The sequence below is a fragment of the Ciconia boyciana genome, chromosome 22, assembly GCF_034638445.1.
Source record: "Ciconia boyciana chromosome 22, ASM3463844v1, whole genome shotgun sequence".
NCBI lineage: Eukaryota > Metazoa > Chordata > Aves > Ciconiiformes > Ciconiidae > Ciconia > Ciconia boyciana.
This window is the reverse complement of record NC_132955.1, coordinates 6,109,808-6,352,617: the sequence shown is the minus strand read 5'-3', so window position 1 is coordinate 6,352,617 and position 242,810 is coordinate 6,109,808. Positions and strand designations below refer to the sequence as shown.

Sequence of the window (242,810 nt, the reverse complement as noted above, 5' to 3'; positions counted from 1 at the left end):
GCACCCAAACCATTCTATGACTCTGTCAGAGAAGGTGTGGATGTCCCATCGTCGGAAGTGTCCCAGGTCAGGCTGGATGGGGCTTTGAGCAGCCTCATCTAGTGAGAGATGTCCCTGTCCACGGCAGAGGGCGTGGACTAGGTGATCTTTAAAGGTACCTTCCAACCCAAACCAATCCATGAGTCTGTCAGGTATGCACACTGTGAAGTAGTTATTTTAGATTCCCATGATGGTCAGTGAAGATGTTGTCAGCTAAGACAGCTGCCTTTGGTCATATGAACTGCATCCGCTTCATAGAATGAGAGAATGGTTTGGGTCGGAAGGGACCTTAAAGACCGCCTAGTTCCAACCCCCCTGCCATGGGCAGGGACACCTTCTACCAGACCAGGTTGCTCAAAGCCCCATCCAGCCTGGCCTTGAACACTTCCAGGGAGGGGGCATCCACAACTTCTCCAGGCGTCTGTTCCAGTGTCACACCACCCTCATGGTAAAAAATTTCTTCCTAATATCTAATCTAAATGTACGCTCTTTCAGTTTAAAACCATTACCCCTTGTCCTGTCACTACGCTCCCTGATACAGAGTCCCTCCCCATCTTTCCTATAGGCCCCCTTTAAGTACTGGAAGGCCGCTATAAGGTCTCCCCGGAACCTTCTCTTCTCTAGGCTGAACAACCCCAACTCTCTCAGCCTGTCCTCATAGGGGAGGTGCTCTGGCCTCCTGATCATCTTTGTGGCTCTCCTCCAGACCCACTCGAGCACGTCCATGTCTTTCTTATGCTGGGGGCCCCAGAGCTGAACACAGTGCTCCCGGTGGGGTCTCTAGAAGTCAGGTTGTCTCTAGAAGTCTAGGTGACTAGCGCACATGGAGATGCAGAAACCGAGCAGGAAGTAAGATGAATCCTGCATCCTGCTATCCTTTCTACAATAGCTATTCCAGCTCTTTGAGCATCATTACCATCTCCTCTGAACCTCGCCTAGCTGTCCCATTCAGTCTTTCATTTTCATAAAACTTATTCTAATGCCAAAAGTTTGTTCACAAGTGGTCGTGGTCAGCTCCATTGTGCAAATAGGTTTGATTTCTTAATAATCTCATTTTTTCCTCTTATATTCAGAGACACTAAATTCCCTACACCAGGTTATCACCCATTCATCGTGTAAGAGCGGGTTCCTCTGTCGTTTTTTCACAGGGCTGGCAGTTTAGCCCTTGCTCTGGGATTGTATGAAAGACTGCTTTCAGTTAGCTCATCTGTACATCTGTACATAGTTTCTTAATTGTTTTGACCAGATAATCAACCGCAGTTGAAGCCACAACCCTTTTCTTGTATGTGCTGGACTACAAAACCTGATGTGCTTTATGGTTGTAGTCTGCTGAGCCACCTGAACTCCTGCAACCTTTTAACTGTATGGGAGAATCAGGGAGAAGGTGGATTATCAAAAAAAGGGTAGATATAGGCCAGTTAGTGAGGGCACCAGGACATTAGAAATATCAATACAAAAATTAATTTATTAAAAAGCTAAAATTAGGACTATAACTCGTTCTGGTCAGTGTATTTTAATGGAAAATAGTTATTGTCAAGAAACATGACTTCATGCTAACAAGACAATGAGCTTGATTAGGAAAAATGGGAAAGACATGCATTCTGTAAAGCATTCAACTTAATACCACAAGATCAGTCATTTAAAGATTAGTAGGACCAGGGAAGCAGGGTACTCGGCTCTTTCCTTCTCCGCTATTTCTTCCCTCTCTCAAACGTTGTCTTTTTACACTTGTTCCTCAGCCTTTGAATTCTCCCTGATGTTGGGCTGATACTACCCTTTCCTGGGTTCATGCTACCTGTCCCACTTGTGGTATGGAGTGAAACCTGCTGTATCACAAAGAATAATGTAGTAAACTGGGTCCATCCAAATGAAATGCTCTAATACAGTTAAATACAATGTTTTAAATAATAAGCAGTCTTCAACAACCTCAGCCCCATTCTGCACTTTTCTTCACTTTTCTTCACTTAGGCAAAGCCTAAATAACTTTACAGGAAAAATTCAAGATACTGAAGGATGACAAACATCGCAGGAAAGACCAGAAATTATTTTAAGAGGTGGGGAAGCTTAAGGTGGACAACTTCTTATGTGACACTGGGCAGAATATGAAACCTTGAGACTGGAACAGTCTCCAAAGTGGTGTTTTTTTCTGCTGTTGCTCATTTACAGTTGAGGGTGTGCACCTGAAGAATGCAGTCTAGTCACATGAGAACAAGTCACTGAGCATCATACAGATATAAGTGAGTGAAATAATTACACGTCTTTAATTAATGAGAAAGTCTTGTTCCTGTGGATCCATCCCTTGCATCACAGATGCATGAAAGTTTCTTTGTCCGCCCTGCCCTGTCATGCAGCAAGCCAGGTCTCTGGCAAAAGATTATCCCCTGGATGTCTAATAGTAACTCAAGGCACAGAAATCACATCAGTCTAAGAATAAACAGCATATCAATAAAAAAACATTAACTGCTGTAGTAACAAATACATTCAGTCCTTGTTCTTTGCTCTCCCTTATCTGAGTCATTATACCCTGTTTTCAAACCCTTTCTGGAAAGAGAGAGGTTGAATGAAGATAGATGGTGGGATTTCCCTCCTGGCCAGGGCTTTAAGAAGTCACACAAGAGTTTTGATGAAGTGGCAAGCACTGAAATACAAGAAATAATTTCTCTTCTTTTGTGAAGAAATTTATTTTTGCCAGAAACAACATGCTGCAACCAAACGTCTGTTCTTGTTACACTTCAAGTCCTTCCAGGAGGAGTCCTTCAGCAAATTGGCTCATTTAGACACAACAGCCAGGAGCATGGAGAGTAAAAAAAAGGGTTTTGTTCAAGGAAAGCCTCTGTATTGTAAACAGGATAAAAGGGGATGGGGAGAGTCACTTATCACTGTCTAATGTGTCCCCAGGTCATTCCTGTGTAGCACCTACTGGAGAAAAAGGATTTCATATTCACTGCTCTCTTAGAAACCCCAAGCCAACTGTGAGGATTTTCTGTATCAAACAATCTACAGACCTCATGTGCATTCAACAGCGACGTTCAAACACCCATCGGTGCATTCCCCGTTACTCTTCTCTGGCTTATAGTTTAAAGCCTTGCAGCACCGAAGGGAAAGCTGGATCCTTGTAGGGTCTCCTTTGTTCTGCCTGCACCAGCCTGCTTTCCCCTCACAGCTACAGGACTTTGTTCTCTCTCCGAAAAAGAAGACCCTGATTCTTTATTTAAAACTAGACCCTAATAATGTGTCTCTCCCTGTTTCTCTCAGTATGATCCCAACAGGGCATAGAAACTCTTTTTCCCCCTCCTCTCTCTCTCCCTCCCTCCCTCCCTCTCTTTTTCGGGCACACAAAGTATTCCCCAGCTCTTTGCATGCTTTCTTGATACTAATAACTGTGGCTTTAAAAACAAAGGAGTGCCGAACCTGAGGGCATGCCGTAGAGGCAAGACATTTAGATGAATGCTTGATGGAGACTCCTCACTTAGTCCAGCTGCAGGCCATGGGGCTGCATGTCCCAGCTCTGACAGACTCCCTTACACAAGCCAGACCTCACAGCACGCCTCTCAGCATTTTGAGGCTGTGGAAGTGGTGAAAAAGAGAAGGGGAGACACGACAAGAATGTCAGAGACTCATCTATCAAATTTCTTGGACTGTTGGGTGATGTGCTGGACCCAGGTCTTCCTGAGCAGTAAGCTTTTTAAAGACACATTGCACCTTTCTCTCATTTTCCCAAATTAAGAACGTTTCTGCACTACTATCACGGTCAGTTTTGAGACTGATCTGTGGCCAGAAGAGTCACAAATCCTTGGGCCATTGTTCCCTTCTTCATAAGTGTACCAGGTAAAGGGATACAGCGAGGGTGGGGAAGGTCAAGCCAATGAAAAAGAAGTCATGCAACATCTCTACCATTTCACTAGTTCCCTCCCTTCTGCAATGACGCCAGGGAAATATGATAGAAGAAAAAAAAATCACCCAAGGGTGAGAAACGCTGCAGCATGCCCCAGCCTTAGGGATCTTTGAGACACAAATGGCTGGAGGTTCAGAGAATATCCTGGGCAAGTATATTTGCCTCATGCTTTTATTTTTCCCTGGGTGACAGCCACAGATCACTGCTGGAGATTAAATACAGACCTCAATGGATTTTTGGTACGTGCGCTACATTGGGTATGTTCGGTACCTCCATGCCTCCATTGCAGTATAATGTGTTATATTATCATAATAATGATTAAACATGGTTCAGTTATCCATGCAGGAGATCCTTGTGCCTTTTCCCCACTGATCACATCTCAGTTTGACCTTATCAATGAAATTCAGAAAACAGGAACAGAAGAGCCTCCTCCAACAAAGCCAAGGAGGCAGAAGGGGCAAGAAATGACATTGCCTTCCCCAGTCAATGAACAGATGAAATTACAATAAACTTGTCAAGAAATGTAGCACCTTGCATCCATTTGGCCAGCATCAGGAACTTGTTAGGAGCCTCAATTGCCTTCTACTGAGATGGCATTCCCCCCTTAATCCCAAATCCCATAGCAATCTCTGGGTCTAGGCCTTAAAAGCTCTGTCTTTGGAAATCTGAATTTATTTACTGGGCTGCCCTGTTTGATACATAAATGTATTAGGACAGATTCTGTTTCAGCACTAATGTAGCCCTGAACTGTATGCATAATTTAACACTTACATAGGAAAATCTTAAAATATGTGAGCGAAACCATGTGTTATTATCCTGATTTTTCCAGGGGTCAGTTCCCTGACAGTCAGTCTCTCTGAAATGTGTCAGGTTAAGAATTCCTTCAGAATTAGACAAAATCATCAGCTGCTTTGGGAAATTTTAGGTGCAGACCTTTTATGTGCTACTCTTTTCCACTGAATAAACACCCATTTGCTAGGTTTAATTTTGGCAAACTGATCCAGATAACTGTACTGCTTTGTTCATTTGTTTAATAGGTTTATTCTGAACTGCTTTCCAAATCAAATCTGGATGTCAGTCTGCCTCATGATCATATTTTGTCAATATGGGGGATCTCAAAATTAAAAAAAAAAAAAGTAAAAATAGTTTTCATCCACGTTTCATCAACTGGGTAATCCAGGCATAAATAGATGGACGTGCCGGGCCACCTCTCCCTGCTTCTCACACACTGGACTGGATGCTCCAGGGGCTGTGATATGTTTGTTGTTAAAACAGCCTGACACAAAGAGGCCCCGGGAGCTGCAAGCATCCACAGGATAGATGTCTTCTTCTGTCAATCCAGCTGGAGTCCCCCAAGAGGGAAAACTGGATTGTCTGTATGGGTGAGGGGAGGGTGGGGAGAGTCCTCTGAAGAATGTCATAGAGGAATTTTCCTAAAACCTTTTCCAGTAAACTGAACAAAACCTTACCAAGTCTTTTGCCATTAACAGAGGCCATGAGAAAGTGTGGGGACTGAATGCAGACATAAAAGATGCAATTCGCCATTGGGTCCAGCCTGGTAGCTCCCATGCCAGGAGACCATAGTAGTCAGCTTGATTGGGTGTTGCTCAGATAGAGTGTGATTACAACAGTGTGGTGCTTTTCAGGCCATTTTCCAGTGCCCAAGTAAGACTGATGTTTGACTCAGAGGGGTGCCAGGAGTTTCTTACATTCCAGTAAACTGTGGACTATAGTGGCATTCAGGAATGTATAGCATAGGCTCCAGACAGCGATCTCTTCGGAGGGGTTTCTTTTTACAAAGTCTGCACTCATCGTCCAACACACTCCACTATACAGAAAATCCAGCCCTAACGCTGACTTTTCTGGTGCTTTTGCAAACTTTCTCCTTGGGAATTTAATTTTGCTATCTTCTCACAAGACAGTTTTGGTACCTGTAAGTAACATAAATCATATTTCTTTGGGGCTGGAAAATACCTGAAAAGGGATGGAGAAGCAGATTGTATCTCATTAGCTTTTATATTCTTTAAGAGCGAAGCACACATCACAGGCTGAGAAGCATTGTTTGCATCAGTTCGGTTCAGCTTCCTTGACAGCAGAAGTGGATCAGGCACTGATGCAGGCAGCTGGAGCTGCAGACGTCCCCTTGGAAATGAAGTCCCTCCACTGGCGCGGTGGCATTTATCCACTTGCCAGGATGTCTGCAGGGAGAGGGAAGGTGCCACAGCAGGAGCTGCTAGACTGCCTGTGGCATCACTGTGTTGGAGATCTTATCTCCAGTGATTAGCTTGGCCCTGCTGTACTGCTCTGTTCACAATCCTGACCTATCTGTCAATTTGCTACCTCTATTTCAAATTCAAAGAAGGGCTTGTTTTTCCCAAAGCTTATCTGCTTTTTCTGACCAGACTAGATGGTCTAATTGCAAAAAAAATCTACCTCCAGCAGCCAACCTTGCACCTCTTATGTTACAATTCAGTCTTCTTCCAGGTTCAGTTGCATTTGCCCACTCCAGTCATCGATTGCACTGGCAGCAGGGTTTTATTTGCCCCACTGCAAGGCAGGTTTATTTAACAACAAATGAGATCTGCAAAATTTCATCTACCAGTCTTCCCTGTTTTAATGAAATGAATTTACTTTATTGCTCCTTCAAGTTTTCCAACACTGTTCCAGTGACCCAAGCATCATGGTGCAATTAGTTGCAGCATGGTGCAGCAGTTGGGGCTATGATGGGTGGCACAAGAGCTCCAGGTTTCATTGCACTCTTCAAGTGATTTTGGATTGCCCATGTTGGGAGGAATCCATAATCACTTTAGTCCCTGGTAAACCAATGTCTCATGAGACTAGCCAGGGGTGCTCACCTCCGCGGTCATGCTGCCCACGGCTGCTCTGCTGACAGCGAGCAATATGCCCAGCAAGCTAAGCTGAGCACAAAGTGCAAGTGAAAGGTGTGGGAGTCCATGGAGGAAGTGGGAGGGCTGAATATGAAAGGTGACCGGAGTGAAAGGTGACCAACACATCGTGAAGAGATTAATTTTTTTAACATGGTTTTTATCAGTTTTTCTTCCTGGTTTTGGAAAAGTACCTGAAATTCAAGATCATTTTCTGTTGACCATATCCATCACTGAATTGGCAGTAGCTTACTGTTCTTGTGGATCTGAATTTCCCAAGATATAGTTTTAACTCCTGCTGGATGATTTGATTAATTATAAAAATTATATAATAATATAAAATTATATACTATAATTATATAATTATAGAATATTATAAAACTGTGTTGGTAGCAGGCATCCACAGCTTATCTCCACCTGTCCAGTCACAGATCTTTCTGCATCACTTCCCTGCAGCCTTCAAACCAGGTAAGTTCTTTGTTCACAGCAAGTGATGCAAAATCAGCCTGTCTCCACTGATGGCAAAAGACTCGGGTGCACTTCCACCTGCCAAGACTCGTCTCCCCAGTGGCCTTATCACAGGCTGGTTGGGAAAACCACTCTTGCTTCCCCAAGCCCACTTCACTTTCCTTCTACAGCTGTTGTAAAAAAACTGCTTTTCGAGCATTTCACATGCCACAAGCTTCACTTCCATGATTATGAGTTAAAACTAGAAATATGACAGGTATTTTTAGGGGATCTTTATACTAGAAAGAAAAATATCTTATCGTTTTTCTTGCAAATGCTGAGGTTAATTCCTCTGGCCTGTGTCAGGTAAGGTGATCTCTCAAACCTGCGTGTTAAAATAACATTGTTTCAGTTGTAAGGCTGAACACAAGGATGTTCATAAAGTCTCAACTTTTTCTCTGAATCACTAACCATCTGTCTGAAACGAGACAGAGGAAAAGCAGAAAGAAAAGTGGCATCATTATGTAATTACCAGCCACAGCACTCTCAGCAAGGGGAGCTGTGTTTGCCAAGACCACATTAATGACTGTGCGCTGGCCCTGAGTGCTTGATGCTCAACCTTGTACAGATTTGCAATGTAAATCTCTTTCCCTCCTCCTAACCAGGATTGCTTTATTACTATCTACAGCAGCATCAGCTCCACTCCTGCATTCTGGCAGCTGTAATGTGGGAGCCTTGTCTTTCATGTGCTCAAGCCGACGCTGCTCTTGCCCACGCTGCATTGCTAGACACATAAGGGCTGGAGTATTTGTCAGGCAGATGCAAGCTCCTTCTACCTGTACTCGGCCATGAGCAGAAAGGACGTGGCTGTGGGTGGTTCAGCGTGAGGTCCAACACTGCCCACTGTGGAGCGTGGCTCAGCTTGGGGTCCCACACTGCCCGTTGACGAGGCTCACTGAGGCTCAACAGGAGACCACCATGGCAATACAGCTGACTTGGCATCAGGAGGTCACATTTGCCTGCAGAACCACTAGCTATTTCTTCACTCAAAAGGGTCATGAGGGTAGCCAGTGACAGCATGTCTTCCTCTCTCCATCACCCTCTTGGGAAGTGGGGATGCTCTTTTCCACACACTGCCCCAGAGTGGGAGGTTGCTAGCTGGAGCTGTGGGCTGGAGCTAGAACTTGGTCAGCAGCATCCTTACCTGGGTGACACAGACACCTTCTCCTGCTGCTCAGCAAGGTTTCAGCCCTGTGGGGGCTACTGCATATAAGAGTTGGAGGGAGAAACAGAGAGAGCACAAGGGCGAGAGAAACCCTTTGAGGGGAAGCCAGGACCATTAGTTCTGTGTGCAACTGGAGAACTGTGATGGAGAACAGTGATGGACTTGGAGACGGAGGGCTTCAGCACAGGTCTCCAGCTTTTCTTCAGCTGCCCACAGCTCCTGGATCTTCCCAGTGAAAGACAGGATGGGATCAGTTTTGGAGCACTGGTTAAAGCTTGCCTATACTGGGTGGGAAGAACTCAGCAAAAAGAGGGAGATGGTGACTGCACAAGTTGACCAGAGCACAGGAACATATTTCTGCAGTGTGGGAGTCTGTTCATGGCTCTGGTCTTGCTGCCAGTGTCCATGTATGGTCTTGTACAGCAACACTTCACCATCTTTCATCATTATACTACCCACAGATATCAAAGTGCTATCAGTTTCTTTGTTGGAGAATTCGAGGCAGAAGGAGGAGACCCAGGTTGTCTAATAGTAGACTTGAGAAAAGACTAGAGCACAGCCCTCTTTTCCCTGCTGTCTGACCACTGGTCCCCACTGGTATCTCCTCCTTTCATTACTAAGGTGCTGAGTATACCTGCAGCCCTGAACTGGGATGTTTTGCTCAGTTGCAGACTGGGGAGAAGCAGCACTGCAGCTCCTCCCAGAGAGCTCAAGGAGCGGCAGTGCCTCAGGGCACTCAGTAAATGAATAAAAAACCAGAGTCAGAACTGATTAGGGAGCTCAGGTTTTGGCTCGGACTCTCTAGAGCCTCCAAGGCATTGCAGAGGCTCAGAACCTCATTACTTCTATAAAGTGAATTCAGTAATTAGCTCAGGTCAAAAGTTTAAGGCTTGGAGACTGCTGCTGGGGAAATGGTTTCTCCTGGATGTTAGAAACCAAACTGCAGAAAGCAGCAGTAGGCATCAAGGCAAAACACTTAATCAAGGATCCTGTAGATGAGACTGTCTTGCTGTATAGTCTTATTTGACAGTGAATGTTGCAGTGATGTCCCTCAGAAGGAAATACATCACACTGGAGAAGCAGACAGGACATTGCCACAAATACTTTTCAACTTAGGAATTGCCTAACTGGATGGGTCCTGGTCTATCTAAGCCAAAATCCTGCCCTGGCCAGAACAAGGTTTTTCAAACAAGGCTGCAAGTAGCTGTTACAGGCTGTATCCTACCCCCGTTACATCCAAACAGTCTAGAGAGTCCAAACAGAGCCTGAAGAGCAGCTGAGACCTAAAGCAGTAATTCATTCCAGTGGGATAGTGTTGTTATCAGTTTAAATAGCTGATCTCGACTTAAATGTTTCTATGTTCCTGGTTTCAAAGATATCCCAAAGCAGCAATTCTACATCCTTTATTCATCCTTCATACAAAAGCCTTTCAGTGGCTGAAATGTCTTTATTTTCCAATTTCACGTAATATCCGCCAATGATATGAGACAGGAAAGCCCAGTATCATTTGCTGTTTAATCATTTCGGTTATGTTTTTAACAATTTACCTGACTTCCAGACAATTAATTTTCCTTATAATGATCAGACGTCTGGGTCTCATCGCACTCTTAGACGCCTCTGCAATTCTGCTACATCCTGTGGGATGCGAAGTACATATTGCCAGCAGTCAGAGCTACACTGCTGAGCTCTGACATGGCACTGGAAGATTTTCCATCCTAGCCTTTCCCATCCTAGCCTGGGATTATGCATCCTCACATCCTGCCCATTTCGAGACCACAACGCAGAGATTGTGCCACACTGCCCAGCATGACACGCTGCCTGCTTTCCCCTTGCCTGACTGTGCCAGAGAGAAAGTGGGACAGGGAGGAGGGAAGGGAGGGGCTGAAGGATTAAACAAGACAGACCAGAAAGCCTTGAATTTTTCCTCTAATACTCAGCCATTTAATGACTAGTTTGATGATACGCATGAAATTAAATAGACAAAGAAAATTCTCTCATGTCTAAGAAGTCAGCAGATAATTAGCCTTTGATGGGGACATTCTGAGATACTTTCTACTTATTTTGTGAGTCTGATTTAATGCTGTGGCTGTCTTGGTTGTCCCTGCAGTTGAACTCTGCTGATCTCTCCTGGCCAGACCTTGGATAGATGCTAGTGCTGGCTGATGCTTCCTTTACTCAGGGAAGTGCTAGTCCTCTGGAAGAACCTTCCTCAATAGGGGAAAGCGTTCTGTTCCTCTCATTTTCCATTTCCCATGTTATTCCTCTTTTAAACTCTTTATCGCTCACTTCATCCAGAGCAATATTAACATAAAGCTGTACAAAGAATTTGGTATGCATATTTGTCTTCACCCCTTGTGAGGGTAAAACTAGTAGCAGCAGTGTGAGGAATAGTCCTTCAGCAGCTTTGAAACTCAAATGCATTGTTTGTGTACCTATTTATAGCTATAAGTGCTTTATTTTAAGTCTGAAAATTTTGAAAGCCAGAAAGAATTAATCAGCTCAAAGACTCAGACCAAAAACTGCCAGCTTCAAAGGTCCGAGGACTATCTAGACAAGAAAATCATTGCACACCAGATAGTGTGTGAATTCACAGTATCCTGGTCCCTCCCAAGGTAGCCATAATTTGAGCACTTCTAAGTGCCAGGAAAAAAATCCCTTTTCTCACATGTAAGCACTCCTAAAGATATGTTATGCTTTATTTTCAGGCAAATGCCAGCTCATTATGCCAACATTTCAAGCCACAATCACCAAATGCAAGCTAGCTCCAAACTAGAAGCCATGAAATCACAGGTGATACAAGGCAGCCTGCAAAGTAAGGCACATTAGCTGTTTGCCAGAAGCATCTCTAAAACCTCGAGGTAGGAAAGAGGTGATTAAATGAGGGAGAACTAGAAAATAGGGGAGAAATGGAAGGAAGGGAAAGACATAAGAAATCGCATTTGCAAAACAAAAGTGGACAGAGTGCCTTTTGACACAGGATTTAAAAAAACAATGCAAAGCTGAGTGCATGAGAGGAGAGGTGAACCTGAGGCTGCTGGCTTTTTCACAGTAAACTTTGGACTTGGAGAAAAGTAGGAGGATTGCCTGGCACACAGCATCAATAGCCAAGTGTCATCTGAGAGCATAGAAAGCACAAGCTTTGATAAAGCCACTGTCCCTAAAACACCATCTCTCCAGGTTTTGAAAATAAGTTCTCATCCTTCCATTTAAAATGTTCCCAAAATGACAAGTCTGATGATTGACCCCACTGAAAAATCAGACTGTCAGCTCACCCTGACACTCCACAATTTTCACTTTGATCACAATATATGATGGGAAAAATTCCAAATCTTTGAAAACTTGCCCTGGGAAGGAAAGAAAACCATTTCCTACTAAGCTCTGATCTCAAATACGTTTTGCTGTTTATTTTTGGAGGGAGAAGACCAGCAAACTTGACAGTGCCCATAAGGAATGTCCAGCTGCCAGCAAGCTGTTCACAGCTTTCAGGCTCCTGGAGGAGTGATGGGAGGTGGGAGGGAGAGTCCACTTCAGGAATGCTGCTCGGGTGTTTAGGAAGGCTGAGCTGTTTTTGACAGTGTAATAGACCCCCAGAGAAGCACTGAGTCTTATACGTAGCCTGCAGCTATTCAAGAACTCAAAGCTCAAACATACACACAGAAAGGTTAGCTTTTAATGGATGGTAAATGTTTGGAGAGACCTTTGACCAGCTCTAATACTGCAGCTGACCATTCAGAAAGTCTGTAATGAATGATCACGCATTAGGCTCCGCTGCTCACTTTGGCAGACAATAACTGTCAAACCTTGCTGCTTAACCCCCAACGAGCTCTCCTGCCTGTCAAGTGGTAACTGAGCAGGTATCCAGGGGGTTAGACCTGGCTTTGGATTGCACTTGTTCTGTACAACCATCAAAGTGGTCCAGAGCACTGTGCTGAGTTGGAGAAGATGCAAGAATACCTTTGGATGCCTCCAAAAATGCTTGTTTCCTGAATTTTCAAAGGAGACAAACCTGTTTCAGCCCTGGTCATTGTCAGTAGCTTCACCTGCTCCTTCCAAGGATAAGAAAGCAATCAAGTGTCTGGGACTTGGATCTTGTCTTGGTCTTTCTGAGGAAGCCATGAAAGGAGACATTTTGCTTTCCATGTTCTTAGCATATACCATTGGGCTCAAATTCTCCAAGAATCTAACACTTGAGGACATTCAGCATAGACCTGTGTGCTGATTCCCTGAAAATTTTCACTGCAGAAATTTGCACAAGCAGTTTTTGTCAGACTGGAAACTCCTGGAGCCCCCAAGTAAAATATTGCTCACGGTAGCCATACTTCAGTGTCCTCTTCACTAGTCTTCCATGTCAGACATTTAAATTTTTCTCTCTTTAAAGATTTAAACACTTTCAAGAGACTTTCAGCTTGCCAAAAATCATTCTGATAACCTGGGGCAAAGCCATTGATAAAAAATTCCTCATTCTTACTGCCATGCACTGTCAACAGATCAATGATGTCTCCATTTATAATGCCTATGGCTGGTCTGCTTTGAGGACTGATAGGACAGCAGTGTCCATGGCTTTCTGTCCAGTATCTTCTACTAGGAATTTCAGGAAAGATTATTTTACAGAAAGGGAGTTGTGAATGTCTCATTAGGGATAAATGAGTAGGAGAGAATGCACCATATTCCATGATGATATACCATGGAGGAAACTTGAATTAAATGAATAGGAAACAGCAGAGAAAAGGCTCCAGGAACTTGAGCCTGTTCATCAGGAGACCCCCTGAAGCAAATACTAGCTTTACGCTGTGTCTGGTTACAGGATCAGCATGTGGTTTAATGATCCTATTGCCAGTCCATTGTCTTGGGAAGCCTGGAGGCTCTGAAAGTCTTCTGAAGTGCCACCAAACTGCATAAAAAATCAAGAATATTTCAGCTTAGTAAATATCTCAGAGCTCTTCAGAGTGCCTAGTGTTGAGATCAAGTAACGAGAGAGTGTCACCGAGCCTTACAAATGGGGTATCATGCCAGTAGCAACTGTTGTTAAGCCCACCTAGATCAATGGATCCACCATGCTTCTTTCAACCTCAGTCATCCTACCTACCAGTAACCCCAGTTGCTTGGACCTCCTTAAATATTACCTCAGATGCTCTGTATGACTGTGCAGTGTGCATAGTCATCTGAAGGGAGGATGGAAGGCCTTCAGTGTCAGATTTGAGGTTGATTGTCCTTTTCTTACCCCAATAGTGTTTGCCTGCACATGACAATGGGAGCAAAGAGAGCATTTAGCAGAAGAGGTTGGGTTAGGGTCAGGGACGTCATCTGAAACTACCAGCAACTACATAAGCAGTTGTTGGGTGTCTCTACTTTGAGAACCAGGAAGGAAAATCATCATGATTGATTTACAGAGAATCCCTGATGAATGCTTGTTATAACCTGACATTTTGCACAGAGTGGACAGAAAAATATAAACTTGCAATTTTGCCATATTTCTTATTGGCAGGTGGTGTTTTCCCTTGCGGGCCACTGGATCAACCCTGCAGGTTCTGCCAACCAAATCCTTGTGACTTTTAAAATCCCAGCCACAGAAATAATCTCAGTTCACATGAGAATTGAAGTATTTACTGGCTAGATAAGTGCTAGAACCAAAGCTAGTGATGTGCAGAAGTTGACTGGAGAGGAGAAAAGAGTGCCTGAAGGGTCACTCTACAAGAGTCACTGTAATTAATGTACATAGCTTCATGTTGCCTGACTTTGCTTCGTGAGTCCAACCCAGATCAGACTGCAGGAGGAACATGAGATGCTGGGAAGACAGTGGGTGATGGATCCTATGGAAGATATTTCGTAAGTTATGCTTCAGACTGTATCATAGTCAGAGGCCAAAGTGAGTCTGATTCATACATCTCTGAAATGCTTCACCTTTTCCAGAAGTGCATATGTTCAGTTTCCCATGGACGCACCATCACAAGTAGCTTCTTCCTTACTCTTCAGATGTTCTCACCACAGACTGTGCATCTACTCTGGAACAGTGCATCAGTATCCTCAAGAGTCCAGCCACAGGTATCATAGGTCTTAAGCAAGAGAATGAAAGTGGTCACGAGTGTCTTCACAGCTTGGAAAAGTAATCTTTTCTCCAGGTAGTGATCAGGTTCCTCATCATGACCTTCTTTGCACTGTTCATCAGCTGTAGTGGTAGTAGGTCCTATTTGGATGTCCCTGAAATGAGTAGACCTTGGTCAGGTGTGGGAAAGTCAGTACCTGGCCTGGACCTCTGACCTGTGCTTGCAAGATGAGTCATGGGATGGATCCCTGGGAGGACAGAGATGTCATCACACACCCAGTGCCCTGCCACTGACACCTCCACTGCTTTTCAGGCAACCCTAGGGGCTGGATGCCATGGCACTGGTCCAAACTAACATCTAGCATGGTGAAAAGATGACCAGGATAAGAATATATCTTGTCCCAGGAATCATTTGGGCATTGCTGCTGTACGCTGTTAAGTTTCACAGCAGTTTTTTAAGTCCTGGCATATTTACAGAGGTCAGATGCTTGGTGGATGATTATTTGGAGACTGGGATCCAGCTGACGCCCTTTACACCAAGTGGGATGAATACAGAGGATGGTGAGGCAATAAACTATCATTGTAACTGTGCATGTGTATGTGTACACGTGCCTCTGTGTGTGCATGGTGGGGGGTGTGTGGATGCATATTTGTATAGAACTGTTTCCACATGTATGCATCTATATGTATATGTTCCTGTGTGAGTGGGTGTACGTGCCAATGTGCATGCATATGATGCCCATGTATACATGCATATGTATGCAAGTGGCTGTGTATCCATATGCACATGTGCTTGTGTGCATATGTATATATGAATGACTGCAAATGTTCATATGTGTGCATATATGTGCATGCATGTGTACAACGAAGTGTGCATACACGTGCATGAGTAGGCATGCCTACATTTGTGTATATACATGGGTGTGCACATGTAAGAAAAGAGGAGCTTTTCTGGGAAAAGGATGAAAAGTAAAGCTCCCAGTAGAGCTCTCAGGGTTCTCAGTCTGGGATTGCTCATTGTGATAGAAGGCAGTAGGATGTGACACAGCCCTGATCAAAGCCAAGAGGAGGGACAGGCACAGAAGCTCAGTCTCCAAGCCTGACACAGGCTCTGGGACCAGCATTAATGGACCTTTAAGCAAAGCATTAGAAGACTGGTAGAGTGCATGCAAAATGATGAAACAGAAGAACACATCTATCCATGAAAAACTAAAGAGGCTTTTGCACCATCACTCACAGCAGTCTCATTGGCAGACTGAGAAAATATGGGCTGGAAAAGGAAACAGCTGAGCTGGACTGCTGGGCTCAGAGGGCAGTCATCAATGACATGACATCCAGCTGGTGGCTGGCAGTGCTGGGGCCACTCCTCAGGGGTTGATACGCAGGCCCATATGGCTCAAAAACTTTACTGGTGACTTCCACTGTTTTATGAACTCACCTAGAATCACAGGATCATTCAAGTTGCAAGGGATCTCAGGAGATCTCTAGTTCATCATCCAGCTCAAAGCAGCACCAGCTATGAGATCAGACCAGGATGCACCAGACTTTAAACCTCCAGCAGCTTTGTGGATGATGCTAAACTGGGGGGTGGTTGACAAGCTGAATGGCTGAACCTCAGTGCAGAAGGACCTTAAACTTCAAGACTGGGCCAAGAAAAACTTCATGAGGTTAACAGAGGAAGAGTCAACTGTTGTTATGCTATCTGTCACCCCTTAGCCTTCTCTTCACTCATTCTGCACCAGGGTCAGGATTGTCCCCTGCATTGCTACAGGTTGGGAGCAAACTGGCAGAGCAGCAATCCTACTGCCAAATACCGGTGGTGATGGAGGATGCCAGGGTGAATATGAGCTGGCACTGCAAATAAGACAAACTGCTTGCTGGACTGTATGTGGAGGAGCATAGCCAGAACGTAGAATGAAGTTATTATCCCTCTGCTCAGTGCTGGGAAGGCTGCATCTGGAACACTGCATTCAGCTTTGAGCTCCCAGTTCAGAAAGGATGTGGAGAAACTGGAGAGGGACCAGTTCAAGGCAACCAAGATGGTCGAGACCTGGGGCACATGATCTGCCAGGAGAGGTAAAGGGAACAGGGCTGATTTAGCAGAGGTGGAGAGAAAGCTCCACCTCTTCTACTGGGTGAAAGGAGACTGAGCAATGTCTAAGAGTAGCCTATAAATTTTTGAAGGGCCGTTACAGGGATGACAGAGCCAAACTCTTCTCACTGGTGCCAAACAATATAGCAAGGGTCAACAAACACAAACTGGAGCTTAGGAGGTTCAGGTTAGGCATTAGGAAACACTTACTCTCCAGGAGGGTGATGCAGCCTTGGGCCAATTGCCAAGAGAGTCTTTATCCTTCAGTATTTACAGCATTCAGCTGTACAAAGCCCTGGTTATCCTGATCTAGTCCTGGGGATCATCCTGCTCCAGGGAAGGTTGGGCTGGAGACTTCCAAGGGTCTCTTTCCACCAGCACTGTTGTGATTCCTGTGGTTCAGTTTGTTTGAGTTGCTTTCCCATGGAGGTACACTTTTCTCCAGGTTGCTACTCTGTCACGGAGGGGAAGAAGTTATCTCAACATACTAGCAAGGTTTCCCCCACACACTCCATAGAAGGTCTTTGTCCTGTCACAAATTCCAGCTAAGATCCTTGTTGCACAGACAGAATTTCTCTTCAGTAATGAGGGGCCACCAGTATCCTTGTTCTTCCCATAGGCTTTTTCCAGGGCTTTGACGTTGGTCCCACGCTTCTCCAATCCTGCAGCACAGCAGCCCTCCCACAAGAGAATCTGCCTGGATGTCATCAGAACTGCAGTGAACAGAATTATGTCTGCAGGACATAAAAGAAGGACGCATTGCTTGCAGTGGATCTCACTATGGCTGGGGGTGTGAATCTGGCTTGGGGAGGATGCTAAACTGCAGTATCAGAAGGTCAACATTATTGTGACAGTAAAGCCTGATGTGGAGAAAATGAGCAACGCAAGGTCCACGTGAAGCTCCATGACAAGGACAGGACCAAAGATACTGAATGTCCAAAGTGGAAAGAAACATATGAGGCCCTGAGCTACTTATGGAGGATGTGGTGATGCACGGAGGCAGTGACTTGAAGATTATATGAGTGGGAAGAGAGCAAGAAGGGACTGATGAAAAGGCCTACAGACAATCTGAGGGAGGTCTAACAAAATGCTACTTCTGTTTGCATGCTGATGCCATATCTGACATTAAATATGCTGGCAAAAAGTTAGGCAGTCAGCTTGTGCTGGTTTCGGCTGGGATAGAGTTAATTTTCTTCATAGTAGCTAGTAGCTATTTGTGCTGAACACAGTGTTGATGACACTGGGATGTTTTCATTACTGCTGAGCAGTGTTTACACAGAGTCAAGGCCTTTTCTGCTTCTCACACCACCCCACCAGCGAGTAGGCTGGGGGTGCACAAGAAGTTGGGAGGGGACACAGCCAGGAGAGCTGACCCCAGCTGACCAAAGGGCTATTCCAGACCATATGGTGTCATGCTCAGCATATAAAGCTGAGGAAGAAGAAGGAAGGGGGGGACATTCAGAGTGATGGCGTTTGTCTTCCCAAGTAACCGTTACACATGGTGGAGCCCTGCTTTCCTGGAGGTGGCTGAACACCTGCCTGCCCATGGGAAGTGGTGAATGAATTCCTTGTTTTGCTTTGCTTGCATGCACTACTTTTGCTTTACCTATTAAACTGTCTTTATCTCAACCCACAAGTTTTCTCACTTTGACCCTTCCAATTCTCTCCCCCATCCCACCAAGCGGGGGAGTGAGCGAGTGGCTGTGTGGTGCTTAGTTGCTGGCTGGGATTAAACCACAACACAACCCTATTTGAACAAAATTGAACTGGGACAAAAAGTTTATTCCAGATCAGCACGTTGAGTCATGAGGCTGTGGTATTTCTGCTGTAGCACTAAAACCCCTCAAGTTAGATTTAGCGTATCACTGAACTGCAGTTTTAAATCATAGCTTCCCCATGTACTCTTTTCTTTCAAGAAAAAACAAGCATCAAAGGACTCTCTTAGGAGCTTCCCCTCCTCCTCCTTCCATCTCATTTTTCAATTTGAGGAAATACATTGTATGCTAATTTCGCCTCCCTTCTCTCAGTTTCTTCCATTTGGCTGATGCCTTTGGATACTGTTCCAGTGTCAGTGAATATGCAAATACCATTTTGTTTGTCTTGCCTTGGGACAATGAAGTCTTTGAAATGTAGATGTGGGATCTTCAATTTGTCTTGCTGTCTAAGAACCTACTTTCTCTTTAACTCTTAATTTTTGATACAATTCAGTAGAAGGGCTCTTCTCTTGTTTTTCACTTTCATTGCCAACTAGCCATTCACTCTCATTTAGACAAAGTGGAGTATATTTCATCTGGTCACTGTTTTTATTCGCTGAACTACATCACAAATTATATATTTTTATAAACCATTCTCATTCAATGCCTTAGCAGCAAGACAGCTATCTATTTCTTCCCAGAATTACATGAAGTGTGAACAGTATACCTAAACATAGCTGATAGATGAACAGACTGTACAGAGCCTTCCTAGTTTAGGCACAAGGACACAGGATTGTCAAATCTGAATCAAGTCCAAGATCCTTTTAGCTCCATGCTGTGTCCCTGGCTGTGGCCAGAAGAAATTTCTAAGGAAGGTGGACAGGAACAGGATGAGTAGAGAATGAAGCCCAGTCAATGAAGCACCAGGGCATTTACATAGCAGGAGGTATCAGTAAATCTGTATTTGAGAAAGGACCAATACAGAACAGGGCCACCTATGTGTCAGCAGAGATCTACCTGTTCCTGGTGTCAGGACGTCATCCCTCATGAAATACCCATGTAGAAGAACTGGCAATCCCAGTGTTATGAAACAAACATGACGCTGTCTAGTTATGTGATGTACCCCATGGTGCACTCTGCACCATCCTTTCACACCGTGAGAGTGGATACAGTCCTATTTGAACTAACACAGTGAGATCTAGCTGGCTGCACTGAGATTAAACTTCCCATTGGCATATCATAAGAAGCTCCCACATTTTTCTTGTGGTTGTTTCAAGACAGCTATCCAGCTGTGCTGGCCTATCCACGCCTGAGACACCTCTCCTGGTAAAGTACCTCAGTATGGTGGAAGTTCATGATGAGAAGCTAATCTGGCAGCTGCCACCTCAAGAACCAAGCTAGCAGCCCATCGTGTCGTGACTCTCCCCTGATTGAACACTTCAGTCTCATCAAAAGCATGGCATGACCCAGGGCTGACATCCAGCTTGCTCTGCTTCTACAAGTGCAGTGTGGTGGTTGCTCAACTTGCTACAAACCATCTCCACTTTGCCCTTCTCCACAGCCACCCTAACCACTGCAAATAATTAATTTAGTTCTTAATGTCAACTTTCACAGGCAATTTAAGCCCGCTTGCCCATGTCTGATCTTTTGACTGAAGTGATCTATTTTTTCTCTTTACTGAAGAGGTTTCAGTTACTCCAGAGATGAATTCCTCAGTGAGGCCCTGAACTGCAAGTTCTGGAGACTGGAAGAACATCTTAGGGAAGTCTCCTACCTACTTGCCTTGCTCACGTGTTCATCCCTGAGTATCTTTAGGTGGACTTTTAATCCAGGATAACTGTTATGTTCTTCTGTCTGCTTTGTTTACTCACGAGACTTATTCTGACAAGCACACATGCAGATTATTTCTAGTCCTTGGGAGAAAATTTGACTGCAACTCATCGTCTCATTCAGAGAGAATTATTGGATTAGGTTAATTGCATTCAGAAGAATGTCACGGATTGAATTGTCAGCTGAGTTCTTCTAGCTGAATTTTTTTATAATATATTATAATATATTCCTCTGTGCAGCAAACCAGGTTTTTATTTCAAGTGTGATTTTCACCTGTGGGTTCAAATGTTCTAAAGGCATCTCTTTTTTTTTTTGCTTCTGCTTATATGGTGCAACGTTTGAAGAGGCTGGGGGAACTCAAGACGTGGGCCAAGAAGAACTGCAAAAAATACATAGATGAAGATCCACAGGATGTATTTACTAGTATGGCGTGGCTGCCAGAACTGAAAATCTCCACACAAAATCTTCACCCACAAAATCTCCAACACACTGCTCTCCACCATGTTGGTCCATCATCTTAAAATCGTAGCTTAAAAAAGACTCTCTTCCCTTCATCTTTCTCCATGAAGATATACCTAACTTCCCTTGTCTTCTTAAAACCTCCCATGATAAGCTTTTGCCCACACAACTGACTCCCCCACCCAGACCACTGACTGATCAAGCCCTGGAAAAGATTTTGATTGATCTTAAAAAAAATCTGATAGAAATTACAGTCTGTAATTGACCAGAATGTAAGAGCTAAGAATCAAAAAGCAGTCATACAAGCCCCTATGAAATAGTCAGGATGCAGTTGTGATGAAGAAACCTCTTCACATGTGTTCAGAGGAGCCCACTGAGAGGGGCCCCAGCAGAGCCAGCGGAGCTACTGAGGGCTCACTAGTACTGAGGACAAATTTGCGCTTCCTGCAACTTTACCTCCATGCTTGATTAACGAACACCCACAGCAGGGGCATTTCTGCTGCTAATTCACAATGAGCTACTGGAAAGTGGCAAGATAATTTGTGGTTTGACTCTTGGCTTTCAACCCCACTTCCTGATTCCTGTCCTGACTTGGCTCATGGCTTCAGTGCTGTCCCCCTGGTCTGCTTATGACCCCCAGAGAGGCAGAATTAAGCCTCACTTCTTTGCTTTAGAGTTGCCTGTTGCCTGATTAGTTACCCCATGCTATCCTGCTTTGTAGGCAATCCACTCCTCACAAATGCTGTACTTGGGGTTGTGCATGACTGAACACCTCAAATCGCACATGGCAGTTTGGTCACCACTGCTTGAATCCCTCTCATGAGTTTAACCAGAAGTTTACAGAAGGACCCAGGAGCAGATTTCCAGCACAAGTCAGGACCGGGGGAACAAAGGCTACAACAGGAAAGAGAAAACAAAATCTGACAAGTAAAAAGTGCTTAAAATCAAAATACCATAATAGATTCTTTTCAAAGACAATTTAGGGAAAGTTTTTGTGAGGCCCTGTTTGTTATCTTTTAATTTCATGATAGGTTTGTTCATTATTGCTCCAAGTTCTCCAGAATTTAAGGATGCTTGGAACACATTTTTAAAAAGAAAAGGAAACGCTCTGTATTTCTGGTAAAATTGCATAACCTCTTAAATATACTTTCAAGAACAGAAACAGCCTTGTTAAAAGAATGAACTGCCAGTGCAATGAAGGGTGAAATGCAATAGGAAACTGACTTGATAAAAGGATAATTCCAGTAAATGAATAACACTTCCCTTGTATCACACAAAATGCATAATGTTCAGTTTATAACAATAGCAACTGCAGCCCATGTTCTGAATTGCTCTTCTGGCAATGGCAAACCTGGATGGGAGCCTGTTGAGAGGACCTTTTACAGCTGAGAGGAGCTGAAGAGCATGAAGCTCCATAATCAAAAGCAATCCTAGATGATTAGCACAGCTAAAAATTGTTTCAGTTAATGTCATCTAATGCCATTGAAAACATTACCCCCAGTCAGCAAGAGGAGCATGCAGGTGAGTGTCCAGGGCCTGAGACCGCACAGATGGGATTCATCTCAGTTCTGGAGCTGGAAAGTGAGATGTCAAGTGTGAGCCAGTCACCTTAGGCTCTGCTCATACTCAGTGAATAAAAAGGCTCAGGGCAATTCATTTGGCCTTTCTTAGAGAGCATTCATCCACTGACCATAAAGGAAGAGTAACTAGCTCAGGTGGGGACGTTGAATTATTAGTTGAGGAAGCTCTGACAAAGAGCCCTTACCATGTCAGGACTCCTTAGGAAGGATCTTTGACTAGATGGCAAGCCTTGAAACTGATTATCCCTGAAGTGGACAGTTTTTAGTGCTTGCCAGAAGGAATGGGGAGTCCCGCATTTTCCTCATGACTGTAACTGACTCAGCACATTACTCTGGATGAATCTCTTCCTCTGCTCTTTTTTGCTAATTACACAATGACGACTGTGAATTCGGGGCTCAAAGAAAAGCTGTGGATCTGGGGAACCAAAAGGTAGGGTCTGCAGGATGGCAATTGGTCAGCACCACTTCCTGAGCCCACACAGCTCCAGACAGCATCGCTAAGTGCCCCCCACACCATTTTCCTGCCTCCCTCAGGTGCCAAGTGTTGCAGTCAGCCTCTAAAGGCACAGCTACCGGTGATGACTCATAGGTACCCAAGCCAGATGAATGCCCTCCCATGGCCACTAGAGTCAGAATAGACACGTTAACACTAGATGCTAACACACAACACACTGATTAGCCCTGAAAAGGAGGAAGGTGTGTCAACTGCCTGCCTAAATCATCTCCAAGTCCAACACCAATGTATTCAGAGCCATGGGATGAGCCCCGGTGCCACTAAGCACACCTCAGATGAAAGGTGTTTTCCTAATCCTGTGAAAATGTTTTTATTTCACTAGGGACAGGAGTTGCAATGTACTGATTTTAGAGGTTGGAGGCATTAGGAATGGGTATGTCGAGCAAGGCGATTGTTTAGTCCTCCCACTTTAGAAGAGGTGTCAAGGTTCTGCAGTAAATCTACATGGCATGGTGTTGGCAAGTGACAGACATTCATCTGAGAATAACCAACACTCAGGCCACACTGTGTTTGCACTTATGCTGAAAGGGGTGAGCGAGGAAGAGGCTCGGTCCTGCCAGGCCCTCTGAAGAAGTGGGTTTCTCTTTCAGCACGGCCAACCTCTTTAAAACTCTTCTTCTATCTGCTATGTTGGTGGCAGAAACAGCTGGAGCCTTTCTGAGGTCAGATAGTGGAATTTTAGCTAGAGGCATTTTTTGCCTCAACAGAGATGCCGCCGGTTTGTTCGGCTGAAAGATCTAAAGTAGGGGCCGCTGCAGCAGAAATCCACTTGCTTGGGCCAACCACTGCCCACCCACCCTGGAATTACTCCAACACACTCACTAGACCCCCCACCTCTTGTTTAATCTTTAATGCACCTCCAATTGCCCTAGGCTGGACACCGCAGCAAGGCAGGCAAGATAGGAGTGATGATTAGCTCCCTGACCCCGTGTGCTATGCTGGGCATTGGGAAATGTATGTCTAATGGCTGACCCTCCATCGATCCCGACTGTGTCCTCCGGGCAGAAGGAATCATTAGCAGCAGCTTACGATGGAGGGGCATGCAATACCTCTCATTCTCCTGGGTATAGGCACATGAAAAAGCTACAGGCACAGCAGACCTGTCCTACCTGTTCTTGCTCCCCTGACTCTCAGTTTGGCTATTCTTAGGTATCTGCTGTAATAAGGAATGGGGGAAGGATGAACAAGTGTGCCCTGTTCATAGCCCCTTCGGTGCTTGCCTAGATCCTTTTCTTCCTGTGATACCTGTCCTGTGCCATAGGGAACCAGCTCTTGCACTAACAGGACAACTGTCCTATCTACGACCTGTCTACAACCCCTGATGTCTACCCAGGCACTAACTCAAAAACCCAGAAATTCCAGGTGCAAATCTGGAGACAACTGCATTTCACTGCTTACTTAATCCCTAACATCTATGCTCAATTTTGATGAAAGACTGCTAGAACGGAAGTATACACAGGGAGGGAAAAGGATCAAGAGAGTCACTGGCCCCCCACCAAAAAGGAACTTCTCCAAAGCTGGAGCAATCCAAGATCTAAGGTCAAATATCCTCATATACAACACAAGGTGGGGTTGCCAACAACCAAGTATTACCAACAGTGAGGGAACTCAGACCAGAAAAGACAACAGAAAATAGAAAAGAAAAGGATTTTGTGGCCAACACAAGAAATAAGGGAACTTCTGTCTGACCAAAAAGAGCATCTGGGGAGATCCAAAGAAGGGGTTGAGAACCTAACTGTGGAAGAAGAAAGCAGAAAGAAAATCAACAGATGAGGGAGCTTAGAAGACAGCTGGATAGCTCCATTGCTATCATGTCGCATGGGCTAGACACCAACAGTGCAAAGGCTTCCTAGAGGCTGGAATAAAGATAAATTCCCCTAAGGGAAGTAATTTCTATAAGAGAAGGCAACTGGTTAAGCAGTACTGAAAATGTGCTTTGTCCAGATTCTGTCCAGGGTCCATCTGGTGGGCACTGCTCTGTGTATGAATGAAGCCGCAGTGGTGATATGAGAATTGGACTTACATGGCAGGAAGAAATTACCCAACTGAAAATATAATTCAAGATACCAGTGCAAGAGCTTGGAGTAACAAGAACTTTGTTGAGAGAGACTTACTGAAGTCGTGCATGGTAGTACCAAGATCAGTAACACTTGAATCAATTAATTGGCTGCTGAAACAGAAATGAATATCTGGAAATCATCATGCTCAAAGCAGCCTTAGGCAGACAGGCTTGGGATGGGGAGGTAGCCATTTTCAATATATGTCAGGCCCAACAGAGGACACTTATTATGAGGCTAGTGCCTATTCCAGGGGCAGTGACTGAAGCATCTGAGGATATGCAGGGCACATCCTCTAATTTGCTCCATAATCTTCGGGTTCTCCACACTAGTGCTTGGTCACAGATCAATTTCTCATCTGCTCCTCTGTTCCTCCTCCATATGGGAAAGGGTAGCTGGTGATGGCTGTGCCCTCATTTGTCATTCAGCAACACACAAGAACAATTACAGCCCAGAGAGTCAGCTATACTGGATTAAAAATATTTAGGTCTGTTCTTTGTAATTTCTGACAAACAAGAATCAGTATGCTCAGAAAACTTCTTTCAGGGTTATAGTCCTTGCCTTGTACCAGGAAGCAGTAGCCACATGTAAGAAATTACCCTCCTCAATCCCACTATTATGGGTGCCAAATTTATTAACCACTAGCCACTACCAGTCTGAAGCAACCTGATGGCAACAAGCCTTCTACATTTGTGCAATTCCCCTCTCCTTCCCTGTGTGTCCCCCCCCCCCACTCTTCCCACCCTCTGAACATCTCATTTCTGGTTTCCATGGCTGCATTATAGGAAGTTTCAGATCTGTTCAGTGGCTGACTCTACTCATAAGCTTTTCTTCTCCTCTGATGCTTTCCAGAGACAAACTCCAAATTTACAGCAGAAGGTGCTGTAAGGAGTTTGTAAATGTACATCTTTCCATTCTATACTCCTGAATTACATCTCTTTTCTATTACACATTGTCAGGGACATAGAGACATGCCCCAGTATATCACTATTATTTCTGTCTTGGCAGTGCCTCCCAGGTTTGTGCTATTAACACATTAAATTAAGACACAGCTGACATGGACTTTTCAAGAACAGATCACACCAAAACAGCTCAGCTCCAGTGTGAGGGAAATAAGCCTGGTGGCTAAGAGAGAAGCAAGTGGATTCATATATCTTGTTTTCACTTGAGTCACTGAAGTAGGTTAGGAAAACATAGTTTACCTCCAATGACAATAAGGTGTCTCCAGGGAATGATTATGAAGCTTCATTATGAAACTTCATGCAATGCCCCCGGTGCTGGTATTATGAGAATTTGCATTAGTTAATGACTAGGATACTGCAATAAAGAATACCTTTTCTAAACCTATAGGTGATGGCAACCAAGCAAGGTCTTTCTGCATGTTAAAAGACAAGATAAGAACTCATTTCAAGTGAGTTCAGATTTCTTTTTTTTTTTTTTTTTAGGAAAATAGTTGCTTTATCAAACTGTTTGACTGGTCTATCACAATTGCCCTCTGATAAACTGGTCTTTTAGCCAAATCCCACTTCTTCAATTACATGTTCCATCAAAATATTTTGCTTAGTACTGAGATCAAATATACAAACCTACAGCCACTCACGTCACTTTTTTTCTCTCCCTTTTTATTCCAAGGCACTGCTTTTTTCAAGGCATGCAGGACAGTTTGATAAGAACTGAATGGTGGTGTGATATAACCACCCAGATTTAGCATGATTTAGGATGACCAGCATAGCTCCATGTCTTCCTGGATATGGATAACGCAGATAAGGGAGTGAGGAGGAGCAAGTAGGGCAGGGGTTCAGCACTATCTGAAAGAAGGTTAAGGGAATGCTACTTCATTGTCCATGTTGCCCACAGCACCATGCTGTCCACCAACACAGGAATTTTCTTACTTTTGCTCTCCACCTTCTTGCCCAGGTGATGTAACTTGTCCACTGCTTTATCCTCCTTTATCTGGCCTTCTCTTACAACTGCAGAGTTTACACAAGAATCTCCCAACTTTCTCTTCCATTTCTTGGTTTGACATTTGTCTGAGTCACGCTAGTCTTTAGATCAAAAGGATTCCCTACAGTTAGATTTATCTACTAGAAAGAAATTGTTTTTAGTAAATGCACCCTGAGGGGGGAACATCAAAAACCGTTCTCACATCATCAACTCTGAAATTAGCTATTGACCTTGATTTTATTGTCATGAGCTACCCTTCTTCCCATAACTGGGAAGAATTCTGTTTATGGCTACCTCTATTTCTCTTTGGGTATGCCCTACTTTGGCAGGAGCATCTTCAATCCATCCCAGCATTGCAAAAGACAGTGATGGATACTTCTATGCCCCACCACAGTTTTTGTCAGCCTCAAATCCACATTTCATATTTTATTCCTAGAAGATGTAATACTTTTCTATTTTTTTGATCTTCTTTGAAAAATTACTGAATCATCAGATATTTACCAATTAGAAATTAATCTCCATTGCATAGAAAATGCAATAGCACGAATACAGAGATATTAACTTAAATTGGGAGTGGTTTTGCTATGTAAGTTACGGGTGTCCAGTCTAAGCCAAAATTGAAATCTTAGACTGATAAGTGGAACAACTCCTGTTTCAGTTAGCAAGGCAAACTGAAATGGATTTAAGACCAACATCCCTCATTTACAGGGAACAGAGATCTAGACAGGTAGCAGATATAGTGAAAGACAGCACTTCATGTGGAAATATGTCTGAGACTGAAAAATAATCTAAAAAAATAAGAATAGGGGAAATGATGTTTTAAAAAAGTAAATGACACATCCGTGTTGTCTCCTTCAAGAAAGCTAGAAGGTGTAAATCCCATGAGAAATATGTGGAGTGTGTGCTTCTTAAGATGTATGATTTATGAAGGACTGGTTCTGCCTAAAAATTGAGACAAGTTTGGAGTCTTATGTTTTTTAGAAATTAGTTTGCTGAGCTGTAGGAGTTACAGTGGCAGCTGATATTGTGAAGTCAGGGCAGAAGAAAAGGCATTCCTCCAGCAGAAGTTAATCAGAATCTCTGTGACATGGGAAGGACCACGTCTAGTCAACCAGTCACAGGAAATTTCTTCCTGTCACAAACACAGTAAGAAGCAAGGGACTTAAATTTCCATAAAAGCTTCAGTTGGGCATTCAGTGGTTTTTTGGATGTTGTGGGTTTTTTTCCCCCCTAACAAGACAAATAGTGAAGCAATTAAAGAAATTGCCTAGATAACTGTAGAAACCCTTTCACTGTGATCTCTGTTCACGCCACAGGCTTGTCTTATCTTTCTCACAATGCCACATATGTAGCTCCTATGAGCTCTCCGTTCCCCCCATCCTGTTCACTCCCTCCCTATATTTTTGCCTTTCAATAAGTCTCGAGGAATCCAATAAAGACTCCTGCAGGAATTTGTAGCAACACATTCCTTTTCCATCATCATCTGCACTTTGAGCAAAGCATTTCTCTTCTATATCTCTTCTGACAGAATATGAAACCGCAAGTATTTTAAGCTGAGACAAAGAAAGTAGAGGGCTGTAATCCAAACTGACAGCAACATTATTAATCAGGGAGGAAGAGGCTGAGCAGAGCAGATTGCTCAGAGATCTAAGAAATGGCATTGTGTTGGGAGGGGGCTCCCAGGTAGTTCTGGGCACTGTGGATGGGCTGCAGAGCCTCTTGCCTAGAGAACACCACATCAGTCCCCAAAGGCAATAGTAGGAACAGAGATATAAGACCACCTGGTGTTGAAGCACACCCCTTCCCAGTGTCTGCTTTTCTTCAGAGCCTGGTCTGAATGCTATTGCTTTGTTCAGATCACTGCGGAAAAAGTGGGGCAGGCACTTTTTTCAAAATGTCTTAGTAAGGTTTTTTACGGGTACAGGGCCCTATTCCTAACAGTGCTCTCCTGGATGTAGTTTTAGGATCTGTGTGTCTTGCTGTTTGCAGTAGCAGGTTGTGCCATCACTGTATTGACTAGGTCCTGATTCAGCTAGAAGGAGAGCTGAGATATGCCGAGCTAGATACCTGGATCGTGCACTCCGCAGTTAGAGAGGGGATAAACATTTGCAACACTGCAGCTGGAGATGGACTCCCCCTCTACACTCTACACACCCATGCATTTTGATAAAACCCACTCCTAAATACTTTCTACAGTTGATGGAGAAATAAGGGAGTTGAGTTCAAGAAGTGCCTTCCTCTCTGCTAGGGACCTAGACAAGAAGCTCATATTCAAGAGTCTGCACAATGTTTGCATGAAATGGATGAGTCCCAGCCATGCTACTTAAATAAGCTTGATTACAATGTAATCCAGAGTATTCTTTAAACCTGGCTTCTGGTTTTAATTACACACAATTATTTAGGTCTTCTGTGACTTTTACTGATAACAATTTTCACTAGGCCGATCATCAGCATGTTTTGAACGTGGCTATGCCAGGAGCAAACCCCTCTATGAACATCTCAGAGAATAATTCCCTTGCAATTGCTTTACCAGTCTCATTTATATGGATTCAGAATGGGCAATAATTCTTTTGGAGTTTTGAAACAGAACATATTCTATCACTACATAAAATGAATTACTCTAGATATTGAAAGTATCCTTCATATCTAGAAAAGAGAAGCATATCCTACTTAATTTAACAAAGAGGGAGATAAATGACAGACATGGAAGGAAGAGACTTCCAAGAACAGATGTATGTTTATTCTAATAGGTAATGGACAATGTGAGTTAGCAGTTTGCAGCTAAAGCTAGACAGATTCATACTACCTCTCATGTCAGCTTTTCCATCATTTTCTGGACATCAATGAAACCAGTCCACAATTCAACAGGACCTTTTCCCCTCCTCCCCATAACTTCTCCAGTAACCCCAGATTTTTTAAACATCATTGCTAATGACTCCAAGCTTCCTAGCCAATTCCTTTTAATTTCACAGCTGCAATTTATTTGACCCAGTCACTACAGAAGGACATAACAACTTGTGTAGGGATAGGAAGGAGCTAATTGTTGCAGTTGAACATAACTGCATCATCACATTGCTGGTCTGCAACTCTGGCCTCTAAGAGGGCTGTAGAATCACTGTATTTCCATGTATTAGCACAGAATTTCAATCTAGGAGACAATTTCAGTCTACGAGAAGTGAGTCTATTCAGTTACTTCTCTTCATATCAAAGAAGCAGAAATTGAAGTACAGGAGAATTAAGGAATAGCCTCCAGTCACTCCAAAACTCTTTCACCTCATGTGTTAGAATCTATATCTTTCTTTTCTTACATCTGTTTGCTTTTTAAACAACCAAATTCATTCCTTGGGATTTGCAATGCAGCCAGGGTAGTAACCCGAACAGCCACAAGTTTGTAAGCAACTGTGTGATAGGCTTTATCTTCTTAGGGGTTGCCTTGCAGAATTGCAAGCAGCTGACATGGTGGACCCTGCAGCCAAGCCAGACCAGCCAGAGTTCAACTTCCAAGGGAAACAAGGTTGGAAAATTGCGCCTCATTCACAAGCTGGAGAGTTGGCTCACAGCATCAGGGGCGATGCTCTAGAGGTGGTCTTCTTTCCCCATCAAAATCTCTTCAGTCACTCTGGAAGCTGAGCTTTTTGGAGGTTTACATGAGTTCTTATTGAAATGATGGAAAACACTCAATGGCTTTGGAAGATAGCCCAGGAACAAATGCTCCTAGACTGTTTCTTACTCTTCCCAAGTAACTCAGGATGCTCTTAGGTCAAACTAAATTCTACCTCCACACGGAGGTAGACTGGGACAACATCACTCCTTCATCTGGAATTGAGACTCATACTCCAAAACTTCCCCAGGAATGTGCATGCCCTTACTTACTAATGTTAATGGCAATTAATATTTGTGTTATGTTAACATCTGGAGGCCTAGTATCAGCCTGGGCATCTTTGTACTGTGCTGCCCAAAACATAATAGTTATGGGGGTGGGGGAGCTGCCCACGGTCACAGACACATCAACAAGAGCTAGGAAGATGATGTTGGAGTCATGCATCAGGGGAGAGGATGGCCATGCTGCTCTGTCCCCCTGAAAACCTTTGCCTGGATGCCGGGGGCTGAGGGTTGGGGAGGGCATTGGGTTATCGCTGTAAAAACAATCTAATACGACATGCCGCTGTCTGTCTTGCAGAAATCTCATCTGACCTTGGGCTATGAGCCACAGACTAAACCTCCTGTTCAAACCTGACCCAGCTCTTTCCACAGCCCAAGCAGGAGGAAACGTGAGACATAACGCTGGCAGCTCTGGTTCCTGATGTGTGTCACCCTCCCCCTTCAGCAATTCCCTCATCCTTTCCGGAGCCAGGGTGGGAGAAGAGCCCTCCGTCCTCCACAACACCTGCGCGGGCTGTGGCTCTCAGAGCCTCTGGGCACACAGGGTGAGCTGGAGAGCAGCTCAGCACAGAGGAGGGGAAAACATGTTTAAGATTTTTTTTTTAATAAAAATGTGCTGGTTTCAGGTGACCTCAGGGTGTTTTTGGATAGCAGGGAGGGGATCATTCTCCCTCTCTCCCAAGTCAGTAATACAACAGTCACAACCTCGATCAGCACAAGCTGCTGATCTTTATTTCTCTGTCTTCTATATTGCTGGGCTTGTCCAGGCAAACAGGCAAGCATCTGCTGGCAAACGCAGCTGGGAAAGGGTTTCCCACCTCATCTGCACTTGTCTCCTGGCTTCTGCTCTCCCTGTGGGTCATTTGTGCCCATAGCTGGGTGATGCTACAGTTTCTTAGTCACATTCTTGCTGGTCTTTTTTCTTTCCTCCATTTCCTTCTCTCCATCGCTAGATCTGCTGAATTCAGGGAGGTGTAAAAGGATTAAACACTGGGGGAACTTGCCCCAAAATTGAAAGAGAGAGAGGAAAATGAACACAAGCCCTGATTTTGGACTGTAACTGAGATATACAAAAGGGACAAGTACTTTTTCACATCTCAGAGCTCTCAGAGACCAGGTGACTTTCTGATGGGAATTGGAGTTACTATATGAGTACTCCAACTCACACCTTGCTGACAGCACTTCTTAGGACAAGCACAAGCCCCAAAAGCTGGAGAGAAGTACCCTGCAGATGAGCATAAACCACAGCTATAGCCATACAAGTTGCTGCGAGACCAACAACTGTTCTCCCTTTCCACATATAATATGTCTTTTACCTGCATGGTTGAGCAGCCTGCTTACAAGGTATGGCTGGATTTGGCCCTGCTTACCCTGCTAACCCCAGCCATGCCCCCATGCTCCCAAGGTATTTTTGCACTGGAGCTTGCCTGGGGCAGTGCAATGCCATGAATAACTTTCCTACTAAAAGCAAGAGAGGATGAAGAAATGGAAGAGGCAGCTGAGTTTTGGCAAGAGCAGCACAGAAGGAAGGATAAAGAATCTGGGTTGAATCAGGAATGGGGGAGGGAACAGAAACTGAATAAAAAGCAAAGTGAGGTAAGGGACACTGGAGGAAAGCCAGTAAATCAGGTCAGGCAGCAGTCAAGAAGAAGGTGGTATCAAGGCAACTACAGGGCATGGATTTGTATCTCTACAACAGGATTAGGCAAGCTGAGATTCACAGCAGAGCCTTTCCAAGGGCCAACAGGTGACTCAGAAGAATAACTGATTTAATAGGTGAGAGCTGAATCCAAGAAGACCTCCTTTTGGGGACGTTTCAGCAGCACATAGTGTTGTCTTCGTCAGCTTCTTCATCCTGTCCATACACAGAGTCATGTCACCAGACCTATCAGGGTCAGACAGGAGACCTGCAAAAATCCCAAGAACAAACACCTGGAGCAGTGTGTGTAGCTAGGGATCTGTGAAGGTGATTTGGGGTGGGGGGTGGGAGGAAATGCAACAAAGGTGTTAAGCAGAGTTTTGCACAGACATCTAAAATTTCTCTGCATAAGTGGGGGTCTATTGAGGTGCAAAGCAGTTGAAATGTGAGAACACAGATGACTCTACAAATGATACTGCACCTGGCACTAAAGCGAATGTCTTATAGCTCAACACATGCTGGGCCTAGGATCTAACATCTAATATCAATTCCCAGCTGCCTGTAGTGATATAGGAAAGCAGTTGGCAGCAGATAGAAGCAAAGGTGACAAAATCTAAGTGCCCTGTTGTACATTCAGTTAAAAGCATCCCTGTAGGTAGTATATCTTGGTTCTGCAAGGTCTCTCAAACAGGGCTAGCAGCTGAGCAGTTTTAACATACTATTTGGAAGGGACCTTCCCCATGTAGTCTTGGGACTTACTTCTGCATCCAAAATGTTTTACAAACAGATATTGACAATATCATCACTATCTGATAGATCTAAGGCATCAACATTTGCAGACCTGATATTCTACTAATTGAGACAAAAAGGAGAAGAATTTCCAAAATGCTCCGGAAAACATTTGTGATACTGGGTTAAAAAACAGCAGAGACATATAAGTTCAGGGGAAAAATGTGTGCCTTGATAGGAAATGAGGAGTATCAGTAAGTACAGAAAACTACTGACATGCTTCTATCCACAGACAAAAGTGATAAAAAGCTTTCAGAAATTTATATTTTGATGGATAGTTTCTGTCCGGTATGGCTGCCAAAATGTCTTATCTATAGGCATTAATATTTAAAATGTGCTGTATAACGTGGGATGCTAATAGGAATGGGTAGTTTGGCTGGGAGCTGACAGAGACAATACCATCCACACTGTCAACTCAGGTTTCTAATCAAAGCCTTGGGACGACGTTGGTGATGGAAGAGAGTCATGCTAGGTCCAGAAGTGCCTGCAGAGGGTATCATGCCTTTTACATCTTGAAAATGAGTCCTGGCAGAAACTTTTCACAAAGCCTTTCAGACAATTTGTCCTGGTTTCAGCTGGGATAGACTTAATTTTCTTCCTAGCAGCTGGTATAGTGCTGTGTTTTGGATTTTAGTATGAGAATAATATTGATAACACGCTGATGTTTTAGTTGTTGCTAAGCGATGTTTACACTGGTCAGGGACTTTTCAGCTCCCCATGCTCTGCCAGGTGCACAAGAAGCTGGGAGGGGGCACAGCCAGGACAGTTGATCCAAACTGACCAAAGGGCTATTCCATACCATATGGCATCATGCTCGGTATATAAACGGGGGGGTAGCTATCACTGCTCGGGGACTGGCTGGGCGTCAGTCGGTGGGTGTTGAGCAGTTGTAGCACCGGGTTTTTTTCTCTTGGGTTTTGTTCCTCTCTCGCTCTCTTGTTTTCCTTCTCATTACAATTTATTATTATTTTGTTGTTGTTGTTCCAATTATTAAACTGTTCTTATCTCAACCCACAAGTTTTCTTACTTTTGCTCTTCCGATTCTCTCCCCCATCCCACCGGGGAGGGGGGGAGGGTGAGAGAGCGGCTGTGTGGTACTTAATTGCCGACTGCGGCTAAACCACAACACAATTGCAGAAGAAAGGCATTAGCAAACACATCACAGGTTGCAGAGGCTATTGTCCCAGGCACAGTCATGGGATTTACAACTAGCATAAGCTGGGAAAAAGCTAGCGGAGTTCATTTGCCCTAAATTTTTTATATAGATGGCCTGCCCTGGGAGGTGCCTGTTTCTTTCCCTTGCCTGACTCATATTTGCAGCTTAAGCTTTCAGACATCTAAGGTTAGGTCGGAAATCCCTAAAGCATTCAGTTTTAGAAAACTAGAATCTGAAGCACATATTCCCAAGAATATGTCTTGAGTCCTGGGCAGGATATGCTTTGCCATTACAGAAACCAGAGCACAAAAAGAGGTTTTGCAGAAGTAGTACAGGTCAGGAAAGGCTCTCTAGGTGGGTGCAGACAGGCTGATTTCCAGCCACGGCATTGCTCCTATCACCCCTAGGTGTCAGAGCAAATGCTGGCACTGAAGAAGCTAGATCATCAAGCAGTATTTCAGCATCCAGGTTGAAAATGTGAACAGTGGCAAAGCCATGCTAAGGACACACAGCTCACACGCTTCGCAGCTGTCACTGTAGGGGGTGTTTGATTTGCACAATAGTTTAGATGCAATTGTGGATGAGAGGGAAAAATTGCTTGGTTGGGAATTGCCAGAGCTACCCAGTGATGGTAATACCCTTGACATGAAACAGGAATCTGATTTGTGCTATTTATTAATTGCTTGCATTGAGCTGCTTGCCCAAAGCAATGAGACATTGACCATCCATGATGCTACTTAGAGAAGCAATCTGGCCTAGAAGACACTAATCTCTCAAGAAAAGGTATTTCCAGCATTTCCTATATCTAAGTTGTGACTTGCAAACTACCCTGTGCTTTTTGTGTCTGGGACTCCTGCTGCTCTCTTGTCTAGTGAGAGCTGTGCCTTCAGAGAGCTTGCTGGAGGTCTCCACTGTCTGGGAGAGTGATGGAAGGGCTGGCTGGGAGCCACCACCCAAACCCAGCACATCTCCGAAAAAACAGGAGGCCTGCCTGGCCCCGATGGTCCAACCTTTCTCCATCCAGCAAGGCAGGGGATTTTCAGCATGGCCGCACAAATGAGCAGGCATCCTACTTGCCTCATTTGCCAGAAGCTCTTTCCCATGACATCTTAATCCCACTGCGACAGGAACAAGCAGCACGAGGAGGTTTCATTGCACCCACCCAGCACATGCAAAACCCCTCCACTCTGTGTACTCTCAATAGGACTGAGAAAACAAATACCTCACGTCATGATTAGCCCAGGAACAGGTGATCTCAGGAAAACTACCTGCCTGCTAAGGGCTTGGCTGGCTCCTTGTGTGCCCAGGCTCTGTGCTGCCTGACACTGCTGAGGGAGGATGGCGTACCTCACCGTGTTCTGCCACCCAGTTCTCTACAAATGCTCCTTTTCTTCTAAGACTGTTTCCTCTCACAGCAAGATTTGTGGTTTCCATTTAGTCTTTGGCCCTGGACCTAACAACCCTGCTGCCTTTTGGTGCCATGAAACAGCTGACAGGCAAAAGTAGCCTGTTAGGATATGCTTAAGGCGACATACTGGGACAGATTCAGCCTCCAAATGACTCAAAAGAGCACACAGGCAAAGCCTGCCTCTCCTCAGCATCTCTTCCTGATCTGTCTGAGGGCTGATTTCTTGCTGTCTCTGCGCTGCACTGCTGAGCATCCAGAAGAGCGTGGTAGCCACTGCTGCTTCATAAGACAGCAGAGCCAAACTGGCTAGGAATTGTTAACGCACGCTGGCACAGTCTGCCCAAAAAATCCCGAGTCAGCACTCTTCATCCACCAAGGAGGTTAAGTAGATACCACTGCTTCACTGGGACAGGGGAAGGATTAACTGGGAACAACTGGGGTTGCAAAACAAGCCCCAAGAAAGGCTAAGACAGGCATCTCCCCAAGAAGCCACAAGTTGCTCATCAATGAAGAAGCAAAAGAGGCTGATACATGACAGCTGTGTGGCTCTCCTTAAACTTCCAGGGATGGTGCTTACCCCACTTCAATAGTGCTGTTTGGGGGGGTGAGGGGGGGTATTCCTGGGGACACCAAGCTGGCCCAAGCACTGAGGCATGATGGTGCTTATGACAGACAGATGTTCCTAGCATGAGGCCAGTGCTATATCTGCTCCCCCTTGTCTCATCCAGTCCCCAAGAAAATACCACTGACTTTGTGAAGCCTGTCCATGGAGACATACTGCTTGCTTTATGTTTCTTAGGAGGGAGATTTTGCATGGACTGCACTACTCCGGTTGACAACTAGGCAGACTTTAGGAGACAAAAGGGACTACCAGAAAAGTAGGTTAGGGCAGAAGGTTGGGAGAGGACCCATGAGTGTCTTGAATTATTTATCATCCCCAGTGCACTCGCATGCTTTATCCAGGGGAACCCAACTACTCTGAATGGTATTTCTGACACACTTTCAGCTCGGTATGTGCCAAGGAGCTGGACAGCTCTGTGTGGAACTTTAGGGCTGAGCAACACCATGCTCCCTTCTAACAGCCCAGAATTGAAACTCAGAAGTTATGTGCAAGAGCAGAGGAGTGAGCTGGTGGCAGGGGAAAGAGGGATGGGGCAACAAGATCCCAACCAGAAAGCAAACCACAGTGTGAAGTGGCTCTGTTGTGGCCAACAATTGGCAGCTCTGGGCCGTGCTGGGCATGGGCAGTTGCACACATTGGCTATGGACTGTGCTGAGCCTTGGACACAGCAGTTAACCACACTCCCTGTAGGGCTTAGCTTGGCATGTGCATCAGACACAGCCTGTGGCCATAGCCCTTCCTCTGGCCTTGTGTGGTCACTGTTGAGTGCCACAATGTGCTGAGGTGTCACCATGCTGTGGTGGCCTGGTGCCAGACCAAGGTTTGGGGAAGCTATTTAGTATCACCTGGTAAACCCGCTCTCAGCCATTGCTCGGGACTGCTGGAGCCGGCAGCTCCCATGTGCCCAAGATGAAGGGCAAGAAGAGCTGCTAGTCTGGTGTCAACACTGCAGCACAAGGCCAGCTCCATCATGCAAAGCTATGATCTGGTGTTCCTCTACATGTCCACAGGCTTCCCTCAGACAACCGCTCTTGCTCCCCAGGGAGAGTCTGAGGAGCACAGGGCACCTTGGAGACATGTCTTTGAGGCTAAGCAACTTTTGCACCAGTTGCATCAGTCCAGTTGCCAAGTTCCACAAACAGTCACATCCAAACAGCTGACACAGAGGCACCAGCAGCAGAACAGAGCAACCAGGTACACGAGCATCCAGGGTTTTTTTGCTGCTACAGGAAATATGCCACTGTCACGTTCTTGATGAGATTTTTCTCGCTAGTGTCACATCTCCTTAACACAAACATACCTGAGCTCAGCCCACCTGGGCAACCCTTACTGTTGCGTGGCCAGAAATGGACATTTCTAGTTATCTTCTGGAGAGGGTGCAGGTAGAGGAGAACTAAAGGAATAACATCAATGTGCCAATGGAGGAATGGAGTTATTCAAAGCTATTTCCCGGGGATGTTCCTTGAAAGGCAGAAATGTACATTCTGAGAAAACATTCTGAGAAAACTAGGAAACTAGTATTTATTGACTGACAAGAACACCAGCAGTGCAGAGACTAGTGCAATACTGGACAACACAGCCAGCTACACAAATATGCATGTTTTAATCAAAAGGATTATATAAAAAATAGGACAAGGTACAAGCAGGACTGTAATGCAACTTAAAACCCATAGCACCATTTTCTTTCTAGAGGATATATAAGAAATATAAATAACATCCATACTTCTTGTCACAAAAGTTGTACAACTTGAGGTAGACAAATGTTTTGTTTCCCTTAAAGCACAGCCTTTTTTTTTCAAGTGACACATTATATTGCTGCAAATTGGCCTTCTGGTCTTACACAAGGTGTCTGAGGGTGTAGAAGTGCCTATCGCATGAGTGGGGTTTGTTACTCTGTTTACATGGCTTATTTCTTGGCTTACATGGCCCTATTTGTTGATCTAATAAAGCACCCCTGACCCCAGCATTGCACTGCCCCTCCATCACAGCAACAGTGCTGCATGGATCCCCAGTTAAGCCTCAAGGAATTACTGGTGCCTAATCATTTTATGGGGCAGCCTCCAGATAGATGATTTCTTCCCAAGCAGGTTCAGCTCTTCACTTGGGGAAGGTGGGGTCCATCCACACCAGAACTTTATACACTTCACTAAAACTCTGATGGATTGTTATTTCCCTCCTGCAATAAGCATGCTAGATCCACTACTACCAAACCCAGCACCACAACACACCAGGAGAGGCAGTAAAAACTGGACTAGGAAGTACACACAGGGACAGGGAGTAACCTGTGCCTGCAGAGTAGCCCTCGTGTGGGTAGTAAGGATCCCAGCCAGCTAGGACTATTAGAGCTGTCACTGTTCTCAGGTTACTTGGATCTTAGGTACAGAGGAAAGGATTCATCCTGAATCAAAAAACTATACAGGAAAGCACATGCAGCTTAGATTTTTACCATCAATACTCACATTAAGGTACATTTGCGCTTGGGAAAGAATTGTTTTATAGCCAGGGCATAAGCTTTCACCTTTGCTGCTAAAAAGATTTCCATGTAAAGACTTAAGTGCGATCCCCTTATATCTCCAGCCTGCCATTCCAGTAACTTCTTTGCACATATAACCAAAGAGGCGGCACATCCACTGGATTTGTAGTACACCATAAGGTGTGCAGCAAAATTAAAAAGTTCACACACAGATCAAATGGAGGCCCAGGTCTTCACATCCCATATCTCCAGGAGGTGGCAGAAGAGCTTTGCTCAAGATGATGCTTGGTCTTGATTCTTGAAGAAAATACAATTCAAGCCTAAGAATACTGAATGCCAAACAGACCCAAGTTTTGCTTCCTGGTCACACAAAGACTCCCATTGCTGTTAGTTGAAGTAAATCACATTTCTGAATATCAACCCAATTTACCTCAAGTTTGGGTGATAAAACAGCCCTGGATAACTGAAGGCGGGGGGGGCAGGGAGGGCTGGGGGGGGAAGGAAAAACAAGCTATCTGCCTCAAGCAAACTTTTTCACTCCCTTATCCATAGCACCATTTCTAAAAGGCTTAGTATTGACGGATACCAAAAGGAGTGATATCAACATTGCCTCAGACTCAAAATATGCTCAAGTCTTTTCCCCAGACCTCATATGAGGCATTTAAAATTATTTATTTCCCATCAGTTTTCATCATTTGGTTTCCAGACTGAGAGCGGCTGTCTGTTCTGACTGGCAGGGGTAACAGAAAGCTCTTCAGCTGTGACAGGGAAGGGTTGAAATAGGCTTTGAGTTAAGCTTGCAGAGGAAAGGCAGAGGACATCAGCCTTCCTTTTCCAGACTTGGCTTAACAGCTAAAAACCAAAATTTACTGCAGCCAAATTCCAGACCTCCACATTCAACTGAGCCCAAACTCACCCCAAGAATACCAGAGAATGAACCATGTCTTCCTCAGACGTTCTCCATATTCACCATTTCTCAAGCAGCTCTGAGCCATGCAGGGCAAGGAGCTGCAGGCACAAAAGTCCCCTTTGGTACGTGAAAAAACAGTATTTAATTTTCTCCTGAAATATCTTTTTGTCCAGTTCTTATTCAACAATTCCGGTGTGGTGCCTGTGTGGTGCCTGTGTGGTGCCAGGACTTCCGGGCACAACCTCACCTTTCAATTTACTTTGTTTACATTATTCTTTCACTTTAATAAAGTTCTTGTGAGATCCTCATGGGACTGTGCTAACCCAGCACTCAAGATAAAGGGCACCTCCACCTCATAGCTGCTGGCAGCAGGACTGGACAAAAACATGGTATGGCATAGACACTGCCAGTTTCTACAGATCACAGCTCAAATGGTAACACAGATCACTGCTAAAAACCTCCATTGCTAGTGGTAATCCCTGCACATCTCACAGACACCAGTGTTTTCAGTGGCAAGGGACTTGATAACACCACCTCCAAAGCATGAATGTCCATACGACACGGGATACACACTCAAAAAACAAGATTTTTTTCAAGTGCTGCAAAGTAGTATCTAATTCTGCCTTAAATGTGTATTCTTTGCCTGAAAGAGTGCCAAAGGACCGATTCAGTCCAAAATATCCACACTGAAGGGGCTTGATCTAGTTGCCTAAATAAAGATGTCTAGTCTCCTTGCCAGAAACCTGTCCTTCAGTTCCCACTGGCATCAGTGTTTCAGCTGCAAAGGACACAAATAACCGAAGTTGCAAGTTCTACTAGTCTGACCATACTTCTCTCTGCCTAAATAATCATCTTACCATCATTCTGGTCTTGTTTTTGAGTATGTTGTGCAAAACACCTAACATGCCTCTGAAATGCATTCACCTACTGCTTAAAGCATTGCAACATGTGGAGCCAGATAAAGGATATTACTAAAATAACACTTTCTACTGTGTGGAAGCCAGGGTTGCCTTTAGGATGGGAGAACTAGCCTACAGATTTGAAATGCTCTTTACAGGAAAATGAAAGGTGTTAGTAACATGTACTTCCTTCCACGCTCACTCCAGATCAGGACCAGGTCATTGGAGAAGACTAAAAGACTTACCTATGTGTCTGTTCTTGTGTGGTTTTCTCCTCTCTTTTTTACAGGAATAGTACAAAGAGTGAGTCTGAACAAGACAAAAAAGCTTCACTTTGAAATGAGTGCACTCTGCAGGTACCTGGAGGGTACCCCAAGGGCCCTACAAAGTCCAGCCAGGTCCAGGGAGGCTCCTGTTTAGGCTGTAGCCCAACAGCCACCTCAGCCAAGCTCTAACCTTTACTGTTACTGGAGTCACTGGGGAGGGGAGAAAAGAGATTTTCACTTATGTGTGAGATGGATGGTAGATCCTTTCCAACAGGTCCAAGCTGAGTTTGGAGGGCAGGAGTACATCAGAGTTTCATAGACCTGCTCCCAGTGTGCAGCCTGATAGTTCCTACTGCAAGAGTCAAATACAATGCTGCTCAGCAGGGTCACTTGGAGTTCAACGAACACAAAGCTCTTAAGAGAAGACCTAACACTCAAAGTGACACAAACAGCCTGCTCTTTTAAGAAACAAGAGAGCAGATTCATTACCCCTCACGGGGATGCAGCCGTCAGCAGGTGACACTGACCCAAACAACATTACTAGGAGGTTACAGAAGTGGGATTTTTTCTTCAAACAACTTCATGGCAAAGCTACAGACAGAACTTACTAAGCCATTGAAAACCAGTTCTATCCTGAGTTCTTGCCTGCAGTGACCTTGTGCAAGTCCTGTTGCCTGATCTGGACAATGCATGAATCCCAACGTGCAGTGATGTGTCTGCTGAAACCCCCTTAGTTCACTTCATCAACATTAGCCCAAAGAGGAAATAAAAAGAAACAAGACCATCAAGAACACTTTCCACCACCTAGGAGCATCCTAGCTGCCCTCAAATTATGACATCTGGGTGTGGAGAATAGATTGTTCATGCCCAGAAATTACTAGCCACTGAGAAGTGCAGCTTTGATAAAAGCAAGAGGACAGAGTGATGTCTCTTCCACTTGCTTCCCAAAGCTGTGCTTCCCCTCTCCTCCCACCGAGTCCCAATCCCTGTTTAAATGAGAATGCTCCATGCAATAGCATGGGATCCCCATATAACCCTCCTGTGACATGGTACTCCCTTCCTCTCCGAAGCTGGACAAGCCAGGAGGTCAGTGGGGCAGGTGGCTTGGGATCGATAGTGTAGAGCAGAACTAGTTCCTTTGTTGCTTCACCTATGATGCCTGTTCCTAACAATTTTAATTCATTGGGATGTTTTTTCATTGAGTGCTCAACATTGAGACTCGTGGGAAGATTTCAACTCCAAAAAGATTAAAAGCAACATGTAAATAATGGTCTGCTCAATATTAATTTATTGGGTATTTAGGAGGTAAAAAAAAAATAAGGCCAATTAACCCAATTTGCAGTATTATGTCTGTCATAAGCGTTTTAATTCAGTTTAAGTCAACTTGAGCCAGAAAAAGGATAAAAAGGAATAAGCCCGTTAAAAGACCTGTAGCTAGCCAAAGGGAAGGTGTTAGTGGCCTCTAAACAGCCAGTTAATGGCTAGATCTGCTCTGAGACAGTTCTCTTCTATCCTTTTATGAAGCAGAAATCAAAAATCGTTGTAAAAAGCAAAGGGCAACAGGGTCAAGATAGAGAGAGTGTGAGTACACACTTATCACTGCAAAATAATTATTCAAAGCATATGTAAATGAGCAGATGAGCTCCCTGACTTCAGCACATCCACACTCAAAAGCTGGAGCACACAGGTGAGATCTTACTGCTTGTTAGAAGAACTCAATCACATTGAAACCTTGCCCAATTCAGCCTATGGATCAGTCCATCTAAAGAACCCAAACCAGCATCTTCATCCATTACATTGCCAATGAATTTTGATCTGAGCTTAAGCATTTAAATATTCTTTTCAGCACCAGCCCATCTCCACACCAGCATCTTGCTTGCTGGTTTACAGCCATTACCAAAACTGAGTAAATAGAGCAGCTTTGTTATCTCAGGGACTGTCTAGAGCTGCTCACAGTACAAACGCTCTAACTGCTGCTGCAGGATTAATCAGGAAGATCCCTGGAGCAGGCAAATACACTGCCAAGCACTGTAATACAGCTCAACGCCCAGACAGGTTGTGCTACATCCCTTTATGTGTACCTGGTGGCCAGGTCAGGGACTGCCTCACTGCCATTCCCAACAGTGCTCTCTAAGACACAACCAGAGAAACAAAACAGGCTATTTCTGTTGTGTTTAACTTAAAGTTAACTAGAAAAACATGACTACAAGTCAGGGGATCGCAACTCTGTAACAGGCTGTGTTCTTTCCCCCAGGTCACCTTCTCTCATGGTGAGAGATGCCTGCATTGTCTAGATATATCTAACTTCTCAGTGCAGAGATTGTCGCTCATGACTTGCAAATTTTTAAGATGCCCCAGTTCCTGTCATTCCTAATTCCCTTTCAGAAATTTTACCTGTCATTAGCACAGGGCAGAACTATGGGATGTGATGCACCTCGGGCACCATGGCAAGAGTCATACACATAATACAAAAAGGCAATTGATAGTTTGATTGGGGGGGAGGGAAGAGAGATGCATAACTGGCACCATCACCCTGGATCCACCTCCATAAAATAACACCCTGCGAGGCAGCATGCTGCACAGGGGTAACTTCACAGACCTCAGCTGAGTTCCTGCGATACATACACTGTAACAGAGGCAATTCCAGGTCTCCTGTGTACAGCAAGGTTAAAACATGGTTAAAATGCACTTGGAGTCTAACGTCCAAACTACAGACCTGGGAGATGATGGACATGAGCTCCATTTGTTTGGAAACTGGTATTTCCGAGGCACAATTCTTGCATCAAGATGAGACTACTCAACAGTGTGTCTTTGAGTTCAAAGCAGAAAGGATTCAACCAGCTCCCAGAGAACAGCACTGAAAATCCCCTGCTGCCAGAGTCCTTTTGCCTTGGTACAGGAACACAGCTGTCCCTGCTCCATCAGGATCCAGTCGCTGGTTAGTTGCCTCCCTGGTACCTTAATTCTCTTCTCTCCAGGAACCAGGGCGCAAGCCCTCAGTATTTCAATGTCACCACCCCAACGCATTTATATAAGTGCAAGTGACGGATGGAGGAGGGGGATATTCCTGCAGATGAGATTACAAGTTTTAGCTCAAGAGAGATATTTTTGACTGCTTCAGTGTTCCTGCTGTCCCCAAATTACCCCCACTCTCTGTCCCTCCTTCCTGATCTGGTACCTGACAAAACCTCTGGTTTTCACCCCTCATACAGGGCTCTCCCCGGATCAGAGGATCTCAACATTGAGGTAATAGGAGCACTGGACATTTTTGGTGCTTGCCTTTGCCCTCACCCCACAGCAGAGAATCATGTCTCTCTCCCTACTGCTTTCTTGTACTCTAGGACTTGTCTTGACCCTCTAGCACTGACTTTACTGCTTGCAGCTGTAGACCACCTCTTCCTGCATGCACTGTTGGCACTCAACATAGCAACACCACTGCACCTGACAGTGGCAAGAGAAGGTAACCAGCCGGCTCTGGGTGTTATAGCCTCGTCCACAGCACATGCTGTCACAGTTGCCTTCCCGAGAGCAGGTCCTCCCAGCAGTTCCCAGGGAGTATTTGCTGGGACGACAGAAACTGGGGGAGTCTTCCACATACACCAGGTCAGTAGAGCGGGGCGAAGCGGGGTGCTTGGGGGAATGGCTGTGTCTCTGTGGGCCAGCCAGCTCCGAGTGTCCCACAGCATCATTGGTGGTGCTGAAGACCTTGACGGCATCATCATAGCGCAGCTTCAGCAGTCGTCCAATCTCATGGAAAGGTGAAAGCTGTTTCCAGCATGTCCGGACAGCACATGAGCCGGAGACGCCATGGCACTTGCATGTGGTTTTGAGACCATTTTTCACAGCCTGATGAGGAAGAGAAGTGGTAGTCATTATGTGGTGGTCTGCCAGGACCATGAGCCTAATTCTGGGTGGAGGCAACACCTCAGATTGCAGACAGCCTGGAATTACTTCAGTTTTATTGGTATTATTCCTATTTTACAGAGGAAAAAGTGAAAAAAAGAAAAACAACAGAGGAATGGCTACAGAGTTGACTGGTGAGACAGAGAGTAGAAAGCCTGAATGAGGACAAATGGCTGAATACTGAAGCCAGCCAAATTCTTACTAAGCCTATTTGGAATAGCAGGAGTAGTCAACCATGAAACTGAGTATCTCCAGCATGGTGGAGGTACTCACCTTTGGTATATTCAAATCAAGCTAGTGCTCTAATCAAACAAGTAATTGGACTCAGTAAATGGAAAACAATGATAAGTCAGTAGCCTGTAATATACAGGCCAAAATGCTTGATCTAATGGTCTCCCTGACCCAAACTTGTGACATGACTAGTTCCATAGCAAATTGCCAGCAGACTCGTAATTGATCTCAAGAGTGTCAACCCTTAATCTGCTTCACATGTCCCACCAGCTCTGAAGCTCTAGCTGTTCTCAAAACTCCCTGTGGCCATGGCATAACTCGCAGAGTAATTCAGCCAGTGAGTTTTACAGCTGTTACCATGCTGCATATTGCTGTCATTCAGCCCCTGATACCACTAAAGGATACAGGATGCTACTCTGCCACTCAACATGCAACTCCTCACACCAGAGTTCAGGATTCTTTCCAGGGAGCTCTCAGTACCATAAGGTCCACGACACACCAGTAAACAGGTCTGGTTTGTGAGCAGGGGCAGTGAATACCCCTTTCACAAACAGCCTTGGCTGAAGATGGGTTAGAAGACTTGCATTGAGTCCTAACTTCTTTCTAGGCCTGCTGCTGCTGCAGCTCCTCACCTTGATGCCAACATTGGTGTTGTGGATGTCCACCTTGGCCCGCAGGTCTTTGCCAATCCTCTTCTGACCCAAGAATTTTTTCAGGAACTTGGTGCTGTATTTGAGGTTGTCTCCACAAACGCCCCATTGCCAGGCCTTGCGGTTCTCCAGGTCTGGGGAGTCATCGCAGGTGCAACGCTCCATGCGCCCAGCACTACATGCTCTGGCCAGGGAGTGGGTAAGAGCTGCAGAGGACACTGCATAGAGGAAGGCAGTTTCCTTAAAGCCTGCACAGGAGAAGGATTAGGAGAGGGTAGGAGCAGGAAAGGCAAAATAAGGTGTTCATGTACCTCACTGGCTCTCCTGACTGTCCATGAACTAAAACCAAGCACAATATTTAGAAATACAAAGAGACAAAACTCTTCCATTACCTGCACACCATTGCTAGCAGAGAATCTCAATATCATGTTTGAAGTAACTGGTGTAGTAACACCCCAGTCTCACCTGGTTGCTGTGACTGATTCAATATGGAGACAGGAGACCACTCATGAATCAAGGGATGGGTGGCAACAGCCAAACAGTCCTGGGAAAATATTCAACTGCAAAAAGCTACAGTCATGAAACTCTATTTGTCCTCATCCTCACCACAGAGCTGATAGGTGTGAATAGAGACTGTCACTGAAATCATGTTGTGTCTTAAAATCAGGAAATATTTAGTAGAGACTGAAAAAAATATTTTAAAAATCTGACCCGTTATTTTGAAATGTTTTTATCTGGGACTGTGTTGGCATAGTATAGTAGTATTTCATATGGAAACATCACAAGTAGTTTGATTAGGAAAGGTTCAGTGTTGAAGGACATCTTTGGCAAGAAGGACGAACTCTCCCACACGAGTGGCTTTTCTGACTTCCCTGTAAATTTTCTACTCCCAATGACTGTGGTGATGTTTTCTGAAGCTTTTCTCCTTTCTAAAGCAAGCTTCCCAGCTTGGCTACATTTGCCCTGAGGTATGTGACCATGACACACCATGACATTTTAACCAGGAAAGAAAGTACAGTGCCCAAATAGAAATTCAGTCTGAAGACATGGAATCAGATAGGAATGGGCATGTTGACATGGCACCCATGAGCTCCACAGAAGTTCCAGAAAACACTGATTGACACAAACCTGACCTAAACCCCAAAATATTTTGGTTTGATTATTTCTTTGGTCTCCTATTTAATCAGGGGAAAATCTTAACATTTCCTCCAGAGTTCATTTGCAGAAATTAAAACTATTAATAGGAAATTGCTTCACAAGTCCACAATTTAGGAACTAGAGCAAGGAAGAGAAAGACAGGTGACTGATCAATAGCTCAGAGTGCAGGAATGGATAAGATTGGCCAAAACAGAAACTTTTTGGTTTATGAAAAATAGAACACTTTCACATTGCATGGAAGGAAACACATTGAAGCAAACAAATATTCCACAATGGAAAATGCCAAATTTCCTTCCACATCAGAAGGAAACAAATCTGTTTCCCCCCAAAATGAAAGAGAGAAGGAGAACCGTAGAGACCTGATCTAGTCTGGCAGTTAGCCCTGCTTTGAGCAGAGGTTGGAGGGGACCTCTAGAATTCATCCAGTCCAACCTCAAAACTTTCCATCATTTTGTTCCCTCAAAGAATTCCCATCCAGCTGTAATAATAGATCAGACCACTGACTGCTGAGATCCGGGTGAAGTCACCGTAAATCTGACCAGAGAACAGGACAGAGTTCTTCTGATAGCTATCAGTGAGAAGAATGAAAAATTGACTAACCATGAACATAATGGAGAGGTTGCATTAGCAACTTCAATATAGACTTCATAGGAGCTTGTTAGAATTCCAGAATTTTAGAGGAAAGATCTAGAAACAGTATGGATGTGGATGAGATAGTCAAGAAAATGTGGAGGAGGTCAAGGAGCTCAGTAAACAAACTGCTTCCTACCTCACCATTTTAGTTCTGTATCACTGGGACAAGTAACTTGCAACTAAGCTCTCTGGTTGATGATGTTCTACAAAATCTCTCAGGGTACTGGAATAATAATGAAAAAATGTCACCAAATCCATCAAAAGTTTTGGAAAAGCTGATATGGGGCACAGTCAATACAGATTATGGATAGCAACATGTTGCTCACACATTTTCAAACACTGGTTAACCCAAAAGAAGGATATAAGAGAGGATAAAATACATTAGAGATCCTAAATCTGAAAAATAGTTCCAGTAGCTTACCAATTGCTTACCAGATACCCAATATCCTATCTGACATACTGATACCAGAAGATAGGAGAGCATTTTAGAAACACTGTTCCATACCATATAAAGCTAGCAGTACCAGTCAGCTCCACATACCCTGCTAAATCTGACTTTGTGGAATACCACACTGCTTCTGCTATTTCTGACCAGTGATGGTTTGGTTTCTTCTGTGGCACTCCACGTAAGTGCTGGCCAGATTTCAACCCACTTGAAATCAGAGACCATTGCTTGTGGTCAGGCCACTGCAGACAGCAGTAACTGAAGATAACGAGCATACTTTCAAATCGTCTCCTTCTTCTCCCCCCCTCCCACCTCCTTTTATGGCAAAGGTTCAATGTCACCAGGCTGCCAAATGCTTGTCTGAAAAGTCCAAGATGATTCCTTCTACTTTGTCCTAAGGGACTGATCACCATTCAATTGTTTAATTCACAAATCACATGAGTAAAGGAAAAACTGAATGGTCCTTAAGTCCTTGTGGAATAACATTTTCAGTAGGACATAGCACAAATGAGCAGGGATCAGCTCCAACGAACATGATTTGAGAAGATCTAAATGGAGGTTTCTCCATGTGTCCTGGGTATCTATCCTCCCACTATGTCAATGGAGCTCTTGTCACCACAGCCAATGGAGCCTGGACCCGATGCCCAGGCTGTCAGGGTCTGGTTTAGGGATGAGTCACTCTCCTGACCCTGTTGACTGAGTTGCCAGTGACTATAATGAAATCTTAAACACTCGATGCAAGGGAGAACATCTAAATGCAAATGTCTTTGCTTGTCAGTTTGGTTGGAAACATCGAGCACAGAGTTGAATTTCAAGATGTTGATTTCAAGATGAAGATTTCAAGCCAGCTCCCCCTGGTAGGACCTTGCACATGTCCAAGTCTTCCCCTGAGCTCTCTGGAATTATTTCTTAGCTCAGCAGCCTATAAATACAGAAAGACATTTGCTGCAATGGCAAGACACTGTTCTGTGGTGTGGTGTGCTCTAGACCACAAAGAAAACTATAATAGGAGGAGTTTAGCCATGTGGTGATTCTGCCAAAGGCAAGATGCTCAGGGTCAAAGATTTTTCAATGCTACAATAAAGATAGTGTGAGCATTTCAGAGCAAGTGGAAGATACATCTCTCAGAGTGGGGGGAGGAAGGGGGGAGGGGACAACACACCAAAAAAACAACAAACAAACAAACAAAAAAAGAGCAGACCAGAAAGCTATAGAATTGTAGAAAGATTTAGGATGGAAGCACTTCTCAAGGCCTTTAGTACAACCTCCTGCTGAAAGCAGGGCTAACTCCAATGCCAGATAAAGTTGCTCAGGGCTTTGTTTTGAGAACTGAGTTCTCAAAATCTCCAATGATGGAAATTCTACATCTCTAAGCCACCACTCCTGTGCTGTACCATTCCTAGTTCCTCATGACATCAATGAAACCACTGCTTGAAGGTCAAAGAATCTGACCAACGTGAAGCAAAGAAATGCTGGAGGGAAGAAATGATGGAGGGAAGGATTGTAGAGTGCTCATTTCTCAAGAAGGGTTTTTCTGAGTGGCTGGATCTGAGCTGTCATTGCTACAGGTATTTATTTTCCCCAAATCACCATGTTGTTTGAGATGAAATACTGCTTACCTGACCTCCAGCAGCAATTGACTGCCTTTATGGCACACCTTGGAAACCAAAAGATCATCATTGCTTTACAAACTTTATATAAAGACACCAACTGCCACCATGCTTGTAATGTCTGTCCAGAATAATTTTAAATCTACCTATTCTCATGGATTATTAAAGAAGCGGAGAAGGAATGCAGAAGGATTTTGTATGGATCAGTGAAGAGTAGTAGCCATAATAACTGATTGCCATAGTCATAGAAGGATTGTAGGTTATGCAAAAGGAGTTTCCCAGTTGTATCCAGAGGAGTGTCAATGTAAAACAACTAATGGTACAGACTGTGAAAATAAATCTGGCATTTCAAAAAGCAGAAAGCCCTTGGCATTTTTTTTACTTACTAAAAGTATGCAAATACAGGAAAAAAGATGTTGGCATCTGTAGAAGCAGGAAAAGCATAGGTGATCCAAATCAGTCACAGAAAATTTTCAGTTGTCACTGCAAATTAAGTGTGGCTTTTCACCTATTACAAAAATGAATCATCTCACTGGGACATGATCTTTTTTCCCCTCTTGCACTCAGAAGACCATTAAAGACCGTTAAAAAGTGTGTGTTTTTCTTTACAGTTTCTCTAAGACCATGGCAATATCAAATGATTTAATAATTTCTAAAACTCTTCATCACTACTTGGGTGAAAGGAGCATAGTCCATTGTCTGACCAAGAATTTCCAAGGCAGCAACAAAACAGCAGTAGGAATATGTGAGAAACAGATCAAAACTGGCAGCTGAAAGTGCTCATGTTCTTTGTGAAAGAAACTAACCTATTTGCAAGATAAAGGAAAATGAGAACTAATAATTGCTTCCAGCCAACTGTCCTTTCATATAGGAGATGTATATAGCATACTTTTCTGTATTAAATCATCATTTGATCCTTAAGATTGTGTAATAAAAGTTTTCAAACACTTATCCTCATCTGCCAAAACAGGTTTTAAATTACAGGTGATATTTTATTTTGTCAGTCAGGAGTCCATGGAAATGTTGAGGCATGCCACCACAAGATAATTAAATGTTTTCCAGCTATTTGAAGATGAGGATTATTCAATTGTCATTTTCAAGTTTTTTGAGGTTGATGAAGGTACAGATGTCAGAAAGTCACTCAAAAGGATCACAAACAGCTTCTTCCACAGTGTGCTAAAAAATTCACAATAGAGCCTTGCAATGAAGTAAATCTGATCTTGTATATGCTGGTTTACTAAAATATTAACTTAATATTTACGTTAATAACATCTGACAATTTTAAATTGAAATATTAAAAAGTTCCAATCCCAATGCTAATTAAAATTAACATTTTTAAGACATGAACTTACTAAACATTATCAAAGGACTGAAACTCAATAATACTGAAGACTGAAACTCAGTAAATGCTACTAAACGTTATTGAAGGGCTGAAACTCTCTAACAGGCTGGTCATGCACGTTTGGATGAAGACAGGTTCAGCAGAGTCTATGTGCATGCTCTGGGAACTTTTAGTAAGAAATAGTTTCAGGGTCTATCTTCATTCTATTTTTCTCAAACTCTTATAATTTAAAGGATTTACTATGCTCCCTCCTACCTCAGATACAGAATTTACAGAACATTTTCTTCCTCTAAAGCCTTCTGTGGAACAGAAGCCAGTGGCTCTTCTGTCCACTCTGTCTGAACTTCTGCAGAAACTCCAAATACCTGTGAGAGAGTCTTAGGAGATATTTGTAAACATGCACTGAAATGCCTTAATGCTGATAAATAGCTTTTTCAAACAGTAAATTAGGATTAAATTAGGTATCTGAGAACAACAGAGATTTACATATGAAAATATCCAAAGAGCTAAAAAGAGTCTTTTCTCAAAATGTCCCTTGATATAAAGCACTAACCCTTATTTTTCACAGTATCATCCCTGGCTGCCAGCCAAGGAAGATGGTCAGCCTAGGAAACTCTGGTCTTGGACAGAAATCCAGAAGCCAAGGGTGTGAACTTCCTTCTACTTTTCAATCCATGACAAATCGCACAGGAAAGATGAGGATAAGGAATATTTTGTGGCAAAAGGGCCCAAATTTCACAGCTCCCATTCCTAGGCAAAACAGGATCTCTGCACTCCATGGTTACTGCCCCACTTTGCTTAATTTGAGATGCATATTCCAGGGGCTACAGCACCAAGTGAGATTTTATACTGCAAACAAAAGACTACCTTGTACCTCGCTTCAGCAGGCTGGTCCGTCCCTCCAGGCTGCAATTCCAGCGCTCACTGCGAAACTGGTACTGGCACTCCATGATCCCAAGCCGGATGGCATCCCGCAAGGTCTCTGCCAAGCCAGGCTCCCTCCGGCAAAGCCTCTTCTGCTTGCGGGACAGCTTCAGCAAGTCACACTGCTTCACGTGGACCTTCCCCTGGGCAGAGTTTGTGGAGGGTCCCAGGGATGGGAAGTGGGTCAGAGCTTCTTTCCCGGTCAAGCTGCAAGAAAGCAGAAAAAGCAGTGAGTTATGGAAGACAGCAGTCATGGAAGAGAAAAGGTTATCAGAGGGAAGGATATTGAGAAAGTTGCTGGTCAGGGTACTTTACCAGCTCAGAAGATTAATCAATACAGATTGATTAGATCTAGTATCCCATCTCCACCACACACCAAGGCAAAGTAGCAGACTGTGGGGAGAAAGAAGAAACGCATGTGTGTTGTCACCAGCAACCTCAGGTGGGAAGTTTTCTCGACTTCATGAAGAGGACATGTTTACACTCCTGCAGTTTTGTTTCCTTCACAATATATTCACTGTCCCATACAGAGATTTGTTTTACTCAATGGTGCTGCAGATCACTGTGTGTTACAGCTCTGTGCTAATGCCATAAAGCATTAACAACGTCCTTTCAGGGTTTTGTGTGCACTGGGGCCATACCACTAGACATAGCTAGGAAAGACCAATAGGGACACATTATCAATGCCCATCTTTCTAGAGCAAGCACAACTTTTGCTGGAAAACATTTTCTCGCTGAAAAAAATACAGGAAAGGTCAACTAAAAATGTATTGCCAAATGCAATGTGTCTATATATGATTCAGCTGAAAAATGTTGCAAATTTTTGAGACAAATGGTTTCACTTTCCATGGCAAGACAATATTTTTCTTGCAAAATTTATCTCCCTTAATATCTTTAGGATGCTTGAAAATACACAGAAATTATTTTACATTGATGCAAGATTTGAGGGCTGCAGACAAACCGGGAAGAGTCATACATTTGCACAACACTGATCAGGAGTGCCACTCCTGATTACCAAACAGGTAAGAATCACAGAGTGCATCAACCCCCCCACCCCGAAAAATACCAAAAACAGACAGATAAATGGAAACCCCCTAAATCTTTACATTTGGACACATCTCAGCCCCAACATTAACATCTGCAGATTATGCCTCCCCTCCCCCAAACCCCATTGTTTTCTTTGCAAGTCCATAGGTAGTTCAACATGGACAAACAGATGAGCCAGTTCGTTCTCGTTCCTCTCCCCCAGTCAGGCAAACTAGGCTATGCTGCTCCACAAAGTACGTGTGGCAGTCAGACAAGCAAAGCTGGATAGGGAGGGATGCAATCAGGAGCAATCTCTTAAGCACGTCTACAAAGACTATCTGGCTGCTGGCACCCCCACCAGCAGTGCAGTGACTCTCCATCATCTTCCCTGCACAGCTCAATGCTTGAGCAAACCGAGCCAGATGGAGATGGACACCAGTTAGCAGGTTGGTACAAAGGCAAACAAGCAATTCCTCACAGTAGTGTAGAAAGTGAGATTCTTCACCTCTGTACCATTATTAGGTTCCTTGTAAAAGCATGGCTCTTTCACAGCTCTATTATCTGACCAGGTCTGACTGGTCATTTCCAGGTGTTTCCTTCTGCACAGCAAATTCCAGTCTGTGGTGGCAGAGAGAGAAGAGGAAAGTCTGTGCCAGTGAACATGACAAGTGTCCACGCTCTCTACCACACTCCAGTTCACAAGCAAAGAATTTTAACTGATGGAGGTGACCAAGATGAGACTTACCTGGCTCCACAAAAGACAGACATTTCTAACACTCAACTGTTCAAGTAAGACCATATTCTTATAAGGGATATAATCTTCATTATGGAGGACGCAAGTCAAGCACTGCAGCTGTGATTTTAGTTCTCCACATACTTCATGGACATCTATTTCTGAGCTAGTTGTCTAGATCTCTCTGTAGTCAATCTAGTCTATCCAGGCATGGGAGTTATAGCACAATTCAGCTGACCTAACCCCACAGTACTTCTGCATTCATTCTCACAGTGGCCTACAACCTCCAGATGCACCCACATATCTGTAATTAGGAATAAGTGTGATTAACTAACACACGGAAATCATCCAGAGACCTGCAAACTAACAAAGAACCAAGGAATCATTGGGAATCACACAGCAAGGGTTAAACTTTAAAAACCAAGTGGGTGAGAAGAACCTCTTAATCCCATTGTCACTGCTGAACTGTGGGACAGAAACAAGAGATGTTCCAGTGAGAGCCAAGAGATAAACAGGCAATACTGGAAACAGAGACAGATATTTGCAGCCAGGTTCAGCCCAAGAAACTGGAAGTAACAGAGCTTGATGAGCTTCAGAGAGCAATTCAGACTGCACAGTTCAAAGCCCTATCTGGCACCAAACACTGCACAGAAAGGGCAGCAACAGCTGGTGCGCAAGAGACATGGCAGTCCTGAGCTGGAGGAACTGTGGTAAGGGACACAAGATTGACCCAAGTGGGTGAGACCAACCCATGGTGAGCACTCTTGACTGCTTTGCCTGACTCACTGGGGTGCTTAAAAACCAATATACATGTTCACTGGAGTTATATTTCCCTGGGTGCATAAGCACATGCTCTGCACAAGCTCTGAAGATCAAGAATATCAAGGTATGCCAACTCCAGCATGGGCAGGGAGAGGCTTAGATGTCAACAAAAGTCTGAATTCTTAGGGATATTCACGCTGTACCTAACTCACTGGGACAATGCTGGGTTCAAGAAGAGGGGTTGCTATCACATCAGTTGCGGGAGGAACAACACTCACCCAGAGAGTCAGAGACCTGGACTTTGCTTGGTAGTGGGATTCCAGCACTCACATCCCAGGAAAGTGCACTCATCAGGAAGTTAAATGTCAGATGTGGTTATTCTCCATTTGCCATGCAGTATCTGTGCTCCCATGCAGCAAAGCTTCCCAAGTTCATGGCACAGAGAGAAGAAATAAGAAAAAGGGAACTGACACCGGAAAGAAGAGTTTAAGAGCCTTATATAACAACACTGAATTTGCTCACTGCTGGAAAGCCACATATGCAATTTTACTAAGCTCCTGAATACCAAGCTACTGATTGTCCACATACCAACAGAACTACCACCCATGCCAAGCATCCTAACTCCCAAAAATCCCTTCTCAGAACAAAGACAGCTCCCCTCCTGCCAGTCTCCATCCTCATTTTAGTGTCCTCCATCCCAGCTAAACTAGCATTGATCCCTTGTCAGATATTTTTGAGACACCAGTAGTAGCTTCACTGACTATTCAGACTGTCATCTTCTTCCTATGAAAGACATGACCAGCTCTCAGGCCTTCCCTTTCACAGGAGCTTCAGAAGCAGCAGGAGCTCCAGTGTAGAGGCTTGGTGGCTCTGTTTCCAAAGGAGTCAATAGCATGACCTCAACTGGGGACAAAACAGAGAATTGCAAAGGTAACTGCTCATTTTTTGTTCTGGTCATTATACATGCTCATCCAGAGGGGCTAGGATATTGGCTTAAAATCCATTAATCCCTTCTCATGGGAAAAGATATAGTAGACAGTGCTTTAGTCTAGTGGTAAACAGCAAAGCAAGACCCATAAGATGAAAGCTAAAGCCAGAACTTCAGACCTTAAGCAGACACAATTTAACTAAGGGCTGTTGAGCTTCCCCAGGTTTGTCAGGGGCTTTCATGCATTTCCTCAAGTAGCAACTGTAAAGTCAAGACTGTGTGCTCTTCTGTAGCTCAGTGGATGTCAAAGTATTCACATCAGAGTGCTGACTCAGGAAGAAAAACGTGGTGCAAAAGATATTGCTTAAAACTTCATGAGTGTAAAAGGGAGAAAAGGTGGCAAATGGATCTTCAAATTTTTATAAGACATGTGATGATCTACACAGCACAGGAGAGACCTGTACCAGGCAAGCTGTTAGAAACTCTAAGAAAAGAGTAGAATTAGTGGGCATAGATTAAATACAGAACAGGGGAGAAGAGTCAACACAGCTTCTGTAGAAAGTAGTCATGCCTCATAAACCTACTAGAGGTCTTTGAAGGAGTCATTGAACAGAAGGACCAAGGATAAGCCATATGCTACAGTCTACTTGGACTTGTAAAGCTGACAGATTTCCAAAATAGCTTGTGTATGAAGACAAATAGATAGACTGGATATCTTCCACAATTTCCACTAGGAGAAAAAGGAATACTAGGAGAACATAGGGTTGTAAAATCATGACTGACGTGCAAGTGAGTAAAGAAAGATTATTCCTACCTCTAATATACAAGAACCAAGGGGACTTATATTAACTTATTAATTGGTAGACTAAAAATAAATGAAATGGGGTACAGAGGCTGTAGTTAAACTTCCAGCCCTTCTTAATGCAGGTATGCTAAAGTATACATGCATTCATACAAAACCATGGAAGAAAAATTCATAAGGGACCATTAAATACAAAGATACTTCAACACAGGAAATTCCTGAGTGCAGACTGTCAGAAGCTGGAGAGTATTCTGACACAACATCACTATCTGCTATCCTATTCCTTTTTATGCTTTTCCCTTCATGCTTATTATTACCCAATGTTGAAACTAGGTTGTGAAGCTACATGAACCTTTGGTCTGACACAGACCAGCTGTTCCTATAGTCTTGGACAGGTATTATCTCAAGGATCTCCGATGACCCACCAGTGGCCAATGAGATCTGGGAGAAAGTGGTATTGCCATTCTCCAGACCCTGAAGGATGTTGGATGTTAATATTTGTGGAAAACTCAAATAGGATAATGACAGGCACCATAAAAACAACCTTTGAAGAATTTGATTCTATTTTCAGAGCAATCTCAATAGTGCACAGCAAATACAGCATGCAACCACACGCAGAGCAAAGATACCAAGTCTAATTCATCTTTTACACTATGCAAAGCAAAAGCTTCATGGGAAAAATGCTTTCTAAAATTGGATCCAGCAATACTTTAAATTCTAACAGAGGTAATACAGCATCCTACACAAATAGCTGGTTGCACAGGCAAACTTACTTAATACTTTTTTTATTATTATTTGTGAATTTCTAAAGTTGCAACATGCAAAGTAACTTGGTTTTCCTCTAGAAATGGAGGATGAAAATAACCAGATGGAAATAATGCATTGAGGAGTAAACAAAATAAGCAGGAAATTGGTTAATCTAAGACAAGTGACTAAAGCTACCTGGAATATACCTTTCTGTGCAAGTCTCCCTCACGCAAACTATCACACTCGTTACCTAACACATGTGAATGTCAGCATGAAAAAATTATAACGCTGTGCTTGGAGGGTCCTACAGAGATCAGGATTCATTACATAAGATTGGTGCACAGCCACAGCTCTCAAAACTAGTGTCTCACATAACTTTCAATTTAGATAAGCAGGCAGAGAAATTAAAGGAGTTACCCAAGGTCATGCAGTTGACCAGTGGCACAGCTGGGAGCAGAAGCCACTCTCAGAGTCATAACAGACACAGCTAAGATTACTTATATGAGTAGAGGCTTGCAGGCTCTGACTATATTAACTATAACTGTGTTTTGTTAGGGTAAAACTAACATTTGATCAGATCAAGATCACAGTATGAGAACATTCTTACAAGATTAAATATAAAATATGCAAATATTTCCAGTTAGGCAAACTGCACATCGTTTTTAGATGATTTAGAGTTTATTATCTACAGATCATACGGCAAAAAAAGTAAACTCTTTGAATTAATGCACACCTGCTAGCAATCTGAAAGAACAATAAGGATCTCAAACTTTTATTTCTCTCTACTTTTCTGTCTAAGCACTTCGCTAAATTCATCTATTTCCTTTAATCTCCTTCCAGCCACATTCCAGCTGCTTAAGAGACTTTTAATGAGAGCCTGTTCCTGTGCAATGCCCAATGTCCTCTGGATCTGAAAGGTCTTAAAAACCCCTAAAAATATGCCTTTTCTACCTCTCCCAAGTAAGGAGAAAAATCAAAGGGAGCCACAACAGTACTCCATATCTGATTTCACAAGCCTTTCATGTTCCACAGAAATATCTACACCCCACAGATAGCTGCAACAAGCATTCAGGAAAGGCTAAGAGAATATGGGACAATGACAGATCAAATCAAGGCCACTACAGTGCACAATGGGTCCTCAGCTTTCCTCTCTCCCTGGCAGCTCAGTGGAACAGAGTTTTAATCCTTTCAGAAGCAACACTATTTAATCCTCAATATTTGTCCCTGGACAAATGGATGGCCAGCAGCACTGTGATACTGTCTTGACTAAATGGGATCGTCTCCCATGCTTTGTACCACCCACTGTCTACACAGAAGGTGGCAGAAATCCCCAAAGCAGCATCTCAGGATAAACTATTGATCTCAAAGGTTTTTTTACTTTTCTCCATCAGAGTTGTCATTTCAGACCCTCTGGGAGGTGTTTTTATACCTGTTATCCTCTGAGTTTTCTGTCAAGCTTTCTGTTCCTCACAAAGAAAAAGAGCTTGAATTAGAAATTCAGGTGAGGTTTAAGGGAGGTTTTGAGTTGGAATCCTTGGAAATGGGCTTTTCTGCTTGCTGCAAACCCTTTTTGGGAACAGCAACAGATGATGTGTCCAGATACAGATTCTGTTTTTAAAAAGAGTTCTCCACAGGCAACAGCATATAAAAATCTTACATCAGAAGAGCTGGCTGTTTTGGGATGAGAGGTTTGTGTAACCTGTTGTGAGGATTTAGCTGGGAATCGTTGCAATTAGTGCCTATGCACCGGTTGACTTGCGTCACTCTAACTGCACTGGGTTCTTCATTCTTATCTGCTCTGGGCTCCCACAGTCTGGGCATACTTGGTTTAAATCTTTCCACCTCTCAACTCAATCATATGAAATATCTCCATGTAGCTCTTGCTTTCAGGGGCAGTGTACTCCCTGCTGCTGACTGTCCAACCCAGGCCAGCAGTCCGGTCAGTCATTATATGAGAGATCAGATTTTCGGTCTAACTCTGGACTGGCCACATTCCCTGGAGTGTTCCCTACATGAAACACTCAACACCCAGTGGGATGATGTTTTAGAAAATGTGATACCCTGAGATAGCGACTAAAGAGAATCTGGGAACTGAAGATAATCAAAAAGCATCTGTGAAAAGCCTTACCTATTCAATGCATCTGTAGTCCCACATCGTCTCTGCTGTGGCAATTACTACAGACTCCATCTACAGACTCCATCTTTTCAGCTGAAAGTTGCCTTCCCTCTCCGTTTCTGCTGTCTTTCTGCTAATATACTCTTTTTAAATATCCCGTTATTCTGTGTGACTGACAATGCAAAAAAAGATACTGTAGCCCTCCTGATATACTGTACTTTGAGGAATGGTTATCCAAACTGTAAGTAATACAGGCATTTAATTTATCAGCTCAACAGGAAGAGAAACATCTTCAGAAATCTTTCCAGGAGTGCTCAGAACTGGACAGCAGAGTCTCTATTTGTAGTAGATTTGGTCCATTAGATTTATCAGGGAAAGGCTGCAATAACAGTTACCAAAGGAAACTTAGGAATGTTGGTAACTGGGCTAACTGGATGAAAACCAAAGCTTACTTGACATCTCTAGAAAGATACAGGTACTTATGTTTACATTAAGATGTCATTTGACATGTTATGCTGTTTTCAAAACTATGCAAGCCCAAGCTTCAACAGACCTGCAAGTCACATGTTGGTTTTACTCTCTAAGGGCCAAAAAAAAATTCTTCCATCACGAGATGGGCAACAGTTGTGCCACTGACTTTGATGGGAGCAGAATTAGCAGTAAATACAGAGGACACAGGTAGGCTGAATTAAGGAGCCGTGAATCAAGACAGCACATCATGTGAAATTCCAGGAAGCCTGGCGCCTCTGTACCTACCACAGGTATTTCAGGACGAGTTATAAAGAAATGCTCCAGCAGATCTGGCTGCCCACACAGCACAGGCCAAACTGGCCCATGAATGAGACATGTTGCAGCCTGCTCCCTGGAGGTCTCCCCATGGGAAGGCTTTAATCAAGTTTGTTGCTTCTGCCTACCTAACAACATCCTACCTGAGGTGGGTCTCTTCTGAATTCTGCCCTGACCTAATTCTAAGAAGAGACCCTCTTAGACCCTGTGAGGAGCTCTTTGCCCTCCAATACCTCCCAAACTACTTTTCACTTTGTGAAACACAGCCCCTAAGAAGGCAACAGGAGGCTGAGAGCTTTCAGTGAGGTCTAGAGAGACTCCCACCCACCCAAGGAGCTGTACATCCTGAAAGAAAACGCATGGCTAAGACAAGGAAGCTTACAGGCTTCCACCTTACAGGAGGCTGCAGCATGAGGGAAGATTGAAGCAAAGGTCAAAACAAAACAAGCAAGGGAGACAGCCACTCCTGGATTCCTGCATCTAATGAGCCAGGCAAGCCCAACATAACCTGAACAACAGCCGGACCACATTTCATGCAGAGCTTATTTTCTCCTCCTCTCTTAAATGTAGGCTGTAATTTAGCCCTCTCTGGACCCAGCACTGGCGGTTCAAGGTCTATTCAAGCATAGCCAATGCACTGACACCAGATAGCCAAACAACCCCAGATACTGGGAATGTGGTCTTCCGAGATCTGCCCACAGATGCCATTATTTCTCCCTTGTAAGGCTCTGTTCACTCTGGCAAGACTGCATTTTGTATATTTATAGGTGATCTTCGTCTTTCCCGGGCCCTTGGACTATTTTTGCTGGACTACTCTGTACACTTCTTGCCTTACCTTTGTCCTGATGGAATCAAACTTGGTATTTTCTTCATCATCAACCAGCAATACTTCACGTTTGCAAAAGCCACTGTACACAACAGAAAGGACTCAGGTCCTCTCTCTGCAGGTAGCCACCCAAAAGCCTCCTTCACTTTTTATTACATCTTTGCAAGGTTTTCTCAGTTAAGTGTTTGGAAAGCAAAGATCTGGCTCATGTGCCTAAGTGTCTCCTATTCAGCAAAGCTTAGAGGTAGACTGCTGAACCAGGGTCTAGGTGCCCCTCCAATTCAGTAGTAGTTTGGATGTGAGATTATTTTTCTCCCAAACTGACCCATATCAAGCATTCACATCAGGACTTCTAAAATATTCAAGTTCCTCTGTAGTCTATTGACTCCAATTTGTATTTGAAAGCACCCATGTATCACATTATTAATTATCATCAAACACTCACTGAGTTCCTAGACTTTAGTTTCCTTCTTGTATTCCTTCTTGTGATTTTTAAATGAAGATGTGAGAATACGTGGGACATGCCTGTGTCAAACCTCTCAAGGAAAAAAATGCTAAAAAGTGAAACTACAGCCTCAGATCCTAAGCTATGCATCATCGAAAGGCATCACATCCAGATTTCATATGCCCAGAAAGCAGCTCATACCAAACAGATCATTGTCACAAAATGAAGAATCATTCAGGTTGCTTTAACAACAGAGTCCAGCTTGAGCAATAGTCAGTAACTGCTTTGTGTTAGTTATCCGAAAGGGAAGCACAAATACATTCACTTCCACTGAATACAACCATGTGCACGTGCCCCTGTAACTGGAAAGCCAAACACCCACCACAACCCAGCTCCTTTAGAGAGTATGTGTATATACATGCTGTGAATGACCAAGAAAGGTAGAGCCCTCCCCCGTCAGCAGGTGGTTAGATATGAGTTAGACTAAATGATACAATTAATGAACTTCAAATCCAGCTGTTTTAAGGAAGCTTTCCAACAGAAATGAAACACCAGTCATTGTCCTAGGTAAGCGGTGCCAAGCCAGCAGACACTTGCAAGCAAATGTAGGCAGAAGTGTCTGCCATGTGATGGGAGGATCGGTAGAGAGGGACCAAGACCCTTCACAAGTGTAAGTCAGCACAGATCTGTCCGGAGTGTTACAATCACTCACAGCAGTGTCTGAATGTATTAATGTTTATGTCTCTCCTGCATTCACTGTGATATATGAACAGCTCTGGTTACCGTAAGAGAGTCTGAAAACCTGTCTGAGAAGCAGCTTACTCAGAAAACAAAACAAAACAAAACAAAACACTTCTTCACGGGAAATTCTGCATTGATCAACCTGTTAAAAACCCATCTTCACCTTTAACCCAAGAAAACTAAAATGTAAGGGGCAAATGTAAGGGACACGCACCCAGGGACAATTGTGCCCAAGTGATCCTGCGCAGTATCCCAGGCTGAAGCATCAGCCCTATCCCTCTGCGCCCAAGCACACCCTCTGTCCCTGCGCTGGCTTTAAGTTCCCGCTGCCCCGTGGAGCCCCGCAGCACCCGCCTGTCACCCACACCTCTCTGCTGAGCCCTGGCTCCCTCTGCCAGCCCTCTCCTCCCACCTTCTTCCCTCTCCTCCCACCTTCTTCCCTCCAGGGAAGCAGCCTGGAGAGAGGTATCAAAGTCAGCAACTGTTCGGGGCTAATTTCACATCCTGAACAGAAACGGAGCATAGTTCAAGGAGTATAAGAAAGCCAGTTTTTCTCCCTATTGCTCCCAGCTAATAGCATCTTCCACTCCGTTTCTCCGTCCCACCCTTGCACACGTCGATCCTCCCCCCGCGTCCGCTTTCTCCGGGGTGCCCGGGGGCACGGCGGGGGTTCCTGCCGACACCCAGCACCCTCGCCCCTTTCTCCCACCGCTCTCCCCCGCAACGCCCCGCCGGCCGCAGCGCACGGGGCCGTCCCCGCGGTGCCAGTGCTGCCCGGCCACTGCGGGGATGCGCCGGGCGCTGCAGGTGCGCGGCCCGGCCGGGACCCCCTCCCGCACCGCCCCGGGCTCCGAGCGGCACCGGGCCGCTGCGCGCCGGCCAGGACCTGCCCAAGGGCCGAGCAACCCCGCGGAGAATCCGCGCCTCCTCTCAGCAAAGCACCCGCGGAGAATCCGCGCTCTCTCCCGGGGTCCCCGGCGCTGCCCCGCGGACCCTGCGCGCTCCCTCCCGGGTCCCCGGCGCTGCCCCGCGGACATTGCGCGCTCCCTCCCGGGGTCCCCGGCGCTGCCCCGCGGACCCTGCGCGCTCCCTCCCCGGGCTGCCCCGGCGCGGAGGCGGCGTCAGGGGCCGAGCCCCGCGGGCGGCGCTGACCCGAAGTAGGCGGTGGCGGGCGGCGGCAGCGGCAGGAGGAGGAGGAGGAGGAGGAGGAGGTGGAGGATGCGGCAGAGGGCGGCGGCGGAGCGCATGGTGCCGGGCAGTGCCGCTCCGCTGCTCGCTGCGCGGCCGCCCGGCGCCGCGGCTCTTTAAACGGGAGGCGGGGCGGCCCCCTCCTCCCGTCCCGTCCCGTCCCGTCCCGTCCCACAGCCGCCGGCGACGCCGTGGCGGACGGCGCCGGGCACCCCCGGGGCTCCGTGGGGACCCGCCGGCCCCTCGAGCCCTCGGGCATTACCGTGCCAGATCGCGTCCCACCAAGTCCCTCCATCCCTGCGGGTCCGAGGGCAGCCCTTGGGGCTCTGTGGGCTCGCAGACCACGGCAGGGCATTGGCAGATTCCATACCAGGCTCCGGGATGCTCGACGGTGCCATATGGAATAATAACGGTGGATGCAGCAGGGGAACATCCCACTTCCAAGCCTTACCGCTGCCTTTGGTGGTGCAGCACGGCTGCAGGCAGCTGTTTGTGCAGGGAAGTGAACTGCTGCATCAAGGAAAAGATGAAGAAGAACCTGCTGTGCCCAGGCACCCGGCATTCACCCAACACATTCCTTAAACTGCTTGGGCTCACTGCCAATGGCTCTAATGTCCACAGACGTGGCAGGTAGATCCCAACACATGGCCTGGAGCATGCTCCCACAGATATGGATAACCAAACATGCATTGCACAAACAGACATCTCATAGAAATGTTGGTGGGAAGGATCCTTTGGAGGCCTTTAGACCAACCTCCCATCCCGAGACAGAGTGTTGTCAAATCTAGATAAGGATGGCCATGACTTTGTCCTGCAGACCTCCAAGGATGCAGATCCCCACACCTCTCTGGGCACTTGTCCTGTGGATGCACAACCCTCCAGGGAAAGGACTGTTTAATGCCCAGCCTGATCCTCCCGAGTACAATTACACAAACTTTCATAGAGGAACTCAGCAACAAATTTCCAGAACCCAGTAGTGGCCACTGGGACAAATGTTAGGAAGGTGCAACCCTTATGCTCTGGAAACACTCCCATAAAATCAGAGGACTATGGAGACACATGTGTGTCAGGGCTCTAGATCGGCACATAGCCAGATACAGAGATCTGAAACCAATCTACCCAGCCAATAAATGAGAATGGCAACTTTGCCAAGCTGGTGCTGCACTGCTGCATTTCACACCCTCCTCCATCAGGTTGTGTATCTGGGAAGTTTGCTTTGCAAACAGTGTAAAGGTGTGTGCAAGGCTGTGAACTGCAGCACTTCCTAGTGACAAAGAACTCCAACTGAATCTGTAATTACTCCCATCCCTGCAGCAATATCCTCAAATGTCCATGATGGGGAGGGTACTACTGAGACCTGTTCTCTACTACGGAGACCAGTGTTGTTCTCCAGTATGTACTTGGGCTTCTTCCTTTTGTTTTCCTACATAGGGGCTCATGGCACCTTCCCAGGGCAGAGCATCTCTATAACCATGCCTCTGCCTGGATGACAGAAATGGGCTATCCCACCTCCTGCCTGCACAACCCTGCTGCAAGGACTGGTGATTTTAGGAGAGGGATTAAGGTAAGTAGGGACAACATCAACAGTCACCATCTCACACCAGTCCTACTACAGTAAAATAGAAAGACCTGCTCTCCTTCCATGCTCTGTCTTGAACCACAGAGGCACAGGAGGTTGAATAGGGTTGTTGTTTGGGAAGGGAAGCGGAGGAAGGTATCTGGCTGCATGTCAGAAAAGTCTGTAGCTTCATGAAGGAGGTAAGATGGGAGTCTCAGATACCATGAAAAATCGGGTGAAGAAGGGCAACCCAACTGTCTTCACCTCTTACAGAGCTCCCCAACACCTAGTACTCCTCACTGTCCTAGGATACTGCTGACTCCTCACAGCCTTCCCTTTGAACCTGCTCTGCTGCAGCCTCAAATCTTAACCTTGTTTCCCAAATATTCAAGGAGCAGCAAAATTCCATTTTGCCTACCCCTCTGAGAAGCTTTTCTCCTTTTCTGCTCTTGGCAGGGCTCATGAGGTACAACATAAAGACTTGCTGATTTTGTTACCACTGTTTAAGGGTGTTTGCATAAGAATGTCTTCTGATGCTATTTTTCACCAAATTCTATAGGAATGACTGGGAGTGGGGGGTTGCTTTTGATAACCCTCTCATTTCTTGACTCACTTCTGGCTACCAAGACAGCATTCAGAGGATACAAGCCTGGGCATCAAGGATGCATGGATATTAGTATTTGCTGAGAGCACATCAGAGAATACAATTCTGTATCTGGGAATATTCTTCAGATGTAGTCTTCAGCCACAGTGCCAAGATGTCCCCAGCCAGACACCACCAGACCATGGGAGCAGTTCAGGGAGAAGACAGCCACCTGCCTCCAAATCTGAGAGTGGAAACACATAGAGAACACCACACCATGCTCACCAGTGTCACAATCAAGTCTTGATGTCTTTGGCAAAGATGGCTACAGTGCAGCCTCTGCAGTCCTCCTGCTTGGACTTGCTCTCCAAATTCAGGTGCTCTGGTGCACCAGAGTCCCAAACCCTTGAGTACTAAAGCAGCCAAGGTCCTTTCTCCCAGACTCTCAGGGAAACTGTGACACCATTAAGCCACTCCTAGGTGCTCAGCACTGCCTGTAGCCCTCAGTGTATCAGAGGAGCTATCTGGATGTTCGTTCACTGTCCTGCTTCAGTCCAAGTGAACTGGCTTAGGGAAGTCCACTTTGTGAACACTGGTGGACAGAGCAGAGTTCATGCAGCACCTCTGCCAACAGATCAAAGGGAGCAGGAGGGGTGGTGGCTCCTGGACAAAGCTGTGGCAGATGAGGTGCTTCTAGTAGTTCTGGCAGTTCTTGGAAGTCCAATACTGCTCTGCCCAACACACAGAGAGAGCTTCTCAGGCATGCCATAAGCCTAGTAGAGGAAGGAAAGAGGCACAGACCTCATAAGGCTATGCAACCCCAGAGGGACCTGCTGAGGAAGGATGAAAAGGACTGGCCAGGATCCAGGCAATGAAGTGCCAGCAAAAGACTGTTATGTGCTGATGTATGAATCTTTCAATCCTAGACAGAGAATACATAAGGAAAGACCAGCTTACTGAGGGCTGCCAAGGGAGGCAGGCAAGCAGTGGTGGGGAAGAGGACACCTCTCTTGGGCCTCCTGGAAAGCGTCTCTGATGTGAGGAAGGCATCTTCCCATACAGTTTGGAGGCCAGATTTTCACATCTTTGACAGTATCTATTTATATTGGGAGAGTTACAGTTGGCAGAAGACATTTTGCCTTCTGGCTGGTGTGAAGGAGGGAATTTCGAATGGTATGTACGCATCTGGGGAGGAGGTGGGAACTATAGGCAGATGGAGGGAGCAGCCATGCTTCATGGTGTTAGAGCAGACATAAAGTCACAGCTGACTGTGCACATTATGGTCCTGCTAAGGCAATGTCCACAGTGAAGAGCTGTCAGGAGGAAAGGACAAGGTTCTGGGCAAGCTGAGCACGCTCTGATGCCCTGGAGGAGGTCTTTCATGTAGGCACCCTGTCCTTCTTGGTCCTGCCCCCTTCTGCCAGCAAAGGTAAACCTGAGAGAGGTGGTGAGCTAAGGAAGGACAACTCTAGCTGTACCTATTGCTTTTCTCATCCCAAGCCACAATGGCAGGACCACTGGAGATTAAGGTGGTGGCAGGAGGTGTCAAAAGGACAGCATGGGGGACAACATGAGAGGTCATCTTGTCCCCAGACCTCACTTCCTTCTTGGCTTATTGGGGAGCCACTGTAGCAGGGCTTCTTCCCATAATTTCTGTCTAGGGCATGAGATGTGAGAGAGCCAAGCATGGGGAGGGAAGGTGCCTCATGCAAGGAGTGAGGAGTACATTTGTAGACATGCTCTTGGGGAAAAATGCAATGAACCTACAGGAGTTTGGTTGATCAGTGAAGAGCTGGGTCAGAGGGAGGATATAGTGAAGAATAAGTTGGTGTCTGAAGCAGAGAAGAAGATGTCAGGAGAGACATTGGGCAGACCTGGAGGAGGACAAGTTGGTGGTGGAGGTGGGCATATGAGTGGTTTAGCACATGGGACAAGTAATGCTTTGTGCTGACAGCAGGAATGGAAAAGGCTTTGTCAGAGGCAGGGCTGAGGCTTAGATGTGCTGAGGACTTGGGAGGAGAAGGGCACAAGACATCGAGGGAAGGAAAACTGGGGGAAGGAAAATTGGCAGAAATAGGAGGGCAGCAAGGGTACCTGAGACGGTCTATCTATATGGGTGAGAAGACTGTTCTAACTGCTCCACTCATTCCACTGGACAGCGCAAGGCCAAGGCTTAGTTTTTGTCATGGAGATTGTAAGCCAGTAAAACCTATAAAAGACTGGAGAAAGAACAGTTGGTTTCTGCCCTGGCATGTTGCTTTATCCCAGGTCCTGGTAGGGATGCTTCAGGATTTGTCATTGTAGATGTCTCTCCAGTTAAATTATTTTATTTCAGAGCTAATTTGATCTGTGCTGTTTTGAAAGCAGTTTTAGGGACATTTGCCAAGGCACAATGGCCATATTTCCTCTAAACCAGATAGTTTTCTGAGTCAACTGCTTGTTGCTCTATTCACTGTCCTATAGCCATTTGAGCAAGTGTCTATATTGGTACTTATTTCATACCTACAGTTTACATAGCTTTTTATCTATGGCATTTCAAGGAGCTTTTAATTGTATTTCAGTTGCCACTTTATTTGATTCACAAGAAAGAGGCATATATTGTAAGATTTTGGAGAAAAGGTATTTTGAGGGATTCATGAGAACCAAAGAAAAATTCTCACTCAGCGTTTCTATCTGCTGGAGTTTGGCTTCATAGGAATTGCTGATACTCAGATATTGATCATGTGTATTGGCAAAAACAATACTCACACTTTCCCACCTAGGGGCTTTGCAAAACCCACCCCACTCTTCATCTAAGTTGTAAAGTAGTCCATCCAACCCTATCCTGTTCAGAGATGCTGGTCCCATGCTTTGGAGAGGGTGTCCAGGACCCCATGAAATGACCATGGCTTGTACATGTGTCTTAGCCCACAAAACAAAAGCTCCTTCCTTTCTCAGCAGAAGAAAGCTTTGAGATGGGCAGCACAAATGCTTTCAAGCACCTTGCTCAGGGACTGCATAACGAGACACCAAAGAAGAGGAGGTGAATGGGGAAGTGGGACCACCATCAAGCCACCTCCTCTAATTCAGATGCAATGTTCTCTTGGCTTCTGTGGAGCACAGAGTTAGTATATCTCATCCTCAAGACCTAAGTGACATTTCACATTTCTGTCATGCTCACAGGAAGTTCATTCATCCCAAGAGACAGGTCACAACTTCTGCAATACTTCATAATCTTCTTCTTAATAGTTAATGCTAATAACACTAGCTTGCCCACAGCATTTCACAGGGACCAGGCAGGATGTTTATTGTAACAAAAGACAAAAATTAGGAACAAGGCATGTCAGCTGAGTGATCCCCTTATATCCTGACATCCTCAGAGTTTGGGGTGTCATGTGGTGTGCCTGCCCTCAAAAGACTTCTTCTGATGTACCTTTGGCCCAGCATGTTGAATGACCCTCTTGCTTCTGCTGAACTACTCCTCTCTCACAGCAGTGTGAGTAGACATACTTGGACTGCACCAAACGTCCTAACTCCAGGCCATGGCGTGTACTGAGTGTATCTGGACTGCCCAAGTTGCGAGTCATCCTTTCCATGGTTGTTAGGAATTACAGCCATGGGCAGCTTGGCAACTGCCCAAGTAAGAATTGCATTCATCCTTTTGACAGACCCCAGGTCTTCCAGCTGAAGAGTCCTAGCCCTCCTTTAGTAAAGCCACCATTCAGTACCTTTGATTATCTTCATTACATTTCCCAGTACCTGCTCTGATTCTCCCAGATCTTCGTTGTCAATGAGGAGAGCAGAATAGCATGTATTCCAGGTATGTTTCCTGTCTTGGTCTCTAGCAATATTTCCTGATGTTCTGTTCTGCATGATAACCATCCAGGAGATTTGAGATGATATTTTTATAGAAGGCTGTACTTAATTAAGTGTCTGTTGTATATTGGAAACTCATTGTCCATAAAGAGAAACTAGTGAATTAGCTCAGATGTAGACCTTCACATTGTAGACATCCTTCTATCATGAGACAGATTTCTCCTCCCATGTCCCATTGTGTTGCATTATCCTGTGAAAATGGTGCTATTTCCACCAGCTAAAAGCTAAGGAGTAAATAAATCCTCAGCCCATCACAGGTAATATTCTGGAGCACTGATTGCTTCTGTACTTCTTGACCTAAGCATTGCTCTACAGCTTTACTAACAGCCAACTGATCATGTATCTGTATGGCTTATGTTCTTCCTTAGCTCATGCAAACAGGAATGGCAAGAAACAGCAACTGTTGTCTATGAGTCTGATTTCATGGCACTTTAAGTTGAGATCCAGGCACAGCTCAGCCCCCCTCCCATCTCAAATAGGGGTGCAATAGAACTAGGAAAGGTTTGGAGAGTTACAGGAATGCTGATCAAAGACAGAGACGGGCATCAGTAGAAGGAGTTACTGACTAGGCTGGGATTCTTCAGTTTGGAAAAGAGATGACTGATGAGGATATGGGAGAGGTCTTCAAGACCAAGTGGCTGATAGAGGGTGGACAAGAACTCACAATTATTGGGGCATCAAATTAAGCCAGCTGGTGGCATTAAATGAACAACAAAACCAACCAACACTGGATGCAATTCTTCACACAACCAAGATATTGTCACCAGGAGCTGTGGGACTGCAGGCTAAACCATGTCACAGAAGCCAAATGTTTGCATGCAGTTTAAGGAGAAACCATGTAGATTTACAGAAGAGAAAAAAACAGTTACTAAAACCAGCAACACTACCTTGGGCTGGGGAAGTCCCTGAGCCGCAAATTCTTGGCATCTGGGAAATTTTTCAGGGGCAGAGTCTTTACGTGCACATTCTGTTCTTGTACTTTTCCCAAGCAATCTGCTTTTGCACAGTGTCACTGCTGCGCATGAGCCAAATTTGAAAATCTAAACAGAAAATCAGGAAAACTGGGAAACAGATCAAAAGTAAAATCAAATTACAAAGGTGGTAAAAATGAAAGCAAGGGACAGGTCAAAGGATCAGAATATGCAAAACTTGAAAAGAAGAAAGGCAGAAGGGAAATTGATGAAACTCCTCTGGAGATGCCCACTGCTCCCTGAGGGCACCCAAGTAGCTGGTGGGGGCTTCCTAGTGTAGTCTTGTCTGGAGAGGCAACGGGGCCAGGGACCAGTAGCTGGATCACCTATGGTGGTGGGTGCATGCATCTGCTTGTCCCATGGGCAGAAGCTTAGCCAGAGCAGAGGGAAACTGATGAGGAATCCAATGGCCCTGTGGGCCCTCAGGTGAGATGGATACAGTTAAAAAGAAACATCAGCAGGAGTCTCTAGAGGAGCTGAAGGATGGCTTGCAGCCTTGAAGTACATGTTGACCAGGGTCTGCCTCTCACCACAAAAAGAAACTGTGTGAGGGATGCTGTGAACTGCACTGTGACCACACCCACCTTCACCATGCAATGGTGGATTTTCCAACCTAAGTCCCAGTCTGGACCTGATATAAACTGAAATCTTGGATTTCCACCTTCGTTTGCTAGTGAAAGCCCGTTGCACTTTACGTCTGTGCAGAAATCAGACATAACCAGGGGATGTGCAGAAATCAGAAACCAGGGGATGGAGTGATCAGATGTTCTTCAGACCCATTTGGAAGTGAGCCATCTTGGTGTTACTTGTCCAGATAAAATGGTGCGTTAGGCCATCCAGAAAGGCTGGTGAGATTGATGTCTAACAATGAAGCACACAGAGTCAAAATGAGGGGCCAGCAGAGATTGCACAGCTATATGATTTTTTTTTTAGTAGGGCCTGTAGTGATAGGACAAGGAGTAATGGTTTTCAACTAAAAGAGGGTAGATTCAGGCTAGATATAAGTTATTTTTTACAATGAGGGTGGTGAAACACTGGAACAGGTTGCCCAGAGAGGTGGTAGATGCCCCATCCCTGGAAACATTCAAGGTCAGGTTGGACAGGGCTCTGAGCAACCTGATCTAGTTGAAGATGTCCCTGCTCATTGCAGGGGGGGTTGGACTGGATGACCTTTAAAAGTCCCTTCCAACCCAAACTATTCTATGATTCTATGCTTGCTAAAGATAGGAGAGAAGAGAAGGGTCAAGGTGGTCCTTGCACCCTGGAGGAAACAGGAGAGTAGAGAGGAGGTCACCCATCCCTGGTCATGCCAAAACACTGTCAGTCTTGCTAAGGTCCTAGGAAAAGCCCAACAGCTCAGAGAGGCCTCCAAGAAGGTATGAATGAAAAAGAACTGTTCATCATCATTAATATTCAAGCAGTCCATGTAGAGTTGCTAGGCTCCAACAGAGGAATCTGAGGATGGCAATAAATGACAAACTCAGCCAGCCTAGTAGCTCGCTGCTGCCTAAAGAGGAACCAGTCTCCCCCTCCTGTCTCCATCCCCCTTCTGCTCCCAACAGCAGTCCTGACCACTATTTTGCACAGGCTCTTTTTTGCCATATTCTGCATAACCACTGAGCTGAACTGGTCCATAGAGAGCTCTGTGGGCACCAAGCTGTTTCCAGGTGGGATGTATGGGTACACAACCCTTGGTGGAGAGGCAGAAAAGATGTGGAGAGCGGACTCCTCCTTTTGTCAGTGGTTAGCTGAGCTCACACCATCTCATGGAGCTTCCCCTGAGAACATCCAGTCCCAGACCAACATGTGGCCTGGTAGCCAAACCCTTCAGCCACAGCATGGACTCGGCATTAGACCCCCTGCTCGGACTGAGCCCTACACTGTCAGCATCTGACCCTAGGTGAGCTGAACCTTACCCAAAGCATCTTGCATTCAACTACATAGTCTTCAGTTTGGTCCTTTTTCCATTTAACCCAGGTGTGTCTGCAACTCCCAGGCGCTGCATTGGTACAAGCTGCTGATTTTCCAGGTATGAACAAATTGTTACTTCCAACGCACTTAACACACATCTCATCAGTCAGGTGCACTTTGCTAGATGAGTCAGGTTTAGGAAAACAAAATCCAGGGAGTGCCAGCCAAGCAGGGACTGTCCTGCCCCTTCCCCATCCTCAACCAGTGGGACCATGTTCCAAGCGTGGGATCAAGTCCTAAATGATATTTGAACCCACGTAGCTTAACAAATACTTTCAGGAGTTGTGTTTTGAATCCTCTGGGTTTGCTTTAAACCACAGTTTCCTGGCCACATTGTGTGGGCTAGTAGCTAAGTGCACAGAGCTTTCTTTTGCAACCAGCTGCATGCCCCAGAAACTGCTCGGTGAAATAATCAAGGAGAAGACAAACAGCAATGCACGGGAGCAAGAAAGTGATTAAGGGGAAATAAAGAGTGAACGTGGCTGCTAGACTTGAGGGTTCTGAGAACAGGAATGAACTACTAACAGCCTCAAATCAATCATCTGCTATTTCTTAGGCAAATAAATTTAAGGGGGGTAGAGCCTAGGATACTTAGAGGCTAAACACTGTGCTGAGATGAACAGAAAAGAACAGAACAGAAATAAATTTGGGCTGAGAGGGAAGGTAGGAAGTGTTGATGTAATGCACACCCCAGTGAAGAAGAGGGGAGGGGTTGAAAACATTGCTATTCAAGTTAAGCTTAATAAGAAACCAAAGAAAAAGCCATAAAAATCTAGCCATACAAACCCTTCACACAGATTTGGTAAACTGGGCTCTGTTTTGGGATTTGCATTGCCTTCCTTTTGCAGATGGAAAAACGTTGCAGCCTGAACATTCGTGATTCTGACTGTCTGAGAGGGAAATCTCTCCCTCGCAAGGATGGCTCGACTTTGACGTCTAAATTTGCAACCTAAATATTTAAAACTGGACTGAATGAACAGCAAACGTGAGTCCTGCTACGATTCTGGAAAAGAGCAAACTGCCAGGGCTGTTTTTTCTCCCCGTGTCCCACCTCTCGCTATGATACCGTCTCATTGCCAGCAGGTGGTACTGTGCCCCCAAGGATCACGCAAGGAGCAAGGCCTCCTTTGGAGGGGCTTTTCCAGGAGAAATCTTTCCAAACAAATGGGAAAGGTGCTCCCTATTTTTCTCTGCCCTACCTACTCACCCTACCACTCTTGGAGACCTTTTCTCCCCGAACCGCTCTTGCCCACTTCTCCTAAGGATGAGGCACGTGGAGTGCAAGGATGTCTGCTTGCAGGGGGAGTTCCCATCACTCCCCAGTGATACTAACCACACAGGTGAGTGTTAACTTGGATTTTGCTTCCCCTCTATCACCTGAAGCAGCCCCATCCCAGAGAGCTGGGGGAGATGGGGTGTGATGGGCCAGTCCTCCATATATGGTTCTTCCAGAATAGTTGTCCTCCCGCATCCTCGCAGCTGGGACACTCAAGTGATGGGCACTGCCAGGTACCCAAGGCCTTTGGGAAGGTGTTTTCAGGGGTATAATCTGGTACCTGTGCTTCACTGAACAGCCCAGTTTTGTTTGCGGTGGGACCAGGAAAGTGTCATATACAACTTAGTGCCTCAACCCACATCACGAATGGACATACTACATTATAATGCTACGTGGTCAGCTGCCGCAGGCCCACTGGATGGCACTGTGTCTCACACTCCCAAGCTCTCCTCAAGCTTATTCCCCAGATCACAGACCACAGAGAGCATAGGTTGGGTGCATCTGGTCTGCAGGTCAGCAGTAGTTACTGCACCACCTATACTGCATTTTCAGACAGACTTCCTTAAAATAAAGATGGTCTTTGAGAAACACTAGTAATTGAGAATCAGCCACTGGCTGCAAAAGTATGAGCAGGACACAACATACTGCACATTTGAGTTCTGATACACAAACATACACTCTCATGATCATAAAGGCAGTGGTCTTGCTCCAATACACAGGAAACCTACTCATTCCTGTATGCGCTTTCCATCAAAAATGTGATAACAAAACAAAAGGAGAAATATATGAAGGTGGCACTGATGTAAATAGAGATTACCCCCCCCAAAAAGGTTGTTTTTATAGGAGCTCAGTCCCCAGCTGTGATTCACCACTTAGCCCCCACAAACAGGATACCAGGATAGATGGGGGTATAATCCCAGGAGGGGAACAGGTGTCTGTGATGACACTGTGACACAGAAATTTAAGCCAAAGCGGTCATCAAGGAGGGTCTGAGGAGCCCTCACCAGTCTATCTGGACTAGGAACACTGTGGGGTGGGTACAAAGGGGACCGCACTATCTGGGGGATGCTCCAGTTGGCTTTTTTGCCTTGTTATGGAACAGAAGTGGATTTATAGGGATCAAAAGTGAGGCTCCAGTAGCTTTTTAGCTCCAGGAAGCTTCAGCTGCCCCTGGCAATAAGACCTCCAAGGGTGGCACGCTTGCCAAGCTACATGACAGGAAAGCTCACACACCCTGAGGGGTGCAAGTTCCTTTTATTTTTGTCTGAAGACAGAAGGCAGGAGTGTCCTCAGACACTGCGAAAGCACTAAGTGCAGAGTGTGGAAATTATCAGCTGCTCTGTAAAGCAGGATCATGGTAGGAGCTGAGAAATAAAGGCCTGTTTGGGTGTTAGGAGGATGGCGTGCATGTTTTTGTGTCCAGGGAGCAGCAGTGGGAATGGGAGACATAGCTACCCAGAACACTAAAACCTGGCAAAGGCAGGCAAAAACATGTTTACAAACAGTTGTCCAAATAATTCTCAATTGCTCCAGCTGTTCATTTAATGATATTAACTTCCCTTCACTGAGGGCAGGTTCCTCCTGAGCAGAGAGGTTCATCACTGGGAATGGGGTGGCTGACCAGACATCATTCAGCTTCTGGCAAGCAGGCAGGGTTCATGTCTGAATTTCTGCTGTGATCCCAGGACTGTGCCCACTTTCAGGACAGCTTCCAGGGGCCATACTTCTGCTTGCACCATGCACAGTGTTTAGCTGGCCAGCCACACACCTGCTGCATGGAGCCTGGGAGACCAAGCAAGCAGATGTTGGCTTTGTAACCCATTGGTCGGATGACTCCTGTGAAGGTGTTCTGGACTATTTAAGAGTTTTGTGTTAGCACAAAAACTAGACTAAATAGTTAATTAACTTGTGAAGCAATACAGCAGCAGCATCAACTCATAGAAGTGCTGGTGGGAGGGAACCTCTGGAGGTCTCCAATCCAACCTCCTGCTGAAAGCAAGACTTAATACCAGAACGTTTCCCATGGTTTTGTCTGCCTGAGTCTTCAAAACCTCCAAGGATGGAGATGCCACAACCTCTCCAGGTAATAAGATCCCTTCAAACAGAGTTCTGGGTTTAAAAAGAAACCCAAGAAGCTGATGGAAACAAACTGAGATCTGCACAATCATATCTACTCCATCAGTCCAGCCCCCGCATTGGCACGTTGACCCTCCAGTGTTTGGCTCCAGGAGTAGCTCTGCTGTCAGCAGCAGAAAGCTACAGTAGAGTGAGAGCCAGAAGCAGGTTACCCACCCTGGCCTGCCCCCTCCCCTCTGTCCCTCTGCCTCACTCCTGTCACAGCATCTAACACCACAGCTCAGCCCAAGAGGGGGAAATGGGCTCTGGAGCAATGTCCTAAGGGTTGGGAGGGAGAGCAGAGCCCGGCCTCGGTCACCACCCTATGTCCCCAGCCATACCTGGTCTTTCATAGCTCACCATGACACTCTCAGCACCAAGGGTCCAAGAAGACCTGAATACCCCTGACAACACACGAAAAAGGAGAATTGGGCTCTGTTAACCCAGCTGAGTCCAGCTGGCCAGGAGGTGAGAGCTGAAGGCCAAGATATGCTTTGCTCCCAGCACTGTGCAGGAGACTCATTTCTCTTGCTGGCACCTCTGCCTTCCCTTTGCCTTTTTGTCCCTTGTGTATAACATCAAATGGGCCTGTACAGAATTTTTTGCAGCATATTACACCGTGGACTGGAAGTGCAAGTATCCAGCTCTAACTCCATGATGGGGAAGACCCAAGAGCATAACCTGAGCACTACAACACAACTTCAGGGCTTGCATTATGCAACTGTCACTGAAGAAATCGGAGGAGGCAGCACAGAGCTGAATTTATCCCTTTCACTTTAATTTCTGGCATTTGGTCATCCGGATCCCTCCCAAAAACCCAGGAGCTGTGGCAAGCAAGAAAACTGTCTCCCCTGGAAAAGGTCTTCAGTCCCCCTTCCTCATGGAGGCTGTATTGTTGTAGGGGCTGGTGTGACAACAGACGGCGTGAGCTGTTTATCAGGTCTGAACACGTAAAAATTTCATAACTATAGAGGAAATGGGGGCGGCACATTGCAGAGGGGGGGAATAATGGGCTGAAAGAGGTAGCGGTCTGCCCTGCAGGGATGGGTCCCCAGGGCAAAGGGTGCACAACTTGTCCTAGATTTTTTCTCTTTTCTTTTTTTCCTGAGATCTGAATGCATAATTGCAGGAGGGGACAAGGGGGAAAATGAGCCGAAGACTCGTAACTGCAGAGGCCGGTCCCTGTGAGCAAAGGGCCACATGTCTCCTTTTATCGCCAGCCATAATTCCCTCCTTGGCTCAAAGGCGGCTGTGAAAAGAGCAGGACTGGTTCAAACTTCCTTGAGGTCTCCGTGGCAACCAGCCCTGCAGGAGCCTTTTCTTCCTTTCCCCCCTTTCCTCTTTTGTTGTTGTTGTTGTTGTGTCATTAAAACTTCCCGGATTGAATCCCCACCAGGCTGCTCTGCAGGCACCTCTCCAGGCCTCCTGCCTGCCTCCAGCCAGCTGCCCTCGCCTTTTCTCATCCCCTGGACCAGCAAAGCTCAGACCCAGCCCAGCAAAGCCCAGACCCAGCCCAGCAAAGCCCAGTCCAAACTCGGCCCCAGCCCAGCCTCAGCTCAACAATGCCCGGTCCCAGCTCCAGCTCAGCAAAGCCCAGCCCAGCTTCCCATCAGGACATTTGTCCCATCCCCACCACTTTGTCCCTCCCCAGTATTTTACCTTCTTGCAGTTCAGCCCAACATCCTCATAGTGATCAAGCAAAAATTGATTCTCTGATCTTTCAGGCTGAGCTGTCTCAGAAGGAGTATAGGACAATCCAGACCTGGCTTCCTTGCTCTGCCATGCCTGCACACAGGCCAAGTCTGAGCACAGCTCCTCTTGCATCAAGTGTTCGGGCACAGCAAGGGCTGCCAGGGACCTGTGGAGCACCATGCCCTTGGACAGTCAAAGTCTTGGCCATGCACAGCAATGCCAGATCCAGCATGCGTCTCATAGCCACTCTGTGAAGGCAGGTGATAACCCAAGATGCAAGAAAGACTGAGTCTGTGTCAGCAATCCCTACCTTTGGCAGTACCATTAGCATGGCGGGTGCAGCTCCTTGGAGCCATGTAAAAAAGCAAAAAAATATTGCTTATCCCTGCTCTTGTGTTGTGTTGGCTGTGCTAGACTATGACACTTCCCTGCTGGCATGCTCAGGACTGGAGTGTGAGTAGATGGGGACATTATAGATGGGCACTGCAGCCTGCGCAGGTGGCAGAGTTTTAGCAAAGAGAAGTTTTCCGGTCCTAGCAGTGCTCCAGTGGCAGTGCCTACAATTACCCTACAGCATGGCTGACCAAACAGCCCAGGAGATATGCAACATTGACGTAAGTGCATGCGGATCCTTTTGCTCCAACAGCACAAGCACTTGTCTACGTCAGAGGGCCCCATGATTTCCAGCTACAACATTGTGGAAAGTCATAGCCTGCAGCAAAAATATCTGGTCTCATTTTTTACCATGTATTCTCCAGCCTCCAGGTTATTGCTAGGCTGGAGTCCTGGGGAAGGAAGGAAGGGAGAGGAATGACTCTGCTCTTTGCTCTCCATCCCTTCCCCCCGTCCCCAGGATGCATTCCTCCAGATGTCAAGGTAGACAGAGCTGTCTTCAAACAAGCCCAAGACCTGGGGCATAGTTTCTTCATATGCTCAGCTAGTCCAATTAGTCAGATTTACTGCAGTTGTGCAAGGCAGCTCTGCCTCTCCCACAGAGGAAGGCTGGCCTCAAACACAAGGTGTAAAATTGCCCTGTTCTACAGAATTTCAGAGAGACAAGTTGCACTAGCTGTACAGCGCTTTTTATAATGGACCTGTTTCCCAGAAATCTCTGGACTTTCCTTGAGGCTGCTTCCCCACCAGCAAGGCCTTATATACCTATGACCACTGATCTACACATGCTTATCCACTCTCAACTATCTATGCTTGCTCACAGTCACTTATGTGTAGACCACGTACACATATGTTGGCAATCAGGGCTCTACACGTACTCAACCATCCTAGTCATACCTCCCCTGTATCCTGAGCTATTGCTTCACATTGATGAAAAAATTCACATCAATGTGCAGGAAATCCTTCTGAGACCATTAGCCTGCCCAAAGCTGCTCAGGTGAAGACTGAACAGAACCCTAAAAGTTGTCTGGAAATAATTTTCCCACTAAACTGATGGCTGATGGGACAGGTGTCCTACTCTGCCAGACTCAGATCTCCCTTTACTTCAGAAGAGAGTAGGGATGACTTGGATAGAAGAATAGAAGGTTAACAGAGAAGACTTTAAAGCTTCATCACAAGTACTGCCTCTTTCTAAGTACATTGCTGAAGCAGTATCCCCACATGATGCAATGTGGGCCAACACTATTTCAGGCAAAACTGTGCCAGTCAAACATAATATTATGTCCTTGTATTTACTGAAGTTTGAGATGGGTTTCATTGCTAGCTCTCTGTGTTCCAAGTTGTCACAGTCACTAAAAAAAAAAAAAAAAGCGTCTTAGGGCTTAATTAGGTCATTTTTTTCTCAACATCTCCATGGCAGGGTAGAGGAAAGATCTGAAAATCTAACCAGAGTTTGAACTGTGAGGTGCTAAAGGAATTTAAGTAGGTGACAGTGAAAGAAAGATGTTTTTATTCGAAGTCTGTAACAGTTCCAGTTCAGTGGCACCCAGGCACTGAGACCAAGTGTCCTTAGAAGGTTTCTGTCTTACTGGCAATGGTGGAGGAACCAGCAGTCAGCATTTCCACTGCACATATTTCCTATGACCCGCCTGGCCACAGAACAAGATATATGTGAATAAAAAGGAGGAGAAAAACTAAACCACAGGGAGCACCATTTATCATTCATTCTGCCCTTCAAATAAAAGGACTGGGATTCCAGTTCTTCTCATATGTTCAGCAACAGCAGTATAGTTAATAATAAAAAATATTTTTATTAAGTCTGTGATTCATAGCTGTCCCTTGATGTTCTAACTCAGGTCTGCACAAACAGATGGCGAGACAGTTCGCTCCTGAAGGAAATAATAGGATACACATAGAAGCAATTATTTTCCAAGTTTTACAAGCAAGAAATACAGGGACAGATAAGGAACCTGAGCCATCAAAATCATATAAGGAGTCATTGGCAAAGTTGAGAACACAACCCAAGTTTCTTGAGTTTGGATATGACAACAGGTACTACAGCAGGTTACTCCACCAATGTTTCAAAAAAGTTTCTTCGTTTCTAAACAAAAAAACCAAACCAAACCAAAACAAAACAAAAAAAGCAGAAGTCCCAGTCCCTTAGCCACAAGACCTTCTGGGATATTGCAGCAAAAGTTTGGTTCAAAAGAGTTTCTACCATCACTGGAAGACAAAAAATATCCTAAGTGCAGGATTTCTATACCATGAGCGTAGAACTGTTTGTAAAAAATTGGAGTGACGTAAGGCTATTTGCAGGGGAAAAAAGTCATAAAGTTATTCCTAAAACACTAAAAACAATGCTAAAGGGGTTTTGCTAAACTCAGAGCTTTCTATTACCATCCTCTCAACAGCCACCAGACCTTCAGTTAAAGCCTCACTTCCCTCTCCTTTATACCTGTGTCTTCAGCAAAGTGGAATTTCCAAAAAAATATCAAGTAGAAACAACATAATGGTGCTCATCTGAACAGGTGAAGATCTGTTTTCCTGTAACAGTGGGTATTTTTCTTCTGCGGCTACCTCTCCTGTAGGCACCTAACAGCTTTACACATCAAGTTCAGGCAGTGCTCCCCTAGACATAACACGAAGGCAAATGTGAAAGGCAGCCTTCCTGCAACCCTGCATAAGCCATGAGCTTGCTTGGAGAGAGTATTAAAGCTTTTCTGGAGCAAGCATGGAGATGAGGCACTTAACAGAAGTGAGGAGCATACTAGGTTGGTCCATGCAATGCCACCGCGCTAGAGCAGACCCCCCAGATCATTGGTGATGGAGTACATCGAGAAGATACATGGAAATATACAAAGATGTTCCTGTCCAAAGAAGATCAGAAGTGATGTAATATCCATTGTGGCCCTTCTTTAAATCACTAGGCTCATGCGTTAACACGGGATTGCTGTTTACAGGTAATGACTGCCTTGGTGTGCCCAGCTAACATGAACTGAGATATGAAGAACCAGAAAGAGCAGAGGAAGACAGTCTGTTAGAGCCAGAGGGAACACAGGAGGAGGGAACAGAGGAGATTTGGCCAAGAAAACTGAGGAACAGATAAGTTTAGAAAGAAATGTCAGTGTTACCAGTCATAAGTTAGCAGCAAACACAGCCCTCAGAAACAGGATTTGAGTAGTTTAAGATGGAAGACACTCAGACGGCTCATTCATGCTTTTGGGAACGGATTTCTTCAGCTCTTTACATACTTTTTAATAATGATTTACTTTAGGACTGATGGCTAGAGCCATCAAAGAACTAATTTGCTATTTTACCTCCACTTCAGGTACTAAGACCAAAATTTAGGTCTTCAACAAACTCAGCTGCTTCTAAGACTTGAAACCCCCTAAAGGACCATGGTCCTGAGCGACCCACCTTCTCAGTTTCTGTTTCTGGCCATGCCCAGAAGTACCCAAATGTGCAATTCAACATCTAGTACCCAGCTAAGCCACGCTCCACTACTGAACCGGAGTCAACCTGCAAATCAAGTGCTCTGATACTATTGCATAGTGCTGCACCATGGATCACAGGTCTTGTACGCTCCCTGCCTTCCGCAACACACCAAATCAGGCATCTAAACCCCCTCTGTCAGGTCATCCCAGGTCATCCATCTCTTGCCCTTCGCTGTGCGATTTGAGTCATCCTCTTCACGTCACACAGACCATGGGGTAATTCCACCAAGGACAGCTGAACTGCACCAGGAAGGGTTTGAGTTCCTCATGCTCACACTCATCAGTGCTTCGGTATGTTGAAACGCATGGTGAGAACAAATCCAGGAGACTCCATGGTCCCATCACCTTCCCCAGGCACTTGATTTCTTCCTGCTGGTAGATTCTGATGGAGAAAGGAAGAAAAGCTAAAAGAAGGAAAAGTGACAAAAGTTAGAGCACCGAGGGGAAGAAGAGGCATGTTTTCAATGTGATTACAATGCTCCTTTGCTGGAGTGTCATTAGAATAAACCAAAGGATCCCTTTGGATGCCTTGGCACCTACAGTGGTTGAGTTTGCAGTACCACAATGTTAGTGCAATACAGAAGGGCCTTTATACTGACATTGTAAAGGCAACAGGACTTTTCTTGGGCAGCCAAACCTCTAGCTTCCTCAAATTTTTTTCATTTCTGGGCATATTGAAACTGGTCTATAAGAGTCAATATTGCCAAACTAGACACACCAATGTGATAGAAAAGACCCTCAGTAAATAAAACTGTCAGTCAGCAGCACAAGGAGGTATCTATGAGTGAAATTTTGAAATTGCACTCTTTTGGATAACTGTCATTTGCTCTTAGAAATTACATCTTAAATTAGTGTTTGCTGTAGAACTTAAAAATATTTGTTCAGGCTAGCATGAAATATTCCCAGGATAATTTTAGCATGTACGCATCAGATTTTCATTTCACAGCAGAGAAGACTGAAAATAAGTCTGTTCATTTCACAGACAACGTAGTCTTCATCCCTGTGAGACAGGTCATACTCCTTGGTGAGACACGCCTGCCATTTTAAGGCTTCGGGGGTCTAGGCTGATATAACCGAAGACACAACCGAAACCTGCCATTGTTTTTCTACTCATTTTTCTACTCATTTCAATAGGAGAAACTTGGAGCCCAGAGTCTCTATGAGTCACATATGAACAGGGTTAGAGAGAAGTACCTTCTAATAGCAGGATCTCGCAGGATCTCCAAGCCAAAGCAACTGTGGACACACTCGAATCACAGTCTCTTCCCAAAAGGTAGGACAACATGAATTCCTCATAATGCTGGGACAAACAGTCCGTGATGTTCAGAGCAGACAAAGAGAGCGATAGATGGGAGAAGTTAAAAGATTTGGGAGGACAGGTGACTCATGAAACTTCATCAGATACTTTTAAAAGTCTATAGAGAGCTTTTCCTTGACTTCAGTCTGCTTGGGATCAAATCTTTACCAACACGCTGTTCATCTTTCAAAACCTGTCTGTGGCTACATCAATGTGATGTTGGACAGTTACTGCAGTGTGGGTGGGTGCTTTAGCATCTCTGCTGTTTTTGTAATGCAGCACTTCCTGAGGCAACACTGAGATCTCTGCCCAATGCATAACAGCAAATAAAGTCTCTGGGGTTTGGGTCTTAGGTCACTTTCCCCCACTTGGTTGACTGCAGAAGAAGCATTTTGTAGCTTGTTGTTGGCTTGATTTATAAATCCTAACATCAAGAAAAGCACTTTGTAATGCTCCTTAGTGTCTGATGGACAGGAAGGTCCCAACCACCAAGGCCCTGATGATGGGGAAATCCTTTTTCTCCATTGTCTGGCTGACTGTCCACACATGGTCCAACCAATCACTCAATTCAGATTTCAAAAGCTTTCCCCAGCTGGATTTCTGCAGTGTTGGGGATTTTTTGTCCTTTTCCATGGGATGTCAGTTACCTGTAGTATCACCTTAGATATCTCATGTCAGTCTCTCCTTTTGCTGCCTCTTTAACAGTTTGACATTTTAATGATGGAAATGGTTTCACTCAGTACTTTTAATCCTTAGTCTGTTTGTGCAGCTCCAAAATATCCACCAATAGCGGTACAAACCTGTGTAGCAATTTAAAGTCTGCTTTTGCTAGATAGACTTATAGGCTCTTTAGTGGCAATTCACATACTCCATGGCTTTTACCAGTACCTACTTTAACCAGTAAGTTAAAAGTGCCTGTGACCATTCCCTGGCACTGGAACCAGAGAGACAGGGACACAGCACCATCTTCATCCATCCTGCTAAACTCACTTAACCTCCAGAAGAGGTGGGTCACATCTTAAGAGTCTATTTGGAATAGTTCCTGTTCCATGCTAACCCTGAATTGTGACTAAAATTTCTTCAGGGCTGTCCAAGTTGGCCAAGTCAGGCCCATGCCAGGGCCCATGCTTCATAGCTAAAAACATGGACAATAGAGTTCAAGATCTGGGGAAGATTCCCAGGTAGTGTTTAATTTAGTGGAACAGATTAAATCCATGCGTCTCCAAATGCTCATTTGAAAATCATCGCTTTCTTAAACCCAAGTGATTGTGTTCAATAAAACATATCTGGGTGCCAGGTAAGAGATTTGCTAGGATAGACTACACCAAATATACCCTTTGGGATATGAAATCCCACAAGAGGAACAAGCCATGTTTAACATCTATGATGGGTCACAGACAGCTGGAAAACCCATTGGACTAATCCTGGAGAAGCTTGGCCTCATAGTCCTTGCAGCAGATGCAGAGACTGATGAAGAGGTAAGGTGCAGAGCAAACAGCTGGTGCATGTCCTCTCTTGGAGGCATGATGGCCAGGAAACCAATTACCACTTATGAGAACAGCTCTGCACTAACTCAGTATCCAAACACACAAAAATCTATAAGAACTGGGAGTCAAGAAAGACAGCGGCATGAGGCAGGTGCATCCCAGTAATTAGATAGCAACAAGGAATGCATTTGTACCCAGAGGCTTAATATCAGGAGAAGGTCTATAACTTTCAAAACCATGAGATGCACTGGGCTGCCCAAGATAGGACCTTGGACCTCTGTTATAGCCATTGCTCTGAAATAAATTGATTTGCTGGCTACTCCTAAAGCACCTAATCTCCAGGTGGTTATAAACTGGGCAGCTCCACTGCAGGCAATAGAGCTGTGACTGTTGAGTATGCTTTATGAGCAAAAGCACCTTTTTTTTACTTCTCCCGTTTCTTTGTCCCATTCTGTAGAGTCAGCCCCTAGATCTGCTACTCTGACACAATAGCTCCTGTAAAAACAGCGTCTCTATGCAATAACAAGGATTTTCAAGGCAAATCTTTGTTGTGTCTATTATTTGCAACGTGCAACCTCTATAGGGAACTGATAATGCTTGTGGGGTTTATTTTTATTACGTGTGTGGATTTTTGGTAATATTTTCATCTTTTGACATCCAGAGATGCACTTCACAAGAAATTCATTAATGGAACATCTTCCCGTCTGCCTGCTCCACACTCGCCATGACATGGCATTCTTTTCTCAATAGAAAACCAGGCTGCCACTGCTTCCCCCCTCCATCCATCCCACCCACATGCTTTGAAAAACCTGGGCAGTGCAGATTTCATTTAAAGTTATAATCAGTTTTGCCCATGTGGCTCACATCAACACTTTCAGAGGGTTATTCTGCCTCTTTGGTACTCCCATTAGCTCTATCTCCTGCAAGGGTTAATGTTCACCTCCCTCTCCATCTAAAGAATAAGTTGTCTATCTCACCCCCACCGTGAGATTAAGCACAATCACGGTCACCCTTCATCCTTACCTTGCAAAGTCTTGGCATGCCAAGTCAGAAGCAGGGTCTGTGCATCCTGGATTTCTAAGCGAAATTAAAAAAAAAAAAAATTAAAAAAATGAAATAAAAAAACACACCGAAAATCTCACTGCCCCAGTAAAGTCTCTTGCAAAGAGGGTTTGTCTGTGGAAGCGAGGGCTAGGAACAAAGTTGTGGGGTGGAGGGGGAGGAGAGCATGATTGACAGCCCTGAGCTGAGACTCATCCCTTACCTTGGGCCATGCGGTCTGATTGGCTGCCTGCTGACATCCTCAAGCCCTGCACTTTTTAATAGACGCTTTTGGATGATCTACAGGGAAAAGGCTTGGAGAGGTGTGTTTCTGACAAGCCAGAAAGTCATCCGCACTACAAGGGACTTTGTTTAACTCTTTTTTTTTTTTTTTTTCCTGGAAGGAGGGGGATTCTTCATTTTTCGCACTTAATGTTTTTCTGAAAACTTCGCTGAGATTTTCCCCTTGCACCAGCCTGGACTAATGGATTACCACCTGCTTGGACTAATTTTATCTTTTCTCTTCAATGGCACAAAGGTCTTAGCCGGTTACCCAATTTGGTGGTAAGATTTCTTCCCCCCTCTTCCCTCTCTCTATGATTGATTAATGAATTAATTAATTATTAGCTATGGGATTTGTGTGTATGCGTGTTCCTTCCTTTTCACCCTTTGCCCTGCTGAGCTGGCCATGACTGCATGTTTGATTCTAAGCATAATTTCTTCAGATTTGAACGGTAATTATTGAAAAGTTTGGGGGTTATTTTTAAAGGGCAATGTCTAGGTTTCCCTTTGCGCAAATGGAGTCTTCCCCACCACTCTTAATTTCTCCATTTTCATCACTGTAGCAATAGGCATTTGTTTTAGATGTAAAAGGATGCGTTTTTATTTTCTTGTGCAATAGGAATTTTGTCTGTTGCATGACTGTGTAGCAGGTATTTTCTTCCTTTTCATTAAACTGTGATCGATCCTTTAAAAAAATTTTTAATTCTATTTTCTTTTTGGCTGCTGCAGTTTTTGGACTTCTTTCTCTTCTTTTGTTGTATTCTGTCATGTGAATTTAGTCCGGCAAATAAGCTAGGAACGCAAATGGCACCTGAGAAAATATTCATTAGTAAAAATCCTCAAAGATAGATTTTGTTCTTTTTAATTATGGAAATGTCACTTATTTCCTTGCACCAACAATAAAAAGAATTTTTAAAAGAATTGGTTATATCTCATAATGTGGCTGATAAGAAACCTGAGTTACTTATTTTAAAAATAAATATAACAGTATATAAATAACTATATTAACAAAATGTAATTGGAAGCACTTTAGAACAAAAAATACAGAATAAAACATTTCAGTTCATTTAAACACAGCAGACAGCGAGTTGCATAACAGAATATTTCAGTTAATTTCTCTCTTTATCATGTAGGATTTCTCATTGGAATATATCTTGTTAAGTTTCTGTATGTGCCAGGTAGGGGTTGTAAGCCTAATGATCTGTAGGGCAAAGAGGGAGATGTTGGAATTTGGTGCTACTGAGATTCTTGGGTTATTTTCGCCTTTCCAGAAAAGTCTTTTTTTTTTATTACTGAATTAGATCCTTTCAGTGCCAACATGGAGATGGCAAGAAGTAGGTGGGAGTGAACTTGGAAATGGACTGCCATGTCTGGGAATATTTAGAAATCAGAAGGGAAAAGCCGAATTTTTTTTAATAATCTGCTTATTACTGTGGACTTTGAGAATGAAAATGTGCAGTTCCAGTAGAGAAAGACTGAGAATACAATGAGAAGTCCACGCTCAGGAAGCTTTTAAAAGCTATGCAGGTTCATGAAATGGCTAAATCACAGCATGTTTTCCTGAAGAATTAAATTATTTCCTCGCCCTGAGAGTGGCTGCCTAACTTCAGGATCTAAGCCTGGGGCAGGGGAGCCTACTGAAATACAGACAGCATCACTTTGATTCCTTACATCCCTTTTCTCCTTCATCTGGGGACCAGCGTGTCTGAATGGGGGTGCGCGGTGTGTTGTAGGACAGGCCAAAATTGCATAGCTGGATATAAGGCAAGAATCTGCATGGGGCAACGGTACCTTGCCGTGACATCGGCTCTCCCAGGGTCTCACCAGCTCCTGACCTGCCTCAGGCTTTGATATAAATCGGGATTTAACACCTGAATCAAGGAGGGTTTCAACTCTCAAAGCGAGGAACCAAAATCTTCTTGACAAAAAGACCTGTTTTTTTCCCCATGAAGCAAAAATGTCCCCATGAGCAAAATGTCTCTCCCTGTTTTCAGGAGAAGACGCTGCAGACAGGTGTATGCCCCATGTCCTTGCCTTCTCCAAAATCCCTGCAAGTTCACCAAAAATGAACAATACAGAGGACACGTAAGACACAAACACCAGGGGCATGGCAAGCAGCATCCATGGGAAAGGAGGGAGTCGAACAAGCTATCCACGGAATTTCATTCAATATATCCGCATCTTACATATTTTTTTGAGATTCTGGCAATACCAAAGTGCCAGAGAGTCTCCGCTGTGATGAGATGCCCCACATAGGGTTGAGTGGCTATCAAAAATGGCATAGGGTTTTAGAGGTTTCTTGAAGGCTGAGGGAGCAGAAGGGCAGAAATATCTGGGCCAGGGCTCCCCGACAGCTCAGGCAGAGACAATGCTTCCCACAGCACACAAAATTAAATATCTCCTTCCGTCCCACTGAAGGCTTTGAATATCTGCACTGTGGAGCTAAGATCTTATGTACAGTGTGCTCTAGCATGACGTGATATATACTCTTAAAAAAAAGCATCCTTTTCCAGTTGTCTTCCTGATCCTCTGATCTTTAGGCAGGCACAGAGAAGACTTGGGGGATGAGTCCCACTTGCAGGGTTCAACACACCTGCAAGGTGTGTTAAAAAAGGGGGAGGGAAGTGAAGATGGGGCACAGCATCAGCCCAGTCCCCTGCACTGGGCTCCTGCACCCCTCCAGGCCAAGCTGGACCAGAGATCATCAGTGCTTCCTATCCTCAGCTAAACACATCTCTGCTAAATATGAGACCTTCAGGAAGACCGTTCATCTTGCAGGACCCCAAGACTGCTGACAGATAGTGCCCGGTCCTGCGGGTGCAACCTTTCTGGGTATTTTTCTACTGTATAGAGAATATTTTGGCAGGAAAATCAAACCAGATCATTCTGCTTTGGGGCATAAATGGGAAAAACGTTTATTCTTGTAGTGGGGAGGAAGTGTCTGAATGTGCACAAGGAAAAGAAGTGCAATGAGAACGGGGTCTCGGCACCTTGTAAATGTATTTAGGGGTGGCTGGAATAATCCGGCTGCTCCACAGTGCAGTCAGACAATGCCAGCAAGCACAACATCGATGACAGTGCAGTGGAAGGGATAAAAGCAAAAAGATGAAGCTGCTGAGGGTTTGCACTGAGTTGTATTTTTATTGAGGGGCCAGGGAAGGATGCTGGCCATCTGGCTGTATTATCTAGAGAGAGCATAACTCAACAGCAACCCTCCAGCTTGCACACCATCATATTGGAGGGTGGATCCTGCCCTTGGCCTCAGTGGTGAAACGTTATATGCAAGGCAGTGAGGCTCAAGCCATCAGCTCTTGGCATGTGGAGCAGTCTGGACAGACGGCATGCAAAGGGAAGGACTTTGTGGTGCAAATACAGATCTGCAGTGTCCAGACTCGCTGGTGGCAGCGGGAAGGTGGAGCCACTGGGCTGCAAAGCCAAGACGGGGGTTTGCAGTCCAGCCTGTTTGATTGCTAGCAACTCCCTGACATCGTCCTGTCCCTGACGAACTAGCATTTTCCCAAGCAATGCCTGAGCGAGGTCCAGGGGTAGCACAGACTGTAGATGTAACCTTCAGTGAGCAGGGGTGGTATTTTTCCACAGGTCCAACCCTTCTTCACATGCTTCCATCCTGTTACAGCCATGAAAGGGAACAAATGGGGCACAGATGGGAAAAGGTCATCTAAATGCTCCCTGCGAGAGTGCTGACAAGAGGAGCTGGAGCCAACAAAAGCTTCCTCAGATATGTGTCCAACACTTATGCTGTCTGGGTTAGTGTTGCTAAAAGAGAGGTAGAGAAGGAAGAGATGAAGGGATGTGGTGAGGCCATGGAGACCAGGACTGGCTGCTCTTCCTGAACCTTCAGGGGTGGCATAGATGGAAGCAAAGTGGGCAGCAGGGCCGTGGCTGGGACCCCAGCCCTGCAGGGTGTCATGCCAGCAGACAGTTTAGGTGCCAGCAGAAGGAATGGTGGTGACACCAATCACACCTGCAGTTATTTTTTAATCCCAAATACCCTAATGACAGCATAGATAACAGAACATGTCTGAGTCATTGGGGTTGGGGGATCAAGGTATGAAAGACTGGTCAATGCAGCATATAAAAAGACTGATGGATGGGCCCAGAGCTTTCTGGTAATGTCCTGAGAGAATTTAGATGAAAATCTAGCCCATGGCCAGAGCTGTGTCAGTGCAGGCCAACAGAGATATTGTGGCCCAAGGAAATAACTAGAAACCGCTCCCAGGATATTAATACAGCTGAAGACGACAATCAGGGAGACAACTCCACCCATGAACTGAGAAGAAACACCAAATGCTCTCCTCTTCCATGAGCGTCATTCACCAAGAAGTCTTGAAAACCTCTGGTGTGTCACCAGCCTGGAGAAAGGAGCCAGGTTTGGAGTCGTTGGTGTAAACAGGGAGTAAAACATGAATTCTTTCATCATTCCTCAAGATATAGTATTAATAGTTCACTGCCCATAACTGTGACTCTCAACAAGTGCATCTTCCCATCCAGCATTTGTTGGCCTCTAAGCAGATGACTTGGCAACTGGAAGAATGGCTTTGTCCATCATATGTTATTAAATTTTATTTCTATCCCTCAGAAATGTTTTCAGGGGAAGCTGGAGGCTTTGGCAGCTGGCTGAGGATCCCAGTGGCCTTAGGCCCCTAGGAAGAGGCAGACAGAAACTTAAAAACTTGTTCTCACTGGTCCCACAGTAGCTTCCTCATTAGGAAAAACCTGTATGTGAAAACCATTTGCATGTAGATGTAGTCTGAGGTGACATGTAACTTGCCTTCTTTAGCTTTCAGTGTCTCACCTTGCTGGAATGAATGGGAGACTTCACTCTCTTGGCAGTCTTGTTTTTTTCATTCTCTGAAGGTTCAAAACATTTATATCCTGTAGCCTGTGTTTTGTTATAGGCGTGTGGCCCTTAAAGCTTTATTCAAAAGGAATAAAATTGCAGTGCAGCATCAGACTATGGGAGTGGATTTCCTGATGCAAATCCAGCTGTAGCACTACAAAGGAAGAAAAAGACCCCACATATAATTTTCCTACAGCTTAAAATGTGGCCAGTTCTGGGGAAAAATGACTAAGGTAATGATGGAGTTTGTCAGTGACAGAGCTGACAGCACTTACCTTGCAAGCCCAGAGGTGTTGCTCTGGCTCCTGCTCTGGCACACAAAGTCAAAGCACCTCCACCAGCAGCCTGCGCTGGTACATGAAACTCTGAACTGGAAGAGATGATGCATAAACCGCACATCACCTTCTGCTGACGCTGCTGGAGGGGTGTTAACACCCGCCAGCAGCTGGTGGGTGATGCCGCAGACTGCTGCCCCTAGATGTGTCAAAGCTTGTCTGCCAGAGCTGTAGGTGAAGCTACCTGGGGATTGCAGTGAGGCCAGAGGAGAGACGCTGGGGTGACGTGTGGCTGCTCATGAAAACAGCTGTCAATAACTAAATGGCTGGAAGCATTCAGGATCTTGTGGTTTTAAAGGTCTTCTTCAGCATTTTCCACAGCCAGGCATGGCCCATGGAAATCCATATCACCACCCTGCCAAATGGGATAGTTAGTCCATGCCATGAAAGCAAGAGCTTTCCACGATCAAGCTGAAATTCAGATTCATCGTCTGTCGTGTACAGCAAACACACATGGGCAGCCCTAATCATTGCCGGAGGCGAGCTTCTGAGGATGTACAGCCTTTTGAACCTCAACATACTCCAGGTCTTGGCAGAATGTTAGGATGGCCAGGTAGCATCTCTTGTCAGTTTTCTCTCTCCGCTACATGGCAGAGTGCAGTGCATTGGAGTCCTGAGTTTGGTGAGAGTTTCAAAATGCTACTAGAACACAGCAGTAAAGAGCAATAAGAAATGTACACATTTCCCTAAATATCAGGAAGCCTCATTCCTTTGAAAACTAACCACTCATGTCTCCTGGAGTGTCCCAGCCCCAGTGATCCACTCTGTCCTGCAGGGCCAACACAAGCCTGGAGCCAGATGAGCATAAGAAGAAGGGCTCTGACTCACATAAAGACTTAAAAGTGTTTCTGCCCTTAAGCCAGATATCTCTGCTACCATTCTTGTAACTAAATTCAGAACTAAACTAAAGTGGTCACAAAGAGCTTTTAAAAGGCTGTTTAATTGCAAACCGATTGCTTTTCATTTGAATCCTTCATTAAAAGCAACATTTGACAAAGTGAAGCATCTGCCTAAGGCACCTCATGCAAGAGCACTGGAAGTTCAGGGGGGACTTCTGGCCACCTGGTACTCTTAGTTCAGGGCTGGCTGCAGTGTGTTGGGGATGCTGGAGGCCACCAACAAGCAAATTCACATACCAGCCATTCTACATGCTGACTTGCTTCCCCAGCTGTATGTCACCAATCACCTTGATGTGGTCAGGTAGACACTTCACACCCCACCGACACAGTTGTGTGTATGCAGGCGGGGAACTGGTGACGGTGGTTACCAGCAGGAATATGAACCCACAGTTGTGCTCATCCCAAACAAAATGAAGTGCATGCTGGGCTACACTGGGAGGAGGAGTGTGGGCAGCAGATTGAGGGGAGCTGCCATCCTCTGCTTGGCATTTGGGGCATTTGTAATACTGTGCTGAGAAGTGCCCCCCTGCTCCCACCTCAAGAGGGATGTAGAGTAGCCAGTGGATGCTTCCAAGATGGTAAGGGTCTGCGGCACACGGCTCACTGGGAAAGGTGGTGGGACCTGGGCTCATTTAGTCTGGCCAAGAGGAGATTGAGGGCTGTTCAACAGCAGCCTATAGCTTCTTGAAGGGCTCTTACAAATACGATAGAGCCAATCTTTTCTACATAGTGCCAGACAATATAGCAAAGGGCAAATGCCACAAGCTGGGACTTCAAAGGTTTGTGCTTGCATGATGAGACTCTCCTTGCTCCAGGGTGGTGTGGCCTGGAGCCAGGTGCCCATGGAGGTGAGGAGGCTCCCTCCTTGGACATTTGCAGAACTCAGCTGCACAAAGCCCTGGCCACCCTGGCCTGGTGCTGGGCAGTGTCTTACTCTGAGCAGGTGCTTGGACTAGAGACCTCCAGGGATTCTCTCAGCCGTCGTTTCTGTGACTGTGATACACCCTTTGCTGAGGCCAATAGCAGTGCTACAAAAGATGCAAAGAGTTAGACAGGCCCTGGATTACTCAGTCCTCAGCATATGTCTAACAGGTAGTGGGACCTTTGTTAGGACCCTGAACACAACTAAGCAACTGTCATCCATGTGACAACCCAAGGCTTGCAATGGCAACATACAGCCCAACACACATGTGCCAAGGAGAAACTTGATGGTCACTCATGTCACCCCTGCTATATGCTACACATCTTCTGTGCCCATATATGAGTCATTGCCACTCCAACTAGATCATGACAGGGCTTTAGCTAATGCTTTCTCACTGCATCTATCTTGGCTCTGTTGCTCTCCAGCTCCTGCACTGCAGTCACTGCTCTACTGGGTGTGTGAGCCAAGGAAAGATGCAAGAAAGCCTTCAGCCCTTCCTCCCTCCTTGTAGGCACAGTACAGACCTGGGCAGTTTGAACCCTCAGAGGACATGACTCTAAGGTCACTAAATCACTTCTGACTTTTAAATTATACTTTCATAATTTAGCTGACACTCTGAGGGAACTTGATTTCCACTGCTGTCCTGGAGGCCCAGTGAACACTGCCCACATACTCACCAGGGCTGGTAACCAGGAGACAGAAGGTTATCTTCCACCTGACATTGGTGATAGGGTCTCAGCGATGCTCATTAGGCCTTTCCATTGCCAAGTCAAACAGTTCAACCTAAACTAGTGGCTGGATTTTGTATGGAAAGGCAGGAAAATATTCAAGTAGCCAGTTTTAAAGAACTAAAAAGCTAACCTCAAATATGAAATAATAAAGATTGAAGAATTGTGCTGTGTATTGAAAATATGCAGATATAATGCACAGCACTTTCAACTCCCTCTGTCATGTATTCCACTGAAAAATGTCTTTATCTGATATGTGCTACAAATCTCAATTTCTAAGGCTCACCAGCAGATAGGACAGCCATCTAGAAATACACCTCATCTACTGTTCAGACACGGAAGCTGTTGGTCCATCTGCCAACAGAAATCTCAATGTGAAGAAGAGTGCAGTAGCCCTCTTGCATCATGAGAACCAAGCTGCCTTAATCAATGCATGTTCTCTATAAGGTAGACCTCCAGAAAGTTTATCTTAGGTCTGATCTTGGAAAGGATGAAATCACCTGGTCTCTCTCCTCTGTTGATAGATGGAGCCACCCAATGACTGCAGACTAGACACCTGTTTTCCACTGGCTGTTGTTGGGATGAGACAAATCTGATGTTCACCAGCTCCTGCATATGTCCATAATCTCATTCTTCTTCAGTTCCCAATACCACTCAGTGGATCAATCAGTGATTTTCCTAAAGGATCTGAAATGGGAAGGATTTGTCAGGAACTTGGCTGTATAATTTACATATCCCATATATAGACAGTTATAGCTCATCTTCCTTAAATTACTTAAAGTTTAATTTTAGCCTTCAGTTGGCAGATGCAATCTTATTTTTGCTGACCTGATCTGAGGTTCATTTTCTATCTACCAATGGAAGTGTTTTAATATTACTCAAGTTTGGAGGTAATATTATAGCGATACTGAATGTAATGAAAAGCTTCTGATATAGGGGGGTATCAGGCAATATTATTTAAGGTTGTTTAGTGGAAGCTGCAGGATAAAGACCATATCAGGAGTGTGGCATGGTGAAGACCACATCTCAGGACCAACCATGGGGCACAGGCGGAGAAACATTGTGTTATGATTAACACTTAGTGCCTTTTTAACACTGTCTATGCATTGACTGTGTGAATTTACAGCTTTTCCTATTATAATACCTGGAAAGAAAGCTTAGGACTAGGCATATCTTGAGAGTCCCCACCCTTCCAGTCCCGTCCAGTCCAGGAGCAGTGTGTTTCTTACTATTTACTCCGACCAGGACTCCTTAAAAATTCCAAACTAACCCCAAAACATAAGGTATTTGCAAACCATTGGGTAAGACAGTGGTCCTTTACAAATATATCTCATCTCCCTTGTCTAACACATTATCCTAGCTAGAGGATGCCTGTTTCCAGACCATATATCCATCCAGCATATTTAGTAGACAGATAGGCTAGCACTGATGCAGGCTAGTCAAGAAAACCTACACCGTCACCTAAGAAAGAAACTGTGAGCCATCCTTGGCTGAAAGGGCTTCTACTGCACAGGCTTGAAAAATTGAATATTTACCCTGTAACAACAAAAATGTTGATCACCAGGACTGTTAGTGTAGTTGCTTTGCCATCTTTGAAAACATGAAAGAACTATGCTTTGATAAGCAAATTTGCTATGATAAAGGAGCCAAACTCTTTCTAATTCATTTTCTAAAGATAGGTTTCCTGATTTGCTAATTTGCTAATTTGTCTTTTTCACAATTCTCTGAACCTGTCTGGTTTTAATTAATCTTACAAATCTAATCAAGTCTAACTGGCACCTTTCCCAGTACTTGCACATTTCATTTTTGAATGAGAAACACTTTCCCTGAGCCACTCTAGCATTGGCCCAGACACTGGAGATCCTCCTCCACCTTTTCAGCAAATAGATCCTCCGAGTTTAAAACAGAAGGGGTTAGTGTTAGCTAATAAAGTCTTGATTTTTTTATTCTGATCCCATTTCTATGTCTTATAGTCATCCAGTTTTCCTGCAGTTACCTTCTAGCAATTGTGAAGAATTATAATTAAGAAATTTGCAGTGATCCTTGAAAACTGTCACAGGGGCTTTTCACAGCTCCAGTGGAGTCCTGAAAAGTGCCACTCAACTCCGTACTCCTTATTCCTCTCCTCCCACTGGAGATATCTGCAGCGCAGGTAGCTTCATCTTAGCTAGTTGCCTTACCGACAATGGCACATTTGCAGCATGGGTTTTACTTGCAGACGTCTAAAATGAAATGAGTGCCTATTTTGCACCTTGGACTACGGTGGCCAACCAGGACAATGGTCTCAGCTGAAATGTCCGCAGTCCATCAGATGACTCCCATCATCTGCATCTACAATACAGCTGGGTCCAGAGTTATCTGCAAACCTCACAAAGTAATTTATTTTCTGGTAGGAGTTACTGTTTCAGCCTCCAGCCCAGATTTCAGCCAATGGCACAGATATCCCATGCCTCAGCTGTGCGATTGCCTCATCACTGATCTGTTTTTCACCTTAGTTCCTAATATGTGTTTCCCATGATTGCTGATGCTTTCAATAGTTATGTTTTTCTTTTGTTTTCATTGTTGCAAAAGATTTTCATTTGTCTTTTTAAATTCTAACTGATTATTGCATTGTATGTGCTCTGACATCATTATCTTTGGTAACAACCAAATCACCTTTAATGAGTTTTTAATGAAATCCATCTCACTTCTGTTTGAGAAGCACTTTATGTAGTATACTGAGTTATGGTTATCTATATAAAAATAAGATCTCCAGAAACAAAGATCTCCTTTGTGGCTTTTTTTGGGGCATGGCTTGTTGCTTCTGTTTGGTTAAGTGAGAAAGCTGAAAGAGTCTGGGAGCTGATATAAGCCCTTGCAAAAAGGGAGCCTTTGCCTCAAACTAGGGCAAGAGTGGTGCACTGTTCAGGATCACAGTTTTGGAGACTTAAGTTCTACCAAAACCCCTGAAGGAGTCTCACCCCATGTCTGCTGGGGCCATGTCTGCAGACTTCAAGGTCTTATCATGAACAGTGGTCTCATACCTTGGGGGCAACCCTTATTCAACCTTTGATCAGATAAATAAGAGCTTGCACAAAGGCACTACAAGGAGAATTAGAAACAGCCAGACAATAGGGAGACACACTGGAGATAGTGCTATCATCTACACGCTAAATGGTCTAGTTCTTGAAGTTCTTGAATATCAGTCTTTTATACCTAGAGGACATAGATGAGTGTCCCCAGATGTTCAGAAATTATGTTAGTCCATTTAGCTCGGCTGTCTATAAGCGCAGCTGTTTCCAGAGCCAAGGCAGACTTGCAGTGCCATGGTGGTGTCTCCTACCATACCACTAGTACTAATGATAGGCTACTTACCTGCACTGCAATAACTACTTTTGTTTGGTCCAATCCAGGTAGCCTGCTCAATACAGCATCCATGATGTACGAGTGGTCTACGAGTCTTGTGTCTTTGGTGTCCAACCCTGCCAGAGTTTTAGGTGTGCTTCTCTCTTACTCCATTCAGCCCAGCAGCCCTGTAATCCAGCATCCTGAAAGCTGGACTGTGAAACATGGCTTGATGACAGCTGGTGAGGTTTTGGTGGAGACAACACTTGAGTTCTACTTTGAGCATTGAGACCTTGGCTATTAGATGTGTGCTGGTTTTGCTGCAAGGGTGGAAACCGTACATGAACTGGAAAACACCTTTCTGATGTGGTTTTGAATATCGTGAATTCAAGGCTTGCTGGTAATCCATGAGAAATGAATAATTGGGTGTAAAAAGTCTCCACAGAATACTAGAATGACTTACATAAAAAACTTTTCTGTAGGAAAGGAGGTAGGTGTTCAAATAACATTTGCTTTAGGGTTGTGTTTTTAACCTTTGTTTCTTGAGTCATATCAGGCTCCAGGGTATCACTAATGAATTTTCAGTAATAAGGCAACAGCCCAGTTCTGCCTGGCCTTACACATTATATCACCTAATAGAGGGTCCCCATCCCTCCACCCAGTTCCCCAGAATGCTTTTAACTCAGTTAAGCTCAATATAGCTGGTATTGACCAGAAAAAAATGCCAGATTAAAAAGAAGAAATTTCTGGGCAAAATTTCTGGACAATAATCATATCTTTAAGAACAGATATAATTTTTCAGATTTATTCTTCTCTATTCCTGACCAAAAACTCTAGGAGGTATTTCCCGTGACTCCAAATCAGATTATTTGTTAAAAAATATGGAAAAGGTAATTTTCTTACATTGGGGAAGAGCTGGCAGTAGAGTTTTGCAAGGACACACGCTGTCCAACATATTGAAAAGGACTGCAGTGGGGGAGCAGTGATGTGATGAAGTTTGGAAATGTAACACATTGCTCAGGATGGTCCAACATAAATGTGACCACAGAAGACAGGAATGGATAACACTCAATGGATAGTACAAAGGCAGATTAATTGCAAATGACTGTGAAGTAATGCAAATTGGGAAAAGGATCCCGAATCTGTACAACATTGATATAGGTTAGACTTTCCATTACAACCGCCTTGGAAATGGACTTTATTATGAGCAGTTCTTTGGTAGTTCAGTGCTCAGTAATCAACATGTAGAATTGTACATCATCTACAATCTTTGCACCTTGCTGCTCCCTCCCTTGCCCAGATTTTTTGGAACACATTGGTTGACGAGTGATAGAAAAGGTCTGATGGGGGCTGTTGCTGGATTTGTTCTCAAAACAAAGAATATCAGCATGTCATTATTTCAGTCCAAGGCTCATGCATCCTGAGGTCTGTCTGCAGTCTGATCATTGATTTCCCAAAAATGTTATATAAAATGAGAAAAACACACAGACAAGCCAACAGCAACAAGGAAACAGAAGTGTTGAATGACTTCAGAGGAGGAGACAATACTTAGATTTGTGGCTTGGAGAAAGACAATTATGAGTTAATCCAATACGGACCTTGCAGATCATGAATGATGACAAGAGTGTGCCTAGGAAAATATGTTTATTTCTCAGGATATAAGAATCTGTTGTGGGTTAACTCAGGTAGACAGCTAAGCACCACACAGCTGCTCACTCCCTGCCAATGGGATGGGGAGAGAATCAGAAGGGTAAAAGTACAAAAATTCATGGGCTGAGATAAAGACAGTTTAATAGACAAAGCAAAAGCTTGCATGCACAAGCAAAGCAAAATAAGGAACTCATTCAATACTTCCTATCAGCAGGCAGGTATTTAGCAGGGCTAAAAGCAGGGCTCTACCACGTGTAAGATGATGACACACGAAGACAAACACCATAGCTCCAAAAGTCCTCACTTCCTCCTTCTTCCCCCAGTTTTTTTGGTTAGTTGGTTATTTATTATACAGTGGGGCCTCTTCAACATGACTCACCTCCTCTCGTGATGGTCTAAAATTTCTGCTTTCTGGCCAGTCTATGGTCACTTCCAGGATTCCTGGGTCATCAGGGTTTCCCATTCAAGACCATTGCGTGACCAGTGCAATCCACTTACTCCATGTAGCATCAGTTGCATGATGCATAGAGGGGACCCTCCCTTTGAATGTCCAGCCTAGCACAGGCAATAGAGGTGCCAAGAGGAGCTGTACTTCAGCACCAAGTAGCTCAAACCCCTTCATATACTGCTAATATCTCTTTTCCATGTGGAGCGTGTAAAGCACATTTCTCACATCTTGTTCTGTCTGGACTGGCCCAAGGGCTACCACACAAACTATCTCCTGTTTAATTTGTTCAAAGGCTTGTTGCTGCTCCCCAGTGAAATTATTGGTCCTTGGGTTTAAAATGAACTGAGAGAAGTGTGTAATTAGATTGTGGAACTGGTTCCCAGGAAGCACTGTGGAGGCTACATATACCAGGGGGTGAGAAGTGGCTTGGAGAAAATTACTGAGAATCACTCCGCTGGTAGTCCTTAACCATGATAGTCCAGAGCCCAGCTTCAACTCAGGAAATCCCACAACCCATCACTGCTGGAACCCACATATACTGCGCAAAGCCATCTTTTACCCTTGCCTTGTTTCTCACGGTGTTTCCCTACATAGCTGAGATTACTTGTGAAGGAGGCAGAACATTGGCTACATTGACCTTTGGAGCAGACCCAGTGTGTCAGCAGGTTCAATATTTTATGCGATATTCATGGCAGTTTGTGTCTCACATCTTTCTGGAGCGCAGTACCCCTCCTCTCTGAGTGCTGCTTTGCTCTCCATGGAAAGAGGATGGCAGATGCATCATTTTTCACCACAATAAAGCACCGGGACTAATTCTAGATCTGGTTTCTAGAAGATTCAATTTGGCTTTTCTATGTTGTATCTGACATAAAACACTTTAAGATCTGGTTCATCCAGATGAGACAGAACTAGGTGCCTTAGTCTCAGCTATACTGCCCAGGGATGGCAGAGCCAAGCTCAGTGTAAGACCATGGCACTCACTGTCTCCTCCTAGGCCAGGGTATGTCCTTTTGGGGGTAACCTCAGGCTGTTATAGGAGCAGAATCACCCCTGTTACCTTCAATCCTGGTCGCAGGGCACAGTGAAGGACTCTCCAAAGAGAGGCAGGCCAGGCATCCATCTTAGGTCACAACCCAAATTATGGGACAGCTGGGTGGATGTAGTAATTCTCATCCACAGTGTTCAACTGGATGTTTCCATAATATCTGAGCATTGGGCAGATGCTTTTCAATGCCAAAGTTGGTGGCTTACAGTGGGTGATTTCCAGACAGCTGGCAGTAACCACTTACTGAGGTTAGCCACCACCAAGGCCTCTCCAAAGAGCCACCCCAAACTGGAGGCATATGGAAAGGGCTTGGCTGACCAGTGGGGGGTGACCATCATCCCTGCTGGCCTGGGTGGAGAGGTCTCTTTTCCTTCCCTCCATTTCTGCAATGCTCCGTTCTGGACTGAGTGTCCCATCATCTCCTCCTTCCTGGTAGGAAATATTTCCCTCCATCAGCATCAGCCTTGGAGAAGGAGGCAGGAAAGGAAGGCGAGTCCGAGTGGTGGGTTATCCCTTTTCTGGGAATGCCTCGCAGGCAGGATTGGCAGTGGGAGGGCTGGTGAGGGGGCAGCAGCACCGACACTTGAGGTGGCCTTGGTCACATGTGGTGCGTATGCAAATCTACAGCCCTGCCAGGACTCGCCGATTTGGAGCAAGCAAGTCTCCAAACAAATTTCAGTCTCTCTCTCTCTCTTTGGAGGAAAGGTTTTGCAGTGCTGAAAATCTTGCTGTGTTTATTGCAGTCACAGCCTGGAAGCCTCCATTTGCATATGCAAATCATATGCATTTATGTAAATTCCTGGGCGAATAATATTATCACAGTCCCTGCAGAATAGATTCTCTCCCATGGCAAATCACTTGATTGTGTTTTCTAAACTGAGAGTGACATTGCTTTGACCAGGCATTACTGAACATAACATTTATATCTGATACACGAAACAATAAAGGAGCCCAGTTCCTGGACACACACCCTTGTCAGCAACTTTATTCAGGCTGTGTTCATTAGGAAGAGAAGCAGACTCCAGCTCCCAAGCCCTGCCCCCCCCGCCCCCACTCCATCCTTCCAGCATTTGCTGGCAAGTAAGTCAGAGCTGAACCATGTGCAATGCCAAGACAAAGGGGTGGAGGCAGATGCCAAATCACTTTCAAGCCCATGACAGAGCCCTGAGTCACCCAAACTGGAGCAGCTCTCCCAGAATGGGCTCATCTTACAAAAGTGCTGTTGCTGCAGCAACACTAATCCACACGCCAGTGGGCAGAGAGATAATGTAAGGGATGCAACAGCAGATTCGTTTGCTCAAAGCCATGCTCAGACAAGGGGAAATTATAGTAATCTAGAGGGATCTGCTTGCTCTGTTACAAAGCCCTTTGTTGTGGGGACTTCTCAGGCAAAGGGCTTCTGACATGAGAGGGAACCGGTCTCAGCACAGGCGAATGGCTCAGGTCTGATCCCGCTCTCTGCTCTCTGGCTGGGCAATCGCACAAACCAAGCAAGAGGGAGATTTGACAAAGGTCCCTTGCTGTCTGGGCTGGGAAAGGGACTTCTCCACAAGGCCACTTGAGACCCTAAGGTCTCAGCTGGACCATGCATCATGCCCAGTCTGGTCTGAGGAGCTTGCAGGTCCTGTCCCCGATTCCTCCCTGGCAATCACTCATGACACCAGCAGGCTCCAAGGCCATCAGTGCTGCAGCAATGACCCCTCTCTGCACACGCCTCCTGTCCTGCTCTGCTCTGGGGACTGCCTTGCTCCCGCACTGCAGTAAGGAAGGGGCTTCTAGGGCCAGGCAGGCAGTGTGGTCACCACCACCAAAGCCTGGTAAGTGGGGTAATACGAGAAACATATGAAAATGTGGACATTGGTTGATTGGGTCAGTTGAGGAAAAGCCTTAGGAAGTTACACAAGATTTGGGGTGGGCTAATTGTGCCTCTTGCTGCCCGCTCATTCACCCCACGGTCAAGCAGGTGGGGAAAGCCAATTGTCCTATCAGTGGGGCTGGAATTGGCCTTTGCCAGGGCTCAGACTTGCCCAGCTCAGAAAGCAGAAGTAGGTCTGGGGAGGAAGCAGCAGTCACCCAACAATAAGGAAAAAGGACCAGAAGAACAGAGAGCAGCTGACGATGTGTTAGTGTGGAAGCACCGAGCATGATGGATGTGGAGGTCAGGATCATGCAGAAATAGATTGGCTTCAAGGGAGTAAAGGCAATATGGAGACTGCAAGAGGGTTGACAGTAGCAAAGGACATGGGGCCAAGCTGCTTCTTCAAGGACATGGGCAGGAGACCTGAGGATAAAGTGCATCAAATGACTCAGGAGAGAAAAACAGAGCCGGGGAGACAGTTGGAGCTTTAAAGGGAGGGGACATGGCTCATGACACAAACAGCGAGAGAAGCATAAAGACCAGGAGGTAGAAAAAGAAACCTTTCAGTACCTGGAATAGGACTCGGAGGCAGAGGAAGAGGGCAAGGGATGGTTGGGAGCAGAAAAGCAGAGGTGTGTGTGACATGAGAAGAGGAGGGTTAGTCAAGATTACTGTAGGAGGCAAGAGGGTTGCAATGAGTAACAGATCAAAGGGAAGGAGGAAAGTCCAGGGGCAGGAGGTTTATGGAGGAAGAAAGCTGTGACTGAGCAAAGGGAGTGTGAACAGAAGACATTTTGGGGATAAGACATTCTCCCATCAGAAAGAGAATTACTTTTAGGGTTGGATTTTCAACATGTGATGTTGGGTGATAGTACCCAAATTGGAAACAAGAGGCTTTCTAGGCCAGGTGTTAAAAAAACACGAGGTTAGGAAATTTGAGATTTTTGCCTTGCCAATTCCCATCTCAGTACTGACCCAGGGAGGATACAGGAAGGAAAAAGGAGAAATGAGAGATGGGGAGGAAGGTAAGAAGAACTGCCCTAGCAGTTATGCTGGCTCTGGACAGACAGATGACAATTCCAGCTCCCAACTGTCTAAGAAAACTCAACCAGGCAAATGGGTAGGAGTGGTTGCAAGAATCACTGTCTTTGTGGCGATGGCATTCAAACCATCTAGCACGTCCTTTTTCTCTTTGCACTCTTCCCCCCGCCACCTCCCATGTGTCTCTCCATCCTCCCCTCATAGCGTGATGAATCCCAGAAGTGTATCAGTCAGATTTGTCCCAAAAGCCCCACAGCAATACTTTTGGTCATTCAGCATTAAATCCATGGTGTGTTGCCAAAGAACTAAATATTTAGTCACAGAATCAAGGAATAGCTAAGGCTGGAAGTGACCTTTGGAGATCTGGAGATCTAGCTCAACCCACCTGCTCAAAGTACGGTCAAATAGAGCAGGTTGCCCAGGTCTGTGTCCAGTTTGGTTATAACTATCTCCAAGGATGAAGTCTCCACAAGCTCTCTAGGTAACCTGTTCCAGTGTTCAGCCACCCTCACAGTAAAAAAGAGTTTTCTGTTCAGACAGAATTTCACTTGTTTCAGTTTGTTCTCATTGCCCCTTGTCCTGTCACTGGATACCACTCGGAGGAGTCTGGCTGCATCTTCTCTACTCTCTCGAACCAGATATTTATAAACCAGTTATTTATTTAGAAAGTTATTTATAAACCAGTTATTTATAAACCAGCTATTTATATAAATCCCATCTTCTCAACTCTCTCGAACCAGTTATTTACAAACATTGACAAGATCTCTCCAGGGCTTTCTTTTCTCCTGGCTACACAGTCCCAGCTCTCACAGCCTCTCCTCGTATGTCAGATGCTCCAGTCCCAGAACATCTTTACGCCTCCACCAGCTGTACAGATGTTTCGCAGCTCCACGCAGGCCAATGAGGAGATCATTTAAATGCTCTTCAGTCCTCTTACCTGTCCACACAATGTCTAGGATTGCAAGGCAGGGCTAAATGCTCACCTGCTGGACTCTAACTTCATCCATTCCATGTCTCATCCTCTGAACCTGCTCTCATCTTAACAGAAAAGTCCCTTGTTGCCCAGAAGCTCAAATGCCACTTCACTTGCCTACATAATTTACCTGCACAAGCATTTGTGTGTGGTGTGAGGTACTGTGGTGGCACTGATAGTGGTACCACCAACAGTGGGACCCAACTCATCCCTGGGCGAGTCTGTTCACTGAGCATCGTTATTTCTGTTATAGTCAAACCCTCCCGCAGCAATGAGAAATAAATAGCACAGTCCATGACATTCAAGGTTTCCAAAACAGCTTTTCTGAATCGCTCTGTAAATAGTGGGCAGGCTTCTGGCTTTCACAGGGCATTGCTATGGGTAAGGTACACAGTCCTGCGCTAGCTTGTGTGAGAAACATCTGTGTGGCTTTTCTAACAGCATGTTGGCTTTTCCTGCTTACCTTTTAAAAAGATAATGCACCCTTCATGGTTTGTGCTTGCAGCCTCATCCATCTCTGGTGGGGATGAAAAGTCAGGAAGAGCCATCTGAGACAGATGTGTAGGCACAATTTAAAACCAAGTGTCTAGCCCACATGTCTAGACTGCAGTCCAGAGAACCTCATCCAGAGGTAAACAGGTAAAACAGGTCAGTGGATCATGTTCTAAAAGTGCATAATTTTCTTTATTTGTTACAAAGGGAGCCTGAGTGACTAGCTTAGGTGGAGATGGCCATAATGGGGACACCTAAAGGTTAGTTCCCTAAGGCAGCCATCTTTTCAATGTAATTGATCAATGAGGCATCAATGGAGGTCAATCAGCCTCCAGTCTCAGGTACTTTTCATGGGGTGCAATGGAAAGTAATCTCCCATAGATGCCTGTTCTTCTCTATTGACTGGAGGAGGAACCAGCACAACCAGCTGCAATTTTGACAACTAGCTTTTAGATATCTACAGTTTGGAGAAAAGCATCCATCACTATGAACTTCACAGCCACACTCGGAGTGGGTGAGCATACCAGGCTTTTGTAGTGCTCCTTGAACCATCATATCATAGAATAATTTAGGTTGAAAGGATGATCTGTCAGTCTCTTATCTGGAGGGCCTACTCAAAGAAGCCCTCTGACCATCGTGGTGGTCTCCACTGGACTCCCACCCGTATGTCCATGTCTTGCCTGTCCTAGGGAGCCCCAAACTGGACATGGGATTCCACATGTGGTCTCACAAGTGCTGAGTAGAGGGGAAGAATCACATCCCTCGATGTTCTAGTTACTGTCTTGCTAATGCAGCCTCAGGATGCAGTTGACCTTTTTTCCTGCATGGACACAAGGAACTCCTGTTCAAGTTGTTGCCCACCAGGATCCTCTAGTCCTTTTCTGCAAAGCTGCATTCTAGCAAGTCTGCCCCAAGCCTGTCCCGTTGCATGGGGCTGTCCCACCCCAGAAGCAGGACTTTGCATTTGCTTTTGTTGAGGTTCATGAGGTTCCAACCAACACATTTCTCACTCTGTTGAGAATATTCTTTCTGAATACCTGCCCTGCCCTCCAGCCTATCATAACCAGCTGCCAGTTGGACTTTGAGCCATTGACCACTAGCCTTTCAGCCCAGTGGTCCACCCACCTTTCAGTGCATCTGTCTAGTAGATATTTCATCTGTTTTTCCATAGAGATACTATGGAAGTTAATCTCAAAGGTCTTGCTAAAGCTGAGGTAAATAACATCCACTGCTCTCCCCCCTGCCACAGAGCCAGTCATCTCATCACAGAAAGCTATCAGATTGGTCAGGCACAAGTTGCTTTTGGTAAATCCATGCTGGCTGTTCCAAATCACCCTCTTGTCCTTGATGTGCCTGGGCAGGGCTTCCAAGAGGATTTTCTCCATAACCTTCTACAGCTGAAGGTATTGTTTCCCATATCTAGCTGCTGAAGCTGCTGAAGCCAGTTTTTTTCCACTTTTACAAGATGCAATGTTAACCACATGGGAGAATGCAGAGCCAGCTGCATCTTAGAGGGGGTTGTTCATGACCAGCAGAAAAGTGACAAACCTAAAACACTTGAAGTGCATTTAGCAGTGTGAACGTAGATTTAGAGAACAGCACTGAAAAGTGCTATTTCTCAGCAGTCCTACAAGCTTCTGTGGATGAGCAGAGAGGATGCCCAAACAGAAATGTCTGTTAACCTAGAAAAAAATCTGTAACAGTGCCTATTCAAAATCCTTAGGAACACGGGAAGCATTCATGGAAGGACAGCTGAGATGTCCTTGAATAGACTATGTACAATACTGGACAATTAGTAGGAGACAAGGAAAAGCACCAAATTTACATTTCTTCAGAGATTCAGGTTGGCCATTAGGAAACACTCTTTTCTCAAGGAGGTGGCACAGCCCTGGGACAGGTTTCCTGTGGAGGTGGGCAATCTTCACCCTTGGAGGTTTACAAAATTTTGCTTGTCAAAACCATCACCAACCTAGTCTAGTGTTCATGGTTGTCCTGCTCCAAGTCAGGTTGTCCTGCATCCACCTTTTAATATGAGAAATGTTGCTATTCGTTGTTTTAAGCAGACACAAGCCATAGACACCAAGCTGAGGGGGTATGGGAAGTTCTTAAATTGTATAATATAAAAAAAAATTATAACAGCCAGACTACACATTCCAATTGTTTCTTCTAATCTGTTAATTCAGGATTTTCTGGATGTTTTAGTATTCTTCTCTAGAGGTCATTTAAAATCATTTACCAAATGCAGTTATAATCTGACAATCCTACTTTACACACAGGTATAACCTTACAATATCTCATTGTCACAGAGAAATTAATATTAATTAAGGCTGATAGCCTGAGTGGTTTTATAACCACCTTCTTCCAGCCTTGGTATTTCTTGCTTTTGCCAGTTTGCTCCCAATCCTCCTCTCTTCTTATGACACTGTGATGTCCAGCAACACATTAATTCTGCCTCTAAAAAGAGCTGCTGGCAATGAGGGCATTATGTTCTTATTATGCTGTGTGATTAAAACTCCTGTGCACAAGTTGTTTAACAACCAGCCAATATCTTGATCTTCCTTCTGTCTCTTCCTTCTGTGCTTGACACAAGCATCTGAATTTCATTATTTGTTTAACTATCAGCACTTTGAGGGTCAACTTAGATTTCCAACCACATCTAGACTATGCCTTGTGCTTTTTGATGCTGGGCCCCTGCAAGAATCAACAGGCTTTTGAAGAATTGGAGTGATGTTGGCTACTGATTAATTCTGTGTGACTAGAGAAAAGGTTCATATTTTTACCTTGAAGAACATTCCTGAGGATCAGGAATTAATTTTCTTTTACTTAGGACTCTCCTCACTCCAAAAAAATGCAACAGGAATTTAGTACACGTTGCAGGACTTCCTGCCCAGGACATAATTTTGCCATAGTCCTTTCTCAGTCACAGTGCCTAGTGCTCTCCATCCTCTTGTGAGAAATGAATGTCTGCTTCTCTGACAAGAGATCCAAAAAAAGCATGGATCTTCCTCAGATCTACACCAACATCAGTGGTGAGCTGTTGTTCCAGCACATACAGATGCCTGGACTGCTCTTATGAGAGCCACAGAAACTCTCAGCCACATACTCCTGGCTCCGTGCTCCACAATGGTCCACGTGAGCTAAGAGGAGGCAACCAAAGTCCTGATCTGAGACATCAATCTCCTATACAAAGGGCTTTGCCCACCTGGGAAAAATTTGAAAGCAGCTGTGCAAACAGGGTGTGCAGGGCAAGATCCATGCTGGTAGCACATATATAGTTTTGGAAATGCCTAACAAGGGTGCTGTCTCCAGAGCAAATTATCTCTGGTAAGGATGGGGAACTGAGAGAGTCAAAGGGTATGCAGGAAGCCTGTGATAGATCAGTAAACTGATCCAGGTTTGGTCCAGGGACACTACACTTAGAGTTGCTGAAAATGCTACTGGCCCAGCTTGACATGCAGGACTGCTCTGGGCCCTGGAGCAGAATTTATGTCTGCTCTTGAGCCATCAGGACTCAAAACCCAGCTGAGACTATGAAAAAGGTGCTAAGAAGACAGACGCTGCAGGGAATGGGAGGGAACTAGCCAGTCGCCTGGGGTGGTGGGAGCAGCTCCCAGGTTTCCACTGGTGTTTGTAGACTGAGGATGCTTCTGCAACATGAGCTGCAGGAAGAGCACTTGAAAAATGTTTAAAGCTAATTTCTTTACAAAGTTTGTTTGGATCAGAAAGGAATAGAGCAGATCCAGCAGAGGATGTAGGACCAAAACCAAAAATCTGCAGGGGACAGAGGAACTTTCCTCAGTGCTCTTTGAGTTTAAGGGCAATACTTCAGCATCACATGCCATTGCATTGGGAGGGTGTTCAGCACAGCCGTTTTGGGGAAACCAGTATCCTTCCTCCATTCCCTGCACCAGAGACTCTGGGATTCATGTGTGGTCTGCAGTTATAATGTTATTTCAAATCACTGAGTTGGCTTAAACTTGTTACAATACAGTACTCCTATGTCCTTCCATGTGTATCACCTGATAATTTAAGGGCATCTTACCGAATGCTGATGGAGGAGTTAACCTTTGTTTAGAGAGGAAATAAGGAACATTGATTTCCCAGAAGCCCCCCCTTACACTACAGCTGGATCCAAGCTCCTCTAACGCTGCCCAAGCATATCCTCTTCCTTTTGCTGCCTCTGTCAGTGCAGCCACTGTCAATATGTGCAGAGGACCATTATGGCAGAAATCACAGCAAGACACAGACCATATGGGCTCTCCCTTTTCATGAACTCAGAGGATAGGGGGGAAAAAAATCCTCCTTGCAAAGCCAGGCAGGGCTGTGTACTGCGACCACTGAATTTGATCCTTTTACCCCAAGGGTGAGGAATTCATTTGTATTGGCTAAAACAGTTCTTTTCAGAAAAGCACAGGCTGGATTTGAAGACACTCAGTGTTAGAGAATCTGCAACAAGTGTTGGACATTTGTCTTTTTCTTTGAGACTTGTGCCTTTGCATTTTGCTGGTCTGAATTCCCACTCACCAGCCATTGTCTTGCCCTCTTCTGCTGGACAGAAAGTCTTAATCTTCCCCTTCTTCTCACTGTAACTAAATAATCTCTCAGAAGTCTTTCCAATAGACTAATCAAACTGTCAACATAAGCCACTGCCTCAGCTCACTGCTATTGCTCTTTTGTCCCCTTTCCATGTTAAACATCCTATTTACAACAAGGAGGAGGCTTAAAACACTCCAGTTTCTGCAGTAATGGCTGCAGCATCATGTGCTCTTGACTGGATAAGACAGCACACACTTGGCCAGAACTCAATGAAGGCAACAGAGGTACAAAACCATCCTTAATATGTCCAGGAGGGAAGCTGTAGGCAACCCTCAGAGCCTGGGAGCTGAGTAATCCAATTTCATAAACATGACACTGTCCTCTTTCCCCTTGGACGTCTTATTTAACTTTGCTGAATGTCAAAGGAGATGGTTGCATTCTCATGGAGATACCATTGTAGATGGCTATGACTCACAGCCTACACGAGCTGCATTAAAGCACTGCGCGGCTGTTACATGAGCCGTCTGCTGGTAGAGAAGTCACATTTGTGATCAGGCTTTGATGTGCCCCAAGAGTACATTTGCACTGCAGTCTTGCGTAGATGCTCTTATACCAACGGACATATCAAAAAGGGTGTCCTTTGGTGAAAGCTGCAAGCCAGGCACCAGCTGTATCAGCAGTGTCCCTGGGCTGCTGCCCATGGGTTTGGTCAGTGCCAGGGAGTCATGGTGCCTTAGAGCCTGTTTCTGGCTCATGACTCATCTTGGAGCTGGCCACTTCATATCTCAGTTCGTCCTACCTCCTGCCTCAGTACTGGGGGGAAAGAGAGGTATTGTCATGGCAAGGGGAAAGCAGAGTGCCACAGAAGGCAGATGGGCAGTCACGGCCAGGCAGTGACCACCAATAAGGTCATTCTTGAAGAACTTTATCCTTTGGCATCCTTCACCATCTTTTTCCTTTTCACTAGGCATTCCTGAGCTTTCCATGTTCCAGATATAATTGCAATACCTAAGAGATGAATACTGAAGTTCAGATTAGGTGGGTTTTACATTTCTTCAGCCAAACTCAGCTGATTTCCACCTAGGGAGAAGGTATCTGATACAGCAAAGTCAGTCTAACAATTTACCCCTCTCAGAAGGGGGCAGACCTGCCACTCCATCTCTCTTCCCTTTGCCAGCACTTGGTCCTCCCTGCCAAGCACTCCCCCACCCATAAACTTGTGCCAGGTCTGGCATCACTTTTGATCAAAGCCAAAAACAATTTGACTTGCTAAATAGTCAGAACACTAACTCAGCAAAACCAAAACTAGAGTCAGTGGCAGGGGAACACCTGGGTCTTGTGTAGGGAGGGCAGGTGCGACATCCTATTTTATTTATTGCAGCCCAGCTGCAACCTGTACTGTGAAAACTGTGCAAAATAGTGGCAGAGTGTATGCAGGGATGTGGGTGATGGTGGCAAGTTCATACACAGGAGGGCAACTCATCCCATGCCTACAGGACAAAAGGAAATAAGGAAAAAAAATTTAATAAACCAACCAACAAGATTGAATTCAGTTCATGTGGCAAAAATCTCACCACCAATCTTCTGCCTCTTGGAGGCCTGCCTTTGGTCATCCTTCTCTGTAGCTGGCCTTCAGCCAGTAAAGCCCATGTGCATTGCACTGTCTGGGACTCAAGGGGAGGTTCATCTGACCTAATTTGAGAAGTACTTCCTTAATTCTCTGTGGAGTCAATGGAACTTTTCTGGAGTGTGATACCTCTCCTCTACAGTAACTCTACATGGACTAGATTAACTGTGCCCCATCGGTGCCTGCTTTTCTCCACCGGTTACCCAGGAAGTCTGGGTTACAGCCACCTGGAGTTTAAAGTGGAGAAGCGACCCTGGTCCCAGTGACAGGGAGACCAGGAGGTCCCGTCAGTTCGGTGTCAGCTACACTCAGGTTAGGAGGAAAGCTAAAGAAATCAATATTTTCTGAAACTCTGACACTGGCTAACAGCACTCAACATGTCCTGGCCCTTGCACCCATCTCATCACCCAGATGAACCTTCACCCACCAAAGCCACTTCTGGTCTTAGTCTGGACCTGTTTGTACTGGCAATATTTGCATTTCCCTAAAATCTTTCACATCAAAGAACTTAAACTCTTCTGGTAGCAATCCCTGCAAGGCACTTATCCCTCCCAGGGCCCACAGACTTCACTGTCCCTGCCAGGCAGACCAAGTAGCACACAAATGGCAGCACTGAAATTCAGCCACACTCAGGTTAATTGCAGCATCCTGCGTATTTCAGAGCTGGGTGTTAATTTTCCATGGTCCTGTCTGAAGAAGGATCCTTCTCGCAGGTGAGGGTTGCCATCTCCAGCCTATCAGAAGGCACAAGACATGGACAAGTCTCTGCAAATAGGCTAGCGTGTGAATTCGCTGCGTCCAACCAGCAACAGCTCTCATGTAAACCTGAGGTTGTTTTCTACTTGTCAAAATGCAGTCTACTAGTTTGCCTTGGCAGCAAACGCAGGGAACAGACAGGTATCACTGAAATGCTGACCCAAAGCACAATCATGCTGTAATTATTTTAGAGTTATTCATCACCTTGTGTCTGTATAGCTGTTGAGGTAAAGGGGTTTGCAGCTTTCACCATTCTTTCAGGAGCTATGCTCTCCCTTCATCCTCCTCCTCAGTCCCAGGTTGTGTCTTGTCCTCCTCATGCAGCCTCTGCCAGCATACTCCTGCATCACTGCCAGAGATGACAGTCGTGCCACTGAGGGGATGGATGCTTCCCCTTCTGTCCCAAAATCAGAGCCTGTTACGCCAAGTCAGAGCAGTGCTGGTGGGAAGGGACCCTTACAGGTCTGTAGTCCAACCTCCCCTGGAGCAGAGCCATCCGCAGCACCATCCTAGAGCAGCAGGGGCTTTGTCCAGCTGAACCCCAGAAAATCCCATGGACGGAGGCCCCCCACACTTTGCTGGGCACTTGGAAAGGGAATGCCCAACCTGAACTTCCAAGCTCCACTTCTAGTTGTTGTCCCTTGTTATATCATCTGGTACCACTGGGAAGAGTTTGGCTCCATCAGATTTGCAACTGCCCCACAAGTAGTTGTAGGTTGTTGTTAGACACCCCTCAGCCTCCTTTCCTGCATGCTAAACCAGCCCAGATCCTTCCACCTCTCCTGGCACACCACAGCCTCTCAACCCCTGACCATCATGGTCACTTCTCTTGGACACTGTCCACTTTCTATACGTCCCTGTTCACTAGTGGACCTAAAACTGGATGCAAAGTTCCCAATCTGGTGTCACCAACACCTTCTTAAGAGTGGACAATAACTTCCCTTGATGCGCTGACCCCACACTAGCACAGCCAGTAAGTGGTTTGCCTTCTTGATGTTGAGAGCAACCATTGATTTGGGTTCAAACTAGGCTTGTTCAGCCATTTCACCATTAGGAACTATGCATGAACCTTATACTAGGAAAAAAATGTCCAAAAAAAAATTCACATCACTTAATCAAGACTTTAAAAAACATTTTGGTGGTGCAAGGTTAGGGGTCTGTGGAGCAGGGAAGATATTGTTGGTGACTTTCTGGAGAAGCTACACTGAGCGTTGCTCAGCACAGCCAGGTGGTGGGTAGCACAGTCTTCTTGGGCAGAGTCACATTAGCATGGAAACCTGATGGGTTTGGAGACCTGTGTATCAAGAGTAGTTGTGGGATCAGAAACAGCAGTAAATGTGAGGTTTTTAACCCTGGAAGAGCTGAATCATTTTCACCACAGTGATGAAGACACCCTTTGCAGCTGGACACCTTCATCTTCTTTTCTGCACTTGCTCTTCTCCTTCTCAACCCCAAAACTCACTGAATCTTTGAGCGAGAGCTCAACCACTCTCTGCATCTGTTCTGATTGATTGCAGGCCATTGCCTCCTCCTGTACCTGCCAGAGCAGGGCTCCCTGGGGTGCTGTGCATCAAGGAGGTCAGTGAACTCCCTCTGTGCCTGTTTCTGCATCTTCAGAGCACAGGGCTTCCTACAACACCTTTTGTTCACGCCAGACCTAGGGCGACCGGTTTTTCATATCCAGGAACCACATAGGCCAGTGCTCACCCAGGGTCAAGTCCCAGATTTGGAGGTGAACTAGATGGAGATTACAAAGTGGCAGTAAGTCAGTTCTTCCTTCCAAAGATGGCTCCTTAGCCTGAGAGAGGGACCATGAGTGTGAACAAGAGTCTTAACCTCATAGGTAAAGCAGACCAGTCTTCAGTGGGGAAAACACCTGGTTCCCAAAGCCTGCATGCTTGGAAGCAGCTTTAGAAGGAGATGGTCCTGCCCCAGATTTACTGTCCCACTACTGGGACATGGCCCTCAGACACCAAAGTTTGCATCTCTTTGGCAGAGGTGGGATTCAGCCAGGCATCTCTCATGTGCCATGAACTCATCCCGACCCAAGTGTTTTCAGTGGAAAACGACCCTGTTGCTGCTCAACGCATGTGGGCTCAGCCTGGTACTGGTGCGAGCACCCTGTGACTGTCCATGAGAATCAGTCCAGCAGACAGAATTTGGGGATTAGCACCCTCCTACCATGTGAGTAGCAGCGGACATTATCTGAAAATTCAGGCATTTGAGATGGTAAATATGATGCCGATTATTTGGTAGGTCAGTGGGAGATTGAAGAAAACACATTTGGGTTTTAGACATTGAAAAAACTGACCACACCATCCATGTGTAACTCCTACTTTCATCTAAGAAACCATCTCATGATATAAGCCCTGAACAAATGTTTGGTTTTTGAGTGATGCCTCTCCCCTGCAATATGCCCCTAAGCTTCATTAAACCTGCAGAATCTGGATGCGCTTTATAAAGGGAATGAGGGAAACCACATCCCACTGACAATAGTGACTTTTTTGTTAGAGTGGGGGAAGAAGATAAAACACAAGCAGGATGGTCCTCTGTAGGAGAGATGCTCTGTTGTTATTGGGCATCCTTTGGCAATTTTTTAATGGTTGAAATCATGGAGTGAGAAATACATAAAATGATGGCTAATATTCCCATGAGTGTAAACACTCACAGAGGCCCACCCACACTGAGCAGGGCAAGCTCCTCCCCAGCTGCCTCCTTCCAACACTCACCTTGATGCTTCTTTGAGCCTCATCCTGGCTTTTTCCTTCTCTGGCTTTCCCTTTTTGCATTTTACTGCACCCATTAACCTTCCCATTCATGTCTCCCTGGGATTAAATGCTCAGAGCTTAAAGTAATCCAGCCTCTGCCAGCCTGTCTCCAGGGCAAGCCCCTTCTTGCCTTCTCTGCCATCCATCCACTTGCTGGCACTTTGTTCATTTTCCTGCTGCAGTGCCTCTGCCAGACTCACCACCCTGCTTCAATGCTCACTTAGCAACAATCTGGGACAGGGCTTGTTGAGCCCTTAGGAAGCTGGCCGGGGACTCCCATCTCAGGGACCTTGAAGAAATTGGATTCTCCACTCCCAGGAGGCTGGCATGGCCAGCCCTGGCATTGGCATCAGTAACCAAGCCATGGGGCTGAGATCACCCATTCAGCTTTGAGTAGTCCAGACCTGTTCAATGCAGGGCCTTTGGGAGGACCTCACTCCTCCCTCTTTCCAACAGATTAGAGGAGGAGACAATCTAGCGAGGACTTTCCAGATGGCCACACGACCACTGCCGGCAGCTGCAAATCCAGCAGCTCAGGAGGGCAGGGCAATCTGCCTCCCCAAACTTTGCATGTCTACAGTCAAGCCTGGTATTCAGCCCGCTTCAGCCAGGCAGACCCTCACGTTTGGTCAGAGGAATTGCATGCTCCATCTCTCTTTGGAGGCTGCCTAGTCCTGTTCTTTTCTTATCTGCTTGAACTGCCAATCTCAGGTGACCTTGAGGCAATTTCTGTGACACAAGTGTTGCTTACAACCACTCTTTCCCATCCATTATGCACTGCTTCACTTCCCAAGAAGTGGTAGTAGCTCCTAGGACCCCAGACCAGACTGAAGAGTTTATTTTTCCTCCTCTGTCTCTATCAGCAGATCCCAGGGGCTTGAGTTGATGTCCTGCAGCCCAGGCTTTCCCAACTTTAGTTTCCCGTTGAACATAACATCAGCAGATGACAGTCACCACTTCACTGGCGCTTCTCTGTGATTTAACAGTTCTTCATACTTAGCAGGACCCAGTCCCTTCACCTCTTGCAGAATATATTTTATTATTTTGACACCGTTTCCAAACAACACAGTTGATAGGGAGGACGCAAGCCCAGGAGTGAATTCAGAGTGGATCGACTGCTGCAGACTTCAGCACCCACTTGCTCACATGCTGCACGCTGCAGGATTCACAGAGAGCAGCCAGAGGGCTTGCAATTCCTCCGTAAGTGAAATAGTTGTACTTTGCCGCACTTTGAGAGGCTCCTAAACTAGTGCCCATTGCCAGGTGTTATTTGGTGGTGCACCATCATCTGTAAGAATGGTTTTATTGAGCTTTGCTGCCTCCTTACCTGCAGTACAGTTGAGTGATAGGTCATAGGGAAATGAGATTATCACTCCAGAATAACCAGACCATTTGGTATCCAGCCTACATGAAAAAAATCTTTGTTTGCAAAGAACAATTTCCCCTGTGCACAGATATGGGGCTTTTCATTTGACTTAATGTAGATTTATCCGGGATGTGTTTCAATAGCTACTTCAACATCAGTACTGATTGAAGGCTAAAATAAAACAACACTAGCCCCTCCCTCTAATTCCTCAGACCCTAAACAGCCTTCTCTTTAGCATTTCCTTGTAGCATTCATTTTTTAGCAATACCTGAGAAATCATCATTCTGATATCTCAAAATAAAAGCACATGCATTAATGGCACCTCTCCCTTCAGCTGGGATTCTATGTAGGGTACATGTTGTCCAACCCTCTTATGATGATCAGAGCATCGCATCATTAAGTGCTTTCTCCTTGTCTTCTTCTGGAAACAATCAACATTTCTCTGCGAATGGAGCAAGTTGCAAATTTCTAACCAGCTGGTGCTATGTGCCCCTGAACAACACGGGCTGACCACCCCTGGTCTTTGCAAGATCATAGAATCATAGAATCATTTAGGTTGGAAAAGACCTTTAAGATCATCAAGTCCAACCGTTAACCTAGCACTGCCAAGTCCACCACTAAACCATGTCCTTAAGCGCCACATCTACACGTCTTTTAAATACCTCCAGGGATGGGGACTCAACCACTTCCCTGGGCAGCCTGTTCCAGTGCTTGACAACCCTTTTGGTGAAGAAATTTTTCCTAATATCCAATCTAAACATCCCCTGGTGCAACTTGAGGCCATTTCCTCTCGTCCTATCACTTGTAACTTGGGAGAAGAGACCAACACCCACCTCGCTGCAACCTCCTTTTCTAGGATAAGGTCTCCCCTCAGCCTCCTTTTCTCCAGACTAAACAAGCCCAGGTCCCTCAGCCGCTCCCCATCAGCCTTGTGCTCCAGACCCTTCCCCAGCTCCGTTGCCCTTCTCTGGACACGCTCCAGCCCCTCAATGTCTCTCTTGGAGTGAGGGGCCCAACACTGCACACAGCATTCGAGGTGCGGCCTCACCAGTGCCGAGTACAGGGAACGATCACTGCCCTGGTCCTGCTGGCCACGCTATTGCTGATACAAGCCAGGATGCCATTGGCTTTCTTGGCCACCTGGGCACACTGCTGGCTCATGTTCAGCCGGCTGCCAACCAGCACCCCCAGGTTCTTCTCTGCTGGGCAGCTTTCCAGCCACTCTTCCCCACCCTGCAGCGTTGTGTGGGGTTGTTGTGGCCCAAGTGCAGGACCCAGCACTGAGCCTTGTTGAGCCTCATACAATTGGCCTTGGCCCATCAATCCAGCCTGTCCAGGTCCCTCTGCAGAGCCTTCCTCCCCTCCAGCAGATCAACACTCCCGCACAACTTGGTGTCATCTGCAAACTTACTGAGGGTGCACTCGATCCCCTCATCCAGATCATTGATAAAGATATTAAACAGATCCTCCCATGGGGCACTGCCCCACCACTAGGAACATCTCTGTCCTGCGGTGCTTGGAGGAAGGATTAAGCCCTCCTAGAAGACATTGCTGGAAGAGGGCTCTGCAGCTGTAGGTAGGAGACAAATCATAGAGGAGGCACTACTGGATTGCATGAACAATAAATAAAAATTACCCAGGACCTAGAGGGATATAAATACCCTGAGATGTCCCTTTGGGAGAGCTCTCAGAGGGATGCTTAGCCTGTTTCTAAGCAGTCACAGGTTTGGGAGTGATTCCTAGGTGAACTTTTGCCTTTGTGAAGGTTTTAGAAAGGTTTGCAGCCCTTAGGTGTGACTAAATTAAGGGAGAATCTTAGTTGGATAGAATCTGGCCTTGTGGGTTGCTGAATTTTGTGCAGATCATGCAATTCATACATGCAATTTAATGAGATAATTTTCAAACACACCAACTGGAAAAAAAGCTCTCTTGTTCAAGAGGTCACATCACATTGGTGTGTAAAGTCTACAGAGACTTTCCAGGGCAGTAATACAGAAAAACCCTACATCCACACTCATGCCCATGGGACTTGCCCTTGTCTGGGAGATCATCCTCTAATGCTTAGGCAGTTGAACCTCTTTTTTAAAAAAAAATGAAGTTCTTGTCTGTTTCAGGGAGTCCACCAATGATTGTAAAGTTTGGTGGAGACTCTGTGGTAACGGGGATATCTTATACCAGGGACACAAGTGCCCACTCTACAGAAAACCTCAAAACTCAAGATGCATTCAGTACAGATTAAATAGGGGGTGATTTATGAGCAAAGGCATGGGATTCATTAAAGCTATCCACTTCCCTAGTAAACTGCAACGTTCCTTATTTGAATTCTGTCATCTTTTTGTCTGATCTCCATATTCAGTCAAGACCTGGCATTTCTCAAGCTCATATGTGCATATATATTGCATGTTTTGACTTGCAAAAACTTCCTTCTTGCTGCTCTTGATCTTCAGACAAACCCAAGAATTTGTGTCTTACCCTGTTCACAAAGGGCTGCAGTCAGCAAATTACAAGAATTAAAATATATTAATATTATACCAGGTATAATACCCCCTCAAAGGTCAGACAGCAGAACAGAGTTAGCAGCTGGAGGCACTTGTTTGCGTATAAGGACACCTTTGTCAAAGTTGGGGTGAGATTCATGATCTCTGAGCTTAAAATGAACGTCTGCCACTTGGTAAAAATGCTTTGAACATTGCATCAGGCTGAGCTAGACAGTTCAAAGTGTACCATAACAAAACAAATGGGTCTGGCTCTCCTGGAAGGTTTGTATTCATCATGCATCTCTGCTTGCAGTGATTTTGCACCACCCTTTACTTACCTGAAAAGCAAGTGTGTGATGATGCCTCTGCTAGGAAGGGGAAAAGGACAAAATTGGTGGGAGCTGGGAAGGGCTCATACAGCACTAAATAAAGAGAAAGAGCCAGAATGGAAACTCCTGGCTCCCAATATGCATTTCAATGTATCACCCCTGGGCCACTCAGCACTGTAAAACAGTGGGATGCCAGCCTGTACAATTGTCCATTTTAAGCAGAACATGGCCCAGAATTGGAAAATGCCAAATACGCCTAAAAATAGTGCAATAAAAAACCCTCCAGGCAGAGAAAGGTTTTCTCCAAGATAGCGGGTGGCAAATGAGATCTGAACTGTGATCTGGTTTTCTCCTGCTGATTCATAGTTTTCCCAGTGCATTATAAGAATTGCAGGGATCCATATGGGGCATTGAGAAGACATTAGAGGGCACAAGAAGGATGGACGTTTGCCTTGTGACACTATGCTGCAGTGACCTGAGTTGCTGTGGGAGGAAATATCATGGTTTAAAAGAGCCTCATTTCTACCAGGTCCTTGGAGCCCTCAAGGACTGTTGCTAGCTGTGGCTGTCAAGGCATTTAGGAAAAGTAGTTGTTATTTAATTGACGCAGAGACAAAGGGAGAAGGTGACGGCGTCGGTGTCGTGGCCCCCCAGCACTCACACAGCAGAGCCCTGAAGGGAGCTGGCTCTTTGCACAGGTCTGCTCTGGCTCCAGGGCAGGAGGGAGCCAAAGGAAATCTGAGTCTGTGAGCACATGGTACTTACTAACTTACATGTCCCATAAGCACAGCAGTTGCTGTGACCTCCCTTCATCACTGTAGTCATCACCACCAGCATCCTCTCTGCAATGCTCACAGCCATGTATTTCTGCATGGATCTCTGGGTGTGCTGGGGGCTCCAGTGATGAAAATATAAGCTCTCTCTAACAATTTTGTCAAGGAAAATGGCACAGTGGGGTACAGAATCCCTATAGCATGTCTACATTTATGTGGAAGATCCCTCGGGAGAGGCAAGGAAGAGTTCCAATGTGGGGAGTCTCCATCTCCATGGCACAAGATGTACCCTTGGAGACATGCAGCTCTACAGCCCAGAGCATCCTGCCCAGCTGGCCACAGGGCTGGTGGTGCCCTTGATACAGTGGGAAAAAAGAAAAATTGCTCTTCAGATTCATCTGCTTTCAGCTGCTGAGTTTAGAGCTAGAAAACTCTCTTAGCAGCACATCCCAGAAATTTTCTCCCTGCATTTCAAGTAAAAAGCTGCAACACTGACCTCAGGCACTCACCACAAGCACAGATGCTGCCCCACTTCGGAGCTCATTGGAGGTTGGAATACATTCCTCACACAAATGTCCATGTTTTCCAGGGCTGAGACAGGAAAAACCCAGCTTCCTGTCCATCCAGCTGGGCTCCCAGGATTCATTGAAGATGGCAACAGGTTTATGGGATTGCAGAAGAAAGAGAAAGGGGTGACCATGCCAGATTGTTTCCCAGGAAGCTGGTCCCCTCCTGGCACTTCACTTCCCTTTTTTTTCATCATGAAACTGGAATGTGAAACACGTGTGAGCAAACCCTTTGGGTCAGCCCCTCACCATGCCCTGCACACACAGCAGTGGATGGAGAAACCTCTTTCAAAGAAGCTGCTTTCTTGCCAAACAGCAGCCAAGCAGGGCATCACCCCCAGTGAAGCTTTCAATCTCCCCACTCCTCAGGAGGAGCAGCTCACCAAGGTTTGTCTCTGACTGGTAAAACCCAGCTCAGATGGGCAGCCCATGGTGCACTGTGCAGTCCAGTCCTGAGTGCTCCAAGCAATGCAGCTTCCAGTCTCCTGCAGAGACAAAAGAAGAAATGTCCTAGCAGCTTTTGCTCTCACTGGCAGGAAACCTTTCTTAGTGTTCATCCTAAAAATTCCTTGCCATATGTTTTGGCACAGTTCTAATTTGGCCAAATCCTGCTCCTTTCAAATACTGCTAGGTCTAATGTCTCTTGACACCCTGTGTCTTTCCAACCAGTGGCCCAAATAGAAGAAGATGAGTTTGCTGACCATCTCTATAGGAAGGATGAAGTAGAGAGGATGGGCACGGTATCTTCCATGCTGAGACAATGCAAAGACATGAGTCACCTCATCAATGATGCAAGGATGCACCCACCAGCAATGTGCAGAAAGAGGATCTGCACAAGACCATTTACTCCCAGGGCTTCAAAGGCTCATCCCAGACCAATGGGAACCACGAAGAGTCAACTCGAGACTGCTGGATCCACGGCTCTGCTATGTCTAGTACTATTGGATGGGAACAAAAGGAGTCACTGGCCTGACAGACAGTGTCGGGACTCTGAGAGATTTAAGGGATTAAGCAGAGAAAGAGAAAAGGGATTTCCCATGCGTTTGCCATAGGCACTCATGCTCCTTGTGTTGTGCACTGCACTCACACGCACACACACAAAAGCCTACCTTTATGTGCACATCTGTCCGCTCACACTTGTACACGCAGTGATGAAAGCGAGTGTCCCAGCCAAGCAGAGCTGTCTGGCTTTTATGGCTCCTGCCCTTGAGTGTGCGAGTTGATGCTGGGAAAATGCATCTGTCACCTTCTGTGGGTAAAGCTGGGGCCAGTGGAGCAGGGATACGCAATGGCTATTTCCCTTTGACGTGATGGGAGCTAAAGAAACGTAGGCTCAGGCAGCAAGGAAGGATGCCAGCATTGAAATAAAGGCAGGAAAGTGTGGGGTCTGTTGCTCCTGCAGTTGGCAGCCCTGGAGTTGTGTTTTGTGCTTTAAAAATTGTCCATGTCCTCCGTCTATCCCAAATTGACCCTGTGATACTTCCTCTCCTAATGTATTTGCTTCCACCCCATGAGCTCGTGTGACTTCTGTGTTAGAGCCACACAGAGCCAAGATGTGCTGCTGGGATCTCAGACCTGGATTTCAAATAGATTTTGTTTCATTTTCACATCTCAGCCACCATATAGAGAAATTGTCAGTCCATGGGACCCAGGAGGTTTAAAGCAGAGCTGCAGCCCCTTAGCCACAACACCCTGACCAGTGTGTCTTCCCAGGACTTCCGGGTAGATGGGGATGATGGGCCAAGAGGAATGAGATTTTTTATATCTGTCTAAGAAGGGTCAGCAGTGGGGAAATCACAAGTTCATTGACCTGAGAACAAAAATGAAAATTAGATGATGACTGAAGGTGCTCTCAGTAATCATCAACAAGGAAAATTAAGAGCAGACACTTAGGAATGATGGAGACCTTGCAAAACAGGAAGAAAATGAAAAGGTGTGAAAGCTTGGAATGGGTCATCAAAAGCAAATGGATTCATGTACGTGGGTAAGCAACTTCACCAGCTGGGTGCGTGACCACGTACAACCAAGAGCAGCCTCCACCCTCCCCAGAGGCCTCTCTCACGTGACAGATCGCAACTCCAACCTCAAAACATGGACCAAAACTGACTGCACATCTCTGGTCAGGCCTTCCAGGCAGTGAAGTCTGTCATGAGATGGCTCAAGCATTTAAAGAAGGGATTTGACCAAGTCTGTGGTTGAAGTCATGGGGGCAGGATGGATCCTCCCAGGAGTTCCCCAGAACTTCATGGGAATTCCCAGCTCTTACTTGCTCAAGGCCACTGCTGCTTTCTGTGGGCTCGCTGAGGGATCGAACTGCTCATCCAGATAAAAAATTGGGACAGGTTTTACACTAGTGACCTATGGCACAATTAACCTCCATACATGACATGGTGTGGAACTCACGGCCAGCACACCAGGCCAACCCTCCACCACCACTGCTGCGAGAAACTGCTGCTGCAGGCACATCCTTGTAAAGTCTGACGCTGAATATGAACTTCACTTCCACCATTGTGCAAACTCAGGCAGGAGAAAGCGTCTCACAGCATGCCACCCCCCTGAGACTGGAGCCTGTCTGCGAGAGTGGGTGTCTAGAGAAACACAACATGCTCTCCTGCCTGTTCCCCCCATTGCTGGCCCTGCTGGACGGAGAATGAAGTTAAGGTTATTCACAACTGTTGCTTGGAGCTGACCAGTCTTCCCAGCAGTGCTTAGCTCCCCCCCATCAGATTGCACTTGGTGGGAGCTGGAAGCGCAAAACAGCTCTGGGAACCAGTCCTAGCGCGCTGCCTATAGCACTGTGTTGCCTCCCAACTGTATCTGGTTGCCCCTCTTCTGTGTGTCCCATCCAAGGGTGTGGGAGATGGAGTCAAAACATTGCATGCAGTGCTCTGGTCCTGAAGTCTTGGGCAGCTGCCCCACTGCTGGGTGGGTGGGCAGAGAGGTGCAGGAGAAACAGGTCTGAGAGATGGTTGAGCAGGGAGCTGTGGCAGAAGACAGCACTGGGGCAGGCACTAAAAGCATGTGCTTTCCAGCCAGGGTGGGAGTCAGGTCTTCTCGTTCAGTGTCTTCAGCAGAGACGTCTCTTCTGGGCAGGTCCCCTGGGATTCCCTTTACATCCTACAATCATTAGTGTGCAGTTAATTCAACCAATTACTGGTATCAGCTCAGCATCCAGCCTGAGACTCCACGCTGGATGAGCAGTTCAGGACAAGGATGGTCAACCACAGGTCCTGTAAGGCAGTGGCATCTCTGTCCTTGGAGGTTTTCAAATTCTAGAAGGACAAAGCCCTGAGAAACCTAATCTAATTTGGAAACTGGCCCCACTCTGAGCAGGAGATTGGACTAAAGACTTCCTGAGGTCTCTCCCAACTTGAATTAACCAATGACAATAAAATGGCTGGTTAGCTCACGTGCAGTATTCAGGTGTGAGCAGGTGGATTAGGGAAAAACACAACAAAACTGGGAGAGGCGGTTGATACCCCAGATAGTTGAGCTGCCATTCAAAGGAACCGCTAAAGGCTGGGCAATGGACAGACAGGAAGATCATGCAAATGACCTGGGGACATAACCTGGGGAGAAACAACCCCATGCACCTGTAAAGGCTGGGGGCCAACCAGCTACAAAGCAGCGTACAGAAAAAGACCTGGGGGTGCTGGTGGACAAAAATTTGAACATGAAGCAGCAATGTGCCATTAGGGCTGCACAAGGAAAAGCCTTTCCAGCAGGTAGAGAGAGGAGATCCTTCCCCTCTACTCAGCACTGGTGAGACCTCATCTCAAGTCCTGTGTCCAGCTGTGGACTTCCTAGTACAAGAGAAATATGGACATACTAGTCAAAGCTCTTTAATATTTGCCTATGCTAGTATCTGGACTGTGAGATTTCTGCACTGGAAGCAATCCAGTTCATCACATCCTCTCTGTTACAGAACCGGCAACCGGCTGCTCACTCACACACTTGACCACATGTTCTGGAGGGACACCACAGGGTGGTCTGGATCCTAAGCAAGGCAGTAGCTGTAGGACTATCCTTGTTTGTGTGTAATAGCAGGTACCTCAGGGCTTCTTTGAGCAAATATGTGTCTTTACCCTTCAGTGACAATTTCTGGCCAAATAAGCAATTTGACCCACATATTTCATGCCGGGCAAATGACAGGTCCTTGGACCAGTAGGCAAAGGTCCTCTCAAATCTGCCCTCCAGCACCTTCACCATGTACCAGCACATCTGCCCGACCCACAGCTGCAGATAGAGGCTGATGTCCATCAGGGTGGAACCGTGGTGGTTCAGTCTCTGCTGGGACCATCTGCACAGGTGTCAAGACAGCCTGGGACATGTGGCATTGACATGCCTGACCCCAGAGCAGCCCCCCTCCAGTAAACGGCGATCCCTCTGCTGATGAACTTGGCATTGGACAGGACACTTCCCGCCTTGACCACAATTCAGAAGCTCTCACGTCAGTGTCTCCTGACAGCTGAGACACCCCAGCCTCCAGGTGTTGCTCCCCCAGATACAGCTCCTTGCAGGTCTTTTGTCAGATCCACCAGCCCCATGGGGATGTCTCAGATACTTGGGAGTACACTGAATGGCTCTAGGTGCCTCCATGTAGGGAGCTGAGTCCCCTCCTCTGTGCCCACAAAGGACCAGGGTGTCTTCAGGTGTGAAGATCACATCACTGCTATTCAGTACGAAGTCTCTTGTTTTCTTATGAAATCCCTCTTTTTCAGTACTTTGTCTCCGTGAACTATTGGTTCACCTTGGCTCATCAAATTCCCCCTGGGATGGTCATGGGGGCAGGACCAGTAGTGCCAGCTGGTTTCCCAACCCTCATGCTGTCCTCTGTCTCTTGCAGGTCCCTTGCACTAGGTCAGCAGTACAGCTCCCTGGGGTCCCAGCCCATCCTCTGCGGCTCCATCCCTGGCCTCGTCCCCAAGCAGCTCCGCTTCTGCCGCAACTACATTGAGATCATGCCCAGCGTGGCCGAGGGGGTGAAGCTGGGTATTCAGGAGTGCCAGCACCAGTTCCGGGGCCGCCGCTGGAACTGCACCACCATCGACGACAGCCTGGCCATCTTTGGGCCAGTCCTGGACAAAGGTAAACAGCGAAGCCGGGGGGTTGTAGGGGAATGGGTTTGCCAGGGTCAGTAGAGCTGCCACATCTCCACTTGGCTTTTGGACACCCCACACCAAATGTCCTACTGGGAACACATTGGGGAAAGAGTCTGATGTCCTAGCTTTCAACCCTAATTTCTCCAATTTCTTTTTTCCAATTTTTTTTCTGTGTTACTTCAAGAGAGGTAATGAGGGAAGGGTCTGTTCCCATCCCAGGAGCTCTCAGTAGGATGAAGTACAGGAAGGGGAAGGTCTAACACGCTCACGTGTTCTGGAATCATGGGCTCCATCCTCCCTGCCCAGGGCATGCAGTGCATCCAAACAACAGGGTCCAGCAGACCCACAGGAAAATTCAGGGAGAGGGGTTGTGGTCAAGTTCCTTGGGGTCAAGCCAGGTCCTTTGCAGCATGCACTGTCTACCCCAGGAGGCCAGTGGGCAGGATTTTGCCCTGTCCCTGAGAAGCCATGGTTGAAATCCTGACCAAGCTTAGTTGGGATTTCAGAATATCTTTTCACAGATGAGCCCAAAACAGCCAGGGCTCAGAACAAAAGGGGGGAAAATAAACATATTTTCCCTCTCCTCTCTCCAAACACATGTGCTTGCTCCTCTTCATCACCCTCTCCTGAAAGGCCACTTTTCTAGACCCACTGGCACAGATCTGGCACCTTGGAAGCACATTGATGAGACACGATAAAGTTGGGATTCCCACTGAGGTCACAGCCTGGGCATTACACTGAGAAAAGTGAGAGGTTGGGCCCCAAGGCAGCTGGGCAGCTGTAACCCTAGCCTGCAGCCAAATATGGCCTGAAAGGAGGGTGCTGGAGGACTTTGGTGGCAGATATCCAGTTAGCAAACCAAGACCTTAGATTAAAAAGCATTCCCATGAAACTGAACCATATGGTGGATAAAAAACTCCCCTCCCCTCCATCCCATCCCACAACTTTGTACGTTGGCACTGATGACGTAAGGGAATGATACATGGAAGTCACCAGGGCCAACTCACACCTGTGGCTTTGCTGCTTCTAGAGGAACCTTGCCCAAAGATTTGATGCGCTGAGCTCCTCCAGGTAGAAACGAAGCACTGCCTGCTTGGAGCAGCAGCTGGTCCAGGGTGTAGCCTGCTCTTCCCCTTCCCCAAGAGCCTGCAGGCCGTGGGGACTCAGAGCTGCTCCCATGCACCGTCTGACTCCAAACATACCTGCACTGTCCATGCCACGACCACCAGTTCAAGGACCTCCAGGAGGTTTCTCGTTATGCCTTCTTCTCCATTTCCAAGGAGAAGGGGCTCTACATTTGGACGTTCACAGGACTCTGCTTGTACCAGGATCCTGCCTGTTAGGATCAAACTAGAAATGCCTTTCTGAAGGCAGCTGGTCAAATGCAAGAAGGGTGGAATGAAAGCCATGGTGTCCACCGCATGCCTTTCACTGACTCCATGTCAAGTTTAGCACAAGGGACATCTGCACATCTTGGTTTCACAGCTTCATAAATGCAACCAAAACCATTTCCGGCTTCATTGGTATCGACAAGCACTGAGTTTTTGCAGTCCAGTGAAGTCTGTTTATTGAAAAAGAAGTGACGCTTTGGAAATGGGAATCTTATGGTATGGCCTTTAAGAAATCAGAGAAATCAGGGTTGAAAGCTCGAACATTAGACTATTTCCCAATAGTCTCCTGGAGTGTGCATATCTCCTGGTGAATCTTTCTTACAAAGCTATAATATTCTGCATATAAACAGTTCATGATATTTTCTTCAAGCTTCAGCCTTCCAATAATGGTAACAGTTTCCTGAAACATCAGCAGTATATTTCAGTGAAAATTATTCATCTGGGTTAAAGTGCGATTCTTTGCAGAAATCAGGATTGTAAAGTCATTTTAGAGTGCCAATAGGGACCATGAGATTCAATTCCTCTCTGTTTTGCCACTATGTATTTTGGGGTAGCTGCTTTATTTACTAACAAATAACTTGTTACCAAGGCTTGCCACACTATAACTTGCTGCCAATAAAAGCACGTCCTAAACTTCAGCGCTTACAAGATCAGAAAGTTTTAATTTTCTTAAAAACTATCATAAAAAACTCTCATAAAAATTTTAAACACGTTATGAAAGAACTGTTACAGCATTCAGGCACTGAAAATCTCTCACCACCATTTCTGTCAGCATGAAAGCACTTAAAAATTGGATTTGAACCATCCTCCTGTAATGAGCAAACTGAACTTTGAATTTATGAAGAATATTTTAAGATTCTTTCGGCTGCAGGGACTAGAGCAAAACCTCACGTGTGGACATGCCTCAACATTTCTGGGCACTCCAAGCTGACAAAGTAAAATATCACCCATAGCTCTGAAACTCTTCTGACAGATGGAGAAAAATTATTGAGCATATTTGTTATACAGCTTTCCTGATCAAACCGTGACGCATCAATAGTTTTCTAGACAGTACTGCCAGGCAATTAGCTTGAAAAATGTATTTATTCTCATGTCTCACTAACCTGTAAGTAGAACAGTTAAAAATAAACAGTATCATCTGCAAATAACGATACATCAAAGTCCAACCCATTTGATTGTGGTTATTATTTACATTTTTTAAATGTGCTAATGTCTTTTCACTGCTGCCTTGAGAATTAATGAGCGGAGATGGGATGGGACTCATTTCATCTATGTAGCAACGAGTAACACTAGGAAATCCTTTGCGATTCCCAGTTTGCAGCAGGAATAGTCGCAGAGAAAAACATAACCTTTTCAGCCACTGCTTTCTCAGCTGAAGGAAGAGATAATGTTGGCAATAAAAAGGCTTTTGTCCTGCCCTGATAGATCTCGTTAGCTGTGATGAATCTGGGGACCAACACCACTCGTCTCTGCCGAGGGGGCTGTGGATAGGGTTGCTGGACACTTCTGTTGCCTTCATAGCATCGCCTTCTCCCAGGCTGTTGTCCCATCTTCCTTAGATGCAGCAATCAAGAGTTTTGAGCCCGTAACCTGGAACTGATATCTGTGATCATTGCCGGCTGTGTGGTTTATGTCTGGCCAAGCCCTGAGCATCTGTGGCAGCTATTGCTGTGTTCACTCCTCGTTGGCTTCCAGGACACATGGAGGGCTGTAACCCCACAAACTAAGAATCATTAATTAATAGCAAGGCTCAAACTAAAATGACAATCACTATCGTGGTTTGCACTGTGCATTAGGCCAATAGGCATTAAATACTAAGCCCAAAATAGTCAGTATTTAAGCTATGATAACTAGCTGGATGAAATCACCTCTAAGTATCAAAGAGCAACATTTAGGTTAATCTCATCCACTACTCCCTTAGGTAGATTGAAGCTACTTTGGAAAAAACTTCAAAGGTGTAGTTCTCATTACAATAGCATGGAAAATCATTTCTAATACAGCTTGAAAAGAAATTGAGGATAATTTCATTTTAAAGGAGCTGCAAAAATGTTAATCACAGTTGCTTCCATTCAAGCAGAGCTTAGTCTGAAGAGCAATATACTGTGGGAAAACGACGGAGCCGTTTGCCGTGGTTCGGCTGTGCAGACCCTCTCGCGGCACACACGTTCAAGCGTCTTTGGTTCCTCTTTCTGGGCACATCATCCAGGCTTCGAGGGCTGGCGTCAGTGTGGGAGCACAGGGCACCCCTCCCTGAAATAGCCCAAGGCCTTCCTGCCCCCAGGTCCTCCCACAGCCCCCCATCACATCCTCATCTCACTTCTCTTCCCAGCTTCACCATACGACTCTCATCTCTCCTCTCACAGTCTCTTGCATGGCTTCAAATTCGCAGCAGAGCAATAAACAGCAAATACAGCACAGCGAAACCCCTGGGGGACTGAAGTGCTCCCATTTGGGCGCTGCTGAACACCGACCCTGGCTAAGGGCTCTGCCTAGCTCAACCCCATTTCCTCCCATGTGCCCTACCCAAAATTCAGACTCATGAGGTTTTTGCCATAAAACATGTGGCAGCCATAGCTGGCGAGGCTTTGGTTTCCTAGGGCCACTGATTATCTTCCTGCAAGTTTTCTTTTTTGCATGTCTTTTTTTCTAACCTGGGCTATGAAAAAAAAAGACCAAACAACAAAAACCAACCCCAGAATGTGGGGTAAGATCATGTTTTTACAAGCAAATTCTCCAAGATGATTTATACTGCAGGTGTGCAGTCTGGGACAAGGTGGGAAGAAAAACCTGCTTTCCCCCCCTCTTTCTTCTTCCTCCCTTTTCTTTTTAAAATAAGGTCAGTTTTTATTAAAAGACAATGTCTCTTCCAGCCAAGTCCTACCCAAAGCCAAGGTTGAGCCAACAGCCAGGTGACTTCCTGCTGCTCTGGGAGGGCGAGCAACTACCATTCTCTGCATTAGTGACAAAGTCTGGGATTTTGGTTAAAGTACAGTGGCCAGAAAGAGCTGGTTGTGAGTGCATGAGGCAGGAACGCCCCACAGGCATCTGGAGACGGACTCCTGGGATGGAGAAGAGGTCTCTGAGCCGCAGGCAGGACTGGATCTGCAGGAGTGAGTTTGGCAGGAGCCTTAGCAAGCTCATACATTTCCCCACATCTTGAGCAACGGCGGAACCGCTCTTCCCCCTGCCTCCTCGCAGCGCGGCTGCCCTTTGCTCGCTTTCCTGCTCCAGGAAGATGCCACCAGTTCTCCAGAAAGGTCCTCCTCAAGCCTTTTGCTGGCGGCGCCAGCCAGGGCAGCATCTCGCCGTGCGTGGCTGCAAGGAGCGTGACGGCTGCGGGGCCAGGTGCAGAAAAGGCAGCTGGGCCCGGGCTGCCTTTGGAGGTCCTTGTGTGTTCGGCTAAGCCCCTGACACGAGCTGTGAAAAGGCAGACCCGCACCAAGATAACCCATGGCTTTTCTCAGCCATGACACTTGCAGTCATTTGCATCTAAACAGGGGTGTGTGGGATCAGGGGCCGTCTTGATATAAACTCAACAGCTTAAAGGGAGGGGGAGGGAAAGGAGAGAGGGAGAGAGAAAAATAAGCTTATACCGATGAGAAAGAGCTAAGCTTCCTCCCCTACTGTGAGGCAGGGCGAGCGATACCATCCCAGCGCTGCAGTCGTTTCAAATTGCTGCAGCATTCACACGCCCTTTAGCCATTCTGATCCGGTGGCGGGGGGCTGGGGAGAGCCATCAATAGGGATTTCCCAGCCGGGCTGGCGGGATTGGAGGGTGACGGCAGGACAGGGGAACATTGCCCCGTTGCTACGAGGTGCTCCTGGGGAATGCCAGTGCTCTGTGCCGTGGGTACGCTGGCCGGCGGAAACATTCTGCATTATGCTGGTAATACAGTGTGACACCACGGGAACAATGGCAAATTGAGTGTCCCAGCAGGTAACGGGCCTGGCTGGGAGACAGTCGCAGTGGTGCACTGTCAAGACGGCTCTAATCCTCCCTCGCCAGCCCCTCCCCTGGTTCTGGGAACGCTGCTCCCGCATTTCATCTCTGGGAAATTCTCCCGGCTCCTCGCCCAGACCCAGGGGAGAATTTCAAGATGAGGCGTTTGTGTTTGCAGCTCGCTCCCCCCCGCCCCGGCATCGTGCAGAGAGCTTGCCGGGCAGGCGTGGGGGCGCGGGGGGTGCTGGGGGGCAGCTGCGAGAGGGGTGCAGCCCCCAGGGCGGCTTGCATCGCACCTCTGCCTGGCTGCGGCAGCACCAGCCCCAGCTCGGCTCCCATCCCAGCATCCCCATCTGTACAGGGACTTAGAGACTTACAAAACATGCAGCGACTCTCCATCCCATGCCCATCGCTTTTTTAAACCCCCCCCCAGGATGGAAAGCGAAGGGACGTCAGCAAGGAAAGTGGCTCGTGTCCTCCCCCTCTGCCGCCGAGCTGTCCTGGTCTGAGGCCAGAAGGGCTTGCTAGCTGCTCTAATCTGATCTGCTTTAGATCACAGGCCACCCAAATAGCCTTTGTCAGGCTGAAACACTCCAGTTGGAGCAGAGATCTTCAACCGGTGGACCGTAGCCCCCAGTGGTCCCAGTATAAGCGGTTGGTGGGAGATATCTAAAGAAAACCTCAGTAGGTAGAGGCTGGATCTCTGCTGGCATACCGGAGGTGGGAAGGGCAGGGAGGGAAGAGTGTGAATCAAAAGAAAGTGAAAACCACAGCGCGGTCCCACCAGCAAAGGGGACTGAGAAGCCCTGGTTTAGAATCATGTTTGGCATCTAGATCCGCGTTCCCCATGCTGCAGCCGAGGAGAGATGTGCGTTTCTGCAGCTGGGACATACCCACAAACTGCCTCTTTCGATTGCCTGCACGGGGTGAAATTAGCTCAGTTTGAGATGCCTGATTTTTGGATGCTAGACCCCACCTCTGCAGAGAAGACTGCAGGCCAAGGAGCAAGACCCAGTGCAGCAAAGACCTCCCCAGGGCACGAGGCAAGAGCAGGTGAGGGATGCATGGGGCAGCTGAGAAGACGGTTCATGGCTCCTCCTCTGGAAGGAGGGGATGGTCTCCAAGGTCATCGTTGGTCTGAGCCAGCAGAAAATTCTGGCTTCATCCCACATCCACTGATGACACAATGTCCTAATCATTCGATCAAGCTACACCCATGAGGCAGCTGGAAACACCTCCTGCAGTACACCCAGGGACACCGTTCACCAGCAATGGTACCCCCGACACTGCGGCCCCTGACCACCTGCCTTCAGCACCTCCCTGGTCTCCTGCACACTGGGTGTGAGGTTGGAATGACTCCAACATCTACTCTGAATTGAGAGACCTAAAGTCTCCACCTTTACAAGATGGCATGTAGGGTTAAAACACTCCAGTGTCATCCACCAGGGTGCTGTACTTATGCAGACTGTGGCATACCAGAGAGGCTCTGAACCAAAAGATGTCCCCAAGGAGAAAGTTGAGACTGAGATATTATTTTGACTGTGCTTGGGAAAGCCTGTATTTAGTACAGCCTCATTGAAGTCAATGGTCAAACTCCTGTTGATTTCAAAATTAGTAGAAATAGTACAACACTGTCTGCTTTACAAAATATTGGAAAAAAAGACAACAAGAAAGCTTTAAAAACATCCTAAGCAGAGCTCTGTAGCTGAACAGTCAGGTCGCTACTGCAAGAACCCAGACTCCAAGTCCAGGGACCAAAGTTTTTGTCACTGTGCTGAACAGGGAAACACACAGGGGACTTGCCTGTCTGTGTCCTAATGCAGGAGATATTTCTGAGCTGTTCTGAGCTGTGGTAGGACTTGCACTCCTTCAGCCCCAGTCAGTCCTTAGCTGGAAGGGAGCGTTTGCTTCTGTTCACCCTTCTGGAGAGAGGAACCAAACCCAGGAACAGATGCAGAGATGGGCAGACAGGCTGATGAGTGTAATGGACAATATTTTATGGAAAGACTTAACAAATATGGCTCTTCGAGCACAGTAAAATGGAAGTTTTGCTCTCTGCAAGCACCACAGGGTAAATACAGGGGCCATGAAAAGCTACTTGAAGATGAAAGTCAATGTGAGCACAGGAACAAAGGATATAAATTGGCTGGGCTTTAATCTGGGTTGAAAATTCAAAGTTAGCCATTGTCCTGCTTTCAAACCAGTGGAAGAGCCATCAGTCAGAGCACCAGCGAAAAGAAAAGCTCAGTTCAGAGCATGTCACAACTTCTACAACGGCCTCCTGAAGAGTTAAAATACCAAGATATATAATACAGGAAATACTCTTCCAATTTGACAGTCTATTGTCCACTTACAGACAGAGTGCAAGACTCCCAAAAACATGACATTAAACTCACAGACCTCATGGTAGGAAAATGCCACCGTATTAAGTGGACAAGGTGATCTCCTTTTGCATCCTCTGAAGCTAGGTCTACATCTTCTAGGTCTTCTCACAGTATTGTTAATTTGGTGCTTCTAATATCTCAGAAGTTTCCTCTGGTAGTAGTAGGCCAAGAAAATCTGTCTTGATGGCTCCATGCCAGCTGCTGCTTTGGTTGTGCTATTCAGAGCAGCCACCCACGCTGCCATCTCAGAGGTGCACTTCAATACTGGGCTTTGGTCATTTCTATCCAGAACAACCCACCCTGAATAAGATGTCCTTTGTGTTTATGGCAACCACCATTGAGCAAGGAAGGGCCACAATGCTCAGGCAGAGGGTACTGCAGCGTGCAGCGCTGCTGGAGAGGTTTTGGTTCATGAGGAAGAACAGCAGCTCCCTGGCTTCAGACACTTGAGGTGAGCTTGGAGGCTCCAGGCAAAGAGCAGGCAGTTCTGGTCTGGTTTCCCACCCATCCTGCTTGGCCTTGTTGTCCTCAGACCCAGCTGGCTATAACATCCAGCCAATGTAAACATCTTTATGGCTTCTGGTGGCTTCCCCATACCCATGTGCATTTTGGCTGCTTGCTGTCCAAAGTCCAGGTCAGGGCCCCACAGAAGGACCAGGGAAGGGGAGGGCTTGAAAGTTGCCCTGCCATGGTCACAGGTGGAAGAGGTGATGGACAGAGATGCTCCAGTTCAGCAAACCCATTGCATCTTCATCTTCATGTGGATTTTCTGTTTTGTCCCCACCTCCCGCCCAGGTATCTTTGTTCTGCTGAAACATTTTCTCTCCCTTAGCGCAGAGGATCCACACATGCTCCCGTTCCCAGTTCCCAGTCCACCTAGGCATCCTGGGCAATTTATTTCACCCTTTCTTCAGCATTCAGTGCTTTCAGGACTTTCTCCAGCTTTGCTCCTTTGGGCCTGCCAAAATTCATTCACTGCAACTGTGTACCTGGAGCATGACAATAGTTACAGAGTCAAAGAAGAGGCTTGAGTTTTGTCTGCTTTGATTTCCTCCAGGATTGTTCAGTAATTAATGAGCAACCTCAAGGTTATCTTCACACCCTCGGCTGGTTTTATTCCATTGCTGTAAAGCCACATGTTGTTTAGTCTAGATACATTTAACAGTAATTACTAGCTCTTAGGCTTTGTTCTGCCATTGTCTGTCCTGTATCATCTGAAACCTTTCCCCATTTCTGCATGTATATGACCTTCTTCATCTCCCCTTGGACTAACACCAGGCATGGAGTCCTTCTCTGGGTTTCCAGACCAGGAATTACTCCAGTAACTCTCTTCTAAGGCCCCTCAAGCTCTTACTGACATTTTGTGCAACCATCGGCACCCGTGCTGGATCAAATCCTGCACCCGTCGTATTTGGGGGGAATGCTGCACTTGTGATACACAGAGCTGGAGTCACACTTCTCTCCCACGTACTCCTGCCTGCGTGCTTCAAAAGGTGATGCCACCAGCACTTGATTCAGAAAATGTTCATTAAAAAATTAATAAAATAACTTCTGGCTTTTTAATGAGATTTAGATGATGCTGAAGGAGGCTGGGAAGGAAAACAAAAGTGTTAGGTTAACTGATAATCCCATGGACTCTGTTTATTCCCAGCCACGCGAGAGTCTGCTTTTGTCCATGCCATCGCGTCTGCAGGGGTGGCCTTCGCTGTAACCCGCTCCTGTGCCGAGGGCACATCCACGATCTGCGGCTGTGATTCCCACCACAAAGGACCTCCAGGAGATGGCTGGAAATGGGGGGGATGCAGCGAGGATGCCGACTTCGGTGTGCTGGTGTCCCGGGAATTTGCAGATGCCCGAGAGAACCGGCCGGACGCCCGCTCAGCCATGAACAGACACAACAACGAGGCCGGCAGGACGGTAAGTGCTCAGCGGGTCCAGAGGTAGTCATCCTGCATGGATGGCCCAGTCTGGCTTCCCCTGATGTAATGGAACCACAATAATGCCCGGGGAGGAGCTTTCTAGGATTATTTTCCGGGGCACAGCACTTCCACTCTCTCTAAACAGATGGGTGGGGGTTAAGAAGAGCTAAAATATGCCTTGGTTCCAGTGCAAACATCTCCCAAGGCAGCACGTAGAAATCCAACTCAATCGCCTAAGACCCTAGGTCAACAGTGAAGAGGACCTTCCTCCCAAGCTACTCCTTCCCTGCATGCTCCCCATCGTAACATTGTCCCACCCAGTGATTCGTTGGACTAGATGATGGTTGTCAGCCCCTTCCAATTGAAATATTCTATTCTATTCTTGCTGTCAGCAGGTACCTGGGCCACTGCCTGCTCCAGGCCATTTGCAAACCCAGCGCGCTTTAACTGTGTTACAGCGAGACCTTTCAAACAGTGCTTGAAGCAAACACTAGGTATCACTTTTCCATACCACAGCAGGCAGAGGTGGAAGGGTAGAAGCTTGAATCTCTAACTTGTGTTAACAACTGACAGCTTCCTGTAAAAAAAACCCAAACTCTAGTAACTTTAACAAAAATCAGTTATTATTTTGCTCCACACAAAGGAGGTTCCTGGGGAGGAGAGAGCATCATGTCCTTAGATTCACAATTTCATTTACTTTCTAGTGCAAACTGTCAGACTCAGAGCATAAAATGAAAGGTTGTTAGCAAAGCTAGGACAAGGGGATCAGTCTACATCCATATGTGTCAGAGACATCCTCCAACCCTCAGCTTCTCTGGGCTCTGATTGTCCACACACACATGACAGGGGGGACCCCACTGAAAGGATCAGACATTGGGATTAGATTGGATTGGATTGGATAGATGATTAGAGCAGCTGCCCCTTGTCTTGCTTTTCTAGTGCGACATCTCTGTCTGGAGATGTTCCTGCCACACACCACAGCTCCCATGCACTTACAACTAGCCTACACTTTCCAGACCAAGCTCATATCAGACATTTAAATCCAGGTAGCAAAGGCAGGTGATTGAAAGCAAATGCTGGGCATCATAAGCTGCTGCTGACTGCCTTGTTTTCTCTCCCTTGGACAGACCATCCTGGATCACATGCACCTGAAGTGCAAGTGCCACGGTCTCTCAGGAAGCTGCGAGGTCAAGACCTGCTGGTGGGCCCAGCCTGATTTCCGGGCAATTGGTGACTACCTGAAGGATAAATACGACAGCGCCTCTGAGATGGTGGTTGAAAAGCACCGAGAATCTCGGGGATGGGTAGAAACTCTTAGGGCCAAGTATGCTCTTTTCAAGCCACCGACAGAGCGGGATCTGGTCTACTATGAGAACTCCCCCAATTTTTGCGAGCCCAACCCAGAGACGGGGTCCTTTGGGACAAGGGACAGAACATGCAATGTCACCTCCCATGGGATCGACGGCTGCGACCTGCTGTGCTGCGGTCGTGGCCACAACACCAGGACTGAGAAACGGAAGGAGAAGTGTCACTGCATCTTCCACTGGTGCTGCTACGTGAGCTGCCAGGAGTGCATACGTGTCTACGATGTCCACACCTGCAAGTAAACGTAGGTAGGTCTCCAACTGATGGGAGGTTGCTCCAGAGCAGGGCCAAGGGGTCCATCAACCCTGTGATCAGCCCCCACATGGTGGCCTCACACTTCAGAGGATGGCATAAAAAAAACCTAATGCCCTTGGTCAGGGCAGACACCCTCACACAGCCAGCACCAGCACTGCAGAGAAGGCCCTCAGCATCTCACCCACACAAGGCGGTCCAAGGCTAGACCTGGTGCTGCAGACACGTTAGGTCACTGATCTGCTGACTTTTCTCAGGCTGTTTGGCATGACAGACTGTCTGGGGAGGAGCAGGGACAGCACAGGTCCAAGCGAGGCATGGCCACACCAGTCAGTGTGCTGCTAACACAGCATGCGCAGAGCTTCCAGCTCTGTCCTCCTCCAGAGGTCTGGCCCATGGAGATGCCAATACAGGGGTTTCAGGTGGAAATGAATTTTACACAGCGAGAGCTGAGCAAATACAGGCTCCCTGCCTGCTGGCATGACCATCCTGGTCTCAGCAGATGTGGTGAGGAGGAGGAAAGCAGCCAACTCCCCACACCAGCCAGGCTCCTTCCTTCCTGCTCTGAGGAGATGACGTTGGAGAAACTAACCTGTTTGAGCACGCGAACCGAGCCTTACAGCCAGTCTCTCCTTTCACCTCTCCTTTCCCCGCTCTACTCCCCACAGCCCCATGTCATCTCCTGTAATCCCCCTGAGGAGGACGGCAGGAAACCAGAGCCCAGAGCTGATCCTCCTACATTTGGCCCAGGATAAGAGCAGATCACACGTGGTGAGGCTGCCACCTCTTACATGGGGATGCTGCACTACTCCAGCAGCCTCCTTGCCATGCAGCTGCCCAAGAGAGATTTTTAAGGATCTGGGCAGATCCACCCAGTTGATGCACCTATTTACTAAGCGTTCCCTAATATGACTTTATATTCCAGAGCAAGCTCAGGGCATGTCTCTGGGGACAGGGTACCTGCCAGGCGAGCTGCTACACCAGCTCTAAGCATCGGTAATGGACAGGGAGACAGAAACCATGGCCAGAAGAAACTTCTGCCTAAGCCTTCTTGTCAGCCTTCTCCCATCAGACAGACTTGTTCAAACCACTTCATCCAGCAGAACAGAGGCAAGGGCAGACAGAGGAGACCTTTATCCGACAACACAATCCCAGGCAGACCCTTTCCTTCCCATAGGATTTCCTGAGTTATCAGCAATTCATTCATGAGGGGCTCACATCAAGCACAGAGGCTCCATACCATTAGCAGGGATTTGGGCCCCAGGTGTGGCCACACACATCCCATGACCCATCTCAGTGCAGAAGAATCAGCATTCGTCCCTCCACCTGCTCCCCAGGCCACATCCCTCTCCTTGACCACATGCCCCCTCATTTTGGGCTATAGGTTTTCACGGCATATTGACCCTTGAAATTAAAAAAAATATATTATCTCTGTCCTGGTGGCCTTCTGACAGGAGGAGGATGAGGACCAATAACCATCTTCCAATACCACTTCTCATGCATCAGCAATTTAACATAGAAATAGGTCTAAACCATTAAAGCTGTGTCTTCTACTCCACTCCCATCTTTGTCCATGGGAAAGAGCAGTACATGGTACTGCAAAGAGCAATAAAATGGGTGAAAGACCCCTCATATGGAGCACAGAACATGGCCCTGTCACTTAAACCTGTGGCTGGAGAGAATCAGAGCGAAATTCTCAGTCCCTCCTCTGTAGAGCACGATGAAGAGCTCCTGGATTCACGCAGCCTGAGAAGCATTAGCTTTGTAAAATTAAAGATCACAGGAGAGCTCTAAGAAACCTCCCCAATTCAGAAATACGCCGTCTTCTGATATGCATTCTATTTAAAAGTATATATTAAATTCTGTGTCTGGAAAGACTCCAAGTACCTGACTTTAAACAAAATCCCTTTTTCGTTTGTTTGGTTTTTTTAATCAAGAAAAGGTATTTAATATTAAATAGAACATTTATTGCCTTGTAATTATTTTACTGTAGCCAGGTATTCTAGCACTGAATGGAAGATCTTTTTCCATCAATCTGCTGTATCCAAAGTTTTGTATAAAGTTGTAGAGGTCGATTTTTTTTTATTTTATATTCAGAAAATTTCTCTTTTTATAAGCATTATTTATTATACAATGTATATACTTGAGTTAACTAAGATTATATATTATATAAATATATATATTTGGAGAAAAATATATTTCAACTTGCATTTTTTTGTGGTACATCATTAAAGAGAAGGTAAAAAACCAAAAATATGCACTTGCCAGCTTGTGTGGTTTGCCTCTGAAGGTCCTTTAAGTCCTGCTGAACGACATCTACGGGAGTGGTGGGTCGTCATCCAGCTACTTATGCAGAGTGACAGTCATATGAATGCAAGAAGATGAGGGTAAAATGTAGCAAATATAGGAGATTTTACAGCTGAATGCTAAGATTTTTATTTCTAGAGTGCCATCTCACAGTGTGCATACAACATGAGATTACTGGATTAAAACAGGCTTTAGACTTCATATTCCCCCCCCACCAATGTACTCGCAGGCTGTCATTGAATCACCTTTTGATGGGCTGGACACATTGAGATCCAAATTTTCTCATGTGAAAACATCTTCTCCTGTCCATTAATACTTTTGTGGGTGTTTCTGCAACATCTCCCATACATTAACGATGCTTTTAAGTGCACACAATTTTCCACAGCACTGGCCTCAAATCTACCTGGCTGAAGGGTAAAAAAAAAATTAAAAAATCATTCTATATTCCTACACTGATCCCCAGTTTATACACAAAACAATTACATTTGCCTTCTTGCAGAGCGCTGCCTGTGCATGAATGATTCCTAGCTCCGTTTCACTGCACCATGTTGGAGACAGCATGCTTCCGCCAGTACCATCTCCTACTGGACGGCAGCAGCGATGCCTTCAAAGCTACACGAACACCAGTGACGTGTTGCTAACAATCCAGACAACTGAGAAGTCTGCCCTCGTGAAGTGTTTTGAGCTTAACAGCTTTATGAGTGGAAGCTATCTCTATGTCTGCCCATCATCCCAAGCCTTTCTCCACCACACTCCATTCCCCCAAACCCCACCCCAACGTTTTCAAATGTATGTGTCTTTGGTTAACAACTCAACTTGTGAGACAGTTACATTTCTGGAAGGTTCAGGAAAAAGCAGCAAGAGGGTAAGGAAGGGGATGAAGAACTGTTTAAAGCAATATAGTTCCCAGTATAAAGCCACTCTTGCCCAGGCAGTGTGTCAGAGAAAATGTGGTAGGAAGGGGGTGCCAGGAGTCATTCTCTTCTGCCACCTGCAGGACACGTCTTGGATGGAGATCTCAGAATAGGTTGGAATGGGTGGGATGTCACACACAACAGTTTGTTCTGGTTTTCCAACATGTCCTTCTTCAAGTGTGATACACCCAACTCGCACACACACATATATCTTTGAGGCTTCATCAGCACTGCAAGGTCCAGAAAACTCTAGAAAGGGCTGGACCAGAGGTCTTCTCAGACAACTCCTTTAAAACTACCTGTGGTCAAGCTATCCAGGCTGGGGATGTATTAAATCCATCCATACTTAGGTACAAACTGAGCATCCCTCTTGGCTATCAGCAGCCTGGAAATAGCTTTGTTATCTTCATGCCATACATCAGCACTCTACATACACACCTCTGTTTGACTAGCACCAAAGACACAGATGTCTCCCAGATCATAAGTAGTTGTGCTTTTTATTGAATCCATTGAATGTGCAATTAAACCAGATATTTATTCATCAATATAGTTCTGGACAAAGACACAATAAGGTTTACATCATTTACTCTGAAATATAAGTTAATGTGTGCTGCTGTCACTAGGACTAGCAGAGGAAAGAAAGGAACAAATAAATTCACAAGATCATACACAAAATGAGAGGGAATAATAATCACTGGGACTTGCAATGTCATCACAATACAACAGCACTGCCAAAGGAAAAGAAACCGGAGTGGAGTGACTAAAATACTCCGACCACTGTTAAGTGTGCACTAAGGACTACAGTACCTTCACCTTTGGGCCTGAAAGAATGTGAAGCACCCTCCTTCCCCGGGAACACCGCTTTGGGTAAAAGCTGCTAGCCCTTAGCAGCATGTCTGGTCAAGTTTAGGAAGCTACACTGACTAAGATCTCATAAATGGCTTTGATTTCATGCCCCACCAAATTGAGGTATGTTCCATGAACCTTATTAAGCGTGTGGAGCCAAAAAACCAGAGGGGAGCAGCCTCATGCAGTCATCGTCGACAGCATCTCATTGACACGAGATGACTATTGGGGAAGGACCACCTAGCAAAGTTTGATACATTCCTTCATTTCAGTGCAAAAACATGGCAATACACATCTCGTGCATCTGCAGAGCTTGGCTTCCTCTCTATCTCTAAGGAGGAATTTCAACCTTTGGTAACATGGCAGAAAAATGGCATATAACGAGGCTGGCTAACATCAAAGCTGCCATCTACATTGCACTCATGAAGAGCTTTCAGGCTGGAATTAGCATCTCTAAAACTGTTGCTGAATTAACAACAAGCTTTGATGCCTTAAATAATGGATTTGGAAGTTTCCTCTACTCTGATCAACATACTTCCCTGCCTTCTTCCAGTCCCTAATGCCACTAGCCAGTCTCTCTCATCGGGCCACAAAATACCTGGGTATAAAAGAGAGCAGGTATTAGCATCTAGGCAATTCTGGAGCTGAATTATTGTGGGCACTGTCTTCAGGTTATCAGCCTGGCTCAATGTTAAGTGAGGCATAAGACGACATAAAAAGAAAGCATTCATCAGATCAGGATACCACAGAGTAGTACTTTAATATGCCTTCACCACAGACTGCCAGGTTTTATTAGAAGTCAGAATTTCTTTCCTATCATAGCAACTGGATGCTGGACACAAGTGAGCGTTAGCTTCAAAACTTACAGGACGTTTCCCCCATGCTAAAATCAAATGAGAACGCAGCCTCGCCTGCACAGAGACTGAAGCACAGTGTTCTAGAAGACACTTCCACATGACATCAGTATATTAAAGACGAAGAATAAAGATACTGTATTGCACTAAACATGCAGATTCCACATTGGGTTCTTGGAAACAGGGGAGTATTTCACTTCATCCAGCGTGTTGAACACAGAAGAGTAAAGATCCCAGTGTATATTCTCCAGATTGGTCACTTTTCCAGCTGTTGATCTTGCACTTGGTCCACCTTCAGTCTAGGGAAGGAACTCTTGCAAAAGAAGCCAAATCCATCAAGAAAGCATGCACATGTATAAAAGCATCAAGCACACACTGGAACCCACTCACATGTAGCCAGGATAGATACTGTTGTGAGTTTCCCCAGCACAGGTACTGCCCTACATGTATTAGAAAGTCATTTTCTAGGAGATGCCACTGTCAAGACTGGGCTCAACTATTCCCTGTGATACCTACAGGGGAAAGAGTAGGACATCCTTCTCTCAGACAGGAGAAATACAAAAAAATCAAAGTTCCAGATTTCAGATAAACAGTTGGATTTTAACTCTAGCGGAATCTCTTCTGATTTACTTTAGTTAAAGAAAGCTAAATTGTGGTCCAATATCATTTAAATTTTAAAGTCACAGGTGAATTAAGAAAAAGCAGAGAATTCAGGCATGCAGATTCTTAAAAAGTATTCAGGACCTCTCCCCTCCCAAAACAACTGGCATATAGCTGTAAGGAGAACTGATCTGATATACAGTTCTGTAAATACAGGAGGGGCCAACAATGAGATCAGATATACTACGCTGCAGTTTCCCCTCGAAGATATGCTTGAGTGGAGAAGAGAATTTTAAACAATGCTTTAAAATAAAAGTACTTACGTTCCTTCTTCTCTCAGAAGAGCCAAGAATTTTTTCACCCGATACTCAGGATCCATCTAAACACCAAACAAAACAGATCTCCATTAACGCGATGCAATCTTCCAAGTAGCACAACAGGAAAATGAGGCCACAAAGATAGCTGGAGATGCATGTGTGTTTGCTTTGCCCATGCATTGGCCTGGCCAGAGATCAGCCTGCTTGCCCAGAAGTTCTGCAGCTAAGTAGTGCAGATACAGTACTGCACCAAGAGAAAAAACTGATTAGCACAAGCTTAGCATGCTCACATAGCTAGGAGATGAGCCAGACTGGAAACGTACACAAGCGTTTCTATCAGGTACTTCTGTTTTGATGGCAATCTGCACACTAGCTTCATCCCACACTGCCAATTCTAGCCTGGCTCTGCACAAGCCAGGCCCAACTCTGTGCCTGCTTCTATCTCCCCCTTTCTAGAGCTGGGGCAGCAAATAAAACAGTCTGGAGCAGAAGGGACTGAAGATGTCCTCAATTTTCCCCTGTCTTCCTTCTCCCTTACAGCTCCAGGAGCAAAGCACCAGAGGAGAGGAGCTGCATGTGGCAGGTTAGCACATAAGGGAAAGCTGAATCACAGTAAAAGGCTTCCAGAACTTGCAGTACCAACTTGGGTTGTGGCTCCATCAACCAGGAACATCCCCTAAAGATCGGTCCTGCCTCTCCCCCAACAGTGAGACAGAGACAATAGGGATGTGGGAAGAAAGACTACTAAGGAGACAGAGACTCAGGCTGCCATCAGAAGACACAACTTCTGCATAACTGCATCAGTCCTCTGTGGTGATGCATGGGCTTGTTGCACTCCAAAGTAAAAGAAGAGGCAAATTCCCATGCCTACACCAAGATACAATGAGTTAGGACTATAAACTTTTGGAAATTGGCGACAGTTGGTTCTGAGTATCTTTGTGTTGTATTGCAACAGTTCATTTGGCCTAGAAACTCCAACTTCTGTTCATTCTGTAATCTTCATCAACATCTTGTATCTTTAACACAATGCTGAAAATACAGTGGGTTCATTCTGAAAACATTCAGTAAATGGTACTATGAAGTTGACCGGTTGTAAGATCCCTAGCTCTATCACCCACTTGGTAATACACAGGCAAGTGCTCTACCAAAACATAAAACTGGGACTTATCCTTGGAGGGGGGAAGCAAAGTTTCAGCATGTGCTATGGCCTCCCACCAAAGAGGCAGAACAAGGGCTCTTGAACTCCTCTACCATGTTTTATATTCCTAAAGGAAAATTTCCACCAATTCCAGATGTGAAGCAGCATCTATTTAAAACCATGACCACTGCATTTGAGGGCAACACAAAAGTCACAAAACAGCTTGAAAAAGATACAACACAAAAAAACCCCAAGTATTTGAGCGATCTGTAGATGTGGTGCTTAGGGACATGGTTTAGCGGTGGACTTGGCAGTGTTAGGTTTACGGATGGACTTGATGCTCTTAAAGGTCTTTTCCAACCTAAATGATTCCATGATTCTATCAGAAAGGCTGAAGACAATTGGGATAGGAGTATGTGCACATGGGCCACACATCCTGGGCCACACTGATTACTTGGAAGTCCCCTTTCTCTTGGGGAATCCATACATACAATCCACACTATGAGGCTAAGCCTGTGACTCTCACCTGCAAAGGGTCTCAGATCTTTCCCCATCCAAAGGACTCTGGTCTGACCATGTGGCTGATCCTGCTTAAGCAGGAGGTTGGACTAGATGACATCTTGAGATCCCTTCTGACCTCATTTATCCTACAGTCCTATGACAACTCAGCCACCTCTCTTCCTATATTTCTGGATGTTTCCAGAATGCAGTACTTGTACCACAACTCTAGATGGCCACACAAAGTGTCATCTACTGATAAGTACAGACTAAATAACTGGGAGAGTGCAATGGACTGAAAACTGGTTAAACCACTGGACTCAAAGGGTTGTGGCCAGTGGCATAAAGTCCAGTTGGAGGCCAGTCACTAGTGGTATATGCCAGCATCCATATAGGAGCCAATATCGTTTAACCTCTTTATTAACAAACAGGATATAGGGACAGAGTGCACTCTCAGCAAGTTTGCAGGTGACGTAGAATTGGGAGGTGTGTTTCATGCACTTGATGATGGTGCTGTCATTCAGAGACACCTCAACTGGATGGAGATACAGACTGACACAAATCTCATGCAGTTCAACAAAGGGAAATGCAAAGTCTTCCACCTAGGCAGGAATAACCCCATGCACCAGTACAGGCTGAGGGACAACTGGCTGGAAAGTGACTTTGCAGAAAAGGACCTGAGGGTCCTTGAGGACAAGTTGAACATGAACCAGCAATGGGCCCTTGCAACAAAGATGACTAACAGCATCCTGGGTTTTGTTATGAAGAACGTTGCTACCGGATTGAGGGAGACAATTCTTCCCCTCTTCTCAGTGACACCACACCTGGAGGACAGTGTCCAGTTCAGGGCTCCCCAGTACAAGAGAGACAGTGACATACCAGAGAGTCCAGCAAAGGGTCACAAGGATGATTAAATGTCTTGAGCATCTGTCATACAAAGAGAGGCTGAGAGGTAAGATTGTTCAGTCTGGAGCAGAGAAGATTCGGGTCTGGGGAGGGAAGGGTGACTCTTACCAATGTGTATAAATACCTGAGGGGAGGGAGTAAAGAAGAAGAGAGAGACAGTCTTCTGAGTGGTGCCCATTGGCAGGGCAGAAAGTCCCAGGCACGAATTGAAATGTAGTTCCATATAAACAGAAGAGAAAGCTTTTCATTGCAAAGGGGATCACACACTATTAGAGACTGTCCATGGAGGTTATGGAGTCTCCATCCTTGGAGGTATTCAAGACCCAACCGGACATGGCCCTGAGCAACCTGTTCTAGTTGATCGTGCTTGGTCAGAGAAGGGGGTTGGACTAGACAAAGATTAAAAAATGCTATGGGTACAATTAGCAGAGTATATCTGTTTAGTACCTTCCTGTTCTCCGTGACGTTTACCCAAAGAGAAGGTGGACACAAACAGTTTACCCTAGAGACCCAGATACCACCTGCATGGTGAGCAAGATGAAGCACTCACTGCAAGTCCTGGACATGAGGTTCAAAAGTGGCTGAAACGCAAGTTACACAGACAGCCAAAGCAAGCCTGGGAACCAGAGTTGCCAAGGCCAAGCTTAAACAAAAAGAATTACAAGTGCACACTCTCTCAATGAGCTTCAGGCAGCCCATAAAGGAAAGGGATTTGAGGAAAAGGACAAAATACATTTGATCTTTGACCATGAGTAGAAAAGTGCATCTGAGAGGGATCCCTGGCCTTCTCAGGCAAGACACATGGCATTTTTGTAGATACGGGCAGTGAAGGCGTCTACTTCTGAAAGGACTTCTTCAGAAGAGTTACTCAAGTGGCAGCCCACCAAGTCCTCAGATTTGACTTCTCATCTATGGTCCAAACTCACAGATTCTCCATAAGAAAGCTAAAAGACCTGGGCAAACGAACTGCCAAGAAGTGGACCTTGCTGGCAATAATCCAAAATCCAAACTTCCTCCATTCCTGTTGGACCTGGAAGGGCCTGGTTCCTATCAAATGTTGATGTCGAAGAGAGTGGTGAGATGTCCATCTACACATATGCTTTCTGAAGGTCTGAACTGGATTAGATGATGTCCTGAGATCCTTTCCAGTAAGAATGATTCTGTGATTCTACGATCTTAAGTATTCTGCAAATCAGGCAAACCAGTGAAAGGCAGCTTGATGGTTAGAGGAACAGCAACTCACTAGGTAAGTACTTGCACTCCATACAGAATCACTGCTAAGGGCCAAAGGCAAAATCCGTACAAGCATAGCAAATATTTATGCTGCCAGCCACGCCAATACCAACAGTCTATTGCATGAAACAGTGGGTGAAGAGTCAAGACACTTTTTGCAGAGGCCACAAAACCAGGCAATTTACTCAGTAGAGAGAGAATCTCTCACATCACAGATTGACCCAAGGAACCATGAACACTGAGATGGAGCAAGGCTTGACTTCTGGCCATCAACGGAAAGCCCAAAGCTGATAGAAAGAGAATGTCACACAGAATAGTCAAAGGGCCTGGCTTATTCTAAGATTACTTATGTCACTGACTGGTACAGGGATCAAGAGTATTATCTACCTGCAAAGAAGATGGTCCTGTTGCCAGGACCTTGGTGAAACCTTAGGAAATTATGGAAAAGTCATCACAATCAGGAAATAACAACAAAGGACCAATCGGATAGCTCTGTTAAAAAAACCCAACATGATCCAAGATGGATATATACCAACAAATCTTTTCATTCCTAGAAAATTTGTACTAACGCCACCAGCTGACATTCAAACTTGTCAATGCCAGTATTCTGCTTCCCAAATGAAAGATGCTGCCTCCCCACCCCTTTTCACTCGGACGTAAGAAAGTGGCCATGGTAAGACACTTTGTCCATAATCGGTACTGACACAGTTTCTACAGACTCTTTGGGAGGAACAGCATTTATCTGCAGACACAATATCTTGTCCAAAAGACTAAAGCAGGAAGCTGAAAGGCAACAAAGAGGCAAACTTGATCAAATAGCTTATTAAAAAACACAGACACAAAACCAGAAGGTTGATCTGTCCTGGAAGGAGCAGAAGATGGTGTCAAGAGAGTGCAAAGAGGAAGCAGGTTCAGGACTCTTGAACAGACCCTCTACTGCCCTGTGAAAGGAGAAATGCTGCTGTCAAACTGGATGAAAGATTTTCTAGAAGAACAGCGCAGAGACCAACTCTGTGACACAGCTCAGACAGGTGGCAAGAAAATGGCTGTTCCTTTCTAGGTAATGCAGTAACCCCAGGACATGCCTGGGAGCCCTTAGGAAAAAAGGCAACTGAAGAGACTTCATTAATCTTTAGTCCAGAGAAGAGGAGATACTCCACCAAGATGTGCACGCCCTTGGGCAGTACAGTACTCCTGTAAACCTGTCATAAAATCCAAACTCTTAGTATGTCTAGATACAGCGTTAGTTTAAAATAATATAGGCAATATTATGTGATGACCTTTCAAAATAAGTTCTCATGTAAGTTAAAATATATTACAGACAAACAGCTTAAATTAACTTTAAGTTTTATTTATGCTAAACAGAAGTTACCAAATCAGGAAATACTGGAGGTGCAAAAAGGGTCTTTCTGGAAAGCTGCCTGGCTCATTCAGGTTCCTAGTCCAAGGAGAGAGACCTTGGGTTTTGGAGTGTTGCCAGCAAGGTCCAAGAGCAACAAGACAGGCAGGCAAAATAAGCAGAAGGAACCAGCCCCTTAGCTATGGAAAAAGAAGGCTCATATATCCAGCAGCACCCCAGGGGAGGGTTGCAGCATCAGGGCAGGGTGAAGCTAGCGTGGCACCTGATAGCACTGTGAGGTGGTCCATGTACTGCAGCCAAGGATACTTCAAAACTAAACTTCTCTGGATTCACGTGGCAAATCATGAGTGTATCCGTTCATCAAAGACTTCTTTTGAACAAGAACGTAACATCATTCCAGAACACTCAGTGTATACAAGATGACCAAAGTATGTGACACTAAATACGAGTAGTTTGACATTAAAGAAGGCCAGGAATAGCAATAAATGTAGTTTGACGGAAATTAAGCTGCCAAAAAGTGTGGGTTTACACTTTTTGTAAAGTGTGGGCTCGTAAACAAGGTAACAAAGCAATCCAAGATACCAGAGCAATGCTGTGGTTCACGGTACCCCAAGAAAGGATTTTGATATTGAGAGACTGCTTGAGCAAGACTTTAGTCTGAAACAAACTGAAAGGCATTTGAACAGCTTAAGAACTCCTACATATAGCATGTATTGGGTTTACTAGTCTAATAAAACAAAAAACACAGATTCAGTGACTGCAGAGAAAGAAACCAGGTGCACATTTTTTGCAAAGAATTCATTCACCTTGGGATCTAATCAGCTGAATTTTGAGAAATTTCATCCATCACTTGGAATTTTTAAGGGATTTCAGATTCAAATCTCTTTCTAAAAAGCTGTGGTCCAGCTTAGTGTAAAAAGGAACTAGTCTTGGACTTCTCATTTGGTGAAACTCTGCTTTCCTGTAAAAGCTAGCCAAATTAGATATCATTGTGATCTTTCAGTGCATTCAGATACGGGTGATCTCCTATATAGTGAGAGCCTGTATTGCTTTCCTGTATTTATAGCAGTTCAGCAGATGGAGTCACGTAAACACCTCAGACCTTTTGGAACAGAACTACTTTATATATAGCTTCCATATGCTATTACCTATGCTATTACACAATTACCCAAATTGAGTGTAATAACATAAATTGCCTTGCTACCAACCATCCACGTATAGTAGCAAAGGTGGATTATCAGTCATCTATATCTGCAGTAGCAGCCCTTCATTTTACACTTGTTCAATTTGTCAGAAGTGGCACAGGGTCACAGTTCTGCCTGTCTTCTCCCAGCCTGATTCGTCATGGACTCACCTACGAAACAGTGGTCTGGTTAAAAAAAAAAAATGCACAAGACCAGTTTACCTGTCTGCACAGTCTATGGCAGTGTGAAGACTCCCTACCTACAGCATCATAGGTGTGCAGCCATGGGGTGATGCTGTGAACAAGGCCGGGGTAAGCATTTCCACCCATGCTCCAGATTCAGAACTGCCCATAATTTACATAACCTTCACCTTCAGTTTGGAAAAGAACCAACACTTAAGGTCAAAGCAGCAAAAGAAAACGTCCTATGTCAGAAGAAGGAATCCATTGTCAAGGCTAAGTAAAATGGACTGCAACAGAGCCAGGCAGTCCCTGAAGGCCTGCACCCCTTAAATACATTTAATACATGTGAGCAATGACTTACTGACTTGCCTGTAGGTATGGAATTAAAAGCCAAGGAAGAAGAGGAAAAAGTAATCTAGATAAATGACTTTATTCCCTGAGGTGACATCCAGTCAGAGCATATCCTTAGTGCTGTGCAAGTTTTAACAGAATTGTGAATAGTGAACAGAGGGATACATGACTTATATGCTGCTAAACTACATGCCTCTTAGCTTATGCTCAGCCTCTCCTAGGAAGATCTAAGGACAGTTCACTCAGCTGCACTAAATCCATTTGATGTGAAAAGAGAGTGTGTGCGAGGGGGGGGGAAGGACTCAGAAGGGCGCTGAAATGTCAGCCGCGGAGGATTAGGGCTGCATGCTACACCCTCTCATTTTTAGCATGCATATACTGTCGAGCACAAGCTTGATGGCTGGCTTGCAGGCATAGATGATGGGTGCGGGGGAGGGTTAAGAGCTACATATTTCTACCCTCTGCAATTATTTTCTTTAAAGTGCTGAAAGTGGAAAATAAAGAGAAGAGCAGCTGAACAGCCTGACAGATTTATCTTCTTCAGGGAAAGAGCACATACACCTGCACAGGCACCTTTTTCTTTAACAAAAAAAAAAAAAACAAACCCTAAGCGATTGCTATCTGCAGTCTTAACGTGCTGGGTGTAGAGAAGAAATTTCATGAAAGGTAAGTTAATCCAATCCCTCCAGTTGCCAGATGCTCTTCTCTGAAGTGCAGCTCTAAACAGCCTATAGGCACTGTGGTTTTTAAAGATCTATCCGTGGACCAAGACCTGGTGATTTCTTTGTTCAGAAAATTTCTTCTCACTGTAGCTCTTTTCTCAATTAAACCAATTCAAAGGCTCCTACCAAACAGCTAAAGTAGGAGTCTGCAGAGAAGTGGGAACCTCTAAGACGGCTCTATTTACCCCAGTCCTTCCTGGACCAGAAACATTCTTACTTGTAATGACATTTCTATCAGCATCAGCAGCTTCTTGATACCAATCCAGACAGTCTTCCCTTTGACATTCTGTGCAATAGTGCTGCGTTCCTTGTCTTTGAAGCTACCCAGGAGCTGGAGGGGGAAGAAGAAAAAAAAAAAAAAAAGGAAAAAAATCAACAACAGGAGACTGTCGGTAGGAATAATGCTACCTAACTTAGGAGAAAGGGAATGAGAAGCTAGAAAGCATTTTCTAGCTTAAAAGGAAAGTTTGTTGCAATATATCCAGACAAGGCAAAACACTTAGATTCTTTTATTCCATAATGGTTCTTTTCATAACATCTCTAATCAAACAGTGATTCTCTTTTATGATGCATTCTAGGTTTTCTCCAGATTAGAAGGAACCCAGTGGCTCAAGCTACAGTAAGTTTTCAAAACTGCTGCAAGAGTGTCTGTGTCTTTCAGGCTTTGGTGATACTATCATTGTGACAATTCTGCAAGTTTGCACAAAAGATTTGTCTGTTAAGTTTATTTTAACAGCCTTCAATATTCACTACAATTTCCACTATGGCACAGAATAAGAAGCCATTAAGGGCACGAATTTATAAAGAACCTATAATCTCTTCAGCACCAAACACCTTCATGTGATGTTGTTCCAATTCATGAGAGCTTGGCACGCTCCAGGCACATTCAGTTTAAATGTCCCAATTATGTTCATTACCCACTTCCATGCCCTTGGAATCTTTCAACCTACTTCACAAACTTTTTCCCTAGACCTACCATTCTCCCATTTTGCCTTAATTTATTGTATGAAAAAGTAATTCAGAGAAGCCTTAGAACTGTTATGTTATCACACAATGTTAAGTAGGACAGTGTTCCCAAATGCAGAGCTACTGCAAAATCACTAATTTCCAGCAAATTTTGAGCTGGTTTGTCATCCTTGAACTTTTTCTCACCTCCAAAGCCTCCATCAGCTGCTCCCCTGTTGCAATGTTGGGCACATGAATTGTAGTGCTGAAAGCATTCAGCATTTCCATTTCCTGCAGGACATCTTTGCGACTGGTGGTTCCAATGATTAGAAGCTTGCGACCCTGTCCACACAATGGAAAAAGTGTCAAGAAAGAAAAAACAAGAGAGGAACCAGCCTTGGGAAGTTTCAGCTAACTAGAAATGAAAAATGGAAAATGGCCATGTAAAAATACCACTTAAAATAAAATTAATAGGATTAAATCTGTCAGTAATTGAAGTAGCCAACATCAACCATACAAGACTAGGATCAGATTTCAGAAGTCAGAGTAATGCCACCAAGAAGGTCCAAAAATTATGGTACACAGAAGACCCACCCATACTCACAGCTTTCCTACCTTTCCTTCTAAATTCATCATTATAAATAGATGAAAGCTCATTAAATTTAAAAGCATGAGCAAACTCCCACTCCCAAAAGCTGAATTACAGATGACTTCTCGGGGGAACAGCCTGTCTTTAGAAATCCTGTGGGTATAGTGAATTTTCTGTCACGGTGCAGACAGTTCCAATGGTTTTACAGCTCATGCTTTAAGAGCGGAGGTTGCCGTAAGTTTATAAGACTTCCCACTGCCAGTGTGGTTGTATAAAAGGACAGTACCACGTCTGGCAGCCTCCGAGTTCAAACCGACAGTGCACACACCAGTTCCAAGTTGGCCTGAGCAGTAACAGGGTTTATAAACAATAGAGCAACGAATGGAAAACATCAACTGCCAATAAAAATCAACTTTTGTTAGTTCATCTTGCAAATACCAGTTCAGTGCTATTTGAATTTTACCATGCAGTGTTCAGACACTGATAAGTGTTGGCTGATGGAAGGAGCTGTTGGGATTATCGGCTGTGATCAGTCCCTTTTCCAGTTCAGTACAGAAGGAGCCCATGGGTTGAGGAGAGGCCTGGCTGGCCAAGTATCCTCATTTGCTGTACAGAAGTTTAGCTGACAGTCAGAGACAAAGAGTAAAGTTCTATATTGCAACTTCATGACACAAAACTCTGTTCATCATTATAAAAAAAACAAAACAAACAAAACCCTAAAAACTATCCCCACAGAGCAGCCAGAATTAATAAGTGCTTTGCATTCCTTTGACAAAGGATGAAAACCTATTTAAGCTTAATACATCTTTGATGAAGATGATGCATCTTCACAGCATTTGTTTATTTTTCCCTGAGTGCCATTGTATTCACTGACTTTTTGTGTTTGAACAGATTACACTCCTTTGGGTGTAATCTGTTCTGCTTTGGGTGATGGAGAATGAGAAGGCACCAGAACTGGTAACAAACTCAAGTGCTCACTTCAAGTTTGTTTTTAGCCTAAGACAGCACAAGGAAGTAATGCCTGGCAGGTTGAAACCAGAGCATGCCCCAGGTCACGAGCTTCACACAAAGGCTTTGTCACGGAAACACTGTGCTAACCCTTCTGTGTATTAATCGCTGTCTACATCTCAGGAGGCACCACGCTCACCAGCTCAGTCACCTCTTTAGAGGGGGAAATCCTCAGAAACCTACTGGGCAATTTAGTGGGGAAAAGCAGCCAATTCCTGAACTGATGACAGAAATGCCAGGTTTAAAACGGCAGTAGGAATAGGGAATGCTTTATCACTAGACAAAACTCACCTGCTGGTGGCACACAGCAAGCAGAAAAAGGTCTGAGTGTCTAAAAATGTCTGTAGGTAGCCTTGAGAAGGCCATAAAATGTCTGCAGAAAGCATAAATACAACTATTCCGTAGGTTGCTGCTTCCAGTATGTTCTGCATGACCACAGCTTTACAGTTGCACATTATTTGTTTCCTTCTTGATGGTCCTTGTGTAGCAAGGCCAGGAAAATATTTTATCATTTTACAAGTTCAAGCCAAATCTCAGCAATTCAGTGAGATCTTGCATGCAAAGATGAAAAAACGATGCGCTCAGTGGAGAGTAAGCAAATGGCGTTTGATCCTCACTCCTACAAGAAATTCAGAAAGCCCCACCAGGTGCTCATTTTCAGCTAAAGCACTTAATAGACCAAGAAAAATAAATTATGCTCGGCAACAGAAAAGCTGTTTGCCTACATGAAGACAAAATTTCAGCGGTCTTCATCTTTGAAAGTGGTTGGTAAAACAGACTTTAAACGCAGGCTCAGAAACTGTGTGAAATGAGTTCCCTAAGAACACTTAAGTCATCACCTGCTCGTGAACCACGGAAGTGTGGTACAAACAGCTCTGACATTTGCTCTGAAGTTACCACCCAAGGACAAAGCTAAGATATGCCTTCAACTTGCTAAGATATACTTGGGATAACAGCACACGTGACAGCAGAACTGATGCATGCTTAAAATCTTCAGAACGCAGACACAGAAATTATCAGTAGATTTGATTGAGAAAAGTTCATCTCGATTCTCACTTACTTTGCTTTCACGGTTGCTCTATATTTCCTCAACACACTGTCCTCAGTGAGTTTTTGTTCAATTCATAAATAATGTTGATATATCTGATATTATATATGCTATAACTCAGTAAAAAGTATAAGCCCTGTAAGGAGAATTTCTGCTATCTTATTCAAAAAATTGTAACAAGTCATATGCATGCTGTTAGGCACCTTCAAACAGCTTTCTCATTATACAGGTAAGGTACTAGGGTACAAAGGAAGCCAAAGACAGACTCTTGAACAGAACCAAGACCTCCAAAACATGCGCCAACCCTCTCTTGCAAGCACAAATCCATGCAATGCTATACCACCAAGACCGATCTGCTTTACAAGCTATAGCAATTATTTTTAAAAATTGTTTATTACCATATGTAATTCTCAAAATCCAGAACAGCTTGGGTAAGAGATTGTGTTAATAACAGTTTTCCATGAACTATGAGTATTTCAGGGGGAAAAACCCGCTCAACTGCAGCCAGCAAGGCAGTATCTGTTCCCAAAATATAGCTAACAGCATGTGTACAGTGCCTGGCACAGCAGATAAGACATCAATCAAGGGAATAACAACTTGCAGACTAACTGCTTGAAGGATGCTACCTGAGCAACTTCTACATTGATGAAGTCCATGCTTGATTATAATAAAAATGGAGTCTAGTTTGGGGCTTCATCAGAGACTAAAAGGTCTCACACCAGGAAAGGATGCAAGCAGCACAGAAACATAATTAGTGAGGTGAGTTTTACCTCCTGTAACTTCAGGTGTCCACATATGATCTCATTCTCTGCATTTCCTTCTTAGTTAATGGAGCCCAGATGACATGTACCCTCCTCCCAGAAAAGCTGCCTACACTCTGGACTCATACAGCAAACTATTTTCTAAACAGCTAGTTCAGTCGTAGAAAACCAAACCGCTGACAGCCACATTCAGTCAGATGAATCCCAAACTTGCTGTAAATCAGGCCAGCGGACAATTACTACACACACAAAAATGACTCTAAATGACTTATTACCATTTAGGAAAGCCACTGGAATCGGTCATTGTGGCAAGTTCTGTGAAAACACCAGCTCAATGCTAAACCTTACTCAAAATGCAAACACTCAGACATTTTTAGAATGAGAAAGAGAGTAAAACAAAAGTCATTATTCTACCATATGAATCCAGGGTGCTCTTTAAGACACTATGCAATCCTAGCCATTTCAAATACAATTTCAAATAAATCACTGAGTGAGAGAAATCAGAGGAAAGCAATGAGGATGGTTAGAAATACAGAATAACCTCCCTAAATAGACTCTTGGTAAACTGATGGGGGGCAAACGGAGAGGTCTATAAAATCATAGATGGTGTAGAGGAGATGAGTGGGGAAACTGCTGTTTCTCAAAATAAAAACTAGGGAGCACTAGTTATCAAGCATCAGTTTTAAACTGAACAAAAGGATGTTTGCTTTCACCATACAGTTCAGTTGAACTCAAGCAAGCACGACACTAGGAATGGCAAAAGCTTAACGAGGTTCAAAAGCAACAGGACAAGTTAGAGGTCAGACCCATCAGCAATTTTTAGATATCTCTGTTAGGACCCATGCTCAGGACCCTGAACCACTGATGACTGAATGGTTGAAAACTCCTCAGAACAGATGGCTACTCTGCAAAACAGTGCTTTAAATTTTTTAACAGCTCCACCCAAAACACTGATTTTTTCCCTGCTTTCTTCAAAAGAAGCTATGCGCTTCGACTTGCTACCTTTAAACTTGACCCACTGGAAAACCAGTTACCATAAAACAAGCATAATCTCTGCTGTATCAATTACTAAAAGAAAATTAAGTGTCAGGAGTCCCTTGTACTTTTCAAAGTTTCAGGCAACTTGCTCAGCAAACAAGTGGAAAACCTGCAAGTCAGAAATGTTGTGCCCCAGGCATTACCACAAAAGCATGAAAAGCCATCAAGCCAAATTGAAAAAGCTGCCTTCATCCAACGACTCTGCAGTGACAACACACCACAGGATATCACTGAATTTATTCTTGCTCTTGCGAGATGTACTGCTAAAGTGCCCCCATTTTCAGAAGTATTCACATTTTTGATCCTTAATTTCTACAGCCGCCATTGCAACGGCAACGTGCCATGTGTTCAGCCCATAGAAGATCAGGATTAAAGCTGAACTTCCAAAAATCAGGCATAATGAGAGAGTAACTACCAAGTAAGGAGGAACTTGGCTTTTCAACAGCTTAAGATCATTTGGTGTCAGACTCATTACCAGGGCAGTTCTAGGCCTAGTTCTTCCATCAACAGAGATTAGATACAGGCACATCACTTAAGCCTGGATTCATCCTGCCCATTTTTAGGCAATAAAAGTGCCCCAGTTTGGAGCCCAAGATCCCTCTGTACTGATGGGGGGATACCCAGTAGAGAGGTGCATGTCTTGCCCCACTGCATTCTAGAAGTGGGATAACCACAGATTTCACCTCTCTACTGCAGGGATTTTATCTGAATAAAGGATATAATCATGCAGAGAACTATGGGACTCAAAGATAAAAGAGGAAGTAGGTTTAAGCGACTACATTTTCAAGCATTATGAGATTGATTCTTCTAACACAGTATTCACTTCCTAATGGGCACCATATTATTGCATTGACTACCGAAGACAAACTAGAACATAAAAGAATTACATAGACTCTGCTACAAGCAAATGGAGTCTCAACATGTCAGTGGAGTCTCAAATTACAGGATTTCAGCAAATCTAGCCAGCCCTAGGCAAGGGGAGTTGGGGGGAACTTGAACTATGCTATAACCAAGTATTGGTGGATACTGAAGTGCCTCTCTGGTCTCCCACCAGCTGTTCACTCAACTATGGACCCTTGTATATTTTTATGCATGTGTTTTGGGGTATCAACAATTCTTCACATGTAATGGGAGAAAACACAATACCCCAGGTTTACAAGCATAAAGGTAACATCGCTGTTGATTGGAGTTGCTTCCAATTCACACCAAGCGACATGGAATCAGGAATGCATCTGGGATTATATCAAACAAGGAGATTATTCCGCGCTTTCCCCTATCAACTTTCATAAATCGGCAAAAGCCTCCAGTGTCCCAGAGAGGAAAAGGGGCCGGGGGCCTCTGGGAGCAGTGGAAGGGCATCCATAAGAGTGGTCACGAGCATCTCGCTAAGCCAGACATTTCATAACACTGCACAAATTGTACGTCCAGCTTAGCGCGGGGATGCTGCAATGGTCTTTCACCCTTTGAGCCAATTGTTAGCTTTTCACAGGAACCAGCAGGGAAGCACATGTGAAACCTCTGTGGGGCTGGTGAGTGTCTCCATGCCTTGTGTGACTCTGCATGTAGATGAAGCAGCTTCGGCTTTCGGAGCTGCTGCTGCTTAGTTCTCAGAGAAGTCCTTTTCTCCCGCTTGGCTCCCTGCTGCGACAGTCCTTTTCAGTCTTTCTATCCCCCCCCAGTCTCTTCTCCTGCACAACACAGGGAAACTTGATTGAAATAAAGACCCAAGAGAACATGGTTTATTTTCTTCTCTTCAATCCATTTTAGAAAAGCTTTTTAATTGGTTTAAAAAAAAGATGCTAAACAAAATGCAGTGTTTTTCAGTCTTCTTGAACTAGTAGTAATAGATACCACTATTTAAGCATTGCTGAGTGGAACTAGCAAGCATGAGCTGTGACCGGGAATTTAAAGCAAACTCAGAGATGTTTCTAGTTCCTTTAAAGAGTCTAAGGTGTTTACTCTCAAAACTTCTGCCAAGTACAAACAAGCCAGAAAGCCCAGAAAACCAGAAGCTTCAAGTGTTTGCCCTTCCCACACCACGTTAAAAAAATACAGCCTCAATAGGAAGAGAGGAGTCTGGGAGGCAGCTTTCATAAACCAATGCAACAGAGACATATACCTCAATGCATAATTAATAAGATTTCATCCCAGAAATGCTCCTCTTACACATGTAGCCTACAGTAATTGTAGGAAGCTGCTTGCACATTAAATATACTCTCTGCAAGTGATGTGACAACACCGTGTGAATACATAATCTGGGCCACAAAGATAGGAGCAGCAGAGCTGCGCTGCTGAAATGCACCCTCCGCTTCCCACTCGCTCCTTGCTTGCGGTTTCAACTGCTTCGTTGTTCCTGTTTCTAAGCTTTTCAGATCAACTCTATATTTCGGGCCCCTCTGACAAGTGAAATGGCGAAGAGCCTGATAGCAATGGAGAACAGGTATTGTCTCCCCAGCATCTTGCCATTGATTTCTCTCAGCACAGGGACATGCCTGGCATGTCCCAGGACACTCCACTTTTATGAGGATTGAACCTAAACCATGAGCCCAGTTCCACAGAAATTTGTGTTGGTATGACCTCATGGAGCAGGTTAGTACCACTGATGCTACTCATGTACATTTAAAGCACGTATCTGCATCTGAAATTATAACAAACCCCCTGAAATCAGCCATTACTTCCAAATAAATTGCTCCCCAAGGGAGCTAGTCATCTCAGAGGGAACTTGGAAGGGCGTTGATTAACTGGCAGTATTATCTCCCTCGTGAGTTTCTCACATGAGCTTAAAAACCCCAAGAGTCTCCATGCCCAAATTCAATCTTTTTCACAGTAAACATTCACAGCAGAAAAGGCCTTTTCCTGCATGACTCTACCTCTTATACACTGTTGTTTTTTTAAATGAAAAATATCCCCACATGCCATGACTATCACAGGGAGCTCACAAGAAACAAACAAGCTAGGAAGAACTTAATCATCAGAACTGCCAAACTAGGTCAGCCCAAAGGGTCCGTCTAACCCAATGTCCTAATTTCCACATAGCCAATAGTGGACACTTAAAAAAAAAAAAAAAGACAACACACCCACAAAAAAACAGATCATCAATCAAAACAATGACATTTCCTCAGAAAACTCTCTCTCTACCCTCCAACAATTTATGGCTTAAGTCACCGTAATATTGGCTGTCAACCCAAAGTCTTCCAGCCTCAAGGGCATTTCAAACATTGCAAAGTACAAATCTCTAGCAACATGCATAAACTTGGCAAATATCTGAGAGCTTCAAGCCCTGCATCCTGCTTTCAGGGAGACTCGGGTGCCAACAAAAGTGCATCTAAGCAGCAAAATACATTCAGAGGATGCAATGATAAGATGGACAATTTAATATTTTAAGTTCCTTTGACAACTGAACCAACTCAAGTTCTACTTTCCCCTATTGATTTATGGGAACAATCATTTCCTGGTACTGTGGAAATACCCAGCAATAGGTCAATGATTACATGAGATTATGACGATCAAAAATGGTTGTGCTGTTGCATACAGGCAGCCTTTCTGTTCCAATATATGTGATAACAGAATCCAAGTTTTATGTTAGAGACTTCACATGGCATAGAAAACTCACGGCGAAAAAAATCTTTGTTCTCCCAGGTTGACAGTTACAAGGGGAACTTCAGGGCATGTGGCATTACAATTTAGTTCAAAGTTCTATATTTGAAAGGTCTTTTCACCAAACTCTCTAATGAAAACAACACTCACACATACGTTACTGTTTCCAGGATATTAAAAGTGACAAAAAAAATTGAACTCATCCAGGCTGTGCTTCTCTGCTTTTTCCTGATACCAACTTTCAAGGTTTTCCTGTTAGTATGTTATTTATTCATGCAGATACTTTCACACACACAGCAGAATTCCAGTGAACAACAGGACAAATGACAAACCAAAAAGAAGAGTCCCTGCCTGTTTGTCTCATTCAGTGCAAGCTTCAGAAATGTTATCACTTGTGACATTCTTAAATCTCATCAAGCCAGAAAGTGCAAATAGACAGGATCAGCATGAGATGCAAGATCTTAAGCTTTCCTCACCCATTGTAATTAACACCTGATAATTTCAAGTTAAGAACAAATTTAAACCCTGACATCCACAATCATACATTACTTAGAAATTGATTTCTAAATAAGGAGGGAGCACATGGTTGAGCCAGGGATTGATTTGGACTAAACAGTTCTTTAGTTAATCAGAAAGCACACAGCTTGCATGTTTAAGTTTTACATGGTGAAGGTTAAACTTGTTTCCTTAGTCAGTATTTCTAGGGCTAACTGCAGAAGATTCAGCCTTAAGTAATTAGGTAATTAAAGTTGAATCCTTTGTGGTTATCCTAGAAATGTCTAACTGAATGAACAGCAGCAGGCTAGGATTAACTTGACTGAATCAGAGACAATAGCACTAATACCACTGGCAGCACAGCAGCTATCAGCAAGACACAAAGCTCTCCACTGTCAAAATTATTATAGGAATAGGGCATCTCGCCCCTCGATTACTTTCTTACCTGAGGGGGGGCCTTCTTTAGCAGTACAAGAAGGGCTTGCAACACCAGATTAGAGAACCGTGGTCCAATTGGGACATAATCTGAAATGAAAAATGCATTTTAATGCCCACTAAGCAGATGAACTTTTAAGCCATTTCACTGTATCAAGAACAGTTCAAGGCTCCTGAAGTAAATGGGTCCAGATCATTTCCAGTTTGCAATATTTCAGTACTGCAAATATTTCAGTATTTCTGCACAGCAGACAACATAGCTCTCTCTCATCGTCCTAACTCACCTAGAAGTCTCTCAATGTCGTCCACGACAACACAGCTGAGTTGGGACTTGTACGCATCATCAAAGATCTAAAAAACAGCAAAATGACTCATTGTTAAATCTCAGCAGCAAACTATAATAGTCATGATAGGACCTGTTGACGTGTTTTTAGCTAAACACAGCAGTATTTAGAGGAATAAACAGAGAATGAAAAAGATAAGTACCAAGAGACTAGACTCTACCTGCGTTTAATAGAACACTGCCATCTCAACAAATTCAGAGCTCAGTTTTGTTCACTTACCCCATACACTCTGCAAAAAAGCCAGCTGCCCTGCGTTTAATTGTAAGCAATGGACAAAGTAGATCACCATTCATCTGTTTTCTGGAGCTGGGGCAATACTGATAATATTAACAATACACACACAAATCCCCCACAATTGTAATGCAATTATGAAGCTTTTCTACCCAGGCTGGATACTGGTTACTTTTCATAACAGCATACTGCAGCGAGAACAGACCTACTCAGGTACGGATCGAGCCTCCACATCACCCTTTATAGAGCAGCAAACCAGTGTCCTGCAAAGCTTTGGATTTCAACAATAAGTAGCACTAAGGACATCAGCGGTACTGCAGGCCTACCTCCAGCATACACCGATTCAAGTGAAGTCCAAAAGGTTCCTTTTTGAATCTAAATTACAAACTGGGCTTCCAGCTATGAGCACATCGCTTCTCTTAGAAACCATGCAATGCTGCAACAAACTGATCTTAGAGTAACATTTCACTAACATGCTTCATTCAGTATCATTCAGCCAGAAGAATAAGTGCTAGCTTGCTTCAGTAAATGAAACCTCCCTCCTTCCACCTGACTACTTGAAATTATTTAAGCTGTTCAACTTGTTTGCACTCCCCCTGCTCCCAAAGTTCTTAAAACTCTTCTTTAACTAAACATTACACCTCAAGACTGTTCCTAGTCTCATTCAGGCAGGACCTATTCTTTCCAAGTGCAACCCTAAGCCCTTCCTGCCTTCATGTTTGCAGACAGAGCTCCAGACTGGCTCACCACAGATCAGGTGTTCTGTTCCACTGTTAGTCATGATTACATATCAGACCCAATTGGGACAGAGCCTTGAAATTTTCCCTGAGTCACTTAGTGTCAGTGCCGCAAAAACATTAATTCGACTTTATAGACACATATATGCACAGGAATTTAGGACCTACAGAGAGCAGAAAACACAGTCAGAAGGGTAATTCACTTTTCTGTCCACTAGAGAACATAGAATTGCATTGTAATCAAGCAAAAGAGTAGGACGCATAACTACCTTCTTCATAGCTTGGCACTTGGCTGTTTCAGAAAATCCAATCATCTTATCAGGAGAACAGATCTTGATAAAGGGAAAGTTGGATTCTTCTGCTATTTTTGCTGCTAAAGCAGTCTTCCCACTGTGGGGGGGACCTGAAACAAAGGATAATGAAATAATCCGTAATGAAAAAACAAGGGAGAAAACAGCTCAGGTAAGGCTCAGCATGGATGATATTTGAAGCATGTTTATAATCTCATGCAGAGGTATCTGCATTTTGAAATGACCTTTTCTTCTACTTGTAGAAAGAACACACTAACTCCTAGTGCAATCCAGTCCTCCAGGTGAAGGAAATGAACACAACTATTTAAGCACATGCAGACTGATTTGCCATGAAACCAACACAAAAGAGGATGTCACACATTTTGTAGGACTGGCCACTGCACCAAAATTAGCATGTGTTTGTATTTTGGAGAAACTTCGTGAACTATGTTTATGCCCCTTCTAAATATGATTTCTGCAGGTACTGTGGCAAACAAGTCAACAGCAAGAATGCCGGGTAAATATTGACAAAGACAATTTGTTATTTGCCTGAATTCACACCAGAATAATTCAAACAGAGACCAAAGGCACATCTTAATCTATACACCCAATACAAATCAATTTGGAGTGCAAGAAGGTATTGCATACAAGCAATATGTTGGCCACAAGCACACAGAATTATTCAGGAGATCTATTCAAGGTTAATTTCAAAGCTACAGACTGCTAAGCAATAGTGGTAATCCACATTTTTTGACCTCAGGAAAAGAAAAAGGGAAGCGCTAAATAACAAATTCTACTCTGCTGGTTTTGGTTGGGATAGAGTTAATTTTCTTTATAGTAGCTGGTATAGTGCTGTGTTTTGGATTTTAGTATGAGAATAATATTGATAAAACGCTGATGTTTTGGCTGTTGCTAAGTGGTGTTTACACTGGTCAAGGACTCTTCAGCTTCCCATGCTCTGCCGGGTGCACAAGAAGTTGGGAGGGGACACAGCCGGGACAGCTGACCCCAACTGACCAAAGGGCTATTCCAGACCATATGGTGTCATGCTCAGCATATAAAGCTGGGGAAGAAGAAGGAAGGGGGGGACGTTCAGAGTGATGGCGTTTGTCTTCCCAAGTAACCGTTACACATGGTGGAGCCCTGCTTTCCTGGAGGTGGCTGAACACCTGCCTGTTCATGGGAAGTGGTGAATGAATTCCTTGTTTGCTTTGCTTGCATGCACCACTTTTGCTTTACCTATTAAACTGTCTTTATCTCAACCCATGAGTTTTCTCACTTCTACTCTCCTGATTCTCTTCCCCACCCCACCAAGCGGGGGAGTGAGCGAGCAGCTGTGTGGTGCTTAGTTGCTGACTGGGGCTAAACCACAACATACTCCAATATCTGTAACATAGATATTGGAACTAGTTTCCTCGACTCTTCATAGTCAGTAACAGTCTAGACAGAGGGCAATCCACGTCTGTCTAACAGCAGACACCTAAATGTGGCCAGATGAACTGTTGTTTGAACTCAGATAATTACACTGATGAGCTCTCCAGTGACTTCAAAGAGAATTTAGACAACTAACTCAACTAGAGATGTTCACACTGTAAACATCCACATTTAGGTTATTAACTGGGTACATTCACTTCTCCGTTGTCCAAGAACAGGATTTCTCTCAGGCTGAGAAGCCAGGTTTAATATCTAAAGCAATTACACCCAAGTAAACTGAAAAAGACCAATTCTACTTTTCCTCCCATGTGTTTCTTTTACATACAGTTGCAGGATATAACAGATGACCACTTGGGCAACTGATAGAAATAGTTTACAGAAGTTGCTTGGGGTTTTTAATATATATTTTTTTCTTAAATTTACCTTCTAGAAGAACGCTAACCAAAGGAGTGCGGTCACTGTTCTTAGTTTGTTGAACAAGCAGCTCCCCATCATCCAATACCCTTGTTACTGGATCACCCCACTTAATAATACCATTCATGATGTAGCTTGCATAGTCTTCCTGGTTGGTTCCAAACGCCTGTAGTGAGAGGGAACATTTATTTTATCAAGAAATTTTGCATCACATCAGAAAAACATGGAACAATTAAACATCACCAAAGTGACCAGGACCAAGACTCTGAAGATGCTTAACTGAGACAGTCAGTACTGGAAGACCCAGTGGCGACACGCAACATTTCAGTTCAAAGGACTGAACACTGTTGGAGACCATGCACATTTAGAAACATCTTTTCATACACCCTCAAAACAAATTCTAATCAGTGCAAGTTGCCAATGGGTCCTGAATCCATGCCATTTAAAGACAATTCTCAAAAATGAGGCTTAAACCTCCTACTACAGTCCGTATTAAAGCTGTCACCCATTAACTGAAGTAGCCTAAAAGGGACAGTGTACAGACAACATGGAGAAGCAATTCCAAGTTGCTCTCTTTATTTGATCTATTCCTTTTTATGATTCTTGCATGCAACAAAAGGTACAAAACAGAGCCTTAGCACTGCAGGCAGAAAGAGGCTCCCTACTTCCATTCCTACAACACAGGACACAGTATGTCAGCCCATGGTGCACCATTGCATGTCTGATTCCAGAAGGAAGTTGCTACCTCATGTCATTAACTGTACTGAGTGACTATTACAGGAGCTATACAGTGCCTACTTACTGGTTTGATATCATTCTCCAAAGACGCAAAGAAGTCTCCTCTTGTCACACGCAAGCTCTCTGCCTTCTCCATATCCACTTCCACTTTGTTGCTGGCCTAATAAAGGCAATAAAAGACACTGAAGTACAGCAGTACTGCACACAACTCCTTACCAACTTCCATCCATGGATCCAACCCTGTAGTTCCTCTGTGTCAATAAGAAAAATGCTTCTTAACAGGACATTTGTTGGACATACGCTGGATACCACTGGAGCAATCATCATCTCCACAGAGCCACATCCATATGCCAGCCCCATGAAGTCTTTAAGTAACAGTTGCTCCACTCCACTGGGTGGAAAGCTGAAATGAAGAGTATGGCCATGACCCCATACTTCAGAGAAGCCACTCCAGGTAAGAACAGGATGGAAGCTCTGCACCATCCTTGTTGCTGCTGTGCTACCTTCACTACATAAACCAAGTATCAGTGAGGCTCAGACTGGTGCCCAGTGTGGGACTGATCTCACCTAAGTTTAAATTTCTAAAAGTTATTTGAGTTATGTAGGTTCCCTTTAGAGTAGGGAGAGGCTGTAGAAAAAATTCTTCGTTATGCTTTTTGGGTGCTGGATGGGAAGGGGATGAAGCCTCCTTCATTGTGTGACTTTTTTCAGAAAGACAAATTAAAGTTTGGTTTAACCCAACTCTGCATCTACCCACACCATCTTTGGCAACTAAGCCACAAATAAGAATTACTCACACACCTCTGTTTCAGGAGGTTTTCGTTTCCTATTCAAACCATGCACTTTCCTCTCCGTACAGGAAAGTGTTTAAGGGGATTCGTAAATATTAGATTTCTTTCTGCTTTGTCTTTATTTGCTTCAGTTCAACCAAAGCCATGAATCTTCCCGAAGTAGCACTATCGGTATTACTTGGTATAAATAAGCTGCAGTTAGCTCAGCTCATATTGCACTCCTTTCTAAATGAAAAGCATCACCTTTTTGCCTTCTGCCAATCCCAAACTGTCCAGCGACATTTAAAAGCCAATGTCTGGAAGCAAAGACACAGTAGAGACAGCACTACTGCAATCTTCTCTTGTAAATAATTTCTCAATCACAACTAGAGGTATCACTAGGAGGTGGCCCAAAGCTGCTCACACTGGAGCCAGAAGAGGTTTTTAATTCTTGAAAACAACTTGAGAGTAGCCTTTAAAGCTGGAGACTTTATTCAGATGTCTGTAGACTTTAAAGACAGCTGTACATGTATTACTGAGTATGGCTGCAGCTCCACAATATGGAGCGGCTCCATTTACTAGGATTATTTGTAGATCTGCAAGTATATTGATTGCCTTGGGCAGCAATCAGGAATTAAATGGATTTGAAACAACTTTTCCACTCAACAGCATACAAACACTGGCTATTACATACTAATCCTATGGGTGCAGTCTGCTGAGGATCCTGAGTGGAATCGGAGATATCAGAAAAAGGATTAGTCACAAGAGAGGGGCAGAAGTTGATCTGTGAAAAGCAATTCATCTAACTGTTAAGTGGTAAGGCAGAAACCTATTTTTAAGTAGCAGAGAGATGGGGCAAAAGATCTTCATTCTTTTCCACCAAAGTGCAGCCTTGAAAGGCTTTTGATAATTTCTGAATTTCCCAATTATACCACAACAAATTTCTCTAGCTTCCAAAACAAGTATAATTTTTATTGAAAGTTACCCAAGTCTTACAACACCACGTGCTTCTACCTGAGAGTGTAACGGCCCTACATGATCTGATAGCTCAGAAGGTAAAAATGTGGGATTTCAAGGAGTTTCTTGGAAGGCATAGCAACCTCTATCACCTTTACCTAAGACCAAGGTGATGGACGAGTCAAATAACTTTTACCCTCAAAGTCATGTCTCTGAGACATTCTCTTCTGACTAGGAGGATCTACAAGAACAAGGAGTAGTGCACTTGAGCATGGGAAGGAAAAAGTCATAATAAAAATAAGCACATTATGCTTGTTTTGTAGTGTAGCAAATGCAGCCTCTAAACAGCAACCTCAGGAACCCAGACTGGGCAATAACACTGTGCCAAACAAATAACTATAACCAGAGGACAGCTGAAATGAGAGTCCCTTCTCACAAAAACACCCACCAAGCAGAAATACAGGATGCCAAATATATCAAACTAGTGGATATTTAGTACAGGTGGATCACTCTTCTACTTTGCAGAGGGAAGTGAAAGTACTTGAAACACTATTAATATATTCCTGAAGTTGTTTGTACACTTAAAAACAGGGGGTTTTCTTTCTTTCCTAGCTTTTAATGAGTTATACGTTTTAATTTTTAACACACACACTTTGAGAGATTATCAGAAGAGTTTAAATGATTCAGAAGAATAATGCCCCTTGATTTTCAATTTGTGCTCGTTTCTCATAGGTGCTTCTGAAAACTAGGTCAGGCCTATGATGTATATTTTACATTTTGCAGTACTCATAGGAGAGAATAAAATACCTTAGTGCATCATTTGGCTGAAGACATCTTCAGAATAAACAATAAGATTATCCAAAAATACTACGTCAAAGTGTTTGAAAAGAAAAACAAAGCGTGGCCACTTCACGTTTGGAAGAGACATACATTATTATTAAGATGTCAATCACATACCAACCTAAAGGAGGGGACTGCTCTTTTACATTTATGCATTGTCATTTTCTTTTCTCCCACTGTGACATTTTGGCACAACAGAGAATATATCAAAACACTAATGGTCCCCAAACTCACCCAAAATTCAAGCACTGAAAAAACATCAACTATAAGCAAAATTAATTATTTAAGGAAAATGTTTTGCTTGTGAAGGGATGAAAATACCTCCAGAGTTGCTGATTTTGTTTTGAGACAGAACACAAGAAAATGAGAAGCTGTTGATGTTTGTGGTTTTTTGCAACAGGAAACGATTAATAACTTTTCAAGTATTATGGCTATACAAGAAAAATTAGCAGAAAGAGCCATTTTTCCTTTTGAAAGAGTGCTCCCAAGAGATACAAACGTCTAAGCAATCAAATGATTTCTCTCACTTAAATGAAAGCATGATTTGCTTTCCTCATATTCGCGGCTGAACTGACTTTTTACTTAAAAATATACCAGTGCTGTGGAACTGATGTCAAAGGCTTCTCTCTGCAGTAATTCACAGCAATCCTTGGCCACTAGAGCAAAGGGGCTGCATCTTTCAGCCTCCTTCTTCACAAACTAATCATCTCGTATTTCAACACCGTCGAATACTGTGTTTTGCATCTGGATTAATATAACCTGACATTTCATGGTCCTTAATTCTTTTCTAGTTAAAGATACACTGACCTCCTATAATCACCAAACATTAAGAAAGCAAGGCAGTGTTGCTCTAGAAGGGAGAGAGCCAAGAACATTATAAATCTCTATGCACACCGAGATGATCATCAAGTGAGTTCCTTATTTGAAATGGAAGACATTATACAAGCCCCTTCTGAATTCAACCAAGATTTTAGCATCAGTGACATCTTGGAGCAAGATTCCTTCTACAGCTTAAATACTTCTTCACACAATGCACACCTCCTTTTCTTTGCTTGGAGCATGGCCCTGCTGGTATTGTTTGCTGTTCTCCGAGTTTTTGTATTAGGAAAGAGTAAACAATCATTCCCCATTCACCAATTCCAATCCACTCATGATTTCACATACTTTTCATAACCTTCACCATATTTTTTTCAGGCTGAGAAATCCTAGTCTAACCATTCTTCCAATGAAAACACTCCTTTACCTCTGACCTTCCCATATTCTAGTTCTACCATAACCTTTTCAAAGTGGGTTGTCCCAGGACTGCACAGATTCCAATATACCAGGGGTTTTATCTATGGCATAATCACAGCCTCACTTTTGCTCTGTATACTCCTAGTAAATTCTAATGTTGCATTTGCTTTTTTCACTGATAAGGACTGAGCTGATATTTCAAGACTATTATAACGCCAAGAACTTGACCCCCAGTAATGCTCAGGCCAGTCCCTATCACTGCCTATACCTTTTTGAATTTTCTCTCCCCAGTGTACACTTAAATTCACTGACATCTTGTACCCTCACACTATTTCAAATGCCTTCTGCATTTTTCCATAGGTGGCCTTCATCTTTATGACCACAAAACAGCTATGAGCTTGTAACCTTGCTTTTCCCCCCTCTTCACAGATCATTTATGAATATATTGAGCTGCACAGACTCCAGCACAGATCCCTCCCATATGACTGGCTGTTCTCACTTCCACCTCTTGTCTCCTGGGTCCAATCCATAAACTGAGCTCAAGACTTTCCTTTCAGCCTTTATCAAAATACATTGACAAACAATCACCTTCCATTCCCACTGAGCTATGCAAGAGCCACTTGGAAGTCAGGATGTGAAAGAGGTAATTCAGAACCATGTAAAAGCACAGTGAAAAGGTGGTGTCTGTATGAATTTCATCTCCTAAGGTATGCTGAGATGCCATTACTCATTTGGAAGTAAACATGCAAGAAGAGACTCCAAACATAATTATTTTCCCTTTTTTTGCCCCAGTGAGAGATGACAGGACTGACCTTAATGTGTCTGTTCATAGCAGTAGACTGAGCAGCTCGAACTAAACCTTCTAATTCAGCACCACTGAAGTTTTTAGTCTCAACTGCCAGTTCTGCAATGTCCACATCTTCAGCCAGCAGCTGGTGTTCCCGCATCCGTACTGTGTGTATATGAAGGATCTGAAATCGACCCTTCTCATCCGGCAAGCCTGAGATTTTAAACAGAGCACATGTCATTCAAGGCCTCGGCACAGCAACTGCAGCAAAGCCTTTCCCTCTCCTCAATGGTCCTACCTCCAAAGGCTCTTTCTCACCATGAGCAATTCATTCTTACAAGTAGAATATTTGACAACGCTTTTTGTTTGAGAACATTCAACTACACTAACTGCCTTCAGCAAACTGATTAGCATGATCACCAAACTAGAGAGAAAAAGTGTAATGTTTAGTTTCTTTCCTCAATGTTCCTCCAAGTTGGTTGCTCTCAGGCTTCCATATTAGGAATTCACCTTACACAAAGGCAATCTGGTCCGTCCCTTGGCATCCCTAAACCCAGTTCCCACCTTATCATTATCATAGAATAGTTTGGGTCAGAAGGGAACTTTAAAGATCTAGTCCACCCCGTGCCACAGACAGGGACATCTGTCACTAGATCAGGTTGCTCAAAGCCCCGTCCAACCTGACTTTGCACACTTCCAATGATGGGGCAGCCACAACTTCTCTGGGCAACCTGGTCCTGTGTCTCACCATCCTCATTCTACATTTCTTCCTTATGTCCAATCTAAACCTACCCTTTTTCAGTTTAAAACCGTTACCCTTTGTCCTGTCACTACAGGCCCTGGTAAAAAGTCTCTCTCCATCTTTCTTACAGGCCCCCTTTAAGTACTGAAGGGCTGCAATAAGGTCTTCCTGGACCCTTCTCTTCTCCAGGCTGAACAACCCCAACTCTCTCAGCCTTTCTTCACAGGAGAGATGTTCCACCCCTCTGACCATTTTCGTGGCCTCCTCTGGACCCACTCCAGAGCGTGTACATTTTCTTTAATCTTCCTTTTCTGACCAATGCACCTTTAGAAGCCCTTCTTATTATTCTTTGCATCCCTTGCCAAATGCAGTTCCAACTGTGCCTTAGCTTTCCTGATCCCATCCCTACACATCCAGGCAGTCTCCCTATATTCTTCCCAGGATACATGTCCCTGGTTCCACTGCCTGTGCATTTCCTTCTTGTACTTTAGTTTGACCAGGAGGTCCTTACTGAGCCATGTTGGTCTCCTGCCTTTGTTGCCCAAATTCTTACACATGGGAATCAAGAGCTCTTGTGTGCTAAGAAAAATGTCCTTCAAGAGCTGCCAGCTCTGTTCTGCTCCTTTGCCTGAGGGCAGTTTCCCAGGGGGTCCCATCCACTAATTACTTAATCAACTGAAAGTCTGCTCTCCTAAAATTCAGGGTCTTGACTTTATTCTTCACCTGGCCCATACCATTCTCATACAATGTTCATTTTCTCCAATTGAGGTTATAATTTCCCAGTTTGCACCTTAGCAAGTCCCTTCTAAAATGCATATAATGGAAGATACAGAAAAGCCTTTTTGTAAAAGAAAGCATAACAAGTCAGTCTGGCACATCATCGTCTTGGTAAAACCATGCTGTTCTTAGCTCACTTTCCAACATACCTTCACAACCTTTATTAAAAGGATCTGATAATTTGCACTGATTAGTATTTGTGCTGAGGGTATGTGAAAAAGACATTTTAAAATGTGCATAGTCCTTATCATCTGATAATTTATTCTAGGGATGTCCCTAGGAATAGGACAGTCACTGGAATTTATGTAATTTAATTAACTTTTGTCAACTAAAGATGCAAGTGCTACACCTGCAATACAATCAATCTCACCTGGGCTTACTAATAACAGCTGCTACCAGGCACTTGTTTTCAAGTATGAGATTGTTCAAAGGCGACTGTCATTGTGGCTACACTTCTTTGTCCCTAAAACACACTTTCTTTATTGAGTCTTGCCTTCAATTTCTTGTAGCTGTGTTAGTTTGTAAAGACTGTATCTGGCTACAGTTTTTGCCAATGCTAATTCTCTCTCATTACTATTCATCAGCCTGACTTCTAATAATTCTCTATGTACTGCTATATGCTTCTTTTCCCAATTTTCCTTTTTTGTGTACTTTACCAGGAACAGGCACTTTCAACATTTCTTCCTGCACCTAACAAATGTATTAGTCTCTTAAGTCTCCAGCATATTTGAAACCATCCATGCTCTCTGCTCCACAGCTAGTGCTCTAGTTGAATCTCTAGTCCTCACTCTTGCATGAGCTACATGCACAGTAATGCCTGATATAAACGGTTTCCTACAGTACTCAAGGACAGCATTAGCTCTGGAGCATCAGCATCAGTTCATTGCCCAGGTTACCTCTGCGGCTGTCTCAGTATTCATCAGCTTCATTTCCTCATTCCTTCTTTTGCCAAAAATCTTTCCTTTTCAGCTGTCACAAAAACTCTTTCCTGTTTCTGGCTCTTTCAAAGAGTGAGTTACCCTTTAAGGATGAGAGACAAAATCCCCAGCAAGCTCTTAAGATTACACTGATAGATCAGATTTCAAGAGTTTCCCCACAGTTCAGACCAGCATAGACAATTACAATTTTGCCTGCCACTCTAGTATGATATCATATGATTTTTAGGGTTATATGGACATTTTCATCTGATTTTCTGCAATTGAAAGGAAACAGACCATATTAATACTCATGGCCTTGCCTGTTCCTTTTTTGTGACTCACTACAGTTTGAGGATTTTTACCTTTACAGTAGTAGGTGCCTAGCTCAGAGCACAGAAAATATTTTGGAAGGTTAGGGGAAAATGTTTTATGAGCTCTTCCAAACTACACATCTGAAACTGCATTTCCAATCTTTAAATTAAACACAGATCGCAACCAATTTGAGTTTCTCACTGCAAGACAGGATCATTAAGCTTTTAATCAGTCCCAGGCTATTCTCTATTCAAACATTCTTCTGTGAATTGTTAACCTCAGAAGTGAGCACCACAGTCTAGTCACCCTTTAGACTCCACCATGATCTTTACTGATCCAACTTCTGATCTCAAATGCAAAGTCAGAGATTTGTTTTCATGAATCTGAGAGGATCTGGCTTTAATTTCTTAATAAATCCTACATTATCAGATATTCCATTATTTAATCTGCATTGGTGTCAGGCAGATGTGTACAATTACAAAAGTCCCTTTTAAGTTACTGACAAATAGCATTCTTTTCCGGCTCACTAGAATAAATGGCTAACAGAGCTCTATGGCCCACTTTTAGTTCTGTTGATGCAAGTAATCCAGACCTACTGATTTCAGAAACCAATAGCCAATGCTATTTAACATTTGCAGTTCCTGCAATGAAAGTCACCATTATCACTTCATGAAAATAAAATGATCTGCACTTCCTCCAAGTCAATAATTGCTCACACACCGTACTTGCCTGCTCTCCAAGTTCAACAGTTCCACAATTTCCACCTAGGAATGATCTGGTGCCATTACTTGGCTCCTTTCGTTCATGCAAGAGGTTCAGAGTCCTGTCTGCCCGTATCTATCCATTGTGCTGGACAGAAACGGATATCAGGTCAATGGCTTATCAGTAGGTAAGTCTAAAATGGCATTTTAATTGGTTGATTAAATTTACAGGTAATATTATGGAGGGAGCTGCATGAAGTTTAGCACCTATGCCATCCTGGTTAATTGTTCACACTATGATACATATTTGCTTTACTATTTAAGTACATGTGAGCTTATATATTGCGATATGCTAGCTTGCTTACCAATCTCCATTTTCACCTCCAATCTCCCCGGTCTCAGCAGAGCCTCATCAATCAGGTCAGGTCTGTTGGTCATTCCTAAATTCAAAGTTAAAAACAAAATCAGCATTATCTGAGCTTACTAAGTGGGTTTCCAACTCCTGAATACAGCCCATAGAGATAAGAAGATACCTCAAAGAGTCTCAAGAAAAGACAAAAGATACGAGTCTCCAGAAATATTGGAAAAATCACACCCTGAAGTAGAGTCAGGGCAATAGGGATCAAACCTGTATCTGTGACTATATCTGCAGGGCTCCTGGCATCAGAACAACTAGACAACACAGCTAGAGAAGCCCCACTCCTTCGTATGCCAATACATGAATGCATATAATTCCTTGCAAGTTTTCTTAAACTGTGAAACACTTGTTATCAAAAGCTAAAGGAGGAAATTGTTGAAAGCCTCAATATCAGCCCATTACAACACCACCTCTCTTTAAATCTGCTACTGATGCTTGTTAAATAGCAGTCATTCAGTTTGAATTAGTCCAAACATATCCCATACCAGTAACAATAACTCAGTTGACCTGCAGCGAGCAAAATACCAGCAGTTTTCAACCAGACCCCATAACAGAGAAAGTAAGCACCATCATACCAATCACTAGGATGTTATTGAGCTGCTCTACTCCATCAATTTTAGACAGCAACTGGTTTACAACAGTATCATGGACTCCAGTGCTACCCGCCATGCTTCCTCTCTGCTTGCAGATTGCATCAATCTCATCAAAAATGATGATATGCACGCCGCTGTTAGCTCCAAGCTATTGGAGAGAAAAACATGTCAGGAATGCCACATGTCATCACTGAAAGCAATCCAAACCAAACAGTAATTTCTCAACAAGCTCAGCCACAGAGATACAGAACATTGATACCTCCAAGTGTTTTTCATATCACATGTTATGTATGTATGAGACCCCTTTCCAGAATAACATCTTGCCATCCTCCAAAATGGGGTGGTTGGTGGGCTTTGCCCAAACATAAGACTTCACAGCTGACACTGGTAAGAGAAGCAGTGTTTCAAGGAAGAGGACTAGACTGAACAAGAAAAGCACAAGCCCAAAGCTGGAACACACAGCTCAGACAAAGGGTCACAGTATTCAGTATCTGGGAAAGCCCTCTGAAAGGGAGACAGAGAACAAAGCACATCTGTGGAGGGATGCACCCAATGTGGGAAATACCCCAGGTTGTACTAAAGCTAGTAAATATACAGCTTGCCAGAGTAGCTTTGTTCTTAATATTTTTAAGGAGTCCATTCGTCCAGTGCCAATCAGGAACAGAACTGCTTATTTCCAGGTTCACTCAAAGGTGAAGCAGTTGCAGCTGGTAAGAGAACAGGATACTTTCTGTGACCGTATTATGAAGCTTTTTCCCTTCAAATTCCACCTCTAAAACCCCTTTTGTGGACAGTGGAGACCATGTTAACACTGGGTAAATGTGCTGTCACTGGCAGTCTGCCCCAGACACAAGTCATTACAATACCAACCTTTTCGAGACCTTTTTAATCTCGCAACTTGTCATCAGGACCATCCCCTCCAGCCAATATAAAGTCTATTTTAACAGGTGTGTTATTGCAAAGGAAAAGAAGCTCACAGCTTTCAGTTATATTGCAACAACCAGAGAGAAAGAGATTGTTTACATCGGTATGGGTTACCATGCAAAGCTGACTTATTGATTAATAAATCTTTTGCGGAAGAAAATTAAAAGATTTTAAGCCACTAGCAAAATCTGCAGTCTTGTTAGGTGCAAATAAAATTAAAGGGATACAATGTCCTTCGCTAGTGTCTTCTTAAGAGACTTCCCTATATTTAATTGTGACTTGCCTGAAATTGTATTTTCTTTACCAGAAAATCTCATCAAGATTAAAGTGATCCACAGGAGAGAAAAATTACCATAGCACACATTAAATAAGTGTTTACACCTTCAAACTAAAGATTGGGCTTTTGATAGCCAGCTAAAGTAATGGATAAAAAAAACAAGTTTGGAAAAAACAGAATCTTTATCTCCACCTCCAGTTTCAAAGATCTATACTCTCTAGTTTTGAGACACTATTCTCATCCATTAGTTTTCTGCTGACAAAAATTAATCATGTATCGATTATAACACTTCAAGGATTATAATATACTAATAAGCCTGTAACCCAAAAACCTGAAACCATTAAAGCTTATTTGAAATTCATCCTATGTTATGTGCCACCTGTATTTAGCAGCAAAAATCCAAATAGATTAATTATGTCTCCCCCACAAAAAAAAGAGAAAATAAAAAAACAGAGCAAAATTTTTACAATCCTACTTTTAAGCACTTTCTGAGCAGGTGACACACCACATAATGCAAAGCAGAGCAGAATGGGCCCTACTACATTACTTTAAAATAACTCTGCATGGAATTTAAACAAACTGTCCATCTTCAGCATAGCTAGCTAAAAGACCAGCTACCTTCTCAGGTTCTAAGATTATTTTTTCAACTGACATTGTGTGAATCTGTAGAACACTAATATTCAGTGACTTGCAAGGAATAACTATAATCACAAGCTAAGCAGTGACTCAGTCTTTTAATGCAAGCAGCAATTTTCTGATTATAAACCTCCTTTCCGGTCATTCTTTAGGCACATTCATACTGACCATGCTATTTATCTATGTTTGCATTACCCTTCTTTGTTCTTCTTCTGCATCAGCAAACAGCTTGCGGATGTTGGCCTCAGATTCGCCCACATATTTATTGAGGATTTCTGGACCATTGACCACCTTTGGTTCTCTGGCATTCAGCATCTTGCCAATCTGTCTCGCCATAAGTGTTTTACCACAGCCTGGAGGTCCGTACAAGAGAATGCCTTTCACATGCTTGCAACCTAGAACAAGAGAGAACAAGTTTAGAAAGCAGGCTTACGATGGAAACAGCAATACAGTAGAGAGGGAATTGCTGCTTACAGGAGGGGTGCTTTTACAGGGATCTGGCAGAGATGTGCATCAGCCTTAGCTCTGCTCGGTGCCTTTAGCAGTGAAATTCAAACACAGAATTGCCAGACTGGATCAGAGTCGTTCCAATGATCTGGCAACGGCCAGGAAAAATAACCCACAGAACAGCACATATGCTCTCCCATGCATTAGGCATGCTAAGTTAATAGCTAAGGACTGAAAGCCTGAATTATAACTTCTGGTTAGTAATACAAAGCAACAGAGATCACTTGGTAAGCATGTGATTAACACACTTTACAGTTCAACAAAACCCAAGAGTAGGTCCCAGGGATGCTGATCATCCCCAGGTAGTGAGGGGCTGCAGATACTTTTTTTTACATCACCATATGCCCTGAACATCAAGCAAAGATGCACTAGCAATTTAGGACAAGCATGTACTGCATCTGGTTCATTTCTCTCTTCTCCTAGAGGGACACACAGTGCCTACAAAGGTAGCCTTCCTTCACAGAAAAGTTTCAACTGAGTTTAACTTTCAGGTACGTAAGGAAAATGAAGCATCAGACCCTCAAAGTTACTCAACTGACGGTGAGCTTCCAGTGTAGACATAGATCGAACACATTAATCTGATTCTTGAAAGATAAAATGAGGAATATCATGTAATATTGTCTAACTTTTTACCCCTGTATTGGGCTTTAATGAGTCCCATGTAATACATCTAGTTCTGATTCCAAGTTTATAGGACAAATATTGAGAAAACTGAAAAAGGCTTCTAAGAACCACTAGGACCATCAGCCCAAAAAGCCTGACCTGTAACTAGAAAGACCTGAAGAATTCTAATTTATTTAAATAACAGGACTTCAATCACTGTGCATGAGCACTGGCATTTAAATCCTCTCCTCTAGGGAAACAGAGGGTACAATGGATGCAAGCTGATGCTGGACATGTCCCAGTCAGCAACAAGCACAAGTTTCCTAAATGTGCACACAACTCTTGATAGAGGTTCCCAAGTGTGAACAAGAAAGTTCTCCCTGAAGGATTCGTGGAATTTTGTATATACAGCTTGTGAGCCCCAGGCGTATTTTATCAACTGTCTGAATATCCTTATGCCTGAATATTTCATGCTCTGCCTTATACCATGCTAAGAGAGGTCATGGTACCAGAATGTGTCCATGATGAAGTTTTAGTCATTTAATGGGACTATCAGCATTTAGACAAGATCTAGCCAGACAGAAGAAGTAACCGCATCAAGACAAAACCTTTTTCCTGGGAGCAATCCGAAGGGGCTGGTGTTAGAAAACCCTGAAATAGGAGAGCAGAGATCATATATCAGCACCAAGTTTTAAACACTGAGCACTAGACTCAGGGAAAGCCTCAAAGAAGTAGAAAGCCACAGTTTCATAGCAGAGGCATCTAACTACAAAAACAGCAAAGGAAAATAGAAGTTACCTAGAGAAGAAAAGACACAGGAGCTATATACTGACCAATTTAAAAGACACGTACAAGACAGATTCAGGAGCAGAGTGAGTTTGGATAGTCTGGTCACAAAGTGGTGAGGAAATAGAAGAGAGAAATACATAACTTATTTTGTCTAGATCCTTGTATTTCCAGCAGACATCCTTTTTCTGTTTTCCAGTTGATATTGAAGACCAAAGAGTAAACACAAAACTACAAGTAAACAAATCTATTTTCAATATTTAGGACACAGCAGGTATTTCAGTAATTTATTTCTTCCTATGCAATTTCAAGCACAATAAAAAAGTATTAGTTCCTCACTATATCTCTTCACTTTGCCCATGGAAAAGAAAGATGCGCAGACAGCAAAATATTCAGCCTACATAGACTCAAGGTGTCCTTCTCATGTTTTAGACCATCTTGGCCACACATAGCACCAACAAGTTGACAGACTCCTGCATCTACTGGCCTTCCTCTAGAGTAATAACTCACATCACTGTCATCCTCACCGACCAGACCAGTGAGGACATCCCAAGGAAAGAGACCTTGAAGAAGCCACTGTAACCAATGTAGCCTATGGGAAAACAGCACATTTAGAATCTGCCTCAACAAAAATCTTGACTTCGAACACAAGCGTTTAATTACAGAGGTAGGGAATTCAGTAGCACCTTCCCCTCTTCTCTTGCTCCATCGGATTGTTGCACAAAATCCTGACACGTGTGCTCTGGACAACAAGTGAGGAACACAAGATATCACTATATTTGAAGATAAAAAACCCCTATGTTTTGTTTCAAGAAAATGTATCTAAAACCTTAGAAGTCTTGAAATATTGTTTGAGGTAAAAAGCGACACATTAGTTAGTGGAAACTGCCTCATGCTGTAGATGACATTCATAATGCATTCATTTTATACTACATTCTTGCAGCTTGACTTTTTTAAGGATGCAAACCATCCAACAAGATTCCTGCAGTGCTTAAGATACACCTTAAAAGCAAAAACCAGAAGAGTAGCAAACTGATGGCACAGACCTCAGACTGAGAGGACCCGAGTTCAGTTGCTACCATCATCAAAAGTTTAACGAGCTTGGGCACATGGAGTTATCTGTCACCCACGCGGAATGACTTCCCTCCTAGTTTCCGGCTTGTCTCAGCTATGTGGTAAGTTCACCCCATACAACAGAGTCCTCACAGCTGCACAGACCTCACAGCAATGTTCTGCCTTTAAAGAACAAGTACTTTTCTCCTTTATTAACTCACCAATACTCAACTGTATTTACTCCCAAATATTATAGCGATAAACAATTCCTTTCAATCTGAATAACTGCTCAATACAAAATAATTTCTATTATCCACATGCACTGCTTGCTCTCTCTTTCAGGTTGTTCATACACTGAAATGAAGTTTCAGGAGAACATTGCTATGAGGAACATCTGAACCCTACCAAAACCCCAGAGAGCAATAGTGCTGCATTGAATAAGCACGGTAATAAAGCCGAAAGATTTTTCTGGGTTTCTCTGCAGATAAAAAATTTACTACAAAAATCAAGAGATCTAGCTAAGAAGAATTCATTAGTCAACTTTCAGGCATCTACAAGTCAAAAACATAAACAACATACACTGTCAGTAAAGACAAATTTCACACAGGAACGAATGAGGCATAGGTAAATTAAAAGCTATTCCTGTCAAATCAATGTCACGAAAGGTATTGTTAACGTGTTTCGTGGAGGAACATGATCACCTATGTAGCCAAACAGCACAAAGGAGGATTTCAATGATGAGTGATGCTTTGAAGGGAAATCCCAAGCAAACTGATGCTCAGACAGCTCCACTGTGCTCAAGCAAGAGAGACTATCAAAAGGCTACCAACAAGTCAGGGCACATGTACACAAACAGGCCTGGGAGCATCCTGAAAGAGGCAGAAAAATTGTACTGTAGAGTATAATTTTTCTCTCTCTAGTACACTTTCAAAAAAGAAACATGAAGAACAGTCTGGTCCTACCTTTTTTTTCTAGTTTCCCTGCAATTCACAGTCTCTCTCCTAGAAGGAGGTACAACCTAGTTATACCCACTAGAAGCTTCTCTTCTACAGCCCAAAACACCTGAACTTCTTGAAAAGCCCAAATATTCCCCTCCTCTGCATGAGCTAACATAGCCTTAGCAAAGGGCTGAAGCTTTAACACACTGCACCTGAAGTCTCATCTCCCATAGTGGGAGCATATGGAAAGCAAAAGGCAAACCAGCATGGTTAGAGTTCGATGATTCTGGGGAAACAAGGCAGCCTTTGGACAAATTTGCTTTGAAAGCCTCCTAGGATTTTCGCCCTCTTCCTATTCAAACTTGCTTACCATGAGAAAGCTTCATCTCTTATCTAATTAAAAAAAAAAATAAAGGACAGAAGCTGTTGCAGGAAGAAAGAAAGGAAGAAAGAAGGCTGGCCAAAGGCAGGGCACTGCTTCAGCTGCCTGCCGAAGTCCTCAGCTGTACTATGCCATCAGCTACTCACTCCCCTAGAGCAAAAATACGAGCTCTGGGACATAGCAGGTTCCCAGAGCCAACCTGACAACTACCAAACCCTACCCAGACAAGTTCAGCCAGCGTTGGGTAGTCCACGCTCAGTCTTTAGCAAGTAACAACACACATGCATGTTCCCCCACATCCAAACATCGAGGACATTACTGACCATCTGCTGCAAGACTTGGTTGCCACTGAATGGGCAACATTGAGAGCTGGGTCTTAGGTGGAAGAACGTTCTGAAACCGAAGCAATTCGTTCCTCTTCAAATACAATTGCCACAAGCTACTCCAGTAGAGATTTCCCTGAATAGCTATGTTCACCTGGCTAAAATTAAAGTTTTAAACACAAGCAGGACTTTATTAAAATAGACAGGTGATGACAAACTACAAATGTTATGTCTCAAATCACAGTGGGATCCTATGCACCACACAAGAATTTTGATTAAGTTTATCTCCCCTTTGCTGATTTCACCAATGCAGCCCAAATGTCAATACTATTATAAGAATCTTATAAACACAAATTATTAGCAGTGCAGACATCTCTAACTCGTGAAGCTTACCATTAGGACTCCAAATCAAAGGTCATTCCTGTAACATGATACTTAATTATGCAATTTAATGACATACAGTTAGAGGCTGAACAGGTATGTTAACAGGAACTAAAATATATCGATATGGGAAACATTCTACACAAAATATCAGGGAAAAATCGCAAAAAACTGGTAGGAACGGGAGAGTTACTAGTGTTAGCAAGAGAAGTCAAACACTAATTTGAACCAGAATGTCACTTACCCAAAGAGAAGATAAAGTTTATTTGTTCAACTCTCACTACTCACTTTTTTTGAAAGATCAGAAGACATGTTTTAGTATAACAGGGATTTTCTACTTGGGAGTGTAATTCCCCTTTTAATTAAAATCAAAGCATTCTGGTGTGATTGTATCATTCAGATGCACCTATCGGGAATCTGCATCGATAGCAAAGTACCAATCCTGAAAACATCAGGGAGAGATGCTTATCTTTGCACATCAATCTTCAAGCAGGTTAGAGTAAGATCAGGGTTCCCAGACTTCACCTGCCACACACACAAAATTTCCCCAAAAATATAGCTGGGTGGAATTTCCCCCTCCTCTCACCCTGTAAGCTCAGCATTATTCCAGCCTACATCACTGCCTCCAGTTAATCTTCCTGTAGGATTTACGTGCTACCGACAAGTAGCAAGACTGAAGTAACTTGTTTCTGCTTTTAATTCAAAGCTGAGACAGGCCAAGGGCTACACCTGAAACAGAAGTTTTTGTTTTAAGCGGACTCTCAATAGCCCATTCTCTTGATCTGTCAAATCATTTGCCACTGTAAAGAGAAGACAACCAAGTCAGTAAGTTCTTCCTAGATCTTTGAAAACAGCCTTCTCATCAGATCTTGTTTGGTTGTGAGAAGTTTAATGCATGCATTTATAAGGACGCAATAACTAGATTTATGGTAATGGCATGACATTTATCAATTTCTGATGGAATGTGATAAAAATGAAAATAAATCAGCTTTAGAGAAGCTTCCAACTGAATGCCTTTGTCTACACAAACAAGATCATGACTCTCAGGAAAAGGGATTTTGATAAGAATATATACTAAACAAACCAATCTTTAAAAGAAGTCATCACTGTAGCAAAAAAAGAGCAAATGCCACTGCCCCTTAACAGAGGAGCTACAAAAATGTAGCTAATTTAAGACAAAGATTATGCAGAGCTGTTGGATGGATGCTGAACACAGCAGCTGATGTTTACAGTCACATCCCACCTGGATGTTAACAGCCATAGATCTCATCAGCATCTTCTAGTTTTTGGAATAAAGCTGGATAATTGCTGTCTACTTAGAAAGTCAGCATGATGTAATTTGTAACTGCCTTATGGAACACTTACCCACAGAGCATTAGAGAGTAAACAAGTATCAACTTAACAGGGTCACTGGGATGTGCCAAGGCCTGGTTTTCCAGCTAGAGAAAACCCGTGGTTGCCAGGCCATGATGATGCCTGCTAGCTAACACCAGAACTGCAGCCATATGAAGTAAGAGCAAAAGTCCTCTCAGTATCTGGTGATGACTATGGCCATCAATACAGAAATGCAGAAACTTCTTGCAGCACATTTGATGTAAAGCCCCTTCCCTTCCTCCCACGCCTGCCACCTGCGACCTTCACTTCACATTTCCACATTCCTGTGTTGAAAGAGAGAACATTTTTCTTTCCTGGCCATGCAGAATTTTGAAGCCCTCTCCCTCTCATATCCCTCCCACTGGTCTCTTTCGAAGGCTGAAGATCTTCAAGACAATTCACTCTGTGTACAGAAGCTTTTCTGATCCGACCATCCTGATGCCCTTCTCCCAAGTTTTTCCAGTTTTACTGCAAGCTTTCTGATACAAAGACCAAGACCACGTCCAGCAATTCAACATGTGAACAATTACAGATTTACACAGCGGCATAATTATGTTCTACTTTGTAGGGTTTTATGTAATTCTTCTTAATAATTACCAAATTCAAGTTACCTTAATAATTACCAAATTACCAATCAAGGAATTGACTGACCCCTACCGCACCTTCGAGCAATTGTTTTCATAGATCTACTATTGCCCCAATAGCAGAAAAATCAGCACAGCCAGCATTTTACAAGCTGCGATTTTCATGCACATCATTTTTCACTGATCAACATGAGGTTTCATTTGTCGTTTTATTGCTGAGTCACTCAGTCTTGGAAAGTCCTTCTGCAGAACCACAGAACAGTTGAGGCTGGAAGGGACCTCTGCAGATCATCTTGTCCAATCCTGCTGTGCAAAGCAGGTTCACCTAAAGCAGGTTGCCCAGTGCATCAGCCACTCCCAGTTGTGTCATCTGCAGACTTCCTAAGGGTGCACTCCGTCCCATCATCCAGGTCATTAATGAAGAGGTTAAACACCACTAGTGACTAGCCTCCGTATGGGCTTTGTGCTGCTGACCACAACTCTTCGAGCCCAGCAGTTGAGCCAATTTTCAGTGCACTGTGCTGCCCACTTACCTAGTCTGTCTTCCATCCGTTTTTCTACAAGGCTGTTATGGGAGACTGTGTTGAGAGCCTTATTACATTTGAGATAAACATCCACAGCTCTCCCCTCATCCCATGAGCTAGTCATCTCATTGTGGAATGCTATCAGGTCAGTTAAATACAATTTCTACTTCATAAATCCATGCTGACCACTCCTGATCAACTTCTCATCCTTCATTTGTCTGGAAATGGTCTCCATAATTAGTTGCTCCATCACCTTCCCAGAGACTGAGGTGGACAGGACTGTAGTACCGGGCTTTTCCTGCTTGTCTTTCTTGGAGATAGGAATGACACTTGCTTTCTTCCAGTCCTCGGGAACTTCTCTTGATTGCAATAATCTTTCAAAGAGAATTGAGGGTAGCCTCACAATGACATGGGCCAGCTTCCACAGCACTCACAGGTGCATCCAGACCCCAACTGCATTTCAGTCTTCAGTTTAGATTCATTTCAACAGCTTCCTTTCCCAAGTCATTCATGAACACATGGAACAGCAGAGAAATCTGCGACTCTCCTCCACTGTGAGTGCGGACCAGCTATTCCTACTATTGTTCCCTCAACCATTTATCCAGCCACACACGACCTCTCCTAATGTTATTAGCTTCTTCACTTCCTTCAAGTCTCTATAATATGGGGAATGCTTGGGTGGCCTGAAGTCAACCTCTATTGTTTTAAGAAGGTGAGGGAAAAGACAGATGTCAGACTTCTTAGCTGTCCTCCCCAAAGAAAGTGCACAGAGGTCTTTTTAGATATGTGGAGGAAGTCAAGTGACCAGATTCAGCCTCGCTGGTCACAGGGAACCATGTGCTTCAGAGTGAGGAGTGAACTTCATTTTATAATCACATTAGGAGGAGAAGACCCAGGAAAGAATTGGTCCACTTCTCCATAAAGAAGAAAAGCTAACAACAGAAAATGCTAAGTTCAAACTGCTAAATACTTTTTTCACATGAATGAAGACTTCACGTGTTGCATGGCAGCTAATATTAATACCAGTGACAAAGGGGCAAGAATAGGAAATAGGAGTAGGAAAAGAACAAGAGACAGCCCACGAGAGTATTAGATACTTGCAGATTCCCTGGACATGAACTTCACCCAAGAGCATTCAGAGCGGGTGAAATCATCTCAAAGTCACCGAAAACTTGGACAGGATGGCTGAGACACTGAGGGAAGTAAAGTGAATGTCATCCATAATGTTATAGAGGGAAAAGGAAGGGAGCCACGGGGTTGGACTAAATCTTGAGATCCCTTTCAACCTCAACTATTTTCTGATTGTGTGGTATAGACCTATCACTAACTTAATTCCTGGAAAATTCTGGCGCAATGTCTTTTTAAGTAGGTAAAAGAAAACAAGGATACAAGAAATAGCCAAAAGGAATTTGTTAGATCAGTCTGAGACAACTTCCCTCTAGGAAAGGCTACGAGGTCATACACAGAGGGTTTGAGAAAACAAATAAAGCAATAGAGGGAGATTTAGACTTTCATAAAGATATAAATAGGTCTTATACATCTTCATAAACATGTAGGAAAAACACAGGCTGAATGAAAGTAAAGGTAGATGAGAAGTGGATGGAAAAAAAACCCACAAACTTTAAAGCACAACAAGAAAGGATCCATCCTGGATTTACTGGTGTGTGGTGCTTTTATTAATAGCCTGGAAGATGGAACAGAATGCACCTATTAAATCTGCACATTACAACACCAAGATCTACAAATACACTAACAGGCAGGATTAAATTCATTTAAAAACAATGTAACTTGATGCACAAGTTTCCACATTCGGGGTAGGAATAATTAACTGCATGTTGCAAAACAAAAAAAATAATCACATTGAGGATTATAAACAGGCACATACACCAAGGCACAGACAAAACCTGCCAATTGACCTGGAATTGATTAGCGCCCCAGTGACCGTGCCCTGTTTTGGTCATCACACTTCTAAGCAGTGAAGAATGACCAAGGGAAGAGAAACAACAATGATCAGTGATCTAGAGGTTATGATTATGAGAAATGGTTTGAGAATCTGAGATCTAGCCTTGAGAATACTGAAGAGAAACACAAACAGGCAAGTATGTAAAAGCCTCATCCAAAAACATAAAAGAAATAAACAATATACAATGAACTGCTGCAAGACTGAGAATAAACACTTGAAAAATTTTGACAGTAAAGATGGCCTAAGCAGTGGAATAGGCTGCCTTGAGAGGTTCTGGCATTTCTGTCACCTCAGTTACAGGTTAGACATGTCTGACACTGATTTTTCATTAAAATTATCCTATTTTAAGAATAGATGGATGAGATCCTTTCCATTATTATTCTTCTCTTAGAGAATCTGAGTACTTCAAGAACATTAATGTATTAATTTTTAAGGTACCTTTAAGACAAGCCTCCACAGGCAGAATCCAAGAAAGAAAATAATATCTGAGCATCTGCTAATCTGAATGTTCACCTTGTGTTTTGTTAATACTTCACTTTTATATAGTGAGCTGTACTTCAAAAACACAGAGCACTGAAACCAATTGATCCCAAGAGGTCAGAGCACAAGTTAAGATGGTTACCAGGAAACAGAAATCACCTTGGAAAAGTCTGATTTAACCTACTTATTGATGGTAACAGCAGACGATGGGGAATGGGGTTCCATTTCAATCTCTCAAAAGGAATGTGATCTGTAACACCAAACATTTCTATACCTGTTATTAAACAGTAACAATGTCATGTACATACAGAATCTGCTTTTTCAGAGGCCTCTACAATGACTAACGTGCCACAAAAATCACTTCCCTGCTGAAAGTCAAGATTGTGTTTCAATGCATGAAGACACTAGTGTTCTTTAAAAAGAAAAACAAGGAGTTCAGTACAAGCATTTTCTTTTCAGGTCTGAGAAAACGCTTTTCAATTTTGTTGACATTTACAGCGCCAGGCACCAAGTATCAAAAACTTTAGTCCAAATGGCTAAGTATCTGTTGAAGTCGGGGGGGGGGGGGGGGGAATGTTATAATAAGGATTCATTCAGCAATCTCAATGTTGGACAATGGCACAAGCCATTGAATGAGCTGAATTTAAACTCTCAGCAGAAAAAACAGCATTTAACATGGATGTGAAGAAAGGGCTTATCTGCAGGAACAGTTTCGAAAAATATAATATTTATCAAATAAAAGGAGAAGCTTTAGCTTCAGCAAGACGATGCTTTGAACTGCAACAAAGAGTAACCAAAACCAGTCTGCAGTTCACCATGAAGCTGCATAGCTTTACTATGAGCTGGACATCAGAGAGATCTGGACAGGGTTTGAAAAGGAGGACGATTCCCTAGAAACACGGCTTTTGGAGGGCTGTCCTTCAGACAGAAAGTGACTGCTATCTTACTTCCACCAGTGCCCTGCAAGCGTAAAGTTCCTTCGTTAGAAGCATCATTTGTACAACAGTGAGGCCTCATGAGGGCACTAACAAGGAGCGCCCCTTTTGTTTCAAGACACCTTCCTCAATCCTCATCCAGATAAGGATTTATTTCCATTTGGCAGTCAAAAGATTATTAAGAGTCAAGCATTAGGTGAAAGACAACAGCATTGCCAATGTTCATAATGCTAAAGAATCTCCAGTAAATGACTGCAAAACCACAGCCTTAAAAGCAATCAGCTTAAATTGATGAAGGTCCCATTGTGGTTCCAAAGCGACCTTACCCCTGCTGCCCACTGCCTTCCTCCTGCTGCCCCTGGCATTCGTGTAGCTATGTCACATCAAGCCAACCAGGGAGCTGATCTAGCTGAATGCTAACCCTATACTTTTTTTTAGTAGTAGTATTTTTTGCTTCCAATTGTATTAGCTCTCTATAGAGCCATACAAGCCCAAAGCTACCACAGTAGAGGTGGCAGATATGCATACGGGAAAAGCGTGGGTAGGGAAAAGTAAATTGCCCCTTTCCAGGGCAGCAGGGAGCTATGGCAAGGTTTAATGACCAGCTGAAGTTGATCTAAGATTTCTTTTCTTGGATAAACCAAAGATTGTAGCATCAGAGTAGTATTTACACCCTTGGATGATATGGTTAACTAATGTTGATTTATATGCTCCAAACCCAGAACATTCCTTGGAAGTTAGATAAACCACACACAAATTGCAAGCAATTTTTGCAGGGTCTATACAGCCTCTATGTAGTTACAGGACAGAAATATTTATTGCATTTGGCATGGAAGTTGCAGTCTGTGAGCACTGGGCAAAAAACAGAAATGGGTGAGCACTAGAGCACCAGATAGCAAGCAAATTCTTTCTTTTCCTTTCCCAATAAATTATATACAAAGGTGAACAGCTGTCACACTGACATTTCAGATCTGAAATATAGTTAAGAGCAAGTTATAACTAAGGCAAAGAAAATGAATGTCAGAAAGTTTTGTTTTTTCAAATTTCAGATAAGCTCTTTAGCCCTAGGGTTAATCAGAGAACTCGAGAGCTCTGTTTGGAGTCTAACTTCTTACCAGAAAAATGTTTCTTTGTGTAGTATGTGTGTAAACACGCACAAGTAAGGGTATATGTATTTATATAAATAATATGGCACACCTTCAATTCATTGCCCAGGGTAATCAAAATACTAGTGGTCCTTCAGAGAATCTTTTTCTTCCTGTATTAAGCAACACCAATTAACAAGAGGAACCATCTGAGCAGCATACCCTGCAAAGCAGCTCCACAACCTCACCCTGCAGTCAGCAAGGTTTCCGACCTTCTCCAGAGGTACCTGTTGGAGACGTAGGTCCTTCACGGCAAAGTTAGCTGCTGCACATCGCTACCAAAGAGTGCCCAGCTGTCAGGTTAATTCAGCTAATGATAATACCAAGGGAATGTAATTGTAATCTGACACATGATGGCTTAACTTGCTGCCAGATTGCATGCAGCCAGGGAAGTTGAATAGGTGAAGCTATAGCAAAATGAAAACAAGCTCTAATTATCTCTAGTCTACTAACATATTTCTCATCACAGTCCAGTGACACTGATAAGAATTCCCAAAGTCTAAATCTTTTACCTTCACATATGGTCACAGCAGCACTGCACTGCACAGCACAGCACTGCACTCTGCACTGCAGCCATGAATATATATAACAGTTGCTTCAAAAGATAAAAATATTTCAAGTAAGGGATGCCAGTCCATCCAAAGGCCAGTTCTCAGCAACATTTCTGAACTGGACACAACAGAGTGTCTAGGTAAAAGTTTTTCTTTCCATAGCTAGTACCATTTCTCTCATTTCCTCTCTCTGCAGAGCAGCTAAATATTTAACAAATTTAAGCATTTGATATTCTCAAGCAGATGCAGAGAAGTTGAGTTGCTCACAGCCGCAAAAACCAAGAGAAGCAAGATCAGCCCCCAGAAGGCCTTGGCTACCAGATCGATATGAAGTAAAAAGGCAGGAGAGAGAGAATCGTGCACTAATTGGATTTAGCCTACAGGGTTTCTTCACTGTTTCTCCATAACTGTTCAAATCACTAAGAAAAGACCTAATGTACCTCACAGGGAAGTTTACTTTAACATCAATTCCACAGGCACTGGAAACGGACACGCTTTACACAGCCACACACAAACAGGATGTATCTTCTGATGAAAACCTGTTTTGTAATCAAATTCTTGATTGCTTCATTTGTGGGGAGTGGGAAGGTGGATCAAGAAATATAAACATACACAGAAATTAAACAGCTACGGATTCCAAGTTTAAATATGAACCCACAGAGATTATATTCAGAGAACGAGGACCAGCTATAACATCCCTAGCCACTTTATGTGACAAAATAAGATATCTGCAGCTGCATATTGCTTACTAAAAATTAAAACCAGTACCATTTATCTGCCTGCCAGCACATGTTTACAAAGTAATGGGACTGCCTTGCCTTCCTCTAACCCCCCCCCCCAAAAAAAAGTTATATTTAGAATCTGTGCTTTTATTTCACAAGCTCCAAGACATGCCACCGCCTGTGCATCCTCTCCAGCATTTCAAATCTGACCAAGCACAGATCACACAAGATACTCTATTTATCGGTCTAACACTGTGAGAAGGACATTGGTTTATAGTGCAACTGCCAGGACAACAGATATTTAATATATAAGGCAGGATCATTAAGACAGAATCTCCTTTGACCTATATAAACAGCCCATTGCCAGTAAGTCAGGAATAGGAGCATTCAGTCTCACTGCTATGAATAAATTAAGCATTCAAAGAATAGGGAGCATTTGCGTTCCAACAGAACAGTATTCAGTTAAATCCTATATCTCATTCGTTCAGACATTTCACGTACAGTGTTGAGTATTCACGCTGTTTCTTTGTCCCTCCTCTCTAGCCAAGTAACAAGAGTATGAAAGACATTTGGGAGCAACAGGAGAAGAAAAGGCTTTGTTAGTCTATTAGATCCCTAAGCAACTGCCATGTTATAGCATCATAAGGTTGTTAGTTGATATTCAGGCTTTACAAACCAGAAACAGGCCTGCATCCTGTACCACAGCCATACTTCTCCAGACCATACTCACCCATTTGCTCCACAATTTCAGGTGGAAAAACTCGAGAAGCAAAAGCTCGTCGGAAAATATCTGAGAATTCTTTGTCAAGGCCCCCAATACCCATTTTCTCAAAATTCCAGTCTGGGTTGATGATTGACTGGCGGTTCTCCTTGGTCTTTGATTTACCTGCAAAAAAGAGAAATTGTTTCAAACATGTAGCACAGCAGAATTACAGCAAATAGAAGTACAAACACCAGAACAGTTCTACCAGGTCAGACTCATGTCCAGCTAACCTGATGTTCAGTTTCAAACATTAGCCAGGAGGACACACTATGACAAAGATGCAAGGGCAGTCAGAGACTCAGCTTACTTAGTAAACTATTTCCCCAGCCTTTCAACCATCCTGTTCAGGGATTTCTCGAGCCAGGTGTTGCTCCTATGTATTTAAGAATCCACAGTAGATTTCTCTGCCACAAATTTACCTAGGTCCCCTTGGACTCATGTAAACATAGTACCCAGATTGCCCTACAGCATCTAGCTCACCATGCCTGCTACTGGCTGCAGAACCAAACACCTCCTTTTGTGTGTCTGAGCCAGCTCCTACCAGCTTCATTTCATGTCCCCCAAGTTTTATATCCAAAGATACAGTAAATAGTATCGGCATCCACTCTCTTTCAGGCTACCTGGGATGATATTAGGCTTGTCCTGTATCCTCCTCAGTCGTGCCTTTCCAGGCAGAGCAGTCCTCACTTATTCTTCCTTACGCAGCAGCTGCTCCACACATGAGCACCCTTGTTCTCCTCTCAGTCTTCTCTATTTCTACTACATCCTTTGACAGACAGGCAGACTAGAACTGCATGCACTGTGGTTTGTTTGTATCTCAAATAAAGGTACAAAATTATGCTCCGCTTCATTCATACTCCTTTATTAATAATGTGTAATAATTCTTAACAACCATGCTTAACAACTCTTAACAGGGCTCAGGCTGCTACTGAGCATGGGTCCAGCATTTCCTTGAAACTATCATACCTGGGATCTTGGCCCAAAACAGCAATCATTTTTGACCGAAGTTAGAAGCGTTCCTCCTCCCACGCATCACTACGTAAAATTTCCTCTGCCATTTTATTTCTTAGTCACTGAGCTCCATAAGAGCAAGCTTTGTCACCTCATTACTCAAGTCTTTTTTCCAGTTTAGTCAATTATAATGAAAAGCAAAGGCCCCAGCAGAGATTCATGCTGAACTCTACTGGCACTGGCTATTTACTTCTACTCTTTCATCACTCATCTACTCATGCAAGGACCTTCTCTCTTACAGATCTCTGTTTAGTTTATTTTTAAAGAAACTTTGATAAGGAACTTTACTGGAAGAGCTTTGAACAAGAAGCAGACTGCGTCAGCCCTTACCCCTGTGCTTTTTGATTCCTGTAATGAACGCCAGTGGGATCACGAAGTAGAACTGCCCTTACAGAAGACAGGGTGACCCTTCCCAGTGTATCACCTCTATACAGGTATCCACTAATTTGATTCTTTATTACAGTTACTGTTGATTTTTTTCTGTACAGATTTCTGGTTCAAAGATCTGTAGCTCTCCAGACTTTCTCTGGAATCCTTTTAAAAACAGACAGCACATTCACCATCTTCCAGTCCTCAGATACTAGAGCAATTTCAAGCAAGGTTACACAAAACAATTAAGAGGTCAGCTAGTTCCTTTACAACTTAGAAGAATAAAAGCCAGTCTTGGCAAACTACCATGGTTCATTTTGTCTGTTTGTTCCATAACCTCTTCTAGAACTACTTTAAGTTCAGCCAGATCCCCTAAGCACAGGTTTTGCAGTCTCTATGCAATGGTGTAACCGCCCTCCTTTCCCTTTTGTTGACAAACCACATGAGTTTTACTCTTACAGAGCTCCTTACTCCCTTTTCAGAGAAGCTTTAAAGTACTCAGGGCTTTAGGAGGCAGACAATAAGCACAAATGCTCCTATAAGAATACTGCTGAGATGCTGTCAAATCCATATAGTCTCACCTTAAGTTTATTTGAGGGTATTTATAAGCAAGCACTGACACTCTTATCAGTTAGATCGACACTTCCAAACGGCTTTCAGCAACATCACTTTGCTTAGCTACCAGAGAAACCAACTGTAATATAAAAATCCATGGAGAAAGCAAAGACTGAAGATTATCCTTAATTCATGCAGAAATTGGATGTCTTGTATTTTCTTAGGTTTATGCAGTGCTTTACAGGATTGGTGCTAGGGACCATTATCTCCCCTAAAAAGCCAGCCCTGGCAAACCGCAATTGTACATTTTGCTGATTTGTTCCATAACCTCTTCCAGAGATACTTCAAGTTGAGCCAGATAACGAGTTAGCATCTAGAAGTCCAGTAAATACACTAAAAAGAAGTTCTGTGTTGGCTGAATTAGACTGCTGTTAATCTTGGTCTAAACACAGCTGGAATCAATGCTTCAATTCCAAGGGCAGCAAAATAAACAAACAAGAACATGCCTCTAACACGTTAGGGACAACATGGTAGAATGTATAACATATAGCACTAACACACAGTACCATGCAGGGCAGGGGTGAGCATCTGATTCACTGATGACTGTGTATTTATTATCTCATTGCTCCACTACAGTCTGTAGATCAGACAGCTCAGCCAGGGATGTTCCTCTTCCTGTAGAGCTTAGCCTATACCCCCCCCTTCTGGTTCCATCTGATCACGGTAAAATTCTTGCAGATTGAATTAAAACATCATCCACTGGTTTTATAACACATGATTTTATGTTAAGTAGAAGAAATAGAATTGGCTTTTTTTTTTTTTAATGATCACAATTCTTTTCTATTGAAAAAAATAAAGACCCTTTATTGAAGGCAGTGCTCAGTGACACTTACTTTACTTTTATCTCCTCTCTCAGAATTTAATTATTCACAACTTCACAATTCTCCAGAGACTAACAAAGCACATTAAGTAGCTCTGCCTCAGATCAATGAGGAGATTAAATAAAGCACCAATCTGACAGAAGTAAATTGAGGCATAAGCAACTCTTTTGTCTTGTCTGCAGGCAATGAAATTGAATCACAGTGAAGGATTCCTATTTCCAGTCAATCAGCTCTCCCACAGGACCACTCTTCACACCTATACATGCTAGGAGGAAGATCACGGGTCATTATATGGCTTTGAATATTAACCAAGTAAAATATCACTGCTTGCTCTGATGCAATACTTTGGATTATGTTAATACTCACCTCAAGTTGTCCTATCAAAACACAGTAAAAACTAAACGGGCTGTAATCATGTAATCACAGGTATGAACTAATTGCCCAAGCAAACTTCATTCAGTGCTCTTAAAAACCTGTATCCTTGTTAATATGCTTAATTACAGTCATCTACAATTCAGCCCACGGACCTCTGGTGGGGTTTTTTTCAGTACAGATGACTGGCTGTACTTTCAGATAAAAACGTCCACGTAAGATGCAAGGTATGTGGTTACACAACAGCCTCATGTCCCCCCATTTTTTGGAGCAACTGTAGCACATGAAGCAGACAACTACAGAATGTGAAGTCACAGCCTCGCATTTGAGGGAAGATGGCACTTCAGGGCAGCATCAAAACTCAGCCTCTGCCACAAGCTCCTGCAACGCTGAATGAGTTGAATTCTACTTTCCTAAGTGGCTACTATCCTCATACGTTTTATTTCTGTCACAAATACTCCAAGCACTGAGCATTCACAGTCAAGCAGAGCTGTGCTTTGAAGCCTAGTGCAAAAATAATAAGTATTAAAACTCAACTGAGTACTCCACTGAGTGCTCATCTGAGCTGGCTGGGTTTCCTGAACCCCCACTCACAGCACCCTTCACCTGCCACTTCTCAGCTGTGGAAGAGCGGCAGCAAAAGCAAAAGTTTTCTTAGCTCATAGACTCTGGGAAGAGGGAACAAAATAGGAAAGGAAAATGACAAAAAAGAAAAATAAAAGTGTCTATTCAAGTACAGGACTTGAATCACACCCAGAAAAGAATGCCTAGAGCCATATTACCAGCAAGCCTACAGTTGCAAATACCTCCCTTGCTAAGCATCATCCACTTCGTAACACTGATAGGAAAAGGAACAGCCAGACTAACAGAGTGTATCTGTTCTGCAGGACAGGCACCATGGTCCCAGGGCACACACAAAGCCAAGTGCAGGGAAGGGGCCCTCACTGCCCACTTTGCGGTCCAGATCCCACCATTCAAGCTCATGGCTCTGTGGGAACACACCAGATTCCTCCCTAGCCCTACACCAGTTTCTTTCTACATGAATGCGTGGAGGACACATCAATTATTCCCCAATTTCTTTGCTAGTAAAGTCTGAAATTGTACATAAAGATTTGTTTTGTTGAGGTTTTAGAAACTGTCTCTTTAAAAAAAGTTCATAGTTTTGGTAATAATCTCGCTGTGTAAAGAGTTAAACACACAGGATGAACCCACTGTGCTGTTTTGCAGCTGGCATCAGTTTTTGAAGAGCAGGACTTTGAGAAGTCAAGAAAATTGAAGTGCTCTTCAAAAGCTGTCCTCTCTCCTTGAAGGAGAGACCTCATTAGAGATAGGATTTTCAGAAGTTTTGCACTCACTTTGAAATTTTGGCTACACATTCAAAAAAGTTCTCAATTTCCTATTTCCCTGCTGTTTTAATTAAATTCAGTTAAAGAGGTGTTAGCTTGTTAGTGTCCCTGAAAGTATCATTCTCTGATGTTTAAAGAGTTAAAATATTTCAAGTAGTTGCTGACTTTTGCTGAAGCTACCGTTCCATGGTGCCTTTCTAATCTAGGCCTAGGAGTGCAGGTTAATTTCTCTACTCATCTAACTCAATTTGCTACTGTCAGAATCTCTCACAGTCACACTCACCTTCTCTCCTCCTAGCTCTGTGTCTGTATATTTTAGATTAACATACTTATCACCATGGTTTGAGAGACCCACAGAACTGCTCTGGTATGTTGGTGAGTTGTGGAGCTTCATACAGGGAGGACAGTGACTTTTATAGAGCCCTGTTCAGAAGCAGTAAAGTCTGCTGGAGGGATGGTGTCTTCTCAGTGCAGTGGTTTTCAAGAGTCCTGAGCATCTACAAGCTGCTTTCTAAAGGGTGTGACAGGTTCCTAAGGGATCAAATCCAGTCATCTGCTAGTTTAAACAAATACATTTTGAGATGCAGTCAACTGATGTAACCAGAAAAACAAATTTGGAGGCATACAAGCCTCTGAGGCCTGAAAAGCAGCAAACTTCAAGCATTGTTTATCTCTTTGGATACAGTGGCACTTACCGATCAGATTGAGAGAGGAGTTCTCAGCTTTTTCAAAGGCAACTTGACTGTTTCCAAGAACCAAACCAACCTCAATCTGCAAAAAGGACAGAAACAAATAATTACATTAAGCTATTAGGCTCAACTCCAGATTGCTCCTTAGGTATCTCCGAGCACATCTCAGAAGGCAAGAAATGGCAGCAAAAGTTTCACTACAAAAGTCATTGGGAAGAATGTGAAATACCAATACCTCCTCTAAAACTAACATGATTGAATGCAGAAGCTCATCAGGTATAATAAATTGGCTTTTTAAAGTTATTTGTTTAGTTCAAAACTAAGTATTTTTATTTCAGCAAGATCTAGCAAGTAAAGAAAATAAAATAATGTCCTTTCTACAGAAGGAAAAATCAAAACTGGACATATCTGGAAGACAAAAAGGCTCAAGAGAGGATGTTTCCATGAATTAGTATATAAAGAGCAAAAGATATTCCTTGTATCTTCCCCAGTGCTGCACTTTAGTGGGTGCAACTCTAAGCTCCCAACTACACAAGCACAGGAGACTGCATTAAACAATGCTCCTTATCTTCTCCGAGGCAAAAGACACAGCCAGATGAAACAAATGTGCAACTTCTCCAAATGCAAGTAACCCAATTCCTCCTTGTAGCAAAATCTGATCAGTACTTGAATCTCTGCAGTCCCTCGGGAATGAACATGAATTCCTGTGAGCCTACCTTCTGCTTCTTGCTTGCTCCAGACTCTCCTTTAAGAATGCTGGGGTCCATAGCTTCCATGTCCTTTACTAACAGGCCAAAAAGTTTGTCATTAAAACTGAACACAAGCTGCAGAAAGAAAAAAACAGAAGGGGATTTTAACTCATTAAAAAGCTAAAAAGGATTTTGACAAGGCTACTAAGATTTTAAGAGAAAGAGGCTGAAGACTAAGTTTACCACCCAACAAATTCCACGCAGTTTTGACCCTGTAAAGGTCTGGTGTACTGAGCATGTCCTTTTCATGTCCCATACTTAAGAGTAACAGATCAAAAGTAGCAGAACATGAAGACAATTGGAAAAACTCAAAGAAAAATTCTCCTTCCAAGAAAACCTTCTCTTTCCCCCCCTTTTCTCCCTAGCTAAATGTTCTATATCATCTCTTGACATTTTCCTCCCACTTTAAATAGTGGTGCTAGGCAAGGAGAGCAATTTAGCTCAAACCTTTTTGATCTTTCACATTTCAGTTTGACAAGGATACCTCAAAAATAGTGCTGAAGTAATGAGACACAGAATGAATATTATGAGAAGTAGGGTTCATCCCACAGAAAAGCAGGCTGTCTCTGCAAGATTCCTTTCCTCCAAGATTACATTTGCAACTGCCTTAAGGTTCAGACCCTGCAAGTTGTAAACTACTATGAGAGACAGACCTCAACCTGTCCTGAGAACATGGCAAATCAGAGGCTATCGCAGATGTTCACAGGGGCAGAATCCCATCTGCTGCAGAGCTGAGAAGGCTCAGTTATAGGGACATCAGCTTTCAGAAATCCCCAAGTCAAATGTTTCATACCTATTTTAGTACTGGATTCTGTAGAGTAGCAATAAACGTTACACTAAAATACACTGCACTTGAAAGGTGCTACTGAGAATTCATTAAAACTGGTGTTCATTTTGATCTTATATAGAAGGAAGACAAAAGTTACTTCTCAAAATATTCCAGGAGCTGCCATGCTTATATCCAGCCAGGCCACAACAGAGAGAGAACCCAGCTCTCTCAAGCCTTGGGATTTTCCTCACAAAGAAAGATAGATTTCTTTAGATAAGGAAAAGGCAGATTTTAAACCACTCTGCTCATGCTCTCAGTGAAAGTCATGATGGTTCAACTTTTCATAAAGAAACCATTCACACAGTAAACAATTTCTGCCTATTAGCTGTCCTTTGCAGCACAGAGCCAACACCTAGGCATTCTTCGGTATTTTACATCACTGCAATACAAGCATGCACATGTTACTTAAGAACATTTTAGCTTTAAAAAATAAAACAAACCCCACACCTGCTGGCCTATTGAGAAGGCTTGGCTGTTGAACTGCTGGATGAATTCAGCAGCCATCTTGTCCGTGTCATAGGGGTTGGAGTCAATGTTCTTCTTCTGCAGAAAATCTATCTCAATTGTCATTGTGCCAATACACTGCTTAGCCTTGTCGAAAGTGTATAAGGAAACTGTTAAAAAAAAAAAAGAAACAGCACATATCAGAACAGCAAGGTCCCCCCACAATATATTAAACATACTATAAGTTTGGCAATACGTGTTCTTCCATTCAGAGTGAGTCCTTAATAAAATTTAATATATTATTTCTGATAGAGATCCTTATTTCTCCTTATATCCATGTTCTACTACAAGATCAAAAATGCAGCCAATGTATCTCCACTGAAAATCCCTGCACTTCTTTAAAAACTCTAATAGTCTCCTTTAAAACAGCTCAAATACCATACAAGCTTTGGGGGATGAGGACAATGAGCTGGAGTACCACGATAGCTATATCTACATCTAAGGGTTTAGAGCACGTCTTCAGAAAGCCCAAAAGCAAGCATTAAGAGTAGTCTTGCCCAAAAAAGCAATGACAAGAGGTCATAACTGGTTTTCTGTAGGAACAGACTGACTAGCTCTTCTCCAGATTAGCAGCAGAAAGTCAGATTACCTGCAAATTCAAGTGCAGTAATATAATCTATCAGGCTTCTACAGCCCAGAATGAAGCATTAACTATCCTTCGTCTCTGACACAGAAGAAATAGCCCCCACCCTAGAGGTGCACTTGGGCCTATCCTAACATGCCCCAGGTTACCTTCAGTAATGCAGAATCAATTGAACGGCCCTTGAAAGCGGGCAGAAAGCAAAGTGGCATGGAAGGTACTTCACAGTCATTGCCAACTGCACCTAATACCCACAGGTCTCAAGTTACATCATGTCAAAAACAAGAGGCTACTTAGGGCTGTTGCTGCTGGAGGAAAGAGGATAGAAAGGAAAGACGAGCATGGTCACAACTTCAGGGCTACTGTCTCAGCACAACTGATCACAAGGACAGGATCTCACAAAGGAGACAGTCCTAATAATTCACAAACCAGACTGCAGCAAAGAACAGAGGCAGGTGTTTCTCCAGAAGACTGAGGAACATTATAGGTTTGCTTTGAATCTAGAGAAGAAAGTCTCACCTGATACAGAAGTCACAGCTAAGGATAAAGTAGTAGGAGGTGAATAAGGGAAATGTACTTCACACATAACCTACTATTTCCTACCAAGCCTCTTGACAGTAGAACAGTTCCAGCATAAACCTGCAGACTCCTGGAAAGATGTGACGTCAAAACAAGCATCCAGCATGCTATGATACATGATTTGTTCAAGATAAGAGAATAGAGAGAGCCTGTCTCTGAAGTTGCTACCAGAAGACACATAGGTCATCATAGCATGCATATTTAATGTCCTTCCTGGTATAAGAACAGGCCACCTAAAAATGAGCTGTCAAAGAAAGATCTTCCAGGAAATAAGGATAAAGATTAAACACTAAACCACTTCCTGAATTGAGTTATATCTACTATATCAACTAGTTCTTTCAAAAAGGGATATGGCAGCAGGGTTACCACATAAGCCGTAGCTAATGAAGGAGGGAATTTGGTCCTGCAAGGGCACAACAGGAGTTCTTCTTACCTTACAGGTCACTTCAGGGCAGTTATTTCCTTTTACTTGCCTAATCTCAGGGCTTTGTCAAACAAAAGCTTCCAGAAAGAATATCAGTCCCCGGATCCGGTCACACCACAGAACTGAGGTGTTAACTGAATATGAGTAGTCCTTACCATACCATTAGGGGCTCAACGGGACTCAGCTTCACTGTACCACTAAGCAGTGGACTGCATTTAAAACTGACATTTAAAACATAGTTATCACATTATTAGGAGAGCAAGACAAAAAGAAAGCCCTGGTAAATCACTAGTTTTATGAATACTTCTCCCTTACCTGTAGAATAGCTTTACAAATCCTTTATACTCAGCAGGGAGTCATATGACATTTAGTCACTCTGCATAAAATTACTGCATTATTTTTCTTAATACATGTTCCCACATAGTTGGTAAGTTTATAGCAAGGTCTAGTATGAGTACAATCACAAATCTGCTCTAACAGCTAATCATGTTGAATATTAGTGTTTCTTTCCCCAAATAACTTTAGTACTAAAAAGCATTTATCTGTAAGCCAGCTGGCACATGTTACTGATCAGCAACCAAACAAGGGTGAGAAACAAACTAATTTATGGATCTTCCCCACTCATTATAAGTTATTCTTCAGTTTAAAAAATAAAAAACAAAACAAAACCAGCTAGCAAAAAGAAATGGCTTCCAAGCAAGATCTGTGAGGCATCTAGTTGTGTAGAGAGGCAAAGAGACTCTCTCCATCTTGTCACTACGAAAAGAGATCCACAAAGACATCAGACTTCACACTCAAGTGTCCATGCCTCGCTGAGACCAAAGGAGCTGAGAAAACAAACAGCCAAGGGCAAGCTTTCCTAACAGTACCTCACATCCACTGCTGTACCACTTCTCAGTCTAGGTCCTCCTCACTTTTTGACACAGGATGCAGTCATCAGCTCTGCCCACAATCCTCAAATGAGAGGAGAATTCCCTGGAATCACTGTAAACAACTCAAATGGCAAAACAGTGGCCTAATGAACAGGCTGCTCCACATCAATGACCGTGAGCCAACCAACCATCAGAGCAGGCTTCATCACAATAACCTTGTCAAAGAAAAGGATGAGATGGCTGCCTCCAAGAGCACGCAGGTAATTCCTGATGGTCAAAAGAACAGACATGATCCATTACCTTGAAGAACATGGAGACCCTCCTATAACAACAGCTGCTGCCAGGAGTTTGGTCAATACTCCAGAAGCTGCAGACAGACCAATCAGCAGCATCTCCAACTGACAGTGATGCCAGTCGTTCATAAACCAGAGGTAATGGTGACAGACAGCACGAATAAATGAAAGATAGAGCACACAAGCTGAGAGACGCAAATCAGTCTTCTCTTCGAACATTGGCAAAGGCTCGTCAGGCTCAATTAAGACTTGAAATTGGAATACGAATCTTCAGTTTGTATAAACTTGAGATGGCATCCTTTTCCTTTCATTATACTGCAGACTATTCTAGTCAGTTATTGGTGAAAACATCAGTGCTACTCACAAAGCTCATCACTCCAGCTATCCAGAGCACACTGCTGGCTTTTGGCAGCTCTTAGCACTAAAACTTCCCCATTCTCAATACTCAAATTTAGATGCCAAGAATATCCTCAATGACAACAGCTCTTTTCTGTTAGCTGACAAGTGTTCTCCAAAGCCACAAGGACAGACTACATCGGACGTGTTAAATGTTCACACCTGCATGCAGACACTGATGTCCCATACAGAGCTATACTGATATACTGGCAGATGTCTGAAAATAACAGTCAAAATAGTCCTCCAGGTTCTGAACATCCTAAGAGACAGAAAGCCTGCAGATATGAGAGAACTCCCTTTCACTAGTGAGGGCCTCACATTACCTGAAGAAGGGCTGAAGATCTGAGCTTTTCCAATTCAGTTTCACTTCAGTATGGAAACACAGAATTCAGCTTTTTATAAACATACGTCATGATCATGCTGCTGACTGACTTACCATCTATCTCTTGTCCAATGGAAAGTCCAGCCCATTTTCTCTGTAAAAATAAGAGAAAAACTTCAGAAAGCCTGTCCTTCACTAGAACAAACACCTACTCAAACTCAGCACCCTCACTCAGAAAAACAGGCTCCCCCATGAGAACCTTAAGAAGCAACAAAAAAGGGCAGAATGAGATCTTACAAAGACACCCAAATTAACAGGAAACAAGTCAAAAACACAGAATCAATTCTATTAATAATTCTATTTTCTGACCTCAGGAGGCTGTTTTGTCCAACCTCCTCCATGTGATTGGTCACCTCACCATCTCAGAGGCAGAAGCTATTGTAGTAGGTAGAGCTTTTTGTCATTCTGCTCATTTTCTACCAAAGCTCAGGTGCTGATCACACAAGAGGTAGTACAACAGGCAAGAAAGGCTGCTATACACTCCATCATCATTTTAAAAGCTTACATGTATATACTAGTTGCAGGACATAGTTGTAATGTGCTTTAAGTTATAAAATTATCTAAAACAAAACTTGTTCAGAGAACTAGTGAGAATGGAACTGTTCAAATCCTTTCAGTCCCTTCAAATTCCTCTAAAAAGATTTGTGCAGCACAGAACTGCATGAGAAGTGAGAAATGGTTCAGTAATTATGTGACACAAAAATCTATGACCAAAATCTATGCCAAAACTTCTGGCTTGATAATTGCAAAAATGGTACTTTTCCAATGGCCCTTGTGCTACAGGTTCGCTAGTGTGTATTTACAGTCCACATCTCAGGCTATGCAGTATTCACAGTCTCTCAAATATCTAAGCCTTAGAGAGGCATAAATCACAAAAATATGTAAGTATCGTTACACAAGGCTCTGGTAAGATTGCATTTGAAATGCTGTACTTTATGGTCATTTGTGTTTGGCTTTTTATCTGGAAGGAACAAGTCTGGGAAAAGGAATACAATGACCTTTTTTAAAAAAAATGGAAATTTCCCCCTCTATGCCCTCTCCAATATGTTCATGGTTCAAGCTTAAGGAAAAAATTCCCTTGCCGAAACAAAGATCAACCTGTTAGAAATCAAAGCCCAGAGCAGGAAGTCTTACGTGTACTTAGTGGTACTCCCAAGAAAGCGGAAACAAATTATGTTTCCATATTTAATCTCATGCTTCACAGCCTCCACCATTTACCTGCAAGGCCAGGAATAATTCTCCCCCTCCCCTTGACACTTCAATTCTTCAGCAAAAGATATCCTAAACTCAGCTTCACCAGGCACTGGTGACCACCAGTGCAAGGATGGTGGGCAGGCACACTGGTACTCCTGCAAACACTGGGCTTTGCTTAAACCCTCCAGGTTAAGCCTTTCACCAAATTTCAGGACAGGAGGGAAAGCTGTCCAAGTTCTGCTATAGAGATTAGTTAGGATCTTCTCCATGGCAAGAGATATAGCTCAATTCCTATGTTCATTTGGGGGTTTTCTGCTAAGAAGTTTGTCATTGCTGCATGGTCCTTCACCTTTTGGGCTCTGCAGTATATAAAATTTTTCATGGCTTTTGGTATTTAGGCCTAAGAGTTAAGATTATTACAGAATAAAGGTGGTCAAGAACTTTATGTGCATAATGAATACACAACAGACTTCCTTGGAGGTCTTAGAGCCTAATTGCACATTACATGACTCTCTGTGAATACATGAGGTAAACACACATTTTGTGTAACACTAGTTGCAATTATCCAAGGCTTCAGGAAATACTGGAAATTAAATCCTAACACCAGGAATACTGAAATAAAACATTCCTATACCAGCAGCTGTAACACTTGCTATCATAGTCATTTTTCAGGGGTAAGCAACCTACCTCATTCCTTCGCAGAAGAGCTCTCCCTGCTCTACAAGTAACTACTGGAATCTACAAAAATCAACCCTAGACCATGAATGCATCTACTTTAACCCCACAATACAAATGTCTTCTACTGATAACTGGTTTTCAGTTTAGGCATCACAAGTGATAACTAGACATATGGTTAACATAGCATCCTCTTCACCCACTCATTCAGACAAATCTGAACTTGAACAATACATAAAAAAGCAAAGAGAAGTTTTGGGGCCTATGCCAAGTCATCTGTTGAGGAAAAAAAATTTGTGTTTGCAGCAAAGACACCCAACTTCTAGGCCAGTTACCAGAAGGAAAATATTATACCATTAAATCAGTGACCATGGTTGTTGCAGTTTTACATTATGAGATTCACTGTGTAAGCCAGTTAAAGGCTACCAGGTTAATTTTTCTATTTAGAAGTTAATTGTATCAATTATTTATCCTAACCATCATTTAACATGTGATAACTTGACTTAATTAAGAAAGAAGAGACAAGTTAAATCCATTTTATGCATTACATTGCACTTTTCATCTAGAAATACTAACAATGACTGAATATAGTCAATAAAACTTCCTGCAGGTCTTTAAAAGAGCAAAGAAAACCCTTTAAAGTCAAGGGAAACCAGGGAACAATAAAATTCACAAACAAAAGCAGACATTGCTTAGGCTTTTCTTTTTTCAATACTTTGTTTCTGGTGTTTCTTTAAAAGGTTGAATTAGACCTTTTCTAGTATTTTTACCACCATGCACTAAAAACAGATCAAAGTAATATAAGCAAGTTTGCTTCAGCTACAGTAAAAGTCTCCTTGAATTTTTGCTGTCAGAAATCAATTTTGTAGCATACATTCCCTCCAATCTCCCTCCAATTAGAATAGTTAGCTTCAATCCTGATCTCAAAAGAGATTTTGCTTATTCCATAGCAGAGTAAGTCAAACCGTACAGTACCTGGGGCAAGCTGAACGCAATGCTGCCAGGAACAACTGAGGAATGGGTTCTCAGAGTGAAAATGTATTTGTGGTTGGGAGAAGTCTTCACAACAACATGTCTAGAAGAGAGAACAGTATTTTACTTGGATATATACCCTAGAGGATTTTGCATTGCTCACAGTGCTGTGAGAATTCAAAAGAAACAAGCCAGCTTATATCTGGTCCTATAAAGGGAAAAACAAAAGCTTTAGACATACACCATGACACAGGCACACAGCAGTTTTTCACAGGAGTTCATCACCTTCAGTGATATAACGTTATCTCAAAGCCCAACTTCAAGACATCGTACTAATAATTACTATTTACATTCCCCCACCAGTAGCCCTTTACTTCAGGAACTGCACTATACGATGTGAGAGAACCAAACTATAACCACAAAGACCAAGGCTGCTATATCTAAAAATCAACACTAGTTTCACATCTCAAGCATCTATCACCAAAGCATCAATATTTTACCCCAATAAAAGCAGTACTCCCCAGCCGTTATTTCAACAAGAAATAGATGCAAAGCCTATACAAGGATCTTGGCATATTGTTTAGAAGTTTGATTGCAGAAAAAAAATGGAAGGCATTTCTGTACAAAAAGTAAAATCACACAGGCACTGAGGCTGCCCCTCCTGTTTGCTAGTGAGCAACAGATCTTGAACTCAGACAGCATTTGAAGACCAGGAACACTGTTATAAAAACAGAACAATACAGTCAGGAGCAGACACAGCAAAGTAATTGCATGTGCCTGTCTGTCACTCTCAGAAGCTAAGGTGTCAGGAACAAAGATACTCAAAAGCTGCTTACAGTTATCCTCAGACTATGCCTGGTAGCTCTTATCATGTGATAGTCAGACTTCTTTTTGGCATAAGAAAGCAAAACAAAAGGATGATGGGATTTGTGTGCACTGGTAGCAGGGGCGATGGTGGAATCAGGTTTCACCTCATCTTCTTCTCCACAGCTGCTTGTACTTTAAGTACCCATAGGGTATATGAGGTCACCAACTTACACGACCTCTGGCGTTCCCCTCTCATCCATGGTCAGAAACTAAGGGCTAGACGAACTATGCTAACAGCCAAGGCCCACACTCCTGGCCATCCTCCCTCCCTGGCAGTGAATGTATTACATGCACATATGCTCCATATATTTTCATTTGCATATACACAGTGAATCCAGCACCATCCAAAAGCAGATCTGCTGCACATGTATACATTGGCTACACCGTGTATGCATAACAGCTTCAGCCACGTGGTAGGAAAGAACATATGGCCCTTTGAGACTAGAGGAAATGTGTGGCCTGCATAGCCAAAAACAATAGACATCACTAGCTTTAGCCCAAACAGACAGGGAAGCTTGCAAAACCTTTCCAGGAACTGCTAGTGCTTGATGGCATATCAGGGTAAGAAAGCATTTTAAACATATCACACAGTGATACGTACCTCCTCTGCCAGGTGGACCAGTGATTTGACTCTTCACTGGTTCTGGCCCTAAATCACCCATTAGCTGCCTAAAACCCCAGCTGTAGGGATGTGCACCCTTCCTTTTCCATCTCCTCCTGCCCCCAGCATAAATCCAGAAACGTGTTAGAGGTGGTATGGTTCCCTATAAATCTTACAGAGGGAGAGCAAGACATTTACTGGTGCTTCACAATGATCAAGGAAGGTTTCTGAGGACTGGGAGAAAGCAGATATCACTCCTATCTTCAAGAAGGGCAAGAAGGAGGATCCAAGGAACTACAGGCTGGTGAGCCCCACCTTAATCCCTGGCAAAGTGATGGAGCAACTAATCCTGGAAGCCAAACATATTAAAGGACAAGAAAGTGAGTGGGAGTGGTCAGCACGGATTTACAAAGGAAAATCATGCCTCACCAATATGAGGGCCTTCCAGAATGAAATGGCAAGCTCTGAGGATGAAGGGAGAGCAGCGGATATTGTTTATCTCAACATTAGCAATGCTTTCTACACTGCCTCGCACAACAATCCTTATAGACAAACTGATGAAATACAAACTAGGTAAGCGGGCAGCGCAGTGGATTGAAAACTGCCTGAACCGCTGGGCGCAGGGGGTTGTGATCGGCAGCATGAAGTCCAGCTTCAGGCAGTTCACTAGTGGTGTGCCTACCCCAGGTGTCCATATTGGGGCCAAAAATATTTAAATTCTTCATTAATGACCAGGAGAATGGGACAGAGTGCACCCTTAGCCAGTCTGCAGATGACACACCTGCTGATTCTGCTGCCATTCAGAGGGACTTTGACAGGGTGGAGATCTGGGCTGACACAAATCCCATCAAGTTCCATAAAGGAAAATGCAAGGTCCTCCACGTGGGGAAGAATAACCCCATGCACCAGTACAGGCTGGGGGCCAACTGGCTAGCAAGTGGCTTTGCAGAAAAAGACCTGGGATCCTGGTGGACAACGAGTTGAACATGAGCCAGCAACATGCCCCTGCAGCAAAGACAGCCAACAACATCTCTGGCTGCATTAGGAAGAGCGTTGCCAGCAGGCCAAGGGAGATGATCCTTCCGAGACTGAATGGTTGCTCCAGGGACTGTTTCATTTTAAATTGAGCAGCAGATAAAATAGAGAAGCTGTCCAGGAAGCAGGGACTGAAATGAGGAGGTTTCCAGCACAGAGTGTATCAGCCTGAGTAATTCAAATTAATATCAATACACAACCAACTGGAAAGCAAGGTATTATGTTGCAGAGTGTTAGACAAACATGCCTGTAGGCAAAATACAAGTTCCAGCTATGATACTGGAATACCTCACCAAGAATACACTTGATGACAAATAACACCCTACCAGAAGCAGCTCATCAGACAGTAAAAGACCCAAGATTAAAGCTTCTTAAGACTGAGACGGATCCTGAGCAGTGCACTAAGTTTGGCTCAAAACACAACAGTGACTTCAATGTGCATAGATTCAGCATCTCCGCAGGAAGAAATAAACTCCACCACTGTTGGGTTTCACTTCAAAGCAGCAAAATGCAAGCAAATAAGGATAAAACCTTATAAAACCTTAAAACCTGGTAAAAATACGGGGGGGGTGGGGGGGGGAATACACAAATTAAAATTACTATATTGGAGCATACCATTCACCAAAAACGTTTCCAGCAGACCAGAAAGACAGCAGAGCCTGACAGCAGGCAAATGGATGCCAGGAAGGAAAAAAAAAAAAAAAAGGGGGTGGGGGTGGGAATCAGCTTTCTGAAAGAAATCTCTCACCAAGTGAGAAGATTAAGAAAGGTCAAATCCTGACAGATTCTTTGAGAAAAATCTGCAAAAGGCACAGGAACAACCGTGTTTCTTCTCAAAGACAGCAGGAGCAGGCAGTCTCCAACAGGCTGTAAGCAACCTCTGTATTAAGAATGTTCAAAATAAGGCAATAGCAGGAAAAATGCATTTTCCTACATTGATGTTCACCAGGAAGGAGCTTGGAGAGCTCATGGACACATATGGGGGAAATCTCAACCTCATTAACAGCTTCTGCTTAAAAACGAACTAAAAGAACAATGAGTCACCAGGGCCAGATATCTCCCAAGAGCTCTAACAGATGAAACTGCTGCTCTAACTCATGTGTAAAGCCTTGCCTGAACCGATCAGAACCAAAACATGGCTCTGATGCCAATTCTTTAGAAGGGCTCCAGACCGCACCCAGGAAACTATCGGTTGGTAAGTCTGCTGGCCAGGCTGAGCAAACCAACAGAAGCTATAATAGATAATATTAACCTGTGTGTCCCTTAGTTTTTATGTTCATGAAGAAAGAGCATAGCTTTTTTTAAGGGAGAGCATAACTTACGTATCTATGCAAAGGTGCCAGTAAGCATCTTAACAATATGGGCAGATATTCCTCTGGTGCATGTTTGGAAACCCCTGTCAATTATTCAGCAAGGTTCCTCAAGGGCTCTTCATACAACTAAACCGGCATGAGATAAGAGGGATGGTCTTCCCATGTAAAAGGCAGGAATAAAAGGTAAGAATAATTAGTCAGTTCTCAAAAGTAGTCAGTAGTCAATTAAAAAAATTGCCATTGAGATAACTTGCCCTGGCTTCCTCCCAGACTGTTGTCCACTTCACTGCCTGGGTGTTTTCAGCACTTGTTTCTCTCTCCAAAATACATTGGGAGTCCTCAAGATAGAAGTACGTCACAGGAACTTAAGACGGTGGAACTTATCAAACCAACACGGTACTATAATAATACATTGCATCCCATGAACTCATGCGTCCCAAAATGGTGACTCATACTTGTCCAACTTACAGGATGCAGAAAACGAAGCATGAAGCAGAAAATTAAGGATGAAAAGATCTACAGCAGCATCTTGGGGATAAACCATCTCACTGATCCAAGGTCAAACTCCCAGCTCTAGACAGTGAGCACCAAATGGAAGTGGTAAAGCAAAGCCCTTTGTGTAACTGTTACCAAAAAATATTCTGTGCAGCCAGTGACGGTTAGGACGATATAAACCAAATCTGCTGACTGTGTGCAACCTACTGCAGCAGATCGTAAGGACGGTCTTGCTCAGTCTATCTGCAATGCAGCAGAATGACTACATCCTTCAGTAGTAGCTGAATATCATGATGTTTCTCTGTACTCTAGTCTTACACTTTTCAAAGCGATTTATAGCATCTGCTCACAACCAAACATATGCTGCTTTCTTTATGAGCCCTGATTTCTAGAAATAAGCAGCTCTCCTGGGGAGAATCAGTACAGCCAGAATCATGGCCAGCCTGCTTACCAGGCAAGTCTCAGGAGATCGTTTCCTGCATGCTTCCATAAATGCGATGAAAAAGGGTTCTCTGAGTGAAAGGAAAGCAGCCAGCTGCTGCAGGTCTGGAAGCTGGATCCCTCCAGGACATTCATATTTGAGGAAATTAACATTTTTATAATGTATGAGGTACAATGCTCAGTTCAGGTATTTTTGTAAGTCAATTACTTTGAAAAAAATCTACTTAGAGAAAAAACATCATTTGAAGATACTAGGACACTAGCCTACCCAGATACTTTTGTCTGCTTCTGACTCTAAAAGTTGTGCTTGTTTGGGGTTTTTTAGGGGGGTGTGGGGGCATGGTTTGGTTTGGTGTTTTATATTACAGGTGAGCTTGTGAAATCACAGTTCAGTCAATCACTGAAGGGCCAGGACAGCTCTCCAGGGTGCAGCACAGCAGACTGACAGAACAAAAAGAGGCAAGTCTTAAAACACATCGCTCCCTTGCTCCCTGCAGTTCAGAGCCACTTCATTCTCCATCCTTAGCAGAATTCATCTGGGCCAGGTATTTCATGCTAAGGCCCTAAGTGTATCATTCAATATCTTTTTTTAACATTTTTTCCCATTTTCAAACCCAAGCTCTTCTGCCTTCTGCTGCATGTGATGCTCTCTCTTTCTGCTGAAATTACTTACTTCTGTCTACAATCTACATATTGAAATCTTTTAGAGAGCCACCATACAGTTGCAGCAAAGCAAGGAAACTAATTATTTGAATTGGCTTCTTTTAATACAAAGCCCTTCTGTGTGGGCTCAGCTGAAAAATTAATGTGTTTTCTACTTTTCTCACAAAAGTAAAAGCCAGAGTCAGCTTCTATCAGTCACCACAGAACTGTAATTAAAGAATCCAAATTGTTGTGCCCACACTCTGGTTGCCTTCCCCTTTTGTTCTTGTGCATGAAAACCCCTAGAACAACAGAGCGTTTCTACTGACTCTGCTCAGCACTCCAATATGATGTGAAGGTGAGAAGATGCCCCTAGTAACACAATTAAATGATAAAAATCTACTTGAAATAGTTCAAATATTCTAACTATGTAACAGGAACAACAGCAAAAACAAAACAAAAAAAAAAAGATCAAAAAAGGCCTGAAGTCCTTCATTAAAATAATGATTATAATTAGTTAAGCAGATCCAGTTCCCAAGGAAGAAATGCTCAAGAGAAAAATTTACCATTTTTTTAGTATCTCCAGTTCTGAGAAAGAGGCACATTTAAAGTTTTGGTCTCTAAAGACACAGAAGTTTTGTTAATGAACCTACTGTATTCACCTTCCCAAATCTGAAATTTCATTCCACCTCCATCCACATTTTGAAAACACTTCCTTTTTGGTTAAAAGTTGAAAAATCAACAGTGCACACTTACTGCCCAGATTGGAAGTCCTTCTCATTCACCACAGCACAGTTGGTTAATGACAGTTCATCAGTGGGACATCTTGCTGCTTGCATAGACTACAAGAGAGAGAGGGAGAGGAAAAAAAAAATCAAATAAAATTTTATTTTTCCTTTACTAAGCCAAGCCTCAAAACTTCTGTAAATCCATAAAACACAAATAGGTCTCACGAGTATTAACATACTCTGAGAGAGCATAGTCCACTGGCATTGACAAGCTCCTCTCTCTTCATGGTTTCTCCAAACACTTCTGTTTGATGCAGATGTTTCTACCCAAAAGCTCTGCATTTTGTGAGTCTAGTATACTTCATAGTTTCTATCATACCTAGGAAAGTACCTAAAAATTACCTAGGAAAAAGCCTGCAAGGCAAATGCTATTAACTTGCTAGCAAACCCTGGTGTTCATGCAACTTCCCTGAACCCTGCAACATGCCAGCAGGTAGCAAAGCATTCACTAGAAGGCATTTCTTGCCAAGTAACAAGACATTGGGATATTCTGAAAGCTGGTAAGGCAAAGCAGCCTAGAGACAGAGCAGTTCCACTACAACCCTGGGTAACCCTACCTCACATTGCTGTGCTCGGTTAGAGAGGCTGCATGGGAAAAAGAGAGTAGAATAAAGATGTTACCTTTCTTCTTCCCTTACTTTACTCTGAAAACTGAAATCTGAGCACATCCATTCTGGGTATACATACTTTGAACAATGCAGTACAGGGCAGCACTGAAAGTCTGCGAGAAGGTTTAATTCTCAGCCAGCTGCTATCCAACTCCACAGAATCTCTCTATAAAACTTCTCAAAAGAAATATCACAATGCAAATAATATTTCCTACTCTATAGAAAACAACACAGATCAGTAACAAACAGAAGCAAATTAAGTTGAACAGTCATTTCCAGCCTATCACTATTAAAAAAATTACTGCAACAAATTTTGTGGGGGTGTCCTCCCCTCTCTTTTTTTTTTTTTTTTTCTAGTGTCAAATGAGCAATCCTATTTCAAGAGTATCTCTTCAATTTTTTTCCCCTCCACTATTACTCACGAATCAGCAGCTAAAATAACCAAATACCACCACTCTCAGGCCAGGCTGCCCCATCCCATTACAAGGCAGCGTATAGCATACAGGGGCAGTGCAGCAGAGGAGTACTGAAGAGAGCCCTTTCCTGCATTCCTAACCCAACCTGCTTCTGCAGAATTATTCCATGAAACAGTGGTTGAAAGATGAAAATTGGGCTCAAAATGCCTCTAGAAGTGGAGAAAAGGATGGAAAAGGCAAGCTGTCTCTAACATTACCTACAGACTGAAAAAAAAAAAATTTGGAGAAAAGCTAAACTCAGCCCCCCAGGATGTTATTTTTAGAATCAAAGCACAACTATTTTCTTTGTCAGATACAAATTTGCAGGCAGTGCAACAGAAACTATTTGTCAGTGTCAACCTATTGCTAAAAGCAATTCAGAATGGATTTTCTCTTAAGACACCATTAAATCCCAGCAACAAGAGAAGGAAATGCACTGATCCTAACGCACAGATCTAGATAATTTCCCATGAGTTAACATCCTGCTCAACCTTTCCCCCCCTATACCTCTGGGCTGTTTGAGAAAAGAATCAGAGAAAATTCATCTCTATGTGGACTGAAGCAAGCCTGCCCTATAGCTCAAATCAACTTTTTATGTCGTAATGTAATTCTTCTGGAGCACTTGCTATTTAGAAAAGGACTAATTCATTATTTTTACTGAATAATGCTCAATTGCCCTTGATATATGTGACAATAGAAAAGGATTCCATTTTCAGCCTTGAAACAGATTTATCTACCTGAATCTGAAGTGTAATAAGAGACTCAATTAAATATTCTTGTAATAAAAAATATATGAACATCAGTGGACTTCTGAAATATACAACCTGCCTGTTAAGGCTCACCATCTTTGGGCACTTCACACAAAAATTTTATCATTCACACACCATTTTATCATTTCTCCTTCCATTTGCGAGGGGACTATTTTGTGAAGGGCATGCCCTGATAAGACGCATTAGGTAGGATATTTCGAGAAAACTGAACACAGAGCTCCTGGATTAAACCTTTTTACAGCACTAGTCCTCAACCGCATTTTTAATCCTTACTGACAAACTGCTTCCTACATGTTAACAGCAAGCGCCTGGCAAAGTTGCCATTCTTCTGTGTTATTCCTGTCCGCGTTTGGGAACGTGCAAGCTTTGCTTTAAGGAAATGCATGAATATAAAGAAATGCATTTCAAATCCAGCACAAAGCGCTCCTTTTGCAAGCTCCACAATATGATAGATGTGTGGCAAAACATCCTTGGGTATCCGACATGAAATAATGTAGCTGCTTCTGCAGCAGTATCAGCACTGACTGTGCTAGCCATCCGATAGCCTGGCACATGCTCCTTCTGGGGTGTTTGGCAGAAGCTCATTCCTCCCTTGGCAATAACAAACATTTCAGACCGTATCCATAATCTACGCTGTGCTCCCAGCTCTCCAGTATATGCCCTCCTCAAGCTCCAAGACCATTTTGCAGAACTTCGATACATTATCAATATACAGAAGCGTTTTTAACATAATACAGCTCATGCAAGAAAAGGGCATCACTCAATGGACACAGGTTTTCTTGAGTGTACAAGGGACAATTTGAGGAAATCTGGTCATTTAGGAGATGATGATTAAACTGGAAAGCACCCAGACAAGGAGGAGGAACACATTGTTCTTGTGAATTGCAGGGGCTTTCTCTTACCTCCCCTCTCCTTACCACAGGGCTCATATCCCCAGAACTACTGCTCACAGGGATCCTTGTCTTGTCTGTCAAGCAACTGAGATGCCACAGCAAGGATGTGGGCATTGGCTGCTCCTGAGTAAGTTTTTCTGGCATAAATGCAGCAGTCCAAAGCTGTAACATGCGCCACGGGAGCCTGGAAGGCTGTCATATGCCAGCGGTAGTCCTGTCAAGGAACACTTTAAGCTCTTGCATTTTGGGTTCCAGCTTCCCAGGACTCCCGGAACCCTGCACCCTCTCCCCTTCTCTGCCATCCAACACTCTTATGGCCTGCACTTGCACACCACACATCAGGGAACAGAGGAAGCAAAATTCTTCAGAGTATTTCTAAGAAATCTTCAAGTAAATTTACACAAGCTAATTTTAAGCTAACTAGTAGGTTACTGCTAGCAACTAGGCAAGGCAACATAAAGCTCAGCTCTTAGCAAACCACTAGAGCAGACCTTGCAGCTGACAGTGAATGCCATCTGCTGCAGTTACACTGCTGTCAATATTAGTTTGAAGGTGACCCATAGACATCCTCACAGGTTGCAGTTACGCCCGTGTCCACAATATATCTATATTAGGCTTAAAGTAGCAAAAGAAGGCTTCCCTGCCTCCAGTTATTGTTCTGGTTTACCCAAGGAGGAGGCTCCAAGGACAGCAAAGTTCTAGGGAGGTGACTCCAGATCTGAGACAGTGCCTTCGTTCTAAAGCATCCTCAGCTAGAGGCACGACCATCTACGGTTATGCAGCATCTGCTATTAAATCTATGTCTACGCAGAGTTCTACTCCAATATTCCTTCTGTTTACCAAGAGAAAAATGAGACCGCATGATGCACTGATAAATCTCGTGCTGAAAGACAAACGTGAAGGACCTCACCTTTGGATTTATGACAAAGCAGTAATGTTGCCTCTACTCTTCTGCTACTGAGCTGATGCTAACCATGAAAATCCAGCACCAGGAGGCTCAGTGATGCTGATATATTTTACTTTTACAAAGTAAAAGTTGCACCAAAGAACACGTACCTTCATAATAGAAATAACCACCATAAGGTCTAATCTTTCAGAGACTTTTTTTCTAAGTTGCACAGATTCCAGTTCTCCTCCACAAAAATACAAAACTGAGTTGTTCTTGCATTTTAGGAGAGCTCAGCCCAGAAAGCAATGCTAAGTTATTTAGGTATTTTCATACATACATAAAACATATCTTTTTCTCTTTCTGAATTTCAAGACAAGCATCCAAAGCAAAAGGAAAGCACTGCTGGTTTAAAATATGACTGGGGAAGAGAATGAATAATAAAAATCTCTGGAATATTACACATAGTACACTATATCACATTGTTGTGTGGGCGAGCACATAGTACAAAAATATGGTTAATATTTGTGAATTGTTAAGGCTGATGACAGAGGAAGCTAAAGAAAAGCATGTTTCCCATTACTCAGACCCCACAGGAGATAAGTTGGTGGTACATAATAGAAGTGCACTACCACCTGTCAGTTGTTACTGAATAGAAGAGCTAAAATATTAAATGCTAAGGCAGAGATGCTCTTCATTTGAAACAGCTTACTCATTTAATTTCCTAATCCTACCCAAGAGATTATGAAATAGCTTCTAAAGCTGAGGCAGGTTTTGTTCTGTGCACTGTTTCTACAGGGTCTGTATAAGCCAAATATTGTTAGTGTTATATGTTTAAAATTTTCTTTTGTGTAAAACGTATAGACGTAGATATACACGCATACATGCATATGCATACATACAGTTTCTGTCGCGCCGATGTTGGCAGACAAGCGTTAGGAAACATGACAACTCTGGGTACTAGAAATTTAAGTTTCCTCTGTAGAGCCCACTGCCAGCTGCGTAGAAATGGGGAGCCCCACTCCAAAAAGCATCTAAGCTCTACTATAACAGCTGTTAGGCACCAAAGTACCTTTAAGCACCGAGCTTCATCACCAAGAGAAGAGGACAACAAAGAACCTGTGCAAGAGTTATTCTCAGGAAGAAAGTTTAGTCCATATTCACTAGGGACTGAGCAGATGTGTGCCTGCCTGCTAGCTGTGTGGTAGCATGGCTGACCCAAAGGCGTTCGAAGTCAAACACTCATTCACCCCTAAAAGTCTGCAAATAAAATTAGTTTGAATACTGAAAGGAAAAATTATGGTATTAAAGGAGCTCTGAAGATAAACAGGGAACTGAGGAGATGATACGTAGACCCTACATTATCCAAGATGAGACATGAATGAAGCATTGCTTGATATAAAGATCCAATGGACCGAGTGACAACAGAATCCGAGATGAACGTTAAAACTGCAAACATCAGGAGCCAGCTGCACACAGATGACAAACACCAGCACTAGCACACAGAAAGATGAGCTGCAGCAGAGCTGGGTCAGCAATAGCCTGGGAGAAGGAGACAAATCAAGCTCTCCCAGCATAGGAAAGCCTGAAGCGGATTATGGCTACTTTCTCTCTACATATACACACGCACACCATGGAGCTGAATAACAGAGAGGAAAAACAACTCTATACTAAAGGACAGAAGAAATTGGTATAAAATGATAGCTATGCTATTGCAGCTAATGAGTAGCAGTTAAGAAAGGGTTCCTAACCAGTAGAGGAAGCCAGGACTGTAATAGCCTATAGTGTGAAACAGGAAAGACAAAACCAAAACTCCTTTGATGAAGGCATTCAGTAATATTTATGAAAGGAATGACAATATGATGCCTTCAACAGGGACCAGCAACAGATGTCCTAAACGCTGTTTCTAAAATTTAAAAAAAAAAAAAAAGCTACTAGTTTCCAGAAGGTTTTCCTGGACATCCCAAAAAAAATACTTGAGTAAAGCTTCCAGAGTTCTGCAGCTACAAGAAGAGGTCAAACACCTACAAATAACTTTCTGGAACAGTAGGCTTGGCAAGACAGGCTTCCTTTCCAGAAAGAGCCCTGCTGTGCCTGGCAGGTTAAGCACGCTGTCCCCTGGGACAAGCAGCCGTGACTGGATGCTCAGGACCAGCCTTTCCATCTGCTCCATTTGACCTCTAGTTTACTTTGCTGGAAGCTTTTATACTTGTCAGGAAGGAGCTGCATTCTCTCTTGATAACAAGCTCATAAATACCAATTTGCTTCTCCTATTAGAAGAGGAACACACTAGGAAAGTTAAAACCTCAGAATTAATATTCAAATTTTTATCAAAGCCAGGGAACTTCGAGCAAGCCAACACCAAGACAGCCTCAATACAGAGTCCAGACAGGAACAACGATGAGATGCAACCCTCCTTCCCACACCCCCCAAACGTGACACTCCCACGAGTATGAATCACCTCCCCGTGCTCACTCAGGCAAGCAAGGAGGCACCAAGGCGAACACGGCTACGCCGCATACACACCAGCTGCTGGCCGACGCAGAAGCTGAAACAGCTTAAAATATGGGAGAGGGAAGAGTTCACATCACCACCTCCTGAACCATCCAGGGCTGGAAATGAAACAGGGAACGTTTTTTCCCCGCATTGTTTCTTGCCTGCCCCACCTCTAACTTTCTCATCTGATAACAAAGTTATCTGTATAAGCAAAGAAGGTCAAGCCCAGTCGTCAGCGGGGCTTAGCAATACAGACACCAACTAGTCTTCACTGGCAGTTCTTTATATGCAATATACACTTAACACATTTTCCACTTTCTTTATCTAATAGCAGACGTGCACTCCTCTCATGGGCCCCGGCAGTAATCTAGAAATTACTTCCATCTTAGCACATGAAAGCCACTTTATTAGAACGGAAGTGTCTATCTTAGCAATTAGAGGATATTGGTTTTTTAGGGTGGTGACTGCTGCTTACCCTTTGTTTGCAAAGTTTACAGCCAAACTAATTCAGTGCTGCAACAGGAGCTTTGTAACTCCAACACTAATTTACCCAGTACAGTTAAGAAGATATATATAACTTTGGGAATTTGGCTGTACTATTTCCATTATTGTGCAATGTTATCAGAAATACAATTTACAGTTCCAAGACTGAAGGGTTTGCCTGATCCAGAAGAGCAGGAGAAACAAGTGCACTAAAGGAGAACTTCTACAAGCTACTAGTATCACATAGCATCTACAATCTAACTAAATGGTTGCTCTGCCCAAAGATGTCATTCCCCACACCAGTTCTTTACAATACAATCGGTAAAGTGATTTCAGAAAATACATCTGTACCTGTGCTGCTGTGCCATATAACCGGGAAGCTGTTTCCTAACAGTTTAGCATGAACGTCAACTCCACCTTCCAATTAAGCAATAATGACCCAGAATATGTGCATTTGTAATTAACACATCCATTTTTGGAGTGGATGTTGCCTCACATTTCTTCCACAAGCCAAGATGATCAACAATTTAATTACAGGGAATTGCTACTTGCCTTGTTTCATCTAAACCTCTTTTTAAAATGCTTAAAGGAATGAAACATCACACAACAATGTCTAAGATGTCAGCCTAGGATGCAAGTCACATGATTTTGACACACTAGCTGTGAGGACACCTAATGGATGCAAATTTCTTCCCATTTATTTAGAAAAGCTACCCAATAACAATTGGGACAAGATTAAAAATATCCCCTTAAACTTGGAATTTGCCTTGTGAAAGCATGAGATGCTGCTATCCCTGCGTATTTGCAATTTACCTCACCGCTGATGGGCTGCATCTGGCACTAAACTTCTCCAGGAGACTAATGTACTAAACACTACCCAATTATAAGCAGTTTGTGTTTAAGATGCAATGCCTTGCAAGTATTTCTGTATTTTCTACAGAAAAAGCATGTAATTTGACACAACTCTAGGGCATAAATTACTCCAGATTTTTTGATAGAAGGTCACTGCTTTATTGCATCCCAGGAGACTAGAGATATGTGTTAAATCTGTTTATGCTGCAAATATTTGACCTTCCTGAACTGAGTATCTGACATACGTACACAGGAAAGAGCATACCAGCACAGCAGCAGGGCAAGAGAGTGCCTGAAGAACTATATATTCAGCCTTGATTTAACAAGCAGTAGTAGTATCAGTTGGCTCAAACGCAGAGTAATAGGATACTGTGTTGAAAGCTTTTCTATTAACTGTAGCGACTGTGTTCCTTGCTTGAATTTTTCTGTTCATAGATCTTCTCCAACACAACTTTCCAATTCCTGGAGGTCAAAAAAACTTCTGAAGATGGCCAACATGGAAATTTAATCACAAAACTCCAGTTGCTGCCAGAGAACTTCCCTGATTTGAGACAGCATCCTGACAGCTATGCAAATGACTGCCTCATGTAGAGACCACACTCTGAACCCCGTCCCTCCAAAAAGTATTGCAGTTACTATGATCATCGCTCTCTCACACAGCTCAGGGATCAGCCAGCACTCACTGCACCAGGTCGTCCTAAAGCTTGTCCTCTCTTGTGAGTATACTTGGACAGTATCTGCCAACTCCTGGATCAAAAAAAGATCAAAACATGACATAAGGACCTATATTTTAGTATTCAGGTTTTTTGTACATTTTCATGTAAAGAAAGGAATCAATGATAGTTTTATTCCACTGTAAACCATGTCCTGCCTGGTGGGTAATTTAGCAAAATAGAAGTACCGCTATTTTCTAAGGATTTGTTTTCTGTGGACTCAAGCAGATCTGATTTTATGGCAGAACTTCCTCCAAATTCATAGCCAGGGTCTTCTGCTGAATGACCTCTGTGCTCTAAGGTACAGGACACAGAACAGAGGATAGGAAGAGAGAAGATCTTGCTCTGCTATGGAAAAAGAAAAAAGCAATATTTAAGAAATTCACACTTGAAATGATCCTCAAAAGGATTCTTTGATTTTTACAGATTTTTCCTACTAAGAAAAATTCTTAAAAAAATTTCGTCATTCTGGCCCTTCATTTTCACAGTGAAAAAAGAGGTGTGACATACCAGCACCCCCAAAACTGGAGATGGGGAGGCAGCACTGACATCTCCCTGTTGTGTTGTCTTTTCAGGTACAAGCTTTGGACACACTGCTTCTGCAACACTAAGCCAAGCAACAAATTAATCAAAGATGACAAAAGCCAGATATTCCATGCCCACAAACGTTCACATGGTTGTCAGAATTTTATTCTAAATAATTTAGCATGGGTTTTTATAATGCAGAAGTCCTGTAAGAAGGATACAAGTCTATTTGCGATGATTTCACAAGACAGGTACACAGTTGCAGAAGTGATCTCAGAAACAGAGATTCAGATTTAGTTTTCTTCCATTTCCCTAAAACATTGCTAAAAACCTATTTCTTCATATTACATATTAGGAAACACTAAAAAAAGATAAGTGATGATAGAATGATCAGCAGCACACTACAAGAAAGAACTGAGTTGATTCACAAATGTTTCTTTAGTTGCCTGATGACGCCTGCATCTATGAAGGCTGATTCCGTATGTTAGCAAAAATCAGACTTTACAGCTTTAACCCATAAACACAAAATCCAACCCTCATTATTTCAAAGTTCCTACCAAACTATCCAACCTAAAACTGTCCTGGGATTGACTGCAAGGAGTACAAGAGAGCATGTGTTAGCTCAGCAATGTCTTCAGCACCACGAAATATCAAGGGATACAGTCTGTCCTTCATCACCCTTCCCACTACTGCTACACTCTCTCAATTTGACAGCTGATTTCAGCAGGTGTCAGCAATACATCTCCTGCTCAAGTCACAGGCTCTTCTAGAGGAGTTAACGGCACAGTTCTGCAAGGTAAACCAACATCTACTAGTACCTGAGTGAAACCAAAATAATTTCCAACCCAATACAGATGCGACTCTCCTCTGAGAAGCAAACAGGCAAGTGTCCCCTATCACTGGGCTAATGGCAATACCACTCCAAATGAGTCCAGAATAGCAAATAAAGAAAAATTAAGGTGTTATACCATTTATACCATATAAAACAGCCATTATTTCTAATCATCGTGAAGAAGTTGCAGCTATTACAAAATTGTAATATTCCTTCAAGAAAAAAAAACACCAGTCTCTCTGATAGGGGATCATCACCAACATCCACGTTACCAAATCAACATTCAGCACACACGATTTCCTCTTTGAAGAAAGCCAGACCTCTTGCCAGCTTGCAAGAGTAAAGCTGCAGCCACACAGACCTGCTTCATTTCCTACACCATTTCTCCAAGTAGCTCTCCAATCTGGTACAGCACAGGCAGAAACGCAGCTCGTTCTGGATCAACAGCTTGACATTGGCTGGAACAAGGCAGAGAAATCATCTGGCCTTTCTACATCAAGTTGAGAACTAATTCCTAGTGAGGTTCAAATCAATTAGCTACAGACAGCACCAGCTAACTTCCAGAAGTCCAGTCTGGGTACAAGGAATCCATAAACAACTATGGACAGAGCTAGACAGCTTTACGCCATTCCCTCTTCTGCAGTAGATGCTGGCTGATGTCTTGGCAAGACTCAGTGCTCTGTTTGCATGCTTAATGATTACCACGCAGAGAGAGATACAGAATAAATTATAACTGAAACAGCCATTACTTCTAATCATCATAAACTATTTTTCCTGTAAACTTCAATCACTATTAATCACGGTCTCTTCCTTGTGATTGAGGAAATCCAGTGCCCTTAAGGGAGTAGAGTAACATACCTGAAACAGCACTAGACAATTAATAAGATTTGGCTTATCATTTGTCTAAATTATTTAAAACATTACCACAAATTTAAAGATTTTGTCTCTCTTCTACATCAGGAAAGCCATTCATTTCTCCCTGTAAAAGTATACATACACAAATCAAATCATTTGAGTCTAATAAAAGAGGCTAAGCCCTAATTTGCATTGCAGGACATTTTTTCAGGCCAGAAGTAGTCAATGAAGCTTTCTCTACCCATTCTCCAGGTTTAAGCACCTTTTAAAAACACTGACAACAGAATAGCATCAGTGTTCCAGTATCAGACTCACCTGCTGTACCTAGAGATATCACACACTTCCATCCTCCTACCTACTATTCCTTATTTATACAGGCAAGGATCACAACAGCTCCAACGTCACATCCGAAACGTATGCTGTTGCTTGCTCACCCTGACCTCCGCATCCTTTTCAGAGCTGCTGCTATCCCACATACAAGCTGGAGGGAGCAGGTAGCTTGTTTGTTAATTTACATTAACAGCATTCAACACACTGCAAGAATGGATCAAGCTCAGAAAATTATATTAAACACTTTGCTTAAGAACTCTCTTCACAGCATTAAATAATCTGATAATTTTGCAACAATTATATTTGTAGATAAATCATGAAAACACTGAATAGTAAGCTTCCTGGTAACCCAAGGAAAGCATCACCCACTCGAATTGCCAGATTACAAGGCAATTAGGCTCCAGTCTTTCTCTTAAATTTGCATAAATCCCCCCTTTCCTCCACCAGGCTTCCAAGTCAGACAAATAAAGGCACATTTTTTCAGGTGTTTAGTAGCACAAAAGCTCATGGCAGCAGGAAAAAGTTGGGGCTGATCCCTCTCCTTCCTCCCCACATCCTAAGTCACCATCTCCAGCACTCAGACCATTCACTCAGCCTTTCCAGCACACTCGAGCAACTGAAAACTAACTCATCAAACTACACGGATAGTTTTCTCTGTCGAGTTAGCATGCTGAAAAGGCTCAGGGCAGGCTCAGGGGAGCGAGTGAGCAGGGGGTAAGACAAGACCACTGCAGCCAGATTGGTTTAGGCTACAAGGAGTCTCAGAACGACGTTCATCATGGCTAAAATGATCTTACCACTGATGAAAGCACTGGGCTCCCGTTTCTGGCAACAGAAAGCTGAAAAAAAGCTAGTCGAAAGACACAGATTTCTCCTGGGTTAGCTGCAAAGGGTGAGATGAAGAAAAAAGGTGCAAGGAAGAAAGTGAGACCACATATCTGGAGCAGGGACAGAAGAAAAGCTCTTATTAAGAGAGAGACCGCAAAACATGCGATTTTTTTCTCCATTAATCAGCAGCATTTTAGAGGTGGCACTCAAGTAGATCTGCTCACCTGTGACGCACAGCTTATCACTGGGCCAAATTTCTCACCACTGCTCTAACCTCCACTGCTCTGCATCACACCACTGCACCATCTGTCGCTGTATCCACCAGACAAGCCATAACACAAAAAACTATGAGAAAACCTATTTTCCAAGGTCTCAATCACTGAATTGTTTGGCCAAGACATAAGACTTCAGCCTGAGACAGACATTAATGAAAAATGCGACTTTCACAAGCTGATATGCAGCAAAGCATGACTGAGCTCATGGCAAAGAGAAGAGCAATCTTAACTGCACCTGCACTTAACTTTGCAACACTTGGAGATAGACACCTGAAAACAGAAGGGATATACAAGGCACTACAAAAAGTGATGCGACAGGCAAGACTGTTCCTTCACATTTTAAGGTCTTTCTGGCCACTTGCTGATGTTATCTAAGCAGTCACTGATAAGGGATTTTTTATTTTTTAAATAAATATGGGATAAAATCACTGCACAACCCTTAATGTGTGTTTTAACACAACACAATTTGGACCCACATCACAGGATGATGCTTGGCTGATGCCCATAGGGCAGAGGACTCTCTAGGGCCTCAAAGAACCCTACAAACCTGCCCCATATCCCACAGCACCAAGGGGTCCCCAGGGCCTCCTAGCACCCTTAGGGGACTCTAAAATCCTGCCACACACGCCATGGGGATGGGGTCACCCCAGCCTCATGGAGGCCCTCAGGAAATCCCGCAATCCTGCCCCATATCCCAGAGCACCAAGGGGTCACCCGACCCTCACAGCATCTCTAGAGCACCCTGCCCACAACCCACAGGGAGAGGGGTCACCACAGCCTCACAGCAGCCCTAGGGCACCCTAAAATCCTGTCCTGCTCCCCATAGGGCCTGAAGGCTGCTGCAGCCTCACAGCACCCTTAGGGGACCCTAAATCTTGCCAGCAGCACCAAGGGGTCACTAGGGCTTCACAGCACTCTTAGGGGATCCTAAATCCTGCCCACACCCTATAGGGAGAGGGGTCACCTCAGTCTCATGGTGCTCCTGAGAGAGCCCTAGAAGCTCACCCCACAGCACCAAGGTATCTCCACAGCCTCACAGCACCCCTAGGACACCCTAAAATCCTGCCCTGCATCCCACAGGGCCACTGCAACCTCACAGCACCCTTAGGGAACCCTAAATCCTGCCTCACACCCACAGGGAGAGGGGTCACCCTGGCCTCATAGCGCTCCTGAGGGAACCCCACAGTCCTGCCGCACACCCCACATCACCAAGGGGTCACCCCAGCCTCACAGCACCCCTGGGGCCCTAAAATCCTGCCCCACAGGGACAGGGGTCACCCTGGCCTCACAGTGCTCCTGAGGTAACCCTACACTCCTGCCCCACAGGCCACATCACCAAGGAGCCACCTCAGCCTCACAGCACCCCTGGGGGACCCTACAGTCCTCCCCCACAGGGGAGAGGGGCCACCCCGGCCTCACAGCACCCTCAGGGCCCCCCACACCAATGGGAGGGTGTCACCACAGCCTCACAGCACCCTCAGAGGACCCCACACCACCCCAGGGCTGAGCTACCACCCCGGCAGCGGAGCTGCGAGAAGCCACCGAACCACCCCGGCGCCCAGCGAGGAGCAGAAGCGGAGGGGGGAGTAGTGGCGGAGCTGGGGAGGGCGGGAAGGGTCCGTCCCTATTCTCCCCCCCCCCCCCACTTACCCGCCCCGCCATCTTGCCGCTGCGCCCAGCCCGCAGCGCCGCGCCGCCTGACAGCCGCGCCGCAGCGACGGTCCCGCCCCGCAGCCGCCAGGGGGCGGCGCAGCGCAGGCGCCGCGGGGGGGCTGGGCGGGTCCCTGAGGGGCGCGGGACGGTGACGCCCCCTGTACGGCCGGCGGCCTCGGATTGGCCGTTCCGCCCGCAGCGCCCAGGCACTGACGGCCGCCGCCCGGTACCGCCCGCCCATTGGCCTAGCGGCGGGGGGGGAGGGCGTTCTGCAGTACGTCAGCTGGGAACGCTGATTGGCCGGTTGGGCCGTGCGCGCGGCGGTGTGGGAGGAGCCGCTGTTCTCCTCACGGCGGGAGGGCGAGGGGGGGGGGGCTGCGCCCCGGGGGCGCCCGGCGTCCGGTACCGCGCTCGGCGGCGGTAGCGCCGTGCGGGGCCTCACCGCAGCACTCAGGCCCGGGTGCCGGAGAGCCGGCCTCAGGCGGGGCGGGGGTCTGCGGACAGTGGATGTTGCCCCGGCCAGGGGGCGGGATGGGTCAGGCCTTGCCCTGAGGGAAGGGGCGGCGGCCTGGGCTGGCTGGCGGGGCCGCGACCCTGTGGTGCGAGAGTTGAGGGGGGACAGGCCTCCGGGCAGACCCCCCGCCGGCAGCAGGACTGGCATCGGCAGGGGTCTGTCAGGGCTTGGAGACCCCTCACGTCTCTGAGCCCCTGAGCATGGAGTCCTCAACAGTGTTCGGTCAGGGGGTTTACAGTGTTTTGTGGAATAAAAGGGACTTTAAATCTGTCGAACTGCTCCAAATAGACAGGGCATCATACAGCAGCTATTAGGTACTTTAAATGGGGTGCCGTGGCCTCCGCCAGTAGTACACCCAACAGCTTACCTCTTTCTCTGAAGTGGCTTTCCATTTAACAGCATCTAGCTTATACTAATGGCATGTTTTTATGCTTTATGCTACAAATTACAGGTGCATGCAAGCCTGAAAGTCATGTAATGGGATCTTGGAGCTGCTACTCCAGTCTCTCAGCACATGTCAAAGCCTGGAGTTAACCTCATTCTCTGGTAGGGAGGACTTGGGGCTTCTAAAGCCCGTTGCTAGGCCTTCGCTGACGACGTGGGTGTCTTCTGCTCGTTGCAGCTCTTGCTTCTACATGGAGCTGGCATAGCCTGGTCCTGTTTGAGCACTTACTGAATGTTTGCAGCCAGACTTCTGCATATGGATCCGTATGGGGGATTTGGTTGAAATAGTGCTTCACTCTTAAAAGCAACAGATCATATTGGATAAACTGTCTCATGCTGAGAGATGAAAATAGCTTGTTCGCAGAGCTGCGTCCCCCTGTGTAATGTTCTGCGGGAGAATGAAATTCCAATTACGGTCTTCAGTCTTGACTTTGCTTTGAGGGAGGAAGGTGGCAAACACTTGGACGCCAAAGCAAGGTTCAATACTGTCTCCAAAGCCGACCTCAAGAGCCTGGAAATCAATTCAGGGAGCGAGTTTAATCATTAGCAGCCAGTTACATCACTTCCTCCACAGGGCTTTGACAACATTATAAAATATTAATATTGATTTTAACTGCCAGTTTGCTGCCTTGAACAAGTAGCAATGTCAACTGTAACCCAGAGGGGAATGCCAAGTTCATGGAAAACTGGGGGGCACTTTAACGCAGTGGGCCAAAGTGGTCGATACCTCAGGCCACAGATGTACCTCAGTGCAGAGTATGAGTGCAGCACTTGGTGGATAAAGAAATTGGGTGTCGATACCTAAATCTGTTGTGGGCAGATCGAAACAGTGCAAGAATTGTTTCCCCCAGTGAGACCATGTTCTTCCAGCTTGCACAGCAGCTGAGCAGAGTTTCTCCGTCTAGGTCTCTTCCCCAACAGAAATCACTGCACCGGGGAAACATTGTAGCCAATTAAACATAGTCAATTAAAATTCAGTATTATACAGCTATGTGGGAAGATTCAGATGTGAGAAGTACACTAGAGCTGGTGGAAGGCCAAGGCACACATAAAGCTGATAAGGGGGATTCATGCTGGAATGTGGAACGTCTGATCAAGAATTACTGTCCTTGGGAGTGAAACACATCCCCAAGAAATATGTGAGCTGAGTGAAACATTGTGACAACAATCTGACTTCATTAGTAGAAGTGTGAGAAGAAGCACCCTTACGGGAACTATCCTCATTATAATACTAAAAATCACACCCCTTCAGCCGGAGACCCCGGCCCAAGTAGAGACCCCTCACGTCTGAGCCTGCATAGAACACTAAGGTAGTACTGTGGCTTTAAGAGTAAGGTATGGAAATATAGACCAATAAGTGTTTTATGTAATCGCTTATGCATATGTATAACTAAACTGTATAAATATTGTACCTGTTCGAATGATTGGTGTGCTAGCTTTGTGGAGTTACCACCTAGCACCCGGACTTGCGCAAAACGTGGAATAAACTGGTATCTGGGCTCTGTGTGTGATACTGGATGCTGCACACCAGGGAACAAACTCCGTTTGTGAGAAAACAACATCACTGAAAAGTGGTTGTTAAATACTGCAGATAACCCCGCGGCTTCGGGCAGGTAACTGCCGGGCAGTTCTCACTGGAGGGGATTTGCTTCCCGGCCTCTGTTACATGCGAAAGCGGCTGTGAGACCGGCAGGTGAACACCCGCGTCTGCTGAAGCAGCTTTTTCCTCTGCAGTGGGTAAGGGTGTCTGGCCTGGAGGGTCCTCCCCAGAGGAGGCTGGTGCTGCTGCACCCCCAGCAGTGAACTCTGGCTGAATGATACAATTCTGGAGGGATTTGCACTGCTCTGAGCATCCCAAATCTCTGCCATGTGGCCTTGAAAGAGTCTCTTGCAGAAACAACCGCTGGAAATACGACCTCTGAATTTGTAGGGAAATAGTGACTTAAGGGGACAGTGGGGGTGGAGCAGCCACGCTCCCCCATTTCCAAGGGGGACAATGGTATTTCACCATTTCAAACGGGAAAAAAAAAGCAAAGCAAAGCTCCCCAAACCAAACGCAAAGGTTGCACCGGTTCCTCTTCAATCCGGGACCAAAGGGGACCCCAGCCCACCCCCGCTTGGTCCTGAGCTCCCGCTGCCACTTGTCTCCCTGGGTGACAGGACTGCACCTCGAAGCACATTGGGCACAAGGCTCTGAACCAGGCCAGCGCCTTCACCAGGGCACGTCCCAAAGCTCTGCCCCACAGCCAGCCCCTCCCCAGGGCAGGGAGCCAGGGATGAAGCGGGAGGCTGTGGAGCCGAGACCTTCACCTCCGGCTTCCAGCAGACACAACATCTGCGTCCTGAGTCCCTGGGCGGGCAGGGTTGCCCCACTCCCTGGGTGGGTTTAAGGAGGCACACTGGGCAGGATCCGGCCCCCCGGCAGTGCTGTGCAGGCAGCGGCAGGCTCGCCCCGCTAACCTCCCGGTGAACCTGCTGGCTGGCCCTGCGCTGAAGGCAGTAACAAGGCTGGAGGCTGGCTAGCACCTGGAAAGGAGAGAGATGTATTGCAACACAAATGCCCACAATTCACTAAAAAATGTATGCCTCTGTTGTCATGAAGTTGTCTGCGTACCGCCTTTATCCGCCCAAATAGGGATGGCAGCAAAAACAATGCCCCTAGATTCCGTAAAAATAGCTTGAGAAGTGAAAACAAGAGTATGGTTTGGTTTCAGGGCTTGTAGGTTTTCCTTAGTCCTTTTTAGTGAAAACAGCAATATTCATATGCTTGGCAGAGTATCTAAACCACCAGCAAGGATGTGAAGGGTAAGGAAACGAGCTGGCAACATGCAGACCCTGCTGCTTGAACTGGGTTGCCTCTTCCATCAGGTTTCTCCTTCAAACCTGGCAGCCCTAGGCCTCTGGGGCACCCTTGGCCATTGACTCCCAGCAAGGTTTCAGCCCAGCAGGCCCCGCCGCAGGCAGGGAGCCACGGTGCGAGGCCGGGGGCTGCTCTGTCACCGGTGGCAGGTAACGGAGGTTTCCTCTTGCTCCCACGGATGATGCAGGGGACTGTGGAGTCACAGGGGCAGCCTGGCCCCGGGCAGGACTGCCCTAGCACGGGGCCGGAGTGGCAGCACCGGAGGGCAGCCCCGCTGACAAGACCCGGGGGTGGCAGGACTCAGGGCTGACGGGGCCTGAGGGGGTGACAGGGCCCGGGGCTGCCTCAGGCATTGTCCCGACATAGCAGGCGGGCCGGCGCCGGCCCCGCGGATGCCAGGCGGCTCTCAGGGGAGGTGCCGGGGCAGCGCCCGCCGCGGAGGGGCCGCCCGCGACCGCCCCGCTCCCGCTCCGGGCCCGGGGGTTGTGGCGGGAGGGGCCGACACCGCCTCAACGGCCGCTGCGCTGTCTCCGGGCGAACAATGCCTCCGCGGCCCCTCATTGGCGGGAGGGGTGAGCGAGGTGATTTTTCATTGGCTAGCTGTTGGCGGATAGGGACCAATAGAAATAAAGCTCTGTTGCCACGAGACTCGCTGTGGGCTCTCGATGTCTGAAAACCGCGTGGAGAAAAGGGAGGGTCACGCGGTGCGGGGAGGTGCGAGGAAGCCGAGCGGCTCCTCATTGGTTGGACGGCTCGGGGGTTGGCCAATCCCCTCGTGCGCGCGGGGCGGGGCGGCGGTTGGCCCGGCGCGAGGGTAACGGCCGCCCGTCGCCTCAGGCGGCCCGCCATGGCCGCGCGCGGGAGGGGCGGCCGCGCGTGCTGCTGGTAGCCGCCGTCGCTGCCGCTGTCCCGGGGGTCGCCCATGGAGGTGAGGGACGGGGCCGCGCCACGGGCTGGGGAGAGGCTGGGCTGTGCAGCTCTTCCTGTCAGAAACCCAGCGGACGGTTGGAGCTGTCCCGGGGCCCGGGCTTCGCCTGGGCGCCGGTAACCGAGCAGGGCTGAGGCTGGGCGAGGCTTCGCGCCCTTCCCCCCGCAGTGTACTTGCAGCCACAGCCGGGCTTTTCTCAGTGCCGCGGGGCCCTCCTGTGTGGGGCTGCCCAAGGCCCAGCGCCGTCTAGAGCTGGGCCTGTCTTGTGGTAACGGGTGCTGTGAAACTGAGCTCGAAAGTGTCAGAAAAACACTTCCGGAAAACTTCTATTTGGGAAATAAATGAGTGTGTATGGTGTGGGGGGTGTCACAAATCTGTAGCAGGTCCTTATACCTGTATGTTTCCTCATTCTTTGAGATCACATATCATGTAAGTGGTAGGTGTGCTTACTGAATAAGGAGATAACTAAGGAGAAAATGTGATGTAATTAGTATAAGAAGTGGAGCTGTGCTCCGCACTAGTTCTGACTTTGCATGTTTGCGTATTTGTAAAATGTGTCTGAAAAAACCTGTATTGATACATTGGTGTAACTGCGGCCTAAACTAGAAGGAAGATCATGCTGTAGTCCCCATATGTTAGATGTAGAGTCTGTTTTCATCCTCCAGTAAGAACATCTTTTTAGAGAGGAGTGCTAATTCAGAATACTTTCAGAATGCTAGTCCTGTGAAACTTGAACTTTTTCTGAATTCGATAAGCATTTCAAATGAGCTGCTATGGTAATATTTTAAATATTATGCAAATAACTTCACTTTTTTATTTGAGAGCTAAAGAGTTTTTTCAGCTAGTCAGTTTTATTTTAACTTTACATTTTCCTTGTGTACCTCACCTTCTGAAGAAGGGAAGAAAAGACGCCTAACTTTTTGTTTTGTTTTCATTCCATGCTCCCGCTGGCCACCTGTTTCTGAGCACTTCCAGGTTGGTGATGGGGAGAGGGGTGTTCCTTAGGTGGAAGTTGTTTCTCCCATGGTTACAGAATGGGGCGGATTTCCACCGTAGCTCCCAGTGTGTGTATTATAGCAAAATTCCAGCTCCTGAAATCTGAAAATGAACATACATGCATTCATGTAATGTAAATTATGTCATAGGAGCAGTGATGAAAGGACAAGAGGTGTCTGGCGATGCATGGAAGGCTGAATGACTCCTCTGGTGTTGCTGGTGAAAGGAATGATAATTCTGCTTCTGTAGTTGGTGTTCTTCTGTGGCGATTCAGCGAGTATAAACAGAGAGAATGCAGGTTTCCTCTTAATCTGCACCTCCTCGGTCTCTAAAAACCTTGTGAATTTCTTGTGGTTTGTTGGGTTAAGCTTTTCTCTAAGGGTAAATATGAAAGTGTTCTAATGTGGATATGTAGAACTAACTACGTGAAAACTCAGATCAGTAGAATCCACAGGTAAATTAAAGTGTTAAAGAAGTTCATGTTGGTATAAAATCTACAGCTCTCAGGTCTATGTATAATTATGTCCTTCTACCACTTTTTTTTCCTTGTCTTGTATAGCCTAAAGTTGCATTCAGAGGTGGCAGTCGCTGCTGGAATAGCGCAGAAGCTGGCGGGAGGCTGACTGATGCATTCAGTAGCGTAATGACAGGCTCTGGCTCGCTGTATGGTTGCTACAAATCACAGGTTCAGTGGATTATAAATTAATTTTTTATATCTGTAAGAGTTCATGTTGCTTGTAAACAAAATGGTCAAAAAATATTTCTAATACAGTTGCTTATACAGGCGAACATAAATCACCGTGTTTGATTTATTCGTAATAAATCTCCATCATCATAATGTTAATCAGAAAGGACAGTGACTTTTTTTCATACTGTCACAGATGAAGGAATATGTGGTGTTTAGTAAAACAGTATTTCACTCTGTTTGTTCTTATGTTAGCATAAACAATTTTAGACAAAGTGAGGAGCAAATGACTATTTTTAGGAAAACTGAGAGGTTGGTAAGAAAGAGAAGCTTAGGCATTGCAGCAGATATTTCTATGGCATACCACAGACATAGAGTCCAAACGTTTGTATAAACCAGCCTGTTGAGCAGGGGGTTCTTAGTCTGAGCAGTAGAAAATGCCAGGACATTAAGTACATCAGACCGCTCTTTTCATTTTGCCTTTCATAGCCATAAACTTTCACTGAGGTAAAAGACTCGAATGAATGAAAGCTCACTCCCAGTACCTTCAGTAACAGGCCTATCAATCACTTACCCTGTCTGAGACTCGTTTGGCTTTGTTCTTCCCTGTCGTTCAGTCCAGCAACTGGGCAGCTTTGCTTACAGAATTATTTTACAGACATGGGGAACTGAAGACATGAAGTAGAGAGACCTGTCTGTAGTTAGGCAGAAAGCCTTATTGCAAATAAAACCTGGCTTTGTGTGCCTTTCTGTAGCTGCTAGACTACTTTGCTCCACAAAGGAGTATATCTTGTGTCTTTAACATTTAACCGTGTGAAAACACCATTAATTTTTTCACTTATGAAGAGCTAAGAAAGCCTACAGTGTTTAAACCAAACAAGCAATTGCTCCTTTTCACTTAAACAGGGTAGAAGACCTTTTGTCTAGAAAAGAATTGGCTGTAAGTTTTCTTCAGTAGCTTAAATAAGCTGTAATGATTGGGAGGAAGGGAGTATCTCCTGGCTCCTGTCAGTGATCATCTATTAGAAACTGGTGCAGACATTTTAGGCTGACATGTCCTGAAATTTTTACTCCTATGTGTATATGCACTGGGCAGTGGTCACCAGCAAGAGTTACCTGTAGCATTATGTCAAAAAGTATGTGGCTTGCTTGCTTCTGCTGCTCTGGATACTCCAAGGCTGAACTCAGTTACAACCGCGTAGAATGATGAAATGACAATTTGCTGTGTTTAATATAAAAATCGGTGTTTTTATCATACATAAAATGCAGAATGAAGAAAACGTAGAGCTGCCTCAGACCTACAGTTCTTCCCTTTCAACGTCAGACTACTCTGCACCTGTGGACTCTTCCTTTCTATACGCACCATGGTCTACCTATGGAGATGATACTAAGCAGCCTGCTGCTGCTCAGATTAGTGTGAAGTCCAGGTAGTCATTTTTGACAAGAGAGAGAATGTGTGTGTTGAAGGCATAGATGGATTATTTTTGTTTGTTTAATTTAGCTTCTGAATTATTCTGAATGAAGTAATTGTTTTAATTAATATGCAATTCATTTTCAGGATTCAACCTGAAAGGAATGATTATGGCAGTGAAACAGATTTATATGGACTTGTGTCTAACATCTTGGAAGAGCAAGATAAATCGCAGCCATATTGTGCTGAGGGGTGAGTGTGTTGCCATGCAAGCACTGCTGGCATTCTCTTCCTCTGACAAAAACTACCCTCGCTGATCTTGGGATCTGTGTTCTGTTAGTCATCTTTGCATCTGCTGCTGGCAAGTCCTCATGCTTTTTACCGTTTCTTTTCCTTCCCCCAATCTTCTCATATTTTGCTTGTGACACTTGAAAGCTTTCCTCTGGGTACTCAGGTTATGTGGTAGTTTCTGGCTTTCTGATATTTACAGAACTTTTTAATTGGCATTTGTTCAATAAGTCCTTAACAAACATTGTGGAATGCTGTGTTGAAATAGATTTATTTTAATATGTGCCTTGGCCTATTTTTTTAGATCAAGACTGAATTCAGACTTTAGGTTTCTTTCTTAATTAATTTAAATTCACAGAAAGAATACACAAAACATGAAATCATACTCTTTCACATTTTCTTGACCTGGCAGGAGGGAGGAATTCCATGCAAAATGAGTATTTCTTGATGTTAGTGCTACGTAAGCAATATTTGCATACCTAAATGTCAGATTTATTATGCCTATATTCTAGCACCAGAAGAAACGATTAGATAGTCGTAATAACTTGACACAGAGAGATTCAGATCCAGCATCCCCAAGATGCTTAGAGCGCTCACGGTCTTTTGCCTGAATCTGCATATTCTAGGTCTAAGGGATAAGAAAGGGAACCCAGTTCTCAGGTTTCCCAAGCCAGGTGCCACTCTTCCTTTCTGTCTTCTCTCCAGATTCCAGTGATTTCTGTACATGTGCTGAGTTACGTGGCTGAAGTGAGGGAAAACTTTAGAGAGAGTCAGTCTTGATCAAAAGAGAACTTAGTAATTCTTTTGCTTCAGACAGTTAAGGTTGGATTTCTGTTTTCAGTACTGCCAAATCTGGCTGTGACTGTAATGACTTCCAGGCACAATTCCATTTTTTACTTAGTCTGTTTACAGCTTTCCTTGAGAGGCAGTGATTGCCCTGTGTTAATCCATGGTAATTAGTGGAAAGAAAGGAAATGTGCTGAGGTGCTTATTCTTGATTTACCTGCAGGAAGCAGTGTAAGCCAGTGTAAAACACAGGCGATTCTGAAGCAATAAGCAAGATGATCCAGAGAAGCTTTTTGTCTGGAGTGCTAGGATATGGCTTTGAAAGGTTGTGGGTAGTTGGGAAGTATGGTTATCTTAACTTGTTGCTTAACCAGGAGTATTTTAGTGGTGACAGGTAGTAAATCTCTTGACAGGATTGACTGAATGTAATTTGGTATGTACACATCGCTTGCAGCTTGAAGGCACTGTACATTGCTCCTAGGGTATATGGGTGGGTTTAGACAAGCCAGAATCAGTTTTCTCATCTAGTTAAGGGAAACTCCGAAGATGACAGGAGTGGATAGAAGCTGGAGTAAGACACTGTTGAATCAATTGAGGGAAATGGCTGGGGGAGAATTGGGTTCTTAAACCTTTTTCTGCATTTGGGAATGTAAGAAGAGCACCACAGATAAGAATCTAACCATGTATTTCTTGTTTTTCAAGGAGTTGCCCTTCCAACTTGAAGTCAGTATGGCCCATGAATGCAACCAGAATCGTAGACCACCATGACCTATTGCCAGAAACCAAAAGACCAGTTGTTGGAGCTGTCTCACAACAGGGTTTTTGTAGTAGCGAATCCGTATCTGCTGCTGAAAAACAGTACTTGCAAAGTGGTAATCTTGCATCGCAGCAAAAAGTAGATGAATGTTATCGCGGGTTTACTGGCATAGACCTTGAAGAGCAGAGTTTATACCCTTCTAGGAATGATCATGCCAACTGTTGCAACATGCAGACTAATGAGAATATTAAGACAACACCAATGTATCAGAACTATCCATGCATAAAAAACACCTTCACACCCCAACCTGGGTATTCAAAGCAGTTCGAAGCAATCAAAGACTCGGGAGCCGATGCTTATTCTTATGGAAGGGAGAAGGCGTGTCCCAAAGGAGCAGATGCACAGTTGCACCAAAAGCGGACAGAAACGTTTCTTCCGCAGTTTCACAGATGTAATGAAAACACAGATTATACTAGATACACTGAATATTCTCATGCTAGTAAAGCAAAGCCTAACAAGAGCACCAACTGTAGCCTCCAAGAAAATAAAAAGTTAGTAAATGGAACCATTGAGGCACCAGCTCTGGACACAGAACCCTATACTAAATTATTTCAAGTTAAATCAGGAACTCGGAAAAAAATAGAAGATACCATTTCAGATCAGCAAAACTTTACATTTCCCAAGGCTATAGGACTCCTATCAGAAAAGCAATTTGCAAATGAAGCTTCATTCTGCACTGATTTTGGGCAAAAATTGGAATATGGACTAAAATCTTTTGCAGCTTGCCCAGGGAATAGTGACTGTGCAAATGGTGTAGAAAAGCAGCAGTTTTCCAAGTCTGATCTTCAGAATTCTGAATACTGTAAATCACTTCCGTTATTACCACACTCAGCAAACCCTTCAGCAGGGGCTAATGTAAGGCCAGCTTGGATGAACATTCAAACTAAAACCACTGCTCCTGTCCCATTTCAGAACCCAAGTCCTCTGTTGAAACTGAATAGTCATTTACCTGCTTTTCCAAAAAGCTCCAGTCATTCTAATGATTTTTTTCAGTTATCTTCAAATTTCCCTTTAAATAGTAATTTATTTCACAAGTACTGGCAAGATAATCCTTCATTTTTTTCAAGTCTTGATTTTGGTTATAACACTGCAGAACGAGCTCGGTCTGCTGCTTGCATGGAAGCACTAGTTAGGAGTGGGGAAGAGAATCTCATTGAGTATTTAAGTGAAAAGAAATTAAAGCAGACAAACGGATTCTGTGACAATTATTCAGCTCAGCAGTTTGGGATCATTGAAAATATGAACAAACACCGTTTCCAGTTGAAGCCACAGAGTGAGCGTTACGATCTGGAAGGACAGAAACATGCAGATGGGTTGTTGCAGAACATGTACCAAGATTTAACGGAGCCTCAGGGTCAGTTTAATCTCAGGCAGGGTCGTGGAGACAGTAACGCCATTAATCCTGTGACTTGCCTACAGGCTCCAAGCTTTTCCAACAATTGCATGATGGGTGACTTCAGACGTAATCAGCATCTTGGTTCAAGTGCATTCCCCTTGAGATCAGCTCGCCTGTTCGGCCGTTCCATTGTCCCTCTGATGGAGTCTCACGACTTGTTCTCCCGCGATGATTTAAAATGCTTCTACCCTTATTTTAATGATAAGATGTATGGTGACAGTTCTTTTTCTGGTTTTGTACCAGCATTTGGATTTCAGAGGCAAGTTAAAACCCGTAGTGGGCCTGCCAGCGAACTTCATGTTAGACTAGAAGAATGTTATGAACAGTGGAGAGCTTTGGAGAAAGAAAGAAAGAAGGTAAAAAAAAAAATTAAAATAAATTAATATGCCATATCACGGATTTGATGTAGATCTCATCCTACTCAGACCAGTTAGAGATCATGGGTAATTCTCACTGTTACGAGTTGAAATGCTTAATGGGACATCACAGTTAAAAGAGTTTGCTTCCCTGTATATTTGGACTGAAAACAGAAATTTTGAAGGTTTGTAGCCTGGTCAGGAGCATAACTAATGTTGTGTTGGATGTTGCACTTAGAGCAGGAATTCAGTGAGTTTTCCAGTCTCTGTGTTGGGGTTGGGGAAGGTGTGTTGTATGATTGACAAAACCATGTTACACACTTTTTTTTTTTAACACAATAAATACAATGCATCTGGAAACTTTGAAAGCAAATCCATTCATTATATGTTGAACTGGGACTAAACTTTAATCCTTTCAAGAATTAATTAAAATTCTTAGGCCCTACACTTTTAGTTCTTTCCACAAATTCTTCTCACCTCCTGTTTCCCTGAAGTCTTAAACCTAAGATGTATTTGAAGGGGCTCTTTTTCCCCCAGAAACAGAGGCTGAAGAAAGGGTAATACTAAAACACGGGAACTAAAAGATTCGGGTAGTTCTGTATGAAACCCGACTTAAAGCTATTGCCCTTTTTGGTCATCAGTGGAAGTGCTTCAGGCTACCCTGGTTGAATGTAAAAGCTGTCTTAATTTCACCAGTTCAGCTGGTATTGAAATTCAAAAATGATCTGGAGCTGTGGCTGGCTGGGAGGGAAGCTTGACCAAACCTTACCTGGGAATCGTGGGGCCAGGCTATTGGCCGTCAGCTTCTCTGTGGAAGCTCTGTTGTGCCAGTCCACCGAAAGAAACTTAGTTGTGAGGGGATGTAAGGCGGGGTTTTTGCCAAGGTGCTTCCTGACAAAAGCCGGTTGTTGCTTTGAATAGTGCGGTTAGGGGGAGAATGAGCTTGACTTGAGGAGGGGAGATTGATGTCTAGGCTTGCATAGAGAAGTGCAAAAGAGAGAGTTGACACGTGCATGGCAGGAGGACATGGCGGAGAAAATTAGGCTGCAGCTTTATGTGGACCACCACAAGACAATCTAAGAAATGTGATTTTAAACCAGATTTAGCTAGCTGTATATTGCTACAGGTGTTCCAGAGTGACCTAACAACGGGGTGAGAGAGATTGAAATTTGACATCTTGTGGTCAGGTTTCAAAGTAATTTTCTGATGGCTAAATAAAATATTATTTCATTTTAACAAAACAAAAAAGCTTTCTGTAGTTTGACTAATCTGTACAAAATTTAGGTTAATTGCTGACTTAAACAATTTTGTTTTAATTTTGTGGATGAGGTCCACACCTGCTTGCTCATTCTTTTTTGCCTTGTAATTCTAACTTGCCTCCATTTTATTTACAGGCAAAATTAGAACAGGCTGTAGTCAGAGTGCAAGAAGACATAGCACTTCTGAAACACGTCATGTTGCCATAATTACTTTAGTTGAACTGCTTTGAGTAAAGTGGTTGTTCACATAAAACAGGTGCTTGTCTTACCAAATGGTTAAATCCCAAATGCCTGAATCCTCATTATCTGCTTTAAAAAAATTGAAAACCCTAAGGGAAAAAAATAGTGTATCTGTCTTCTTGTTTCTGTAATAAAGCACACTTTGCAGCTTACATTCTTAGGGAGTTATTCTTTTGTTTTCCTGCAGACTGAATCAGCTCTTGCTAAGAATTTCCAAGGGAAAAAGGTTTCCAGTGCTAACAACACTCCGATTCCAAGGCTGACATCAAACCCATCAAGAGTTGATCGCTTAATTGTGGATCAGCTACGTGAACAAGCCAGAGTGAGTTGTAGGACTAAAAAAAAAAAATAAAAATCTATTGAACTATTGAATTTGCCACACAGAACTTAGAGTACAGTATAAGATATGTAAGATGATCAGAGCAGCTTTTACCAAAATAGCTTTCTCTTAAATGCTATGGAGGGAATAAGATTTCAGCAGTCCCTGCTAGAATTTCTACAGCTCCAGGTTCACTGCTGCTGTTACCAAGGAACCCACTGAGTGGCTGAGGCTCACGTTTACATCCATATATGCCAGGAGGATGTGGTTATTAGTAGAAGAGCGTGCATGAGATGCCAGAATCCAGTCACCTAGCCTAACTGCTTGCACAGCTCTAAGACGTGCCTGACTTTTGAGCTCTTCTGTTTTGAGGAGCTCAGCAGAGAAACCTTCACTACAGATTTGTAGACACACTATTAGAGGAGGTATTTGTGGGGAAAAAGCAAGTTTAATTAATGTTTGTAAGAGTTCGATATACATTTGCTCGGGAGTCTTGTATTTTTTTAATGCAGAATGGTCATTTGCTTCAACTTCAGCCTGAATTTCTATGTTACTAGTTTGCTGCTTAAGCCAAACAGCCATAACCTACAGGGCAAGCATGACTGGTGTCTTTTGAGCTGCCTGTGGTGCTGTGGCAAAACGATGGTGCCAGTGTGCAGTATCGTGCTTCTTTGTGAGGCAGCAGCTCGTGCAAAATTCTGCAAAGGAGATGGGAGGGAGGAGGCGAGCACAAGCAGAGCTGATCTGTGCTGCCAGCAGGATAGCGAGGGTCTGATCTGGCTCTTCTGAGGCTGAGAGGCCAGAGCCAGGATGCTCATGCTGCAGAAGGAGAAATGTGGGCTGAAAGTACAGATGCCAAAACCTGCCCCTGCAAGGGGCTGTGGGATTAAAGGCAGCAGCTGTTGTTCTGAGAAATGCTGGTTCTTGGAGGAAGCAGTACCGCTGAGCTCAGCCGCTCCCAAGGCAGCGGTGGTAAGAAGCAGTCTTTCCCACCGGTCTCGCACAAGTGAAATAAGCCGTGGAGCCGTATCTGCTCACTGCCTGCTGGAATCTGTCTTGTGCAACTGCCTGGTTTTGTTCATACAGCTGAGTAGAATATAGTGAAAGATGTGTTGATAGGCTTAGTGTACACTTTTTAAACTACTGTTTTATGAACCCCAAAAGAATAGTGTTAGGAAGTTTCCACTTTCAGAAGGCTTGCTTGTCCCTCTCTGAGTACTTTAAAACTGTGTCTAAAAAAGGTCTTAATCTTCTCTAGCCATTTGAGGAACCAAGCTTCAGGGTATAGAACCTCAAACACTTGCTAGGTAACAACTGAAAAGTAGTTTTAAGGATGCTCAGAAGCACAGTGGGGCTGTTGAACCTGGATTCTAACATTCAAAAGCTTACTGACGGCCAAAGAGAAACACTGGTACAAAGGTTCAAGTGGAAGTTGAGCTGGCTGAATCTGGGATTAACTCTTCATGGTGTGGAGCATCTAGTTAAATCCTCTTGGTGGTCACGCACTTTACTTTGGTTTTCTCATTTGAGACTTCCATTTGCAGTTGCTTTCAGTTCCAGAACAAAGCATAGCTGACAGAGAGGTGACAGTAGCTTCCTTCACTATGTCATCAGTAGCTATTAAAACTACTTGATAGTCAGAGAACAAACTTTAAACCAGGATCTCCTCTCTACAGACTGTATGTCGTCATCTATGTGTCTGGGGAGATGTAAATCCACAGCTCCGTTGTAACTGGAGAATGCTTTATCACCCCACTGTGGGGTCCTCTGAGGCTGGACATTCAGCTTGTCCTGTTGAAGCTCTTCCATTCTGGACTGATAATGATTTTTGCCAGAGAGAGGAAATAATAGCTTATTTCTAGTAGTGAGGGTATCTGTATGGGCTGGGGAAAGCATTATAGTCCCTGCTCCAAATACGTTGTTTTGTGAAGAACAGTCACCAAAGCTGGGCCTGAAACGTCAGTCCTTATCCCATGGTGTACACTCACCTCTGGGCTGCAGGGTCCGTGGCTCTGCTGGCTGTTTTGCTGGGACCCTGCCACTCCAGCAGTCAGCCTCGGCATTGCTGGTGGCTTGCTGCTTTTCCCAGGGAAGGATCTGAATTCCTCGGCAAGCCCTGTGACAGTCAAAAGGGATCAGTTGTGCTTTGCAAGAGAAGGGCAGGTTTAGTTAATGCCTCCGAGTCGTGAGAGGAAGGAAGTGTCTCTTGGGAGCGCAGGATGAACTTCTGAAAAACCTGAGGGGATGGGAAAGCAAGCATTTGAGCCTTCAGTGGTTCCTGTTGGGTTGCTGGGGCAGCCCAGCTTTGCTGACTTCTGTGGATTTTGCTTTTAGACACCTGGCACTTCTCCCAGGCTTAATGTAAAGAACGTAGGCATTTAACTATCAGGTGTGGATCGCACTGGATGATGTTGTGGTACCTGAAAACCAGGTCTTCAGAACATAAGTCCTTTTGTGGATGTGGACGTACTATTAAGTAAGAATGGTAAATGACTGTCAGGTTCATCTTACTTTATTTCACTTGCTTATGTAATCCTACTGTGCCACTCCTTAAAATCTGGCTTTTTCTTCAGACATAAATCTAGTGATTTTCAAACAATCTTATCGACTTTAGTTTCCTGCCCTAGTGACTGATTCCTCAGTTGTTCATGTGAAGTTCTCCCTTCACTTTTTTTTAAACTCTCAGCTTCCTTACAAATGTGAAATGTCACTTTTTCAGTTTATTAGTTGTTGCTGCTGTCACAGTAACTTGCACAGTTTATTCCTGCCTACATCTTCCCCCCCCCCCCAGGCTTTCACCAGATCTAAGGGAGAGCAGGACAAGTCTGGCAGTGGGAGCTTGCTCCTTCCTGAATGCTCTCTCCTGAGCCCGGTGGCAAGGAGTGGCTGCTCTGTTCTGCTGTTGTGGATGCCGTTGCCAAAATAACTGTCTTGGACAGCAACCTGCTCTGAGGATACTTGGGGTGGGTTAGGCAAATTGTCCTGGTTCAAATTCCTTTGTTAACCACCCTTTCTTACATTTAAAAAACTCCATTACAGTCTTTTTCCTAGGGAAGTCTACAGTCTTTCTGTTGCAAGGAAACATCAAGGACTTCATTTTGCACTGTGCTCCCAGACCCTCTGTTTCTTATTTTTAACCTGTGGATGACCATTAATCATCAGGCTTCTTTATAGGGCGTCAAGTGTAGCCATTGCCCAGTAAACATAACAGTTTTGGAATTTTGAGTTTTATCTATTTCTGCAGACCAGTAACCAGGTTCTTCAGCGGTCTGTGAACCATGGTTGAGGAGTCGCTCACCAAGGGGAAATTTATAGTAACATGACTGTTGTATGATAAACAAATGCAGGTTTTCAATTAACTAATCCAAACTGAATGATTTTTGAGTGGTAGTGCTCGATATTCTCCAAAAGAGCTCCCTTAGTGCTGAGTATCCGTCCTGAAAGTCAGCCTACGTGTGTGGTTCCACAGCAGCTTTAGCCAATGCAAACTGAGGCCGCTGCTCTCCCACATTACCCGTTGCTTTGCACTGGCACAGCACAAGGAGACAATCTGGGTGAAAACTGGCCAGTCTTTGTGGGATTGGTTTTCACCCGGATAATTGCAGCAGTGGTGATGGAAGGGAGGACCACAGCGATCTTGATTCAGAGGAATGCACGTTGTCATGGAACCACGTCCCATTACATGGTTGTCTCAAAGTTGTATATATCCATGATTAACTAGTAAGCTGGGTGTCCTAATATTTGGGTATTTTAGCTTTGCTGTTGTGCTGTGCACACCCAGCTATTCTACAGCTTCGGTTTTGGAGAAGAAGAAATACTAGGTAAGAATTTAACTACTTCAGCTGTAACTTTATGAAGTGTTCTCAAAAGAAAATAATGGTTATCATTAATCTGTTCTTCCTAATCTAGTTAATTTTCTTGTAAGTCTAGATGAGTATAGTTTGAACTCCTGTAACATGTAAAATGTTCATTAGGTTGTGACTTTACTGGGAAAAATGGAGCGCCTTCGCAGTTCTCCCCTTCATGCTAACATTTCTACTGCTCTTGATAAACATCTGGAGGTAATTCATGTAGTGCAGTCACGTAGAAAAGACGAAATTGTAAATGCTTCAAATCGACAGAGGCAAGGAGCTCCCAGATGCCAAGATGACAGAGGTATAACTATGCTTACGTACTTTTATAAGGTAGCTGAAAAATTCTACACATATTGCAAGTCAAAAAAGTAGTGTGAGGGGGTTTGTATTAAAGTTTTAATTTATTTTTCAGTGTCTAGAGCTTTGAGAAAGGCAGACTGTATGGGTTTTAGATGACGGTTTTGAGAGGACACTAAAACAGGGTTTTAGAGATAAATGGGTTAAATCAATTTGGAGTGCATTTATTCAATTAATAAGCTAGCACGTAATGAAAAGGTAGTGGGGGTTTTTTGTAATGCAGTTTGGGATTGGATATGATATTAAGCTATTGCCTCTTTCTTCCCCCTGTCCCTCATACTCCTGCTCCCGTCTCCCCTCTAGCCTTGTATTTCTGTATTTCTGCATAGAACTTCCTTGGTAGCTCCATGCTGAATCTGTGCAAAGAGACCAAGATGGCCTTGCATTTTGAATGGATTTCCTCTTCAAGCATGTTCTGTCCTAGATTGACATAAAATACAAATCATATTTTGGATGGATACACAAAAATTTATTGGTCAGAATGTTTTTATTCTTAATGGTATCCAAAATATGCAGAATATTCAGCTTAATCTTTCACTAGTGCACAGGCAGAATGGCAAATTCCCTTCTCTCTTAGATGTGAGGCAGAATAAATTCCTGCTACCTGTGATGTTCTGACCTATGGCTTTGTGTTGGAAGCTTTCTTACATTTCTGAGAGTCCTCTGTTTGCTTCCTGCCTCTCTTTCCACAACTGAATCAGATGGATTATTCTATTTCTTTGGCATGTCCTGTTATTCAGTTCTGTAATTCTCAAGTTTAGTTCAAAAGATAGACTGTAGCAATTTTTTTTTTCACCTGTTCACCATCATTCTTGTTTCTCTTTACCTTGATTGAAGGTTATGTGACTTGTTAAGATGAAGGGGTTTTTGGGTGTCTAAGCCCATGAAAATAATTGGCGCTGGCTTTACTCGGCGTTACTTCTTAGCCAGCTCTTTGGAACCGAGTAGTCTGGAAGAGAGGAGCTGTCAGACCTCGAGAGCTGCTCCCTGGTCCAGCTGCTTTGAGAAGAGAAGAGAAAGGAGTGGACTTTGCACAGTGGGATCTGATTACTTAATTAGAAGGGCTGCACTTTCTTTGTCCACCTCTCATCCTCCATACTGGCTGTCTCCAAGATGTGTTAGCCTGTTGTGGCAATTGGAGAGGATTTTTCAAACGGTAGATTATTGAATGCAGTAACTCTATTTGCTGCATGTCTGGGAAAGCCATGAGGAAGATGCCTGAAGCTGTGCATCTCCCCTCTTCAGCAGAGCTTTCTTGTTGTTAATAGTTTTGTTTTGTTTGAGAAGAGGTCTTGCCCGGCCCAGCCCTGTTTCCACAGCACTGTTCTATTCCATCTGATCTGATCTTAAGTATCTCTCGTATCAGGCAGGACCTGTCTCTGGTGTCCTCTATTCCAGGAAGTTTGATTTAAACAAAATTCATATGTGAGCCATGGTCTCCTCTTCTCCCAGCTCCCCCACTTTAGTTGCAAGACAGATTTACTTCAGCGGGAAGCAGATGGATCTGAGCTGCCTCGTATCACTTGTATTCATGCACAACGTGGGTCTGAAAAATTCTACTATTACAGTTGTGTAATAGTAGAAGTTGTGGAACTGTACAAGGTATCTGGCAGTTGTTTGTAAATGGTTTTGCTTAATGAAGCTCTGAAGGAATCACAGTGATCAGAAAAAGGGGTTTACGGAATGCCATCTGTCACCCAGAACAACCCTCAAGCCTTTCAGAGCTGTCTGAGCATACCTCTGCTTTGAGATTGCCCTAGATTTAGTTTTCAAGATGTTTCAGAAGGATATAGATGTTACAGATCATCTTCTGAGGGGAGAAAAGACCTTTTTAATGTCTGTAACTCTCAGGCACTGCATTCAGCCAAAGGCTTTAAAACAAGTCTTCCTTATTACTGTGGGATTTTTCCTTCTTCCCTGGTAGTGACCCAAATGCCAACCATATCTTACAGCTTTGAGATGCACATTTATGTGAGTGTCACTTGTTCCTTACCTTCTTCTAGGCAGTCCACATGACTCCATTCCTGTGGTCTCTTCTTGATTCCACAACACTTGGTGTGAAATTGGAATTTTGAAAATGCAAGACCTGATAATCGCGTCCTCCCACTCTGTATTCTGTCCTTTATTTCTCTGGAGTTATCCTTCCAAACACTGCCTTCTAAAATTCTTTAGATAGCTGACACTTGTGTTGGACAAGTGTGTTTTCATGGTGATTCTTTGCAGTTATCTAAATCAATTTTCTGTACCGCTCCTGCTGAGCAGTGGTAACTGTAGAGAAATCAGTGGTTGCTCTGTGCAGAACGAAGGAGGGATGTCTCAGAATGGGTTTCACAAAAACGAGCCTGGGGAGTGAGCGCCAGATGAGCTGGTGCAGAGGGATGGTGAGGGGATAAGGTTAGGCCTTTAAATTCTGCCCTTTTCTGAGGCACCCCCAGTACCTCCAGGAGGGGAATGCTTTCACCTGGAGCAGTGAATCCAAGAACACTGGTTGAAGGTAGGTCCCAGGTTTTTGCAATAAAATGAAACTGCAGTTGTGCTTACTGAGCAGGAGCATTTGGAAGAGCAGACTTTGACTTAAAGTCTTCCGCTGCTTCCAAACCCCATGGAAGTGTTTGCTCAGGGAGGCAAGTACACACGTGCAGCCCAGCATACGGTGACCCAGCTCCAAGAGGAGTGAGTGTGCCCCTACCCCAAAATAACATGCAAGTTCTGGTTGAACGCTCTGGTGCCTAGAAGAGGGTATCAAATTTGTTTCCTCACACACAGGCTGGATTTAAAATCAAAGCATTATCTATGCGTTAAGACATTGCTGTTGAATAAATGGACCACTGCACCACCTTCCTCTTTATTTTAAAGCAGCGGGGTTGGACACATTTTTGCAGAACATGATCTGTATGCTTTAATAAAATGCCATAAACAAGCTGTTCCTTCACCTGTCTTAATAAGATGGGCAAAGGATCCGCTTTGTGGCTCCAGAGGGGTTGCTGTGAACATTCAGCAATGAGCTCGCACAGGAAGGGGCGAGATGCCTTCAGCGTGTGTGTATGTGGAATACTTTCAAGAACAGAGCTGACCATAAGACTTCAGGTGCTCCTGATGACACGTGACAGCTAAGTAGGAGCTTTAACAAAATAAGTACCTAAATTCCATATACTCTTTGTATGAGAGCCTAAAAATCACTACTTTCTTACGTTCAACTTTTACAACCTTATAAAGAGACAGAGAGACACAAAATGAGACACTAAAAAGGGCCCAAAAAGTCTTGTGGGTTTTAGCATTGCCAGAGTGAATGAATCCCAAATAGCGCTTGCTGATGACCTGTGGAATAAAGATTGAACCGCCATTTCCTCCCTGCAGATGTGTTTGCTCTTGCTTTGGCAATTAAAGAGATGAGCGTAGCAACACGTAAAGCACGTACAACTCTCTGGTGCGCGCTCCAGATGACCTTACCAAAATCTTCAGCTGGAAAACCAGATGCAGAGAAAGCTGTTCGGGAGACGGTGCAACCTGAAGAAAAAGCGTGCGAAAACACGAACAGCTGCGGCATCCTAAACCAGAGGGCTGACATAAGCGAGCACTAATGAAATACCAGTTGCATGCACAAATACACTCTGCGCTCTGTATGTATGAGAGATGATACGCCAATTCTTTTTAATTATTTGTAAAGTTTGAACTGCTAATATTCATATTTAAAGCCGTATCTTGACGAGAAGCTGAACTTGCTTTAAGGGCTGTCGGGTTCTACTTACACTGTTAACATTATGGGCAGCGTCAGAATATTGTAAAGCCGAACTGGTGAATGTTAACTTAAAAAATAATCAGACTAATTAATTAACAGCCAAGATATTATTTAACTTCTGCAGGTGAACCCTGGTGTACAACTCTTCCAATTAACTTCTTTTAGTTTTGCTTTAGGAAATAGGTTTTAAAATAATGATTCTTAAAGACTGTAGTCTAACGGGGTGTCCGGTCAGTATCAGATAGATTGTGATGTAAAAATGGTTTCCTTATCAAACTAATACCTGGAAACAGGAGGCAAAAATGCTAAGAATACCCAATATTCATGTAAAATTAAATATTTAAAATATAAATATTTATGAATTTGAGATTTTAGAATCTAAGCTTGTGGAAGGAGATGCACCAGGTTCTACTAAATTACTGGTATGACAAAATTGCTGTTGTGAAACCATGCAATTTACTAAATGTGTTCAAATCATTTGGGCATGCTCTTGGGAAAAAAGAACCTCTGTTTTAAAGTATTTAAACATAATCAAAATATGACATGCACACAGGATTATCCTTTAAAAAGCTGTGAGCAGCTGAAATAATGAGTCTTGTTTTTAATACCTTCACTTTAAAATTTGAAGAGGTATCACAAAGTTCTGAAATTTAGGTTTTCTTAAAGTTACTCTTTCACTAGTTTGGTTTGAAATTTGGTTGTCATATTTTAGACTTATTAGTTTACATCTGCATTTTTGACAGCTATTAATACTTGGTGTTTCTCTGCACATCTGAATCTGTATGGAATATAAGTAACTTATTCACTGATACAAATTGTTGGTATTATGTGGCTCAGGAGATACGGGGTTTTAACACGTCTAGCATCGCATTTATAATGTGTGGATTAAATTCATTCAGCTGTCCTTGCCTAGATACCCTGCTATTTTAAATGTCTGTGTTCTTCCTCCTCCT

At 44.2% G+C, this 242,810-nt stretch overlaps 4 protein-coding genes across 10 annotated transcripts; 2 read left to right on the top strand and 2 right to left on the bottom strand.

Annotated features, from left to right (window-relative positions):
- Nucleotides 1-44,117: 44,117 nt before the first annotated feature.
- Nucleotides 44,118-51,844, bottom strand: WNT9B (Wnt family member 9B). The gene is made up of 3 exons (XM_072885988.1): nt 51,595-51,844; nt 45,515-45,780; nt 44,118-44,594 (listed from the first exon to the last, which is right to left on the bottom strand). Exons 1-3 carry the CDS (start codon nt 51,668-51,670, stop codon nt 44,118-44,120), a joined length of 819 nt encoding a protein of 272 aa, XP_072742089.1. The 5' UTR covers nt 51,671-51,844.
- A 33,117-nt stretch (nt 51,845-84,961) lies between these two features.
- WNT3 (Wnt family member 3) lies at nt 84,962-134,876 on the top strand. Its single transcript, XM_072885838.1, has 4 exons — nt 84,962-85,041; nt 123,380-123,621; nt 133,002-133,267; nt 134,397-134,876. The coding sequence occupies exons 1-4, from the start codon at nt 84,962-84,964 to the stop codon at nt 134,874-134,876; spliced, it is 1,068 nt and encodes a 355-aa protein (XP_072741939.1).
- Nucleotides 134,877-138,586: 3,710 nt separating this feature from the next.
- On the bottom strand, nt 138,587-220,742 carry NSF (N-ethylmaleimide sensitive factor, vesicle fusing ATPase). 6 transcript variants are annotated; one of them, XM_072885924.1, is made up of 22 exons: nt 220,606-220,691; nt 215,281-215,344; nt 207,123-207,208; nt 200,976-201,075; nt 198,186-198,225; nt 194,549-194,715; nt 193,240-193,347; nt 192,530-192,605; nt 187,268-187,423; nt 173,482-173,681; nt 171,432-171,597; nt 170,804-170,878; nt 167,015-167,202; nt 162,467-162,562; nt 161,674-161,830; nt 159,796-159,929; nt 158,499-158,565; nt 158,225-158,304; nt 149,451-149,585; nt 148,516-148,629; nt 140,731-140,786; nt 138,587-140,120 (listed from the first exon to the last, which is right to left on the bottom strand). In XM_072885924.1, the coding sequence occupies exons 3-22, from the start codon at nt 207,203-207,205 to the stop codon at nt 140,102-140,104; spliced, it is 2,217 nt and encodes a 738-aa protein (XP_072742025.1). In that variant the 5' UTR covers nt 207,206-207,208; nt 215,281-215,344; nt 220,606-220,691; the 3' UTR covers nt 138,587-140,101. The 6 variants fall into 6 exon arrangements, with proteins under 6 accessions (XP_072742025.1, XP_072742022.1, XP_072742021.1 ...); XM_072885921.1 differs by lacking the exon at nt 220,606-220,691 and adding an exon at nt 215,821-215,876 and having other exon boundaries at nt 138,587-140,319; XM_072885920.1 differs by lacking the exon at nt 220,606-220,691 and adding an exon at nt 215,821-215,876.
- Nucleotides 220,743-225,232: 4,490 nt separating this feature from the next.
- MEIOC (meiosis specific with coiled-coil domain) lies at nt 225,233-242,388 on the top strand. Of its 2 annotated transcripts, XM_072885894.1 has the most exons (8): nt 225,233-225,354; nt 226,910-227,035; nt 228,305-228,462; nt 228,594-228,698; nt 230,223-232,089; nt 233,776-233,910; nt 237,882-238,062; nt 241,476-242,388. In XM_072885894.1, the coding sequence occupies exons 1-8, from the start codon at nt 225,349-225,351 to the stop codon at nt 241,697-241,699; spliced, it is 2,802 nt and encodes a 933-aa protein (XP_072741995.1). In that variant the 5' UTR covers nt 225,233-225,348; the 3' UTR covers nt 241,700-242,388. The 2 variants fall into 2 exon arrangements, with proteins under 2 accessions (XP_072741995.1, XP_072741994.1); XM_072885893.1 differs by lacking the exon at nt 237,882-238,062 and having other exon boundaries at nt 241,476-241,563.
- The last annotated feature ends 422 nt before the right edge of the window (nt 242,389-242,810 follow it).

What these genes read in the sequence shown, in the direction of transcription:
- MEIOC (XM_072885894.1), top strand. An exon ending in TGGAGAAAGAAAGAAAGAAG is followed by an intron (nt 232,090 to 233,775) that starts GTAAAAAAAAAA and finishes GTTTTCCTGCAG; the next exon opens with ACTGAATCAGCTCTTGCTAA. An exon ending in CAGATGCCAAGATGACAGAG is followed by an intron (nt 238,063 to 241,475) that starts GTATAACTATGC and finishes TCCTCCCTGCAG; the next exon opens with ATGTGTTTGCTCTTGCTTTG.
- NSF (XM_072885920.1), bottom strand. Translation starts at nt 215,861, where the DNA reads ATGTCAGTGCTGCCTCCCCATCTCCAGTTTTGGGGGTGCTG. An exon ending in CTCCTCTCTCAATCTGATCG is followed by an intron (nt 187,424 to 192,529) that starts GTAAGTGCCACT and finishes TCTTTTTTGCAG; the next exon opens with GTAAATCAAAGACCAAGGAG. An exon ending in CAATAACATCCTAGTGATTG is followed by an intron (nt 170,879 to 171,431) that starts GTATGATGGTGC and finishes CTTTGAATTTAG; the next exon opens with GAATGACCAACAGACCTGAC.
- WNT9B (XM_072885988.1), bottom strand. Translation starts at nt 51,670, where the DNA reads ATGGAGTGCCAGTACCAGTTTCGCAGTGAGCGCTGGAATTGCAGCCTG. An exon ending in GACCAGCCTGCTGAAGCGAG is followed by an intron (nt 45,781 to 51,594) that starts GTACAAGGTAGT and finishes TCTCCTGTGCAG; the next exon opens with GCTTTAAGGAAACTGCCTTC. An exon ending in ACACCAATGTTGGCATCAAG is followed by an intron (nt 44,595 to 45,514) that starts GTGAGGAGCTGC and finishes CTTCCTCATCAG; the next exon opens with GCTGTGAAAAATGGTCTCAA.
- WNT3 (XM_072885838.1), top strand. Translation starts at nt 84,962, where the DNA reads ATGGATTACCACCTGCTTGGACTAATTTTATCTTTTCTCTTCAATGGC. An exon ending in GCCGGTTACCCAATTTGGTG is followed by an intron (nt 85,042 to 123,379) that starts GTAAGATTTCTT and finishes TGTCTCTTGCAG; the next exon opens with GTCCCTTGCACTAGGTCAGC. An exon ending in TGGGCCAGTCCTGGACAAAG is followed by an intron (nt 123,622 to 133,001) that starts GTAAACAGCGAA and finishes GTTTATTCCCAG; the next exon opens with CCACGCGAGAGTCTGCTTTT.